This window comes from Castor canadensis, chromosome 7 (assembly GCF_047511655.1).
Source record: "Castor canadensis chromosome 7, mCasCan1.hap1v2, whole genome shotgun sequence".
Classification (NCBI taxonomy): Eukaryota; Metazoa; Chordata; class Mammalia; order Rodentia; family Castoridae; genus Castor; species Castor canadensis.
The window spans coordinates 131861637-132149994 of record NC_133392.1 but is presented as its reverse complement, the minus strand read 5'-3'; the positions used below and the strand labels follow the sequence as shown (position 1 = coordinate 132149994).

Genomic DNA, 288358 nt, shown 5'->3' with positions numbered 1-288358 from the left:
AAATGAATGAGTGAGTGGGCGTGGAAATGAATGAACGGATGGCTGAATGGCGGAGCGGATGTGAGTGCATCCTGGAGCGCACGGCGTCCCGGTCTCCCCTCTGCACCCCAGGCGCGCTGGGAACCTCCTCGCCTGCTTGGCCACTCGGCTTCCCCTGGCAATCGGAGCTGCGGGCCTGCCGTGCTCCCCACCCAGGTGTGAGGACTGGGGAGTTAATGGGCGCGGGGCGTTGGGGACCGGCAGATGAAAGGGGCCGCGCGCGCCCAGTGCAGTCCAGTCATTAGCCGCGGGCGGGAGCGGCGGGGCGGGCTTATCGCGCATCGCGGGCGACGCGGCCGCCGCCACCGCCCGGGGCCGAGGGCTCGGCGGTTCCCACGCTCCGGCCTGGGCCGGGGGCGTTCTCGGGACGGCGTGGCCGCGCTCGCCACCGCCGCCGAGGCCGGGCTGTAATTAGGGTAATTGCGCTGCTCCCCGCCTGCGGCCAGCGCAGGACCCCAGCTGCGCCGCGAAAGCCCGGGAGGGGCAGGATACAGTCGGGGTCGGGGGTACAGTAGCCCATTCCCCCAGAGAGGTAGGTCAGCACACCTGGGCGGCCCCATAGCTAGGCGGCTCCTGGAGTACGCCCTGTGGGAATATGAGGGCAGGGCAGGAAACCAGTCTCTATGGAGTGCCTCCTGTATGTCCCATGGTGGAATACGCAGTTCCTCTTGCTCAGCCTAGGGTGTCAGAAGTAGCCCAAGACATCGGTACTCCTCCTAAGCGCCCAGCCAGAGACGTGCTCAGAACACAGACTAGCGTCGTAATGCCGCAGTAGTTTAACAGTTGGCCATCAGAAGGCCCAAAAGGGTTGAGTGACATGCCCAAATTCACACAGCCAAAGCATGTGTGCTTCAAGAGAGAAGAAAATGAAGACTTTATGTCCAGCAAATGTTGGGCTTCATTCCTGGAGTATCCCGGATCCACTGCACCTTGAAACCCTGCACTAAAGCCCATTTCTGATCCTTTAGATTCTTGGCAGGCCTAATCCTAAATCCAAGTCCTTACCACTGGTACAGGCCACCTGAAATCTCTCTGCAAAGGTTAAAGCTGGGTGCCAGTGGCTCACGCCTGTAATCCTAGCTACTCTGAAGGATAGGGATTTGAACTCAGCCCAGGCAAATAGTTCTCAAGACCCTATATTGAAAAAAACCATCTCAAAAAAGGACTGGTGGAGTGGCTCAAGGTGTAGGCCCTGAGTTCAAATCCCAGTACCAAAATAAAGGGGGGGGGAGGGGCAGGTTAAAAAGAAATAATCCAGCTTCAAGATTTAATATCTAAATCTCTAAACCTAAACCCAACCCAAACCTTAACCCTGCACCATACCTAACTCCCAAATTAATCTTGACCTTGGTGGATGCTCATGGCTCCATCCTTCTGGCAAGGATCCTTTGCCACTCCTCCCTCTTCCCCAGGTCACCTTTCAAAGCTGTTTCAAGAGCCTGGTCTTTGCACATGCATAGATTCAAATTCCAATACCCCTTTTCCAGTTCCACCACAAGCCCTTTGTGCTCCACTCCCAGCCATGTCACCCTATCACCTAGTCAGGCTGTCTTCAGGATCTGAGCTTCTAGAGAGTAAGGGTGGAGTCTGGTAGTAGAAGTTGAAAGTAGAAATTAGATTTTAGAAGTAGAAAGTAGATTGTGGATGAGTGGGTGAATGAACGAGTGAGTGAGAGAATGAGGGAATGAATGAAGGAAAGAATAAATGAGTGAATGAATTCATGAATAAGCCAATGCATACCTATTCTGAATCTAAATTTTAAACTCCCAACCTGGATCCCTTTTGCAAGACCAAGGGACTCCTCTACCCCTGACCTTGTTAGTTCTCTCTGTGTGTGCACATGTGTGTGCATGTGTGCGTGCATGTGTGCATAGCATCTGAGCTCAGAACTTTGAATCGGGTAAACCTGGAGTCCACTCCTGGCCACGATGTTTACCAGCTGAGTGACCTGGATAAGTGTCTTCATCCCTCTGGTCCTCCAGAAACTGAAACACGGTAGCAATAACTAAATCTATCATGAGGAATCAGCCATGTGGTAGGCTCAGTGTTGGGTGCTGTGGGGACTGGGGTGGCAGGAAGGCAATCCTCCCTTTCAGAGAAGGGGCAGCCCCTGGGTAGGGAGGGAGGCTTCACAGAGCATGGGAGAATTCCGGATACGCTGCTGGACAAGTCAAGGCAGAGGCCGCCACATGTTCAAAGACACCAAGCTGTGAACAAAGGGTTTTCTATTATTGCTGGAGGATAAGTGGGAGGTGTGTGTGTGTGTGTTGGGGGGTGGTGGTAGCAGAAGTAGGGACTGGTGAGGGTGGCAGTGACTGCATTGGGAAAGTCCTTTGGGGCAGTCTGTGAAGTGAGCACTCCATCCTGGAGGCAATAGGGAGCCAGGGCAGTTTTGAGCAGGGAGGGAAGGTCAGAACTGTGCTTTAAACAATCACTCTCAGCAGCAGGGTGGACAGTGGGGGGTGACCATGCAGGAAGGTAGCGGGGGGTGCACAAGTGACATTGATGATAGCTAACCTTTACTGAGTGCCTGTTATCTGCCAGGCACTGTTTAAATGTTGCAATTAAATTAATTCTCACAACCCCCACATAAAGTAGATCCTCTGATGACCTTCTAGAAAAACCACCTCATGTATACACAAGTTGCCCATGTTTCAGTCTCCAGCCTGGACCTCCCTTCTCAGCCAGTGTGTCCAGCAGTCTACTGGCTTCTCCACTGGATGGCTAATAGCACCTTAACCTTCACGGGTCTCTCCATGATCTCCCCAGACTTTGCTCCCTCAGTCTTCCCCATGTCAGACCTTGGCAACTTCACTCATCCAGTTGCTAGGGTTGAAGTCTTTCAAGTCATTCCTGACCACCCCCTGCTCCTGTACCTCTCACTCCCCACACTCAGACTGTCTGCAGAGCTTGTCCATTCTAATGTCACCACAGTCCTTGGTCTGACCACTTCCCTCCCTTCTGCCATGATTGGACCAGGTCCCTGCTGGTTCTTGCCTGGACTACTACAGTGACCTGGTTCTAACTGGGCTCCCTGCTTCTGTCACTTCAAATACAAAGTCAGGTCAGGTCCCTCCTCTCTTCAAATCTGCCCTCATCTCCCTGGAATCAAAGTCAAAGTCCTGGCAATGGCAGATACATCCCTACATAATCTCATCTCTCTCCTCCAGACACTCATCAGACCGTTTCTTCCTCACTCTGCTCTGGCCACACAGATTTCTTTGCCAGTCCTCCAATACTCCTAGTAGCCATTAGCCTCTGAATTCTTGCACTTTCTGTTCCTTCTTGGAATGCCATGTCCCCAGAAATCCATCTCATTTTCTCCAAATTTCAGCTCAAATGTTACCTTGCTAGTGGGACCCACCCCTTAACCACCACTCAAGATAACAACCCCCTTGTCCCCACCCAGGTGCTCTCTATCCCCTTCCCTGTTTGTTTGCAGCATGTAGCATCTGAGACATTTTATATGTTCTATTTTACTTTTTGGTGTATTGTCTTTCTACCCTCTCCTCCTCAACCACACTAGAATGTCAGCTCTAGGAGGACAGGGATGTTGTTCTTTGCTTTGTTGCCAAATCCTATGTGCATAGAATATTGTGGGAGCCCAATAAATTTTTTTGAATGTTGAACACAGAATCCTTAGTTTATAGAGGAGGAAACTGGGCACAGCGAGGTGGAGTAAACTTAGGTACAAACCAGAAAGTGACTGGGCTAGGATGATGAAGACAGAATGAAGGCAGTGACAGTAGTGAGGGAGGGAGTGGATGAGAATGAGGACCCTCCAGATGGGTGGTGGTGATTGGGCCCAGAGTCCATGGGCTGACCATTGCACAAGTGGGTGAACTTGAAATTGTGGGGCCTCTCGGAGTGTACGAAGATTAAATGAGCTGAGAAGTGAAAACACGCTGACTGTAGTGAAAAATGATCTTGGAAAAACTGTCCCATGAATGTTTAATGCCCAGCAATTTTCCTGCCCCTCCCCATCCACAATGTGGAGCCACCATTGCTTCTGGGGAGGCAGATCTAGCAGTGGACAAATCCCTCCCTCTCCTTCAGCTTCCACTTCCCAAATAGATGTTTTGAATCCATGCATTGTCAGAATCCAGAATTTCAAGGGAAAGATCTGCACACTTGTGAGGGATAAAAGGACATTTCTGAACATTCACCCCCCTCAAACTTCCTTTTAAATGTCAAGACGTGGAGTCTGCCTACTTTGGGCATGGACTTTTCACAGTGAGTCTTGGAGGGAGGCAGGGTATGAGGTGAGGCAGTGATTCTCAGGTATGAGCATGCCTCAGAAGACCCTGGAAGGCTCTATCAGACAGGATGGAGGCTGGGCTCCTTCCAGGGTTGAGCCTAAGAGTCTACTTCTAGCAAGATCCCTGGTGATGCTGACTATGCTTTGAATAGTCCTGTGTAGGTGACATTCAGTCTCACGGGGCAGCTCACAGAGCCTACCCCTGATGGGATGGAGGTGTGGAGAGGGGAAAGCCTCAAAGTGTTTCAGGGAGCTGGAGAGATGGGGGAGAGGTGCTCAGGAAGACTGTGGGCAAGAAGAGAGCAGGGGCCAGAATAGAGCATGGCTGTCATGGGCATCTGCACAGATGCAGACAGTAGACACCAAGAGAGGAGACAAGGCTGGGGGCATCATGGGGACCAAAGACCCCCTCCTTAGACATGAGATAACCGAGCCCTTGACTCTATCCCAAGGGTGAGAAACCCTCAAAGATTGAGCATTTTATCCCAAAGAACCCAAGTGGCCCCAGAATGGCACAATTTAGCATTTTTTTGCCAATACTTCTTCCTCCTTCTCCTCTTAAGATGTGAGGAAGTGACCTTGCAGTCACAATGTGGTTAAGAACTCAGGCTGTGGAGTCACTTCCCCACTGTGCATCCCTGAGCAGGAGACACCCTCTCTGGACCCCAGTCTTCTCTAATGCCAACAGAGGATGCAAATGTCATGCATCCTAGAACTGAAAGGCTACAGGAGGCCATGCATACAACAGAGCACAAAGCCACCATTCCCATACATGGTATTTATTGTTATTAGGAACTGTAACAGCTTTCCCTCCTTTGACTTTTCCTTCTCTCCTCCTTTCTCAAACACTGGCACATACCATTCCTCAACCTAGATGCTGCCCTGGGAACTCACATCCTCAAGGCGGAGGGCAATTGTGGAGTGGGGGTACATGCGATGTTGGGGTGAGCCCTGGGGACTGGGGCCACGGGGGCTTTCTGGAGGACAAGGGTGAGAGTACTTATTTAACTGACTTTGTAGATGCCAACCACACAGTCAAAGAAGGTCTTTTATAAGAATAATAACTCTTGGGAAGGAGAAAGTGAACATTAGAAAATCTCTCCCTTTGTCAAGGTTCAGAAACATAAATGTAATGGGAGGCAGAAGGGCATGGTAGACTTTACAATCTGATAGACTGAGTTAGAATCCAGGCTCTGAGATCTAACAAGCTCTGTAAACTCACACTAGTTTCTTGACCTCTCTGAACCCATTTTCCTTATCTATAAAGTGAGGCAAAAGTTAGCTACTTGATACATGGCTTGAGGTAAGAATTAAAGAAGGCAGATATGTGAAGACCCCAGCATATCTTTATTTGCTCACTGAGCCCAAGTCCAAATTGGAAAGTGAATCAGGACCATTTCTTCTCCTCCTATGTCCAAAGCAGAGGTGTCCCTTTCTGTCTCCCTGGGTGCTCTGGATCACTGGGGGTCCTGGAGAGCAGGGTCTCCTTGGTGTATCCACTTTGGTAAAGAATCTGGCATTATTAGTAAAGCACCTGCCTTATGACTCAGTCATTCCCTCCCCGCCCCCGACCCCCTGCTCACTACTTTGGAGAACCTCTTTCACTGGGACGAGCATGCAGAAACGTTCAGAGCAGCACTGTTTGCGGTAGTCTCACATCAGAATATCCCAAACACACATCATCTGCAGACCACGCAAGGGATTTCTGTGTATGTTACGTAGCCGTGACAATGAAGGACTGTGGAGCAGGACATCCAGGAGTCGCAGGACTGTGGTATTGAAAAAATAAAGGGAATCATAGCAGAATACATTCAGTATGATTCCTGTGGAAACTACACAGATATGCAAAATGAATGGTATCTTGTAGCAATATAAATATGTATGAGAAAATAATGTTTAAAATAAGGGAATGTGGCCACACAATTCAGAATAATGGTTTCTTCTGGCGGGACAGATGGCCCCAGGGCCCAAAGAACACGATTGGCACAGAGGAGGCTGGGCTCGGGGAGAGGTGTGGGAGTATGGAGGAGCTTGAGCTCTCAATTTTTATTTTTATTTATTTATTTAGTTAGTTAGTTAGTTTTGGTGGTACGGGGACCCTCATGCTTGCCAGGCAGACACTATCATTTGAGCCAGTCTGGCAGCCCTATTTATAATGTAGGTATGCAGCCCATCTTAAGCTGCAAATGCATTTAATACATCTCAGCTACCATTCATCCTAGCTCAGCAATGCAGCAAAGTGCAGAGTGTCGCTTGTCTCCCTGGGGTGCATGGCTGTCCAGGGAACTGCAGTTCCCAGCATCAAGGTCATGCCACATCGTCCTAGCCAGTAAAGAGATCCAAATTCAAAATTCCAAGTACGGTTTCCAAGCATATCACTTTCATACCATTGCAAACTGTAATACTTCATGTAATAAGTTGACATCTGGACTGAGTGACTATGGAGAGGGGAGTCCACTGGAGTAGGGAGGACACCAGTGGCCCAGAAGGGAAGGAGCTGCCAAGGCTATGGATCTGCCTTATGAGGAGTGGGGGATGTTCCCTCAGGATGGTCCTTGTTTTCGCTGCAATCACACAGTCATCCAGAAGCTCTCAGATGTGCCTTTCCTGTCCCTGGATCTGGAAAGGAGGATCCCTGGGTTAGGAGAGGAATGAAGGGCTGTTCATCCTGAGGAAGTACTGAACTGCTTGGGGCCCGAGAATGTTCCTGCTTGCTGGGCATCCCAGGACCGTTGGGAACCATCGCGGAGTGAGGCCTGGAGAGTTCAAGGGAGTGCTTGGTGCCTAGTGGGTGCTCACTCGGTGTCAGCTCAGAGAAAGGAGATGTGCTCCCAGTGAGAGTCCCTGCTGGGCCCCAGCAGCTATAGTGGAATGGATACTTTGGAAATTCAAGGGCTAGGCTAGGGGAGAACTGCAGCCTCTGCTTTGCTCACTTTGCTCCCAGGCTCCTACTGCTTGTGGAACCACGACTCAAGTCACCAGGTCTCTTCAAGAGCTCAGTAATGTGGCAACTCTAAGATAGGCGGTGTATGCTGTGGGGAATTTCCTCCAATGGATGGGGGGAGCTTCTCCAGGGAGAAGGTTTCCCATGGTGTCCAGTCCTGGTGTTCCCTCCCCACACTACAGCCCATACCTTTGAACCACAGCCTTGCCTTAGGTCTCATTCCTATTCTGCTGGGGGGAGGGAGGGCGTGCATGAGAGTGGGGAGCAGGGTGCAGCCAGGAGTGCTCAGCTGTAATTCAGGAAACCAGACTGTACCTGGCTGTGGGACCAAGGCAAAGTCTCCTCCACTCCCTGAGCCTCAGGTTCCTTTTCATGAAATGTGGGAGTGACTACTGTTCTTCTCAGGGCGCCTGTGGGGGATGAGGAGAGAGTGTCCCCAGAGTGCTCAGGACCTGCTGGCTCAGGCAGAGACTCAGGGAGGGCCTCACACATGCTAAGCAAATGCTTTACCATTGACCTGTACCCTCAGCCTCCAGATCAACAATTTTAAATTAAGAAGATCTTTTGCTGTTCGTTTTTAACACATGGATAAGCAATTTCTGGCCCCATGTATTGAAATGACTCTTGCTGTACGATGCACCTTTACGTCTTTGTCAAAAATCACTTGTAGCAGTATGCACGTATCTCTGGACTCTCAGTTCCACTCATGTCTCTCTTTACATCCGTACCACCCTATCTTGGTTACTGTGACTTATTCTACACTAAGATAAAAGTATAACCAATAAGGGAGAAAAGAGAAAAGAGAAATTATTGTCTATTATATATATATATGCTTGCCAAGAAAGAGATTTTATTTTCTTTGTACAGTTGAGAGGATACATGTCCTCTTACCAGGTCTCATCCCCTCCTACCCTCTAAGTGTTGTCTTATCAGGGCTGAGGGGGACAGGATTAACACCTCCCATCTTCTAGAAACAATACTTCTCTTAATATTACCTGAGATCACATTAGCTTTGTGGTGATTACTGTGGACTCACTTAAAGCTTGCAGTAAACTAAGACTCCTTTGTCTGTTATACAAATGATCCTTCTAAGGTAGACCCAAGTCCAGTCAAACCCTCTGCACTAACTAGTGTTCACCAATTTATAATACAGAACTTTTATTAGTAATTATGTGTCTAGCCTCATGCTAGGTACTTTACATAATAAATTGTTATGGCTACTACATACTGAGCACTTTTACTTTGTGCCAGATAGAGTGCTAAGCACTACGAACTCAACCACTTAAAACAACCTTTATTAGCCCTACTTGATTGTTGAAGACACAGAAGCTTTTAGGAGTGACATCATTCCCTAAGTTCATCAGCCAGTAGGTGGCAGAGCCAGGAGATGGCTTCAGGGTCCACAGTACTGCTTTTTAGTTTGCAGAAAAGGAGCAAGGCTCATAGAGATTAAATAACTTGCCTGAGGTCAGACAGGCAGTTAAGGATGGATAAACAGTGACACAGACCCAGGTCTTCGGGGGCCCCAAACTGGGCTTTTCCCCTACACTCTTGGGAGAAGGGACCCTTTGCAAGGGGGTTTGAGCATGCATAGCACTGGGGCAACTCACCCCAGGCTGGAGTGACAATGCCTATGTTATAATGCACCAGGCCAGGCGCCAGTGGCTAATGCCTATAATCCTACCTACTTGGGATGCTGACATCAGGAGGATCATGGTTCAAGGCCAGTTCAGGCAAATAGTCCTTGAGACTCCCATCTCCAAAATAACCAGAGCAAAATGGACTAGAGGTATGACTCAAGCGGTAGAGCAATTGCTCTGCAAGTGTGACGCTGTGAGTTCAAACCCCAGTCCTTCACACACACTCACACACACACACACACACACACACACACACACACACATGCACACACACACACAAAATCATAAAACACCAATCATGTGAGGAGGAAGCACTGCTATCATCACCGTCACCCTGGCTTGCCGAGTCTAATTTGGGAGACTTTGAAGGACGAGCTTCGCTGTGTGATTGATTTGCTTACATGAAACAGAAGTGCACTCCAGCTAGTTAAAGCAAGGTGTAATTCAATACAAGGAGTCAGGACTATCTCACAGATCTCAAGGGCAGGCAGGTCACACCAGGACCTCACTGTGGGCACTGCAGAATGCATGACTCTCTGAGAATGCCCCCTTCCCCTGGGGTTTGAATTCAGAGCTTTGTGCTTACAAAGAAGGCTTGAGCCACTGTTTGTTCACTGCAGCTCAGCCCCTCCTTGTCCAGCTGAATAGGCTAGAGGTGGGTACTTGGCTCAGAGAACCACTCCAGAGGCCAGGTCAAGCAGGCAAATTTCTGAACTTTGAAATTAGGACAAAGGGAGCCCAGACAGTGAGCTGCAGGTCCAGGTTAGGTAAGGACCTGTAGAGTCACCCAGGAGATTCACCTGGGACATACATCTTAAAGACAGGAAGGTTGGCTCTAGTGGTTCACACTTGTAATCCTAGCTACTGGAGAGGCTGAGATCAGGAAGATCACACTCAGGGCCAGAATGGGCAAATAGTTCGCAAGACCCCCCCCATCTCCAAAATAACCAGGGCAAAATGGACCCCTGGGTCAGGGTCAGAAAAGGAGCTTATGGATTGAGCAGGACTCAGGAAGGAATGGCTTCCGCAGTTGGCAGACTTGGGCACCAGGAGGAAGCAGGTTGGATTTTTTTTTTTCTTCCCAGTGACTTTAGGTGCTGAGTTTCTTTGGAGGTAAAATGCTTTTATCTGGAATCCTAGTGCTTTAGAAACTCTGGGAGATTCTGAGAATCTAGGGAAGTGTGTTTAGCTCATGCATTGGGGGCTGTTTAAGGCTCCTTGGGACTTTCTTAGTCCCAGAAGGGTGATTTACAGACCAGACTTGAGGGATTTCCTGTCTCACCTTCCTGAGTCACTACTCAGTCTTGGAAACAGGACAGATAGATTTGCTTTGGACTGGCTACCTCTCCACTGCTTCCATTCAGCCTCTGTGCTAGCATTTATGGGTGTCTCTGAACCATAAATCTCTACAATGTCAGGAAGGGAAAGTCATTGTGTCCAAACACCCATCACTCTTTGGATGAAGAAACAGATGCAGAGAGCAAAGATGAGTGAACGTAAATATAAAGTCCAAGGGAGGACTTCACGTGGTCCGTGGGCAAACATGTTATAGATAGCTAAGTTAAACAAACTCAACTCTTGCTTAGGTTGAGGCTAAATTCATTTCAGTAAAATAGTCAAATATAAAAGAACATGAAGTAAAAAAATCCTATAGGTTGTAATGGATAAGGCAGAATGATGAAAGGAGATGGGAATGAGTTTGGGAAACTCTACATTGATGAATAAGTGTATGAATAAGTGATTAGATGGTGGACAGCCATGGAATCTTTGGGTTTCCTTTTCCTATAGACTCAGAACTATTTCTAAGACTTTGCATTCCAAGTCAGAGAATCGTTAATGACACCATGAAACACCATCCTAGCCTCCATGGGTACTTGGTGAAACAAAAATTCTTTACTGCCTTGGTCTCTCTTTTCCTGCTTAGCCAATTCTAGCCTTGGAGGTAATGGAGTCTATCTCTTAAGTGGGCATTTTGGGGTCTGCTTGCCCTGCCTCCTTTGGGCTGCTCCAACCTTGTCCCTGATCCTACAGAGAGGAGGGGCTTAAGGAGTAAGATGGGGTCTTTCTCTTTCCGTGACAGACCTCAAATGCAGCCCTTCTTCTTGGCAAAGGCTTGGATCCTGGTCAGGACTAAGTGACACAGGGGAAAGTCCCTGGTGGAAGTTGGGCAGGACTAAGTGATCTTTGGCAAGTCCCTTCTCTCCTTCTCTGGGGTTTAGGGGATTCCTCTGATACCCAGGAGGGTTTGATTCCACCTCACTAGTTCATTCGTTGCATAAACATCTTTGAGTTCCTATGTTTCCAGCATTTGCTTGGTGTGCGAGCAGATAAACAGAGGAATTAGACTCCAAGCCTGGAATAACCTACAGTCAGAGGAGGTGGAGAAAAGGGACAGAGCAACATGTAATTATAGATGTGCTTAATAAGCACTAAATGACATGGACAGTCCCGCCAGATCTGGATCCCCAGAATGCGTCAGTCCTGGGAAAAGAATATGTGGATGATGTGGCAAGATCACAGGGCTATACCCAGAAAGGTGCTGCCCTTGAGGGTAAGAGCTGTCCTGGCCCAGCTCTAGGGCAAACCCTTGAACATAGGCTTTGGAGTCAGGCAGAGCCACACTTTGGTCTCTGAGCAGATACCAACTCCAGCCCCACGCTTCAACCTCGGGACCTCAGTTTCTTCCTTTAGTAAAGAAGGATCATGCTCCAGGCTCCCAATCCTTATGAGGGGTCTGTAAGATGTGTACAATGTCACCAAACTCCTCTGGGAACACAGCAATACTGCTCACCTCCCTTGGCTGGCCAGGGGCAGGTTTTGTTGCTGTGGGCTTCTTGCTCAGAGGTCTTACCCCAGGCCCTTCTAGATCCTGTAAATGCTGTAGTGGACTTTCCTTCTCCAGGCCAGAGTCCTTGTCATGGGTATCTCTGATCTCCTGATCTGACCTTGAATTCTGTACCTGCTGAGACAGGGAAGAGGCTGGAGTTACAGGTAGGACTGCGAAAAGTCTGTTGGGGCTGTGGATTCTTCCTGTCTTCCCAGCAGTGGGGAAGCTCCAGACTGGAGCTGCCCTCTCCTGCTCAGCGACTTGCCCAGGACCAGGTGACATTCTTCCTCCTTTCTTGGAGACAGTGTGAGTGGCTTCCAAGAAAGCATGCAGGCAAAGCCCAGCATGAGATGCACCCGGGGGAGGAGGGAAGGAAAGAACCTGGCTGGGGTGAGAGGATGGGAAGGTGTGGAGCCTGGGGCAGCAGTGGGAACGAACAGGTTTACCCACATTCTTGGCAGCCCCGGGATTCCAGAGCACTTTCTGTTTTTGTCAACGTTCTGCTAATCACATACTCTATCAAGTCCTCTGCGAACCAAAGTCTTCTCAGCACCAAGGCCTTCCACTTGCACTTATCCTTCCCAACATCCAGAGGTGGGCACCACTGGCTCTATTTTACAGATGGAGACTGGAGACTCAGAGGGGAAGGATCACGTATCCAGAAAGGCTGATTGCAAGGACTTAACCTTGCTCTGAGAGCCTGCCCATTCCATCATGCCTCTTCTCAATAGTCCCCACAAGCTGAGTAGATCAGAATGCAAACCACTGAAAACACTTACCCAGCACCTAGAATCAGTCAGTACAGAGCCAAGGTGTGAGCCTAGATCTGTTGGGCCCCAGCAGCACTAACCTCTGGTTCATGGTAAGGGCAAGGAAGAGGAAGAGGAGACTCAGAAAGGGTCAAACCCTGCCCGAGCCTACACCATCAGCACTACCAGGACTTGTTTTCAAGCTAGATTTGCCTAACTCTGAACCCCCTGCCCTTCCACTGTGTCTCCATAAAACCTTTTTCATGATGTGACTACAAATAGGTCTCAAGTTGATAAAGAGACAGAGAAAGGGCCATGAACTATCCTTGTTATTATCATTAATACTCATAGTGGTGGCTAACATCAGGGTCAGCGTTTATACTGCAGGATTCAGATTTGCAGAAGTGAGACTTCTCTTTTACAGCTGTCAAGTTGATCACAGCTCCCCTTCACCTGATTTACTTCTGGGGTAAAATTTATTCTTTATGACAACTGAATGCAGTTGCATTTTCTTTGGCTATAAAGAACATTTCCTATAAAGGACAACTGGTAATATCTGAAGTAAATCTATAGATTAATAATATTATATAATGTTAATTCTCCAATTTTGATAACTCTAGTGTGGTTTCTAGGAGAATATCCTTGTTTTTAGGAAATACACATGGAAGTATTTAGGGGCAAAGGAGTATCATATCAATAACTTTTAAACATTTCAGAAAAAAATACACATGTACACGCATACTCACATGCACAGGGATGAAGCAAACAGAAAAATGAGAACATGGGGAGAATTTGGAGGAAGGGTATCTTGGAATTCTTTGCATTATTCTTGCAACTTTTAAATAAATCTTATATTATGTAAAAACAAAACAAAAAACTAAATTTACTTTAGGAAAAATAGTCAATTCAGGATCCAAGCTCTCTATTAGGGTTGCTCATCTCCTTAGCACTCCCAGTGTGACATGTGGTAGTAGGAGACACTTACAGACCATCAATGGTTGGGGACCTAGGCTTCTGGGCTTGAAGTCCTGGCTGGTTGTCACGTCCTCTTTGGTCTTTGTTGTCAACTCCTCTCCCTACTCCTGTGCTGGTGTAACTACTCCAGACTGGTGTTGGGTCTGAGTGTATGTTACTCCTGAGGCCTACGGTCATGGTGTCTGCTTTCAAGGCACCATGTGAGCCCTGACACCAAGCCTGTCACAGTCATCAGGGAGTAGATATGCCCCACTACAAACTTCTGATGCTTAACCATGACCAAGAAAGGCTTTGGAGAACCAGGCACTTGTATGACATCAAAAAAAATCAACAATCACACTGGGTGTTTTAAGAGAGAATTTAGTATATGGAATTGGTTAAACAGTACTCGACAACTGGAGAAGCAAAGAGTGACATAGCAGAGGTAGTAACTGCAGGAGACGTGTCACCCGTAGTGATGGGAGACTAAAGAAGAACTCGAGGTGACTAGAGCCTAGCAGCTGGGACCCAGACCTCTGAAGAGGGTGTGGCTGGTGCTTTCGGCTAGTGCTGGTGTGTCCCAAAGGCCTCTGCAAAGCTGGTTCTGTGGGAGAAAACTGGCACCTGGAACCAATTTCTACTAGAACCAATTGCCACTGCCAGGATGATGGGTTGTTGCTGTGGTGATGCTGACAGGAAGGAAGAGCAAGCTGACAGGATCAAGTCCTTCCCTCCTCAGCCTGCCTTGCCTTCTTTAGTGCCCCCTATTGGCAGAGCCTATAATAGAAACAGCTAGCAAAATGCAGACTTGGTTTGGCTGAGTGCCTGCTCCATTGTCACTGCACAGTGTTGAGGGCTGGTTTGGGACTGAGTACTAGTAGTTAACAACTGGCACAGGCAGAGGGGTGGGGAGTGGAGAGCACTGGGACCCAGTCCCAGCTTCTTACTCCCTAGATAGGCCTCACTGCCATTCCACCTCCATTGCTCCTCTTGTGAGCCAAGAACTCTGTGAGGCGGTATCCTTTCCAGTACCAGGGGACAGCAGGCTCTAGAAGGGGGGAAGAGGGAAGGGGGAGGGGTGCTCTGTCTGCTTCCCCTGGTATTCTCCTGGGCAAAGGGGTTAGGAGGGGAGAGGGAGAGAGAGAGAGAGAGAGAGAGAGAGAGAGAGAGAGAGAGAGAGAGAGAGAGAGAAAGTGTGTGTCAGAACAGTCCCCTGGCTGCAAGCTCCAAGTTCTGTTCTCTTTCTCTTGGTGCCTCAACCCTGGAGAACTTCTTCTTCTTCTTCTTCTTTTTTTTATTCATTTATTCATATGTGCATACATTGTTTGGGTCATTTCTCCCCCCTTCCTCCCACCCCCTCCCTTCCCCCCCACTCCCTTCCTTACCCCTCCTTACCCCTCGATACCCGGCAGAAACTATTCTGCCCTAATCTCTAATTTTGTTGAAGAGAGAGTATAAGCAATAATAGGAAGGACCCAGGGTTTTTGCTGGTTGAGATAAGGACAGCTATATAGGGAGTTGACTCACATTGATTTCCTGTGCATGTGTGTTACCTTCTAGGTTAATTCTTTTTGATCTAACCTTTTCTCTAGTTCCTGGTCCCCTTCTCCTATTGGCCTCAGTTGCTTTAAAGTATCTGCTTTAGTTTCTCTGTGTTGAGGGCAACAAATGCTATCTAGGTTTTTAGGTGTCTTACCTATCCTCACCCCTCCCTTGTGTGCTCTCGCTTTATCATGTGCTCAAAGCCCAATCCCCTTGTTGTGTTTGCCCTTGATCTAATGTCCACATATGAGGGAGAACATACGATTTTTGGTCTTTTGGGCCAGGCTAACCTCACTCAGAATGATGTTCTCCAATTCCATCCATTTACCAGCGAATGATAACATTTCGTTCTTCTTCATGGCTGCATAAAATTCCACTGTGTATGGATACCACATTTTCTTAATCCATTCATCAGTAGTGGGGCATCTTGGCTGTTTCCATAACTTGGCCATTGTGAATAGTGCTGCAATAAACATGGGTGTGCAGGTGCCTCTGGAATTACCTGTGTCACATTGTTTTGGGTATATCCCCAAGAGTGGTATTGCTGGATCAAATGGTAGATCAATGTTTAGATTTTTAAGTAGCCTCCAAATTTTTTTCCAGAGTGGTTGTAATAGTTTACATTCCCACCAACAGTGTATGAGGGTTCCTTTTTCCCCGAATCCTCGCCAACACCTGTTGTTGGTGGTGTTGCTAATGATGGCTATTCTAACAGGGGTGAGGTGGAATCTTATGTGGTTTTAATTTGCGTTTCCTTTATTGCTAGAGATGGTGAGCATTTTTTCATGTGGCAAACTTTGTTTTTGCCTCCATGCATTGACCCTTATAACTGAATGCCTAGCTCTTCAAAACAATTTTTCTCTGAACTCTTTTTTTAAAAATTTTTATTTTATTCATATGTGCATACAATGTTTGGGTCATTTCTCCTCCCTTCCACCACACTCTCTGAACTCTTTTAAGAGTCCAATTTAACCAACACACCACACACACACACACACACACACACACACACACACACACACGATAAGTATGTAAGATTATGGATTGTTAATTAGCCTGACTTAATCGTTCCACATTGTAAACATAAAGCAAAATCCTACATTGCTCCCCATGAATATAAATATATTTGTTGATTAAAAATAAAATTTAACAAAGGAAAAAAGGTAAGAAAAACAAGAGTTCAATCTGATAGCCAGTTCTGAACAATGACTCTTTTAAGTTGTACTCCACTGTGCCCTCAGACAGTGGACCAAGGACCATGAAACAGCAAAAACATTATGGTGAGTTACAAAAAAAAAAAAAAAAACAAGGGGACAGGAGGAGTGGGGACAGGTTGGTGGTTGGTACTCTAGTGTAGTGAGATAAGAGAAATAATTTCTGGCGTTCTATTGCAGTACGGTGAGTGTAGATCACAATAATGTACTTATAGTTCAAAAAATTGGAAGGTACATACATGGCGCTGTGCTCCCATCACCAGCACAGGAAAAAAAGCTAGGAGAAAGGGTTTTGGATGCTTCCACCACAAAGAAATAGTAAATCTACCTCAGTAATATGTACATTTTTATATATCAATTTTTTCAAAAATTAAAAATTGAGGGCTAATTGTATAGTGCAGTGGAAGAGTGCTTTCCTTAGCACGTACAAGGTCCTGAGTTTGACCCCCAGCACCCAAAAAAATCACCCCTCAATTCTTACCCTGGACTACTGTGATGAGTACTTGGCACTTGCTAAATGCTGTGGTACTATCACGTCTGTCCTTAGGTCACCCGTGAGGCGGGCATGAAAGTGTCCGATTTAACACTTGAGCTTTCTCCACACTGCTATGCCACATCTCTGTGACCACTGTGGCCCTTTTTTTTAAACTTTTGGTGAATTGAAGCCTAAGCGGAGGCAATGCAAAGCGGTATTGAGTGCAAGTTCTAGAACCATCTAGTATTGTTGTACAAATAGGGATATTGTGAGGATTTGAGGTGCGATGTTTTTGGACCTAGAAAATAGTAGGCCCTTGATGTTACTTCTAATAATTAGCATTGTTAGCATTGGTCAGTTACCTTGTCAGGTCCAGGGTTAAGAGATTTTTTGGCACGTGTTGGTTATTTTAATCTCTACAGTCTCTCTCCATTCATGCTGGAACACACAGTCCTGCTGTCTTGGTTTCCATTCAGTCCTGCTGGGACTCTCACAGTGTTGGTCTGGTCCACACTGCACTCAACGCCAGGTCACAGCTCTGGACTGTGCATTTGTTGGGACGTACAAACATCTATGTAGCCTGTTGCTTTTGGTTAGTATCGTTACTGGCTTCTCCCATCCAGCTACCTGGCTGTTGCATAAACTGCAGTTTTCTACTTTTGTAATAACATCGTTTAATTGAGAAATTAGCCAGCTTGCAAAGCAGGCATTCTACCACTTGAGCCACACCTCCAGTCTATTTTGCTCTGGTTATTTATTTATTTTTTGTGGTACTGGGGCTTGAACTCAGGGCCTACACCTTGAGCCATTCCATCAGCCCTTTTTTTTGTGATGGGTTGGTTTTCAAGATAGGATCTTGAGAACTGTTTTCCTGGGATGGCTTTGAACTGAGATCCTCCTGATCTTTGCCTCCTGAATAGCTAAGATTATAGGCATAAGCAACTGGTGTCCAGCTGCTCCAGTTATTTTTGGAGATGGGGTCTGGTGAACTATTTTCTCAGACTGGCCTTGAACTTTGATCTTCTCAATCTCAGCCTCACAAGTAGCCTTACCTTATAGGTGTGAGCCACTGGTGCCCAGCTTTTTTTTTGTTTTGTTTTGTTTTTTTGAGATGATGAATTTATTAGGTGGTTACAGATAACAGTAATGTAGTATATTTTTCCAAAGGTTAGAAGAAAGAATTTTGAATGTTATCACTATATAAAAAACCAGGGTATAGTTTTTTTTTTCTAGCTTTTTTTTACTGATTTTATTATTTTTTCCACCTTTCCTTCTGCCCCTGACCCCCAGTGCCCAGCTTAATGTCTCTTTTCTGTTCCAAGATTCCATCTAGGACACATGTTGTAATTTGTCATCATGTCTACTTACTGTTTTCCAATCTATGACGATCTCTCAGTGTTGTTTTCACAGGGCCCGGGCACTTTGGAAGAAGACGGGTCATTTTGTAGACTGTTCCTGAGGTTTTGTCTGACATTTCTCACGATCAGAAATGGGGTTAGGGGCTTGGGGAAAGAAGACGTCAGAGGTGGCAGGCCCTCTCCTTGAGTCACTTCTGGGGACATATGGTATCAACATGACTTTGCTGGTCATGCTAACCTCAGTCATTTGGTTCCCAGGTCATGTCTGCCAGCTTTCTCCACTGGAAAGTTATTTTTCCCCTTTCTTTACTCTTGAAGTAAGTCACTAAGTCCAGTCCACATTCAAGGGCAAGAGAAGTTAAGCTCCACTTCCCAGAGGAAGAACATCAAAGAACTGGTGGGCATGTTAAAAACCACTGTGGTAATTAACAATTTGAAGAAGATACTTTGAGGCTACACAGATATTCTCTGTCTCTAACATTTCATCCATGTTTTGAACATTAATCAGTGGACCTTGCCTGTAGCAGTTATTAACAAGCAATAGGACAAGTTTTAACATAAAAATCCCACATCATCCATTGTTTGAGAAAACATGTAATGCCAATAAGCTATTGTGAAATCAGCTTTTGTATTGTATTAACCACAATACAATCTACATGGCCTAGATGAATTTAAAACGTATTTGGGGCTCATTCAGAGCTGGGACCCACCACTGTGGTCCTATTGACTCTGAATTATTGAAATCCTTCTGCCCTCATTGGCAAATAGTTCCTGTGCCTGCCCTCCTCCAAGGCTTTGCAAACCTCTTCCCACCTCTCCACAGCTAAAACAAAACAAAACAAAACTCGTTCAGACATTTCACTCATGACTGCACATCCAAAGTCTTATTCCAATATTGTCATAAGGGAAAAGGTCTCTAGCAGGCCAGTTCAAAGATTTGTTCCTGGAAGGGATATTTTATGGAAAAAAGAGAATGACTAGAAAAATGATGAGGGTAGCAGGAAAAAGAGGCTATTGTCTGGTTATCAGTAACATGAGAGCTTTGGGACAATCCTGTGTATTCCTCACTGTCCAATGCCTAAAGCAGAAACAGCAAGCCAGTAAGCGATTGTGAAATCAGTACTGGACCTTCCTTACCTCTCCCAGCTGGGGAGAAGACAGTGCTGGGTGGTTGTTAAGAATTTTCAATAGTGTCCAAACTTTGTGAATACACACAATACATTAAAATAATCTACAGCTGGGTTCAGGTACAGTTGGATTTGGCTCAGAGAAGCAGGCTTTAGAGGAAGAAAGAGCTGTTTTTGAAAATTGGTGCTGAATACAAGTTCTGGAACAGTTTAGATTTGGGCAAGTCCCTTAAGCTCATTTTATATAGAGATGTTGTGAGGATCTAGGACAGTGGATGTGATGTTTTTGAAAGAGTACCTGGAAAATAATAACAGGTATTTGAAGGACTGGAGTTGTAGCTCAAGTAGTAGAGCACCTGCCTAGCAAGTGTGAAGCTCTGAGTTCAAACCCTGGTTTGAACCCCTCCCCAGTAGGTATTTGATAAATGGTTATGCTAGTCACAGTAACAATAAGAACATTTATTCAACTGTTACTAAGTCAGACCCAGAACTAAACACTTTACATGCGTTAATTATTTTAATCTTTACATGAATTCTGTGAGCTGAGTGCTTTGGTATCACAGTCACTCTACGGACAATGAAGGTGACACGTTGCTAGTTCACGCTCACACAGGTAAAACGGAGGTGGGGCTGAGACTCAGACGTAGGCAGCTTGACATCAATACCTTGGTGATAAATACACAGTACCACACTGTCTTACCACAACTCTAAAGATTTCTGGAAGGCCCAGAGCTGCTGCCAGAGGTCTTCCTTTACTTAATGAAACATTTCTGACATCAGTGTGGTGAGGAGTTAGTTTTATAACTTTTTACTAGGAGGACATATGTCAAAAGAACCAGATTCTGCAGTTACCCAGAAATAAACAAGTAGCATGTCTTAAGGTCCTTGGTGTGAACAGGGAGTGACTGCTCAGAAACAGTTACTGGACAACCCTTCCCCTGACACAATGGCTCAGGGTTCCCATTTGAGAGTGACTGCCCAGGCATCCACTTTCCCAGATGCCACAAAACATACTAGAAGTATTTCTTCTTCTTGGTTTGCTTGTTTTGCTTTGCTTTTGTTTTTTTGAGACAGGGACTCAATGTATAACTCTGCTGGCCTTGAACTTGTGATCCTCCCGCCTTCATTTCCTGAGTGCTGGGATTGCAGGTATGTACCATGCCCAGCTTAAAGTGTCCTAAAAGCCTGCAGATAATAAACTATGTACAAGAAAAAACCAGGGTGTCTTGTTAATAAAAATGCAAGTGCTTTACAATAAACGATGATGAAAGTTTCCCTTTCTCTCTCCTCCAGAGTGTGAGGGGGACAGAAGGTGTCTCCTCCATGCCCACCTTCCTCTCCATCCCATCAGTCCTGCTTGGAGACAACTCAAGATTTATTGGATGACAGCAGCTGCTTGAAGCTTTGGGGTCTGGGGTTGAGAACGAAAGTGGCTCTCTCTTCCAGTGGGTGACCTGGGACGCTAGAAGGCCTGGCGTGGTGCTGGGGTGATGCCTAAAGTGAGGAGAGCCATGTTGGAGACCAGTGACACATGGCAGTGAAGGTGGTATTGACTACTGCCTGATGGGCTTTTTTAAAGACGTTTATTCCACGCTGGGCATGCAAGTCAAGCAGGTTCCCTTCTCCTGGAGTTTAGAAACCCTAGCCATTCTTGAATGACCTATAGTCAGAGAGTTTGGGGTGGGAGGGATTGCCCACAAAGGGTGATGCTGGGCTTGGTACAAATCTGTCATTACTCAAGACACTTTAAGTTCAATGTGAAAAATACTCTTTAAAACACCCCAAGAGTTCTTTCCTTCTACAGAAAGGTAACAGTGGCTTCTTGCCATGTCACCTCTTCAGGGGACAGTGACTACTGGAGTGGAGACTTGGCAAGAAGACTCAACACCTCAGATCACCAAAGTTTTCTCTGTCACCCATCCATGCTTAATTCACCAGAACCCACAAAGCGCCTTTGTGTGTGCTGGGTTGGAGCGGCTGGGCAGTTGGAAGGACCCAGGCTGGCGTGGTCCTGGAGGGCACAGAGAGAGCTACTTCTATTGATGAGGCAAGAGCCAGGAAAAACAGAACCAAGAGGAAAAATAACCTGCTATCAAAAAGCTCCAGTCTTGTGGAAAAGCAGTATCGCAGTTGACGATCTCTCATGGGACACAACGGGCTTCCATTATTCATTGTGCTTTGAGACAAAAGGTCTTTCTGTTTCTGCTTTGTGCTGAGCCATTTTAAATTACCTGGAATGGAAACCACTGTTGAGAGCCTCAAGGAACAGCCTCTGTCGGCAACCAGCATCCACCCTAAAGAGGGCCTAGCACTTAATCCCAGACCCCAGGAACCCATCTGAGACCGGAGGCATCAGCAAGTGAAGTCAATTTCACTGAAGATCTTCCAGGTGGAAGTCAAGGTTTCATTGCACCTGCAGAGTAAAACTTGATAAAAATGCTCACTAGCGTCTTGTGATTTCTCCTCTTGCCCCTCAGCCTGCCTTCACCAAGCTTCCATCAGAATCCTCCTGTTGCCCCTCTCCGGGCAAAGCAAGGTAGAGAAGGGGGCCCCCTCCCAGCTGCTCCCACCTCAGGCTCTCTCGCTGCCCCTCCCTCCATTCCACAAATCCTCTCCAGGAGCCTTTGTACCCACTCTCCTTGGTTTAGTCTGTGGGAGATGGAACAAAACCTTTCCCTTACGAAGAATTTTTCTATTACTTTTGTTGGACATCTGAAACTCTGTCACATTTTACCACCTTCCACCTCCCTTATCCCCTCCCCCAACCCTACCCCTGAAATCATCGTAAACCTAGAGTCTAGAATTTGAAGGCAGAGAAAATGAATGAAAAAAGAGACAAGGGTGAAGAATCAACTAGCCTCCGGTGGGATCAGGCAGGGACAGACAGGACTCTGGCTGGCGTGTAGCACGGTGCTCCTGGGGAGTGGACCCTTGTTTCTAGTTTGGTGCCTTGGGTTATGTCTTGGGCTGGGCCTCCCTCAGCTCTGAGTCCCATGACTAGTGCCCAGTTAGGTGTCAACAAATGATTGATGGAGGAACTCTTGGGAAGGCCACCTTGCTTGTTTCTTGGCCTCAGTTTCCTCACTTGTAGAATGGCGGCAATACTTTCTTTCCTCTCTACTTCTCCAGGTTGCAGTAAGGATCAGATTGTATGGAAGTGTGAAGAAACAAAATCTTTATCTGAGTGTCAGGACTACTAGTCTTTGGCAAAGTGAAGAGGGTAAACTAACTTTTGGGTATTATTGTCCCCCCTCCCTTTCTGGAGTCTTGTTTTGTTGAGATAGGGTCTTGATATGTAGTCCAGGCTGGCTTCAAATTCACTATGCAGTCCAGGCTAGTTTGAACTGAGGCTCCTCTTGCCTTAGCCTCCAGAATTCTTGGATTACAGGTGTGTGCCACCATGCCTAGATCCTGAGTTAATTTTTCTTAGTTTTCTCACTTCTGTCTCCTTTTCGTCTGCCCTCCACAAGATCTTGTCTTGGTAAAGGACCACCTAGCAGTCATTTACACCTAAGTATGAATTTCAACCCACTTCCCCTCTGTGGAGCCTCAGGCTGTCAACCTTGTCTGTGACTGGTGGGAAAGGCTTAATGGTCAGGGTCTCCACATTTCAGGGGCCCTTGATGACAAGTTCCTAGGCTATGCTCTGAGATTTTGTAGGTTGGGTTAAACCTAGAAACCTGCCTTTCATCTGAGCAAGCCAGGTGGTTGCTGTGCTCGTAGAACATGAAAGAACACCGATTTCTAGTTAGGGGCTTTAGGAAGAAATGCGAGGTGCATAGGGGGTGAGCAGGGGTTCCCATTGAACTCGCACCAATGCCTAGCCCCCATCTTCCCAGGCCAGATCTTCAGTGGGCATCAGAAAAAGCTGTCACTTTGTCCAGAAGAGCGATTGTTGGCTGCCATTGAGAAAGCCTAATCTTTGCCAGGCATCTCTCCTTGAGCCCTGGTAGGGCAGGTGGGGGAGAGAGGTGATGCCTCTAGAGGCCAAGTGATTGTCCTCAAGTCACCCTGAGTGATCATAGCAGAGGACAGCCAAGGGGCTATCCCAGTCTGTACGCTGCTTTGCTGCCTGTGGGGCCCAACCTGTCTGGTGTTTCCTCCTAGGTCCTCCCCACTTCAGCCATCTTGGTCTGGTCAAGCAGGTGGTAGGATGTGTGTGGGGTCCTCCTTGGACCTCATCCCTTTCCTCTAGTCCTTATTGAATCTTATAATGTCTGCTTCTTTAATATTTCTGAAACCCACCCCCAACTCCCTATCTCTGTTGCTACCACTCAAATCCTGGTCCAGCAGTTGGTTCCGTTCTCCTGGGCCCATTGCACAGATATAGTGGGCACCAAAGGAGTCCCCTCTCTGGGCAACATGGCTGACATGTGACTCCATTTGTCAACATCTAGAGTCGCATGGCCCTGTCCCTGACGTAATGATTGGTGCAGAGTGGACCCCTCACCTGATAGACCATTCAGAGCTCTGCACAAAGAAAAGGGCAGTTCCCTGTGGTGGGGCACTGGGATGAGGGAGGTGGCGGTCATATCCCCACAATGTGGAGGGAGGAGAAGCCAACAGGACATGACAGGGAGAGAAGCAAGGGAGATGAAAGAAAGTGCATCCAAAATGATGGTGAGCTCTTGGAACTGACCAAAGCACTTGGCCACATGGAGGTCATGAGAACCAGAAAAGTGCTGTTTCAAGAATGGAGTGAGTGCCGAAAGAGACAGTGAAGACCCTGCTTCTCTCAGTGAAGGGCAGGAACCCATCTCAGTCAATGAGATGTCAGTGGTGCCTCTCATCTTGGATATTTTGGAAGCTTAAGTAGGAAGAGTTCAGTCCAGACCAGACTGAGGAAAAAAATTCTAGACCCTTTCTAAAAAAATAACTAAAAGCAAAAATGGCTGGAGGCATGGCTTAAGTGGTAGAATGCTTGCCTAGGAAGTGTGAGGCCCTGAGTTCAAACCCCAGTACAAAAAAAAAAAAAAAAGATGTTGGGGTGGCACTCTGTGGCATTCCATTCCTCAGGCCAGGACATACTGAGAGAGACAGTCTTCTCTGATCATGGACAGGGCTAGCAGGGAAGGCCCTTGGAGCAGAGATCAGGAGGGAGACTATCTTCCCCTGGTAGCCTTTGGGAGTTCTGTGGCAAAGATGTGGTTCCCTAGAGGCCAAAACAATGCTCCAGTCTGGCCCAGCCCAGGACTCAGTGTTCCCACCTATCCTCCCCCAGCCTTCCAGCATGCTTGGCTGCTCCCCAGAGAGCAGAGCAAACAGCCTCTATTGATTCCTGTTATGACTGGAAGAACGATCTGCTCACTTCCTCCTCCCCATGTCCTTGTGGAAAGGACAGGTGTTCAGGTAGGAAGCAGCCAGGCCATGGTCCTTTTCTAGGGACCCAGGAGGGAAACAGAGGCAGAACATTGCTCCTGCTTCCAGAAAGGTCTTCATGTCCTGTTTTCTTCTCTCTCCTGCCTGTCACTTCCCAAGCATGACGCCCTTGCCCATTGCCCTGGTTACCCTGTCATTGCTCATGGGTGATCTAGTTCCAGGTCCCTCAGTCTTAAAACCCTTCCTACATTTTAAGGTCTTATTTGGATGCCTGCTGCTCCACAAATCCTGACTGGGAGGGGAGCTTGGGGATGGTTGTGAGGAAACATGGCTTACTCCTGTCTGTACCCTCTGTCCAACCTGCACCCAACCCAGAGATGTTCAGTCTCTAGGAACGAAGTGACTGATTTATGTGAATCACCCAGTCACATAGGTCTGGAAAACTGACCAACTAAGTACCTGGTTGGTAGCAGGTTTTTTGTTGTTGTTGTTTTGTTTTTTGAGTTAGGGCTGTGTTGCCCTCGCTGGTCTAGAACTCTTGGGCTCAAGCCATCCTCTTGTCTCAGTTTCCTGAGTGACTGGAATTAGATAGAGGCATCACCACCATGCTTGACTTGTCACAGTTCTTTCAGTTCGTAGAAGGCATCCAAATTCCTTAGCATGGACTTCACAGCTGTCCGCAATTTAACATTAAATTACTCAACCGCCTCTGGCTTAACTCTCTTGCTGGCCTGGACACTCCAAGGTTTACTTATCCATTTATTTGACTGCTATTTCCCGATCATATGCTGTGTGCCACCATTGGAGCTCCTCCAGAAATTAGGCAGAGTTCCCTCCATCAAGGCTCTCATGGGCTCTTTGGGGTGGACAGACAAGAGCCATGTACACTGACAACTAAGTAGTGCAGTACCAAAGAGCATAACAAGGGCTGTGAAGAAAGTTCCCTAATACGAGCAGATGTGGAGAATGTGTGTGGGAACCATGAAGGGCCTCTGAGGAGGGGTGAATGCAGTGACAGGAAGGGCTGTGAACCCAGTCAGGAATGAGGAGCTCATTCCCACTCTAGGCTCCGTGCTGCTGGGCCTGCTGGTTGAATCCTTCCTCAACCTTTTGAGGTTCTTTTCTTTTCTTTGACAGTACTGGGGCTTGAACTCAGGACCTCATGCTTGCTAGGCAGGCACTCTACCACTTGAGCCACACCTCCAGCCCAAAAGCCTCTACATCCATCACTGTCCTACCTGGATTTCAAGACCCAGTGCTGGCTGTGCTATCATTGTGCAGCCTTCATTGTTGACTTCAGGTCACTGTCATCTCTTTCCAAATTCTTAAGGTGATGTCTCTGGTGTCAGGGCTCAGTTGCCTACACTGCTCACAGTATGGGACGACTGTGTGACTATACCCGAGCTGATGCTACACAGAGGTGAATCACTTGATCCTTACCACCTGTGAGGTTTGGATTGTGTCCACTTTTTACAGATGGATAAACTGAGGCTCAGAGTAGCTAAGCAACTTATCTATGACCTCATGTGTAAGGAGGGGTGGAGATAGGATTTGGAGTCCAGCTCCATTTTTACTGGCCTGTAGCCACTTGGTTATGGTCTCCAGATGCCCCCAGTCTGCCCTTAGTCTCCTTCCCCTTCTCCTGCACATGACCTTCTGCTCCCAGGGGCCAAGAGGGTATAAACCTGCCCTCCTGTTCCCTGTCCTGTGATGTGCCACTAGCAGAGTAAGTGAGCTCACCCACAGATGACAGCTTGGGACAGGAACACTACCTTCCCTGTCCTCTTCTGCAGTGAGCTCCTGTCATGAGCGTCAGGGGAAGACCCTGATGGTTACACTAACTACAGGGAGCTACCAGCCATCCAGAAGAACTACAGCCCAATGCTTTGAAAAAAGTTGCCCCATCTCAGAGTCATGTCATTGTAAGTTCAAGTGTTGTCCCCAGGTGCATGATATCATGGCACAGGAAGTCACAAAGGCCTTTGCTACAGTGACTGTTTGTTGCCACCAGCTAATTTTAGCCTTTTCTTTTTTGGTTAAATTCAGGATGTCAATGATAATAATAAACAGCAGCAATAGCTATTTTATGACCAACTTAAAATGAAGGAATACATTCACTATCTCATCTCATCCTCGTCACCATCCTGGGATGCAGGTATGATCTATTTTATGGATGCAGAGACTGAGTCTCAGGGGCTGGGAGCGTGGCTCAAGTGGTAAAGTGCCTGCTTAGAAAGTGTGAGGCCCAAACCCCAGTACTGAAAAAAACAAAAAAAAGAAAGGAAGGAAGGAAGGAAAGGAGGAAGGGAGGAAGGAAAGGGGAAGGAAGGACGGAAAGAAAAAAAGAAAGGAGAAAAGAGAAAGAACTGAGTCTCAGACAAATGAAGCAGCTTACCCAAGGTTACAGAATTCATAATTGCTACAACTCAAGCCCCAGCTCCAAACTGAGACTGGTGAGTGGCCGAGGCCTTGATTTCAACCTTTGCAATGAGAGGTGGGGAAGATGCATCCCAGGTGGGGGGACGTGAGGGAGGCTTGGTTACTGGGGCTCCTCAGAGAGGAGTCTTGCAACCAGGAATCTCAGGCCACTGCAAAGACACCGGTCTCGGCTTCAGGAGCCAGGGTCTAGATGCTGGCTCTGCATCTTTGCTCATGTCGTTACCTTTGTGCCTTCACTTCCCCAGCTGGGAAATGGGATGATAGTAAGTCCTTCCTCTCCAGCTGCTAGGTAAAGGAAGCTTGCTGATGCTTGCAGACATGCCAGAAGCTACAATGTATTATTACCCATTCCCAGAACTGCAGGAGAATCAGGAACCGCATGGGTGGGGGGAGGAAAAGGCTGAATTGGGCTTGCTCCAGGTAGAAAGAGGCAAGTGAATGTCTTGTTCAGCCAACCTCATATGACAAGAGAAACCTACTAACTAGGTCACCTTGCGGTAGGAAAGAGCTATTCCGGGATCCGCCTGCCGGTGCGGCACAGGAGCTGGGTTATTTCAGGGTGGCATAGAAAGCTTTCTGGCAGCTTTCTCTCAGATCCTGATCCTGCCTTTGTGGCATGGGAAGGAGAGGACAGGAGGCCATAGTGAGTACCGTGCTGGTGCCCTCTGCATGGCTGCCCTAGGTTAGGGTTGGTGACCTAGGACCCTCCCAGCATGGCCTTCCACCCTCTGGGGACCACCAACCCAGGTGGTCATGGATGAGGACAATGTGCTAGACTTGCATTTTCCACCTGGCTGGTGGCCATTCCCTTTACTAGGTTTCCTTGCCTGTAAAATGTGTGTGTGCGCACGCAAGCATGCTACCGTGCTTATGTCCCAGGATTCAATGAGATAATGACATAAAGCAACATGCTCAGGTGTGACCCAGAGGACCTGCTTGCTAAATGGTGATTGTTCCTCCTCAGGGGCTGGAATGGTGACTGGCCTGCAAAGAAGGCTGCGTGTCATAGGATGGTGGGGTGCAGGAGAGAATGGTCTGGGGAAGCTGGACTTTGAGCTGTGGCTCCAGCTTGCTGAGAGCAGTAAAGAGAAGACTCCTCCCCTGAGGAGTCTGCAGCTCTGAGCGCGTGTGTCCGTGTGAGAATCGCTTAGCTGCAAGTAGGATGGGCAGGTTAGTCTCTGTGCTCCTGGCCTCAGGTAACTCATCCACAGGTGGAGATGGAAATGTTTACTTCCTACACTCAGGCAAGGCGTAAGCAAGTCAATTAACAAAGCTTTATCCAGCTTTGTTATCTAGTAAGTGTGCAAGAAATGCCAGCTGTTAGTATCATCTCATTTCCTCCTTACAGCAACCAGAAAAGGAAAATGTTACGATCCCGTTTTAGAGATGGGGAAGTAGAGGCACAGAGAGATCAAGTAATTTACCCAAGGTTTCACAGTCATGAAGCAATTTTATGAGATTTAAAGCCAGTCTGAGCCTAGGATTTGTGCTTTTAACTCCTACTTTCTATGCGTGGCTTGCAGTGACTGTGTGGAAGCATGTTTGATATGTATAGATATTCAGATACAGAATGTCCAGCATAGCATGTCACATAGTGATCAGTAATTATTATTCTCATCATGGAAATTGCTCAGAATTTAATGGGAAATTATAAAGGTTCAGAGTGGCTGGTGAAGGGAGAGGGTGTTCTACGGTATTAGAAAACACAACGACCTGGTTCTCAAGTGAGTTGTCAAAAGGAGGAGGATAAAAACGAGAGTCATAAGGAAGTTCTTACAGCATTCTCTGTAATTATGAAGCCTGGAGAAATGTATATCTCAAACAATAAGGGAGTTGTTATGTAAATTATGGTGAATCTCTTTGGTGGAAAATTGCACATCCATTTAAAACAATGATAATACGACTTAACACGGAAAATATTTATTATGTAATTACTATTATAGGGAAAATGCCGGATATAAAAATTCAATTTCTGTTCTAATTATACCTCTATTAAAAATGTCATCTGCATGTCAAGAAGAGCTGAGAGGGAATATGCAAACAGTCGATGTGTTAAATGCTGGAATTGAGGGTTTCTCTTTTTAATAATTGATTTAATAATTCAGCTGTAATTTATTGAGCACTTACTAAGTGTCAGTCACTAAATTAGGTGTGACTATTAGTGTGGATTAGATTAGGTTGAAGGAAGACTTAAAGAGAGAAAGAGGTTTCATTACTTCCCAAAGCAGTTCGCAGCTGAGGTGGCATATTCAGGGAATAGGGACCGTGACTTTCTCTTTGGTATCTCTGCCATTCCTGGGGAGTTATGCTTTCTCACATGGTCCAAAGGGGGCACACTGCCATCTGCCATATCCCAGCAGGGGAAGGGTTCCACTGAAGTTGGTCACATCACCTCTATTCTTATGCATTGGTCAGAACTTGCTCACCTCGCTGCAAGTTATATTAGGACAAGTTACTACTTTGGGAGACCATGAACCTAGCTAAAAACAGAAGAAAAGAGGACAACAATGGAGATCCACTGCTGTGGCATGTCAAACAGGTAAGTTGAGGCCATGCCTTTGAAGAACCCTAAATCCAGGAAGAAGACCCATGTGTCTGAGAAGTGTTGTGATGGAGTTGTGGGAATCCTAGGGACGGGATGGTCAACACTGCCCTGAAGGTGTTGGTTGCTCTATCTCCTGGGAAGATTTTGCCTTCCCTGGAAGCTACCAGGAACAAGTCTCTCTCACCCTGCTTGTCCCTGTGGCACTAAGCTTCCTCCAAGGCCTGCCCAATCTCAGTAGGGGCGAAGGATCTTCCTGACACAAGCTGCGACCATCCAAGGCTTCTGTTTGCTGACTGGAGAGGAGCTAGGCAACCTTCCAGAGCACTGCTGGGGCTTCTGTGGCAGGAGTCTTCTGCTGCAGTCCCCAGAGACATCCTGACCTACTGAAGGGTTATTCAACTCCATGGTCCCTCTCACCTGATGCCTTCCCAAAATCCATCGCCACTACTTCCTCTGCCTTTTTTCTTTTTTTTGCTTATGGTAGCTACTTGAGACCAAAATAAGTTGAACTAATTCAGGGGTTCGGATAACTTAGCAAGCTGTGCTGCTGAGATTCAAGTCCAAGCAATTTCCCCCTAGATGCAATGAGAAGCCAGGAGCATTTTAAGGAGGGCAAAAGGGAGGGGTTTCCAGGCAGGGAGTCAGCAGTGTATAAATCTGGAAGCCTTTTATTTCTGTTAGTGGTTTATTGATTATGCAACAAAACGACCACCAAGAGGAGAAAACACTTAACAAGGAACAAGAGGGACAGGGAGCAGGAGGTTGGTGCTGGAAGGGCGGAAGTCTGCCATCCGAGACAGAGCGGGGAGCTCGGCTGTGCAGCGCTGGGCAGACCAGCAGACCTCTCTGGACCTGTGCCTTCAATTCTATGAGAAAATCAAGAATATTTAAGTGAATTAAAAACCACAGAAATATCTATAAGCTTGAAGACATGGCTCTGTCTAGGCCTGGTTTAAGCCCTGTGATGTGCTGGTCATTTCTCTGCCCTTGAACTCCCCACAGTCAGACTAGCAGCAGCGCCCAGGAGCTGGGCTCTGAGGTGCATCCTGTATTCATGGACTTGCCTCACCAGCCTGGCCAGCCACTACATACAGCCCCTGGATGGCTGTTTCACCTCAGTGGCTTTTCTGCTTTTATTTTTGTCTCCTTCCAACATGTTCTTTACAAAACAGCCAACACGATCTTTTAAAAAAATCAGATCAAGTGACAGAAGACAGTCTCAAGAGGCTACCTACTTTATGATTCCATGTATAAGATGTTTTGGAAAAGGCAAAAACTATGTAGATAATAAAAAGACCTGCAGTTGCCTGGGGAGGGAAGAATAGGTGGAACACAGGGCGCCTGTGGGGCAGTGAAGTCTCCCAGCTGATGCTGTAACTGGGGGTCCATGTCCGACACTCGTCAGATCCTGAGCACCACATGAAGACTGAGCTCTGATGTGAACTAAGTACTTATTAATATAATAACTGATGTGAACACTAATGCAGGAGGTTTCTGTTAGGGGAAATTGGGTGTGAGTATGGAGTGTGGGTGGTAGAGGTGAGAGGAAACTCTGTACTTTCCACTAAATTTTTCTATAGATCTCAAACTACTCTAAAAATAAGGTCTATTAATTTTTGAAAAAATCAGATCATGTCATTTCTCTTTCAAACCCTCCCATGCTTCTCCTTAAAAGAAAGAAAGAAAGAAAGAAAGAAACTCCTCCCCTGTCTCACAAAGCCCCTGTGATGTGGCCTCGGCCTTGTTGCCTGCCTCCACCAGCTGGGACCCCCACCACACCGGGCTTCCTTCTCTTCCCCAGACATGCCAACTCAGGATTTTTGCACTTGCTATTTTATCTCTGGGGACCTTCTTTCCCCTGATTTTCAGATGGTTGGTTACATCCCTCTTATCATGTAAGTCTTAGGACAATGACACTTCCTCAGGGAGGCCACCTTTGACCACTTATCAAAAACAACCACCCAGTCACTTATTACATACAATCCTATTTTAACTCTATGCATGAATCATTGGCTGATATTTTTCTTGCTTGTACATTTGCTTCCTTGTGGGGTGCCTTGATCCCTGCTAGAATGTAGTTGCCATGGGAACAGGGGTCTTCTCTACCTTCTTTGCTCATCTCTAGCTCCTAGAACAGTGACTGACATTTCAAAGGTGCTGAGTAGATACTTATTGAATGAATAAGTGAATGAGCAAGGGAGGCAACAAATAAATGAATTTACTGAAACTCACTCAGAGCCAGGCCAACGCTGGATCCTGGGTAAGGCATGGCTCGTGATTCCTGGGATTGTACACAGGTTTATACTGAACGTGGTGAATAGAATAGTGGAGGGTGCACACTTGTAATCACAAGGGAGGCCAAGGCAGGAGGATCCTACATTCAAGGCCGTCCTGGATTACATAGCAAGACCCTGTCTCAAAACAAACAAACAAACAAAAAGAATAATGATGTGGTTAAAGGCATGGAATCAGACTGCCTTGGTTCAAATCCTGTCTCGGTTCCTAACAGTTTCAAATGCAAAACACCCAGGAAGCTTCCTAAAGTCTATTATATGCTCAATAATTGCCCATCATTATTGTTATTGTCATGCAGGCCACGTACAGATCCTCAGAGCAGTGCACCTCTCACACCAGAGTTTACGGAATCTCGGAAATCCCTGTATTTATTCATTTGCGCCTGGAGTCTCATTGCTGAAATGAGCATAAGACACAGGAAATTGAAGGAAAATTCAATTTACAACAAGAAAAGACTAATATTGACTGTGCTAAGAGGCCGATACACACGAGGCCACTTCACCCCACAGCTCTGTGGGGTCAGAACTATTAGGGTGACCATTTGAGAGAGCTGAGATTTGGGGAGATGAAATGATTTACACTGTGTCACACAGGTGGTAGGTGGCCAAAGGAAGACTCATGCCCAGCTTGGCCTGAGGTTGTACTGTACCACCTTCTCACCAGCCCTGCTCTGGCAGTCGTGGGTACCAGCGCTGGGCCCAGGGACTTAGGCAGGTGGCAGTAAATCAGTGTGAGCAGGAGCTGGGATGTTGGTGTAGATGGACCTGACTTTAAATGTCACTTGGGGTGAGAACTTGGGCTCCCTGTCATCACAATGCCTGTCTCCCAGGGTGGACCTCAGATAACAGAATTCCCACTTCAGGACAGTGCCTACAGAAGGTGGGCCATCGTCTGTACTCAGTGACTGATGCATGGCGACCATGTGAGATGAGAGGGGATGAGGCTGGTCTGTCTGATATAGCACAGGAAGTTCCCAACATTCCTTAAGGAAGGCCGAAGCTGGGATTCTGCAGCTCAGCACTGGTATGGATAGGGATTCTGAGAAGGGCATTGGGAACTAGAGGAATGATAGTGACCATTTTTACACATGAGGTACCAAGAGGAGGAGTGACCTGCTAGGGTCACCCAGCATGATGGTGGCAGAGCTGGCTGGAACTATGACTGCCTATTCTCATATGGTGGACAGAGTGGGAAGGAAAGAACCAGAGAAAGAGAGCTCTAAGTCCAAGTCCCCTTCTGCCACCCCTTTGGACTTCCATTTCTGTTCTCCTGGGGATGCTGGTGTGAGGAGGCTCATGGGGCTCACTGGTGACTTCACTAGCATCTCTCTGGTGAAGTTCTGCAAGCCAGGTTCCCCTAGGCACCAGCTAGCTGAGTGTGTGGCTCGTTGGAGAGGGCATGGGACTCAGAGGGTCTCAGGCCCAGGCCTTCTTCTCCACCTCAGAGCCGCTGCCCCAGCCAGGCCACTCTGGGCTCTCTGGCTGAATTCAGAACTGATCCCATCACTAGGGGGATGGGAGCTGGTGGCCTGGCAGACTCTCTGAGCCTCTGGACCCTGGACTGTCGTAAAGCTGTAAAGGTTCGATTCACGTATGTGTGTGTATAGTGCTGGCCCAGCGTGGATTGTGGGCACTGCCATAGACATTAGTCTCTGTCCTTCCCTCCTCAGGTCTGTTCCCCACTGGCATGGCAGGCAGCCTCCCAGTCCTCAGTCCTGTGTCACCATCACCATAACTGAATTCCTCAACTGGGCAACTGGGACCTTCAGCCTCTGCTCCAGGCCATTTCACCCACCTGCTTTCCTGCTGTCTCTTGAGAATGTGCTATCAAGTCAATAAACCATTTGAGAGTCGTAAATCTCTGTCTTGCCACCCCAAGGCACTTTAACATGCTGAGGGTGCTGAGAAAGCCTTCAGGAAGAAGCTGGCTAACCTTCTACCCACAGTTTCCCAAGTGAGCTGTGGAGTGGTAGTCATAGTCCACAGAACATGTCCTTGTTCCTGGACACCTTTGCCATTTCCTTCTGAGTGCAAGGCCCTTCCTCCCCAGCCTGTGCATTTTCCTTCCCAAAATCCCAGACTGGCCTCAGCTGGGTCCTTGCCCCCACCTAGTATCAGCATTGTGGGCACTCTGTAGGCTGCCAGCTCTCACCTTGGCCTCCCCAGCTCTGGCCTCCCCTGTATTCTCTTTCCCTGCCCACTTTTTACTCTTGTCTGTTCCCAAGGTGAATCAAGAAGTACCTCCTCTAAGAACCTTTTCTGTTTCTGTCAAGTGGAAAAACATCTCTTTCCCTCATGATTTTAGAGAGGAGGCTTGCTAAGGGCAGGAACCATGTTTTTGGTCTCTGCACAGTGCTCTCTCTTAGTAGGTACTCAGCACAGACTTGTTTACTGAGCCCCTATCATGTCCTGTGCTGAGTCCTGGGAGTAGAACCAGAGACAAGACAGACATGGAAGGCAGCAAGTGTGGTGGGGAAAAGCAAGGACCGACACTTCAAATCCAGGTTCCACCACTGGCTAGCTGCGTCTCCCTAGGCAAGTTACTTGTTCTCCCTGTCTCCTCCTTCATAAAATAGGGGAGATGAAACATTTATTTTCCAGTGAGGAATCACTCAGGTTATATATGAAAAATTCTTAGAGCAGTACCCTGTCCACAGTACGTGCTATAGATGGATTGGCTGTTGTTGTAACAGACGGGTTTTGCCTCACAGAGTTTACAGTATGATGGGGAAGGTGGCATTGAATAACCAATTATACAAATAATTATATCACTATATTTTGGTAAGTGTCAAAAAGGAAAAGTGCAGGGCCAGTGTGGTGCACACCTGTAATCCCAGCACTCTGGAGGCAGAGGCAGGAGGATGGCAAGTTCAAGGACAGCTGGGGCTTATAGAGACCCTGTCTTTTTTTTTTTTTTTTTTTTTTTGCTGGTTTAATACATTTTATTTTATTTTTTATTTTTTATTTTTTTCATTTTTCTTTTATTATTCATATGTGCATACAAGGCTTGGTTCATTTCTTCCCCCTGCCCCCACCCCCTCCCTTACCACCCACTCCACCCTCTCCCTCTCCCCCCCCTCAATACCCAGCAGAAACTATTTTGCCCTTATTTCTAATTTTGTTGTAGAGAGATTATAAGCAATAATAGGAAGGAACAAGGGTTTTTGCTGGTTGAGATAAGGATAGCTATACAGGGCATTGACTCACATTGATTTCCTGTGCATGGGTGTTACCTTCTAGGTTAATTCTTTTTGATCTAACCTTTTCTCTAGTACCTGTTCCCCTTTTCCTATTGACCTCAGTTGCTTTAAGGTATCTGCTTTAGTTTCTCTGTGTTAAGGGCAACAAATGCTAGCTAGTTTTTTAGGTGTCTTACCTATCCTCACCCCTCCCTTGTGTGCTCTCGCTTTTATCATGTGCTCATAGTCCAATCCCCTTGCTGTGTTTGCCCTTGATCTAATGTCCACATATGAGGGAGAACATACAATTTTTGGTTTTTTGAGCCAGGCTAACCTCACTCAGAATGATGTTCTCCAATTCCATCCATTTACCAGCGAATGATAACATTTCGTTCTTCTTCATGGCTGCATAAAATTCCATTGTGTATAGATACCACATTTTCTTAATCCATTCGTCAGTGCTGGGACATCTTGGCTGTTTCCATAACTTGGCTATTGTGAATAGTGCCGCAATAAACATGGATGTGCAGGTGCCTCTGGAGTAACAGTCTTTTGGGTATATCCCCAAGAGTGGTATTGCTGGATCAAATGGTAGATCGATGTCCAACTTTTTAAGTAGCCTCCAAATTTTTTTCCAGAGTGGTTGTACTAGTCTACATTCCCACCAACAGTGTAAGAGGGTTCCTTTTCCCCCGCATCCTCACCAACACCTGTTGTTGGTGGTGTTGCTGATGATGGCTATTCTAACAGGGGTGAGGTGGAATCTTAGCATGGTTTTAATTTGCATTTCCTTTATTGCTAGAGATGGTGAGCATTTTTTCATGTGTTTTCTGGCCAATTGAATTTCTTCTTTTGAGAAAGTTCTGTTTAGTTCACGTGCCCATTTCTTTATTGGTTCATTAGTTTTGGGAGAATTTAGTTTTTTAAGTTCCCTGTATATTCTGGTTATCAGTCCTTTGTCTGATGTATAGTTGGCAAATATTTTCTCCCACTCTGTGGGTGTTCTCTTCAGTTTAGAGACCATTTCTTTTGATGAACAGAAGCTTTTTAGTTTTATGAGGTCCCATTTATCTATGCTATCTCATAGTTGCTGTGCTGCTGGGGTTTCGTTGAGAAAGTTCTTACCTATACCTACTAACTCCAGAGTATTTCCTACTCTTTCTTGTATCAACTTAAGAGTTTGGGAGACCCTGTCTTAAAATACACACACACAAACACACATACACACACACAAAGGAGAAGGACAGTGTACCATGGGAGTACAAAGGAGATGAACCAGGCTTGTCTAGGGGGTCAAGGAAGGCTTCTCAGAGGATGCCCCATTGAAGGTAAGATCAAGGATGAACAACCACTGTCAGGCCATGGGGGGGACTGATGGGCATTCTGTGTAGTGGGAACAGCATGTGCAAAGATACTGCTCTCAGAGGAGGCCAGCGTGGTGAAAGTGCAGAGCAGGGGTCAGAGGCAGGAGGTGAGTTTTCAAGGTAAAGGATCTTTTTGGGGGGCCTAGTAGGACACAGTGAGGACTTGGGGCTTCACCTCAAGAGCACTAGGAGGCCCTTGAAAGTTTCCATCAAGGCAGTGACCCCATCACATAATGCATCTTAACAGACCATTTCAGAGACTGGTAGACGACCCCAGAAGACATGGCTTAGCCTAGGTACTGCTGTGGGGAAGGAGAGACATATTAGAAGGTCAAGGAATGACAAGAAGGAATGGGTGATGATGGGAAGGGCAGGTGCTGGGGATGTCAGGATTCGGCCTAAGCAACTCAAGATGCACCCCAAAACGCACCTGCTCACATGCAGGGCATGCAACGTGTCCAGTTTGGGACACACCAAATTTGAGGTTGCAGATGGGGCTTAAAGGGACTAAAAATAACACATGAAGTCAAACCATGCTGTATTAAGAAGGTGAAAGTAGGCGAGGTAATTATAGGTTGAACAGAGACTTTGGGTTGGGGGAGAGATCTTGTTTTAGATCAAAAAAGACTGGAGGAAAAGAATTTTAAAAACAGTGGGCTGGTCCCTTTCTTTATGGAAAAGAGGTTACAAATGGAGTCCAGTTTTAGTACAAAGGAAATGTGGGTACGGAGTTTGGAGAGGGTGGAGGCCACCCTAGATTGGTAGCAGCAGTTACTGGCTTCTACTGGTTGTGGCAGTGGGTGAAACATCTTGAAGAAGTCACTGTATAGACATCCTAATGTCTCTAAGGAGATTCAGCCTCTCATTCATTCATTCTAAATGTTCTAAGGCTTGAAGACATACCAGAAAGCTATAAATTCCTTAGTTTATATGAGAAGTCACCGACAGCAAGCATGTCAGGATGTCATTTGCCATCAGATCAGCTGTCATAAAGGAAACGTGAGAAGAATCAAGCATAGAAGGTGATGAGGACAGAGCTCTGGCTTTGACAGCTCAAGGCCTCTCTGGAGACGTTTGGCTTTCAACAAAACAACAGAGAAATTACCATTTCTGATTTGGAAATGTGTATCAGGTTACCTTCATCTTTTTCTTTATGTGTTAACTGACTGACATAAAATATTTAAAAGTTAATAGAATATGAAATAAAAATGAGCAATGAAACCAGTAGGGATCAAGGTGAATCAATAGCAGAAAATGGTATGGAAAAGATTTCTGACCATTCTTGAAGGTTACTCAGGTAACTCATTGAATGGATACATTTAACCGGGCACAGTGGCTCATACTTGTAATCCTAGCTGCTTGGGTGGTTGAGATCTGGAGGATTGTACTTTGAGGCCATCCCAGGCCAAGTAGTTGGCAAGACCCTACCTCACAAATACCCGGAGCAAAATGGATTGGAGGTGTGGCTCAAGCAATAGAGTTCCTGCTTTGCAAGTGTGAAATCCTGAGTTCAACCCCCAGTCCCCCACACACAAAGCAGATCCCACTGTGAATGATGTTTAAATGTTTTTGCTGATCTGGTGTTAACGACTGAGCTGACTAAGAAAGCATAATGCACCACTTCAAAAGGACAGTGCTGGCAAACTGGATAATAAGTATTAATTAAAAGAGGATTTAGGATTAGTCATTGCACAAGAAAACGCACAATGTCCTGAAAGAAACTCGACAGAGGTTTTCACAAGTTTGACAACAATCTTAAAATTTCGCACATAACCAGTATCATGTTGTGAAGAAACTTCTAGATTACCAAGAAAAAAAAATTTTTCCAATAAACTGTGCCGAAGGAAGGCGGAATCATCTCTCTCTAGAAACACAAAAATCACAAAGTTGTCATTTTTGGACAGGCAACAGAAGAAAGTGGAGCCCAAAGTGTAGGAAATCATGGAGGCGTGTCAGACAGGAGGTTGATAAGAATGTGACATGTTTTTCTGGATTCTGTGACTTTGAAGCTACTTGTCAGTTGCTAAAATTTTATATTGCGTTGAGACTATTCTCTCATTACAAATATTCTTTCACATTTATGCCTGCATTTGTTAGCTATTATACAATACTGCTGTGTGACATACTGCCCCGAAATTCAGCGGCCTGGAGCGACAGACCTGCAGATGTGTACAGCGCGAGGCGAGGCTGCTACAGCTGGGAGCCAGGTTGTCTGGGCCAGGCCAACAGGACGGTTGTGCCCCAGGTGTCCCTCACTTCTTGCTGGGACTAGTGCACTCACCAGGGAATGTCCTTCTCATTCCTTGGTGACACAAGGCACAAAGGGGACAAGACCCAGACTCAAGCTGCCACTTCCACCATTGGCTACAGCAAGTCACGTGGCTGAACCCAGACACAAAAAGGTAGACTTATACTTTCCTCTTTAGTGGCCAGAATTGCCATCATGGAGCAAAGCTGGAGACACAGGAGGGGTGAAGAATGGGTCTAATGTCATCACCTGTGGCACTGATTTTCTACTCGTAATTTTATAATTTTTTTCTTAAAGGGCTCCTCACTCCCCCCCAAATTGTATAAACCCCAAGTTTCCACAAAGCTTGGAATTGTCCCTGGCAGCTATGTTCTTTTAATGGGACCCATGGTAGCTGCAAACTGACTGCTCTAACAATGAACTTTCTGGAAATAAGAGCTTCATTAGTATTTTGAAACACTTCATACAACAAAATTCTATTGAAATCAAAGTCCACTTACATCATTTTAATCAATTTCATTCATTTATGACAGAAAAGGAAGTGCTTTAGGTTCTTTGAATAAAATTTCAATTGTTGTGTTTCAATGGCTACAGAAATACGGTGATGGTAGCTTCTATTGGTAATTATTATAAGTTTTTGATAAGGAATTTTGAGTAGCCATTTCAAACACAAAATGGAATCTAAAAACTTATGTTCTCAGAAGCAAACTCAAGTGTCTAACAAAAAATTTTAGAGATTTTATTTGGCAGTACTTGTAAACTCAGCATTTAGTGTTTTTGCTAACCGTTTCTTAGGGGATCCCAGTCCCCCTGATTATCACATCAAAACAGATGAACATAATCTTTGGTTTGTGACACACTCTCTCCTTTGCCCATGCATGTGGTTTAGTTACTCACAATAATGTAGCATGTCCCCTAAAGCCAAAGCTAGTAACTTGGCCATGACCTACAAGTAACTGTAAGTTCCCCCATCCTATGCTGTCCCCCCTCAATACCTCATTTTGATTTGGAGGAGGGGAATGTTGAGACAGGGTCTTGCATTGTATCTCAGGCTGGTCTTGAACTTGTTACATACGCCAGGTTCTACTTCAACTGATATCCTCCTGCCTCCATTTCCCAAGTGCTGGAATTACAGGTGTACACTACCACGTCTGGGTAGAATTTTGATTTCCTGGACATTTTTGCATTTGTGGGGTTCTTCTTGCACACAGATATATATGTGTATACACATATGTTTATTTTATGCTTGCATTGGTACTGTATAAAAAAGATTTATATATAAAACATTTTCTTTGATCTAAAGTTCATTCTTTTCTTCTGGTTTTAAAGAAATTAAAATATTTTCTTGGGCCCCTAAAAGCATGGTGGGCCCTAGGCAGGGTGCCTAGTGGATGAACCGCTCCCCCATGAATCACACGAGGAATCTTCATCCTGGATGCTGTGTTTGTCATTCCTTGTTTTCCTTTATGGATCATAATTTATTACAACTCGTGTATTCCTTGAAAACATATTTCTAATGTTAATCATTTTTGACTTTACAAAAGACCATGGTGTTGTTTGTAATCTTTGGCAATCTATTTTTCTCGATTACTGCGAGATTGGCAAGATAAATTCCTCTCTGAGGCACGTCCTTGCTGTTCACTCTTCCCGATTGCTGTCTATTGTGTGAGCGTACCACACTATTCACCACTCTCCTATTACGGATGGATAATTTTCATTCTTTCCTACAGGGACAAATAACCTCAATGTTTCAATGGCATCACAGCAGCAAACATTTATTTCTAGTTCTCTTTCTGAGGCTGAGAGCCAGCTGCAGCTGTGCCAGGGCAGGGTCTTTGTGAACAGAGCCTGGCAAGGGTGAAGAGGGAATGAATAATTATAAACAAATAATGCAGTCAGTTCCAGATGGTTTCTGGGTTTTACTTCATGAACAAGTGCTGTTACAAGCAAGGCTGCTGGGTCATAAGCTTTAGAAGATGCTGCCTGAATTTTCCGTAATGGTGTCACCAGCTTACATTCTTACGGACATCGTGCAAAGATCTGAGGGTGACATCATTTCTGCACTTGGTATTATCAGACTTCACTGCAGACTGAAAGGGTATTAAATGTTTCTCTGAGGACTTCATTAACATTTTTTTCATTTTGGATGGCTGACAACCTTAAAACTCTTCGTACTTCTTGACCTCCTGATACCTTTTGTCCTTCCTTCTTTCCTCCCTCCCTCCCCTCCTTCTTTTCTTCCCTTCCCTTCCTCTCTCTTTCCTTCCTCCCTTCCTTCCCTTCTCTCTCTCTGTCTTTCGTGTCTCTTTGTGTGAGGGGATACTCATTTTGCAAAGTAGGTGCTCTATGCTTGAGCTACATCTTCATCCTTGGCCTTTTCTTATCAATGGGAATGGAGCAAACTGCATAAGGGTCTCTAACAATGTTGGAAAGCAAGTCAGATTTATTTAAAATTCAACTTTTTGTGTTTTTATGGTGGACCTGGGGTTTGAACTCAGGGCTTCATTCTTGCAAAGTAGGTGTGTGCAAAGCAGGCGCTCTACAGCTGAGTCATACCTCCAGTCGAACCATGATCCTCCCCATCTCAGCCTCCTGAGTAGCTAGGATCACAGATGGCCAGCTGTAGTTTTTCCTAAGGTTGATTTGTAAGGGTTCTCTGCCCCCTTCTGTCATACGCAAAGCAAATCAATGTTTTCTCCAGTTTCTCATTTGTTTTGTGTATGTTTTTTCCCTACAGAATTTTAAAAATATTTGTGTAATCAGATCTGTCCATCTTTCTCTTGAGAACTTCTGGGATTTGTATTATATGTTAGAGAAATTTTCTCCTCTCCATGATTATGAAAGCCTTGCTGAAATTTTTCCCTGGTAGTTTTATATTTTTTTATCTGTACATACTTAATCCACATGGAGTTTATTTTAGTTATGGCAGAGGGTTAGGGATCCAGTTGGATTTTTTTCCGATATGGCTCATCAAATATCCTAACCTGTATTTTCCCCCTTACTTACAGGAGATGTCACCCTTAAAATACACCTTTATGTTTGGGGCTACTTTTGGATTCTACTCCACTCCATTTCTCTCTCCCTTGGCAGTCTCTGAGTCAGTTATGCACTTTAATTATTGTAACTTCCAATATGCTCCACTGATTTCCCAAACCCTCCTCCTCTAAGACCACCACACCTCCTGGTGAGTTGTACACCCTTTCTCTTTCTCTGACTAAGTCAATGCCTTCAGAGTAAAATCAAGCTGCCTCCTCAAGGTGACTGTATCTTTCTGACCATGGCATTTATTCATTCAATAAATGCTTTCTGAGCATGTACTCTGCCAAGGTCTATGTGGGATCAAGAAACAGACCTGACAACACAGATATCCATCCTGCCTCTCATGCTGATTTTAGCAATTAACTCTCAAGAACTCTGTGATTTCTGAGATACCCAAGTCTCAGGAACTCTTCACTGTCACCCCCCAGTGACTCTCCTGGAAGCCATACCCAGACCTGCAGCTTTTGGAAGCCCTTGAGCCAGCCAGTGATAGCGGTGCCAAAAGAAGAATTTTGTCAGGCACTGACTGGTGGCTCACGCCTGTAATCTTAGCTACTTGAGAGGCTGAGATTGGGAGGACCGAGGTTTGAGGAAAACCCAGGAAAATAGTTCAAGAGACCCCATCTCGAAAATAACCAAAGCAAAATGGACAAAAAAAAAAACAAATAACATTGGAAAACACATTTTACCCAAGATGACATTTGACTGGCCAATAACATCACAGAAAACAATTCCAAATTTTAAGCCACAATGTAATAGTATTTTCCAGGTATCAGATCTGCAAAAATTCAAGTGTTGGGTAGAATATTGACAACCGTTACCTCACTGCTGGCACAGGTATATATTGGTACATTTTTTTTTGAGAGAAAAGAATCAATTTCTATAAAAACTTCAGATATATGTGCTTTATTTTTTTATTTTTGAGACAAGGTCTCACTATGTAGCTCAGGCTGACCTTAAACTGGAGCTCCTCCTGCCTCAGTTTCCGTAGGGCTGGGATTACAGGTATGTACCATACACCCAGTTCTTATATGCCCTTTGATTGAATAAATTCTACCTTTGAGAATTCATTTTATGGAAATCCTGGCAAAAGTGAGCAAAGATAAATATAAAGGAAGTTCTTTATCACATCCTTGGTAATAAAAAAAAAAGCCTGAAAACACATGTGTATTAGCAAAGGATTAAGCAATTCATGGTACAACATGTCCATATTATAGAGTTGACAAAAAGGAAGAGAAAGTCCAGGTGAGGTGGCTCACACCTGTAATCCCAGATACTTTGGGGATGGATTGGAAATCAGGAGGATTGAGGTTTGAGATCAGCCTAGACAAAAAGTTAGCAAGACCCCATCTCAACCAATAGCTGGGGCATGGTGGCATATGTCTATCATCCCTGCTACCTGGGAAGTATAAATAGGAGGATTGGGGCTCAGGCTGACCCTGAGCAAAAGCTCAAGACCCTATCCCAAAGACAAGTAAAGTAAAAAGGGCTTGGGGCATGGTTGGAGTGGTAGAGCACCTGCTGAACAAGTACACAACCCTGAGTTCAAACACCTGTATCACCACCAAAAGAGATCTATTCATAGATGCCCCAACTTAGTGCTCCAATTTGAAATGAAAGCAAGTTGAATAACATATTAAATATGTGTGCATTTGCAGATATCACATATGCTGTGAGGTGTAACATATATTCCGATTTTAATATTTTATTATATTTTAATTTGTGTTTTGAAAATTAATTTTTTCTCTCTCTCCATATATATTCATGTATAAACCACACATATATGTAACATACAACATCTGATTGTACGTTGTTATATATCTGGAAATTTATATACCAAAACGTTTATGGTGATTTAGATTGAAGGTAAAGGATGAAATTCACATTTTATTTCTCTCTTCCTTGAATGTTTTTTCAATGAGCATATGTACTTTTGTAGCAGTGTTAAGAATCATTTTTATTAAACACCTTTTACCTGATGTTTTTGTTTATGTATCAGTTGGTTACTGCAAACAAATAGGATTTTCTGCTGGATCACAGTCCCTTCCTCTGGCCACTAGAAACTCTCATCAAGATGCCTGCCTTTTCTATTCACAATAGCCAAGTTATGGAAACAGCCAAGATGTCCCACCACTGACGAATGGATTAAGAAAATGTGGTATCTATACACAATGGAATTTTATGCAGCCATGAAGAAGAACGAAATGTTATCATTCGCTGGTAAATGGATGGAATTGGAGAACATCATTCTGAGTGAGGTTAGCCTGGCTCAAAAAACCAAAAATCGTATGTTCTCCCTCATATGTGGACATTAGATCAAGGGCAAACACAACAAGGGGATTGGACTTGAGCACATGATAAAAGCGAGAGTACACAAGGGAGGGGTGAGGATAGGTAAGACACCTAAAAAACTAGCTAGCATTTGTTGCCCTTAACGCAGAGAAACTAAAGCAGATACCTTAAAGCAACTGAGGCCAATAGGAAAAGGGGAACAGGTACTAGAGAAAAGGTTAGATCAAAAAGAATTAACCTAGAAGGTAATACCCACGCACAGGAAATCAATGTGAGTCAATGCCCTGTATAGCTATCCTTATCTCAACCAGCAAAAACTCTTGTTCCTTCCTATTATTGCTGATACTCTCTCTACAACAAAATTAGAAATAAGGGCAAAATAGTTTCTGCTGGGTATTGAGGGGGGGAGAGGGAGGGGGCAGAGTGGGTGGTAAGGGAGGGGGTGGGGGCAGTGGGGAGAAATGAACCAATCCTTGTATGCACATAAGAATAAGAAAAGAAAAATGAAAAAAAAAAAGATGCCTGCCTTTTGTTTATTTATATTTATTTGTTTATTTTGGTGAGACTGGGGTTTGAACTCAGGGTTTTGCGATTGCAAAGCAGGCGTTCTACCACGCATGAGCCACACCTCTGGTCCACTTTGCTGTGGTTATTTTGGAGACAGGTTGTCACAAACTATTTCCCTGGGCTGGGCTCAAGCCACAATCCTCCCAATCTTAGCCTCCCAAGTAGCTAGGATTACAGGCGTGAACAACCATGCCTAGCTTTCTGGCTTCCTTTCAGAGCTGAGAGCCAGAGAAGCTGCCTGTGTCTACTCAGTACCTATTAAGACATTAAAAAAAAAAAAAGGAAATGCCCAAAGAGCAGTCAGGCCCACTCTGAACAGCCAAGCCACCTCCCTCAGTAATTCTTAGCTGGGGTGTAATCCCAGACTGAGTTCCCATGGCCAACCTCAGGTCTAACTGTTGTCTGTGTTCCTAGGAGCCAGCCCAGAACTTATTATGTAAAGCCAATTTATGCAGACAGACACAGACTGAGTGAACCTGCCACTGGGCAGATGGTGAGAAGCCTGGCTGTAAAACTGGCTCAGGGAAGAGAGAAAATTGACCAGCAAACCTGAGTGAGGACCAACAGGAGGGAGCAGGGGCAGATTTAGCAAGCCAGTTTGCAGAGGGCCCTTTGAATAGGGGAAGGAACAGACATCCCATAAAGGGCAGCCAGGCACGGAGTCTGCCCATCTTATACGATATTGGGCATGATCAGGGTGGTATGACCACAGACAAGTCTGCCCGTCTTAGGAACAGAGGGCAGAGACGTGGGTGGGGATGGAGGGGTGCAGGTGCAGGCTTTACCAGGGTCTCTCCTGCAAAGTCAGTGCGTGAGCCTATGGTTGGTGTCACTGTGCTGACCTCTGCTGGAAACTACCTGGAGGTAGCAGTGACTTAGTAACAGCACGTAGCAGTGGAGTGTTTTGGGCTGTGAGAAACAGAAGGAATGGCACAAGGTACTGATTTGTCCTTCTGTCCTTAGTACCAGGGGCCAGGCACAGAGCAGGGGCTCAGTAGGTGCTTGAAAAGGAAGGAAGCAAGGGAGAGAGGGGAGGAGATGGGGACAATGACCCAAGGACCAGGGGGCTCTTTTCTACTTCCACTGTCTTAGGGGATGCTTTGAGGGGGCTCCTCCACTGCACTGTCCCCACCCCTTGATGGGCTCCTACACCCTTGTCTGTAGAGCGGGTCTGGAGAAGGCATGGGGGAGGAGAGAGAGGGATGCACTAGTTCAGCGAGTCTGACCTGGAGCCCCAGAACTCCAGGGAACTCCCAAGATAGAAATGGGTAACAGTAGCTATTTGAGTCCTGCTAAATGTGTAGCAGGAATTAAGCATTTGCTCAGGGTAAGACAGTTTGTGCAGACAGGCCAGGTGAACTCTGGGGGCAACTCTGTCACTCCCAAGACCCAGGGAAGCATTTGTATATTGTTTGCTCCACAGGAGGACAGGCCTGGGTTAGGTCATATCCAGGTGTGTGCTCTTTGTGCAAGAGACTTAACTTCCCTTGGAGTCCGTTTCTTCAGCAAAATGGGGGTGAAAGAGTACCCCATTCAGAGGCTTGTGGCAGCCCTTGGAGGAGCCAGTCACAGAAAGCGCTTGGTAGATAGGATAGCAGTTGCTGTCATTATTAATTCAGAATAGGAAGTCGGACATCTTGTGCTGATCAGAAACTCTGGTTGGAGCTATATATGTATTGATTAATAAGTAGTAAGAAATGAATGAATTATTAAGTAGGTAGAGAACTTGTTTGGAAGACAGCCTCTTTCCACCTAGAGAGAAGCTGGGAGAGCGTGCTTCATGGGACAAGGGTGACCCCTCTCTGTCAGGGCTCTCAGAACTGGGGTTTCATAGGACCCCAAACTCTTGCTTGCCAGGTCTTGGCACAAGCCGTGTCTCTGCTGGGAAGGCCTCTCTGAGTCTCTCTATGTGACTGGCTCCTACTACAATTGGAAGCCATTAGTACACGGAGAAAGAAAGTCAAATAACAAGATGCAGGACGCCTAAGGTACAGGCTTGAAGGAAGCTCTGGTCTTAGAGCCTCACCTGAAAGGCCTGGGGAAGTGTCCGGAACCACAGCGCCCTCTGGTGCCAATAGCTCAGCTCTGCGCCTGGAGTGCAAGCAGGCAGAGTAGCAAGACAGCTTTCCACTGACCACCCAGACTCTGGCTTTCCCCTCTGACCTCACCCTTGTCACCCCAGGGATAACGTACCAAACCCCAACTCTGACCACCGTGCCCTCTGCTCCCCCCAGCCTAAGCCCCACCCAAAGCTCTCCATAGCCTCCTGGACAAAACCCAGGGGTCAAGGTCCTTGCATCTCCCTGTAGCTCTACCATCTGACTCCTGGTCCTCGGTGTCCTGCTGCTCTCCTAGGACACTTTCTGTTTTATCCACACGGTTGGGTCATGGACTATATGCTTTCCCATGTACTATCACTCTTGACAGGACTACAAGGCCACCTCCTTTGGAGAAACTTTCTTCAATGTCAAACGTGGCCCTTTCCAGGAAGCAATCCTGGACTCCCCAGGCAGCGGTGATGGTTTCTCCCTCTGCGTCTATATATCCCAGAGACCACAAAGGGCAGGTAAGTACCTGTTTGTGGGGCCTGGGTTCTCCCTGAGGTCATACCATCTTGGAGATCCCCACTCAACTTGGGTGTCTCATAAATGCTTGCAATCTAAAAGTTGTTCCCTCAAAAGAACCCAAAAACCTCTAACACGCTGCCTGGGCCTTTTTCAAAGCTGGAAACCACTGTGGATACCTAGGGCTGCAGAGCTCCTCAGGTTCCATTCAATCATTTATTCAATTGGCAAAAGTACTGCAGGCCTCCCTACAGGCAGGTATTAATCCCAGGGCAGGGAATCCAGAGGAGACTAAAACAAGGCAAATTCTTGGTCTCTGAGCTTATGCTTTACGTGTGTGTGTGTGTGATAATAAATAAATAAACTTTATAAAATAAGAGTGGTAAGTGACCCACAGAAAATTAAGCAGGGTAATAACAGAAATCAGTGGGGGAGGGGTCAATTCTAGGTAGTGGGATTGAGAAGATTCTCTCCAACGAAGTGACATTTGAATAAGACCTGAGACTTGCATATATGTCTGGGGAAGTCATTCCTGATGGCATTCAAAGGCCCTGTGGAAGGAGCTTGCTTAGCATACTTGGGGAACAGCAGGGAAGCTGTCCTAAGGTCAGGGCATCCAGAGGCAGATACTGAAGCGAGGCCTCCTTTCCAAGTGATTTGTCAGTGTTCCCTTAGGGTGAGGTAGGGGGTATGGGGGAAGCAGGGTAGGGAAGAGGAGGAAGCCAAGCAAAGGTGTGATTTCAGGCATGCCCCCGCTGAGGAGCGTCTCAGCCTGGTCCACAGGGCAGCACTGGCGTGAAGGTTCCATGTCAGTTTGTCCCAAGCCAAGGCAGGGTCAAAAGACTCTCATGCTGCCCTCCTGCCTGTCCTTTGTGTGGGGCCACCCCTCCCAGCCCTGTATCTGCAGGTGGGCCCAGGAACAGGCGATAACTCATGAAGTGGCAGTTTGACCTCGAGTGCTGTGAGCACTCGGTATTGGGGGAAAAAAAACCAGACCGGAGCAGGGGGGCATGAAGGCGTGCAGGGGTCTGTGTGGAGCACTACCATGACCTGTTCTGGCCAATGACGTGAAGAGCAGAAGTCAAGGGCAGAATCACAGGAGAGGCAGCCGGGGAGTCAGCTGAGGTAGATTGGGAAAATGATGTCTGATTTCACTCAGAACTAAAATGCCTGCAATTTTCAGCCTTCCCCACATCAAGGGGTGGTCAGTTCTAGACGCTAGACTTCTGAGAAAGCATCGGTTTTCCGATAGAGACATCACTTCTTCCTCCTCGCTGCTCCCTTCTTCTTGCTCAGAATAGGAATCTGAGGCTGGAGGTAATGCAGCCATCTTGTAACCATGAGGTCACATGCAAATGTGAAGATAAAAGCCTCATGAGAAGCAGAAAGACAGAAGGGACCCGAGCCCCTGGTGATCTTGGGGAGCAGTGGCACTAGTGGGATGCCATCTCCAGATTTCCTTTTTTGGGAAAATAATAAATCCCTATTTGACAAAGTCATTGGTTTTTGGTGTCTTTTAGCTGGGTATCACCCCGACTGATACTCCTTCCCAAGACCTTATACAAGAGTGTCGCTCCTGCTGGAGGGTACTGGTTCTTACAAAGCCCTTTCAGGTTTGCCAATCTGCTGTGTGACAAGGTCTATCTTGTTTTATTGTGCGCTTATTTAGTTGTAGGTGCGATTGAACATTTTAAAATATTTTTAAATATGTATTTTTAAGACAGAGTCTCTCTGTGTTGACCAGGCTGAACTTGAACTTGCTGGCTTCAAACTTTCAATCCTCCTGCCTCAACTGCTGGCACAATAGGAGTGTACCACACCGCAGCCGGCTGATTGAGCATTTTTCTATGTTTTTGAACATTTGCGCTTATGTGAACCACATATTTCTATACTGTCTCCATTTCCATGGGGAAGCCCAAAAGAATCCACAATGGGTGTTGGCATCTCAAAGGCTCTGAGAATTCCTGCAGTGTTCAACCTACAGTGTTAAACCTGTAGTTTCATTTCAGCAGACAATTCTCCAAAACTGTTTGACTGCAGAACATGTTTTGTCTTGGGCTCTGTATCTCTGTTAGTTAGGGCTTAGCTATCCACGGAGCACGCCATGAATGAACGCTATGGGCAGACCACTGTTTGGTCACTCAAAAATTTACAACTGTTGAAAACGTATTTAAACGCTATTTCATGGTTCCTGCTACAAACTTCCTGAAGTCAGTAAATAATTATTTTGCAGGATAAGATTTTACTCAAAGCATTTGCTGCCAGAAAGACTTTGTGATGGCTACATGTGTTTTTTCATGTAGGGTTGTTTTGAAAACAAATTTAAAAGATTATGTCTAAAAACAAGAGCAATTGAAAATAAATTAAGTAAATCAATATATGAGACCATGAGACTTTGCAGCTCCAGAAAATCGGCTTTTAAGGTATTTTTATCAAGTTGGGCATGGTGGTACATGCCTGTAATCCCAGCTACTCAGGAGGCAGAGATCAGGAGTTATCAGGGCTCCAAGCCAGCCTGGGCAAACAGTTCACGAGACCCTATCTTAAAAATCCTTCACAAAAATAGGGCTGGTGGAGTGGCTTAAGGTGAAGGCCCTGAGTTCAAGACCCAGTACAAAAAAAAAAAGAGTTCAAGGCAAGCCTGGGCTACATAGTGAAATTCTGTCTCAAACAAACAAACAAATCCAAATTAAGATATTTTTATTATGCTTTAGTATGAGTAAAAGATGTATATAGTGAATTTTCAGAATTTTAACTACTAAGTTAAATGAAAATCAGTATTTCAATACTTCCTATTTTGTTTACTGAATTAACTTTTAGAAAAGCAATAAATAAAGACAGTACAATATGTATAAAACAGGCCAGGCATACTGACACACACACCTACTTGGGAGGCAGAGATTGGGAAGTTTTTATTCATGGCCAGCTTGGGCTAAAAGTTACTGAGACCCCATCTCAAGAAACAAGTTGGGCATGGTGCCACATTTAATCTAAGCAACACCGGAGGCATAGGTAGGAGGATGGAGGCCCGAGGCCAGATCAGGCAGAAAACAAATACCTTACCTGAAAAATAACTAAAAGCAAAAGAACTGGGGGGGGAGGGGTACGGTTCAAGTGGCAAGTGTGAGGCCCCAAGTTCAAATCCTAGTACCCCTGGGAAAACATCATAGGAAGCACAGTGACCAGGTCGTCTCTTCCAGCACCTAACTGCAAACCTTTCTTGCTACTGCAGGAAAATACTCCATCTTTGGTAAACATCTTTACTGCAAAATGAGAAACAAAGTCCCTCCCCCTCAGGGCCTCCTGCTGCACCCCCAGCCCAAGAAACAAAGTTCATTTTGAACTGTTGTATCATTTTCAGGCAGAGCTCAAGAAACCGGTTGCAAGGTTCTGCTTTTAATAACCAAAGCCAAGATAGCTCATGCAAATGGCAGAATTGCTCATTTTACCAACTCAAATAAACATGATCCACAGTAAGTCTGGGGCTGAAGAAGCAAATAGAAGAATTGCCTCTTCCAAACCATCTTGCGGATGCACGGAGAACATTTCAGATGACCTAGGACCAAAGCAAGCCCAGATGCCCAGGAGAGTGCCAATGGCAGAATGCTACACCTTCAGGCATCTGCAGTTTTGATGGTCACCCAGAGACGCCAGCAGGTGCTCAGAGCCAGAGAGGAGGAAGTAGCCAGAGGCCAGGGAGCAGTGGAGGCCATTAAGAGCAGAGATCATATTGAGGGAGACTTCTCCTGGCGTGGTTGCAGCCACAGCAGGTGTCAAGCCATTACAAGGTCATTCAAGTGACAGGCCAGCTGCTGTGTGTAAAGGTTTCCTTGAGGATCTGAACGCCACCATAAATGATGTGGCCAAAATACCCACGCCTCTCAGACTGGGCTGTTCTTGGTGTTGTGTGCGTGTAGAAACAGGAGAAGAGAATGTTTTTTGCAAGAGTTTATGAGCTTGAAAAATAAAAATACAAGGCTGGCAGGGTGGCTCAAGGGGTAGAGTGCCTGCCTAGCAAGCCTAGAAAGTGTGAGGCCCTGAGTTCAAGTCCCAGTACTGCCAAATAAATAAATACTAAAATAAGAATACAATTGAGAAGTCTGGAGTCACTCTCACTTTGCAGCTATTTTTTTTTTTAAGTGTCAGAATGTGACTTAATTGACATTTTTGTCTCCGGGTGAACTTGATCAAAAATTCTAAGAACTGTGTGAAAGTATATGTGTGCAGTAAAGGATTCATTCAGAAGATTTGTCTTCCCCAACTCACCCTACCAAATGGATTGGCCCCTGACCAGCTCCTGCAGAACAATTCTGAGCCTTGTTAGGAATGTTTTCCTAGGTCTGAAGTTTTGGAAAATGCTGGGTCAATCTGACCTCTCAGGGACAGGCTGGAGACTGAGTAGCCCCGGTCACCCAGGCAGGCTGTGCACCCTTATGTGGTTCACTCCTAGTCAAAGACCCTGGAAGCTAGAATGAGTGTCCTGAGGTTGGCAACATGTCACCCATGCTTTCAACACATCGTTGCTGGGAGACATGGGTGGACAATGAGGCTGGAGCCTGGTTTCTCCTCGGCCTCTTTCTTTTCTGACTTTAATCTGTGCCCAATCACTGCAATAAACTGAAACCATGACCATAGCATCTGTTCTGAGTTCTGTGAGTTCTGTGAGTCCTGGCAAATCATCGAGCCTAAGGGTGGTCTCAGGAACCCCTAACACGGTATTAATATGTGCTAAGAATCTTTATGGCCTCAAAGAAAGAATTTACCTTTGTAAAAGTGAAAATAAAAATGGTTTGCCTGTGAAGCAAGTTAAGAGTTATTATTTGAAACCTAAAGGAAAATTATTAAAACATTAAGAGAAATATCTGTTATGCTTAAAGAAAACTTCATAATTTTAACATATTTGACATGACAAATACCATTGAGTTTTGATGCCCTTTGTGTTATTACAAGAAATGCTGTCAATGAAATAAAAGGCAGAACTGTTAAGATTTAGAGAACAATTGAATTGTTAAGGGAAAATTCCAAGGACCCTAATTCTGTTAAGGACAAGAAAGGCCTTTGTGACAATTGAAGGAAAATGACAGCCATTGTTGCAATTCAAGGCAGTTTCTTGTGCAATGTTTCTTGTCAATGGAGATGATCATGAATTTGAAGAAAGCTTAATTAGAGAAAACTTAATATAAAAGCATGTTCATGGAAGAATGAGGATTTCTCATGAAAAGTTTGAAAGGATGTTATGTGGAAGTTTTATTCTAACTAAATATTTACTGCCTTCCTAAATGCTCTCTACTTATTTCTTTTCATATGTGCTATAAAGAAAATGTGACAGTAGAAAGTCCTACACAGACCCTGCTAATGTTGAGCTGACCCTAATGTGCTATATAAACACTGAAATTTTCCATATGTCCCTCCTACAGTGTGAAGCACTGTTAAAATTGTTTTATTGCTGTAAAAAAGATTCCAAATAATGATGGCTTAAAATATAGAATTTTACTTCCCTCTCAGGTAACAGTCCAAACATAAACCCTCTGGGGGTGATGAGGGGACTCTAAGCTTAGCTCAATACACAAATACATTCCAGCCAACAGGAAGGCAAAAGAAACCACCATCTACCCACTTCTACATACATTTATCATTGCATTGGACATGTATTGGTAATTATTTCATTAGCTGTCCAAGCCATGAATTGACTGAAGGCTCTCAGAGCAGGGAGCATTTCTCATTGGACAGCAAAGGAAAGCTCTGGTCTCAGAGCTGGACAGACATGGGTTTGACCCCTGTTCCCTCCCTCCCCTGCTCAATCTCTGCTAATTACAAGTTGGGGATTTGGGATGGTGCTTATTTGTTTTTTATTCTAATTTTTTGTTTTTGGGTGGGACTAGGGTTTGAACTCAGGGCTTCACACTTGCAAAGAAAGCAGGTGCTCTCCCACTTGAGCCACACCTCCAGTCCATTTTGCTCTGGGGTCCATTTTGGAGAGGGTCTCTTGAACTCTGACCTCAAACTGCAATCCTCCTGATCTCAGCCTCCTAAGTAGCTAGAATTACAGGTGTGAGCCACCAGGGCCCAGCTGATGCTTATTCTTCCTAAGACTCAGTTTTCTTATCTGTCAAATGGAGAGAACCTGCTCCAAAGGACTGAGGTGAGAAGGAATGAAGATTGCAGGTAAAGCATATACCACATTTAGCACTGAATGAGCTGAAGGAAACTCGGGCTTTTTCATCCCAGGGTCTAGCACAGTCTCTGGAACAGGGGCCTGAATTAGCATTGGTTGAGATGGACTGAACTAAACTGGGTGTTAGTCCCTAGCCTGACAGACCTGACCTTGTGGGCACCGCAGGCTCTGGAAGCCATAGAAAGCCTGGGTGAAGATTTCAGGGACTGACTTGGCCCACCAAGGAATAAAGATGTGGGCAGAGAAATGGCAACACCTGTTGTACAACACCAGCTATACATTTTTAGAGAAAAATCTCTGGGCAGACCCTACATGGAGCATGGATGGGAAGAAATATAGGCAGAAATGGGCTGTGGCAGGCATGGGGAGTGCTTGTCCCATAGGCCTGAGGTGGGTGCCAGGCCGCTGTGGACTTCTGGTTGCCCCCCATATCTGTTCTTGACTTCCTCTCCAGTAATAGAGTTTACCTTGGGATATGATGGCCCTGCAAAGAACTCCACTGCCTAGCTTCTCCTGCAGCTGAGATGTGACCTTCTGACTAGCTTCTGACCAGTGGATGTGACAGAAGGCTGAGGGAAGCATCTACCTCAGTTTCTTAAAAAGAAAATATTCTTCTTTTACTTCCTTTCTTTCCCTATTCCTACAAGGATGTGACACAGATGTGGCAAGAACCCAGCCTGGACCAGGTTGATGACATCAATGCCATGTGAGGAGGCAGAGGGAGAAGATAGAAGGAAACTGGGTCCCTGGATGGTTCAACACTCTAAGGTTGCTGCATAAATGAGATGAGTGTACATCTTAGTTAAACCTCCACACTGTAAGGTTTTGGTCTTTGTGGAGCCTTAGCCTGTATGGCCAAGGGTCAGATAGCCTTCAAATAAGACAAGGAACACAATCTAGCCCATGGGATCCAACAGACTTCACAGCTGGAGTGAAAAAGACCTCTGAAGAGATGCAGGGGTCCTCACTGGAGGAGGGAGTCATGCCAGGGTAGGGAAGCTGTATGGCAAAGTGCAGACCTATGGCCAGTTCAGAGAGAAGGAGGCAAGGAAGGCAGGGCTCCCCAAGAAGAAAACATGAGTCCTAGGGTTGGCAGCAGAGTTTTTCTCCTGCCTGGAAGGAAGTCCTAGGTAGGAGATTGTTACTGCCCCATCAGGCCTAGCTTGGGCCACAGGTGGGTGGCTATGGGTTTTGGGGCTGTTAACCAGGAAGGGAAGTCCTGAATCTGACACAGGATGAATGGTAAGCAACAGATCTACAGAATGAATGGTAAGCAACAGATCTACAACTTGGAGCAAATGGAAAATTAAAGCGACAATCACAAGGAGGGTGTTTTATTGGTGTGTGCATTCAGCTGAATGAATAGGGCCAGGTTGCAGGAGCTTAGGAAGGTAGAATTTTTCTCTTACTCCATTGTCTGAGCATAAGCAGTTCAGGCCTGGTGTGGTCACTACTTGGCAGCAAGGCCCAGGTTCCTTCTGTCTTGTTGCTCCCCTGCTCCACTGCCATGTGTTTGTTCAAGCTATATTATCCACATGGTTAAGCTGGAACTGTATTTCCCAGAAGCACTTCTCTATACAGTGAGATATGACCCAAAGAGAAACTAGAATGAGGACCAGGAAGTAAAGTGAAGTTGCAATCATTACTCTCTAAGTGGGAGATATGACCAACAGGTGCATAGATGTTTGGTGGCTCCAACTTGTTCTTTCTCCGCTCCATGGGCAGCTCCTTTTCCCAAATTCTGGCCCTGCTGATCACAGGAACTCTAGGCCTGCCCCTGGAGGCTGATGAGGTGAGTGGAAGCTGCAGCCACACAGACCTCTCTCTCCCCAAGCCCCCTTCTGAGAAGGGTGGATATGACCAGCATCTCAGATTTCCCAGGCAGCTCCAGCCGTCCACCATGACAATTCTTCAGGAGGACTGTGACTCCTGTGACTCGCTCCCCCTACTTCTTCATCTTCCTTTAGGAATGCAAAATCTAAATCTCATCAGTCCCTCATTCCATCCATGCAAATTAAATGGGTCTTCCCACGGCTCGCTTGGGGAGGCAGATTGTGAGGTGAACAGTTTTCTTCCACCACACCCTTCAGAAACATGGAGCCAAATGGCAACTGAAACCTCTGACACCATGAGCCAAAATAAATCTTTCCTCCTTTTATGTCTGGTGAAAAGGTTGACTATCACAAGAGGGAAATTCAATGTTTATTCAGTCCTCCATTTTAACTCAGAAGTCTTCTCAACAGTCTTGCTGCAGTTGCTGAATGGACTGCCTCTGCCTCTACCTAGGCACATGGTCCTCCTTCCTCCATTGCGCCCCTCCTCTCCCACCCAGCCAGCCTGGCCTTCCTCTGTGTTGACCTCTTAGAAACTCTACTCTGAGAAGCTTTTTGGCCATGTGGTGAGATGTCCCTCCTGTGGGTTCCAAAGCACCCCACCACCTTCCCCCTTTACTATCCTGACCTCAGGATATACTGCCTGATGTCTTTGTAACTCTGGTGTCTGACGCAGTGCCTGGCACATGGGGCGATACCAACAAATGCTTGGTAGATGAATGAATGAGTGGATGAAATAGATGCCCATTGTACCAACTCCTCTGCTTTGTTTGCGTAAGGAGAATCAAGGAAGATAATTTGTTTACCAAGAAGGAAGAGGATATGACATAGCAGAGAGAGGAGACAGGTACCACTTACAGGAGCCAAATAGCATTGTGAATCTTACCATCTTAGAAAATGATTTTGAGAGCACGTATACATGTTTACATTATTCTAAGCCCAGCTTTAAAAAGAGCTGAAGAAAGCTATTCTATGGTGTTAGAGGTCAAGGTTGAGGTTTTGCTTGAGTGGCTACTGGAAGTGGAGCTTGGGGGCTTCCGTTTCTTGGGGGCTTCCGTTTCTTGGGCTGTTGCTAGTCACATGGTTGTGTAAAAATTCATCAAGTTGTACACATGATTTTTACACTTTTTGTGTGTTTGTTATACTTCAAAAAAAGTTTACAAAATGTTAGTAATTTTTTAAAACTGTAAAACAATGAAGAACCATCCCTAAACATGTACCTGGAGAACATCAGACCCCTCACTGTATCATTTTCTTCAATTTTTCCAGTTATTTTAATCCATAAACAGATGGGAATTTTTCTATATCCCTTTGAGCTCAGATTAATTAAATATATGCTGAATGCAGTTATTTAAAAAGGTTGAATCATTTAAAAAAACCCTCTCATCATGTACAATAGGAATCCAAGTATTCATTATGTAAACTTGGGGGTGGTTGGGCACCCCGTTTTGCCCCAGGTTTAAAATGTGCCTTTCAAGTGAGCACTGTACTAATGACAGGAGTGTGAGCCATTGCTCTTGGAGACAGAACTATATCTCTTAGATAAATCTGGGATACAGATGTCTGGAGCCTGGCCCAGAATTTGAAATGAGCTGGATGAGAACTCTCCTGACAGGCCATGTACTTTGCATCATTAGTTTAGGTCACTTGACTCTGTGGCAGCTGGGAGAATGCTGGGTACAGGGTGGGTGCCCAGAGAATATTGACACATTGACACCCCCACCACCCCCAGCTAGCCTCCATCTATAAATCACCCTTGGGAAACATTGTCTGGAAACATTTGAAACCCTTGGATTATTAAACTGGGCTGATGTAAGAATGGCTTTCATGGTCACCAACCAAAATATAATCATTGGTTTTATTGAGAAAATGCTCATTTGTCTTGGTGTTGAGCTGCCATATTGGAAGGATGTTGGGGACAAAGTTTGGTTAGGAGCCAGTGGTGGAAACTTGTCTTGAAGTTATGTTGCATAATGAACAGTTTTACATATATCATGTATTTGAGATGATTCTGGAGGGCTTATGGAAGTTTGGGGGAGGCTTTACAACCCCTTCTTGAAGGTACTGGAGTTGAAAGGAGGTAATTCTTTTCCTTAGTCTAGAAAGTAGTAAATCTAGACAATCTTAGTAGGATGTTGTAAACATTGGGATACAAGAATCAAGAAAGGCTCTGTAGATCAGAGTAGGGGTGTCCCCTGAGTCTACGACATGCAGACAATGTGAGAGATGATGGAGATAGACTTGCAAATGAGGGGTACCTACTAGTCTGAGAGACTTGGGGGTTCTCACAGACAGTGAGAAATAAGTCCTGTTTGCCATGTTTTTTTGAACCCAAAAGTCAACATATGATCTGAAAAGTATTCATTTTCTCATGTGCCCATTTTGTCTCATAGTTATACATATAAACACATTACTTTTATTAAAAATAATAAAATATCAGGAAATCAGAACTGTCCCCCCAGATCTGGAATGTATGGCTATTTATGCCAGATCCGGGTTATTAAAAGGTGAACAAAACTGAGCCTGATAAGGAAACTGAGGCACAGAAAGGGGAAGTAACCTCAGAGAGATTCTGATCTAATGTGGAGGAGACAAACAAGTAAATAGGCAATGTCAGTACAGTGTGATAAACCCCTCATGATTGCATCCAGTGCCCTATGGGACATATAGGAGGGGTGCCATCTTAGTTGGGTCCCTGGGGAACAAAGCCTGAGATGGGCCTCAGAGATTGCTACAGAAGACAGATGTCTCTCCCAGATTCCTCTTACATCATATTATGCTCTCTGTGAAGGACATCAATCATTTCTAAGGTTGATGTGACCTTTACCCCCTTGGTCAGCTGCTTATTGACAGCCTTTGAATTTAACTTAATGTTCAGAATAGCTTCCTCCCATGCATTTCTTAGTGTTAACATTGAATTCACTGTCCCTCAAAATCTATCAGCACCCAGGGTAGAAAAGAAGCTTAATAGAGGGAGCAGCTGATGCTTTACAATTTACCGGGAAGGGGCTTCCCCGCATAGCATCCTGTTGGTTCTCTGTGGAGTTGCTTTTCTGAACTGGATTTGGTGGCGTTGCTAGCAACATGGACTTTATTTTATTTTATTTTTTGACAGTACTGGGAATCAAACCCAGGGATTCATGCATGCTAGGCAAGCACTCAACCACTGAGCTACAGCCCCAGACCTCAACATGACTGTTATTACAAGTCATTATGAGGAAAGGGCCTGTGACCTTTCCTTGCATGTCGGCTGTGTGGATGTTACTGAGACCATTCATCCTTACATTACAAATCCTGAGCCTGGCGCCAGTGGCTTATGCTTGTAATCCTAGCTACTCAGAAGGCAGAGATCAGGAAGATTGCAGTTCAAAGCTAGCCTTGGGCAAATAGCTCATGAGACTCTATCTCGAAAAAAATCACAAAAAAGGGTTGGTGGAGTGGCTCGAGGTGTAGGCCCTGAGTTCAAGCCCCTGTACTGCAAAAACAAAAAAAAAAAAAGAAAAGAAAACCAAATCCTGTGCCCTCCTATGAAGACTCACAGGATTTCTGAGCCCAATGGCGGGAATAATGCTCTTTGAAATTTATTCAGTAATCATTTACTGAGTATCTACTCCATGCAAACAATGCGAGAGATGCTGGGATAGACCTACAGGTAAAGCAGTCTGGTGGGAAAGGCAGACCTTGACTAACTGATTACCTATCGATTATTACAATTTTGATAAATGTTACTAGGAAAAATAGGAGAGACTTAGGGATGTCAGTGAAAGAACCTAAGAGTAAATGAGAGGTTATTTAAGGATTTGATGTCTCCCCCTGAAAAATTATTGTATGTTTTTCTACTTAATCATATTGATCCTCTCCACTTTGGCTGCTAGGAAGTTAAAAGTTAAATTTGTGATTTACTTCTAGAAAGGGCTTTTGATCTAATTTAATTTCTGGACTCATTCACTATGGAACAAATATTTAATAAAAGCCTATTGTGTGGTGGTCCAGTTGGACACTGGCAAACAAAAATAAGGTAAACAGGTCTCTGACTTCACAGAGCTGATATAGACAGTGGGAGATTTGGGTAAGGAAATGTATTCCTAAAAGACAATTTGGTGAGTGCTGTGCTCTGGGAAGTCTAGGCAGCAATAGAGGACTAGGAGATAAGTGCTAACACCAATGAAGGAGAGGGAGCAATGACTTTTCGGAGGTCAGCACCAAACTGAGAGCAGATGTTAGTAAGACAAAGGGGAGGGAGGCTAAGCCTGCAGAGGTCTATGAATAGTTCCAGACAAGAGAAAGAGAACGAAGGGCACGTTTGGGGAACTGAAAGAGCTCAGCTTGGTTACAGCATGGATTCGGTGATATGTCTAGAGAGGTAAACTGAGGCCAGTTTGTGCATGGCCTCATAAATGGTTTTTACTTTATCCTGAAGGCAATGTAGTGTCATTCAAGAAAAAAGTTCCTACCCTTATTTTCTTTGCCTCATTTTTCTCTCACATTTTACACACACACACATATACACACACACACACACAGAACTTTAAATCCTTTCTTGAACAAAGTGAGAGTATAACCAAATAATTCACTAAATAACATCATTACAAAAGTTCAAGTGAGGAAAACTCAATGTAACACAACCATATTAAAACAATGTATAGTCAATTTAAAAAATCCATGAATGCACACAGTATCTCTTGACAGATAAACAAGAAATGGTGAACAGTGACTGCTTTGGGGAGGAAAACCGGGTGCTGGGAACAGGGGTGGAACAATCATTTGGAAGCCTCAGAAGAAGGCTTTTACTATGCATTCCTTCTTACCTTTCAAATTTTTTATCATTTACATAGTTATCAAAAACTAAATTAATTTTAGAATAACCCCATCTATGAAAAAATACAACAAATTTGTTAACAATTCCAGCCTCCTTCCTGCTCCATTTCTCATCTAGATAAGGATGAAAATGTCAGACAAGCATGACAATATGTTGATGTGCAAGTGAAAGAAAGGAAGCACAGAAAGCCTTGGTGAGGAAACAATAACAAGATTTGGTGATGGGAAGAATGAAGGCGGCAAAAAAGAAAGAGCATTCGATGTGCTCCTTCACGCTGGCCTTAGGAGGGCGTTTGCATTTGGTATCTCTTGGCTCTACCTGTAATATAGTAATAATGGTGGCATTTGCATTGTTGGGTTATTAGTAGGAATTAAATATGCTAGATCCTGGTTATTAAAAGATGTACAAGATTATACCTGATAAAGAAACTAAGGCACAGCGAGGGGAAGTAAGTTCAAAGAGATTCCAATCAGATGTGGAGGAGACAGACAAGTACACAGGTAAGGCCAGCATGGTGTGATAAACCCTTCAGGGTTGGTATCCAGTGCAATTAGAGCCATGTAGGAGGAGTGCTGTGTTGGGGCCCCTGGGGAACAAGGCCTGAAATGGGGAAGCCTGTGAGGGAGGAGGGGAGCATACTCAGGGCAGGGAAGAAGCTACAAAAGATGTTTCACTCAGAAGCTGTCAAACTTTGGCCTGTGGATCATCTCTGTACTTCTATAAAGAAGAAGTTTATTGGATCACAGCCAGTTTTATTAGGATAAGTCACACTTATTTATGTGTTATCTGCAGCTATTTTTGTGCAGAGTTATATGGCCCACAAAGTCTGGTTCTTCACAAAATGTTTGCCTCATCCTGATTGCATGTGGAGCTCTTGAGCACAAGGGGCATCACTGATTGCCCCACCTGAGGGCAATGTGCCTGGCTGACTTTAGGGAACTGCACTTGAAGTTCAGAAATCTAGGCTGGAAAGATAAATCTGTGTGCTGTCACAATACATGTGGCACTTGGAGACTAGTAATTAAAAATTTGATGAGATGCCTAGAGCCTAGAGGATGATTATAGATGGAGACCTTAGGACTGAGCCGTGGGGCAAACCAATGTTCACATGTCAGGAAGAGGCTCTAGAGAGACCCAGAAGGAGAGACCTGTGAAATTGGGGGGGTAGGAGGAGAAAGCTCAAGAGAACATTGAATCTGGTTTCTTTTTCTTTCTTTCTTTCTTTTTTTTTTTTTGCAGTTCTGGGGTTTAGTGCACAAGCCTTTTTTTGTGATTGTTTTTTTGAGATAGGATTTTGTGAACTATTTGCCTGGGGCTGGTTTTGAACATCCATGGATCCTCCTGAACTCTGTCTCCTGAGTAGCTAGGATTACAGGCATGAGCCACTGTTGCCTCGCTTGAACCTGGTTTCTTAGAAGCCAAGTAAAGAACACATTTTAATCAGGGAGTAGTGACCAGCTGCGACAAATGCTATTAGGGAAGAGGTCAGTTTGGGGGCACAGAAAGACTGAGCTCCAGGACAGGGAGATGATTAGCACAAATGTGTAAACACACACACACACGCACACGCACACACACACACCATGCAAATACAGTCGCACCGTTGTCTTCATGTGGGACATGAGAACAAGTATGAGACCGAGTCCATGTTGATGGATAAAGAAGTTTGAGAAAATGGAGGATAATTTTTGACAAGAACAGTTTCGGCAGAATTATAGAATGTGAACAGTAGCCTAACTGGAATGAGTTCAAGAGACAGGGAAGAAACTGGAGATAGCAAACACCAACATTTTTTAGTTGTGCTAAAAAGTGACCTAGAGAAATGGAGGGGTGACCAGAAGCCATGTAGTCAAAAGAGAGGCTTTAGGTTAACATGGGAGAAATTGCAATGTTTATACTATGCTAGTGGGAGCGATTTAGTAGAGAGGGGAAAACTGATGGAGGCGAGAACCACCAGACATTCTTGAGTTGAAGAGGGGTATGGCGCTTGAAGCATGAGGAGAGCCTCTCCTCTGGGAGTGTGAGCGGTTTGTCCAAGGAACAGGAGGAAAGCCAGCATGTGTGCACAGATGAAAGTAGGTTGATGGATATGGAAGTTCTTGTGCTTCTGTTTTCTGGGTGAAATGGCAGGGGGGAGGGGTAAGATCACTAGCTTAATGACAATATGGGGAAGAGAGGGGAGAGGTCTGAGAAAGGTGAAGTGTGAAGTAGCCCCCAGCAGAGTAGCCAGGAAATGGCTCATTTATTTACTCCTATAGCATCTTCATTGTAACAGCAAGTATGTTCTTGGTGTCTAGGCTCTTTAATAAACATCAAAAGCTTCTGGAAAGAATGCGGCTATAGATCACCTTCAAATACACCCCAATTTTTAGACTTGGAGCCAGTGCAGCTTGGGCAGGCCAGCAGGGTTGCAGCAGTGGTGACCCAGATTTGGAAGAGGCCAGAAACCTCCAGAGAGGCTCCTGCAGGAGCCCCCTATTTGAGTCATTTTCTTAAACACAAATCTGATCACGTCACATCTTTTCTTTAACTCCTTCAATGAAGATAGAAGTGAGAAATTGTTTCTAGGGAGGAAAACAGAACACTGGGGTTCAGGGATGAGACTGACTTCATGGATAGACTCGTGTAGTGTATGGAGAAAAAAATTAACCACGTGAATGGATTTATTATTCAAGAGACAAAACTTTCTTAGAAGTTTCTACGGCTTTCCACTATCTTCAGGAGAAAGGAAACTCTTGACTTGGTCCTTAACGCTCTGCATAGGGTGGCCCTGCTATCCTCTCAGTCTGCTCTCTCTCTCCACTCCACCAGGATCCTCCTACACAGGCTTTTCCTTCTGCCTCTCCCTCCCCATCTTTGCCAGTAAACTTCCGTCTCTGCTTCCATTACTTTTCAGGATCTTCCTTGCCTGAATCAGTGACCCCTGCAGAGCTGGTCGGACCTCTTACTTCTGGGCACTCACTCCCCTGGCTAAGTGTAACGGAAGGGTCAGTTTGCCTCACTACATCCTTAGTCCGAGGACAGCATTCCTTAGAGTCCAGCGCAGTGCGCAGCAGAGTAGGTGTTGAGGGAATAATGTCATGTCAGGTGGATGACCCTGATCCCTCTAAAGCAGGCGCCACGAGGGCACATGTAGGGAAAGGGAGGCAGATGAGGAGCTGGTGCATAGTAGCCCTCTTGGATTCCCTCTTGCAGACAGGGGAGAGAGAGAAGCTGGGGCGGCGCCCCAACAGCTCAGGAGGCTGCATGACATGGTCTGGCTGACAGCCTCGAGGGAAAGCGGACAACGAGAAGGCTCGAAGGCTATTGCAGAAGGAGGCGAGGTTTGGCCAGGCGGGAGTCACAGCAAGGCCTCCACATTTCAGAAGGGGAAGCCTGGACCACCAGTGAGGCCCAAGGCCCAGACCCACGAGCACCACAACCGACCTAGCAGGGGCGGCGTCCCACGCCTGCGCACTCGGGCCCCGCCCCGCTCCGCCCTCTGCGTGCGCACCGCCTACAGCCCGCCTCCCAGAAAGACTGCCGGCGCATGCGGCCGGGCCGAGCAGTGGCTGCCGGGTGCTCACGGCGAGCGTGCGGGCCTAGCTCTGGGGCTGACGCGAGGATCTAAAGCCGGCCTCAGGTAGGTTGACTTCAGGGATCCCGGAGGAACCCTGCAGGCGTGCAGGACTCGGGGGCACGAGCCGAGGCCGGCGCGGACGGCCCCGCCGCCGGGGTGACAGACGCCTGTCCCCACCAATCAGGGGCGAGGTGATCCGGCGTTCTGCCCAATGGGCTGCGTGCCTAACGGGAGTGGGGCGGGCGGTCCAGGCCAGCTAGGTGCCGGCTCCCGCGCGCGGGCCGCGTGGCTGGGCACCGCAGAGAGAGGGGTCGAGTGGGGCGGTGGAGGCCGTGGGGGCCGCTTCCCTGCGCCGGTCGGCCCAGCCTGGTCGTGGGATGGAGGCTTACAGGGCCTTAGAGACGCGTAGCTGTCCGGGGAAAACCCGGCGGCCGCCGCTCCATTGAGGTCCCGGCCCTCGGGATGGGCTCTGCCTGTCTGGGAGGGGACTTCCAGCTCCCACCCCTCTCGCCGCGGTGCTGATGGGCAGGTGGCCCGGTGGTCCCCTCCAGCATCGATCCCGTGGGGGAGAGAAGGGGCCTGTGAGCTTGCCAGGCACGGCGGCTTGGACTGGCCCTGCGGCGGTCCTGTCCCCTCCTGCCTGGTGGCGGGGGTGAGGATGCTGGCGTTCTCTAGCTCACTACGTCTGCGTGGCGCTCTGACGTCCACAATCATAATTTTCAATCCTCTGCAGCGGTGTGACGAGGGCGGTGTGGAGGTTCTCGCTCCATTTTACAACCCGGTTTCAGGCAGCTCGGGGAATTTTGAGAGAGGACACACGGGTGGTGGAACTGGAACTTGATTTCATAACTTAAAAAAAAAACTTGCAGAATTTTTCATCCTTGGTGAATTTCTCTATGCATCTTGATTTACGTTGCTTCTGGGCTTAAAAACCTTCCTATGACAGTCATCACTGAACTTACCAGAATAAAGTTCAGGTTGTCATTCAAGTTTGCATATGAGTTGGATCCTTGCTCACCCTATCCCTTCCTCCCTAATCTTTTCTTGGCTCTACCTCTGTCCTCACTCTACCTCTGTTCACTTTGTTTTTGTTCCTGTGGTTTAGGTCATGCAGTCAGATTACTCTTCAAAGCTGCCACAAGTCACCCCAGGACATCCCTGCCCTGTGATGGGCCCTATTATTTTACCTTGGTCTTGGCACTGAAAGTGTTCTGTTTTTTTTGGTGTTACTGGGATTTGAACTCCGGGCCTCATGCTTGCTAGGCAGGCACTCTATCACTTAAGTCACTCTGCCAGCCCTGTTTTGTGTTGGGTATTTTTGAGGTATGGTCTTGAAATATTTGCTCCGGCTTGTTTAAAACTGAGCTCTTCCTGATCTCTGCCTCCTGAGTAGCTAGGATTACTGGTGTGACACACAGGCACCCTGCTTGTTCATTGTTCTTTCTTCTTTCCCTTTTATAGGCTTCATACATTGTCTCTCTGCTTCCCACCATCACTGGATTACTCTCTTATTTGTAAATGTTTTGTGTCTAACTGGACTGCCAGCAACTTGAATTATGGGCCCAAATCTGGTTAATTTTTGTGGCCTTCACAGTGTGTGAGTAGCTCTCACAGAGTAGGTAGTCCATAAATGTCAGGGGATGAGCCCTCTCCCACTGGATCTCTGTGGCTTTTGGAATATTATTGCCATCCCTTGTGGAAGTCTGCCAGAAGAGTTTCCCTCAAAAGAGTAAAATTGTTCCCCAAAGAGTTTCCCTCCTTAGAGTAAAATTGTTGCAAGTCAGGTGCAAACAGCTGAGGTGAGTCTTTTATAGAAATTACCCATTCTGAACCCACTCAGGGTAACTGAGAAATCTGAAGGAACATCCAAAATTTAGTCAGTGAGACTAAAGTAGAGCTGGCTATAGTCTCAGTAAAGGAAATACGATTGTACATATCTAAAACGTATGTGTCAAAAAGGACCCATTCGGGGGTGAGGTGACAGTTGTGTTTCCCCTAAATACTTAGGATCAGTAAGTTTGAAGAAACTGCATATTGTGTACCTCTTTTGGGAAGTCACAGTCCACATGAACTTCCTAAACACTCCAGAGGTTTTGTATTAAAGAATCCAAGTGACTTTGTTTAGTCAGCATTTCTGTGATTTAACTGTCCATAAAACTTTTTGAGGAACGTATCTGCCTTTTGTAGAAACTAAAGCACACACCTGACACTTGCAGCAGAAGATAGTCAGAGCAAGACAGTGTTGACTGCTGTTGAAGGGGAAGGCATTTTGAGCATTCTTACTTTCTTGCCAAATGTGTTCCTTCTGGCTCTAGGGAGGAGCAGGGTCAGGAAATGCTTTAGGCAGAACTCCGTTTTCCTCGTTCCTTTCTTATTTATTTTTGTTGTGGTTTGGCTTCACATGGAATGTTCCTGGAGAAGGGAAATGTCCTCCCCGTTCTAAAGCAGGCATTCTCTGCCACTTGGTGTTTCTGGGCCTCCAAAGGCCTCCCTGGTGCGTCCACTGTCTCCTTACCACTCTGCTGTTTTCATCTACCTCTTTTTTTTATGGCACTGGGGTTTGAACTCAGGACTTTACACTTGCAAAACAGGTGCTCTATTGCTTGAGCCAAGCCTCCAGTTCATTTTGCTCTGGTTATTTTGGAGATGGGGTCTCGCAAACTATTTGCCCAGGCTGCCCGAGAACTGCGATTCTCCTGCTCTCAGCCTCTCCAGTAGAAGGATTGCTGATGCTTGGCCTTCACCTGCCTCCTGACTCTGCTGTCCTTGTGTCCATCTTACGTATCTCTCAAGTTTATTTCTTTGGCTCCCTGCATGGTTATACTACTCTTTGGATTTAATCTTTTAACTCTGCCCATTGTGTGGTTCAGACTAGCTTATTACCTAAGGTCTCTTTTTTCCCAGTATGTAGGGTATGTCTTCATGGGAGAGAGATTGCTGCCAAGAAGCAAGTTATTATTAAGTAACAGAAGAGAACTCCATGTAATTGAAAGAATTTAGGTCTAGCTGTAACTCCTTTTGCATGTAGAAGCTTTTCGCTTTTGGTCAGTCTTCCATAACTAAGAGGAGCAGTGTTTTCTCCATGGATACATTGTAGTTCAGCCATAGACATTGTTTCTTTCTTGGAGAATTGGAGTTCTTATCCAAGATTACAGATTTTTTTCCTGTTTAGGGAAAATAATGAGGTCTCTGGTATTCCAGTGTCTGGCAGTGATGATTGCTCTATTAACCATTCTTGAGCTGTCATTTGATTGATCTCAAGGCTGTTGTCAAAGCTTACACAAAATCTGCTTTATTGTGTAGCAGTAGTTTTTCTACTCATATTTGATTAAGGCCATTCTGGGAGCCAAGAAATGTCTGTTATGATCCTATTTAAACTTGACAAAACCCTCCAAAGTCATAGGACTTGCTCAAGAGGCTTCATAGATAGTAATTGGCCAGAGCCATATTTGAGCTCAGTTAAGTTTGATTTGTTGAGATCTATTTTATCTGCAATTTTTCTTTCTTCTAGGTCAAAAAGGAAAATGAAATACATTCTAGTTACTGGCGGTGTTATATCAGGAATTGGAAAAGGAGTTATTGCTAGCAGTGTGGGCACAATACTGAAGTCATGTGGCCTACACGTAACTTCAATTAAAATTGATCCCTACATTAACATTGATGCAGGAACATTCTCTCCTTATGAGCATGGTAAGCAAAATGCATTTCTCTGTATCTCTTTCTATTTTTTCTTTTTGTTTTAGATAGGGTCTTGCTATGTAGCCTAGGCTGAACTGGAACTTGCAACCTTTTTGCCTCAGCCTTCTGAGTGTGGGATCACAGGTGTGCTATCATACCTGGCCTCTTCATTTTCTTGAATAACAATTGTGTATGTGGAAGAACATACTGGCTCTTGGGGATTGGGTGTACCTTTTGCATAATTCCCATTTCTTGCCTTCTGAAACAGTCCTTAGTGTGGCAGAATGATGCCTTTTCTTACCTGGATGGGAGTTTAGTGATTCAAGTCAGGAGTTTAGTGATTAGAGCCTAGAAGTTTCTGTTACAAAAATGATCTTTTTGGTAGTGACTGAAAGAAAATTTGTCCTTTCTCTTGAAAAAGATACCAAATACTTGAGAAGGGGATATGCTTGTCTCTTGTGACCCCAATCTTTAGAAGAAGCATGGGTGGACTTAAGTTGTAAGAAAGTAGATTTTGGCCTGGTTATTGCAAGCACCCTCCAAGAGTAGGGTGACCAACTTCAAGAATCTGTAAATTGCCTTTGGTGGAAGTATCCAGAGGCGAAGGACCATTTTGTAGAGATTCAAGCAATGAATCTGAATTTGGATGATCTGTAAGCTTGAGATTCTGTTTGGCTACCAGACTTTGGATAATATAAATGAGGATCTTTTGAGGTGATTGAAGAGTTGAACCTGTTAGAAAGGGTAGGGAAATAGCATGTTACTTCTCTGTCAATGGTGTGACAAGTGACTGTGCCTGACTTACCTCAGATTCATTGCTTAAAACTGGGGAAGGTGCAATTAAAACATACCTCTAAGCTGGGTGTGGTGGTATATATCTATAATCCCAGCAGTCAAGAGGCTGAGGCAGAAGGATCTCGAGTTCAAGGCAGCCTGGGCAACAAAGTGAGACCCTATCTAAAGAAACCCAACCAGAGAGAGAGAAAGAGAAATACACCTATACCTTTATGTTTAAAAGTTCTGTAGTCTTTCTCATTCCGCTCACGTTGAGGTAAGACTCTGTAAGGATATGTGTCTGTAGTGCAGATATCCTCAAGTAACAAATAACATCAGAAAAAGATCCGTAAACTGGAGGGATTTGTTGTTGCTGGGGAAAAAAGCCAGGACTTCCTGCATTGTGTGTGCTGGGCAAGCAGCACATTCTCAGCTCTTAGAGGGATACTGAATATGAAGCTCTTGAGCTGAGGATGAGTTATCTGCCTGAGAGGGAAAATAAGTCATTTTTTTTCTTTGCTGCTTTTGAGCTTGCCCCTGTTGTGATGGTAGGAATGAATCATTTCTGGAATGAGATTCCAAGGAATGTGTGTGAAACAAAGGAATGGGGAAACTTGGGCAGTTTCATGACTCCATTTAGAACTAAAGTATCTCTCAGAAGCTAGTGTTTATAATCCACACAATCTTCCTGTATGTATGTCATAGCAATTTTGAATAGAATCATATTTCTCTTGTACTTTAAACCTTGCTCTGCTCAGGTAGGACACTTTTCTGAAGGCTTTTTTTTTTTTTCTTCAGAGCAGATAACCATATTCCTGTAAAGTACCCTCTGTCCACAGCCTTTAGGGAAGTTCCCTCCATTCCATACTATTTTATAACTCTTCCTGCTAAAGAGTGAGTTCAGGCTGGAAGTATGAGATTGCTTTTTGGAGAATGGTTGGTCATTTTTCTTTTTCATGTCATATTTAGTTTTCTAGAAATAGATTTCTCTGCTTCATATCAAGTAAATGCAGACTTTGTTTTGTCTGAGTGTTTATATTTCAGGATTCAAGTTTTGCTGTGGTAAATGCCTAAATATGCTCACTGTTCACTCCAGGTGAAGTTTTTGTGCTGGATGATGGTGGGGAAGTTGACCTTGACCTGGGGAACTATGAGCGGTTCCTTGACATCCGCCTTACCAAGGACAATAATCTGACCACAGGAAAGATTTATCAGTACGTCATTAACAAGGAACGGAAAGGAGATTACTTGGGGAAAACTGTCCAAGGTAATACCTTTAAAGTTTAAAATCTTGAACAGTTCAGTTTCTCTTAAGTATAATTTTTTCCCATGATTTCAGCATTCATTATGTGTTATTCCTAAAATAGGCCTTCAGTTCAAAATTCCTAATAGTATGCCTGTTTACTAAAAAAATAATTCAGAGAAGCCACCACTGCTCCACAAATGGCTTTGAAGCTTTTCTTTCTGCTACAGTGACATGATATATTGTTTTTACAGTGACAAGTGTGAAGTGGTGAAGACTAGCTTCGGGCATTAGGGAAGGTGACATGTGTGGACAGTGATAAGAAACAGGCTTCCATTGTGTACATTGGTTTTCAAGCTTTTTGTCCATGCATTCTGGGTCAGGGGGAGTCTGAGATGGGGAGTTCTTGGGTCTTCCCAAGCTTTCACCAGCACAGCTTCACTTATACCTATTTGCTATTTTGGGGTTTTGTACAAGGATTCATTTGGGAGAAGTATTCTGATGCTTTTAAGGTGGCACTGGAAAAACCACTGGTCTGATGGAATGGCAGCAGCAGACTGGTAACCTGATCTTGGGGTCACTGAAAAGTGCTTTCCTCTGAGTTCTGAGAACAGATCTCCTTTTGACTTAAGAGTTTATTGTGCTGAAAGCTGAGGGTCACACCAACAGCTAGCTCTGGCGTGGGGCTGCCCTGGCCAGATTCTGGGCTAAATGGGCCATATTTGAGTCTTAGCACTGAAACTTACCATCCTTATGAACACAGGTGGATTGTGGAACTTCTCTGAGATATGAAGTCCTTTTCTCTAAAGTGGAGACAAGCACACCAACTGCCTCCTGGGCTGCTAAGAGGTCTAAGGAGCTACATCAGTAAGGTGTTGCCCCAAGTTCCTGACAAATAGAAAGGCTCAATTGGGAATTAAAATTGCATCGGTCATACAGTTTGTTCTAGGCTTCCAGTGTACTCATCCATCTATTCATTGTTTATCAAGTACCTACTGATTGCTCACTACAGTCACACCTTCACTGGTGCTAAGAATACATGTGAATGAGACCGAGGTCACTGTCCTCATGGTAGTTGGCTACGAGTGAGACAAAACAACAAACTTAAAACAAGATGTATAGCAGGAGCTGTGAAGAGATAAATGGAATGAGGAAGAAAGCATGAGGTGGGCATGACCACTTTGGACAGTTGGTCTGGAGAGGCCTGCAGGAGAGGAGCGGGTCATGGGAAGAGGGGGCACAGAGGGTTTGGCTGGTCAAGGAACAGAGGGGAGGCTGGTGTGGCTGAGGCCCAGTGGCCCAGTGGGATGCTCAGAGAAGTCAGCCAGGTGGGCCATGGCAAGGAGTCTGGATTTGGCTCATAGCAGTGGGAAGTGCTGAAGGAGTTGCACACAGGAGTGATGAATTCTGATTTGCATTTTTAAGAGCTCCCTTTGGCTGCTGTGTGCGCTAGATAATGGATAACCATGTGCACCAGGCAGTGTTGTATAACCCCAGATTACTGGAGTCAAGAGTCAGGCTTTCTTCTTAGGAACTTGCAGCGTGAGCCCAACAACTATGATTGTAAAAATGTGTCCAGCAGTAGCTCACATTTATTGAGCACTGGCATGCTGGGTTATTCTACCACTTTATGAAACAGGAGCTATTACCTCCACTTAACAGGTACTTAAACCTGGCTTAAGAATAGATAAGTAATTAACTCAGTGATCCACAGCTAGAGTGGAGAACTGAGATTTGAATCCAGGCTCCAAATGCTGTGCCCCAATCTCTGCTGTACTGTCTCTGCAGTGAACTGCGTACCCTTTGGTGAACTGGAAACAGAATAGGACAGTGTCCTGTGGTCTTTTACTTGTGAAAAGCACACATGTGTGATGTACCTACTTGCAGCCTTGGCTGTGAGCAAGAGGGGTGGCTATGTGGTTGTCCATTGGGTTGTGTGTGACTAGAAGGGCTCTGTGCAGGACAGGTGCTCCACTCTCAGCTTCATTCTTTTTTCACTGCTTCCAGCAACAACTTGGAAATCTGGGAAGGAGACCATGGGAAACGTGAGCCCAAAGATATGTTGAGGCCATTTATAGATGCCTGAAAAGTATTTTCGTGACCCATTTGCTACTCTGTCCAGGCAAAGAACTCAGCAGCTTAACAATAAACATACTTGCCTGAGTCAATGATGATGGACCCGTGGAAGTTACAGGTTTCTTTTCTCTCTCCCAGTTGTCCCTCATATCACAGATGCAATCCAGGAGTGGGTGATGAGACAGGCGTTAATACCTGTAGATGAAGATGGCCTAGAACCTCAAGTGTGTGTGATTGAGGTTTGTATGATTCCTGCTTATGTGAACACAGGCACTCATTCCTCTCCTTAGTCAGCCATTAACACCTGGTAGGACCATTCCCAGTGAAGCCCTTGACCTCTCATCTCTGACCGTGAAGTCTGCTTCAGCATGGCAGGTGAGGGCACAGTAAGTCATGTAGGAAGGCCAGCAGGGGAGGACATGATGCTCCTTTTTCAGCATGTATGGGGTCACTTAGTGACAACTGCCAGAAAGAGTGGCAGAACACATGTTCATCCATTTCTTAAGGACTTTTGCTTGCTTTCTTTTTTTTTTTTTTTTTTTTTTTTTTTGAGACAGAGGGTCTTGCTGTGCAGTCCAGGCTGACCTTAAACTCAAGATTCTGCCTCAGCCTTCTGAGTGCTGGGATTATAGGTGTATACTATAATATATATAGTATACTATAGTATACTACAGGTGTATACTGAGCTTCCTTTTTTTTTTTAGTTTCTGTATTCCTCTCCTTTAAAGTTAGAGAATCAGGAGTTGCATTAGTTTGTTTATGACACTTTTTAATAGAAAAGTAATTTTTAGTTACCCAAGGAGACAGGTTCAGGTTTTTTCTTTGTGGCTATCATGTGAATAAAATTCCTGGTAACTTTCTCACCTGATCTTTTACTTGGAAGGCTAGGACAGATGAGTAATAACTTTGGGGAATCGTGAGCCTACCCAAGAATTAGCTTAGAGAAAGGTCTCCTGGCTCTACATTCTGCAGGGCTGGGGCATCTGTGTCACACTGTTCCTGGTCACTGAGCCGAGGTGACAGAGCAGATGTTAGAGAAGGAAAGCAGTAGAGAAAATTTGAGTGCTTAACCTTGAAAACAGTGCTGTTGTTCCAGCTTGGTGGGACGGTGGGAGATATTGAGAGCATGCCCTTCATCGAGGCTTTCCGTCAGTTCCAGTTCAAGGTCAAGAGGGAGAACTTCTGTAATATACACGTCAGTCTAGTTCCTCAGGTAAGACATACTCAGTTTAATTTTGGGGAAGGAAAGGTTGATTTTTACTTGTCATCTGAGTTTTCAGTACTTGGGGTTCAGGAAATGGAATAAAGAATTTCTGTGCAGCTGGGCATTGTGGCCAAGCCTGTAATCCTGGGCTACTCAGGAGTCAGAGATTAGAAGGATCTCAGTTCCAGGTGATCCTCAAAACCCCACCTGAACCAATGGCTGGGTGCAGTAGTGCGTGCCTGTTATTCTAGCTAGGCAGGGAAGCACAAATAGGAGGATTGTGGTTCAGGCCTGCCTGGGTATATAGTAAGACACTATCTCAGTACCCAAAGCAACTGGGTACCGGTGGCTCACGCCTGTAATCCTAGCTACTCAGGAGGCAGAGATCAGGAGGATTGAGGCTTGAAGCCAGCCTGGGCAAGTATCTCACGAGACTCTATCTTGAAGAAAACCCTTCACAAAAAAAGGGCTGATGGAGTGGCTGGAGATATAGGCCCTGAGTTCAAACCCCAGTATTGCAAAAAAACAAAAAAAAAGCCCAAAGCAAAAAAGGGCTGGTTGTGTGGCTCAAGTGGTAGAGTACCTGCTAGCAAGTGCGGAGCCCTGAGTTTAATTTCCAATACTGCAAATAAATGAATAAATCAAAACTTCTGTAAATTTATTATGATCTTATGTTTTGAAAAGATCGAATGGAAAACGTGAAAAATGAATGAGGGTAGTTATTGGTGAGGATGTGGATGTGGATTGACCATGTGTGCTTGTCTTTACTACATGGCAAAAATAATAATAAAAATGAGGACTCTATGAAGCACGTGGACATGTAGAAACTGACCTGAGAGCTCTGAACCCTGACCCTGCAGCAGGGGAAGTTGAGAGGCAGCTCTGTTTGTCCTGCAGAACTGTAAAGGCTCTGTGTGAGAAGCATTGGGGCCCTCTGGGAGTGGAGTGAGGGTGGGGCTTACTGTAACTGCTGTTTCAGAAGAGGTAGACCTCACACCTGGCCCTAATGTGCACAGCTGGGTATCTGCTTCTCTCCACCTTGCAGAAGACTGTAGGCCCTGGGAGGGTTTTTGGATAAGCAGACACTAGGGACAGTTGAAGGCAGTGAAGTTGAACCACAAATGTTATACTGTTGAGACACCTTGACTTCTGCCACCTCTTAGTTCCCAGGATCATCAGAGCCAAGATTGGCCCTTCCACGTGAGAGATAAGAGTCTTCTCTGGTGTATGATTAGCCCAGGAGAAAAGACACTACCCCAGGGCTCCCCAGTAAAGCAGGCCAGCCAGGTGCGCACAGGGTCCAGTCTGCCCTCACATAGAGCTTCCAGTTTGCCTTAAAAGCACTCTTACTTAAAGTAAGAGCCAGTGATTAAAAGGCAATAAACTGCTTACATTAAACAAGAACTGGGTGCCATAAGAAGGAAACATGTCGAGACAGGAAAGAATTCTTGGAAGTTAAGAATTGAAGAGCAGAGATAAAAGGATTTAGAGGAAGAAAGTTGATGAAATAACCTAGAGAGTAGGGCAGAGACCAAGAAATGGAAAATAGAAAGATAAGAAAGTTAAGAGAATATCCAAATAGTAGGATTTCCAGAAAATAAGAACAGGAATGGAGAGGAACATGTAATCTGAATCCCAGGGGTCAGCAGACTACTGAGGCAGCCCACCATTTGTTTTAAAAATCAGTTGTATGGAAATAGAGCCACATCCATTTGTTGATACATTTTTTGATTTTTTTATTGTTGATTTATTTGTTGATATGTCAGGTAGCTGTGATCAAGACCATATGGTACACAAAGCCTGAAATATTTATTACCTGGACTTTTACAGAAAAATTTTTCTAACTCCTAATCTAGACAAGGAAACTTAAGAGACATGAGTTTGTGGATTAAAAGGGCTGTGTCTTGCTTGGTGTTGGTCATTTTTCATACAACGTTGTTGTGAAGATTCAGAATACCAGGCAGAAGTCCTAAAAGGCTCTAAAGAGAAAAGTCAAGTTAGTGTGGCAGGACTAGAACCCCAAAGATAGTGAAGCTGTTGTATTAAATATTCTAAGGGAAAGTTTCTTCCAATTTAGAATTCTAAACCCAGCAAATCTCTCTTACCTGTGAGAGGCAAATGAAGATAATTTAGTACAGAAAGGAAAACTGTGGCACATTGTCTACCTGAACAGTCTTGAAATAATCCAATATGTAATCCTAAAGAGGGCACAGACACAGGTGGGTGCTGTGTAGTGGTGGCAGGGGAATGAGAGGGGCGTGATGTCAAGAAGTAGCGATGAAATGTATCAGAAGAATCAGTTTAGAGAAGCTAAAGCTTGTGCTTTACATGTGCCAGGCTCTGGGTTCAAACCCCTGCACCACAAATAAATCAAGCTATTGTGTGTGGGCTTGGAGAGTGGAAGAGAGTAGATGAGGCCGGTACCACTAGTCTTTAGGACAAACCCCGTAGAACTGTTTGACTCTAAAAGATATGCATGTGTAACTTCAACAAAATATAAAAGCCAATTTAGAACAAATGATCAAATTCTCTATTAAAAAGGGGTTTAAGGAAAAGCCATACTTGTAAATCCTTTTTGTTTGTTCTTTTGAGACAGGGTCTTGCTACATAACCTAGGCCTTGAACTCTCAATCCTGCCTTAGCATCCTGGGTGCTGGGATTACAGGTGTGTACCACCACACCTGACCTGGAAATTCTTTATCATGGAGAAACTAACCCCTTTTTTTCTTTTGTAAAATAGCCAAGTTCAACGGGAGAACAGAAGACAAAACCCACCCAAAACAGTGTTCGAGAACTTAGAGGGCTTGGGCTTTCCCCAGACCTGGTAAGATTTCCTGAGTGATCTCTTACATCCAATTAAAGTCACACCTCCATGACAGGAAGGACTTTTGTCTTGTTGTCAGGCTGCTAATGGTAATAGATGGTGGAGGAAATAGGTTGAGTGCTCTGAATGGGGCTGTGCCTGGTTTCTCCTCTCAGTCCTTCATTATTCCCCTTCATTCCTGCCCAAGAACACGCACTGAGGAGGAAAGCCCCATTATCTCCTGCTTGTTGCTTCCTCCTTTGCCTGGTCACTTGTGCTGCTGTCCTCATAGGATTCTCCACTGGGGATTCAGGAGTTTCAGTTTTGAAAATAGGTGATGATATTTTTTTATGAATTGAGTACATTGTGCCAAGAGCTAACATTTTCATCCATCTTCACAGTGTTATGCCTGTTTTAATTGTCAGGGAAACCCCCAGCTTTGTAACCCTTCCTTCTATGTAAGCCATCTTGTTTTTTTCACTGCCAGGTTGTGTGTCGGTGCTCAAATCCTCTTGACACGTCTGTGAAAGAAAAAATATCCATGTTCTGTCATGTGGAACCAGAACAAGTAAGTAGAAATTCCATCTCTGTGGAAATGGCTTTTTGCTTCTAATTGCCTGAAACCTCTTGAGGATCAGTTTCACAAGGCTTGTTGTTATCTTGTAATGAGAGATGGTAGACTGTCTCCTAGAAGAACTGACCCTGGTTGGCTCTGTGATTCACTGTCACCTTCTGCTAGTGGTTCCTCAAACATACTGTGCCTCCCCTGCCTCTCCTCCCTGTTCCTTATTCTTCATGCTCCATCTAGGCTGAATGTCTTTCTGTTCCCCCAACCCTCCACTCTAGTTCTGTTGTTCTGCTGTTCTGCAACCCCCCCACCCCTACTCCCACCCCCCTGGCCCTTTCAGGTGCTGAAGATCAAACCCAGGGCCTTGTGCATGCTATACAAGTGCTTTTACCACCAAGCTACATCCCTGGCCCTTGGTTTTTTGAGATAGGGTCTCACTATGTATCCTAGGCTGGCCTTGAACTCATGATCCTCTTGCCTTTGCCTTTCCACTCGCTAATAATTTCAGGAATTTTTCCCCTTTCCTTGTTGGCTTTAGCAAACTTGTATTCATTTTTGTCATTCAGGGTCTACCTAGGACCTAGTGCTACCTGAGGCACTTTACCTGCAGTATCCTCAACCCTCAGGGTTAATCACTTCCTAGTCTGGGCTACTGTGTGCCTCACACATGCTGGCGGGGAGCCTGTCCTATCCCCGTAGATGTGTATGTGTATGTATGTGCACACATACCCCTCATAGACTGTGAGCTTCTGGAGGGCAAGAATCACATTATTTGACTTTGTTTCTGGGGTGTTGTGGGTTCTCACGTGCAGTTTTTGTTACTACATTCATGGAGGAGCTCATGGCGAAGGCAATCCAAAACTTTGGAATCTGTAGAAATTTTTTTTTTTTTTTTTGGTACTGGGGTTCAAACTCAGGGCTTCATTCTTGGTAGGCAGGCAGGCATTCTACCATTTGAGCCACTCTATCAGCCCTTTTTGTGTTGGGTATTTTTGAGATAGGGTCTTGTGAACTATTTGCCTGGGGCTGCCTTTGAACTGTGATCCTCCTGATCTCTGCCTCTGGAGTGGCTAGGATTGCACGTGTGAACCACTGGTACCTGGTGGAACCTGTAGAATCTTAAGTGTGGTGCTTATTATGGAAATTCTAGTGATAATTTGAGATTATGGCATTAGTCATTGTACTAGTCAGCTTTTTGTCACTACAACAAAATTCCTGAGGCAGCTAACTTAATAAAGAAAAGAGGCATATTTAGTTTTGGAGGCTAAAAGTCCCGCAAAGAGCAGGCTCTGGGAAGGCCCCATGGGAGTTGGCAGATTGTGTATGGAGGAAGGATTGAATCTCCAGCCAGGAAGCAGGGAAAGGGAGGGGCCAGGTTGATTGTGAGAACTCTAGGGTCAGGAAAAATATCTTAATTCCTTTTGAAGGCAGGGTCAGTGACCCAAGGACCCCACACTAGGCCCAACCTTACACAGCACCTCCCAGTACTGCCACCTGGGACCAAGCCTGCAATCACATGGACCTTGGGGGACATTAAACAATTTCCAAACCACAGCAATCAGCTTTGGCTGAAGGAGCCTAGAAGGGGAGCTGAGGTCGAGGGGTTGCTAGAGTCATAAAGAGTTTTTAGTACAGTCAGTACAAGTCTTTTATCACGTGTGTTCTCAGTGTTTTCTCGGTCTGTGGCTTGACTTTTCCTTTTCTTAATAGTGACTTTTGGAGCATGAAGGCTTTTAGATCTCCAAATTATCAGTTTTTTTCTTTTATGGATTATGTGTTTGCTGTCATGTCCAAGAACTCTTTGGTTAATCAAGGTCATGAACATTTTCTTCTATGATTTCTTCTTTAAGTTTTGTAGTTTTAGATCTTATGTGATCTATTTTGAGTTAATTTTTGTTTATGGTTTGAGGTAAGAGTGGAAATTCATATTTTTGCATATGGATATCCAGCCCTGTTTGTTGAAAGGACTATTATGATAATATTTTAAATATAGTATATTACATAATATTGCATGCATTTTTGTGTGGTGCTGGGGATCAAACCCAGGGCCTTGTGCATGTTTGGCAAGTAGTCTACCATGAAGCTGCCTCCCTACCCCTATGATGTTCTCTATAAAGGTGCTTTTTAAGTTTGTCTTCACAAACTTATATAGATTTATAGTTATGCATAATTTTTGTTACTATAGTAAGGGTATTTTTAAAAATTGTATTTCCTCAATAAAAATGGCCTACATGCAGGACTCCCTAGAGACTTTTGTCCTTTGGTCTACGACTTTACTAGCAACTGTAGTAAAACTCAGTTAGTTTGCCCGTAAATTCTCTTGGTTTTTAGGATGAGTAATAGTGATAGAAACTTTTAGTGGTAGTTGTGTGTTTTTCAAGTTTTATATATATATGAATTGGGACTTGAGGCCTCAGGACCTCACTCTTGCCAGGCAAGTGCTCTACCACTGGAACTATGTCCCAAGCCCAGCTCTTTTTTCTTTTGATGAGCTGGGGGAGAGGGGGTTCGATAACTTTTTTGCTGTGCTGGCCTTGAACTGTAATTCTCCTGAACTCCGTCTCCTGAGTAGCTGGGGTTATAGGCATGTGCCACCTTGCCTGTCCCCCTAGGTTTTGTTTCTTGTCTAATTATAATGGAGAATGTCTCCAGTATTTACTGAATAGCGATAGGTGACCATTCTTGCCTTATTCTGGACTTTAAATAGTAAATATTAATATCACGTGGTAAACCACGTGATGAGTTTGTTATATTTTCAATTTTCCCCTAGTATTCTTCAATTTTTGTCAGTCTGCATCCACAGAGGTGGTTTTACTTTTCTCCTTTCATCTGTTCACATGGCCATTCCATTTTTAAAGTGCCCAGTGCAATCGTTTGCAAACTGGGCAGCATTCTGGAATCACTCGGAGCGCTAACAAATACTGATGCCTGCCTCCCACCCCAGACATTCTCATTTAAGAGGTCTGGGTAGCAGCCCAGGTTTATGGGTTTTATATACTCCCTTAATGATTCCATTTGCAGCTGAGTTTGAGAACCACTGTTCTGAGGTAAGATGTTTTGTTTTTTTGGTTGGTTGTTTGTTTCTTTGGGTGGCTCTGGGGTTTGAACTGAGGGCCTCATACTTGTGAGGCTCTACCATTTGAGCCACTCTGACAGCCCTGAATTAAGTTGTTTATGGATTCCTGGGATGTTTGGTTTGTGGTTTTTGGGTTTTTTGAGACAAGGTCATACTGTGTAGCCTAGGCTGCCTTCCAGCTTAGTATCCTCCTGCCTCAAGGCTGGAATTACAGGTTTGCATCTCCATGTCTAGCTTTTAAAAAATTATTTATTTTAAGAATTTTTATACCCTTGCGTACAATAGCCATTAATTTTGGGTCAGTTTTGGCAATTTATCTTTTTCTAGAAAATTGCTTTTTTTTCCTCAGATTGAGAATTTTTTTTCCCCAAGGTCATATAGCTAGAAGGCAGCTATAAGCACAGTTTGTTCTTATTAAATTACTAATGACTCATTTCTTTTTTTAAACAGGTGATCTGTGTCCACGATGTTTCATCCATATACCGGGTACCCTTGTTGTTAGAGGAGCAAGGGGTTGTAGATTATTTTCTTCGGAGACTTGACCTTCCTATTGAGAGGCAGCCACGAAAAATGCTAATGAAGTGGAAAGAGATGGCAGACAGGTTTGTGTCCCCATAAGGAGCCGGGAGTGCCAGCCTTCTTTCTTTTTTTTTTTTTTTTAATAGGGTTTTTTTTAATAACGTGCTGTAGCATGTTAACACTTTTTCTGTCAACTCATGTTTAGAAAAGGTCTTCATGGTGGGAGATGTTGAGAGTGCTAGAAAAGGATTTTGCAGTCATCACGTGGTTATAGCACAGATGAGCAGGTCCTGGCATGGTAGGGCCAGTCTTCCAGGCAGTGAGTTCTGATTGCAGTATGCTATCACAGTTACCTTTTATCAGACAGTCAGCAGCATACAGGCGCCTCGGGGTGTCAACCTCGCAGTCCCAGAGCCCAGGTGAACAGCTCGCCTTGGCTGAAGTACTGTTGAGTAGCATTGCTGATATCTGAACTGTATTTGGGAACATGCCATTCACCCCATACTGTCAAGGGCTCAGCAGGGATGTACGGCTGCTATCCCCTGCTAAAGCTCTGATGTGCTCTCATCACTTCCCAGGTCTTCAGTCCATCCTGGCTAAAGCAGGGTGTCCCTGCTGTAGCTGCAACATCACGGTGGTGACGGTAGAAGCACTCACTCCCTTGCTCTGTGATCGTTATTTTCATTTTGACATTTTCTCTTAGTCTTTGTCCATTTATATGGATCTCTTACATGTCCAGTTACATGAAGCTACCAAAGTGGCCTACAGTTTTATGATCCTTTTTTCATAAAACATTATAAGCATTTTGCTCTGTTACTAATTATATGGTATAATGAAAATGTTTAATGTGTGGACATTTCTATTGTGTGAATTTCCCATAATTTATTTGATTATTCCCTTTATCACATTAACTCTTATGAATTGTCTTTTTTGTGTCTTCTCAGGTTTTTTGCTCTTTGGGATTGAATTTTCTTTCTCACTGGGGTTTGAACTTAGGACCTCATGCTTGCTAGGCAGGTGCTCTGCCACTTGAGCCACTACCCCAGCCTTTGGGATTGAAATTTTTTAGAAAACAAATTAGTGTGAGATTTTTGAAACTATCTTTTGCAGGAACTTCTAAAATCCTACTTTCTGTACAAAGCCTGCTGTATCATCTAAAAATTGCTTCTTTTGACTGGTGTGTACACAGCACTCGGGTGATATATGCTTCCATCATATTCTTAAGGCATGTTTTTCTTATCTTGCAGAAAAGCAATTTTAGTCTCAGGATGGTGTGGGTATGCACATTCCAAGTGGTTGGATCTTTCTTTCTTCCTTTTTTTTGTGGTACTGGGAGTTGGACTAAGGGCCTTGTGCTTGCTAGGCAGGTGCTCTGCCTCCAGCCACTCCGCCAGCCTGATTGGGTATTTCTTGACTTTCATTTGCTAGGTATGATCGCTTGCTGGAGACCTGCTCTATTGCCCTCGTGGGCAAATACACCAAGTTCTCAGACTCATATGCCTCCGTCATTAAAGCTCTGGAACATTCTGCATTGGCCATCAACCACAAGTTGGAGATCAAGGTGAGAAGGGATGGTTCAGGTACAGCCAAGCAGTAAATAAGAATGCAGTCTGTACTCTCACAGATGCTGCATGCATATCTGCTTTGTTTTTTTGAGCTCTGAATTGCTTGTTAGGGATAAGAAAGATTTGTGGTTGGCTTCTGACTCTGAGAATACAATATAGTATTTTCTGGAAATAGTGAAGGGGAGAGGTGGGCAGAGTAGAGGTAGAGATGAGTGCCTGGACCTAAAACTGTCAGGACCCTGATGGCCTGGTGGACAGAGGCACATCGCACAGTTGATGGCACTGTCTAGAAACCCTTCCCAGTGTTCTGCGCTGGGCCGTGGCAGGCAGAAGCCTGCTGGTGGGATATTGGTATGTGGCCTTGAGCCAGGTGGCAGTAGAACGTCAAGGTTAACAGCACAGACTCCAGAGCAGATGACCAGGGCTCATATGCTGCCTCTGTTGCTTAGGAGGTATATGATCCTGGACCACTTCACACTCTGATGCATCAATTTCCCTTGAAAGGGGGTAGTGATAGTCCCTTCCTGCTGGAGTTGTAAGGACTAAATAAGCTAATGTGACATGCTCATCTATGCCTGACGTGTAGTAAGTGCTGCCCTTGGAAATTCTTCCCACTGGAGCTTTGCAGGAGGAGATGAAAGTGAGAAGTGAAGTGCGAGCTTGGTGCTGAGGGCCCTGCAGCCTTCTCCACCACTGAAATGCAGTTTGCCTGCTCTTCCCCATGTGTCTCTTGGCATGACAGTTTAGTTTGCTGCGTGCTGGTGGCGGCTTCCTGCAGAATGGCCAGCTGGATGTGCTTAGGAATTGGAGGACCCCATTACACTGCCATAGTTTACCTTCTGTTTGCTCTTTCCATCACTTCTTTTATCCACTTGGGGTTAGCCCATGGCTACCATGAGCTTCATGGTAGAGGCTGAGAGATGACCAAAAAGCCACCAGTCTTTTCAAGAATATCAGTTCTCAGGGACAGAGGGAGCACATAGGAGAGAGATGAACCTCCCTGGGTAGACATGTGAGGAGGGCCGACTTCCTCAAGAAGGACCCTGGGAGGTAGGGAAAGGTGGAGAAGACAAAGGGAGTGCCGCTCCTTCCCTTTGGAAAGGAGTATGTCCAAGGGCCTGGGATGTGGGGCAGGTAGGAAGTCAGTGTGAATTGGAAGTGGTTTGGAGTCAGTGGCAAGGTGATCAGGATTCCCAAGAAATGGACCAGCCTAGGTCTTAGGGTTTCTAAAAGTAACTGCAAGATACCAGGTAGAGGAGAATAGGAAAAAAAACCCAACAAAAAAAAGATGGACAACAACTTTTAGTAAAAAAAGAATGGGCAAAAGTGGCTGGAGGTATGGCTCAAGTGGTAGAGCATCTGCCCAGCAAGCTTGATATCCTGAGTTCAAACCCCAGTACTGCCAAAAAAAAAAAAAAATTATGCAAATGGATACCTTATTCATAGTAATAACCCACATCTGGAAATAACCCAAGTATGTCCATAGCAGGTCAGTGGATAGATGCACTGTGATGTATTTATACAATGGAAAACTACTCAGCAATAAAAAGGAGCAAACTTGTGATATATATGCGGCAATATGGGCGAATCTCAAAAACATACTGAGCAAAAGAAGCCAGACACAAAGATTGCACATTCTTTAGCTCCATTTGTAGGAAGTTCTATGAGAAGCAAAACTAGTCTGCAGTGATAGAAGTCAACTCCAGGGTTGTCTACCATGGGAGGTAGAGACGGAACTGTCTGCAGAGCTGCAGAAGGGATGTTTTGGGATAATGGTAGTTTCTCTGTCTTAATTGGGGTGGTGGTCACACCTTTGTATATACACTGGGCCAAATTCTTCAAAGTGTGCACCTTATATTTTATTGTATGCAAATTATACATCAATACAGATGAAAAATGGAAAAACAAAACAAAACAAAACTGGGTGGGAGATGGCCTGGGGAGAGAGTCGTGTGGACGGAGAACATGTGTGTAGAATTTCCTCTTGTGGGTTAACTGACACAAGATCCAGATAGAACCAGATGTGGGAGTTAAGCGATTTTGAAGGAAACTGTTTTAAAATATTTAAAGTTTTAAATTATGAAGTTTAACTGTTATCCCTTTAAAGCCAAAATTAAGTGAGATGGAATATTGGTAATGTTACTTAAAAGTCATGAAAGAGAGTGGCCAGTCATGAGCTGCTTGTGCTTGCCTTGCTGGTGCCCACAGTACATAGATTCCACCGACCTGGAGCCAAGCACCCTGCAGGAGGAGCCTGTGCGCTACCATGAAGCCTGGCAGAAGCTCTGCAGTGCTCAGTAAGTAGAGCTCCCTGCGGGGTGTGGTGTCAGCGCGGTCCTGTGCTTCCAGTGCTAACACTAGGTCATCTACTTGTTAAAATGTCTTAGTTATTAAAGAGACCACCTACTGTATGGTTTAAACTTTCCAGAAATACAGCTTACCAGTACAGTTGGAACTGAAGGAAATCTGCTTGCTGCGTTCATCTCCTCAGGCTTATTTAAGGATTTTTCATCTGGAATGTTTGATGAGTAGCCATCACTAGTCTCATAAATTGGTTTTGGAGCCACTATTGTTTTGTTTTGCCATGCTGAGGATCAGACCCAGGTCCTCGAGCATGCGAGGCAAGTGCTGTGCCACACCCCAGCCCTGGCACTTCTTATTTAGAACGGTAAACAGTTAGCAGGAAGTTTGAGTGCTGCAGAGCAGTTGAATGTCAAGAGGCTGGAGGCTCCTCCCACTCAGCACTGAGAAGGAAAGGTGAACTGCTTATGTTACTATCTCTTATAATTACGAGCAACATGCTGGGCATGGGCGTGCTCTGGGAAGGCTGAAGCACAAGGTTCAGGAGTTTGAGGCCAACCTGGGTTACCTAGTGAGACCCTGTCTCAAAAGACACATCAAACAAAAATGAAGAGCAGGGAGCTTGGGACAAGTGCAGGAGCAGCACCACAGCTGTGTACCCTATCACTTCTCATATGGCGAGGCTTACGGTTTTGTTTGCAGTTTCTAAGAACATGGTGTTTCCATATACAGATCATTGACAGTCTTCAATAACACGGTCTTAGTCCCAGTAGGAAACTATGTGGAGTAACCTCGTGGCACCAGTGCCTTGGCAGTGGCTTCTTTGGTGCTTCTGCCCACTGGGTTAGTGGAAAAAAGGAGGAACCTGTGGTTTGTTCTCTTCACAGTGGAGTGCTGGTTCCAGGGGGATTTGGTGTTCGAGGAACTGAAGGAAAAATCCAAGCAATTGCTTGGGCTCGGAAACAGAAAAAGCCTTTTTTGGGTAAGGAGCTATGTTGCTGCCTCTTCACTCTGAGTGGGAAAGAGGAAGGTAGGGTGCCTGGAGGCAGGGGAAGGAATTAAGGCAGGGAGCTAGCAAAACATGGCTCTCTGTCCAGAGAGGAACACAAGTGGAAGATTTTTTTGCTTTTCTTTGGGTGAAATCCAGACACCTTGTGGAAGGTTTAAAGAGCTGCCTATAGAGGCCATGGAATCAGGGAAAATGCACTATGGATTAGGAGCTTCCATACTGTATATAGCTTGAGTTTATGTCCTCCTCACCTGTTCCTTCACGCAAGCCAACTGTAATCTGGCAAAGTGATTTTGGATGCTTCCTGGAGCCGAATTTAATAGCTATAACCTTGATCCATTGTAAGTGAGAACTTAATGACAGAAGGCAAGAAAACTTGAATTTTAAAATAACAAATGGAGTATTGCTTATGTCTAAAATTGGCTAACTTTACAGAAGCTGGAATTGTCAATGCTTAAGAGCAGGAAAATGTTTGCTTAGAGCAGGAAATTAAGAGTGTGATTTTAACTCTGTGACCTTGCAGGACACAGAGTCCTTGGCAGGCTGGGGGGAAGCGTGGGTGCTGCCTTTTCAGTGGAGCTCCGTTTACTTTTTCCTCCCTCTGGAAGGTGTGTGCTTAGGAATGCAGTTGGCAGTGGTGGAATTTTCAAGAAATGTGCTGGGATGGCAAGGTAAGTGTACATTGGGAAACTCAGATTCCTGTGTAAGTGTTCCCTGGAGGGTGGGATGGCAACATGTGTTGGTGGTCAGGAGGTATGAGCAAGACGCCTGCTTTCTCAGTACCTCACGCTGTACCGTGAAGTTGGGCTGCCTGGCTCACCCAGGTGCCACACAGACCTCCATGCAGGGTGCAGGGGTGGCTGAGCCCTCCAGCTCCTGCTTCTCCTGTTCTTGAGATTTTCCCACTTTGACCACCACAGCCACCATCAAGATCTGGCCCTGGCCTGAGTGAGTCCTGTGCAGTTGTTACAAACTTGGGCTCTGGGGCTGTCAGACCCTGGTTCCAGTTCTGATGGGGGATTTTTGGCAATTTACTTAGCCTTTCTGGGCTCATGTTTCTTTAGCAGAATGGAAGTCAAAATGGTAACTGCTTCACGTAGTTTTAAAAATTAGGTGAAATAATGCATGGTTGCTAGCAGTGCCTGGCAGATAGGAAATGCTCAGACGATATCAGATCTGCCTGCTGGCTGATTACTGTGACAGACCATCTCAGGACTCACTGGTGTCACACAGGCTATCGCCTGTGTTCTCTGAATGACTCAGCAGCTGATTTTCTATGCTTGTGTGTCTAGGATCACTCACTCCTGCCTGCTGTCCAGTGGTGTGTTTGGCTCAGCAGGGACATTAAGAAAGTGTCTGTGTGGTGGCTTACCATTCATTAATTCAGCCAAATGTCCCCATACATGATGGCCTCCAATGTGACAGGCCCACTGAACAAGCACTGGTCAACCTTGCCAATGTCCCACTGTCTGAAGCAAGCCATGTGGCCAAGCCTAGGGTCCAAGGGGACCACACAGCATGGATTCTGGGAGTGCAGTGAACGGGACGATGAAGGAATCATCTGCCACAGCCACAGTTAATTCCCTGTAGCCCAGCTGACTATACTAGATTTTAGAGAGATCTGTAATTTCTGTGAAGCAAAGCAACATGAAGGTCTGTAAAAGCAGTGTGGCTTACACGATGTGAGTGATTCTCCCAGAAGCCAGCTTGAGTTAGGGCTGAGTTTCACTTCACAGTAACCCTAGAGACCATGGCTGCACATGACAGGCAGCTTGCCCCTTGTGCTGGCTCTTGAGTCCTGGGAGGGACTGTCTGTCCACCCACTACCCAAAGCTGATTTTGGGGCTCCTGGGCCTTTCAGAGCCCAGTACCTGCTTCCCAACGGCATCAGATGGGCAGGTGACCCGGTGATGTTCTTGTCTTTGAGGGGAGTTCCTGTCATTCACAGGACCTTGGTCCTTCTCCTTTTTGTTGTTAATGGCTTTCTTAGTTAGACATTAATTTCAGTAAAAGGATGGGAAGGGTATTTGCACTGAAATCAGTTACTTTCTGATTTAGCAGTTGCACAGGGAAACATGTTAGATGCTGAGGATGAAAGAAAAGCAGAAGGCAGGTGCAGTGCTCACATCTGTAATCCCAGCGACTTGGGAGGCAGAGTCACGATTGTGTTTTGAGGTCAGGTTGGGGTAAAAGTTAGCGAGAGACTGTTTCAAAGAACAATTTGGGTGTCGTGGTACATTTCTGTAATCCCAGATTACAGAAGAGATTTTTTTTTTTTTTAGTTTGGTGTGGTCCATGCCAGCCCCAAGCAAAAGTATGAGACCCTGTCTGAAAAATCACTAAAGCAAAAAGTGCTGGGGGTGTGGTTCGAGTGGTAGAGCACTTGAGGTCCTGAGTTCAAACTCGAGTACTGCTTCATTCCCCCAAAATTACAAGATATGGTTCTTGCTTGTCTTAGAGAGATAGTCTGCAAAATGTGAAAAATTAAGACTACAGAAGAAGAACTGTGTCATAAGGTTGGTTTTGCTCTCATCATTTTGTGCAGTGGAATCTCCTGGAAATGAAACTCAAACAAATGAATCTGTGTGCATTGGTGTGTTGAGTATTGGATGCATGAAAAGTGCGTTGCCTGGCTTTTGTTCTGATCATTGACTTTAAACTGGGAAAGATCGTGATTCAGAGCTTAGCTATGAAACTATTAAGTCATCAGTTTTATTTATAACTTTTTATAACTCAAGTATTTTAACTTTTCAGATGCCAATTCTACAGAGTTCGACCCTAAAACCAGCCATCCCGTGGTGAGTCTAGTGTTTGAACTTCCCCAGAGGTCAGAAGGGGATGGAAGGGGGTTCATGATGCAGTTGATGGTAGATAGGCAGTGAGGCCGAGAACCCTGATGTCTTGTGCTCTCAGACTAACAGATCAGAAGAACTTCTGTTTTTCACAATGCCTTTCCTTACTTGTCTTTCCAGTTTCCCATGGAAAGTCTTTAAGACAGGTAACAGCCAGCCATCTAGAGGGGATCCTGATGAAAACCCCTGATCCTCCCTGCTCTCCTTCGCTCATAGAGCTCTTAGAAATACCGCTGGCAGGAAGCACTTAGGCAGGCCCTCGCACGGCCAGCCAGTGCTTTCCCCACTTGATTGTTCCTGTAACACCAGTGACAGTCCTGGGGGAGAGGCAGGCATCTGACTGGTTTGTTTCATAGTGAGCAGAGCTTTGCCAGGCCAGCACATGTGCCATTGGAGTTCATCCTGGCGGCACGGGCACAGATAGCCTGCCACATTATTAAGGCTCACTGGGGAGGACAGGCCTTTATTCATTGACTCTCCAGCCCAGGAACGATGGGCATGTTTACAGGCTTTCATTTGTTTTCAGTACTCAACAAATACTGAGTACCTGCTATGTGCTAGGGTCTGTTCTTGTCACAGAGGGGACTGTGATGAATGAGATGGACAAGGTTCCTGGTCTCTTGGATTATATAGCATCTGTATATGTTGTTGATCTGAAATTGAGCCCTGCAAATATGAAGGCCTCAGGAAGGGAAGAGCAAAGATTTTGGAGTGGGGGAGTGGAGCACATGGAAAGCCCTGGAAGTCAGATGGTGCCACCTGTTCACTGATGCTTGCTAAGCCACTACTGGCTGCTGGTTCTATATACACCCCTGCCTGTGAGCAGCTCCTCCGGCCTGACAGCAGGACTTGTATCCATGCTACTGTACTAATAATTCTTAGACTGTCATGTGACAGTCCAGTGGCCTTGGTGATCCCAAGTACTGGGGCAGGGACAGCATCACGACAGACTAAAGAATTGACCCTCTGTCCCGGAGGGTAAAAATGACTACCGAGAGGCAGTTTCCAGTAACAGCATCTTACCAGGAAAGGCTGGAGATGCAGAGCCTCCTTTTGGGTGGGCTCCATTTGGGAAAGGGAGGGCTGGCTCCTGATGGAAGCAGTTTGTTGTCCATATCTGTTTTCTGAACATTTCTAGGTCATAGACATGCCAGAACACAACCCTGGGCAGATGGGCGGAACCATGAGGCTGGGCAAGAGGAGAACCCTGTTCCAGACCAAGAACTCGGTCATGAGTAAGAGTTGCCTTGAGCTGGCCCAGCCTTTGGCTTTTCCCATATAGGATGTGTTTCTTAGGGTGGTTCTGTGGCTCTAAAGAGCCAGGCCCCACGCCAGCTTTTTTCTTGGTTTTTTTTTTTTTTTTTTTTTGGTGGCACTGGGGTTTGAACTCAGGGCCTCATACTGGGTAGGCATGTGCTCTACCACATAAACCATTCTGCTAGCCCTTTGGTTTTGTTCTTGCTTTTGCATTTCTCTTCCCCTCCTGTTCATGGCCTTTTAGGGTGCCCTGTACTGGCAGAGCAGTAGGCCCTTCCAGTGCATCGAGGAGTTAGGGCAAATCCATTGCCCTATTACTTTCCCACAAAATGGCAGTTTCATATGCTTCAACTTAAATTTTATTCTAACCAAATATTAATAGATACTAAACATTTAGGGGAATTGGAGAAGAAAAATATTTAAGAAAATTACTCTATTAGACAGGCTCTTTTTCCTGGCCCATGGGGAACATTCTACCTCAGTCCATCAGCAGAGGCACCCTGTGTCTGTCTTGGGCATTTGGTGGTCTAGTTTGGGATTCCCTTGAGTACGGATCCTCAAACCCTTCCAGCTCTGATGCTTTGTGGATATGGGTCTCACTAGCAACTGGGAGTGAGTCAGAAAAGCAGCCCATGTGCACACATGGTACCTGTTCATGCACACTACTGGCTGCTAAAGGCCTTTGTGACTGTGACTTGAACTACACGTCCTCAGAGATCTCCGTGGCTCCAAACTATTTCCTTCTCGGCCCTGGCCATTTGATAGGCTGCTTCCAGCAATAGAGTGTTTTGCAATTCATTGGTCATATGTTTGAGGGAGGTGAGGAAACTTTGTTTCAGCCTGGCTCTTAGTGTGGTCATGGTAGCTAAAAGCCCAAGAATTAGTTTAACTTGTGCCAAGAGCAGATGAGTGTGGCTGGCAGAGTTACGATGGCCTGGCTATGTAGACAGAAATAATGAAGCAGGAACTAGGTTGCAGTTGTGAGTGGGTTCTCTGTGAAATGAGAAGTCTCACATTTAGCCTGGTTTTTCAGGGAAGCTGTACGGAGATGTGGACTATTTGGAAGAGAGGCACCGCCACCGGTTTGAGGTGAGGATATAAGCCCACTTCTTTCTGCTGCTCTGGAAAAACAGGCACAGAGAGGCCAGTACAATGATTTTTCCTGCTTCACCAGGTAAATCCAGTCTTGAAAAAGTGCTTAGAAGAGCAGGGCTTGAAGTTTGTTGGCCAAGATATTGAAGGAGAGAGGATGGAGATCGTGGAGTTAGAAGGTGAGTACAGTACCTGGCAGTGGTATTTAAAGTGAGGCTTCCTTGGTATGTAGGCAACTATAAAAATGTGTGTTGTAGCCAGGTGTGGTGATGCATGTTTGAATTTCTAGCACTTAGGAGGCTGAGGCAGGAGGATTGCCAGTTCAAGGCCAGCCTGGGCTACATAGCCACACTCTGTCTTTAAAAAAAAAAAGTGGGAAGTTCATCCCCACCTGTGGCCTTCTGCAGCCATTTAGCCTCTCAGTTCCTTCTCTGAAATGAAGAGCTGGACTTGGTACTAAACCCTTCAGCTTTCACATGATCTGCTTGGCTCAAACTGTGCAAATCACAGGAGCCAGTAACTCAGGAGCCTGGGAAGAGGGTGTCACATTGCTTATGCTCTGGGGTTCCCTCTATCTAGATTCGAAGGAGGGCGTATTTAATAAAATTTTATCCTAATCTTTTACACTTTATGCACAATGTACATAATGGATCCTTTCAATTTGTTTCAGATCATCCTTTCTTTGTTGGGGTTCAGTACCACCCTGAGTTCCTGTCTAGGCCTATCAAGCCCTCTCCACCCTACTTTGGCCTCCTCCTGGCCTCTGTAGGGCGGCTCCCGCATTACCTCCAGAAAGGCTGCAGACTCTCTCCCAGGTGGGGACATTGCTTCAGAAATCAACTCCTGGTCTCTTCTCATCCTTTAGGGGGTCACTGATGCATCAGGGAGGCATCACACAATCAGTCCTAAGAAAAAGCTGGGGCTGGGGTCCTTGGATGGGGTCCGTGTGCTCCTCACATTTACATGGAAGTTCCCACTTCTTCCCTAGGATTTTCTCAAGCAGCTTTCCCTGGCATGTTGGCCAGGCCCCCTCTCTGTAGCATCAGGATTCTGGTGATGTTGCTGGGTGGATCATATTTGGCAGAGGACCCCCTGGTCCATGTTAAGGGAACTGGGTTTCCATGGGAAGTGGGCCACAACCAGATGGGCACATGCATCGTTGCTACCTTTATCCAAAACCAGTTGCTCTGAGTGATTAGTGTATCAATACAGAAGTAAAAGTGGGTGTATCTCTTGTACCCAGAGAAAGGAAATCCCTCTGAAGGCTTCTGCTAAATATCTGACTGTGGTAAAGAGATTTCTGCTGTGTGTGGACACGTACTTTAGTAATGGTGGCTACAAAAACAGATAAAGTGATTTTGATGGGAGATGAGGAATAAATCTTCTGACTTTAACAGGGACACCTATAGTGACAGAAGTGGGAGCAGCTCCCCCGACTCTGAGATCACCGAGCTGAAGTTTCCATCAATAAATCACGACTGATCTGGTAATGGAAGTGATATTTTTGTTTTAGTTTAAGAGAAAAATGGTGATAATAGGCTGGTGCTGGTGGCTTACACCCATAATCCTAGCTACTTGGGAGGCTGAGATCAGGAGGATTGAGGTTTGAGGCCAGCCTGATCAAATAGTTCCCCCATCTCCAAATTACCAGAGCAAAATGGACTGGAGGTGTGGCTCTGGTTGTAGAGTGTCTTCTTTGTCAGTGGGAAGCCCTGAGTTCAAAAGATAACACGCTAGGATTATAAGAATACCATGCAGGTTTAGTGCTGAAAATTTTATCTGCCAGAGAATGGAAATGGTAAGGTCAGGGTGGGCATCACTGGGCTATTCTCCAGGTCTCTTGTCTGCTCTGGGGACACAAGTCTTGGGGACACTCGTGTCAGGATACTAGTCTTCTTGCTGACTGTTGCATGCAGGTGCTGATGTGGTACCTAGGGGAGCTGCTGCTTTCGCCCTCTTGTTTCATGGAGCTATAAATTTGGAGGCCATGAAGGAGGTGACAGGCCTAAGAGTGTGGCATGTCATTTCATGGTGACTCAAGCTCTCATACAGTGTTTCAGAACTGACATTGCTTGCAAACATCTCAGCATTGATTGTTGCTTATTATAGAAATCCTGCAAAACTCAGTTATTGAGCAGACTTTATAGTAACAGTTTGTGAGTATGAAGTTGGAATAACTGTGGGTGATGCCATGAATTGTAAAAGTCCTTTACAGAGTGGACCATTCTGGCAGAAATACAGTTCTGCTGGTGGAGGGTATCAGAGGCAGGAGGGGAAGTCAGGAATCTGAGGGATCTGGGTTAGACAAGTTCCTGCCCTGAGGTGGGGTGGGCAGCTCTCCCTGGATCCTGTGTGCTCTGCATTCACCTCCAGAGGACTCTGGTGCTGGTTTGGTGCTAGTGTAGTAGTGGTCTCATTTTGTGGCCCTGACCAGTTGCCTTCTGCCTTGCTGATCGACCTGCCCGGTGATGGACTGCAGACAGGTGGGCGAGCATGAGAGTTAGCACTGCGGGGAGAGGGGGCTTGGGTCCTTGCTCTGCCAGGTGAGCGTGTGACAGAGATGCCTTCACTAATACCCAGCCGGGGAGTTCACTGTTGGCTACTTGTAGAGAGAGAAGGGCAGGAATGGTAAAGGCATTCAGTTAGTCCCGTGGCAGCTTGCCTGCCAGTGGTCCTGGTAAGAGGTTGGTGCTGGATCCAGCCAAGGCAGAGATCTCAAATGTGTGATACTGTAGGAATTAAAAATGTAGCTTCTGCAAAGCTAGGAATCTCCCTGTACAGCTATCCTTATCTCACCTAGCAAAAATGCTTTGCCCTTCTTATTACTGTTTATACTCTTTCTTCAACAAAATTAGAGATAAGGGCAAAATAGTTTCTGCCTGATAGTGAGGGGGTGGAGGGGAGAAGGAGAGGGAGGGGGTGGGGGGGAGAAGGAGAGGGAGGGGTGGGGGGTAGGGGGGAGAAATGACCCAAACATTGTATGCACATATGAATAAATGAAAAAAAAAATGTAGCTTCTGATTATTCATATTAGGCTCTCACTGCTGTTCTGTGACGAACACGCACTGTTTCCCATGGCAGCTGGCTATAAATTCTAACTTTTCTATTTAAATAGACCTCATATAAATGCTAATTTTTTTTTTTTTTTAAACAGGATGATTCTTCAAGAGAGCCTGCGACTTTGGTAGAGTTTATAGCTATGACTCGACACTTGTCTTTTGACACTTCCCTTAAATTATGTTTTTATTAAAATTATTTTATTATGGGGAAAGGTATTTGGAAAACTTTGTCACTTGCATGTCCCATCATGTATTCATGTATACTGTCTCCTTTGGCAAGGTGCACTGTTTGTTGTGCGACGCTCTCCTTTGCAGTTTGTGAGTTTCTGAGATACAAAGCTAGATCTGGATGGAAACTGATGACAGATGGGGGCTGGCAGAGGGCCCATCGATCGCCTTGTTTCTCTAACTACCTCGCATCACTGTGGAGTTGAGTGCATCGCCTGTTGCTTCCCCTTGGGTGTCCGCCTTACACAGTGTGCCACATGAACCCACCAGTTGCTTGATCATTTTAGCCAGTGTTTCTAACACTTGGTGCCAGAAATGTGGTCATTGCCATTCAGAGCAGTGAGACCAGAGCTAGTCCTTGTCATCTAAAGGGACATTCGGTTTGGTGTCTCGTGAAACAGCAAGCTGCTGTCTCGTGATTTAAACCCTGTGCCTCTGCTGAGCTTCCTGTGCCTGGGGCTGGGAACACTCCTTGCATCAAGGGGTCAGGTTAAAAAAAAAACAGAGAATCTTTTTGGGGAAACCACCTCTAAAACCCTCTCATATGTAGACAGCTTTTACTTGAGGGTACTTTTTTCTTCCAGAATAGTGTTTCTGCCGTTGCAATGCAATATGAAAAGTTATTTTCATAATGTGATGCAAGCCACCATGGGCATAGCCATGTGCCCACTCTGTTCTGATTGACTCGATGTATGCGCTTAAGAAATAAAACACAGAACCAGAGCATGCCTTGTTTCTCATTGTGTTGCGGCCAGGATGGGAAACTGGAGGTCAGAGTATGCTGCTGGGGTGGTGAGTGATCTGATGTTTGTTTAAAAGAAGTGAGCCTTAAGAATTTTCTCAATGGAACCCCAGCAGCACAGCAACTAAGAGCATAGATAAATGGGACCTCATAAAACTAAAAAGCTTCTGCTCAACAAAAGAAATGGTATCTAAATTGAAGAGACCACCCACAGAGTGGGAGAAAATATTTGCCAGCTACACATCAGACAAAGGACTGATAACCAGAATATATAGGGAACTTAAAATACTAAATTCTCCCAAAACTAATGAACCAATAAAGAAATGGGCAAGGGAACTAAACAGAACTTTCTCAAAAGAAGAAATTCAAATGGCCAAAAAACACATGAAAAAATGCTCACCATCCCTAGCAATTAAGGAAATGCAAATTAAAACCACGCTAAGATTCCACCTCACCCCTGTTAAAATAGCCATCATTAGCAACACCACCAACAACAGGTGTTGGTGAGGATGCGGGGAAAAAGGAACCCTCTTTACACTGTTGGTGGGAAAGTAAACTAGTACAACCACTCTGGAAAAAAATTTGGAGGCTACTTAAAAAGCTAACCATTGATCTACCATTTGATCCAGCAATACCACTCTTGGGGATATACCCAAAAGACTGTGACACAGGTTACTCCAGAGGCACCTGCACACCCATGTTTATTGCGGCACTATTCACAATAGCCAAGTTATGGAAACAGCCAAGATGCCCCACCACTGACGAATGGATTAAGAAAATGTGGTATCTATACACAATGGAATTTTATGCAGCCATGAAAAAGAACGAAATGTTTATCATTTGCTGGTAAATGGATGGAATTGGAGAACATCATTCTGAGTGAGGTTAGCCTGGCCCAAAAGACCAAAACTCGTATGTTCTCCCTCATATGTGGACATTAGATCAAGGGCAAACACAACAAGGGGATTGGACTTTGAGCACATGATAAAAGCGAGAGCACACAAGGGAGGTGTGAGGATGGGTAAGACACCCAAAAAGCTAGATAGCATTTGTTGCCCTCAACGCAGAGAAACTAAAGCAGATACCTTAAAAGCAACTGAGGCCAATAGGAAAAGGGGACCAGGAACTAGAGAAAAGGTTAGTTCGAGAAGAATTAACCTAGAAGGTAACACACATGCACAGGAAATCAATGCGAGTCAACTCCCTATATAGCTATCCTTATCTCAACCAGCAAAAACCCTTGTTCCTTCCTATTATTGCTTATACTCTCTCTTCAACAAAACTAGAGATAAGGGCAAAATAGTTTCTGCCTGGTAGCGAGGGGTAAGGGGGGAGTAAGGGAGGGAGCGGGGCGGGGGGGGAGAAATGACCCAAACATTGTATGCACATATGAATATAATAAAAAAAGAAAAAAAAAAGTGAACCTTTCTGGTTAGTAGAAACCAGAACTTTCCAACAAGGCTTCATATCTCATTTTTGTCACATCAAGAGATTAAAAGTGGCCTGGAGCTGGGTGAGCTTTTTAGCAGGGAGAAAGGGGAAGAGGAGCCATGGACCACCTGTGCTGGTTCCTTATCGGACATGGCTGCAGGCAACCTCACTGATGGATCTGGAGCAGCCACCCACTGACTGCCAGCAGGACTGCTTTCTCCCCTGCTCTGCCTCCACTGTCAGCCTCTGGAATATAGGCCCAGCAGCTCAAGGTCACTGTCCCAGGGGGTTTCCTCCTTCAGAGTGAAATTGTGGGGCATTCGGTGACAATGGAACCCACCTACTGGCTGGCTGCCAAGCACAGCTTGCAAGGATAAGCCAGTTTCTCTGCTATCTGTTGAGGTTGGGGCTCGGGCCTCAGGTCCGGCCATGTCAGTGGTAGCAGCCTTGACTTACTAGAGCTTGAGACACAGGTTGAGAGGAAAATGTGTCTCTTACCAGTTGGCCAAGCTCCTACTTCAGACCCAGAGAAGAACTTGGCTCCTTTGTGTTTTTACTCACTAGTCCAACGCCACCATCACCCTCGAGGCCCAGAAGACAGCCCTGTCTGCCTCATTTAGCGCAGACTGAGCTAAACATCTTCCCAGAGATCTTCATGCTTTTGTCTTGCAGCTTTGAGTTTGGCTGAGTGAGGGTACTGGCAGGTACACTCTCTCTTCCCACGTGGTGGTCCCTTCATTGCCCATACTAAGGGAATGTGTATCTAAGGGGACATGCCCCTTGGGCACAGTGTGCCTCTACAATAGTGGGGTATGGGATGGTGTTTGGGAGAGGCTCCTGTAGACATGTTCATGCTACTGGTAAAGACTGCTTCAGCTGACCAGTGGCCACAGTCTAGTCACCTGAATAGTCTTCCTAAGAAAAGAGACACTACAGTGCTTGCCACACTGGCTAGGCAGACAGGAGTAGGGGGCTGAGGGCCAAAGCTAGATGGCATCAGAGGGTAGCCTTAAATGCCCAGCGCCCTGGTGGGGGAAACCTGGCAGCACCCCTCCTGGGTCTCTAGCAGAGACGTCCCTTAAATCTGGGAGGTTGTGTAGCTGGTTCTGAGCAGGCTGGAGCGTTGTGCTCACCCTGACTTCACCTGCCTTTGTAGAAATGCTGCTTTTCCAACAAAAGCATTTCTGAAGACGGGGATGACAGTATCTAGCGTGGTGCTTGGCACATGGGCAGTGCTGGGGATGGAACACAGCTTTCCAATGCCAGGCAAGCCCTCTGCCACTGAGCTGAGTCACACGTCCAGGTCAAATAATGCATCCTCTGTGTAGTTCTCGAGCAGCTTTGCAACACCAAAGCAGCACAGTGGATGAGTGACACTAGTTTGATGACCTGTCAAGATAATGAGCATCCATGGTCACGTTTGGCCCCTGTAACCAGTGTGAGTGGTAGCCAAGGTGTGTCCTGTGTGGTATGTGGGGTAACCAGCATTTGTGATTGGTTTAGGAAGGGTGAATGGAGGTGGGTGCTGGGTTTCCAAAGCCCTTCTGTGCCTGATTCATGCATGTGGCCAAGGGCTTCTTGACCAAGAAGTGAGAGCTGAACAACTGAATTGCTCCCAGGAACCCCGGGCCTGCAAAATGCTGTTTGACAAGATTCCATGATTTTCTGGTAGCTCAGGCCGCAACTTTAGTAGGCGTATCCTTGATTGTTTCACTAGGAAATATTTATTGGTCACCCACCACATGCCTGCCATGTGTCAGGTTCTGAACGTAGACCAAATCCCCATCCCTTGGAGCATGCGTTTTAGTGGGGAGACACTAGGGAGGAATGGGAGTTGGGGAGGAAGGTGGAACATGGACCTGAAGGCAGAGAGGAAATCTGAGTCATGCAGCCTTCTGAAGGAGAGGGTCCCAGGCAGGGGAGCCCCAGGGAACAGGAGGCATCCAACTCTGCATTTAGTCGGGGTGGGGCTTTGCTAGTGGAGGGCAGGAGAATGGCCAGAGGAGGAATCCCCTGCAGGGGCCTGAGGAGGCTTGGAATAGGAGTCAAGGCCCTTTCTATGCAGGTGCTGCTCTGTGCCATAGCCAGCATCAGGCACTGCCTGATGTTGACAAAAATGCCTCTGCCTACTGTCACTGTCTTATAGGTGAAGAAACAAGCAGAGGTGATCACTTTGCCTCAGGCACCTTGTCTTTAAGATACAGCTGTACTGGGAGCTGGCTGGCTGGGCTCTTATCCTCCATAGTGCTGTGTGGTTAGGAGCCCAGAGTGGGTTCTTCCTTCTGGGCAGAGGTGGGCTGGGCATGAGAATCATGATTTAGCAGCATCTGACCAGGTGACCAAGTGTCCTAAAAATAACCTTTTATTCCAGGTGCATGCAATTATTTATTTAGGAGCTGTGACAATCACAAGTTCCATCGAGTCGGGTGAGGTCTTGGCGTATTTACTAAATACTCTTGCTGGCTGCCCAGGGCCTTCCAAGATGGCAGTGTTCCTGGCATTGTCTAGCCGACTGGAGCCACAGACCCAGCTTGAGCAAAGGAGCATTTAGAAGAGGGACAGTCTCGTAGAGCTCAGCCCTAGTGTGACTCTGGCCGGGTTCTTTGGGGATGTGTGGAGAGCAGTTTCTCAACTACACTCCTGGGGTCTGCTCCAGGGCGAAGTCATGTGGGCTCCAGTGTGTGCAGAGCTGAAGGAGAGAGGAGGCCCGAACTCCCGTCCACACCGCGATCCAGGTGCATTTCATTGCTGTGGCTGGAGCCCAGCACAGCGCTGCCTGCCTGCAGTAGGCCTCACAGGACACAGCAGGTGCATGACACAGGCCAGTGGTGCTGCAGCTGCTGCTGGAGCTGCTCCTTTTCCGCCGTCAGCACCTTCACCTTCTCCTCCAGCTTGCCCAGCTCTATCGTCCACTTCTGAGGGGACAGTGTGGAAGTAGGTGGCCAAGCTGACATCCTGGACCGTCCATCCTTCCCCTGGGGTGGACCCGCAGCCCCTGGGGGAGGGGCTTTGGTCATGCTGCCACCTCTGACCAAGCAGCCCTGACTGCTTGAAGTTACCAGCTGGTAGAACCCTGGGACAGAGTTATTCTTGGCAGCCTCCCAGGCACCAGGATAGGCACAGGCTGACCATCCGGCCATGTCCTGCTCACTCTGTCTGCTTTCCTTTTCCTCTGGAAAAGACTTCTCCTTGGAACCGAGTCCAGCTGTCCTCTGCTCCTCTCTGCAGGGTCCCTCCCCCTGCCCCCCAATACTGTACACAGGCCTTGGGATTTCCTTTCCACTCCTCAATATTCCAGTCTCCCTGTTCCCTGACCACTCGACGGTAGAGCCTTAACCACCCAAGCAGGGTGAGGTGGGGTGTCAGGTGCTGTGGAAAAGAGGACACAGACCTTTAAAAGGAGTCTGTTGGGATATTTACCCCCAGCCATGCAGTGCAGTAAGGGAGGAGATGGGGTTCCCTTTGCCTAAGCCCTCCCACGGGACCCCGGGATGCACGAAGTCTGCTCAGTGAATGGCTGGAGGGGCCTGGGCCACCTCACCTGCCTGCACCAATCCTGGATAGCACTGACGGACAGTGGGCCCTGGATGCTCCCATCGCGCCGCAGGAACACCTCCCCCTGGTCTGTCTCGTACAGCTGTGGCTCACTCTGGGCCTTGGGGGTGTGCACAGTCAGGCGGAGCACCTTGGCAGGGGCAATAGCAGTTCAGGCAGTGTCACACCTGACGGTGGCAGCCCCAGTCCAGCGTAGGTTGCTCTGTACCCTGGCTCCCTAAGGTGCCTGGAGGGCTCCTCCCCTCCACCGCTCCTCCCCCCATCTCAACTCTGTAGCATGGGCTATCATCCTGCTGGGTGATGACAGATGCCAGGTCTGCCAGTCCCACAGGATCACCTTGAGAGGCACACTGGAAGTGGAGGTGCTGATGACTGGGATGAAGGTGAGAGTGTAGGCATCAGGAAAGACCTGGGGCTTGAAGTTTTGCAGGATGGAGTCCACCAGTAGGCGGGCACGGTCCTCATCACGGTGGCTGCAGCGGATGCCCTGAACTAGGCCACTGTCCTCAACACCCACGAACAGGCTGCCACCTTCGCTGTTGAGGAAGGCGCACACATAGCGCCGCACGTGGTGCTTAAAGGCCAGGCTCAGGTACTCACCACTGCCCCGCTTGAACTCCACGTTCCGCGTCTCGCTGCCCAGAAAGGCGCCCTGGAATAGCCGCTCCTGGCCCAGGATCTCCTGGTGCTCAATGGCGCTGTCAGACTGCACACCTCTGGGCTGGTTCTGGAAAATCTGCCGCCGCCTAGTGCAGCGCAGGTTAGGTGAGCGGTTTGCAGGCCAGGCTGGCAGCCGGAGGCTGAAGCCTGGGCTGGGGCCAGGGCTGGGGCCAGGGCTGGGGCCACTGTCTTCCTCCTGCTGGGGTAGGAGTCAAGGCCAGAGTGTATGGACTCAGGCAGAAGTCAGGAGCCCCTGCCTGAAACAGACTGCCAGACCTTAATTATACCCCTACCTGGGCTCCAGCTCCCATATGCATCCCTTCCAGGCTGACAGACCCAATTCTGCCCACCCTCCTGCAGCCAAGGTGAGGCCAACCTGCTGGATTAAGTGTCCAAAGTAGCCACTAGGCTGAGCTCTTCCTAGGCACTGGGTTGTGGGATGCGTGGGTGGGTAAGAAGAGATTGCTCCTTTCCGGGGTGGGAGCTGGCACACCTTGCAGGCCGGTCTGTTCCCACCTGTTGCAGATAGGCCTCTGAGGCCTAGGCCTGATGATTCCAGGTGATATCTGAGTGCCTGAGTTTCCTGTGTAGAACTGCAGGTCCCTGAACTGAGGGACCCAAACCTCTTCTTGTTCTACCTGGAACCTTTGTTTGCTGCTTCCTGGGCCACTGACACATTGTCTTGAGTCCTACCTTTCTTCTGTCCCCCCCTGAGTGCTCTTAATGGCTTCTCATGTGTCCCAGGGCATTGTGTAGCCTCGTGGCCACTTCCCCAGTTGGGCCTTGCCAGTCACCCCTCACCACTTCCTCTTTGGATCTTCCTTACCAGCCCTACTGCAAGTCAAATGTCCACTCCCCTAGAAAGTTTTCCTTGGCTCCCTGTTGCCTTTGCCTCTCCAGGACTGGGTGCTCAGTGTGGGCTGGCACATGGAGATGAGGGGCACAGCTCTGCCATCCCAGCAACTGGCATCCCATAGGAGATGAACATACAGTCTCCAAAACACAATAGAAGTCTCCTACAAGCACAAAAGTAGCCACACGAATTGAAAGGTGTTTAGTTCCACAACAGTTCAGACACCATGGGCTTGCACTCCAAAGAGAAGTTACACCAAGATTATCTGTACGGTAGCCTCCCACCTATGACAAAGCCAGTTCTGCCTTGGCTACAGAATGATGACCTCGACCCTACCTTCTAGCCCAGCCTCCTCCTTCAGCAACCCCTGCAGTCTATAACCGGAGCTCCAGGGACACCAAATGCCTTGCCCTACAAGTACAACATTCCATCCACCCTGTCCCTTTGCACGCTGGTTCCTTCTGGAATGTCCCCTCTCCCTCCGCCCAGAGTCTGTCAAATTCCCTAAGTCCAAGCCTGGATTTCATGTCCCCTGTGAATATAACCCCAGTGAGAGGTGAGGGCCCGCTGTGTCTTTGCACAGCCACCTTAGCTTTGTTTGGTCTGCTCTGGTTAGGGATGGAGGGCTCCCTGAGGGCAGGTTCGGGCCATGAGTCTGCCTCACTCCTGGCACAGAGTGGATATTGTTTAAATGAGGTGGGCTAAGGAGAAAATCAGGATCCATGTACATCCAGTACCTTCTGGGCCCAGAGGGTGGGATGCAAAAGTGCCCAGGGAAGAGCCCTATACTGTGAACTTTCTTCACACAAGCTCGGGCTAGAGGTGTGCAAGGGCCAGCCTCCCTCAGGGTGAAGGTGGACAGTCATCCGACTAGCAGGCGCCAAGTCTGCAGACTCATCCCTGTGCCTCAGCTCCTCAGCCACTCATACTGGCCGCTTCCCACGGCGTGCCTTCGGGGATCACTGGGGAAGAAGTCCCACTCACCTCTCTGTGGCTTAGGGGCACTCGGCTCTCACTCAATACCAGCTCCTTCCCGCGGGCCGTCAGCTCTTTCAGAATCAGCTGCTCCTCCAAGGCCATCTGCAGGCGCCAGGGGAGGGAGGCCATGGTGGCCTTCTGGGTGGTTACCCGCACTAGTGCATAGGCATTCCTCGGCCGTCTCACCACCTCGATGTGCTCCCGAGCCACAGGCAGCTCGAGCCGCTCCAGGGTGTCTCGTAGCAGGCAGGCGAGCACAGGTACTGAGAACTGGGGGTTCAGGTGGCCCACATAGAGAGTATGTGTGCTAGGAACTGCCTTGAGGCCCAAGTCCTCCGGCAGGGACTCTTCTTGGGGGAGATCTGGCAGAGGCTGCTTGCCCTGGGGTTCCAGGAGGGGCTCCCACATCAGTGTTTGTTCTGGGCTCTTCCTGGGGGTCATGGCGGGTTTTTCTCAGAAGGGATCCAGATTCCTCACTGCTGGCTGCTCCTCAGGTTGGGCTCTCAGATTGGCCCAGTGCCTCCCAAGGGATTTAGGGGTGCTAAGACTCCTGGAGGCTCACAGACTAGCAGAAGCTGGGCAGGGCCAGAGAGAGGGAGGACAGAGCGCCAGCAGGAAGAGGCCTGCCACCCACCTGAGGCTTAGGGCAATTGGGATTTGCTCAAAGGTGCAAGGGATCAGAACTCAGTACTCTGAGGGTCCCCCCATATTCTCTTGATGGCCCCAGGGATCCTATCTTCCCTCCCTGATCCACAGGCTAGGGGCCTCCTAACTGCCCCTGGAATTTTCTGCCAACTGGAATTTTTTTATTATTTCCAGGCATAAGAGAGACTCTTTAAAGAGGACTTTGGGAAAAGAGGCCTTAGCTTAAGACCCATGGCTGCTTTTCCCCATCTGGACTAAAACCCCTGCGAGACCAGCAGGGACTCTGAAAGTAGTCAGAGCTAGGTTCTTATACTTTTTGACACACTGGTAAAAGCTATGGTCCCTCCCCGAAAAATGGCCTTGCATGTATACATATAACTTGAGGAGGCTCAGAACGGGGTCAGAGCTGGGCCCTTGTGCTCTGCCCCCAGGCCAGGAACCTCACTCCCGAGCTGTGCCACAGATGCACACCCCAGCCCTCCACTCATCCCCACACCCCCAGCCTCCAGCTTGGGTGGCAGCACCACCAGCCTGCATCTTTGAGGCAGTCAGGGCCTGGGAGTCACCATGGCTGGGGTGGGGCATTCAGGGCAAACAGGAAGAGTAGCGAAGAGGAGGCCTATGACCTTCATGTTCTGCTGGCTCCTGGTGGGGCATGGGAGGTGCCATCCCTGAGTTCCCACAACCCCCTAACCCCCAACCAGCAGCTCCTAGCTCCTTGGCAATGGAGACAGTGAGAACAAGGGTCCTAGGAAGTGGGCGGGGCCTGTGCAACTGCCTCTGTGATCTCATGAGGGCCAACAATGCCTTCTGGGTCAGCCACAGGCAGGCAGTGTTGAGGATATCAAACGGACACCACTCCTCAACTCCCGTGGGCCTTGCCATACTCTGTGGGCAGATACAGCTGTCTACCCACATAGCTCGGCCATGGGCTCCCTCTGGGCAGCTTCCAGAATCCACGGACTGAAGACATGCTTCCTCCCTGTGTAATGCCTCTCCAGATCCCAGAGACCACGCAAAACACCAGTTACCACCCTTTCCAGCTGTGTTGTGTAAAGCCTCCACCTTCCTCCTTAGTTACCAACCCTGGGCTCCACTGAGCACTGACAGGGCCCAGCTGCTCACAGGATGGACCAAAATGCACAGGGAGGCATCCAGGGTTCTCCCTGAAACCAGGCCCTTCTTTATGCCAGGAACAGAGGTTGCTGTCTGGAAGAGTCCTAAAAAATTGGTGAAGCATAGCCCTCTCTTTTGAGGGACAGGGTCATTACCTGCTGCTGGATGGGAGCTACAACATGGGTGATGCACAGCCTCTGTGAATGCAGGAGCTTGTTCCTGGTGGGGCAGGTGAGTGCTTTTCATTACACACTTTCCCACACTACTCTGGAAGCCCTGAATATGGGGAATGAGGGTGGGGGGCTGCAGGGGATGCGTCAATAGAGCAGCTGCTTGACAATGTAGAGAAGGGCCTTCCTTGTGTGAAGTCATTCTGAAGCTGTTCCTGAAGTTTTGTTGTCCTTAGGGTTGGAGGCAGAAGCTTAAAGTAACGATGGTGTGGAGGCTCCAGCCTTGAAGGATGTCAGCGTGAGGCTCTGGGGAGAGCAGGCAGGTGCCGTGTCCTAGTCCACCCCTGCAGTCAGGTCTGCTTTGGCTGTCTCCTCAGCTCTGAGGGTCATTGAACAACAGCCAGAGCTCTCCCTGACTTCCCCTGCTTGCCTTCAAGTTCTCCTTGTCTCTGCCAGCTGTGATCTGCTCTCATGGCAACTGCACAACTAGGGCTGCCACTGTTTTGAGATGGTTAACTCAAGTCGTGCAGGGACTGTAGAAAGAAAGCTGGCCAGGAGAGGTAGCCTGGTGGATGACATAGGTAAACACAACCAGAGGCATCCTCCCTCTGCATCTTGAGCCCTGCTAGTGGGAAGCCTTTCAACATGAGATTTGCCACACTGATTTGGGTGTCATTGCTTTCCTGCTCTTACTGGCCAGCAGGGGCAGGGGAGCACTTGGACTCTTTTTAAGGTTTCCACATTCTCAGCTTTAGTCATAGGAGGAGTCACCTTCAGACTCTTCTTGAGGAGGGATTGTGGCATCCATCACTGACAGCTGGAGCAATGTGTCCACTGCTGCCCAGGACTAATGGTCTGGACAATGGAGCTCAGAGAAACATGGACCACCTAGCCAGCAGGTAGGAGGAGCCAAAAATGGGGAAGCAGCGTGGAAAGTTCCAGAGAAATGCTCAGTCTTTCCCTTAGCTCTTCCATTACTTTTTTTTGTTTGTGGTATGAGGGATGAACCCCAGGTCCTCACACATACTAGGTAAGTGCCCTCCCACTGTGCTGCAGCCCGGCCCCTCATGCTTTGTTCCCTGAAGTACTTGCTATTTTCTTCCACAACACCGTATTGGGCACCTATGTCACAATGTTGGGGAGTGTGGGGGCATGAAACTGGTGTCATGAGACCTCTGTCCCTCTTTTGCTGTCCTGCTTTCCCATATGCCTTACTGCTTTGTGGCCTCTACAGTGCTGCAGCATGTGACACAGAGCTTGCACAAGGCCAGTCCCACTGCTTTTGACAACTGTTGGAAGGCCTGGCTTTGTGAAACAATCTTACAAGTTAAGGGTTTAACTTGTGGCTTTGTTTTTCTTAAATGACATTCAATTCTGACCCTGGAAAAGTTAGAAGGTTAACAAATCCCCTCCCTTCTTGTAGACTTGATCTTTGGTTACCTTCCTAGTTCTGTTCACCTGGAAACCAGGTTTAAGTGGAGTTTCAACTGTTTTAAGGAAACCCTGTTTGGCACTTCCTGTCTCATCTATAATATAAATGGGTTTGTTGTGAAGACCGAGACAATTCTAATTCAGGTAGAGAAGTTTGTGTGGCACACAGGAAGTCCTTAAAAATGACTCCCCCAGTGGTAAATATGTGGACTTGGAATCCTGTGGGTGAACTGTGGCTTCCCAACTGCAATGCTCAAGGAAGCAGGTCCCTTACAGACCCTGAAAGTGATGCCTACCGTGTTGTTTCAGTCAGCTCCCTTGAGGAATGATGCTTCTAGGCCAAACGAACCCCATGTTTCCCTGATGTCTCATTTCTCGCACCTGAGCTGCCACCTGGGTAGCCAAGGAAGGAAGTTCCTGATGACTGTGGCCTCTGTAAGAGCTACCTCTTTCCCCCTCCCAGAGGGCTGTTATGCTGTCCCACAGGCAGGCTGTTTCCTATCTGACAGCTTCAAAGTAAATCCTGTGCCACCCAGCCTTGGGATTTTTGGGTGGGAATGGTTAGTAGGATATAAGGCAGAGGCTCCTGCTTGGAGTGGCAGCTAGCGTGATGTATCATACCTCTTCTTAGCTATAGAGTTTTGGGCAAGTAATTTGATTTCTTAAGCTTTATGATAAGGGAATGTAGTAGTTATCCTGTAGGGTGTTGTGAAGTTTAAATGAAATAAGGTACATAAACAACTTGGCACAAAAAGCCTCCCAAACCGCTTGGCAGTAAGTTGTGCACTCTTGGTGACGGGAGGGAAGGGAGAGTGTGTCCTTTTGCTCCACAAGGTCCAGCACCCCTGTCTGCCTGCATGCACTGGTGCTGGCTTCAGTCCTGGGTCTCTTTGGTAATAAGAATCACATTCAAAAGTTTTTCATGAGGGTTCAGTCAGGCCCTCTTTGGGAGCACCCAGAATGAATGGCAGTCTACCAGAGCCCCATTGCCAAGAGTCTATGGAAAATGGGAGCTCTTCTAGTTTGGAACCTTGACCCTGACTGCTTCAGTGTGATCACTGTTAGAACCATGAAATGACTAAGTGGAAAGGCTGACAAGTTTCAGAACTGGTCACTGGTTGAGAGCTGGCAGGGCCTGCAGAAGTCCCCTTATCCAAATGTTTCACAGCCAGTTGGGCCCAAAGGAGTAAAAGGACCCATCCAAAGACTCACAGCAATAGTTAGTCTTGCTAGAATTGAGCCTTGTGGTCAGATTTCTTTGGCTTCCAACCCTGCTTGGTACTTCCTGTTTCATCTATAATAAGAGTTTGAAGACGGAGATGATTCTAATCCAGGTAGAGAAGTTTGTGTGGCACGTGGGAAGTGATACAAAAGTGTTAGTTATGGTTATGCTCAGGTTACACTGCCCTGAGCTGTGGCTCCCTATACCTTCTCCACCATCTGCAAACCCTGCACCCTTAGTATGAGCAGGATGTGTGGTCTTGGGTTAGAAGGGCTGCCCTGGTCAGTGCAGTGGGTACAGTGCAGGCCTGGTCCGCCACTTTCTTTACCCCACAAGGATGAGAAGGAAGCCAGCTACTGAGGTTCACGGGGTTGCCAACCCTCATACTGCTTCTGCTCACCACAGTCCAGCTATTCAGATCAAAGCCCTTTGAAAACAGAGCCTGGATTCGGGCTGTCTTCCCAGGAGCCTATGTAATGCTGGCTCTGGGGCACATGGAAGAAGCCTGTTCTTTAGGATTTCTGGGATCAGAGGAGCTCTTAAGAATCCTCTATTTGGGGATCCTCATTTTAGATAGGAGAAAATCAAAGCCAAGAGAAGTGGAGTGATCTGCTCACTAGGTGCAAAGTGATTTGGCTGTCAACTGGTTAAAGAGACACTAGCATCTGTATTGTTTTTTATTTATAAACAAATCGACATAAAATAGTCCAGATGGCAGCGGGAGCAGCAGTGCTGCTAACTTGCTTACAAGGAAGCACACAAGCAAGCGGAGGGGCAGAGCCACTCCAGCCTGGAGGCCCCTCCCTCCCCAGCTTTGGGCCTTCTTGGCCTAAAGGCATTGGGCCCAATCTTCTGCAGCAATTCTGGCCAGGGCAAAGAGCTGTGGTGAGGACACGAGGGAGGAGAGCTGCCATTCCACAGATGAGGCCCAGGAATATAAAGGGCACTGTGAGGCAAGAGAGGGAGGATGACGGGATCCTTTCCTCCTATGCGGAGCAAGCAGTGCGGGTCAGTCCATTCCAAAGAGAACATGCTCTAGGGGCATTACCCTCTGAAAGGGTCAAGCCTGCCTGCACAGGGCCTCTTTGGGACCAGGGCAGGGGTCTTCCTCCTCCCCAAACTCAGTGTCTGGAGTAAGATGAGCATTAACCAGAGGGGTTTGCCCAAGTGCCAGAAATAATAAATTTTTTTTTTAAAGGTAGAGGTTTGCACCATGAGTTTGAAGTCTGGGGATCTGGTGAGAAGGTAGTAGCTGGGGCCCATGGGATGCCACACCAAGCACAGGAGATGGTGGCGGGCCTGTGTGCGAGGGTCTTCCAAGGCCTTAGGGTTGGCCTCTTCCTTCATCACTTGCAAGATGCTCGGTTTAAACTCCTGGTGAGAGGCCAGTCAGGCTTGAGAAATAAATAGAGGGAACCTGGGAGCCACGGAGGGCTGAGGGGAAGAGAAGTGCTGGCCCTGGTCCCACACACTCCCCTCCTCTGTCCTTCATGGAAGGACGTATCATGGCAGGAGGGGGCAGCAGTGGTGGCTCCCTGGTCTCCTGGAGTCCTGAGGTGGCTTGGAGCCCTGCTGAGGCACCTGGGAGTGGGCTGGTGGCCTCCTTCCAGGGAGAAGAATTGCCTCTTCTGCCCCTGATTGCTCAGTTGTATAGGCTTCTGAACTTCTCTTCAGAACTTGCCCTGCTTCAGCCGGTCAATGTGGAAAGAGAGCTTGAGTGCAGGCCCCAGTTTCAGGCCCATGTACTTCATCATCATGTCACTGCGCAGCAGGAGCAGGGCCTTGCCATCGATCTCCTGTGGGTGGGGGAGGAAGGGCAGAAGTGAAAGAGGAGGTGCCATTAGAGGTCTGGTTGGTCTGATCACCTCAGGTTCTGGCTAAAGGCCATCCATGGAAGTGCCAACCATATGGAGTATAGTCAGGTTGCAGAAACCAGGGAGCCTGATTGTCCTGCCTTTGATTCTAAGCAACCCTCCTCCCAGATACACATCGCTGAACCCAACAGGTTGGGCTCATACCATGTTCCTTCACTGCTTGCCTGGGGGCCAGTTTTCCAACTTCTGAGTCTCTGAGAGTAGCTCAACACCATCTCTCCCAGGAGCCTCTCAGTTAGTGTACCTATATAGCCTGTGTTGACCTTGCCCCTCAACCTTAGCTGTTTTGAGACTTGCTGCCCCTCTTGAACAGCAGAGACCCCTCTGTGTGAGCTGGGCCAAAGGCAGGACTCACAGAGCAGATGTGAGCCCTTTTAGGTCTGCTCTGTTGTCTCAGCAAATCCACGTGGTATGAAAGATTTACATGACTGGTGACAGGCAGCAGACCTGTTGAGTGCCCATAGAGGAGTAGCACCAAGGAGCAATAGATGTGAGGATATGGGTTGGGGTCCCAAAGCAGGATTATGGCCAGAACAGAGGTTGGAAGCAATGCCTGGCCATGGAGTCAAATGGTCCCTTGAAGAGACACTGAAGGCTCACAGAGGGGCATGCAGACGTTGGGAGGGAGTGTGGGGGCACTTGCAAGTAATTCTTTAACTTGGGCTGAGGTCCCTGATTCCCATGCCACGGCAGGTGTGTGGGAAAGCAAGCAATCCTTGGAAGAGAAAGAGCCCTATGCTTGGGCCTGAGCCATAGGGTACACTCCCAGGGTGAATGTGCTGAACAGGATCTTGCACTAAAAGAGGTAAACACAGTGTTCAGTGAGGTTTTTTTTGAGACCCCAGAGATTGTTTCTAAGTTTTATGGCGCCACCTGTATTCTACTTTAAGGGACCTGGAACAAAAAAACAGTCCTTGCCCTTTAAGAGTCTGTAAGTTGCAGAAGCAAAACTTCCTGTCAACACTGGAGAAGCTGGTTAGGGGTACCTACATGTTTGCGAAAGAGCTCAGCGTGGGGTCCAAGCTGAGGGTCAGCTTCCCGGACAAATTGCATGACGTCCTCAACTGTCCAAAAGGAGGGGTCTCGGCCACTCAATCGGGAGGTGTCCCGGCTTTCCAGGTATCGGTCAGAGCCTGTAGGACAGGAGGGAGCTGCATCACAGTTGGGGACTGGCTGGTTGCTCCCCACCACTCTCCAGCACCTTCAGGGGCCTTGTAGGTGATGATCAAAGCAGCACTTGAGCACCAGCAGATGAACCGGGGTGGCCTAGGAAGTGAGGGTTTTTCCACAAAGGGAAAGTCCAATCTTTGTTATGTATGGTAGGTATGAGTTTTGGAATTTTCCATTAAGGCTGTGATGCAGCCAGAACCAGAGACAGAGGTATTAATGATGTAAGAGGACCACTTGGGTTCAGTGGAAGGAAGTTAAGGGTTGATATCTTTACCCTGGTTTTGAGGGCCATTTCTAGAGAGACCCTGGAGCTGAGAAAGATTAGAGATAAATCCTTGGGGACTAGAGAGAATAATTTGGTAAGTAATATTCTGAGTCCTCTTTCAAGGCCTGGAGAATAGGTGACTTCACTATAATGTGTTACACTAAGGCAGCGAAGAGTTTTTGCCTTCGTGCTGGAATCTCAATGTCAATTTAGTGCTCTGCTTACAGCTTTTATCTGTCTTAGTTCAAATGTAGCTCTTCCCATTTTTCCTGTGGGATTTGGGATCTCTGTATTTTGGTCATCTTTTGCCACAGATTCCCTGCATGTTTATTTCCTCTACCTGGAATGTCCCTTTCTCTTCCTTCAATTTCTCCTTTTCTTCAAGCAAACTCCAACTTGGCTAAGCAGGTCTTGGCTTCAACAACTTGCTCCTTTATGGAGCTTTTCTGTTCTAATCCTGAAATAGTCTCTCAAAGTATTTACTGTATCTTTTGTCATTGCTCATTCTGTAGTTTGCCCCATCCTACCACCCTAGTAATCTATTCTTTATAAAGAGCTAGTGGAGCCTTTAGAAAGCAGTAATTGAATCAAATTGGTCCCCTCTGAACAGTTACTGCCATGCCTCTCATTGTCTACAAAGAGGAAACTGAACTCCTTACTGCACAGACCTTGGGCTATGAGGCCTTCTATCATTGCCCTTCTCCCTTTACCTCTCTTCACACTCTGCACCTCCTGCCTTGTCCCCTCCTTATCAGCTTCAGAGATAGGCCTTCATTTTGCTTTTTCAACAGGTCACGCTGTTATCCTCTGACTTGCCTGGAATGCCCTTTGTCCAGATCTTTTCTTTATGCCTGACTCAACATTTGGGTCTTTTCTCAAATACAGATTCCACAGAAGCTTGTGGTTGGGCACTGACCAGATCAGGGGAAGAAGCAAGCTAGCGAAAATGGGGGGTGATTAGAAACATAGCCATCCCAGTGCTTTTTAGAGGTGCTAGTAGACCAGAAGTTGAAAGATGACTTTATGAGATAGTCATTTCTCCCTGTTCTAAAAGTTCACTGTGATGCTAAGAGAGAGACTATCCGTAGAGACTCTAAAGAGCATAGAAGAGATATGGGGAAGACAGTGTATATATCGGAACGTGTCCTTGAACCATTTGCCACACACACACACATACCAGTATTATATATAACATGTATGTAACAGGATTTCACACACATATGCACAAACATGTTGTCAACCCAACATCTGTGTTTTCCCCAAATTCCTATGCTGAAAGCCTAAGCCCCAAGGTGCTAGTGTTAGGAGTTGGCACCTGTGTACAGAGACTTCATGAATGAAATTAGTACTCTTGCTATAAAAGAGGTCCAAGACAGGTTTCCCATGCCTTAGGCTATGTGAGGTTACAGGTAGGTAGAAGAAGGTCTCTATATACTAGGGAGTGGGTCCTCATCAGACACTGCATCTGCTGGTACCTTGATCTTGGACTTCCCAGCCTCTAGAACTGGGAAAAAGAAATTCCTGTTGTTTGTAAGTCATCTAGTTTATGACATTTTGTTGTAATAGCCCAAATAGGCTAAGCCGATTCATACATACAATATTATTATCTATTTGTATGTTTCTCTATCAGCCTACTTCCATTAGAATATAAACTCCACAAGGGAAGGTGTAATTTCTGTGATGGTCAGTAAAGCTGTCACTGAAATGATGACATCTGAGCAAAGCCTGAGGCAGAAGAACAATTGGCGTATTTAAGGTTAGCAGGAAAGTCAGGGTGATGGAAGGAACGAGGGAGAAAGCCACATGAATACCCGAGAGGCAGGTACTGAGGGGGAGGAGGAGACAGGGTGGCATAGATGCTGATGCCATCTTGTATACCACTGACTTTTCTCAGTGACAGGTTTTGAGCAGAGGAGTACCATGCACCACTTAGAATGAAAAGGTTCACTCTCACAGTCTGTGTAACAGACTTTAGGGGCAAGGAGAAAAGTGACAGAGACCAGTTGTAAGACAGTCCTTGAAGGAAGTATTACCATGTTTTTTTAGAGAGGAAAGAAATGAGGCCCAGAGAGGTGAAATGTCTTGCCAAGACTACACAGACAGGAAGGAGATAAGGTGGTATCAAACTCTTCCCAGTCCCATTTCTGTAGTCAGCCTATCTCAGGCTCCCTGCCCACCTTACCATGCAACTGCCCTTCAAGGAAGGCTGATTGTTTCAGTCTGAGATTGACTAAAGCAGGTGAGGCACAGAAGCAAGACTAACAAACTCATGCCTAATTTCTTATATTAATGAAATAAGAAAGGGGCTAGACTCAATTTCTGAATTCTTTGAGACAAATGATTCTAGAGCCAATCAAATAGAATCTTCTATGCTTATGGGTTTATACCATGATGTGGCAGACATGATGTGTTCCAAAGGAAGAGGAGAGATCCGAGGAGACCACCGTGCTATCTGAGGTTAATGCACAAGAGGTGCTTTATCACAAAACACCCCTACCAGAAACAGGCCTTGGGAAAGATGTCAACAACAGAAACTCCCCACATACCTGGGGAATGATTTAGTTTCCAAAATGATTCCATATCCCTTCTTTCATTTGATCCTTTCAACACTCCTGTGGAAAAACCAGGATCAGTATCAGCATATTCATTTTCCACATAAGGAACATTTTGCATATGGGGAGATGTGAAACAACTTACCCAAGTCTCAAGGAAGGGGCACTGAGGTTGGAATCAGCTCTCAGCCTCAACCTCTACTTGACCCAAGTTGACAGTTCTTTCTACTCCATTTTGCCATTTGTTGGGGTTGGTAGGGCAGCACAGGCTTCCTCCCCTGTCTCCTGTCTCAGTCTTCAAGAAAGTGTATACTCTGTCTGTCTGTCTGTCTCTCTCTTAGTCACCTTTCCTGGCAGGCCTTGCTAATATAGTCTTATTGTTCTTTCACACCTCACACATCCCTCAGCTGGGGAGGCCAGGCTGGAGGTATGGAGTGGTAGTCTCCTGGTTCCCTGTTGCTGCTTCCAGACCATCCTCCTATGAAAACTCATGTCTTCAGAGGCCAAACATGTACCCAATTATTTGTTCTTCCTGGCCTGTTATCTATGGATCTCTGGATTACCTCCCCTTATTAAATAATGAAGACTTTTTGGTACTTCGTGTACCACCTTCTGTTCTATACCTGTCATTTTCTGTGAAGGCAATATATTTAATTACCACACCTGCAGCAAGTTTCACCTTCACTCTGCTTTAGGCACCTAACTGCCATAGCCACTGTTTGGTTCTTGCCACCACTTAGATAAATCTGCTTCAGAATTTTAAATATTCCCTTATCTGACCCCAGCCTCTCATTACTTCTGACTCTCTTGAGACTTGTATCTACTACAGCCACAAGATTCTTTCACACAGCCCAGACCTGGTGGTCAATGATCTCCACTGCTCTTCCTGTCCATTGCTCTTCCTCTAGCTCCACTGGTTTCCTTGCATGTTTCCCTGATGCTCACCCCACCATGCTATTAGTTAGCATAAAACATTACTTCTAAAACTGTCTTTTCTCACCCCACATCTAGGCTAAGAACTGCAGAAGAAATCCATAGTTCTTACAAAGGGGCAAACTTTTATATCAGGGGCCCCTGATATAAACTGTAAACTTTTCCTTCTGGATCCATTTCCTCCCATCTTCTTTATGATGGGCCCTATCTTTCAGCACTCCTAAGACATTCCCTATTCATTCCTCTTTCTGCCCAATCTTTTTTCATGTCAGAGAAGGGGTAGCTCCACTAGCTCAAAACTGATCCATCTCTCTAGGACCTTGATACCACTTGCTCCTCCCATAAGGCTTTGCTTTCTCCTTTTCCCCATATTCTTAACTTCTTCTTGGAAAGCTCCAGTTGTCTGCTGATAAACATGCCTGAGTGCCCCACTCTAAATGGCTTTCCTTTGGCTTACAAATCTTAGCAATCTGCTAAGATCACCAATTACCCACCAATTCAGCAGGTACTGCTCAGCCCCTGTGATACTGGAACATATTCAGCTATGCTCTCCTTAGAATACTCTGTAACCCTGACACTACATTACCATCTGCTGCTTCTCCTTTTTCTTCTTTTTTGGTGGTACTAAGGGTTTGAACTCAGCTTCAAGCTTGCTAGGCAAGTGCTCTACTTCTTGAGCTATACCCCTGGCTCTTTTTGCTTCAGTTATTTTTCAAATAGGGTCTTGTGTTTTTGCCTGGGCTGGTCTGGACTGTGAGTTTCACCTACTACATAGCTGGGATGACAGGCATGTACCACCACACCCAGCTTATTGATTGAGATGGGGGTCTTGCTAACTTCTTGGCCTGGCTGTCCTTGAACCACAATTCTCCCCATCTGTCTCTAGAGTAGGTGGGATTACAGGTGTGAGCCACCATGCCCAGCTTTAGCTTCTTCTATTTCCTCTCACTCTGAACATTCCCTTGTAGGCTCTTCTTTCAGTTCCCATCCCTTGAACTTTGATCGTTCCTAGGACTCTTATCTTTGACCAACTGTTCTTTTCACTCTACATGTATTTTTGGGAAGTCATTTACCTTACAATTTCAACTACTATTTATATGCTGAGGTCTTCCAAACACTTAACTTCAGCTCAGTACTCTTCCTGAATCTGACCTGCATCCTGCTGCCTTGGGTATCCCCTAGATAACCCACAAGCTCCCTGTCTTCTTTTCCTCCATGGTTGGGCTGCTCTTAGAAAATGGCATCACCGTCCAGCCAACTACAACACCTAGTCGTCTGATCCCAGAAGACATTCTCTACTTTCCTTCCTTCCTTCCTCACAGTACTCAAATCTGTCTAAATTTACCTTGTGAGTAATTTTCAACCCATCCACTCTTCTTCGAACCTTCTGCCATGGCCCTAATTTAGGCCTTTTCACTTCTCGTCTGGCTCACTCTCATAGCCCCTACCTGTTCTTTCTAGACTGGTCCTTAAGTCCACACTCAACCCAGCAGTCAGTGGTCACTCAAAGCATGAACATGTTTATGACCTGCCTCTAATTAAAAGCCTCCAGTATTTTCATATTGCCTACAAGATCAACTCCTAACTCTTTAGCATGGCATCTAAGGTTTTCAACGATAGAAGTCCTGGTCTTTCCAGACTTTTCCCTATGAAGACCCAGTAAAACATTTCACGTTTCAGCAATACCAAACTGCATACAGTCCTGGTACCACCGTTACTAGTTCCTACCCCTCTGCCCCTGTCCTCTCTTCCTGAAAAGCCTTCCCTCATCCCCACCTGACATGACTGTTCATCTGGTTTCAGACAAGGTATCCCTCCTCAAGGAAGTGCCCTTGAAGACCAAGCTGCGGTAGGGTGTCCCTGCCATTATATGTTATCCACAGCATATTTCTGTCACTGTGCTTGATTTATAATTGTCTTTTTTTTTTTGTGGGACTGGGGTTTAAACTCAGGGTTTTGTGCTTGCAAAGCAGGTGCTCTACTGCTTGAGCCACACCTCCACTCCATTTTGCTCTGGTTATTTTGGAGATGGGGTTCTTGAACTATTTGCCTAGGCTGGCCTTGAAGTGTGATTCTCCTGATCTCAGCTTCCCAACTAGGTAGGATTATCATGCCAAATACAGCTGGTGTTTAATGAATGAAAGAATGAATCCTTGCCTGTCCCTTTTGGCTCCAGGTGTTTGGCTCTTAGTTTATTATTCTCAAGCCAATCCCAGAGCTCCCATTACCTCCTAGGTACCTGGTTAGGCATAAAAATAAGCCTAGCCCCAGTCCCACAACCATTGGATGGGGGGAGCAGAGCTGGGATTTCCTGGCTCCTGGAGGAAGAGAAGAAAAAGGAAGAAAAGTCAGAGGGCCAGAACTCTGGTCAGCTTACCCCTGGAGCACAGCCTGCGCACAGCTGAGGCAGTGCTTGGTGGGAGGCCACAGGAGGGAAGCAAGGGCCGGTACCCAGGAGCTCGAAGATTTGGAGAGGTGCTGACAAGGTTGGTGGGATTCAAGGCAGAGTCCATTGAGTCCGAGTGTGGTTCTAATGACCGGGCCAGACTATTCCCCAGGATAAAGGTTTCACCTGGAAAACAAAACCATGGTGAGAGCAGGGATTGACTTGGAAGGACTACCAGAGTACTGGTTCCCAGGTACACACTTGGGTGGAACAAGAGGCAGCAAGACAGAAAGCCCTGTGGGGATTCCAGAGGCCTGTGTATCAGTTATGGCTCTGGCTCTCACTAGGTGACCGTAGCCAAGATCAGAATTTGGTTTCCTCTCTGGATTCTGGACTGTGATTTCTTTAAAGATTCTTTGGCTTAGATTGAATAATCTGAATTTTTTTTCCTGGTCTGGTTGTCCTAGAATTTATCTGGATAAGGAGAACTTAAAAAAAGTGGAGCTACTCTAGGGTGGAAGAGACTCCCTCAGTCATAAGATGCTAGAGCAGGGGAGATGAGTAGTGGAGAAGGGATACATTTGCTCAGATGATGTCCTTTAGAAGGTGACTTTCTGATCAACCAGGAAGACATCTCAGAAATGCTTCTTGATGCGTGGCTAAAGGCTTGTCTCCAAAGGATCTGCTCCTTCATTTGTATTTATCCTGCTCTACAGAAATATTTCAAAGAAGCTAGAGTTGTACACTAGCTTGGACACGCAGAAAAGATCAGGACTAGGATTTGGCTCTGCTATCTCAGCAGAGTACTTTTCTGAAGACCTCAGTGTGTTGTTCACTACACCATGGGAAGCCTTCCAAGGGGCTTGTAAACATCAGAAGCAAATGGCTATGAAGGTCTTTGAAAAGGGAATCTTACCCTGCTGTTTCTAAACCAGCCCATAGCTGATACCAGGCAGCAGCACCCAATCGCCATGATGAAGCTGATTCCTCTCATCATGGTTCTGTCCAAACCAAGTCAGTTCATCAGCCAAGGCCACAGCATTCCTTGTATTTGTGGGGGTCTTGGGTGCCAGAACATATCACTGTCTTTCATAGCTTTCTTAGAGATCAAGTATTTAGATAATGCTTATGATTCATTCAGGGACACTGATGAATGCTAAATTCATCAGCTGCCATATTAGAAGACCTCAGTGGCAAGACGGTATGGGATTTTAGGACTACTTTCTAATACCTAAAATTGCTCAGCAATCATGGGCTCAAGGTCAAATATAGCATTAAATAGCTATTCCACCTCTGCAGGGAGGCTCCAGGACATCTAAACCATGTCCCAGTCTCTTTCTACAGATGAGGTTTCTGATTCCTGTTTTCCAGGACAGAGGAATATAGCAGGTTGCATTGTGAGACACAAACAGAAGCCCAATCCCCAAAGCAGGTGACTTAGTTCTACACCCTGTTCCTGCCTTTAATAAGGTGTGTGATCCCAGGTAAGTCGCCTGTCTTATGTATAAAATGTCTCATGTATAAAATGGGGAAAAGTACCCCTTGTCATTCAACAACATCGAGTGAGAAGATGGAATGCAAAGAACTGTTACTTTATTTTATTCAGTGGTAGAGCAGGAAAGCTAAACTCTCTGCTATTCATTTGGGGTGGGTAGGGGAAGATATTATCTAGTTTCTGCACTTAGCAGTGGAATCACCTTACCTTTCCAGCCTTCATTTTAGTCAGCTATGGCTAGGGAGAATTCCACCTGCCTCTCAGGAGCTAAGAGATGTGACAAGTAATTATTGTGACGGTGCCAGAGCTCATCAGAAGTAGATGCAGACCAGTAGGAGCCTTTTCCTCTCAGCAATGCTAAGGATTCTAACTTAGATCTGGATTCTGAGTTGAGGTATCTGAAAATTGGGACTGGTGATGTCTGGACTAGGCAAGGTCATCAGATCTTGTTCCTAATGAGATGTACTAGAAAAAATGAGGATCATGCTCAAAGCTGCAGGAGGTCCTAGTCCTCATAAGGCTGATCAGATGGGATGTGGCTGCCCTTAGTAGGAAAGAGCCAGGGTAGAAGACCACAATGCTTTACTGCTTGTGCTCTTCAAAGCCTTGGGGATCTTCTACAGGGAGGCTTTGGTCCTCTTACCAGCTTCTGTCAAAATATCACTGGTTTTACACATTATCTATATACACCTATATAGATGTATACATACCTATATACACACATACATATGTAACTGTACATGTATATATGTATACATGTACACATATACACACACACACCCTTATATACACATAAACACACACATATGCATACATATATAGTGCTGGGGATCAAACCCAGGACCTCCTGCATGCTAGGTAAGTGCCCTACCACTGAGCTGCATCCCCAGCCCTTGAACTTTACCTTTGCAAAAAAAAAGGAGCTCTGCTAAAACAACAAATTTTATTGATCCAGATGTCAGAGGTTGGGGCTAGAAAACTTGAGTTCTATTTCTGGCATGAAAGAGCTTTCATCAATGATCAGTGCCTTTTTCTGGAATTCAGTTTGCCCATCTATAAGATGGAGATGAAAAATCCTTAATCGTCTAGGGTCAATGTGAATTAAATTTACTGTTGCTAAGCTAGAGGCCTAAGGGCACTTAATGCTCAGCAAATTGTTGTTGAATACTCTGTATGCCCCCACTATTGCACTACACTCATTGTCAGTGAGAAGCAATTCTTCTCAGAGTATCCAGTGCAAAGCTAACCTGAGAGACTAGAGTTCCCAGTGGAGGGTGGCCAGCATGGTGGTGAGGAGCCTTGAGATGCAAAGGGGAAAGGGTCTAGGGAGGTAGGGTCTAGAGAAAAGCCATGGGAGACAAATACCCCAAGGGCACCATGGGAAGGGAAGAGGGCTAGAGATAGATTTGTTCTTTTGGAGTACAGAGACTTGAACAGTGGGCAGGAGTTATGAGAAGACATATTTCAGCTCAAGAAGATGGCATTTTAGCCATCAGAACTGTCTAACAAAATCAATTGCTAAAAGTCAAAAGCAACTTGTTATTGAGTGTCTTTCAGTAGAGGTCAGATGACCATGGGATTGTCACCAGAGCACTTTCTCCTTTGGAGGCTCAAGGAGTCCATGCTCACAACCAAGCTTTCCCCTGCAGTGAGCGTGGAGCAAGAGCTATAGATCTAAGAAAATTCTGACATCAGCACAAGACCCAGAAATCCTAGTATAGTCCTTATGAAGGTACACCCATGTTGAAAAATACCCCTCTCTGAACACATGTCCCACATCCTTTGCTTCCCTTTCATTTAGGAAATACTATTAAATGCTTATCATGTGACACTCAAGGTGACAGTGAGAACGGTAAAAAAGACTGTTCTTCCCCTCTTGGGGAATGGGAAAAATGATTAAAAATGTTGTAATTATTACAAAGGAAAGGAACAGAGTATTCAGACAGACAATAACAAAGGTCTTCTCTTGGTTGCAGAGACCTTGGAAAGTCTCCCTGACAACTTGATGTTGTCAATTTAAGTTGGTCTGTAGAAGAGTCCTGCCACCTGGGAAGTGAATGTGTGCAGACAATGTGCTTCAATTAGCTATGGATATACCCAAAAGTCTGTGACACAGGTTACTCCAGAGGCACCTGCACACCCATGTTTATTGCAGCACTATTCACAATAGCCAAGTTATGGAAACAGCCAAGATGCCCCAGCACTGACGAATGGATTAACAAAATGTGGTATCTATACACAATGGAATTTTATGCAGCCATGAAGAAGAACGAAATGCTATCATTCGCTGGTAAATGGATGGAATTGGAGAACATCATTCTGAGTGAGGTTAGCTTGGCCCAAAAGACCAAAAATCATATGTTCTCCCTCATATGTGGACATTAGATCAAGGGCAAACACAACAAGGGGATTGGACTTTGAGCACATGATAAAAGCGAGAGCACACAAGGGAGGTATGAGGATAGGTAAGACACCTAAAAAACTAGATAGCATTTGTTGCCCTCAACACAGAGAAACTAAAGCAGATACCTTAAAGCAACTGAGGCCAATAGGAGAAGGGGACCAGGAACTAGAGAAAAGGTTAGATCAAGAAGAATTAACCTAGAAGGTAACACATATGCACAGGAAATCAATTCGAGTCAACTCCCTATATAGCTATCCTTATCTCAACTAGCAAAAACCCTTGTTCCTTTCCTATTATTGTTTATACTCTCTCTTCAACAAAATTAGAGATAAGGGCAAAATAGTTTCTGCCAGGTATCGAGGGGGAAGAGGGGAGAAATGACCCAAGCATTGTATGCACATATGAATAAAAAAAAAAGAAAAAAAATTAGCTATGAACACATGAGTCACCTGAAATACCTGACAACTCTCTCAGGAAACCTATATGGTAATGAGGGGCACCACAAGTGACTTCAGAATTCTTACTTGGCTTTAATTTCTGTGAATCTTGGGATTTTGGCAGGAGAACTACTTTATGACTAATTCTGAAGACCTGGATGGCAGCAAAAAGGAGAGGCATAAGGAACTCATTGTCTTGGAACAAGTGAGCTATTTCTTTTAGCACAGAGGGACCTGGGGAATCTCAAAACACTAGAGCCAGAAGTTAATGCTGGGTGGATTTCCATTACATCTAAAATTAATAGTAACTGGGCCCAGCTGAACTAAACAGTTGCCTGCCTAACATTACCAGTTTTTTCTTAGGGGGACTTCTCACTTAGCCTCCACAAGTCTCCATCTTGACCCATGTAGTTTTGAGGAAGGGACTCTACTTTGACACTGCTCACCACTTCCCCTCTTTTTTCACCCTATTTCTTGGTCATCATGAGTGGTTGGGTCAGAGCACCTCTGCTCCACACACATGTTCACATATCTCTCCCTCTCTCAGCTCTTTGAGTGCAGTTTGAGTCTGTTTTGTCTGTGTCTCCCCAGAGTCTAGTATATAGTTCAGCAGAGAGTGAGTAATACTTGATGTGCTAAACCAAAGCAACTAGCCTGGATCCTTCAAAATGTCAATGCATGTTATGGAAGACAGAAAAAGTCTGGAGAACTGTTCTAGATAAAGGAAGCTAAAAAGATAGGACAATGAAATGTAGCATATGATCCTTCATTGGATTCTGGATTAAGAAAAAACAAAACAGCTACATTTGGGGACCAGTGGGGGAAATTCTGATATGGACTGTATATAGAACAAATACAAGTATGTTGTATTAAATAATAGAGGTACAAATACACATACACACACAGAAAGAGAAAAAGCAAATATTGCAAAATGTTATAAATCTAGGTAAAGGTTACTTGGTTGCTCACTGTACTATTTTTACATCTTCTTCTGTAGGTTTGAAAGTTTTCAAAATAAAAAGTGAAAAAAGTAATAGTTTCAACTTAGGTAAGGAAGCTTAAATAGGAGATGAAATCTACCTTAACTTTTGATGGCTGTCTGCTATATTGCAGATGCATGATCAGCTGGGCCAAGACTATAGGGGTAGAGTAGTGTCTCACAAGGCAGGAAGGAGGGGAAAGAGCTCCAGAAAGCACTCAGACACCAGAGGTGGTACCTATGGTGTTGGATTATTAGAAGTGTATAACCAGGAATGTGGGTAGGAGCCAGATCCAAAGCATAAAGCAAAGCTCTTGTATAGATTGAGCTCTTTGGCAGAAGGCAGGTAAATAATCAGAAAAACACAGGAGCTGACAAAGTATCAGAGAGATAAGAGCAAAGGGTAAGGCAGGCAGCAGGCAGTAGGCAGGCAAGAAAGATAAGTTGTGAAGCACAGAGGAATTAGAAGTCCAGGCAAAGCCCTGGCTTGTCTGGGCACAGTTAAAATGCTCATTTCAGGAAGCAAATAGAAGCCAGAATGCGAGCAGACGAATCTTCTCAGTACTGGCCATGAGAAACTGAGCCTGGAGAACAGAGGAGGGCTCACAGAATTGGTGCTATCTGTCTGTAAATGGGGGCAGGGAAAGGTGGCAGTCAATGGTGTAATGTGACACCCTTGTTATTTTTTTAAGTGGTAAGACAGGAAGGAAGAGTCTAGCTGACACTTGCTTTTTCTTAACTGGTGGCTAAATCAGAGAGATTTAAACTGGAAAGGAATTCCTAGGAGAGGTCATGCCCCAATCCCTACCCACTTTCATGACTGTAGGCACATGATGTACACATCCAGACCAGTCACTGAATGCTGCTGAGGATACTTTTCCCAGCTTCTTAATGACAGTATTCCATTTAAGAATTCTGAGTTCCTCAAGTGGTAGAGCACCTGCCTAGTAAGCATGAGGCACTGAGTTCAAATGCCAGTACAGAAAAAAAAATTTTGAGTTTCTGTTTCTCTGGGAAATCTTTCTTTAGATTAGCAGCTGCCCTCATGGACTTTCCATTCCCTCTCACTTATCCCTGCTTTCAGAATCCCAGGTAGGGTTTTCATTATTGAAATCTAGCTTAGAGTTTCTGAATTTCAATAGCTGGGAATATTTAACAATTTGCTTCTGTCTATAGCAACTCCACTATGTTCAGTGCAACATTCTAATTGCAGGTCTGTTCTCAGGGTTCTGATGCTCAAAACAAAACAAAACCATACCACAATCTAGAGCAGGCTGGGCAAGAAGTTTCCTCCGAAGAAAAGAAATAGCTAGAGTGGTGTGGATACAGCTGTAGAGACAAGATGGCTTGGCCCCCACAGGGTATGTGGAATTCAGGTATCTCCCCCAACCCCCTACCAAGTCACATAAGCAATGCTCATTTGGATGCAGAGGTATAGAAGGGGCAGAGGAGAAGGGGACTGGGTAAGCAGTCACATTCTAGAGAATGTGAGCACATTCTCTAGAAGTGTCACTTCATTTGGAAGTGATTGCATTAAGACTATGATGAAAAACAACAGGGAAGGCAGTGTGGGAAAAAGACTTGTGTATAAGGTCTCAGAGGTGCCTTTCAGACTCATGCTCTCCCACGCAGACAGTGTAGCCCCACGCTGCTGATGGCACCTCTTCTCTGCTCCTCTGCTCAGGACAGAGTCCACAGGTCTCTTTTAAAGGGCCGGTCCTCCCTCTCAACAGCGACCTACCTCGCTATGTTTAGGGCCGAGCTTTCCTTCCCTCCCTCTGTTCTGCGTCCTGTATTCCAGATTAGAGATGCCGAACTCCATTCACTCTTCAAGCTCTCTCGGAAGTGCTTAGTCACTGACCCAGCCACGTGGCATCCGCTTTCCCATTGTGGGTCTGGTATGTTAACTAACAAAGTTATTTTCCAGCCTAGTTGGAAACAGCAGGAACTTGAATTGACTTGCTAGACTGGCAGTGCTGGAAGAATTAGGGCCATGTGCCAAAGGAAAGAACGGATGGCCAATCACCAGGGAGCAAATTTCTCAATCTCTAGCCTGAGACTAAACCCTCTCGCTGGCAAGGGACAGCTATACTAGGCCTCTGCTGCCAGATTCACACTGGGAGATGCACTGTGACTTCATGGGGGAATCCACATGTGGTTTGGAGCTCAGAAGGGAATCATAAGCCAACTTCTTCTAGGGATAAGGGTCCACTGGAATGAAAAGTAATTCTAGAGATAGACAACAACATCCCAAAGAGAGTAAAGACAACAGGAGAACAAAAAGTCCCAGATGTGTCCCAGTTCTGGATAGTAGGTGCCAGGTTAGCAGGTCTGAGGGCTGGCCCTGGGCCCTTGCAGGTGCTGTTGCCAGTTCTGCCCCCCTCTTAAACCCAGGCCCCATCCCAGCTCGCTCCTACCTGGTAGGTACCTGTCGTGGCTGTGACTGTATTCTGTGGCAGTGAGTGATAAGTGAGTCTGTGTAAAGGGCTGGTTGCCAAACAGATTGTCACTCCGAAGATTGTGGCAGAGCTTCTCCAGGAAGCGGAGGACATAAGTGATGCTGTTGACTGCTGGGAGGTTGAGGGTGTGCTGTTCCCGATCAAACACGGCTGTGGAGTTAAGTAAACAGAACCATGCACGTCAGTGGGGCAGTGTAGCACAGTGCAATATAGGGCAAGAGAAGTGCAGCCCATTACTTGTCTCAGGCTTACCTGGTTACAAAAGGGGATCGGTGCCCAGGCTGCCTGCTTCCCTCCCAATCCCTCCCTTAAGACTCTGATTTTTTGCCTCCAACTCCAAAGGGCATACAACAATGGGAGTGGCCAGACCAGGTCTGTTACACCCTCAGGGCTCTGGAATGATTTCACTCAACTTGTGAAAACAACTGTGAACATAATTCTATCTGCTCCATTACTTGGCTGGGCCTCTTCCAAGAACTGTGCTCCCTTTAGGGTGCTGTTTTCACAGTAAGTGCCCAAGAACAGAGAAGCTAGGCAGAAGAGGCGAGCACAGGCATTGCCAGCAATGGTCTGGGTACTCAATTTCCCATCTATATAAGGGCACTAGAATTTTGGCAACATTTGAATATGTTTTATGGTTGGTTTTATTTTACCAACTATTTCTATTAAAATATCAATATAATTTTTGAAAAGCAAAAGGTCTGTTTTGAGACAAAGGAGGAACTCTGGGACTAGAGATGAGAGCAGATAGAGGTGGTAAAAGCCTGGTCTTGCTGGTGGAGTGGCTCTACAGGCTAAGCATCTGCTTAGCAAGGGTGAAGCCCTGAGTTCAAACCCCAGTACTGCTAAAAAAAAAAAGAGCAAGCAAGCAAGTCAGGTCCCTGCAGACTGCTGCATAGAAGCAAAGGAAAAGACAGGGAGTGGCTTGGATCTACATAGGCTTAATCTAACAGTAGTACCTATAATAATTCCCTTCTATAATACTTCTCTCCCTATCTGCCTCCATTTTCCATGCAACCAGTTACTCCCTGGTCTGTCTGCCCTCCCCTCTATCCTGTTCCTCTACTATTATACAACTTCTCACAGTTCGGTCTTTAGAGTCTTTCTTTTCCACTAATGCAGATCTGAGGCTGTCATCTTTTTCCTTTTCCCATCAGTGTCTGGCATATTTACCTCTGACATGTAGTAAGGACTTCATAAGTGCTTGCTAAAAGCACAGTTTGGTTATTTATGGGGTCTCCCATCTCAGCTGGATTTCCTGAAGCTGTTTAAGGAAACTCGTTCGGGAGGAAGGGAAAGGGATTATGCAATAGCATTACAGTCAAGATTGGAAGGCTGTAGGTTAAGCCTTCATAGGTTTGGTGGGTAAAGAATAGGATCTTAGACTTAGGAAAATTGAAGCAAAAGCAAAGCACATCAGAAAAGTGTATTTTCAGTGAGACCAAAAAATAAAACAAGCAAACAAAATACCGCCCCCCCCAAAAAAAAACCCATGCCATGCTATAGGAAAGAAAGAATGAATTATGCTTTCCTTCTGTCCTGGGATTCAACTCCCCTGTATGGGGTCAGAGGTTCCCTGAAGCCAACTTGAGGTTGTGGCAGTCTGGAGAAACTTTGTTGCCACAACACAGCTACTCTGGATTCCTTCTCTGGAATGGCTTTAAAACCACACATTCACAGGGGAGGAACCTGTTCAGAGGCTCAGTTAGGCAGAGTTTGCTTAGGTATTCTTGGCAGAGGTATGTATCAGGCTCAAGGAACTTGGGAGGTAGAAATGAGGACTCTGGGAGATAGAACACTTTCATATTTCTCCCGAGCCTGTAGGTGTGAAGTAGGAACTAGAATGCCTTGTCAGAAATCTAGCCAGTTAAGGTTTGCTCCTTTAGCTGGAAGGCCATACCAGCCCAAGAGTACTTACCTGAGATGACCTCGCCCCCGTGGCCCTGTTTGAGGAAGCTGAAGACAGTTTTCTGGTGATAAGCACAGTCGATGCAAGCCTGGACAGCCTGCTGCAATACCACAGAGGCACGGGCTGGCCCAAAATGGTCAGGGAGCTGCTGGATCTTCTTCTTATCTAAGTGGGGGCCTGTGCTGCCATTCTTGTTCAAGTAGATACAAACTACAGAAGACAAAGAATCCAATAACCTTACAGAGTGTCTGGTGTAGAAAAGTCAGAGAACGGTGCTCTCTTCCATCTATTGCACCCTGGTGTTTGGTGCCCACTGGGATTCCCAGCAGCTAAGTAGCTAGTCCACTGTGGGAGAAAAAGAAAAGGCTGTGCACAGTTGCATGGCAAAGGGCTCTGGGAACATATCCTGCTGGGAGAGCAGCTCAGACTGAGTTCTGAAAAGAAAATCTAAACAACTTCCTAGATGTATGCACTTCCATTTTCTGTACTTGGCTGCCTCACATATTCTTTGTACCTCTTACCTTACATATGTAAGAAGCTGTGGGACCATTAAAACACATCAACATTGTGTATGCTTGGCACCGGACTCAGAATCATCCCACCACTGGTCACTTGCTTTCCTTTCTGTTCTGGGCCGTAGAGTTCCTGTGTTATCATCTATATCAATACTCAGGCCCAAAGAAAGTAGAAACAACAGGAAAAAATGAAACAAAGGAAAACAAAACTTGAAAATGGCCTGCAGGTCCCATCTGTATGTTCATTTGTTTTGTAGGTCTCCTGACTAGCTAGCAGGGCTCTCTCCTGGTTGCTGCCCGGCTCTTACACTGTGGTGGGCAAGGTGTGGGGCACAGGAGATCCAGGCTGTTCTCAGTGGAGTTGTTTCCTCTCCCCAGATGTTTCCTATTACATGGGAATGTGAAAAGAATCAGGGTAGTGTCTGTGTGGGCGGTGGGTGAACTATCATTCTCTTTGGCTGTCAGGTTCACCATCTGTAAAGATGTGGGCTTAAGCTAGATACTGTCTGAGGAATCCCCAACTCTAGTTCTAATCTAAGGAGAAGCAATGTGGAGAGAAGAAAATAAGAAATAGAAATAGGTAGGCTGAATGGGGAAGGAAACAGGAGAAAAAAGAAAGGAAAAAATGAAAATTGCAAATGAGATGAATATGTACATTTAACTCTGTTCTTGTCTAAAACTCTAGGATGAAGCAGATGATAGGAGAAGACAACAAAATTTTGGAAACTGGAAATCATACTAGAAAAGTAGCAACTAACTTAGCAGACCACACAGAGCTGAATTCCTTAAAGCAGGAATGAGGAATGATGAGAATCAAGCAGTTTTATCTCCTAGTTCATAAGAGGTCTAAGGGCTAGCAGAACAGGTGCCTCTGGAGGTGTGTGTAAAGATAGACCTAAAAGAAGGATCTGTTGAGGTCTGTTAAGAAGTGGGATTTCCTGTCTGGTGATGTGACTCTTCTGAAACCACTAAAAACTCAGGAACTCAGAAAGATAAGAATAATAATAAAAATAAGCAACAATAAATGACTATGAAAAGATGTAAGAATGTTCATAGCAATTTATTCATAGTAACCCCAAATTAGAACTAGATCAAATGTGTACCCAAAGATAATTGATAAACAAATTGTGGCATGTTAATTTAATTCAATACCACTTGGCAGTAAAAAAAAAAAAAAGAACTACCCATAGGCACAAAGACATGGGTTTTTCTCATAAACATTGTTTTGAGTAAAAGACTAGATACAAGAGTACATATAGCATGATTTATTTATACTAAGTTCAAAAAAGGAAAATCTACTCTGGTGGTAAAAATCAGAATCAAGGTGGAGGCAGAGACTGACTGTAGGAACTTCTGTTGTGGCTGAAATGTCTGCTTATGTCTTGACTGAGGTTGTAGTTATACAAGTGCTAACATTTATTAAAGCTCACCAAATTGTACACTTAAAATCTCTATATTTCATTGATGTAAACTTTACCTTGATTAAAATAGGCAGAATGGAAAAAGTATAACTAGTCCGGTGGTTAAAAAAATCAATTCTACACAGATTAATGGTGAAACAGAAGAAGCAAAACTATATAACCTTTAAAAAACTGTTGGTTTTAAAACACAGCTTTGAAATTGTTTGATAAAATTGCTATCGATCTCTGTCACACTTGACCAACAGACAATGGTGGAAATGACACTGTGCTAGTTTTTGAGCCCAGGGATTAAGAAACTGGCAGCTTCTACTTTCTGTTTCTTGGGATATTTGCTCTTAGATCCCAACTACCATGTGTGAGGAAGCAAAGCACCCTGTGGAAAGGTCTATGTGGAGAAAAACCAACTGCCAGTAACAATATGTCAGCCATGTGGAAAAGTGGATCCCCAGTCCTAGTTAAGCCACTCCAGCTAACAATGCATGCAGCGGATAAACTGCCTTCACCCATTCTTGTTTTAAGCTATGCTGTTTTGTAGTGGTTTGATACACAGCAAAAAACTATTGGAACAGATTCTCATGTGAGATCTAAGATGCTGTAGTAACAAAAGTCTAACATACATGGCATTGGCTTTGGAACTGGGTACAGAAAGCAGCATGGAGGGCTACAAAGTATTAGTCATAACTGAAAAAGTCTTGGGTGGGGGGTTCCCCTTCAGTGTTGGGGATTTAACCTAAGGCCTCACACAAGCCAGGCAAGTGCTCTACCACTGATCTATGCTCCTAGTCCTTTTTGAGGAAGTTACTTATTTGTGTGTGTGTATGTGGTCCTGTGTTTTATGCCCAGGCTACCCTGGACCACTATCTTCCCATTTATGCTTCTCTCATAGCTGGGATGACAGGCACATACCACCATGCCCATCTGTTGAGACTGCGGGGGTGGGGAGGTGTCTCACCAACTTTTTGCTTGGGCTGGCCTCAAACTATGACTCTCTGATCTCTACCTCCCAAGTAACTGGGATTATAAGTGTAAACCATCATACCTGACTTTATTTATTTTTTCTTTCTTTTTTTTTTATCATTTTGTTTTTTCTTTTTTGGATACCTGACTTTAAAGGGAGTTTTAATGGAAGCCTAAAGGTTCTCCAGGAGGTTGTCAGTGAGAAAAGTGAGAAAAATCTATTGGAAGGGGGATACACAGGGGACATTTGCTGGAAGTGACTTACAGTTTGATAAGACTGTTGACTACAGGACCTAAAAACAGGAAATGAACTTGGTGAAACAGCTAAGATTTTCAAACAAAGTAATGGAAGTGCCATCTGCTTTCTCACAGCTTATGATAAAATGTAAGATGAAAGATGAGCTAAAAATGTACACACACATCTGGGACTTGCAGAATTTACAAACAAAACTGCTTCTCATCTCCAGACTCTCCAGAAGACAAACAATTATAAATTAAGAGAGGATCAAAGATAAATTCCAGAATGAGACAATAAAATCCTTTATTAAGATGCCAAAAAGATCTAAGAATATGTTTCATTGACTCTTTCAGATCAAAAGGCTCTCTAGGAATGTTAAAGGCAAGCCTTGTGGATTCTTTCCCTTATACAACAAAACTTCTAAGAATCTTGCAAGAGCTGGGCATAGTGCCTTGTGTCAATAATTCAAGCTACTCAGGAACTAGAGGCAGGAGGAACATGACTTTGAGGCCAGCCTGGGCAGTTAATGAGACCCTGTCTCAAAAACAAAATACAAACAAAAGGGCTGGGGGTGTGGTTCTTTGGTAGAGGGCTTATTTAGCATGTGTGAGGCCCTGAGTTTGATACCTAGTATAGCAAAAAACAATCAAAAATATTCTTAAGGGTATTGTTAAACAGTTGTAGCTGCACAAGAAGCCTAAAGTAGAGAAGGAATAATTTTCAGAGAACTGAGGTTGTGGCTTTGTCTCATGAAATGAACTCTGATGCTATTCAGAGAATATCCATTAAATTTCTAAGAGAGCCAGTCTCTTTTTTTTTTCTATTTTATTATTCATATGTGCATACAAGGCTTGGGTCATTTCTCTCCCCTGCCCCCACCCCCTCCCTTACCACCCACTCTGCCCCCTCCCCCTCACCCCTACCCCCTCAATACCCAGCAGAAACTATTTTGCCCTTATTTCTAATTTTGTTGTAGAGAGAGTATAAGCAATAATAGGAAGGAACAAGGGTTTTTGCTGGTTGAGATAAGGATAGCTATACAGGGAGTTGACTCACATTGATTTCCTATGCGTGGGTGTTACCTTCTAGGTCAATTCTTTTTGATCTCACCTTTTCTCTAGTTCCTGGTCCCCTTCTCCTATTGGCCTCAGTTGCTTTAAAGTATCTGCTTTAGTTTCTCTGCGTTAAGGGCAACAAATGTTAGCTAATTTTTTAGGTGTCTTACCTATCCTCACCCCTCCCTTGTGTGCTCTCGCTTTTATCATGTGCTCAAAGTCCAATCCCCTTGTTGTGTTTGCCCTTGATCTAATGTCCACATATGAGGGAGAACATACGAGTTTTGGTTTTTTGGGCCAGGCTAACCTCACTCAGAATGATGTTCTCCAATTCCATCCATTTACCAGTGAATGATAGCATTTCGTTCTTCTTCATGGCTGCATAAAATTCCATTGTGTATAGATACCACTTTTTCTTGATCCATTCGTCAGTAGTGGGGCATCTTGGCTGTTTCCATAACTTGGCTATTGTGAATACTGCTGCAATAAACATGGGTGTGCAGGTGCCTCTGGAGTAACCTGTGTCACAGACTTTTGGGTATATCCCCAAGAGTGGTATTGCTGGATCAAATGGTAGATCTATGTCTAGCTTTTTAAATAGCCTCCAAATTTTTTTCCAGGGTGGTTGTACTAGTTTACATTCCCACCAACAGTGTAAGAGGGTTCCTTTTTCCCTGAATCCTCGCCAACACCTGTTGTTGGTGGTGTTGCTAATGATGGCTATTCTAACAGGGGTGAGATGGAATCTTAGTGTGGTTTTAATTTGCATTTCCTTTATTGAGAGCCAGTCTCTTAAAATGACTGCTGGTATGGACTAGAAGGTTCAGTGATGGCACAAAATATAAAGAATCCTTTGGTCCCCCAACCTTTTATAGCAAGAAGAGAAGGCCATCTAAGTTTTCTATTGGCAAAAGAAGGATGATTCATAGGACAAAATCATGGAAAACAATTTCTAGGAAGTAATGCTGCATCTAATTAAGGAGTTCAAGTATGATGCCTTAAGTCTTCTTTAATTAAAAATAATTATTTAAAATTAAATAAAAGGAGTTCAAAACATGTGCCCAGCTGGATTTCAGAATTTCTGCAGACCAGTGACTGCTGCATCCCTTCAGTTTTCCTCCCTTTGATGAAAGTATTTACAAAACTTATCTAACTCCCTGTTCACCACTGTATGTTGGGTATGTACTAAGCAGCCAACTTGTTTCTTTAATTCACAGGTCTTCAGATAAAGAAGATCCACATTCTGGTATCTATACACAATGGAATTTTATGCAGCCATGAAGAAGAATGAAATGTTATCATTCGCTGGTAAATGGATGGAATTGGAGAACATCATTCTGAGTGAGGTTAGCCTGGCTCAAAAAACCAAAAATCGTATGTTCTCCCTCATATGTGGACATTAGATCAAGGGCAAACACAACAAGGGGATTGGACTTGAGCACATGATAAAAGCGAGAGTACACAAGGGAGGGGTGAGGATAGGTAAGACACCTAAAAAACTAGCTAGCATTTGTTGCTCTTAACGCAGAGAAACTAAAGCAGATACCTTAAAGCAACTGAGGCCAATAGGAAAAGGGGAACAGGTACTAGTGAAAAGGTTAGATCAAAAAGAATTAACCTAGAAGGTAACACCCACGCACAGGAAATCAATGTGAGTCAATGCCCTGTATAGCTATCCTTATCTCAACCAGCAAAAACCCTTGTTCCTTCCTATTATTGCTTATACTCTCTCTACAACAAAATTAGAAATAAGGGCAAAATAGTTTCTGCTGGGTATTGAGGGGGGGGAGAGGGAGGGGGCGGAGTGGGTGGTAAGGGAGGGGGTGGGGGCAGGGGGGAGAAATGAACCAAGCCTTGTATGCACATATGAATAAAAAAAAAAAAAAAAGAAGATCCACATTCAAGAAAATGCATCTGAGAAACTTCACTTAAGAGGTGCCTGCACCTGACTTAGACGATGAGCTCCTGGACCTTCTGTGTAACACTGTAAAGGGATGAGACTTTTGATGAGGAATCTTATGAGGGGAAGAATGAACTTTTTAAGTAGGAAAAATATAAATAATTTATGTTTAGAGAGCAGACTGAAGTGATTTAAAAATATGACTCATAATTTTTTGATCCTCCTCTTATTGAGAGGTAGGGTCTATTGCCCTCCTCATGAATCTGGGCTCTGTGAATGATTAGTCAATAGAGTATAGTTGAAATGATGTTCTGCTAACTTTGGGGCCCAAGTATTAAGAAGATGGTAGCCTCCACTGCATCTTGAGACACTTGCTCTTTGAACAAGCTGGCACTATGGTATGAGGCAGCCCAAGCTACTCTTTGGAGTGATCTGTGTGAAGACCAATAGTTAGTACTAGTTTTGCTAGGTATGTGAATGAACTACCTAGCAAATGTGAATCCTCTGCCTCAACGGAGCCATCTCAACTGGTGCCATGTAGAGCAGAGATGAGCTGACCTAACTTTATCTAGTAGAATACATTGATTTTCTCTTAATAGTTATGCTTATTGTCTTGTTTTACAAATCTCAATATTGAGGTCACAAGGATATTTTTTTACATACATGTTTTGGTTTTCTACTGCATCCATCCATGAAATTAGAATGGGAGGCTGTTAAAAAAATTCAGAGAGTATCTAGCAAATAAGAGCCTTGGAATTCATCACACCACGCTAATGATAAATAAAATTCTGAATAAACTGAAAAATCAATAATCCTTTTTAGATTTGTCAGAGAAGTGAGGTCATAGGGCATTCTGCTGTCCCTCAAATTTAGAGCAACAGGTGATACAAAGAATCACAACCTATAAGCAAATATCTCTGTAGGAACCAGCAGAACAACTGAACTTGATGGACAACTGGAGGAGGCACACATGGCAGGAAAAATACAAAAAAAAAAAAAAAAGACATCTAGGCATATAACTTCAAATTGTAAAAATTCAAAGAGAAAGATCTTAAGATCTTTGGGGTATGATACCCTGAAATACCAGCACTCTAGAGGCTGAGGCATTGGAATCAAAATCTTGTCTCAAAAAAATAAAAAAAGAAAGAAAGAAAGGAAAAGATCTTTAAAGAAGCTGAGAAAACATCTTACCTATAGAATAAGAATTATAACCAACATTTCAGAAACTATGAAAGAAGCAAGAAGTCAGTAGGGTGAAATATTTAAAATATTGAGAGGAAAATCCCACCAACCTAGACTTCTGTGCCCTGTGAAATTACTCTTCAAATATGAGGAAGAAACAAAGAAAAAGAAAAATTGAGGGAGTTTGTTGCCAATAGACCTGCCTTGCTTATAAAGAAAGGAGGGGCTTAGGGGTATAGCTCAGTGGTACAGTGTTTGTCTAGTATGCACAAGATTTGATTTCTAGAATTGCAAGAGAAAGATGAGAGAGAGAGAGGGAGGTAGGGAGATTGGGAGGAAGGGGAGGTGGGGGGCGGAGGGAGAGAGATAGAGAGGAGAGAGAAAGAGAGAGAGGAAATGGGAAAGAAAGAAGAAGAGGAAAGAAAAAGTGAGAAAGAGGAGAGAAAGAAAGAAAAAGGGGAGGGTGGGTATAGGATGGAGGAATGAAAGAAGGAGTAAATAAAATAAAAAAGATAGGAAGAGTACTGGAAAAAAGATGATAAAAACTCTTATTTTTCTTATTCTTGATTGAGTGGATAAAAGTTTGTTCAAAATAATACTAATGATATGTTTGATTATATGTATATATGTGAGTGTATACATATATGTACATGCTTATATATAAGTGAAATGATAAATAGCAACAATTTAAGATACAAAAGAGAGGAATTTGGATTCTAAGGTATTCATACTACCTGTGGAGCAATATAGTGTTATTTGAAAGTAGACTTGGATTAGTTATAAATATATATTGCAAACTCTAGGGTGACCACTAAAACAAGTAAAAAAGAAACATAAGTGTTATGCTAAGAAATGAGAGAAAATGAGTCATATAAATTCCTTAATTAAATCACTAAAGGCAGAAAAAGTAGAAGACAAAAAAGGAAAAAAGAATAACAAATAGAAAATAGAAACAAAGATAGTATTAACCTAACTATATCAATGATCATTATAAATGTTAATAGCCTAAATATACCATTTTAAAGGGAGACTCTTAGATTAGAAACAAGACCCAAATATATTTCTTTATAAAAAACCTTTAAATATGCACATATAGATTAAAAGTAAATAGGTGGAGAAAAGTATACCATACTAACACTAATCAAAAGAAAACAGGATTAACTATAGTAAATTTAGACATAGTAGACTTCTGAGCAAGGAAAATTTTCAGAGAAAGAGAAAGGTATTATATAATGACAAGAATATCAATTCTCTAAAAAGATATATTGATTCTTATTGTGTATACACCTAACGTCAGTGTCAAAACAAGTGAAGCAAAAGCTCATAGAACTACAAAAATTAGAAGAATACATTATTAGAGACCTCAGCAACCCTCTGTCAGAAACAGACAGATCAAGCAGGCAGAAGATCAGTAAAGATATAACTGAACTCAACAGAGCCATCAATCAACTGGATACAACATGACATCTGACAACCACTTCATCCAATAACAGCAGAATACGCATTCTTCTCAAACTCACATGGAACATACATGGAGACAGACCACATTCTGGTCCATAACACATCTCAACAAATTTAAATGAACAGAAATCATACAATATCTTCTCTCCAGCCACAATGGAATTCAAGTAGGAATCAATAACAGTAAGATAGGTGGAAAGTCCCCAAACATGTGATGATTGAACAACATACTTCTAAATAATACGTGGGTCAAAGAAATATCCTGAAAAAAAATTTTTTTGAACTAAATAAAATGAGAATACAACTTAATCAAAATTTGTTAGATACAATAGAAGCAGTAGAACCCATATTTAGAAAAGAAGAAAGATCAATAATACAAGCTTCCATCCTAGGAAACTGGAAAAAGAAGAAGAGCAAAAAAAGAAGAGCAAGTTAAATCTAAAGAAGATAAATAACAAAAAATAGAGCAGAAATCACCGAAATTAAAAAGGAAAAAATAGAAATGAACAATGAACCCAAAAGTTGATAAGACTCTAGCCAGGCTAAGAAAAAGGGCACAAGACAAATGGCTAACATCAGAAATAATAGCGGGAGCATCATTATGGATCCCATGGTCATTAAGAGGATAAAAAGGAATACTCTGAACAAAACTTTTTTTTACTCTTAAAAAATTTAGCTACTTACAACAAACTTTTTTTGGGTGGTACTGGGGTTTGAACTTAGAAACCTCATGCTTGCTAAGCAGGCCCTCTACTACTTGAGCCACTCTGCCAGTCTCTTTTTTAAATAATTTTTTTGTGGTAGTGGGGTTTGAACCTAGGACCTCACACTGCTAGGAAGGTGCTCTTACCACCTGAGCCACTCCACCAGCTCAAAATTGAGTTTCTTCGCCAACTAGCCACATCTCTCTCTCTTTTTTTTTTTTTTGGTGGGACTGGAGTTTGAATTCAGGACTTCATGCTTACAAAGCAGGTATTCTACTGCTTGAGCCATACCTCCAGTCCTGAAAAAAACTTTATGCTCACAAATTTGCTAACCTAGATGAAATCCCCCAATTCCTTGAAAGACAATCTGACAAAGCTCAAGAAAAAAACACAAAGCTAGGCACAGTGTCACATGCCTGTCTATAGTCTTAACTACTCAGGAGGTTAAGTCAGTAGATCACTTGAGCTTAGAAGTTCAGGATCAGCTGGGTAACATAGTTGAGACCCTGTTTCCTAAAAAACAAGAAGGAAAATAAATTCTGAATAGGGATGTATCTATTAAACAAGTTGAATCAATAATTAGTAACCTTCCCAAACAGTGAAAGTACCAGGCCCAGATAGGCTCACTGGTGAATTCTACCAAACATTTAAGGAGCAAATGAAGCCAATTCTCCACAATCTCTTTTAGAAGATAGAAGCAGAAGGAATGTTCTCCAACTCATTTTTATGAGGCCAGCATTACTTCACTATCAAAACCAGACAAAGACATAATAAGAAAAGAAAATTATAGACCAATATCTGTCAAGAACATAGGCTCAAAAATACTCAACAAAATATTAACAAATCTAATCCAACACTGCATTACAAGAATTCTACAACATGACCATGTGGAACTTATTCCAAGTATGCAAGGCTGACTCAACATTCAAAAACCTAATATTGTAATCCATCATATTAACAGGCTAAATAAGAAAAAACACATGCTCATATCAATAGGTTCAGAAAAAAGTATTTAACGATATCCAACAACAATCACAATAAAAACTTCCATAAAACTAGAAATAGAGGGGAACTTCCTCAACTTGATAAAAAGCATCTATAAAACTAGAATTAACGTCATATTTAATGGTGAGAAAGTAGATGGTTTCCCACTAAGACCAAGAATAATGGAAGTATTGCTCCTCACTACTGTTTTTCAACATCAAACTAGAATACCAGCCAAAGCATTAAAACAAGAACAGACAATAAAACGTGTACATATTGGGAAGAAAAAATAAAACTTTCTTTGTTCACATATAAAGAGAATCTGAAAGAAATGACAAAAGAAAAAACCTGGAACTAATAAATTACAAGGTTTTATAATATAAGGTTAATATATAAAAAGTCAAACTACTTTCCTCTATTATCATCAATGTTTGAAATTAAAAACACAATACCATTTACAATAGCACCCAAAGAGAAACACTCAGGTATAACTCAGGGAGAACATACGAATTCCATCTTCTTCTTGAAGAAGAACGAAATGTTACGAAATGTTATCATTTGCTGGTAAATGGATGGAATTGGAGAACATCATTCTGAGTGAGGTTAGCCTGGCTCAAAAAACCAAAATCGTATGTTCTCCCTCATATGTGGACATTAGATCAAGGGCAAACACAACAAGGGGACTGAACTTTGAGCACATGATAAAAGCGAGAGCACACAACGGAGGGGTGAGGATAGGTAAGACACCTAAAAAATTAGCTAGCATTTGTTGCCCTCAACGCAGAGAAACTAAAAGCAGATACCTTAAAAGCAACTGAGGCCAATAGGAAAAGGGGAACAGGTACTAGAGAAAAGGTTAGTTCAAGAAGAATTAACCTAGAAGGTAACACCCACGCACAGGAAATCAATGTGAGTCAATGCCCTGTATAGCTATCCTTATCTCAACCAGCAAAAACCCTTGTTCCTTCCTATTATTGCTTATACTCTCTCTACAACAAAATTAGAGATAAGGGCAAAATAGTTTCTGCCGGGTATTGTGGGGGGAGGGAGGGGGCGGAGTGGGTAGTATGGGAGGGGGTGGGGGCAGGGGGGAGAAATGAACCAAGCCTTGTATGCACATATGAATAATAAAAGAAAAAGGAAAAAAAATTCCATTATGTATAGATTCCAGATTTTCTTAATCCATTCGTCAGTGGTGGGGCATCTTGGTTGTTTCCATAACTTGGCTATTGTGACTAGTGCTGCAATAAGCATGGGTGTGCAGGTGCCTCTGGAGTAACCTGTGTCACAGTCTTTTGGGTATATCCCCAAGAGTGGTATTGCTGGATCAAATGGTAGATCAATGTTTAGCTTTTTAAGTAGCCTCCAAATTTTTTTCCAGAGTAGTTGTACTAGTTTACATTCCCAGCAACAGTGTAAGAGGGTTCCTTTTTCCCCGCATCCTCGCCAACACCTGTTGGTGGTGGTGTTGCTAATGATGGCTATTCTAACAGAGGTGAGGTGGAATCTTAGTGTGGTTTTAATTTGCATTTCCTTTATTGCTAGAGATGGTGAGCATTTTTTCATTTGTTTTTTGGCCATTTGAATTTTTTCTTTTGAGAAAGTTCTGTTTAGTTCACTTGCCCATTTCTTCATTGGCTCATTAGTTTTGGGAGAATTTAGTTTTTTAAGTTCCCTGTATATTCTGGTTATCAGTCCTTTGTCTGATGTGTAGCTGGCAAATATTTTCTCCCACTCTGTGGGTGTTCTCTTCAGTTTAGAGACCATTTCTTTTGTTGAGCAGAAGCTTTTTAGTTTTATGAAGTCCCATTTATCTATGCTATCTCTTAGTTGCTGTGCTGCTGGGGTTCCATTGAGAAAGTTCTTACCTATACCTACTACTTCCAGAGTATTTCCTACTCTTTCCTGTATCAACTTTAGAGTTTGTGGTCTGATATTAAGATCCTTGATCCATTTTGAGTTAATATTGGTATAGGGTGATATACATGGATCTAGTTTCAGTTTTTTGCAGACTGTTAACCAGTTTCCCCAGCAGTTTTGTTGAAGAGGCTGTCTTTTCTCCATTCGTGTATTTTTAGCGACTTTGTCAAAGACAAGTTGGTTATAGTTGTGTGGCTTCATATCTGTGTCCTGTATTCTGTTCCACTGGTCTTCATGTCTGTTTTTGTGCCAGTACCATGTTGTTTTTATTGTTATTGCTTTGTAATATAGTTTGAAGTTGGGTATCGTGATACCTCCAGCATTGTTCTTTCGACTGAGTATTGCCTTGGCTATTCGTGGCCTCTTGTGTTTCCATATAAATTTAACAGCAGATTTTTCAATCTCTTTAATGAATGTCATTGGAATTTTAATGGGAATTACATTAAACGTGTAGATTACTTTTGGGGAGTACAGACATTTTTACTATGTTGACTCTACCAATCCATGAGCATGGGAGATCTCTCCATTTTCTATAGTCTTCCTCAATCTCTTTCTTCAGAAGTTTATAGTTTCCCTTGTAGAGGTCGTTCGCATCCTTTGTTAGGTTTACACCTAGGTATTTGATTTTTTTTGAGGCTATTGTAAATGGAATTGTTTTCATATATTCTTTTCAGTTTGAATAACTGTAATTTTAAAAGATGGCAGAAATGAGAAACTCAACACAAAGTTTGTAAGATATAGAGGAAAGCTCAAAAAAAGTTCAACAAAAAGACAAGGAGAATAGGGGTAAGAATACAAATGGATGTGAATACTGAAGGTCCAGCATCTGAATAGTGGGAATGACAGACTAAATATGAAAAGAAAAAGGAAGAGGAGAAAATCACTGATAAAAGAATTCAAGAAACTTTCATAAAATGAAAGTGTCCAATATGGTAGTTGAAAATACATCTAAGGTAAAATCTCAGAATATTGGGGATAAAGAGAGGCTCCAAGGAAAATAAACAGATTTCATACAAAACCAAGGATACAAATCTGGGAAAGATTTATATGAGAAAACAAAGACATGGGGTAAAGCAAACTGGGAATCTAACCAAAAGAAGAGGATTAAGCCAAACATTAAAGATGTTTTCATTTATTACTGTGAGTTTGGCGATCAGCAAGAAGAGCTCAGGGCAGCATCTGTTCTGGCCTGTCCATTGTGTAATGTGTCAGGTAGCGCATGCGGTTAAACTACTCTGTGACAAGAATAGCCTGAGGAAATAATAATCTTTGTTTTTGAGATTTGCACAACTGAAAAACATGTTAGGCCATAAAGGATCTGATGTGCCTTATCTAGCCTTCCCACTGTGAGATAGTGCCCACCAGTCTGGAACACCAATATAAGCCACCCCTGAATCAGCTTCCTGGAAAGATGGGCTACAAGAGTGCCCTACCTTCTTATCTAGCTGGTTTTTTGAGTATAGACACCTTTTTGCCTCAATACCTTGTCTCCAGACTTAATTGGCTTATCAGGCAAGCAGCCAGAGCTGGGTCCAGTTAAAAAGGTGAAGAGGATCTACAGGAACTTAGAAGGTCTTAGGAGTGAGTTTGGCATGGGTGGACTATATATTATGCTCAAACAGAAACTGTGTCCAGTAGGAAGAGAGAAGGTTAAATTAACAAAGATACACAGAAAAATAAACACATGACAAAGCAGTAAGATTTCCCTGAAAAGAAAATATTGTGCAATAAAGCAAAAGTAATTACAATATACTACTACATGGCTCAATTGAGAATAGCATTTAACCAGTTATAATAACAAACCCTGAATTTTGATCCATCAAAATTATAGTATTGTAGAATTGTATTTGGGAAGTATGTGTAAGTGGGTAAGGAGGAAAAAGATTAAGAAGAGTTAAAACTTCATCTCCTAAAATGGGTTTTGTAATAAGTTTGGTTTTTGTAGTTAAGTCTTGTAAACCTTTTATTCCTTTAAACTATGAGCATGTATGATGCTGATCAGTTTTTTTCAAAAGTTTGTATGGTTAAAAAAAACAAAACAAAAGGCAAGTAATAAAGAACACAGTGTGATACATGGTATTTAATCTACCATAGCTCTTTGTTACCACTGAAGGGACCATGAAGGTAACCTGGGCTAATCCTTTGTAGAGAGGCTTAGACAGGGAAGTGATGTCAAAGAGTGAGCCAAGGCCAATCAAGATCAAGAGATGGTGACACAGTGACCAGTAATGACTGCTATAGCTTGACATGAGCAGGAAACAGGGATACACTAAGTTGCCACTTTTCCTGGGCCATGAGATTAATGCCAAGGGAGGGACACAAATCCAGTAATTGAAAGCAGAAAAGGTTTACATCATTTCAAAGAACAGTGAGGCATAGTCTTGAAGCTCCTGCAAGTCTTCTAGAGACTACTGGAAAGACACCTTGGCACCTAGGTCGTATCTAGAATGATGGCGGTTGCATTTCGCAGGTATACAGGCATCTAGGGGCAGGTCATGAATTGGAAGGTGTGGTGGGTGCTTTTACCAGAGTGCTTATCTACTTATCTTCTCCATGCACAAAGCTCAGGGACAAAGCCCTGCTCAGTAACTGAACCTGCTGTTCTTAGACTAAGCAGACCCAGTAGCTAGAAGCAGATGATGCACTTTTGAGACATGGGATAGGACCTTGATTAGAGCTAGACACATGTCACAGGCAGATTCTGTCATCTTCTATAGGTCATCTGGAAAGGGATCTATGGCTGGACCTTCCCTTTTATTTATTTGTTGGTGGCACTAGGGTTTGAACTCCTCACTCTTGCTTAGGCAGGTGCTCTTATCGCTTGAGCCACTCCACCAGCCTAGGCCTTCCCTTCTAGCACTAACATTTTAGGATTTGGGCAGAGACATATTTAGGTTCCCCTAAGAGAAAGACCACCCTAGTGTCCAAGGGGATCATTCTAGTTGCTTACAGACATTCCTGAAAAAGATGAAGTGTCTGTAGAATAGCTGAGCAAGTTTCACACACATTTCAATTTACATATGAGGTTTTTTTTTTGTGTGTGTGTGTGTCAGTACTGGGGTTTGAACTCAAGGCAGGCATACTATCTTTTGAATCATGCTCCCAGCCTTTTCTTTCTTTTTTTTTTTCAAGTAGGATCTTACCTTTTGCCCAGGGCCAGCCTGCCAAGATTCTTCTATTTACACCTCCTACATAGCTGGGATGACAGGTGCTTACCACCACACTCAGCCTATTGATTGAGATGGGGGACTTACTAACTTTTTGTTTCTTTTTGAGGAAATTATTTATTTTCTGTGTGTGGGGTCTTGTGTTTTATGCCCAGGCTGGCCTGGAACGTAATCTTCCTATTTATACTTCACATGTAGCTGTGATGACAGGCGCATACCACTATGCCCACTTGTTGAGATGGGGGGAGGGGTCTCACTAACTTTTTGCCTGGGCTGGCCTCAAACTGTGATCCTTTTTCTGATCTCTGCCTCCTCAGCATGCTAGGATTACAGATATGAGGTGCTATACATGACTGAGGATTGTTCTTTATGGTCACTCCATTGGGAAGTTGTGTATCTATTCTAAAGGTATACTTCTTTTACTGTTACCTTCTCAGGTAGTTTATAAAATGGGGCTAGATATGCATAGTTCAGTTTATGAAAAAGGAATATGTGCCAGGTTGATGATCCACCCTCTTCAGCTACCAGTCATTTGAATCAACCAGTCATTGGTTGGCCTCCAAAATTAAGTTCACTCCCATTGAAGGTTTGCCACCATCAATGATTGTTTAAAAAAAATCAGAAGAGTTTCATTCTAAATTGGTTTAGGGAGCTTTGGGTGCTTCCCTCTATTTCCCCCAACTGACCCCAGTTCCACAGCTGTGGTTTTTCTGATAGAATGAAAGTTTCTCTGAGACTATTTCAAATGCCACAGACGAAACCCTTAAATATTCTACCTAAGTTTACAAATGGACAGGGGGCTAGTTTAATTGGCACAAGACAAGAGAAGTGCAGAAACTGGGGCCTTGGCCTTGTTGCAGCTAGTCCCATCCTCTTCTCTTACCTGTGGGGGCCTGCATGGCTGAGCTGGGGATGGTGGCAGCATCTTGGGGAACAGTGCTGGTATCCGGTTCAGGGGTGCTGGTTGTTGGTGAGGTGGGTGGTGGGCTCAGCAAAGTCCGAGGTTTCCTCTGTCAAAATGGATGGGGAAAAGTTTGCTCCCTGTGGTAGGTAACTTGCCATCTCATTCCTTTATCCCTAGGACTTAAATCACTTATGCAATGAAAATATATTTGTGGATGGAACTGCATTTTAACTTTGTTTTCCACTTAGCATCTGGCCCAAAGCTGTACCTACATAGTAGATTACATATATAGTAATTTTCTGGTTCTATGTACACAGTTTTGGTCTTCTGCACAGCTAGATCCTAAAGCACTTTTATACTGCATTAAGATTCAGTATTATCATAAGAAGTTACAGATCCTTTATAAATTAGGTAAATAAAAGCAAAAAAGGAGAGAAAGAGTATGCTATGGTTTAATTCTACATTTACATTCTATTTTTATTTTGTTTCTCTCTCTTTAAATGAAAATGACCCTTCTAACTCTAAAAACTGCTTTCTTCTGCCTACCTCTTCAGCTCATTACCAGTTATTGCTTCCTTTAATCTCCTACTCTAATAATCACTAAGTATACCATTTTTCTAAAAATGCTATAGTTTTACCCAATCCACCTCCTCACAATATTAAGCTGCCCCTTCTCTCTCTCTCTCTCTCTCTCTCTCTTTTGGCAGTACTGGGGTTTGAACTCTGGGCTTTGTGCTTGCCTACTTGAGCTATACCCCTAGCCTATGCCATTTCTTCCTTTATTTGCCTTACCAATTTCTGTTTAGCTAGGAAGCTTTTACAGTTTTTCTCTAACAGTTACTTCTTTAATACTATTTCTGTACTTTGTATTGTTGAATTTGTCAATGTACTGTCACTCCATGTTTAGATACTGGTGCCCTCTTTTAGCCTGGAGCTGCTAGAGGGTCTAAGCACCATTCCTCACATGGTACTTGGTATATATAAAGAGCATTAATAAATATTTGTCATGAAGCATACAGTATAAATTACCAATAATGGGGGAGTAATAAAGAGGATTTGAGATAAATCTTTAATCTCTATGCTGTTTAGGGCAGTCTTGGGGAGAAAGCTCTTCGAAGGTTCCAAAAAATAGTTTTCTAAAAGCCTTTCTGAACACAAGGAAAATACAACCATCACAGAGATCCAGAAATCCCTTTTCACCAAATACCTCATATAGGGTCTACTGCCAGGAGCTATATATTAAATCTGTCTGCCTTCTCAGGTCACATACTCTAAAGAGATCACACTGGTGGGAGCAGGTATAAATAAGATGGCCTTGCTTAGGACAGCCATCCTGCAAACCCTCACTGGAAATGGACATATATTTTCTGATATTGTTAAAAGTGAAAACCCAAATAAGTAATAAGTCAGGGAAAAAGGAAATACTAGCTCAACTTCAGTGAGTTGGTGGCAGGATTTCACAGTATCCCCAAAGGAGCAAGTCTGGTGAGTTAGGTGCCTGATTATTGTAGAAGAAAACAGAAGGATGGAAGGTATAATTACATCTATTATTTGAGACAGATGTACTTACATATATCATATGTAAGTATGATAGTCATATTATCACCTCATCTCCATTTAGTAGGGGAAAGAACGGGCTCAGAGCCTAGCCCAAAGAAACTTTCCTAAGGTCACACAGGTGACCACAAATGGAAATGAGATCTGAACCTAAATCTATCTGGTTTCAAAGTCTTTTTTTTTTTTTTGCTTCAAAAGGAACATAAGAATCACAGTCTAAATGGAAGGCAGAAACAAAAGTATATGTCTACTTTTGAGTAGGAAGGGGAATTAGGAGACAAATGCCCATAAGAATAATTTCAAGAAGAATAGAAAGGACTTTGGCTACTATGTTCAGGACTTGCTAAGGGAGCAAAGCAAAGACAATACTAGCATAATATTTCTTGGGTTTACAAGGCTCTTAAAAGCCATTTAATCCAACCATCTATTCAATATTTCTTTCTCTCTCCAAAAACATCCCTCTCATAGAGGCATCTAGTCCCTGATAAAATACCTCGAGTAGCAGTGGCAAGAGCTCACTAGTTCCATTTTGAGATAGCTCTCACTGTTCCTTCTATGTTAAGACAAAGACCTGCTGTTTAAGTTTCTGCTTTATTGGTTCTGGTTCTGTCTTTAGAGTCCCTTAGATATGTTTTCTTTCTCTTTGGACTGTCCTTAAGATGTGTTCACATAATCAAAACCATGCCTTCACTGATCTTGGCATCCTTAGCACATTCAGTCTCTCTTCTACAGCATGAGAAAGAGAGGAGTGTTATTGAGATAAAAAATGAATCATGACCTGGGTTAGGGGTTAGTGGTAATAGATAAAAAATAGTATGATATGGTACACAGGAAGATTAACTTTGAGAATTCAAAGTTAATGAATAAGAGACAACTAAGATTGGGAATATCATCACTAAAACAAATCATCCATCCATCCATCCATCCATCCATCCATCCATCCATCTGTCCATCTAGCATATACTGCTCATCTTACAAGAGATTGAGATACAAATCACTGCAGGAGAAAAAAGATTAGGTTATTGACCCTGAGGAGCTTATATTATGTAAGGACTGAAGTCAGTTAGGGCTACAAAACAAAACAAAACAAAACAGTAGACAAACCAGCCAACCAACCAACCTTAAGGAAGACCATAAGACTGCAATGGACGGTCCAGGGAGAACTGGGCATAATTTGCACATTGGAACTCAATATTCTAGTTCAAGAAGGGTATTTCCTGATAGTAAGAAAGTGAGTGGAGGAGGTGATGCTACAGGGGCCCTAGAGAAGCTGTTGAGAAGCTGCCATTTCACATCAATGCTTTTCCTAGGGAAGAAACACTGGCATGACTAAAAGGTAATACTTTCAGTAACCATGCTCAGTGAAGCTTGGCTCATCAGTCTTTTCTAGTACTAGTTGTGTTTAAGACTTCCTGAGGGAGCAGAGCAGGAAGTTTTAGGTTATATAGAGTGAATGTGTGGCAGGGCAGCAAGAGATGTTGGAACTAGATTTGGAGACCAATCAGTACAGCCTTTGCTATTTGCTAGCTATATGACTTTAGGAAAATAATTTCACATATATAAATCTCAATCTACTTAATAAAATGTTAACACTATCTCCCAGAGTTTTGAGAAGATCTTATGATATGTATGTAATAGAATCTAATACAGAGTCTGACACTAAGTAGGTATTCAATAACTTTTTAAAAAGAAGTGATAAGAAAAGCAAAACAAATACATTTACGGAATTAATTTACTCTGTTCACATGCTGGGCATCTACTCTGGGAATGTTACAGAGGAGCAGGGCCTTCCATCTATGGAAGACATTGGACTAGAATCTTCTCAAACGTGAGTTAACTTCGAAAGTCAAAATTTGTTTCCTGTCCCTACTGTCCTATTTCTAATATTATCATGTTCTAGGAAGGTGCAAAGTAGGGATGATGATCTAGTATATTCCTCTTAAAATCATATAGTAGATGGAGAATAGGGCTAGACATCCCCTTTCCAACATGGACTGATATTGTGAATTATAATTTTATAGACCCTTATTCCCTTCCTGGGAAACACACATTTTTACCTACCTTACTGCCAGGTTTGGGACCCCTCTTCTTTGGGAATTTCAAAGGTTCAGCTGACTTGGATGGGGTAGAGATGGGAGAGGGAATAAGGGTCTTGGGTGTTCGACCCCTCTTCTTTCCTGGTTTACGCCCCCTCTGCCCTGGTTGATGCTCCAAGACAGTTTTGGTGCTGCTGAGGATGCTGGGCTTCTCAGAGTTCATATCAGACGCAGGGTAAGGATTCTTTGGAATCACAACTGCAAGAAAAAGACTCATTCCATCACACCTTCCTCTCCTGCATGCCCATCCCAGACAAAAGAAAAAAGGACTTATACTTGTGCTAGTTCCCTAGCATTTGAACTAAATGTTTAGAAAATTGCAAAAGAAAACTGAACCTAGATTGGCTACAATTGAAGGTTTTAAATTATTTTAGCAGATATAGAAAATAATATTAACATTTCCTCCAGGAGGGAAAATCTTCACAAGCTAATCATCTAACAAGGTATTAATATTCAGAATATATAAAAAGCTCAAAAATTACTGAAATAATCCAAAATAAATAGGCAAATGAATTGAATAATGTTCAAAAGAAGTACAAATGCTAACGAATACATGAAGAAATGTTCAACATCCTTAGTTCTAAAAGAAATGCAAATCAAAACAACATTCCAGCTCACTCCAGTCAGAATGCCTAGTATTAAGAAAATCAACAACAAATGCTGGAGAGGATGTATGTGGGGGAAACCCTCATACACTGTTGGTGGGAACATAAATTAGTGCAACTACTATGGAAATCAGTGTGAGGCCTCTCAAAAAATTGAAAAATGGAAGTATCATATGATCCTGCTATACCACTCCTGGGCATATACCCCAAGGAATATAAATCAGCATGCCCATATTTATAGCAGCACTACTCACAATAACCAAGTTTTGTAATCAGCCCAGTGCTGATGGATAGCTGAATGGATAAAAAAAATGTGGTAAAGATATACAATGGAGTATTACTGAACCATAAAGAAAAGTGAAATCATATTGTTTGCAAGAAAATGGATGGAAATGAAGACCATCATATTAATTAAAATTAGCCAGGCCCAGAAAGACAAATTCCTCATGTTTTCTCTCATATGTGGAATTTCGATCCATAAATACAAACAAACAAAAAGATATGAACCTAAATGGAGGACTATTTGGTGGGGAAGGACCAGAGGGAGGAGGGAGGAAGACAAAAGAGGAGGATGAGGGTGAACAGGATCAAACTACATTGTACACATGTGTGGAAATGTCATAATGAAACCCACTATTTTGTACAACAAGAGAAAAAAGTACTTAATTTCTTGAACAGCCAGAATTAGTTTTAAAAATATTAACTGATTTTTAATTTAATCACTAATTAAATGAATTAAAAAATTTTAAATCAACAAAAAAAATTTTCCCCACAAGGTATCTTAGAGGCATTGTGATCTAAGTCCAACCTAAATCCAAGTTGAAGCACATAGACAGATTCACAGGCTCAGAGTTGGAATTGCTCTCAGGAGTCTACAACCTTCTTCTGAGAATGAAGATCTGAAGCTTGGAAAAGGAAATGATACCTCCCCCAGGTTATGCAGCAAGATGGGACATGAACTTCTGGTTTGAAACTCAGCCCTGATAACCAAGTCTACATCAATCTACTTGAGGTTTTGGCATGATCATTGCAGTAAGGAATAGTGAGACACATGGAAATAGAAATCTAGCAGATTTCTCCTTACCTTAAAAACCTTTGCTCCATTTTAGGTAAAGTCTAAGTTCTTCATTCTGACATCCATGGGCTTTTGTGCTTTTGCCCCTGCCTTGCTCTCTGGTTGTATCTGATGTAATTTCCTGTCACCCATCTTCATGCCCTAGTGCTTCTTATATTGAGCTCTCTATTATTCTTGGTTAGACGTGTCGATATTCAGTTTTTAACACTTAATCCAGGCTACCTCCTTTTGGAGACCTTTCCTGACCATGCCTCACTAAGCCAGTACCCTCCCCCAACTTCAAAGACATCTGTGTTAGAGTATCCCTTAATTTTACTTCAATCATCTATCTTCTCCTTAGACTGAAAATGTTTTGAAATAAGGGATATCTAATTTTTTCCACAAATAGTTACTGAGCATTTTGTTTTTCATACTGTTCTGAGCCCTGGGGCTAGAACAGTGAGCAAAGCAGACACTCTTAAGGAATTTACTTTCTGTGGGAGAAGCAGAAAATAAAGAAATACACAACATACTGGCAGGTTGATAAGTGCTTCACAACAGTGTAGGGTAAGAAGTCTGAGTTGTGGGGGGAAGTCTTCTTTGAGGAAACAACATGTACACAGAGCTCCCGAATGAGGCCTGAGGGAAGAACCTTCTAGGTAGACAGTACAAAGATTCTGAAGTGAGAATGTGTTAGTGTGCCTGAGGCATGAGATGAAGGACAGCACAGCTGGAATTGAGTGAGCAAGGTGGCTAATGGAGAGATTAGGTTAGAGAAGGGTAGCAGAAAGATGAGACAATACTCTGCAGACTGTTAAAATGAACTGAACTTAATTCTAAGTACAAAAAAAGTCACTGAGCAGAGGAATGACAACATTAATTAAAAGGATCACTCTGCTCCACAAAGAGGGCAAGAATAGAATTAGGGAGACCAGTTAATAAACTACAACAGCAAGAAAGTAGAAGATGCAGAATATGTTTTCTATCACAGTGAAATTTACATAGAAATCAATAGCAATCATGGTAAATCTTACCCATGTGGAAAAAGTGAGACTTTAATGAAGGTACTTCATTAAAATGAATATACAAGTGGCCGATTAGCATATGAAAAGTTGTTGAGTATTAGTAGTTACTAGATACAAAAATGAATATGAAAACTAAAACATTAAGCATCTAGAAGAACACAGAGGGGAATATCTTTAAAATATGGGGCAAGCAAAGACTTATTAAATAGGGCATAAAAAGCACAAACTATAAAAGAAAAAAAATATACATATAGATAGATAATATTGATATGCATATACAACTTAATTAAAAGGAACAATTTTGGCTCAGTGGCAGAACACTTGCTTAGCATTTGTGAGACCCTGGGTTTGGTCCCCAGAACCATGAACCAAACCAAACAAAAAAACTGTTCATCAAAAGACAACAGTAAAAAAGTGAAAATATACAAAACACAGTATCTAGGAAATATACAGAAGGACTAAAAATCAGTAATAAAAAGATTTTTATTATTTTTAATAAACCTAATTTTAAAAATGGGTAAGCCTTGAAAAGGTACTTCATTAAAATGAATATACAAGTGGCCGATTAGCATATGAAAAGTTGTTGAGTATTAGTAGTTACTAGAGAAATGAAATTGAAACTACCAGACTCTACTGTATCCTACCAAAACTGTCAAAATTAAAAGAATGACAATAACTAATAATGGCTGAGGATGTAAAGCAATTAGAATTCAACATTGTCAGTGGGAATTTAAATAACTTTGGAAAATTATTTAGCTGCATTCTTTGACCCAATAATGCCTCACCTAGGTATATGCCCAAGAGAAATGAGTGATTGACCACCAACAGAAATGCACTAGAATATTCACCACAGCATTTTTCCTAAAAAAGAAAGATGGAAAAAACCTAAATGCCCAACAGAAAAATGAATTTTAAAAACATGATATTTAAAAAAATTCAGGAAAATTCTACACAAATAAAAAAAGAACTATTTTATATGCAGTAACATGGCTGAAGCTCACAGAAATAATGTTAAATAAAATATGCCAAATTAAAAAAATAGTAAAGAAAGCAAAATACATAATTCCTTTTACATGAAGTTTAAAAACAGAAAAATGGTGATAGAATAGTGGACACCTTTGATGGGGCTGGGTAGGTAGGGTTTCAACCATGAAAAGAGCCTAAGTGATTCTTCTGGATTCTGGAAATGAACTATATCAATAAACAAAAGATGAAAGATAATGATGAACTGGAACTGTAGAATGGGGTAGTATTATGGGGAAGCTGAAAAGCATTTGGGTTCAAAATAAACTTTAAAGGAAATGATGATATGATTGAATGCCAGTGAATAAAAAATCAGCAAAATAATATAAAGTTATACTGAATTGATTCAATTAAATCATATTTAATGAAAGAGAGGAATCATAGATGATCCAGAGTTATTGGCTTGAACATCTGGGAGAATGAAGCAATTTACTGGGATAGAGAACACTGGTAAAGGAGACCTAGAATCCAATTTTTACATATGCTTCTTGTGAGATACGTATTGGATGTCACAATATGGAGGTGTTAATTAGGCAGTTGTATAGATGAGTCAGAGAATCATCAGTATTTTAATTGGTATTTAAAGCTATCAGTCTAGATGAGATCTTGTAGGGCATGAGTACATAGTCGAGAAAGGGGAAAAAAGATTGCTTCTGAAACATCCCAATATTAGACAGTTGGAGAGTAGAAGATCCAACAAAGGAGACTAAAGAATAGCCCAAGAATCTAGAAGAAAATGATGAGTGTGAAGTCCCAAAGCCAGGTAAAAAATAGAGTTTAAAGGGGAAAAGGCAGCACCTAATCCAGAGATTAAAGCTAACACCACCCACAAGGGAACATACTGACATCATGTGTATCCTGAGGAAACTCTCTAAGGACAGCATATCATGTATGTGTTATCTCTGCCTACAATCAACAATCCTGAACCAGACAACCAACACTGAGGCAAACTCAACAACACAACTGATCTGTCATGAGAAAAACAAGACAGAGTACCTATTCCAGATTCAGAAGGCTAAAGTGGCATACAGCTCTGTAATGTATTTTGGAACATGGATTTAAAAAATTTTTTGGAAAAAGATATTAGGACAATTGACAAAATTTACATACTGACTTTCTATTAGGTAATATTTGATGCCAAGTTGAGTTCAGAAAGACTCCCAGCGTTGGACACTGGATGCATTATCTAATAAATCTGAAGCTGTATATTCCATATGATATAGCACTTCCAATCTTAGGTATAAACCCCAGAGATGTTCTTGCACATGTACACCAGCATATGTGTAAAATAGTGCTCAGAGCACTACTACTTGTAATGAAAACTTTCAATAATCCAAATGTCCACTGTTGATAAAATGGATACAGGCTAGAGGAGATAGTTCAGTGCAAAGTACATACCTAGCATGCATAAGGCCCTGTGTTCAATTTTCAGCAAACATACACGCAAAAAAGAAGGTTTGAAAAATAAGCAGTTAGCAGTTCTCAGAGTGTGTTCTGTGGACCACTGGGGGTCCTCAAATCCTTTTGGGGGTCTATATGGTCAAAACTATACTCATAGTGATGCTAAGCCTTGCCTTTTCACACTCATACTCTCACAGTGGACCTTTCCAGAGATTATGATTTATTACTCTGATAATTAATGGAATGTATTTGTATAGTCTCTTTTTTTGCTTGAGATACATTTCTTCATTACTAAATTTTTTTGTGTGCAAAACAACTTTCTGTATACCCTTTTTGTATATAAATATGCATGTTTAGTATATATAATTTGTTGAGTTTGGACCTGTGTGTTTGTTAAGAACACTTTACATGAGATCTGTCCTCTTAGCAAAATTATAATAGCACAATAAATATTTTTAACTATAGGCACTATGTTATACAGCAAGTTTCTAGAATTTATTAACCTTGTATAGCTGAAACTTTATACCAACTGAGGTAACAATTCTCTATTTTCTCCTGCTCCATCCCCTCTCCCACCCTGGCAACTGCCATTCTAGTCTCTTCTTCGATGTATTCTATTTTAGATAAGTCATATAAGTAGAATAATGGAGTGTTGTCCTTTTGTGACTAACTAATTTCATTTACTGAAGTGTCCTCTGGGTTCATCCATATTGTTTACAAATGATATGATTTGTTCTCTCTCTCCCTCCCTCTTTTATTTTTTCTCTCCCTCCCTTCTCTCTATTTTTCTCTCCCACCTTTTGAAAGGCTGCATTCCATTGTATACATATACCACAATTCTTTACCCATTCATCTCTTCATAGACATTTGGGTTGTTCCCATCGATTGTGTTGTATATTCATGTTTTAAAAGATTCTAATTTCTACTTTGATGATGTGGAGAGATATAACTCACACATATAAAGCTCTTTGAAGCCTTTAAGTATACAAAAGATCCCTGAGACCAAAAGGCTTGAGAAGAATCACTGCTGTATAATTTCTATCACTTCCTTCTCTTTCTCCCCTTCTAACACACTTGCACAGAAAAACTCAATCCTTGTCAAATTCAACTTTCAACCTATTTCATATCTTAGCCTGAATAACTGAACAAATTTTAAATGATCTCACTTTAAGCTGATTATTATAAACCCAATGAATGCTTCATATTTCTCCAGTAAAAAGCCTTGGAATTGAAGCTGGGTAGGTTGCTAAATGATCTCCTTTGGAGTTCCTGCCATCACATGAAAAGGTGTTGAGTTCTTAGTTGGTACCCAGTGCATGTTTATAGAGAAAAACCAGAAGTAGATAACAAGAGAACAGAACAGAGCTTTACTCAGAAATTCTAACAGATGGAGAATAGTTTTGCTTCTCTTTTTCCCTTAAGGCTAGACATAAAAACTTATATTGCTAACTGGCAAATGGGTTGCCCTCTCCTGTAAGAAATCAACTGATTACATTGAACGGTTCTGAAAAATCAGGTTATGCAGGTCTTACATGAGCAGCACCAGGACTGGCCTCATGCTAATTAAAAAGCTTCCTAATAATTGGATTTTCTTAAACTACCTGGGGGACTCCTAAGATCTGGGAGTTCTTCCTATCAGGAAGCCCTGACCTGCCTTTCCACATTCTAATTTAATTACCCTTTTTGAAAAAAATGGAGTGATATTAGGGGACAGGGATCTAATTCTGGTTCTCTCCCTTAATGATGTCACCTTGAGTTTGTCATTTTTAAACATAATCTTTTCTTATTTTTCAAAATTTAAATAGTAAAATAATTTAATGATAGTCTTACTTCAGAGAGAGACAAAAGGTATTATTGCCCAACACATTCTGATATTGCTAATACTGAGAGAATTAGACTTCTAATAAAAATCGCCTTGAGGCTGGACATGATGGCTCACACTATAATCCCAGCTACTTGGGAGGCAGTGACTGGGAAGCTTGAAGGTCAATGGCATTCTTGGCAGAAAGTTAGTGAGACCCATTTCGACCAATGTGTTGGGCATGGTGGTACATACCTGTTATCCCAGTTACACAGGAGGCATAGGTAGGAGGATCATGGTCCCAGGCTGGCAAGGGAAAAAGCAAGAGAAATAACCCAAAGAAGAAAGGGCTACAAGTGTGGCTCAAATGATAGAGTGCCCGCCTAGCAAGTACAAGGCTCTGTGTTGAAACCCCAGTACCGTCAAAAGTAAACAAATACTTTGAGAAAGTTACTGTATAGTTGTTTCACTTGGCCTTCATGACAATCTTGTGAAGTCTGACATTTACCACCTTATTTGACAAATAAGGAAAGCAAGCCTTGCACATACACTGTCATGTAGTGTAGGCAGAAAGAGGAGATCTGTTTAGATTGGTGGGAGCCCAGGGAGGGGTAATTTATATGTTAGTTAACTAGGCCACATTTAATAGAAAATTTATTAAATTCTAAGTGCCTTTGATGTCAAGCATTTACAATAGATAAAAACAATGTGATTCTTGCCCTAGAGGAGCACAATCTTGAGAGGCTAGGGACAGAACTTTGCACAATCAATCACAATCCAGTTGGTGTGGAAGGAACAAGATGAGCCTAGACACTTTGGTCAGAAATATGGGTTGGTCAGAGGACCGGGCCATGTTAGAAGGATACACAGGCCAACTTTAAGGGGCTTCTACTGGCCAAATATGAGACAATTTCAGCAATGAAAACAAATTATACCTCATTGAATACAATAAGAATTCATGAGTCCCACACTATATTAATCAGCTTAACTAACTGACTAGGGGACAAAGGAAAGCTATTTTTTTTTAAAGAAAAATCAGTTTTATTAAAAGATTTAAAATGACAGTATGATAACTTGAAAAGCTAGGTTGTATAAGGTCTAAAAATTACCTTTTTTGATGCTATCCAACCTTAAAGATTTGATTGTATTTATATGCACCTAAAGCTGTTGCTTTATTGTAGAATTCAGGTTAATAAAGATGCATGAAATGAGAAACTAGGAAATAATTTGGAAATAATTGATTCAAGCAAGATTCACCAATAGAGACAAAAACTAGAGTGAAAGTTTGATAAGGGCAAGCCATCTCAAAGCATTTCTCCATAAGCATAAGATAATTAATTATAAAGGAAAAAGCAGTAACTTTATGGTGCAGAAATTTGGTAGACATAAAGTTACTATCTGAAGTAATGGCACAGACAGATATCATGCACCACCAATATGATGCTTTGAGAAGAAGACCAGAGCTGGCATAACCTGAATCTAATCATAAGCTAACATAAGACAAATTTAGATCGAGAGCAAATCTACAGAATACCTGGGACACATATTTATAAAAATATATCAAAGTCATGAAAGATAAGGAAGAAGGAGGGAACTGTTTCAGATTAAAAGAGACTAAAGAGACATGACGATTAAGTGTAATTCATAATCCAGAATTTTCTTTTCCTAAAAGACGATTACAGGAATGGCTCAAGCTGCAGAACATCTGTCTAGCAAGTGTGAAGCCCAGAGTTCAAATCCCAGAACCACACACACAAACACACACACAAACCTAAAAGACATTACAGTATCAGGACACTGGCAAATGAATAATGTTTATAGTTTAGCCACTGTTACTGTATCAATATTAATTTTCTTGCTTTTAATAGCTGATAAGGTCTGTAGATTATTCTTTGTACTATTTCACTGTCCATTTTTCTGATTTTGAAAATAGTGCCATACCTACATAAGTGTATGCCCTTGTTTTTATGCATACTGCTTAGCATTAAGGAAATATGTATACAAGTTATTATGAAATGGTTCAGAAAAACATATATCATGCATTGAGAGATTAATAATGCAAATGGCATACAATGCTAATAGTGGGTGAATCCTGGTAAAAGGAATAGGGGAACTATTTGTATTACTGTTACAACTTTTCTGTTAAGCTGGAATTATGTCACAATAAAAGATTTTAAAGATTCAGTGGGTAGTACCAAAATGCATACATACATTGGGGTTATAAGAACCCAGAGGAGGAAGACTAAATCTTTAAGGAAAGGGGAAGGGACAAGGGATATAAGCAAGTGAAGCTGTCAGGAAAAATTTGAAAATGGCATTTTAACCAATCTCCGAAGAATGAATAACTTTTCATGAGGGAAAGGGCATGACTGAAGGGTTGAGGGGATGGGGGTAAGAGTGCTTTTAGACATATACACCCTCATTCCTCATTTCTTTGTGCCATATATGATAATAGAAGAATGGAACCTGTTTAAATTGTTCTAAGAAGGGGTGGGGGGAGGAGAGGGAGAATGATGGAGGGCATAAGTCTAAGATATATTGCAAGCATATATGTAAATATCATAGTGTATTCCCCTGTACAACTATACAACTATTATATGCTAGTAAAATCATAAAAAAAGAGATTTAGACAGAGGGGACTGCATGAAAGAGGCATGGAGTTGTAAGAGTGTAGTTATATGAAGACCTGTGGGTAGTATGTATGGCTTTAGCACATAAGCAACAGCAATTATGGTTAGAAACAGATGCTGTGGACAGCTTGAGAACAGTCCATGTGGCATTTAAAGAATCTTCTAGCTCTAAGACTGCCAGGAAATGTAAGGTTGGTGCCACAGCCCTACATGTGGAAAAGGTAATGGTGGAGTTAATTGTCTTTCTAGGCAGATGTGGTAGAAAGGCAGATGAAGCACATCTAAGGCAGGATAAGAGTACATAAAGATGGACCCAGTCTCCCCTCGGCAAATTTCTTCTGATCTCTACAAATATATTTGTATCTAATCCTTATTCCCTTGGTCATGATAATAGCCAATCAAGGTAACTAAAAGGCTGATATAAACTGTTAAGAGCATGAATGGAGGAAAAAAATAGTTTGCATGTAGCTATCCTCTAATGATGAAATTCATCTTTTTGAAAAAGAACTGATTTTTTTATCGAGCACCTACTATGTGCAATGGTAGTATGAGAAATCTTCATTGTTACTAAAATTTACTGGGGTGCATAAGGAGAGTATATATTGGTAGATAAAACAATGAGCTTTATAAGCCATGACTGTGAAGCATGACCAAGTCACTTGAGTAATGAGGTAGGACTAGAATTTGAGTCTAGGATGTCTTACTCCAAAGTCTTTGCTCTATCATACCATATATCTTTCCTCTTACTAGCTCAAGATTCATTCACTCATTTGTGTACTCATTCATCCACCAAACATTCAGTATGAAGAAAATATTATGTAGCAGGTTATACTGAATGAACTAGAAGTATAGGTGGCAAATGAGGTTTCTGCTAAACTGAGATTGACAGGACAAGAATAAAGCACACAGGATCTAGGGCAGAGGAGACAACAGGTGCAAAGGCCTTAAGGAAACAAAAAGAAAGACTGCATCAGAATATATAAAGGAAATAATGGTACAGAGGGAGTCAGAAAAACAAATAGAGTCAGATCATGTAGGGCCTCTGAGTCATGGTGAGGATGTGATCTAATCTACTTTTGGAAAAGATTGTCCTGGACACTCAGGGAAGAATGGGTTTCTAGGAAGGGAAGAATGAAAACAGACATCAGTTAGAAGGCTGTCTGTAGAAAAATGATAGTGGTTGAGCCTAAAGTGATAGCCATGAGGGTACAAAGAAGTGGATAAATACAATGGAACATTTTAAAAGAAAAGCTGGCAGTACTGCTGAACTAAACAAAGGAGGTGGAGGGAAAGAGAAATTAAGGATGAATTTCAGGTTTTTAGTTATTTACCAACATGGGGACAACTTAAGAAGTAAGTTTGGGCAGCAGAAGGTTAGGAATCAAGAATCTCTTTTGGCTGTATTTTCTAAATGTCTTTTAGGTCTCTACTGATGATGAGCAGCTAGTCAAATAAATGAGCCTGGAGTTCACAGAAAGGTCAAGAATAAAAATAATTTCAATAGTCACTAGAATATAGACAGCATCTAAAGATATGAAATCACTTAGGGAGAGAGTGTGTAGAACAGGACAGAAGAGGACCTAATACTGAGCCTGAGGCACTTCAACAACTAGAGACCAAGAAGCAGAGAGTGCCAGCCTGGAGACGGAGAAGGTGCAGTTAGTGAGAGGAGAGAGGAACTCAAGACAGAGAAAGTGAAATGTCCCAGAGGCCAAGCCAAGGACAGTGTTTCAAGTGGGAGGGAGTGATCACCTATGTTGAAAATTACTGACAGACTGTGCTCAATGAGGACAGAGAAGGCTTTGCTATCAATCTGTTCTTGGTAAGAGCAGCTTCACTGGACTTGTGCGGCTGAAGGACAATTACAGAAGACTAAGGAGAGAAAAGAATGGAAGACAAATAGAAAAAGTGACCATAGGTCAGTATTTTCAGAAGTCTTACATGTGTAGTGGCAGAATGGCTGCCCAAAGATGTCCACACCCTAATCTCTGGAACCTGTAAACATGACAGAAGGGACTGCATATATTGTGAAAGAGATTTTTCATTTTAATTATGGTTAAAAGTTTAAAATAGGGAGATCATCATCATAAATTGTACAAGTGGACCCTAATCACATCGATCTTTATGAATATAGAACGTTCTCTAACTAGAGACAGAAATGAGGCAAATGAGGGTATCAGAGGGATTTGAAAGAAGGACTCAATCTACTGTTGCTGACTCTGAAGATGAGAGGTCCACAAGCCAGGGAATGTGAACTCTAGAAGATGAGTATGAACTCAGCTATTATAAGCAAGGACACAGAGACCCTCATCCTACAGCTACATGGAATGGAATAGTCCAAAAATCTGAATAAGCCTGAAAGCAGACTCTTCCTCACAGCCTCCAGAAAAGAAGTCAGGTTAGCCGATACCTTGATTTTGGCCTTGTGAGACTCGAGCCAAGAAACCAGCAATTCTACTCGGACTTCAGCCTCACAGAACTGTGAGATGATAACTGTGTTGTTTTAAGCTACTAAATTTCTAGTTATTTGCAATAGCAGCAATAGGAAATTAATATAGTGTGAAACTTCAGACACATGAGGCATTAGCTGGAAGAGGAATGCAAAGTCAGCTTTCACAGGAGAGTTTTGAAAGATGAGAGATATGAGAGTATGTTTTTATGGTGATGATAATGTTTCAGAAAGGATGCTTTGGGGGAGGCAAATAGTGATGTAGATGAGAGAAAGGCAAGAGAAGATGCACCCCAGAGAACAAGTAGAGAGGTTGGCCTTTGATAGAAACAGGACTCTTCATCTATTCTAACAGCAGGACAAGTGCCATAAACTATGCCCTGGCCTCCCTATACTGCTATGGTATGGACCCAGAAAAGCTTGCCCTGGGGCAATCAGTGATGATGACAGACCCTATCTCTTGGAGATCTGTTGATCCCTTATATGCAATCCAGTAAAGGCCAAAGACCTCTTTGGAACTGGATGCAGAAGTGCACTTCAAATTTATTTAAGGCTACCTCCACAGTGAATCACTTTAACTTAACCTGAGTTGATGGCTACTAATATGCTTGAGAGTTATACAGACTTGATTTAAATCAAATATTAAATCAAATCACATATAACACTGGGCAAGTCATAAACTCTGGGAATTTACAACAACACTGTAAAAATTAAGATAATGTAAACTACCTTGCACAGTGCTTGCCACATAGTAGATGCTTAGTAAATGGTAACTACTTTACTCTCCTATTTGGCCTACTTTTTTCTCAATTTTTTTATTATAGTAAAATACACATAACATAATTTAACATCCTAACCACTTTTAAATGTACAATTTGGTGTTATTTGATACATTCATCACCATCTGCATTATTTTTATCTTGTAAACTGAAACTATATCCATTAAACAATAACTCCAAATTCTTCCTCTCAGCCCATAGAGGCCTGTTCTACTTTCTGTCTGTATGTTTTTTTTTTACTAAGTACATAATATAAACGAAACCACACAATATTTGTCTTTTTGTGACTGGTTTACTTCATACAGAATAATGTCTTCAAAGTTCATTTGAAGCATATTGTTGTAGCATATTGTAGAATTTCCTTCCTTTATTAACACTGAATAGTATTCTATCATATGTGTATATCATATTCTGCTTACCTATTTGCTATAGTCTGGATGCTGAATGTCACAGCAAAGGCCCACGTGTTAAAGGCCTAGTCCCCAAAGTAGTGCTTCTGGGAGGTGGTGGTACCTTTGAGAGATGGGGCCTAATGGGAGGTCCTTCCTGAGTTCATTAGGGATATGACATCGAAGGTGATTGTGGGACCTCAGTCTCTCTTGGCTTCTTGGCTCATGATGTGAGTGCTTTTCTCCACCATGTGCTTCTGCCATGATGTACCATCCTTGCCAAAGGCCCAAAAAGATGGGATCACCTGATTTTGGACTAAAACCTCCAGAGGCATGGGCTAAGTAAACTTTTCATCTTTCTAAGTTAATTGCTTTGGGTATTTCAATATAGTAATATGAACCTAACTAATAATTCATCTGTTGATGGATACCTGGGCTGCTTTCATGTTTTAGCTATTGTAAATAATGCAGCTAAGAACATTAGTATACAAATATCTCTATGTGACCCTTCTTTCAATTCTTTTGAGCATATTACCAGTAGTGGAATTTCTGAATCAAATGAATCTGATATTTCTGAATCTGATTACCATTCATTTGATTAATAAATTAATTTGATTAATTTTTTAAGAAACTATCTCACTACTCTATATAGTATCAGCCTATCCTTATAAATGTTAGCAATTATTCTTTTACGGTATAAAATCTCTGCAAAAAGTAAATTGATAAAGAGTCTAGCAAGAGACTAGCATGACCCAAAAGTCAGATTTTGTGAAAAGTTCATGGGCTTCAGAATCAGAAAGATCTGGTTTCCATCTTGGGTCTTCCATCTTTAAGTGGTATGATCTTGTACAAGCCATTTAACAATTCTGAGCCTACTATGTCATCTGTAAAATGGAGATAATCTCCATCATAGTGGTCTGACAACTACATAAGAAGTTGTAGTAAAGTGTCCTAAACTTATCAGGTTCAAGACCAATGTTTATTTCCTTCATTTCTCCTAACCTCAGAGCAAACAGACAAAGATATGGATGTTCTTATTAATTATGAAGTCCTGGACTTTTGGTGAAATAAAGTATTTTTAAGAATTGCTAGTACCTCTAGGAGAAGGGAAGTGATAGTAGATAAAGAATCCAGGTCTCTTGACTCCTGGTCCACTACTCTTCCCTCATTATGCCAAATTGCCCTGAGAGCCTATAAAATCTCTCTCTCTCTCTCTTTTTTTTTTGGTGGGACTAGGGTTTTGAACTCAGTGTTTCACGCTTGCAAAGCAGGCACTGTACTGCTTGAGCCACAACTTCAATCCATTTTGCTTTGGTTATTTTGGAGATGGGGTCTTGTGAACTATTTGCCTGGGCTGGCCTTGAACTGAAATTCTCTTGATCTGTCTTCCAAGCAGCTAGGATTACAGGCGGAGCCACGGGTGCTGGGCTGAAGTTTCTTACTTTCTGATCCATATTTTCCACCCTCAAATACATGCACCTAAGTGCATGAGCATGAGCAGGCGCACATACTCACGCTTGCTTTCATGCACGCACATGCGCATGCATGTGTTTTCAGTATGCAAGTCTTGCCTCTCCAGCTTGCTATATAATTTAACCAGAGTTTACTTTTATAGTGAATACTACCACCAATTTCAAACCTTCAATAAGCAAGGCTCATTGGGTCTCTACTAACAAAACAATATAAGGGAAATATCATCTAGACTTCCTCCATATGCTTTATATGCACCCTGGAATTTGTCATTTAGCCCATGGCAGTTCTCATCTCTCTGATCTCTAGGGCTCTCAGTCTTACTGATGCCTATCTCAGGCTTGCTCTCTGATTCTACTCTCCAGTATTTAGTTTTGGTGTCCATCCCAGGGTTCCTAGAATTTTATTTTGCTTGCATTTTATTTTCAAATATACTACTCCCTGTGTATTTTGATATTCCAAGGGCATCCTATGCTAAAATGACATGTATCCTTGCACCCTTAGGTTATTCCAGGCACATATTAGTAGTTCATTAAAACATATCAATTTGGTGGTAGAGAGGAAGCAGGAAAGGTGTGTGTGATAAAGGTCAAGTTGCCCAGCCTCTTAACAATAGGACAATATGCACAATTAGTGTGAAAAGTCAGCCCAAAGCTGATCTGAAAACAGGCAAGCGAATGACAAACACTTTCTTAAGGAATAGTACACAAGGAATGAAATCTTGAAGCTATACCAGTGAAAACATAGGACAGCTATTGTTGGCACCATTTTATCAACAACAAATAAAGCCAAATGTATCTGATGCAAAGACCCAAAGAGTCACCTGGGCTTTTAGGAAAACGAATACAAAAAAGCCAGTGTTCTGGAAGATCCCAAAAAAAGGTGAAATTAGGGATAAGGAAGAAATAAATTCCTAGCATTCACATTCCCAAGAATTGTGGTATAGTATAAAGAACAGTGACCCAGGATAGAAAAAACACTGAAATTAAGCTGTTATATCACTTTGGAAATTTTTGTGTTCCATTTTTATGGTCTGCCATTCCTTCAACACACACCACTTTATGATAAGGACACACTTTATAAAAACAATAAATTGGTCATGTTTCGTTATAAATGTGCCTATAAAACAGTGATTACTTATGTAGAGTAGAAAGTATAGGAGATAAAAAGAAAAACAATAATGCACTAATAATACAGTGTGACTCTCAGAATAAAACAGGACAAAAAATAAAGAAGGATATAGAACATCTAAGTAATGTAATTATCTCATGTTGATCTCATGGGTACCCTGATAATAGTATACATGGAACATTCACAAAAACTCATTACATATTGGGTTACAAAGAAAATTCCAATAAGTTTCAATTTTCTCTCATAATAAGACAATAAAACTAAAAACAAAACAAAAAATGGTGACAGGGAAATTAAGAAAAAGTATTAAAAAACTCAAGTGAAAGGGGAAATAAAAACAGGAATTACAGAATTTCTGAAAAATAATGATAATGAAAACACTACATATCAGAATCTTTGGGATACCTTATAATCCATATGAATAGAAAAGATAAAATCATCAATAATATTAAACTAAAATTGAGTTATGAATAAATGAATCACATTTTAAACTCAGAAATAGAAAAAGAAAACAAAGCAAATAATAAGAAAGCACAAGGGAGCTGGGTGCCAGTGGCTCACACCTATAATCCTACTTACTTGGGAGGCTGAGACTGTGAGGATCAAGGTTTGAAGTCAGTCAGGGGCAAATAGTTCATGAGACTCCACCTCCAAAACAACCACAGCAAAATGGATTGGAGATGTGGCTCAAGTGGTGGAGTGCCCGCTTTGAAAGGGCAAAGCCCTGAGTTCATATCCAGTCTACCTCCCCCCCCAAAAAAAAATCACAAAAGAAAAATAAAGAAATCAATGAGGTAGAGAACAGAAAAGCACTGGACCCATTTAAATTGAAATCCTGGGCTCTTTAAAAAATTCTAAAATATCAATGAAGAGGACACAAAAAAAGGAAAGACATCCTATGTTTATGGATTAGAAGAATTAATATTGTTAAAATGTTCACATTACCCAGAGTGATCTACATGTTAAATGCAATTACTAATGAAATACCAATAACATTCTTCACAGAAATAGGAAAAAACACTCCCCAAATTTGTATGAAATGACCAAAGACCCAAAATAGCCAAAGCAAATCTGAGTAAACAAAACAGAGCTGGAGGCATTATAATACCTGACTTTAAAACACATCAGAAGGGGCAAAGGGAATGTGAAATATATTCAACAAAATAACAGAAAATTTCCCAAATCTAGAGAAAGCTATTCTCATATAGATGCAAGAGGCCTCCAGAACACCAAACAGACAAGATCAAAATAGAACTACCCCACGGCATATCATCATTAAAACAAGAAGTTCAGAAACTAGGGAAAGAATATTGAAAGCTGTAAGAGAGAAAAAACAAATAACATACAAAGGTAAACCCATCAAAATCACAGCAGACTTCTCAACAGAAACATTAAAAGCAAGAAGAGCTTGGGGAGAGATCTTCCCGGCACTGAATAAAAATAATTTCAACCCCAGGATACTCTACCCAGCAAAACTATCATTCAAAATAGATGGAGCAATAAAAGTCTTCCATGATAAGCAGAAACTAAAACAAAAAGCCACCACTACAAAAGATTCTTCAAGGGATTCTGCACACAGAAAGTGAAACCCAACATAACCATGGAAGGACAGGCAGCACCAAACTACAGGAAAAGAAAAAGCAAGAAAGTAGAGAGTAACCTCAACTTAGGTACACACACTCAAACCTTCAAACAACTAAGACAACTAAATGACAGGAATCACCACATACCTATCAGTACTAACACTTAATGTTAATGGACTTAATTCCCCCATCAAAAGGCACTGTTTGACAAAATGGATTAAAAAGGAAGATCCAACAATTTGTTGCTTACAAGAGACCCATCTCACCAACAGAAATAAGCATAGGCTTAGGATGAAAGGCTGGAAGAACATTTACCAAGCCAATGGCCCCCCAAAACAGGTAGGAGTAGCAATACTTATCTCTGACAAAGTGGACTTCAAACCTATATTCCATACTAATAAAAGGGGAAATAGACCAAAAGGTAGTAACAATTATCAACCTATATGTACCCAATGTCAATGCACCCAATTTCATCAAACATACCCTGAAGGACCTAAAAGCATATATTAACTCCAACACAGTGGTTGTGGGAGACTTTAAAACCCCATTACCATCAATAGATAGGTCATCCAAACAAAAAATCAATAAAGAAATCCAAGATCTAAAATATACAATAGATCAAATGGACCTTCTTGATGTCTACTGAACATTTCATCCAACTTCTACACAATATACATTCTTCTCAGCAGCCCATGGAACCTTCTCCAAAATAGATCATATCCTAGGGCACAAAGCAAGCCTCAGAAAATATAAGAAAATAGAAATTATACCATGCATACTATCTGATCACAATGCAGTAAAACTAGAACTCAACTACAAAAGTAAAGACAAAAAACATGCAAACAGCTGGAAACTGAATAACCCATTACTTAATGAACAATGGGTCATTGATGAAATAAAAGAGGAAATTAAAAAGTTCCTGGAAGTCAATGAAAATGAAAACACAACCTACTGGAACCTATGGGACACAGCAAAGGCAGTCCTCAAGGAAAGTTTATGGCCATGAGTGCATATATTAAAAAGACTGAAAGATCCCAAATCAATGACCTAATGATACATCTCAAACTCCTAGAAAAACAAGAACAAGCAAATCCCAAAACAAATAGGAGAGAAATAATAAAAATAAGAATCAAAAGAATAAAAATAATCAACGAAATAGAAACCAAAAAAATGATACAAAGAATTAATGAAACAAAAAGTTGGTTCTTTGAAAATATAAACAAGATCGACAGACCCCTGGCAAACCTGACTAAAATGAGGAGAGAAAAAACCCAAATTAGTAGAATCAGGAATGCAAAAGGGGAGATAACAACAAACACCATGGAAGTCCAGGAAATCATCAGAGACTACTTTGAGAACCTATATTCAAATAAATTTGAAAATCTTAAAGAAATGGACAGATTTCTAGATACATATGATCATCCAAAACTGAACCAAGAGGATATTAATCACCTAAATAGATCTATAACACAAAATGAAATTGAAGCAGCAATCAAGAGTCTCCCCCAAAAGAAAAGTCCAGGACCTGATGGATTCTCTGCTGAATTCTATCAGACCTTTAAAGAAAAACTGATACCAGCCCTCCTTAAATTGTTTCATGAAACAGAAAGGGAAGGAAAACTGCCTAACACATTTTATTTTATTTTATTTTATTTTTTTCTTTTATTATTCATATGTGCATACAAGGCTTGGGTCATTTCTCCCCCTGCTCCCACCACCTCCCTTACCACCCACTCCGCCCCCTCCCTCTCTCCCCCATACCCTCAATACCCAGCAGAAACTATTTTGCCCTTATTTCTAATTTTGTTGTAGAGAGAGTATAAGCAATAATAGGAAGGAACAAGGGTTTTTGCTGGTTGAGATAAGGATAGCTATACAGGGCATTGACTCTCATTGATTTCCTGTGCGTGGGTGTTACCTTCTAGGTTAATTCTTTTTGATCTAACCTTTTCTCTAGTTCCTGTTCCCCTTTTCCTATTGGCCTCAGTTGCTTTTAAGGTATCTGCTTTAGTTTCTCTGCGTTAAGGGCAACAAATGCTAACTAATTTTTTAGGTGTCTTATGAAGCCAGTATTACACTTATCCCAAAACCAGGCAAAGACACCTCCGAAAAGGAGAACTATAGGCCAATTTCCTTAATGAACACTGATGCAAAAATCCTCAACAAAGTAATGGCAAACCGAATTCAACAACACATCAAAAAGATCATTCACCATGACCAAGTAGGCTTCATCCCAGGAATGCAGGGGTGGTTCAACATACAAAAATCAATAAACGTAATAAACCACATTAACAGAAGCAAAGACAAAAACCACTTGATCATCTCAATAGATGCAGAAAAAGCCTTTGATAAGATCCAACACCATTTCATGATAAAAGCTCTAAGAAAACTAGGAATAGAAGGAAAGTACCTCAATATTATAAAAGCTATACATGACAAACCTACAGCCAGCATTATACTTAACGGAGAAAAACTGAAACCACTCCTTCTAAAATCAGGAACCAGACAAGGATGCCCACTATCTCCACTCCTATTCAACATAGTACTGGAATTCCCAGCCAGAGCAATTAGGCCAGAAGAAGGAATAAAAGGAATACAAATAGGTAAAGAAACTGTCAAATTATCCCTACTTGCAGACGACATGATCCTATACCTTAAAGACCCTAAAAACTCTACTCAAAAGCTCCTAGACACCATCAATAGCTATAGCAAGGTAGCAGGATATAAAATCAACATAGAAAAATCATTAGCATTTCTATACACTAATAATGAACAAACTGAAAAAGAATATATGAAAATAATTCCATTTACAATAGCCTCAAAAAAATCAACTACCTAGGTGTAAACCTAACAAAAGATGTGAATGACCTCTACAAGGAAAACTATAAACTTCTGAAGAAAGAGATTGAGGAAGACTATAGAAAATGGAGAGATCTCCCATGCTCATGGATTGGTAGAGTCAACATAGTAAAAATGTCTATACTCCCCAAAAGTAATCTACACGTTTAATGTAATTCCCATTAAAATTCCAATGACATTCATTAAAGAGATTGAAAAATCTACTGTTAAATTTATATGGAAACACAAGAGGCCACGAATAGCCAAGGCAATACTCAGTCAAAAGAACACTGAAGGAGGTATCACAATACCTGACTTCAAACTATATTACAAAGCAGTAACAATGAAAACAGCATGGTACTGGCACAAAAATAGACATGAAGACCAGTGGAACAGAATAGAGGACACAGATATGAAGCCACACAACAATAACCAACTTGTCTTTGACAAAGTCGCTAAAAATATATGATAGAGAAAAGACAGCCTCTTCAACAAAAACTGCTGGGAAAACTGGTTAGCAGTCTGCAAAAAACTGAAACTAGATCCATGTATATCACCCTATACCAATATTAACTCAAAATGGATCAAGGATCTTAATATCAGACCACAAACTCTAAAGTTGATATAGGAAAGAGTAGGAAATACTCTGGAATTAGCAGGTATAAGTCAGAACTTTCTCAATGGAACCCCAGCAGCTCAGCAACTAAGAGATAGCATAGATAAATGGGACTTCATGAAACTAAAAAGCTTCTGCTCAACAAAAGAAATGGTCTCTAAACTGAAGAGAACACCCACAGAGTGGGAGAAAATATTTGCCAGCTACACATCAGACAAAGGACTGATAACCAGAATATACAGGGAACTTAAAAAACTAAATTCTCCCAAAACTAATGAACCAATAAAGAAATGGGCAAGTGAACTAAACAGAACTTTCTCAAAAGAAGAAATTCAAATGGCCAAAAAGCACATGAAAAAATGCTCACCAACTCTAGCAATAAAGGAAATGCAAATTAAAACCACACTAAGATTCCACCTCACCCCTGTTAGAATAGCCATCATTAGCAACACCACCACCAACAGGTGTTGGCGGGGAAAAAGGAACCCTCTTACACTGTTGCTGGGAATGTAAACTAGTACAACCACTCTGGAAAAAAATTTGGAGGCTTCTTAAAAAGCTAAACATTGATCTACCATTTGATCCAGCAATACCACTCTTGGGGATATACCCAAAAGACTGTGACACAGGTTACTCCAGAGGCACCTCCCATGTTTATGGCAGCACTATTTACAATAGCCAAGTTATGGAGACAGCCAAGATGCCCCAATACTGATGAATGGATCAAGAAAATGTGGTATCTATACACAATGGAATTTTATGCAGCCATGAAGAAGAACAAAATGTTATCATTCGCAGTTAAATGGATGGAATTGGAGAACATCATTCTGAGTGAGGTTAGCCTGGCCCAAAAGACCAAAAATCGGATGTTCTCCCTCATATGTGGACATTAGATCAAGGGCAAACACAACAAGGGGATTGGACTATGAGCACATGATAAAAGCGAGAGCACACAAGGGAGATATGAGGATAGGTAAGACACCTAAAAAACTATATAGCATTTGTTGCCCTCAACGCAGAGAAACTAAAGCAGATACCTTAAAAGCAACTGAGGCCAATAGAGAAGGGGACCAGGAACTAGAGAAAAGGTTAGGTCAAGAAGAATTAACCTAGAAGGTAACACATATGCACAGGAAATCAATGTGAGTCAACTCCCTGTATAGCTGTCCTTATCTCAACTAGCAAAAATCCTTGTTCCTTCCTATTATGGCTTAAACTCTCTCGTCAACAAAATTAGAGATAAGGGCAAAATAGTTTCTGCCAGGGAGGGGATGGGATGGGTGGTAAGGGAGGTGGTGGGGGGAGGGGGGAGAAATAACCGAAACATTGTATGCACATATGAATTAAAAAAATAAATAAAACAGACAGAAAGTGATGACAGCCAAAATAGCATGTTACTAGCATAAAAACAGACACATAGATTAATGGAACAGAACAGAGAACCCAAAAATAAATCTATATACTTACAGCCAACTGATTTTTGACAAAAGAAGAACATATAATGGAAAAAGACAGTCTCTTCAATAATTGGCACTGGGAAAACTGAATATCCATTGCAGAAGATGGAAACTTGAGCCTTATCTCTCACAATATACAAAAATCAACTCATAATGGGTCAAAGATGTAACTATAAAACCCCAAACTTGAGACTACTAGAAGAAAACAGAAGAGAAATACTTCAGGACATTAGTCTGGGCAAAGATATTTTGGATGACCCTAAGAGCACTGGTATCAAAAGCAAATTGGCAAAAGGTATTTCATCAAACTAAAAAGCTTCCTTATAGCAAAGGAAACAATCAACAGAGTGAAGAGGCCACTTACAGAATAAGATAAAGTATTTGTAAAATATTTATTTGATAAGGGATTAATTTCAAGAATATATAAGGAACTCAACAGTAAAAACCTAATAACCTAATTAAAAATGGGTAAATGATCTGAACAGACATTTCTCAAAAGAGGATATATAAATAGCTATTAAGTATATGAAAAAACACTCAACATTACTGGTCACCAGGGAAATGTAAATCAAAACTACAATGAGCTATCATCTCACCCCAGTTAAAATAACTGTCATCAAAAGACAAAATAAAAAAAAGCAAATGCTAGTTAAGGATTCGAAGAAAGCAGAACTCTCATACACTGTTGGTGGGAAGGTAAATTAGTACAGTAATGATGGAAAGCAGTATGGAGGGTCCTCAAAAAACTAGAAATGGAACAACCATGTGACTCAGCAATGCTATTACTGGGTGTATACTGAAAGGAACTGAAGTCAGTATGTTAAACAACTGCACTCACATGTTTATTGCAGTACTATTCACAGTAGTCAAGATACAGATTCAACCTAGGTATCTCTAACAGGTGAATAAAAGAAACGTCATTTATGCATGCATGTATGAAATTCTGTCATTTACAGCAACACAGATGAAATTAGAAGACAACATGCTAAATAATGTTATCACTTACATATAAAATTAGAGAAGTGAACAGTGGTTACCACGTAACAGGAAGGGTATACGGAAGAGAGTGATTGAAAGGGTACAGGGATACAGTCAGATAAGGAAAGTAACTTCTAATATTGTATTGTACAGTAATGGATAACTATGGTTGACAGCAATTAATTATTTCAGGATGGCTGGCAGAGGAGGGGCTTTTGAATATTTCCAGCACAATGAAATAATGTGTCTGAGGTGACAGATGTGCTGGTTATCCTGATCTGATCATTACACACTGAAAATGTTCATTGTATCTATTGAAATGTCACACTGTATCCTGTAAATATGTACAATTGGGTCAATTAAAGACAAAAATATAAAAAAATCTTAAATTTGTGTTTAATTAATGAGTAGAAGTTGTTTATTTGTGGCATACAGTGTGATATAAATGTGTGTGTGTGTTTGTGCGTGCACGCACACAGTTTGGAATAGTTTGGGCTAATGGGCATAGCCATCACCTTACATGTCATTATCTTTCTTTTGGTATGAGAATTTAGGATTTCTTCTCTTAAAAATTTAAAAATATATAATACTTCATCATTACCTATGGTGACCATTGCTATAGTTTGGATTCTGAATGTCTTCCAAAGGCCCATATGTTAAAGAATTGGTCCCTAGCATTTCACTATTAGGAGGTGATGGAACATTTGAGAGGCTGGGCTTAGTGGGAGGATCTTAGGTCACTGGGGGTGTGTCCTTGAAGGACAGTGGGTCCTCACTCTGTCCTCATTTTTGCTTCCTGGCTATGAGGGTAGCAATTTTGCTTTGCAATATGCTTCTGCCATGATGTGCTGCCTCTCTATAGGGCCCAAGCAAATAGGCCCTCCAAAACTATGAGCCAAAATAAACCTTTCCTTTTTATAAGGTAATCATCTGAGCTATTTTGTTATAGTGATATAAAGCTGACTAACACACTGTGCTGTGAAATGGAACTCAGAAACTTTTCTCTTCTACCATTGACATTTCTAAGTGCAGGACTCAAACCTTCCCAATATCTTTATGACTTTCTTTAGAATAATTATATTGATGAAATTGTAATTCATGGTTGAGTTTCAGAAAGAGATACTCATTGTACATTAACCACTTAGAGGTCATTTAAAAATAAAATATTATATTGTAAAAGATCTGTACAATTTAAAGCAGAGATTTGGACCTGTAAAAAATCTTATTCCTCCCAACTGAGACTTTGTATCCTGTGCTACCTCTTAACTAATTACATCTGTAAAGACTCAATTCTAGCTAATCCCACATTCTGAAGTTTCAGGTAGATATGCATTTTGTGGAGATGCCATTTTACACAGTACACTAACCAATCCTTATAATCTGATCACTTTATGACCAGACTTTAGGAGCTTCGTGAGTCTGAAGGGGTGTGTTTGTCTTGTATAAGAGAGAAAGATGGAGGATATTAGAGGAAGACAGAGAAGGCTATTCCTAATAGTGATAAACGCCCATGTAATAAAAAAAAAAACCTCAGCAACATAAACTGACCATTAGTTAATTCAATAAAAAAAGAGAAAGAAAAAGTACAACTATGAGTGACAATGGGCAAACTGAAACAGAAAACCTGGCACTTTTATGCATGTAAACTTGGAAACCTAGACAGAATGGATAATTTCTTAAGAAAATAAAGTTTGCTTAAACTGATTCCAGTAAAAACAGAAAACTTAAACCAATTGATGGAAAAAGTAGTGGAAGTTATCAAGGAACTAGTCCATATAAAAATAAGCACACTCAAGTTCATAGGGAGCACTTGAAGCTTATATTAACCAATTCTAATGGAACTTATACATAAAGTTATTAAGTAACTATCCTACAACCAAGTAACAGCAGATAGGGCAAAATGTTGATGACTGGTGAATTTAGGCAAAGATATTGCAATATTCTTGTAACTTTCTGTAAGCCTGAAATTATTTCTAAACCATGACCAAGCTGGGTTTCTACCAGGAATACAAAGATAGTTCAATATAAGGAAATGAATCAGGGGAGCATATTAATAGATCTAAAGAGAAAAATTATATGATGAATCCATCAATACTGAATATGTGTTTAACAAAATTTGATATTTAAAAAAATAAGAATAGAGTGTGTTTGAGGGGCTGGAGTCATGGATTAAATGGTAGAGTGCCTACCTAGCAAGCACAAAGTCCTGAATTCAAAACACAGTACCACTCCCCTCTAAAAGAATAGTTGGATACTTCCTCAGTGGATAAAACATGTATACCTAAATTCTAAAGGCAATATCACTGTTATTCTTTTCAACAAAGAAATTCATTTATGAAAGTACAAGTTTTAGAAGGTAACAGACAATAACAGGAGACTAACTTTATATAGGCACATACTAGTGGACTAGTCTTCCTCCTCCTGATTAAGGAGACTCTCTAATGGATCAAAGATATTTTGCAGGTGGTTTTCAGCTCCCAAAAGGGTGCTTGCTTTAAACAACAGAGCTAGAAGACTTGATGAACCATACGTTTCCTTTATAGTTGCTTCTTTCTCTCAAACATCTGAATAATCTTGATAAAGCTGTCTCAAGGCAAACAAAAAATATGCTGCATTCCTAGGGAAAGACCTTCTCTCCTAACTTAAGTTCATCTTATTTTGTCTGTTGTTGTTTTAGGTCTGGTTCTAACTGAAGCAGTTCATCTTGGACTTCAATAAAATACTGCCTTTTCTTTTCAATACCTGAAGTCATCTCACCATTCTTCCTTGTTAGATTTTTCAGTATCTGGGCTTCTTTAAGCATTCTGATGGGTAGTTCTTTAATATTAAAATAAAATTTGTTCATGGCTTCTATTCTATTCTTTGTTTTAGACTCTATTCTGTTTATACTCTAGGAGGGTTTTCTAAAATGCAGGAAAACAACATTCAAATTCATGATATCATCAGTTTTCTTTTCTTTTATACAGCCAATATGAGCACTGTCAGAAATATCTAATTTGTGTTTATGATTTCTTCCTTTTGCCCTGAGACATCCTTTTTTTTGTCTGAATTTTTTATGCATAAGATACCCACAAAGCATGAGACTCTTAAAAGCAACTTCTTCATGGAAAAAGCAGAAATGTTCCCACCAAGGTCAAGAAAAAGGCAAGGATGGCTACTATCTCTATTAATATTTAACATTGTATTGGAGGTATTTGCCAGTGTACTGAGATAAAACAAGAAGACTAAGAGTTGGGAAAAAAGAGTAAACAATCTCTATTTGCAGAGACATGATAGGATATCTGAAAAATTCTAGATATGCAGCATCCAATACAGAAAGCCCTAGACACATGTGGCTATTGAGCAACTTGGAATGTGACTAATTTATTGAGATGTGCCTTAAGTATGAAATCTACCTTGGACTTTGGAGGCTTAGTAAAAAAAATGTAAAAATGTTTCATTAATAATGTTTAATGTCAATTATATATTGAAATGAAAATGTTTTGATATTACGGATTGAAAAAGTATACTATTAAAATTAATTTTGTCTGCTTCTCTTTTAAATGTCACTGAAAAGACTTTAGTTATATATGTGGCTCAAGTTCCTATTGGACATGCTTCTCTATAGAATCAGTAATATAACTAGCTTACACAGTGAAAGAATTTAGCAAGGAAATAAAACATGTAAGTAGCATATGAAATTCAATAGTCTTCATATGTGTAATTAACAGAAGATTTAACAGAAGAGAAACTCTGCTTGCAATAGTATCAAGAAAGATGCTCAGATGCCCTACAACTGATGAATGGATTAAGAAAATATGGTATATATACACAATGGAGTATTATTCAGCCATAAAGAAAAATGAAATTATGTTGCTTGCAGGAAAATGGATAGAACTTAAGCACAGTATGCCAGGCTCAAAAGGTCAAAGGTTGCATGTTTTCCCTCATATGTAGAAGCTAGATCTAAACAATAAATGTACACATACATATATGATACTTTATATACATACAGACATATTTATATACACATATGTACACACATACATATCTATATCTATATCTATCTATCTATATGTATAGAGAGAGAGAGAGAGAGAACGAACATGAATGTTTTAGTGGGTCCATTTGAAGGCCTACACGGAGGCAGGCAAGGGAAGGAGAATGTTAGAATGAAAACTAATGAAACACATTGCATCTGTGTATGAAGATAACATAATACAATGCACTGTAAGCTCTGAAACAATAGGGTAATAGAGGGGGGGTCTGATTAAACCATGATATGTACATGTGTGAAATACCAAGGTGAAACCCCCTTGAACAATCAATATCACTTAAAAATCAAAGTAAAACAGGTCTTGTCTGAGGATGGGTACCATCGGGGGGTGCCTTTTGAAGAGGGTGGATATGGTGGGTATGTTTTGTATGAAAATAGAACAATGAAACCTGTTGAAATTGTTCTGAGGAGGGGGGAAGGATGAAGGAGAATGACAGAGGGTGCAAATCTAATTAAGATGTATTATAAGCACATATGTAAGTGTCACAATGCATCCCTCATGTATAGCTATTATCTACTAATAAAAAATTATAAAAAAAGAAAAATGAAGTCTGGAGGTGTGGCTCAAGCAGTAGAGTACATGCCTAGCATGTGTGAAGCACTGAGTTCAAACCCCAGCACTGTCCAAAAAAAAAAGATGAAATATTTAGGAACAAAGCTAACAAGAAATATGCAAAATCCACCTGACAGTAACTATAAAACATTTCTGAAAGACACACAAATAGACCTGAATAAACAAAAAGACATCTCTCGTTTGTGCTCCATTTCAACATGAAAGTTGTTACTGTCACTAAGATAATTACATATTTAATGCAATCTCAATAAGTGTCAAGAACCTTCCCCCCTCCCCCCGTTGCTAGACAAGTTGGTATCGAAGTTGAAATGAAACAACCATGAGAATAGCTAAGAAAACAAAAGGCAAGACCTGAAATAGGCAAGTCTTAGCAGATATTAAAACAAACTGCAAAGCATCTGTAATTGATAGCCACACTAATGGAACAGAAAAATATACCCACTCTGGCTGTGGTGGTACAGAACTATAATCCTAGCACTCAGAAGGTTGAGGCAGAAGGATTACAAGTTCAAGGCTAGCCTGGGCTAGTGAGTTCCAGGTCAGGCTAGGCTACAAAATGAGACCCTGTCTCAAAAAAATAGAAGAAAAATAAATATAAATCTGGCATATGATAAAATTGGTATCTCAAATCATCAGGGCAAAGATGGACATTTCAATAAACAGAACAATGGATAGCCACTGGAAAAAAGACAAAATTAGATGTTTCTCAAAGCATACACAAGAATAAACTCCAAAAAAAAAAAAAAAAGAATAAACTCCAAACGCATCAGAGGTGTGTGTGTGTGTGTGTGTATGAAGCTATCCAAGTACTACAGAAAAATATGGGTGAATTCTTATAATTAAAAAGTTGATTAAAAAATAAAATAAAAATTTTTGCATGGCAAATAATACAAACATAAAAACACCATAAACAAAGTATATATTCGGAGAAAATATATATCACAATTAAAGAGTCAATATGCCTAACATACAAAGGACTTTTTTAATTGAGAGGGAAAAAAAGGCCCAAACCTTAAAAGTAAATGGACAAAAGACAATTCACAAAAAATTAAATGGCCATTACACACATAAAGATATGTTAAAATTCACCCATAAAAAGATAATGTAAATTAAAACTATGCTGATAACTTACTTCTCACCTATCAGATTGAAATCAAAAGCTTTATACTACCCTCTGTTGGCAAGGCTACTAGAAAACAGGCATTGCTATATTACTGGTGAGACTAAAAATTGGTGTCATCTCTATGGAAGGAAATTTGCATTACATAATAAAATTATTAATTACCCTTGTACTCAACAACACTTCTGAAGTTTTTCCTAAAGGATACGGCTCCAAAATATGAAAATACACAAGTACAAGTTCATTAACTGCAGCATTATTTGCAATTGTAAAATACTGGAAACTACCTGATGGCCAAACAGGAAACTGGTTAACAAAAATATGGTATATATAAATATACAATGGCATGTTCTATAGCTTAGAATGAGGGAGATCTTTGTGAGTTTGTAATAGAGTAATAATAGAGTATAATAATAGTAATGGAATATAATAATAGAGTATAATGTTAAGTGAAAAAAGGAAGCAAAGTACGAAAGAGACTATAGAGTATGCTGCCTTTTATGCAAGGTAAAAGGGAGGAAATGTACATAACTGATTACTTTTGCAAAATGGAACACTGGAAGGTAAAACCAGAAAAAGGGTATGAGTGGTGAAGGGAATAAAGTAGAAGGAAAGGAGGAAAGAGGATACTTTTCTCAATAAGCCTTTTGACTCCTGGAAGGAAGTTCATTCTACGTATTCAGGGAATAAAATTAAATCAACAAACAGAATGAAAAACTAAATCTAAAACAATGTTAACAAACAAACTAACCCAAACTGCAGTTTATATAAGTAACATCACCACCCAGAAAAGTAATTCGAGTTAAGTTAAAAAAAATTTTTTTTTGTGGTGCTGGGGATTGAACCCAGGGCCTTAGTGTATGCTAGGCCAGTGCTTTATCACTGAGCTACATCTGTGAACACAACTTTTGAGCACAGAACTTTAACTATATATCCTCCACTTACAGTGGGAAAAATGCAAGCAAAGCTCGAATTACACATAGTAGGTTTATTCCCCCCCACAGTGGAATGAGTGTAGCAAAAACTATTTTAGGACTGATGTTGATGGGAGCCAAGGTTCTTAGTGTAGAAAAAGAGTGATCCAAAAATATCTTACTAACTTATAAATGCTGGGAATGTCCCAGGATTCTGGTAGGACTGCTTCTCTTTTTCATGTACACTCACTCTTTTTAAATCATTGGTACCCAAACTTTGCCAGCATCAGCATCACCTACTGGGACTGTTATAACTCATGTTTCTGGGCCACAGGTTCTGAGTTTCTGAGTATTAAGAGTTGGAAAGAGCCTTAAATATTGTCTAGTTTTTGCCTCCTTTTAAAAGTAAGTGGACAATCTAAAGATTACAGAGAAAGACACTTGGTTAAGATCTTCTAGGAAATTAATGGCCAAGGTGGAGCTTGAATATGATATGTTATTCAGAGAAAGTTACTAAATCTCTCTGCATTGTAGTTTCTTCATTAAGATAGCTAATAGAACCTATCCTGAATTATTGTCAAGATTATGTGAAATAACTTCTGATGGGACACTGCAACACAGGCTAACCAGCTAAACAGTAAGTATTAAGTTAACCTTAGCCTCTTTATCTAGCTCTCGTGAACTTTCTGCTACCATGTTGCACTACTCTGGAGCAGAATAGAGAAGAGAGGAAGAAGAATGAAGCAGCCAGTGGCATCTAGGGCAGAACAATACTCAATACTCAACAACACCTGATGGTTCTGGAACCCTGGATCTCTGCTTTGATAAAGAGACAATCATGGGGAATCCTGCTGTCTGGTCAAAGTGGGCCAACTGGAGACTATGGAGTGCGTACAGGCCAGTATCTTGCTTTTCCTTCTCCCTTCCTCTACCTTTTCGTTCATTCTTCTCATGGTGATGATTAGTATGAAGCAACACTAATACTTTCCATTTCACAGGGGTAATTGGGGCACTATCTGAGACCAGGTGCAAAAGGCACAATAGGAATCACACACATTAGCATCATTTTTATTGGCTTTTAAGCTAGTTTAAAGAAATGCCATTTCTTCACATGCTCGTTTAATCACAGTGGGAGCCTTCAATTCTGTTCCAACTTTGGTAATGTGTAATATGTTTACATATTCCAAAAAGGCAAGCAAAGCTTACTTAGAATAATGTCTGAATGGATGTTTGGCAATTGTTTTAGTGTCTTTAAAACAAAAGGTATACCTAGAAATCAAGTCAGAAGCTGGCTCAGAGTACTTTGCCTTTAAGATTAGCAGCAAATTCATCTAGACAACTGGTCTTGATTTGCAACTCTGCTGCTTGATTTTAGACTTAGCTTCCTAATTATTTTTTTTTAAATGTGTCCAGGCTTAGATTTGGCATATCCTGTAGATAACATAGTCAACCTTCAGCTTAGCATTTACATATTTGCTTAAGTTTATTATCAAGTTGGAATTGGAGAACATCATTCTGAGTGAGGTTAGCCTGGCCCAAAAGACCAAAAATCGTATGTTCTCCCTTGTATGCAGACATTAGATCAAGGGCAAACACAAAAGGGGATTGGACTTTGATCACATGATAAAAGCGAGAGCACACAAGGGAGGTATGAGGATAATAGGTAAGACACCTAAGAAACTAGATGGCATTTGTTGCCCTCAACGCAGAGAAACTAAAGCAGACACCTTAAAGCAACTAAGGCCAATAGGAGAAGAGGACCAAGAACTAGAGAAAAGGTGAGATCAAAAGGAATTAACCTAGAAGGTAACACACAAGCACAGGAAATCAATGCGAGTCAACTCCCTGTATAGTATCCTTATCTCAACTGGCAAAAACCCTTCGTCCTTCCTATTATTGCTTCTACTCTCTCTTCAACAAAATTAGAGATAAGGGCAAAATAGTTTCTGCCAGGTAGCGAGGGGGTGGCGGGGGAGAGGGAGGAGGCGGGGATTTAAGAGAGGGGGTGGGGGAGGGGGGGAGAAATGACCCAAACATTGTATGCATATATGAATAAAAAAAAGTTTAGTATCAAGTTCATGATTATACCAGCGTTTGATCTTTTTTACAGTTATTATTATTAATGTCTATCCTTTATTTTTTAAATAATTTTTTATTAGGATATATTTGTTATACAGGTGGGGGGGATTCATAGTGACAATTCCAATTAGATTCATATTGTACATTAGTTATCCAGAATTTGATATTATCATGCTTCTAATTTTAGGATTCTTTAGCATTGAGAGTTCAAAAAACAACAAGGCTTTCCAGAGAAATTATCTCCTAAATATCTGATATTCATTTCTTTACTCCAATCCTACTGTTATTACCTAGTTCGGATCATTATCATCATCTCTTGCCTTAATCATTAAAATGGTCAACTTATAGTCTCTTTGTCTCTAACTTATTCCTACCCATAACTATTTTGCTTTATCTAATGGGTATAAGAATCCATCTAAAAATAAGGATAATCATGTTACTCTTTTGGTTAAAACCTTTCCATAGTCTCTTCTTACTTCCTGGGTAAAGTCCCTCTGAACAAGCCCTGTTATATTCTCACCTCTTCTGATTTCAGTTTCTTGATATATGCCCCGTGTTTCAGCTTTCAGATTCATTCTTTTTCTTAGCATTTTCTTTTTTTGGGTTGTACTGGGGTTTGAACTAAGGATTCACATTTAATAAGCAGGCGCTTTACTGCTTGAGCCACGCCTCCAGCCCTTTCTTAGCTTGTTTTTCCCTTGGAATATTAGTCCCATCTGGTGACCAATTTTAAGCATTCTTCAGCACATGGCACAACCTAAGAAGCCTTCTCCAATATTCCCTTTTTTCACCTATTCAATTTGTATGGTATTACTTTGAACTCTTTATATTTATATATTTTGACAACTATTTTATAAGCACCTGCTTTTATAATGCATGTAAACTTTAAACACTACTCATGAAACACTCACTTTATTTATTATTGTACAAATAATGGATATCACCTAACAGCTAATCTAAATAAAACTTGAGGAAATGGCTTATTTTCAGTAGCCTCAACTTCCTTATTTATAAAATAACAGCATCAGACTAGAAAATGACAGGTTTTTTTTTTAAAGAGCTTATGTGTAGTTGCTATTAGTGTCCCCAATTTGTAGATTAAGAAACTAAGGCTAAGGGAGGTTAAATAACTTGCTCAAAAATCATAGTTAGTACATTTTAAAAAAAGATTTCCATTTTGAAAGTTCCATGAGAATTCTATGGTTCTAAAAATACAGCAAATTTAAACAAGATGCAAAAGGAAGTCAAATCAGCAACAAGTCTTTCTACTTTACATTATATTTATCTATATATCTTCTCCACTATTAAAATGAAATCCCGTTGTATGTCACATACTGCCAATATACAGGAGGAATAAAATAAGTACTTTTGATTGAATTTACTAAATTTTCAATTTTCAACACCATACATTATACTTAAAGCCAAGTATAAGTCACTAGATGTTACTGGGTAAGACAAGATTAAAAACGCCCTAATGATAATGTGGAAAATGCACACAAAATTCTTTTTTTGGATAGGGGTGGGAGTTAGTTCCTTTTAAGTTCGTCAAGATGAAAAAAATTATTTTACTTATGTTAACATAATTCTGAAAACACCCCCACCCCCACACATAAAATGTGTGATAGTACATTGTTGCTAAAAAGCATAAGTAACCAGACATGCACTATAAATCTAGATACAAACAGGCTTCCAGGTGGTGGGAGGCAGAGAGAGACTACTAGTAGCTAGCTATACCAGGAGAGTGGGAGCAAGGACAGAGAAACTTGTGTATGTTCAAAATACCCTGCCTAGTGTCCCTAGATGGTTTTTCTAATGCCTGGTAATCCATGAAAGTTAAAATTACCAGAAATACTTTAATTGGCATGCTGGCTTACAATCTTGTATATAGCTGGTTCTACGCAATTATCAATGACTTTCCCTTTGAAGGTCAACTGCATTTCATTTTCTATGGCTGTACAGCTGTTAGTAACTGGCCTGGAAAGCTGACTTCTCTTATTCAAATGTACAGTAATTACTTATAGGTGCTTTTAAGGACCTCTTTCCCAGTCCTAATCCTTCTTATTCTACTCCCAACACACATTTCAAATGTTTCCCAACCACCAGATGCTGGTTTAAGGACTCTGGTATTTGCATTTTCAAAGTCACTAATGAAATTCCTGTATAAGAATCACACGTCACAGTCCTCAAAGTATTTTAACATTAATTAGCGTTTGACGTCCCCACTCCAGAGGAACTAATATAGAAATTATTTTACTTATGTTAACATAATTCTGAAAACAACAGAGGTCAACACGAGAAGTGGATCAGGAATCAGTGTAAAGATCAGTTAGAGATAACTAACCTGGGTTGTAACACATTTGTACATGAAAGCAATGCTAGGAATCTGTATAGCTATCCTTATCTCAACTAGCAAAAACGCTTTGTCTTCCTCATTATGCTTATGTCTTCTCTTCAACAAAATTAGAGATAAGGGCAGAACAGGTTCTGCCTGGAAGGGAGAGTGGGGGAGGGGGCAGAGGGGAGAAATGACCCAAACAATGTATGCACATGTGAATAAATGAATAAAACATTAATTAACTCACTCCACATTCACAATTACATCACCCTTATTTATCTAATGGTTATCTCTAAACCTCTTCTGAGGAACAGAGTAGTAGTTTTCCTAGGAAAACTATAGATTTTGAAGTCAGAAACCCATAGACCTCACTTCAAATCACCTGAGTTATGAGGCTATTATGATGTTTAATTAAGATAAAGTTTGCGGATAGGGATAGATAATGTTTGTCATAACATAGGCACTCAACAAATTTTAGTTCTAATTCCTTCCCCTAAACTTTCTGAGCCCCAGACAAGGACAATTATTGTAAATCTTAAAAGGGATTGTGAAGTTTCTGGTATCAATGTGTCTTTGAGGCCTTGCATGAGCTTGGTTAATGTTAATTCCTTTCTTATTAAGATGGTGCTCATCAAATAAAACAACACTAGAAAAGTCATTAGTTTAACTTACCACAAAATAGGAAATAAATGAAAGGCTGAACATATTGTTAGGGTCTACATTCTTTTTTATAAGGAACATTCTGATTATTGATCACATATGCATGAGTGGATTCAGCACTAAGGTGGCTTCTGTGTTTTTACAGAGCATATGCTCTATCTCCCTATTGTGAAGGAAGAGAAGTTATTTCAGGCGAAAGAGAAGGAATTCTTTTATTTGATGAAACTTTAAACAAAGAGAACATCTAAGTTTATCACACAGTTGGGCAATGTGATAAAAAGAAAATTGTAAAACACTCTCCAAATCTTGTAAATTACCACCTCTGCTAGTAGGAAAAAATATGAAGCTGGGCATTTAATTCCAGTACTTGTTGGGGGAGGCAGAAGGATCATGAGTTTAAGATCAGGCTGGGCTACAAAGTGAAAGCCTGTATCAAAAAATCAAAACAAAACAAAACTCCCAGAAAAATCCCCTTATCTAACATGGGCATCATGTGCCAAAGTTTAGTTCAACTTCAACTGCTAGAGAAGAAAAGACCTGGAGGAACAAGATTATCAAGAGCTAGGTGAAATAAGAAACAAATTATAGCCAGAGGGCAGATGGGGGGCATATTTTAACTCCAAATAAAATAGAGTATCTTTACCCATTATAACTATCAAAAATAGAAGGTGCTCTTTGGAAGGTTATAATCTCTCTGTGGAAAAACATGTTTTTGCTCATATGCAGAATCTAGACCTAAAAAAAGTAATTAATAATGTAACAAGATTGTAAAAGGAGCACTGTTTGGGGGGAGAAACCAGTGGGAGAAGAGAGGAGGGAAAGGAGATGATGATGAGGGGGTGGATATGATTGAAGTACATTATATATGTGTGTACAAATAGCATAGTGAAACCCACTAAAACTGTTTAAAGGGGGGAGGGAAAGTATTCAAGAAAAATAGAGGGAGTGAACTGATCAGTGTATATTATATGTATTATACTGTGGAAGCATCACTGTGAAACTTCTTTGTATAATTATACCAAAAAAGAAAATCCATTGAGCTGTAAAATTATAAAGTGTATAATATATGGAATACATGGCATTTTAATTAAAAATTAGCACAATTTTTGCTCAAAAGAGAAAAAAAATTAAGTGGGGAACATGAGCATTTATAGGAGATGCTTTCAAGATGAGTCCTAAACAAGTGATAGGCTAAATTTTATGACTATGAGATTTCCTGTAGCACTGAGATTCTACTATTCTATTACATTTTACCATTTTGATATGTCACATTCACTATTCATAATTCTTTGGAATTTTAACCAAAGTAACTTCTGTATGGGAGATAAACCCAGCTGGTTTATCAGATTCTTGTACTAGAATCTTATTTTTGTTCATGCAGTCTTCCCTTGACCTTGGCAAAGTAATTTAGAGGATGTGTCCTTTAATAGCTTTGCTCAACATAGCTGGGTTCAGCTACGTGTTGCCATCTGGGCTGATGCCAAGGCTGAAACTCCAACTGCTCTAAACTATAGTTTGCTTATTAATAAAGCATGGGCTGCTTCCTGTTCCCAACCAGCTAACATTTTTGGTGCTCCATGTCCAGTTCCTTTTCCCCTCCTGACTCTCACCCCTGTGGCCTGGGGAAAGGACTGCTGCAACTACAAAGGTAATGTCACATTTTTCCAGGAACTTCTGGGCTGATAAATCTGTAGAGTGGGGAAAACAACATGACATGTGGGAACACAAGCAACTTCAAAAGTTTCGTATTACTGAAACTCAAAGGCATGATAGACTCAGTTGTCTAAATCTACAGATAAAAAGCACAATCCAGCAAGTGAAGAGCCAATATTCTTCCAGAAGATGGCCTGCTAATCTGTCTGGCCAAGCCCAGGCCACTCAGAAGAGGTGGCATGAAAGTACATTGCTAGACAGCACCTGCTGGTCAACTACAGTCAGATGAACACAGTCCAGCTTTCTTTAGCATAAGGAACTAAAGTGCAAAAGCTTAAAATCAAACTCCTGCCTTCTGATCATCTCATTCTTTTAATCTCTTGCTTGTCATTCTGTTTCCTGATGTACATGAATGCTTATGTTTTTTCTTTTAGTTAATCATTATTGAGATTAATAAATTCTTCTTTATGACTATATTTCCTCAAAAATCATCTACAGTATTAAGGGGAAAATTTATTTATTTTATTTTAAAAATTTATTTATTTTTTCTTTTATTATTCATATGTGCATACAAGGCTTGGGTCATTTCTCCCCCCTGCCCCCACCCCCTCCCTTACCACCCACTCCGCCCCCTCCCTCTCCCCCCCACACCCTCAATACCCAGCAGAAACTATTTTGCCCTTATTTCTAATTTTGTTGTAGAGAGAGTATAAGCAATAATAGGAAGGAACAAGGGTTTTTGCTGGTTGAGATAAGGATAGCTATACAGGGCATTGACTCTCATTGATTTCCTGTGTGTGGGTGTTACCTTCTAGGTTAATTCTTTTTGATCTAAACTTTTCTCTAGTTCCTGTTCCCCTTTTCCTATTGGCCTCAGTTGCTTTTAAGGTATCTGCTTTAGTTTCTCTGCATTAAGGGCAACAAATGCTAGCTAATTTTTTAGGTGTCTTACCTATCCTCACCCCTCCCTTGTGTGCTCTCGCTTTTATCATGTGCTCATAGTCCAATCCCATTGTTGTGTTTGCCCTTGATCTAATGTAAGGGGAAAATTTAGTAACACAGAATTGATATTACCAGTCTCCAACATGATTTTCCTAAGAACCATCTACACTTATTTAAAATTAGGGATTTTTCAAGTCAGTATGTATTAATGTTGGTATATGATAGGCATTACATTAAAAACTTGCCAATAAAACCTACATGGACTTTATGTATTCCCAAGAAAACAGCAGGTGTGGTCAAATTTATGAACTGCCTAAGCCACATTTACTTCTAGGAATTTGAGAGAAACCAATTGTTTTAACACACATATGAAAATCTGCCATGATTCTTGGGCATCTGAAGTTGGTGAAGGCAGGACTGATGACAGGCAGAGCTGAGGGGCAGTTGAAGATTTCTGGAAGAGAGGCGCAGGCAAGATTTTCCCGTCCATTAGGCAGATATAATTAGAATCAGTGGGAGAACCCAGATTCCCTGCTTCATAATATCATTTCCACATATTCCTATTTCTATTTGTGTACCATAAGCATACAAACAAGAGAAGATCAGTTATGGGAGTAGGGCTCACTGCACAAACCTCATCTCATAATTATATTTTTTCTTGACCAAAAAGAATACTCCCATGTACAGTTCTCTTTTCCTTGGATACCTGGGCATCTTATTTCAGATATAAATGACATACAATAACATCTATCATGGGTTACATGGTGCTCTGCATTCATATACCCTTTTTTCATTTTAATTACTCAATCATTCTTTAAGGTAGACCCTTTCCACAACTTCCACTGAGCTTCGCACTGCTAACAGGGGTTGCTTTACATCTGTTGGAGAGATGCATACATGAATAAAATCCAGAATTAATAAGGACAGTGTGTGTGTGTGTGTGTGTGTGTGTGTGTGTGAGTGTTTGAAAGAATGGAAGGAGAAAATGGGGTATTAAATATTAAATATAGGCAAGGCTGGAGACAATATATCTGAGAGGTAAAACGCAAGAATCGTCAAGAGGCTGCTCTTATTCCAGGGGCAAAGAATTTGCTCTGTTAATAACCACTATTGCCCATACTTTTTTCTGGCATGGCTAGTAAACACTTTCTTAGGACCCAAGAGGGGCATTTGGCCATCAGAAGTTTTCTGCATACATCATGTCTTCCTGCTTACTGTGGCTTATGAGGAAAAGAAGCTGGGTGGAAATCAAGAGGGTGATCCAGGTACAGAGGTGTACAAGTGTCTAGAGGACAGAGGTGGTGAAAGTAGTCTCTGGAGAAGAGTCAAGTACCCTTTGATATTCTTAACTCTGGCCATCAGAGTTGTAAAGAATACAACATTAATTAAAATCACTTTTAATCTGCTATTAAAATTGTAGTGAATACTGTATAATGAATATATCCTAATAAACATTTATAAAAAATTATAGTGAATAATGGCCTCAAATGAGAAGAAACAGAAACAGAATCAGAAATACAGCTGATCTATCTCACTCAACAAATATTACTGTGTGTTATGTGCTAGGGATATAAAGATGCAGTTAAAAAATTAATTCCATTAAATACTGATTCAAGTAGAAAAATCTAAATTCCTTGACATGGTAGAATTTTAGCTCCTCATTAAAGCTTATTCTGAAAGGCTAGAATTATTTTATGTGTTACAGGATAGTTTGTTAAATAAATAAGCACTCATAATAGGTGTGAAAATAAATTTTAAGACCTAACATCTTGGTTTCTTTAACAATTCTTCCCCCACAGCACTGCTTCGCTTCTTTCCCTCACCTGGAACACTGCAACAAGTTGCTAACTGATGCTTCTGCCTCCAGCCTCCTGATGGCATCCATCCTTTTGCTGCTACCAGGACGATTCATATGGACACAAACCTGACCTGTTATTCTTACAGGTCAACAGCTTACAAGTTGTTATGCCCTCACAGTTCATAGGGTGTAGACCCAGCTCCTTAAAATGGCCTCTGAGGGCTGCTGTGCACTTCTGTCCTTTCCTTTCAACCTCCTTCCCTTACACCCTGCGATCTAGCCACTTAAACAGTTTTTTTTAAGTCCTCAACTGTACTTTTTTTATTTTTTTTTTAAAACGTTGGGCCTTGGGCTGGAGGCATGGCTCAAGTGGTAGTGTACCTGCCTAAGTAAGTGAAAGGTCCTGAGTTCAAACTATGGTACTACCAAAATGAAACAACAAAAAAACCCCAATCTAACAAAAACAAATGAGTAAACAAATGTCTCTGGGCTTCCATTAAACTACTTCCACTGCTAGTTAAGAGTTCTGTCTCTACCTCCCCATTCTTCAGGATTCAGCTTAGCTGTCCCTTCATCTAGAACCTTCCCTGACCTCAATCTCCAATCTCCCATCTAGGTTAAGGGTCCTTCTGCACATTGCTCCTCCAAAATTGTAATTCTCTACTGGTCTATCCATTCATAAAACTGTGAACTCTAAAGGCAGAGTCTGCCAACTGAGCCAATGACTAAGACTTAGTTATGACTTGATAGATAGAACCTGGATGACCTCATGCTGTGACTTATAACTTGGTCTCAGTTGTACAGGTCTTATGCTCTACCCTAGCTTTCCTTCTGTAGTTTAGGATTATAATTTAATGAACTCTTTTTCTGTCCTAGAACTAAAAGTGATTATACCATAGTTATAATAAAAAGAAAATGTCCTTAAATCATGGGAAACACTTTTCACAGAAAAAAAGGAAAAGACATTCTGAAACTCTTGTTTGTAGGTATCAAATTCTTATCCTCCAGGCCAGGGTAACACATTTGCATATAAACCACAGCACTGAGTCAGATTTTGAAGTTTTCTCATTGTACAATGAAACCTGTCATAGAAATGAGAGTCTGAGAGAATAAAGGAAGCCTGGCTGGCCACTTACTCCAACAGATGTGCTCAAGGGCAGTACCTCTACTAACTCTCATATTCGAATTAGGATGTAAAGAGCAGTCCAATTAATACTATATGAAGTCATGACAGACTGATGTATAAGCCAGAATAGTGATATATTTTAAATAAAAATATAAATACAAAGTAGCATGGGTCTCATGTTCTCTTCCTGTTGTACAGGTATACAGGAAGCTAAGGTACAATCTGAAACTGGCTTGCTCAGCCTCAGATCAGAGCAAGGGGAAGTCAGATGGGTTATTATGATGGCTGAAGGTATGATTACCTTCACAATCATGCAATGTGGGTTGAATTCTTTATTTTGCTTTTTAAATTAAAAAATGAAGCACGTGTCTTTCAGTTTTAAGTTTCTTAAAATGGTAAGGTTAAAAAAAAGAAATAAAAGTGTCTGCCTTTTCTGACTAAGAACGCTGGATTAGTTGGTAGCTGCTCCCCATCAGTTTGGGATCTAAAATGGATATAACTGACTTAGCAAAGGCAAGCAGGAGAGGCCATGAGCAGCGAGCACACAGGACTCTCTTCAGATAGGTAGAGATACAGGCAGGTGGGCTGATCCCTCTGGAATCAAGCAGGAGACAGTCATAGAGTTAGTTGTTTGCTACCTATTCCCAAGATCATTAACTACCTGGCACTATAGAGGTGGGAGGCCCTTTGAAGACCTAGTTCAGCTTCTCTCTTGTGCAGAATGACTTTCTCAAAGACAAAACACACTATTGTGGTCCCACTGGGGCTACAATGCAATTCAATGCTTTGATATTACACCACACTGCTTCTTATCTAATTCCTTCCAGGATCTCAAATGAGATTTTGAAGAGGAGAGGCCAGTAGAGAATGGAGAGTACGGTCCACATGGCTCAGTATCTTTGCCTAATAGTTGACTCCACTAGATCTCCACTGTCTGTCCTTCTAGACTCATGTATCAACAGAGCCAAGTCATTTAAGTCCTCTGAGCTCCAGTTTTCTGTAAATAAAATATATCTGAAAATGATTAATCCTAGTTCAGAGTGACCAGGAAGATAAACTGAAACAATGTATATAAAGAACATTAAATGACCAGCTTGGTGCCAGTGGCTGAAGACTGAGATGGGGAGGATTATGGTTTAAGGTCAGCCCAGGAAAAGAGTTCGATAGATCCATCTCAAAAATAACCAGAGCAAAATAGACTGGAGTTGTAGCTCAAGCAGTAGAGTGCCTATTTTGCAAGTATGAAGACCTGAGTTCAAACCCCAGTCCCACCAAAATAAATAAGTAAATAAAAAAGAACATTAAATGAATATCGCTATTTTCCCTACTTACCATGAACAAGAAATATTCAAATCTTACTTTGAATTTTTAAACACTTGCACACTAATGAGCAGAAGGTAGAAAGGATGAAGGGGATAGTATAACCAAAAAGAGAACAGGCTTACATACAGAGAATATTTTGTTTTGTGAAATGAATTGTGCAATCACATTCTTTCCACATTGTATCACTTACTTTTCAGCCAGGACATGGCTAAACCTCTGCTACTGCAGGAAGCTCCACTGTGGAACCTACTGAGGTAGGACGACAGGGAACAGAGTGTGTTTGGAGGGGATGATGGAATGATAAATGCTGGAATGATAACCAAAGGACCTGTCTGGAAATGCCACATGAAAGGTCTCTCTCTGCCTTCCTTTTGGCCATCTTCTGTTTCAGGTCTAAGGTCTTACAAGAGACACAAAAGAGAAGACAGCACACTCCCCTGGAAGAATCAGTCACACAGCAAGTCATGTTTCTTATCAGCCCGGGTACAGAAAAAATCTGGGCTCAGACTCCCACCTCTTCTGGCTCTGAAGAGCTGCCTAACTGCTCTGGGTTTTCCAGCAAAATAACAGAATTTTTTAGGCAAGAAGGTAAGAAAATCAGCCTATTTTTGAATAAAGTCTCAAACATCAATTATCCTGTTTAAGCCTCAAGTAAACAAAAATGATTCCACTACCAGTTCTGAGGCACCTCTCATTGCTTCCCAGAGCCATTATCTCATGTGCAAAGGGATAGCAATGGATTTCTCATATTGACTCCAGGGTACGTGTTTCTTGCAGCATATAGAGAAGTGGCATTTTCCTGAGCCAAGAATCATGTTTCTCCCTTCCCCTGCCTCAAGTTCCCTCCATCTCAGATCCACTATTCTAATCCAAGCCACCCTCATGTCCTCCTCATCCATAATTTCCACTGTGCAACCTGTTCTCCATAGAGCAGCCCAAATGATTTTCAAGGCAATAGCTTTATTGACATATAATTCTATATCATAAAACTCATACTTACAATTCATTATTTTTTCTTATATCACAGACTTGTGCAAAAATCACCCCAATCTAATATTATGTTTTAATTATCATGCCCTTTACCAGTCATGTTCCATTTCTCCTTCTGCCCAGATCCTGAGAACCACTAATCTACTTCTATCTCTGTGTATCTGCCTATTCTTGACATTCTGCGTGAATGTAATAATGCAATGCATGGTCTTTCATAACTGGCTTTTTTAGACTAATCAAGATTTTTATGGTTTATTTATGCTGCAGCATTACCAGTAATTCATTCCTTTTCATTGCCAAATAATATTTTATCATATAGCTATTCCACATTTTATTTATCTACTATCCATTGGCTGATGAACATTTGGGTTGTTTCCACTTTGGGGTTATTATGAATAGTGTTGTCAAGAACATTTATGATGTATTTTTTGTGTGGACATGGTTTCTGTTTTCTTGGGACTATACCTATGGAGTTGCTGGGTCACACAGTAACTATACTCAACATCTCGAGTGACTTCTAATCTGTTTTCAAATGTGGCTGCCCCATTTTACAACTCACCAATCATGTATGAGGGTTCTAATTTTTCCACATCCTCCACAGTATTTGTTATTGTCTATCTTTTGATTATAGCCATACCAGTGGGTATGAAGTGTAGATTTTGATTTAAACTTCCCTGATGATAAATGATGCTGAGCATCTTTTCAAATGGTTATTGGCCATTTGTATTTATTCTCTAGAGAAACGTCTATTCAAATCCTTTGCCTATGTTAAAATTGGGTTATTTATCTTTTCATTGCTGAATTATGTGTTCTTTTATATTCTGGATACAAGTCCAAGTGATTTTCAAAAAGTAAGTCAACAGGTCTTGTTACTTCCTTGCTTATTACCCTCTAGTGGTTTCCTAACAAGTTTAGAATAAAGTACAAAATTCTCAGTCTGGTTTAACAAAGCCCTGCATGATTTTTGGCCCCTGCCTGCTTTTCCAGCCTCAGCTTGTACTATCTTCCTGCTTGGTCTGTGCACTCTGGTAAGAACAGTCTGCTCCCTGCACTGAAATTCAGGCGCTCACTGGTGTCTCAGCACCATGGTGTTCACTGTCCCATCTGCATGCTCGCATTCTCTTTCCCTGGATGGCTCCTTCTCATTACTCAGCTCTCAATTTGGATAGCAGTTTTTCAGACAAGTTTTTCCTCAAAGAAACTCTATCTAAAGGAGTTCCCCCTCCACAAAGAAAACTTTTTGGGATGACAGATATGTTCATTTTATTTATTGTGGTAATGGTTTCATGGATGTATATTTATGTCAAAACATTTCAAATTATAATTTTAAACATGTGCCATTTATTTTATGACAATAACACATTAATAAAGCTATTAAATAAAAGCTCCCCTTACAACCACAATTTCTTATCAGACTTTATTTCCTTGGGAGAAATTATCTATCTAAAATGACCTTATTTCTTTTTTCCTTTCTTTTTTTAGTGCTGGGGATTAAACTCAGAGCGTCTCTCACACTGAGCTATAACCCCTGAAATGACCTTAACTTACCGATGTAAATGTGTACTTTCTGTCTCACCCCAGTAGAACAGAAGTACCACAAGGGCAGAATATTGTTCATCTTGATCACTGCTGTGTCTTCAGCTTCACTTACAATTAGGTGTTCAATAAATACTTGGCTAATTGAATGAATGAATTCTACAGAAGTTTAGAAAAGAGGCTCTGAGACAATAGAAAGAGCAACTTTCCGCTCCTTCAAATTCACCAGAACTTTTAGACTTAAGAGGATGGGATTATTATTATTTTCATTTCTAAGAGCAGTTAACATAAAATATATCCCGGATCGTCTCCACTATCATCAGCATCAAAAGTGATGTTCATGGTTCACCTAGTCCCTGGCACTACTGTAGTAGATATATACTCTCCATTTGGTAGTGGTTAATTTTATAGTAATAGTATTATAATGGTAATGTAGTATATTATAATAGCGTACCATAATATATATGTACAGTAATGATCATACACGTAACATATAACTATAGAAACAGCAATAGTAATACAATAAAAATTGTTTCAGCACTTGCTATTTGCCAGATGTTAAGCATTTTGCTTATGTAATCTCATTTATTCCTGATAATAACTTTATGAAGGAAATGTTCTTTTACAGATGTGTAAGTAGAGGTGTAGACAGGTGAATTAACTGCTCACTATCACACAGCTGGTAAAAGGCAAAGCTTGAGCTCAAACCCATGATTGCCTTACTTCAAAGCCCAGGCTTTTTCCATTCTGTTACAGCACTTCTAAAGTTTTCTCACAAAACAGCGTTACTATTCCAGCTTATTACACAGCTCTTCAAGGAAGATATTTACCTTGAGAACGGATACTATTCAAACTTTGAAATGGGTTAGGAGCCTAAGGTAAGGCATGCAAGAAGCTGGCTGCTTGAGAATAAATCAGGATATTTAGAGCACGAGTTTTTTTTTTTTTTTTTACTTTATCCCACATTCCTTGTCTAGCGGCTTCATTTGATGCTTAATTCTGTACTGTTAATGATTTTTCTCTGGGAGGTCTTGGTTTATACCTAAGCTGTTGGCCCTTGTTCCTACCCTGTCTATTAGTGAAGTTTGGTATTGAACCTAGGCTGGCCATGATGGACCTGGGTGATCTCCCTCATTGTCTGGGTATGGTTTCAAGAGCCTGTGGGTGGGCCTTTACCTTTGGTGCCAGGTGGCTGCAGGTTGTCTCCAGTCAAAGAACACCAGCCCACAGGAAAGATGTCCCGGGAGTCGAAGCGGCACCAGTAGTCAAAGGCCCCTCGCCACCCATCAAAAGTGACAAGCACCTCTGAGCCCCGAACCTCCCCAATAGTGGCTGGGCAAATGAAATGAGGGTTCTTCCTGTCCACAGCTTCTAGCTTCATTCCCATTTTGAAGAAATTGTGGGAAGGCGATGGTGGCTCCTAAATGAGAAACAGAAATATCCAGATCTAGACACAAAGAGAGAGACTGTATATGCCAGCAGACTGCTGTCTCCTTTGGATGAGAAAAAAGTGACTGCTCTACAAGAGTTATTCAATTTCCCTTTGTGCCCTTCTCCTGTCCCATTCTATTCCTACCCATCACAGAGGTAACAATTATTCATTCATGTTTTTATGTTGCTATATATGTATGTGCCATCTGCAGGCTTTTGAATTTTATATAAATGGTATTGTACTATTCACATCATTCTACAATTTACTTTTTTGTTCAATGTTACATTTTTGAAATTTGCCCATGTTGATAAATTTAACCCCAGTTTATTTTAACTAATAGTATTCTACTATAGGTGTGTATCACAATCTATTCTTTCTCTTTTTATGGATAATTAAGCTATGTTTCTAATTGTTTACTATTTCAAAAGAGATTAACAACCATTCTTGCACTGTTCCTTGTGTGTGTGTGTGTGTGTGTGTGTGTGTGTGTGTGTGTGTGTATGAAGATTTCTTTAGAATATACATCTAGGAGTAGAATCACTGGGTTATAGTTATCTTTCTCCTTCATTTTTCACATGAAATTTATTTAATCAGTTTTTAAAGTTCCACAGAAAAACCCAATTAGGATTTTGAGTAGAATGGCAATGAATTATATATTAATTTGGGAAGAAATAACCTTTGTTATGTATGATATTAAGTCTTCTCATCTGTGAACATGACAGTCTTTTTCCATTAAAGTTTTCTTTGATGCAGATTTCTCCTTTAATATAGATTTTTAAATCTTCTCTACAAATACCTTATGCTTCATCATTAACATTTTTTCTAGGAATATTATAATTCTATTGTTATCATAAATAGTACTTAAATTTTTATTTTCAAACTATTTGTTGTTATTAAGTAGGAATAAGCTGATTTAAAAAATAATCCACTAATTTCATAGTGATTGGTATAACAATCAGTATATAAACGTCTGCTTAATTTACCAGTTATTGAGAGATATGCGTTAAAATATTCCCTACAGATTGAGGATTTTTCAGTTTTTCTATGTAAACGCCAAATTTTGCTTTATACTTTGAGGCTGTTTTAGGGGGCATATACACTTAAATGCCTCTATATGCTTTATGCTCTTGCTGAACTGTACTTTTTATTATTAGGTAGTGCTAATGCTTTTAAAATATCTTCCTTCCTTCCTCCCTCCCTCCCTTCCTATACTTGGGATTGAACCCAGGACCTCAGGCATGCTAGGTAAGCACTTTACCATTTCAGCCATAGTTTGAGCCCTTTAGTTGTATTTTTTTTAGGGGCTTGCTAACTTTTCTGTGGCTGGCCTTGTATTCCTCCTGCCTCTGCTTCCCAAGTAGCTGGGATTGCAAGCATGTGCCACCACACCTGGTGCTTTTTATTTTTTTCTTTCAATACTGGGGACTGAACCCAGGGTCACGCCTGGTTTACATATAGCTTCTACCAGCTTTACTTTGATAAAAGTTTGCCTGGTATACCTTTTATATTCTCTTATTTTCAGTATTTTTATGTTATTATGTTTAAGCAACATCTATTGTAAATAGCACAATGATAGATTAAAAAAATCAAACTGACTTAAACTGACAAGTTTAAGCTTATTTCTCATTATAACTGAAGTATTAGAATTTTTTATTCTTTTTTAAGTTTTTGAGATGGGGTCTCCCTATGTTGCCCAGGCTGACCTTAAACTCTTGGGTTCAAGTGATCCTCCCATCTTAGTCTCCTGGTAGCTGGGACTACAGGCATGAACCACAATGCCCAGCTGAATTTATTACAGCTATCTTATTGTCTATTTCTGTTTAACTTGATTTTCAAGGTTCTTTTACTCCTTTTTAATCAACTAAGTTTTCTTCCCTTTTCCCTTCCTTCAATGATTCAGAAGTTAAAACATTCTATATATAATCTTTTGGTGGGTCCCTGTAAGATTTTAACATACAAAGTCTAAAACTCATCTTTATTTCTAGTCCTAAACAATACAAGAACTTTAGAATATTTTAACTACTCCTAGGTTATAGTAGCATTTGGGATATTTTCTAGTGAAAGAGTTTTCAAGTTCCCTAGTACACAATATTTTGGGAGCCAGAATGCTCTTTTTCTCTCTAGAGGCACAGGCAAGCCTCATTCAGTCCCTTTATGGTACCTCTTACCCCACTGGAGAAGTCAGTTAATAGCAGACTGATAGGCCTTCTTGAAAGAGGAAGAACAAATACAGGTTTTAGATCCCTTACTAGCCATGTGATCTTGAGCAAGTTCATTATTCAGAAGTATGTTTCCTTAACTATTAAATGGAACTAGTAATTCTCAGTTCATAGTTAGCTATGACATTAACTGAGAAAATATATACAAAGCCACAGACATATTGTAAATACTCCAAAAACAGTCTCCTTCCATTCTGCTTATAACATATACTCTACAGAACTCTCTAAGAATCATTCCTTTAGATTTGTATTACATTTTATAGTTTTACTAATAAACACATTTTCATTTCTTAACAACCTCATAAGGTAGACAGAATTCTACTTTATAGATATGGTCAAAAGGTTCTTGTTACTGGTTTAGCTTAGAGCTGGTGATATCTGAGGGATAGTGTACCTTGTGGAAAATCCTGATGGGAGCCATCTCTGCTCCATTTAGTGTCTTCAAAAGGAACATAGGCCAAGAGGAGGCATTCAGCCGAAATCCTGCAGCAAACATAATGGAGAACAAATTAAAAAATGTTTCAAAAGGTGCTGTCCAGTTCTCCCTTTGGAATCCAAATACTCCTGTCACAACATGTGCTGTGATAGTCATAGAATCACAAACTCTGAAGTCTGTGATTAAAGGTTAGGTTAAAAAAAATGCCCCATTGGACAGATGAGGAAAAGGAGGAACATTGAAGAGAATGTAACTTGTCCAAGGTAATGCTGAAAATAAGTAGTGTAATAGGATCTCTGAATCAAGTTCCTGACTCCAAGACAAATATCACAGAATAGATATCATAACATTTAGAACACGTTCCTTGACAAATCCAAAAAAGATGTGAGACAGAATGAACAAACAGAAATGATCTACACAGTAGAGTATAAAAGGGGAATCTAACAGTGTCTTAAGAAGAAACCAAACATGTCAGCTAAGAAGCCCAATACACAGGTAAATAAGTTTGGTTTACCTTAAAAAAAACTAACACATTTTTTTCTCTTTTTGTCATTCTCATATGTGTACATATGCATATACATACCAAGTACACAATACTTGTTGATATTCCTTGTTTACTTAAACAACTAAGGATCAGGTAATAATGAAATTATAGGAGGTCATTCTACCCAAATTTCTTAATTTTCCAAAACAGTAAAAAAAAACAGCCTAGAAAGGTAAATTGTCCATTGTTATCCACCAAGTAAAAATTAGTAAGAACATACCATTTACTTAATGAACTGTAAAACTAGGAGCAATGGTATACTTTGGTCTTCTAATTCAAGCTCCCAGTGCTTCTTTCAATTTGGCTTCAACTCTCCATCCTGAGATAAACCTAAATATAATGTTTTAATAGCCTCCCAACCTGTCTCAGTGTTCTCATCATATTCAAAAGAATAGAGAGGCTGCACCAAAGCTGTAGAGTTGGAAATAACAAGAGCATCTGCTGTTCTTGAATAGTTTACTGTGTGCTAGGTCCTGTGCCAATCACTTTCCATTGACTCTCTAGTCTAATCCTCTAGATAGCCTTGAGAGATGGATATTATCTTCATTTTATTAGAGGGTAAAATGGGCAAAAGTTAAGTAAACTGCTTTAAGATTTCAAAATGTACAAATGACACAGACAGGGCTGAAACCCAAGTAATGTGAGTCCTGAGGTCATACTCTTATCCATCAAGCTCAAGATACAGGTAAAAATGAAAAACAAAGAATCAGCCTTTTGGACTAAGTATTAATAACCATAGTTAAATTCAGGGGGAGGAGAAGAAAAAATGAAAGTAAAAAAGAATTACACCTTCATATAATTTAAGCTTTAGTCTCCTTTAATCTAAAACAATCCTATTTCCTTTTGTTTACTTTTCATGACACTGACATTTTTTTGAGTCTGGGATAGTGGTTTTATAGCATATCTCATGATTTGTATTTTTTTGGTTGTTTCCTTATGATTCATGCTTAAGAGTTTTGACAAAAATACTTCAAATGTGATGTTGAGTACTTCTCATTCTATTACTTCAACAGGCACAAAATTACCCAGGCATTGCCTGTAATCCCAGCTACTCAGGAGGCTGATGTGAGAGGAACACATGAGTGCGTGAGTTTGAGAATAGCCTGGCTAACATAGGGAGATCATGTCTCAAACAAAACACGCAAATAAAACAATCAAACAAAAAAAGAGGTATAAAAGTTTTAGTTTGTCTAATTACTATGATACTAAATTTGTAAAGGGGTGACACACAGACTTCTTCATTGTAATTTCCCTTTGTAAATAAACAGGTAATTAAAAGAGAAACTCTGAGGTGGTGTTACTATCCTACCCCTAAGTATGTTTTACTCAATGCTTTTAACATTCATGTGTTACTCTTGCCTGAACTGAATATTAAAATAGTTGCGAAATAGTGATTTTCCCTCTATTTATTAGCTGGCATTCTGTAAGAGAGACTTCTCTTTCTAACTTAAATTGCTTTCTCATTGTATATGGCAAGGACCAATGGATGCTATAACTATCATCTTTTTACTTTTATTAATTTTGCTGATAATCATATTGCTGATACTGACTAGCCCTGTGTCCTTTGGTACATTTCTATCATTCTTTAAGATTTCTTTGTTGGCATAATAAGGTGCTATTTTAGATTCACCTTATGTTTTTTCTTCTGCTTGGCCTTGCAATCAGTCATTTCTCTAAGGGATATGATTCTTTTTACTGAGGGATGAGATTTAGAAATCAAAATCAAGGGTCAGGTGTGGTAATGCAGGCCTGTAATCCCATTTACCCAGGAGGTGAAGGTAGGAGGATAATGATTCAAGGCTAACTTTGGCAAAGTTAGCATGAGACCCTATCTGAAAAACAAACTAAAAGCAAAGGACTAGCAGTGTGGCTCAAGCAGTAGAACGCTTACCTTACAAGCATGAGGCCCTGAGTTCAATCCCCAGTACAGAAAAAAACCCAAAATTAAGGTGTGTACTTCACTACTGAGTTATAATTGCGTTTAGGCCTTTTCAATGGACATAGCTTGGGAAATACATACACACATATATCTACATACTATATTACATGCACACGATGCATATATCAATATATTTTAAAGTCAAGAGTTCATACAAATACTCTACAATTCAAATTCAATACTGTAGGGTTCCTCCTCATCTTTCCCCATTCCATTATTTGTATCTTATTTACCCATTTGCTCTATTTCCAATACATGCAAAATGATTTCAGATTATTATGTCTAAATTGCTAATATTGTTTTTAAAAAGTCAGAATTTACAGCTTCTTTTTCCTTAGAATATATCCCATTATGGGCACAATTTGAATATTTATTTGAATATTTTTTATTTGAATAAAATATTTTATTACTTGAATATTTTTTTCAATCTGGTTATGACATTCATTGATACATAGTTCAATCTGTAACAAATTTTAGGTTTGTTTGTTCATTTTTTGGCTTAATTTTATTAGGTAAAACATTTATATAATTCAAAAGTCAAAAGAATATAAAGGAATATTCTCAAAAAGTGTCTCTCATCACTGTACTTTCTGTCCTAATCCCAGATAAACCCAATAGATGGCCTTTCATTATTTTCTGGTTTAACACTCCTGTTCCTTTGTACAAAAAAGTAAAAATAATTTCATGTTTATTAATATATGTGTATATTCATATATAAACACATTTCCCCTTCTTCTTCTTAGAAGGTAGCATATCATATACACTCCTTTGCAACTTTCTTTTTTGGGGGAAGAACTGGAATTTGAACTCAGGGTCTCACACTTGCTAGGGAAATGCTCTACCACTTGAGCCATGTCTCTAGCCTTTTTTACTTGTTGGTTATTTTTCAGGTAGGGTCTGTTTTTTTGCCTGGAGCTGCCTCAGACCTTGATCTTGCAGTGTCCCATGAAGCTGGGTGCATGCCACTACATCTGGCTTGTTTTGTTGAGATGAGGTCTTGCTAACTTTTTGCCTGGACTGGCCTTCAGTAGCTGAGATTCCAGGCATGAGCCACTGAGTCCCACTGAAATTTCCAGTTATTCACATCAACAATGTATGTTGGAAATGATGCCATGTCAGTTTATGGAGATATTCTTTATCCTAGATTCTGGTTACATGGTATTTCATTGTGTGAATGTACTGTATTACATTCAACCAACCTCTTAATGATGCTGCAAACAACCACTATTTGCGTTTTGTGGAAGGATCTCTTCATAATCTTAGAGTAGGATTGCCTACTCTAAGAATTCGGGTCAAATGTTAAATGCACTCAGATACTAGCAAATTGTATATCCCTGTCCACAATAAGGATTGCACCACTCTGTGTGTCCCCAGCAACAAAAGAGGATTTGTTTCCCCAAAGTCTTGTGTCCTCAACTGTCTGAATTTTTGTCAGTCTGGTAAGGAAGAATATCTCCGTGTAGTTCAATCTGCACTTACTCTATTATGAGTGAAGGTAAGCATATTTTCATAGGTTTGAGGACTATTTATTTGTATACCTCCTCTGGACTGTCTGTTCATCTTTTAAGTCCATTTTCATATTGGTCTTAGTCTTTTAAAAAAGTTTTAATTTATGACTTTTTTGTGGTACTGGGGTTTGAACTCAGGACCTCACACTTAGTAAGCAAGCACTCTACCACTTGACTCATATCCCATAGTCATTTTTGCTTTAGTTATTTTTCAGGTAGTCTTATGTTTTTTAGCCAGGGCAGCCTGGACCACAATCTTCCTACCTATGCCTCCTAGTAGTTGGAGTTATAGGTGTGGATCACCACACTTGGTTTGTTTGTTGAGATATGATTTCACTAATATTTTGTGAGCCTGGCCTGGAACCTCAATCCTCCTACCTTTACCTCCTGCGTAGCTGGAATTATAGGTGTGTGCCACCATACCTGGTCCAAATTTATGACTTTTAAAAAAATTAATTAGCCTTTTATCTGTCACATATGTTGTAAATGTTTTCCCCAATTTTAACTTTGCATGGAGTATTTTTTCCCTAAAAAGGTTTTATTTTTAACATTTATATAGTCAAATTTACCAGTTTATCTGGATTGAGTCATATTCAGAAAGGTTTTCTCTATTCAGGTTTATAAAGAAGTTTCTGTTTTTTCCAGTGCTGCTGCTGCTTCTTTTTGTTTCTGTGTAGTACTGGGGTTTGAACTCAGTCTTAAACTTGCTGGGCAGGCACTCTACTACCTGAGCCATGCCCCCAGTCCTTTTTGCTTTTATTATATTTCAGATTGAGTCTTGGACTTTTGTCCTCAAACCACAATTCTCCCATCTCTACTTTCCAGACATCTGGCATGAACCAACATGCTTGGCTCCACTACTTCTAAGATTTTATTTTTCACATTTTGATTTATAATCCAGCTTCAGTTTATTCTGGTATATGCTGTGCTATATGAACTCAATTACATTTTTTCCAAAATGGCTACCCACCTATCTCAATGTCATTTATAGAAAAGTTCATTTTACCCTGATTTAATGACACTTGCTATGGACTAAATGTGTTTCCCTCAAATTCATGTTGAAGTCCTAACCCTTAATACAACTGTGTCTGAAGAGAGGGTCTTTAGGAGATAATTAAGGCTAAATGAGGTCATAGGAGTGGGGCCCAAATCTGTTAGAAATGTGGCCTTATGAAAAGAGATTTTGTCTCTGACTGACTGACTTACTCACTCACTCACTCTCTCCCCTCTTCTCTGCCTCCCTCTTTCATGTAAGGACAAAGTAGGAAGGCCAGCAAGGAAGAGAGTTCTTACCAGAATCTGAACTCTGTCAAAACCTTATTTTGGACTTTCTGCCTCCCTCTTTCATGTGAGGACAAAGTAGGAAAGCCAGCAAGGAAGAGAGTTCTTACCAGAATTTGAACTCTGTTAAAACCTTATTTTGAATTTTCTAGCCTCTACACTTGAGAGAAAATATCTTTCTGTTGTATAAGCTACACTTTATGGTATTTTCATTTAATAGCCTGAGCAGACTAAGATACTGCCTTACCATGTATCAAATTTTCATGCATAGTCAGATCTACTTCTGGATTTGCCATTATTTTCCACTACTGAGGCTGTCTATTCATGTGCCAGATGCATACAGCCTCAATCATGGAGCTTTTACAATATATTTTAAATTTATCTGCAAATGTTCTTTATTCCTTTCTTCAGATCCACTGTTATATATGGTATAATTTTTCTTCTGCTTAGAGGACTTCATTTAACATTTCTTTTTTTTTTTTTTTGTGGTTCTGGGGTTGAATTCAGGGCCTACACCTTGAGCCACTCCACCAGCCCTTTTTTGTGAAGCATTTTTTTTCGAGATAAGGTCTTGCAAACTATTTGCCTAGGCTGCCTTTGAACCACGATCCACATGATCTCTCCCTCCTTGATAGCTAGAATTACAGGCGTGAGCCACTGGCGCCCTGCTTAACATTTCTTATAGTGCTAATATGCTGGTGACTAATTCTCTAAGCTTTGTTAAATTGCAAATATTATTTCACTTTTATTTTTGAAAAACATTATTGCTGGCTATAGAATTCTAGCTTAGTATTTTTTTTAAGAACTTGACATCACTCTACTACATTCTAGCTCTGTTTCTGATAAGTTGCTGTCATTCTTTGTTCTTCTTTGTATTAGTCGCTATTTTTCTGTGGATACTATAAGATTGTTCTCTTTATCACTGATTTTCAGCAATTTGATAATGATGTTCATTGAAATCCTTGGCTTCATTTTGTTCTTCTTGGGGTTCACTGAGCTTCTCTGATCAGTGAAGTTATAGTTTTCATCACATTTGGGAAATTTTCAGTCATTATTCTTCAAATAAGTTCATCTATGCTCCCTACTCTTCCTTCAAGACTCAAATTGTACACATATTAGGCTGCTTGAAGTTGCTTTTTTTCAGTCCCTTTTTGGAAACTTTGTATAACTATTTTAAGTGTACTAATCTTTTCTTCTGTAACAGTTCCAGGAAGTAATGTTATTGATTACATCCAGTTTATTTTATACTTGAGATATTTATATTTTCCCTTCTAGAGTTCAATTTGAGTCTTGTTTATCTTTCATTTCTCTACTCATGGTTCCTTGTAGAAAACATACAGTTTAATTAAATAATTGCCTCGATGTTCTTGTCTACTAATTATCATCTGTGTCATTTATAGACTCTTAATTATAACTGATTCATTTTTCTCTTGCTTGTTTGTAAGCTTGGTAATTTTTATTGTGGTAAAACATACACAACATAAAATTTTCCATCATAATCATTTTTAATTGTACATCACATTGTTGTACAATCATAATCACCATGTACTTCAGAACTGTACCCATTAAACAACAGCTTTTGATTTCCTCCTTCTCCCCAACTCCTGACAGGAGAGGAAGAAAGGAACTTCCTTTCTGCTTTCATTGTTGGCTCCAGTTTCTTGCAGCACTTCTATCTTCTCTGATCATGGTTTACTGCAGTGTGTGGCAGCCAGTAGCATCCAGTGGCCAGCAGCAGCACCCCCGTCACCACTACCACCTAGGTTAGTTTCATAGTACTGTTCCTCCAGAGAGATTACCTCTCAATGAACACCCTCCTCCAGAACCTCGAAGGGCAAATTTTTAGCAAGTTCTACCAACCTGGCACCACAGTGACTTCTGTCAATCAGCAAGCCACAGTCCTCTCCCACAAGGGTCTATACTCAGTCCTGAGAATGATGGGGGATGGAAAATCCTTCTTGGGGCACTGTATCTCAGCCCCAAGATAATGGATTCTCTTTATGTTTGCTATTCCTATATATTTAAACAAATCCCTCATTACTCGCAATTCTGTGATACAGCTAACAATTAAACTTTCTGGGTTCAAATTACTGTGTTGTTTCTCTTATCATGGGGGGGGTGGTGTGTGTGTGTGTGTGTGTGTGTGTGTGTGTGTGTTGTGTGTGTGTGTGTGTGTGTGTGTGTGTGTGTGTGTGTGTGTGTGTAATTCTATCCTGGCTTCAGCCTTAGTTTGTGTTATAGATTATCTCCTGGTTGCATGAAGTTCTTTCTTTGATTCCTCAAGTATGACTTGGGGTTGCACTATTCTTTTGAGTTCTGACATGCTGGAAACTGTATCATTATATTTACAGTACCTGAAGAACAGCTTGCCTAGACATAAAAGCCTTACTCCCAATTTTTTCCCTTGAATTTCTTGAAAATGTTGCCTCATTTTGTCTTGCTTTGTATTTTGCTCTTGGGAAATCTGATGCCAATTTTTCTTTCCTTTGTAAAAGACTTGACTTTCTTTTGCCAGCTTTGGAGAATTTTTCTTATAATAGTTTAACTAGAATGTCTTAGAGTTGACCAATCTGAATCAATTCTCACAGGAATAAATTAGACCCTTTAAATATAGGTTTAGGTCTTCTTTAATTTATGGAAAGGTTTTGGTTTATGTGTTCATTCTTTTTTTTTATTTTTAAAAAATTTTTAGGGAGGGGATGGGGGCAGGGGGGAGAAATGACCCAAGCCTTGTATGCACATATGAATAATAAAATAAAAAAAAAGAAAAGAAAAGCTGTATCTTAAAAAAAATTTTTTTTATTTTATTCATATGTGCATACAATGTTTGGGTCATTTCTCCTTCCTTCCCCCCACCCCCTCTCTTACCCCCCCTTACCCCTCGCTACCCGGCAGAAACTATTCTGCCCTTATCTCTAATTTTGTTGAAGAGCGAGTATAAGCAATAATAGGAAGGATCCAGGGTTTTTGCTAGTTGAGATAAGAATAGCTATACAGGGAGTTTACTCGCATTGATTTCCTGTACATGTGTGTTACCTTCTAAGTTAATTCTTCTCGAACTAACCTTTTCTGTAGTTCCTGGTCCCTTTCTCCTATTGGCCTCAGTTGCTTTAAAGTATCTGCTTTAGTTTCTCTGTGTTGAGGGCAACAAATGCTATCTAGGTTTTTGGGTGTCTTACCTATCCTCATACCTCCCTTGTGTGCTCTCGCTTTTATCTTGTGATCAAAGTCCAATCCCCTTGTTGTGTTTGCCCTTGATCTAATGTCCGCATATGAAGGAGAACATACAATTTTTGGTCTTTTGGGCCAGGCTAACCTCACTCAGAATGATGTTCTCCAATTCCATCCATTTACCTGCAAATGATAACATTTCATTCTTCTTCATGGCTGCATAACATTCCATTGTGTATAAATATCACATTTTCTTAATCCATTCATCAGTAGTGGGGCATCTTGGTTGTTTCCATAACTTGGCAATTGTGAATAGTGCTGCAATAAACATGGGTGTGCAAGTGCCTCTGGAATAACCTGTGTCACAGTCTTTTGGGTATATCCCCAAGAGTGCTATTGCTGGATCATATGGTAGATCAATGTTTAGATTTTTAAGTAGCCTCCAAATTTTTTTCCAGAGTGGTTGTACTAGTTTACATTCCCACCAGCAGTATAAGAGGGTTCCTTTTTCCCCCACATCCTCGCCAACACCTGTTGTTAGTGGTGTTGCTAATGATGGCTATTTTAACAAGGGTGAGGTGGAATCTTAGTGTGGTTCTAATTTGCATTTCCTTTATTGCTAGAGATGGTGAGCATTTTTTCATGTGTTTTTTGGCCATTTGAATTTCTTCTTTTGAGAAAGTTCTGTTTAGTTCACTTGTCCATTTCTTTATTGGTTCATTAATTTTGGGAGAATTTAGTTTTTTGAGTTCCCTATATATTCTGGTTATCAGTCCTTTGTGTAGCTGGCAAATATTTTCTCCCACTCTGTGGGTGTTCTCTTCAGTTTAGAGACCATTTCTTTTGTTGAGCAGAAGCTTTTTAGTTTTATGAAGTCCCCTTTATCTATGCTATCTCTTAGTTGCTGAGCTGCTGGGGTTCCATTGAGAAAGTTCTTGCCTATCCCTATTAATTCCAGAGTATTTCCTATTCTTTCCTGTACCAACTTTAGAGTTTGGGGTCTGATATTAAGATCCTTGATCCATTTTGAGTTAATATTGGTATATGGTGGTAAACACGGATCTAGTTTCAGTTTTTTGCAGACTGCTAACCAGTCTCCCCAGCAGTTTTTGTTGAAAAGGCTGCTTTTTCTCCATCGTATATTTTTAGCGACTTTGTCAAAGACAAGTTGGTTATATTTGGGTGGCTTCGTATCTGGGTCCTCTATTCTGTTCCACTGGTCTTCATGACTGTTTTTGTGCCAGTACCATGCTGTTCTTATTGTTATTGTTTTGTAATATAGTTTGAAGTCGGGATACCTCCAGCGTTGTTCTTTTGACTGAGTATTGCCTTGGCTGTTTGTGGCCTCTTGTCATTCTTTTATATTATTTTATCTTCTTTTCTTGTGGCAGTACTGCGGTTTTACCTCAGGGCCTCATGCTTACTCAGCAGATGCTCTACTATTTGAGCCACTCCACCAGCCCTTGTTTATCTTCTTTAGGGGCTCCAACGACACATGCATACATACATATACATCTACATTTGGGACCCCTGTTGATTGTGTTCTGTATCTAGAAGTTCCTTTCTGAGACTTTTTAAACCACTTAAGATTTTTTTCCTTGATTATTTATATTTCTCTCTTCAATGTCCCTTATGTTTTTTCAGTTGAATCTACTGTCCCTTTGTCATCTTGGAATTGATTCTTCAAGTGAGATGACTTTGTTTCTTCTATTTCCTCCTCCTTCTCTGCCTTCCTTTCCTATGCCTCATTCTTCAATCTCATGTATGCCTTACCTATGCTGGGTTTACAGTATGAACCAACACACCTAGACTGTTTGTTAAGATGAGGTATAACTTTTTGCTTCGGCTGGCCTCAAACTGTAACTCTCCATATATTCACCTTCCAGGTAACAGGGATTATAGTTGTATACCATCATGTGTACCCAGTCAGATAATTCTATTTCACATCTTCTTGTCTATTCTACATTTCTAGTGTGATTTCCACCATCTACAATACACAGTATTTGTCCCTATCTGTCAGAACTTCTTCAGCTCAAGTTGGGCTGTTGTGCAATAGCTTCCCTCTGATTAGTCACTGGTTTTGGCAGCAGAATTTTCAGTAGCTAAAATAGTTTTACATCCTCATCTGTTTTTCTTCATATAGAGGATTTTTATGGATGTTGACTGCTATTTCCTTATTACTTTAAAGTGTCTTTTTTTTCCTGGACCAACAAAAATGAGAGGTCTTATTTTGGCAGGGAACTTAAGAGTTGACACAGTGAAATGTTCTTTAATAGATGGGCTTTTTTGGGATGGGATGAGAATATTGGAACGTCTTTTGAGTTTATGATACTCTTTGATTCTACATAACCTTAAGTTCTACCCCTTCCTTTCTTTTTCTCCTTCAATAGCAAGTCTCCCTCTCCCTGAAAGGTCATTTTCTTCCCAAGACTGCAATGTAATCTCTATTCTTTCACACTATCAACTTGGACTCTCTTTTCTGATTCTCTAGTAGCCTATACTCTAATCCACAAGGTTTTAGCTTGTTCTCAGTATTTCCCATTCTGGATGAAACTATCTCTTTCTAGGGAAATTTTGGCTGTGTTAGACCTCCATGGCCCCCTCATTTTTTAATAGTTTCCACCTACATAAACTCTTCATTCTGGCATGGGTCTGGTACTGGCTCTGCTGCTAGCAGATCTTCATATCTCCACTAACATGTAACTGAAAACTTTGATATTCTTAATTCCTAGTTATAGTAGGTTATGAATAGTTTGATTTGTTTTCCTTTTTGATATGTAGGATTCTAGAGAATTTTTGAAAAAAGGCTTTAATTTAGATGGTTTCTATTATCCCTGGGAACTTATTTTTTAAAATATTCTCTCTAGATACTTCATAGTGAGTCATAAAGTAGTAAGAGAATAATATAGAACTATGTAGTTGTGAAAAGGAATAAGGAATATCTCCATACTACTGTGAAGTTGTCTTTAGGGCCTATCAATGAATGAAAAAAGGCTGAGAAAAGTACGTAGAGTAAGCTATCATTTGTAAAACACTTTACAGGCAAATATATATAAATAAACTGCATATATATATCCCTCATTACTCCAGTTCTCTGATATCATTAACAATTATGTAAAGCTTCTGGCACATACATATATACCAGATTATGGTCTCTAAATACAATTTTTCACTAAAAGGAGCCTAAGCATCTGGAAGAAATAGCTGATTACACATTGGGGCAAGAAATATATAAAATGATTCTTGTTATGATATAGATATGAAATGCCCTCCGCTCAACGGCACATGTGTTGAAGGGCTGGTCCCCAGCTGATAGATCTAATCACTGATAGGTAAATGAATCATGAGGACTCTAATTTCATCAATGGATTAGTCCACTGATGAGCTCATAGATGAATGTGGAGATAGTGTGTCATTGGGAGCATAACTTTCAAGAGTTTATATTGTCCCCAGATCCTTCATCTCAGTCTTTCTGCTTTCTGTCTACTATAGGGTAAGATACTTTGCTCTACCATCAGGCTCTGCCCTACCACAACCAGGCTCAGAAGCAGCAGAGCCAAGTGACCATGGACTGAAACTTCTGAAACCATGAGCCAAAATAAATCTTTCCTCCTTTCTTTATCTCAGGTATTTTGTCAAAGGGACAAAAGCTAATAAACCTGGAACATTCTGACATTTCAAAGAGCTACCAAACAGTACTAATATAATTAAGAGAGTCAAAGGACAACCTGATGAGGCTCCTTCTGGCCCCAAATGGGACAACTGAGCATAAATATGCACAATTAATGTGAGGAACTGAAACACAACAAATATGCATGGATTCTTGAGTTTATGATACTAAACAACTTTCCTTAAATACTTTTGAAGGATGCTAGTAAACCAATTCATTATTCTGAAAATAAAGAAAAGAATCCTGTATGAACTATATCTCATGATATCCAAAGAGGCAATGAAAGTTTATCTTAGCAGATGCATTCTACTTTATTTATGTAGAAAGAATGGCAGGATTAAAATGTCTCATTTCGAAGCCATAATGAATTGATGGACCTAAATCAGGGTTTAGCAAACTACAGCCAGAAGGCTTGGTCATCTGTTGTTTGTAAATAAAGTTTTATTGGAACACAGCTCTGCCAATTCATTTATGTATTATCTATGGCAGCTTTCAAATTACAAGGGCAAAGCTAAGTAGTTGTGATATAGAACATATGGTATTCAAGTCTAAAATATTTACTATCTGACACATTAAGAAAATCTGTTGTCCCCTAACCCAGACTATGAGCATCAATGGCTGCTACATTATAAAATAAGAGGCAACTAAATCATATACATTTCCTGACAGAAATAAAAAACCCCATCTGTGAAATATTTTTGTGAAAAACTGAACCTCAATCTTGTAAAATATCTAGTTCTAGTTACCAATTTCAGGAAACACAGTAAACATGTTAACAGCAAAACATGTTAAATGATACTACTGCAATATAACCAGCAAAATATAATTGTGGGAAATTTTAAAGACAAGTAACTTGGAGTTTTCAACAAATAAATGGCAAGGAAAAAATGAGGATATTCATAGACTAAAAGAAACATTAGGGACACATCAACCAACTACAATATGTGTGGATCTTAGATCCTGATTCAAAAAAACATGAGAAAGAGAAAGCATGTGCATGCATGGAGGAGAGTTGAGAAAGACAACTGGAGCAATTTAAACACTGTCAAATATGTACTGACATTACAGAATTATTAGTTATTTTCTTACAATAGTGGCATTATAGTTATGTTTCAAAAATATCCTATGGGAAAGACATACTATTTCACGATAAAATGATACTGTTTGGGCACTTAGGCAAGAGAGGATAGGGAGTATATATAAGTATAGACAAAATAAAATTCACTATGTGTTGGTAATTATCAACAATAAAGGATACATGGACATTCACTGTGTTATTTAATTATATATATTTGAAACATTATATAAAATGATTTTTACATGGAAGAAAAATATTAAACAAGCACTTGGGGAACTCTTTCAAATGATATATATTCCCTAACTTTGATTAACCTAGCTCAACTTCCTGAGGAGAACATGGCCCAAAGACCATAATCAATTTCTGTCCCTAATGGAGGTTCACTGCACTAATGACAGTAATTGATGAACTGACTTTCTCAGGTATACTGAGGCAAAAAAGGTGCATCTGATTTGGAAGAGAAAAGTCTATTGGAGTTAATAGTTTAAGTAAAATAATAAGATTTTCTTAATAATGATTTCAGACAAAAAATTTCAAGGACCATATTATAATTTAGGGGAGAAGAGATAAGAGATCCTTATAACAGTCATCCTTTTTACTGGGAAAGTTTTCTTTTGCCCCTTGTCATTATTAGATAGGGTTTGGTAAAAGCTCGCTAGTTAGCTTGCTTGATTTATTTATTTAGTGTGTGAGAGAAGCAGGGCACTATGTTTTTTGAAGTACATTAAGTGGTAAGATTGACTTCTACTTTCTCTTTCAAGGTAAGTGAGTGTTGACAGAAAGGAAAGGACGAAGGGTGCAATTTCTGGTCAGGAAAAGGAAGAGTGTGAGAGATACTGGATATCATAAGCCAATGTAGAAGTGGAAATGTTCAGATTTTTCAGTTTATTTCACTTTGGATGGGACTTTCTGGGAGACCATATGAAAAAAGGGATAGACAGGAGAACTGAGACTTTCCCGTAATAGAATTTCTAACTTTTGGAACCTAACTGAATAGGGACAGCGTGGGTCTAATTACTCACCCAAAGGGGGCTGCAGCATGCCCCCATTTTTCTCACAGTTTCCGATAGGCTGGATTTCAGCTGAGTCAACCAACCGCCAGAAGTCATTCTTGTTGTCACTGCCATCAAGGCGCAGACGTAGGCGGGCACCTGTCAGTCCAACTACTGTGGCAATACAGGTGGAGGTGGTATTCCTGGGATCCTGTGCTTCCAATTTCATGCTGATCTTGAATTCGTTGCTTGGAGGTGTGTAGGACTGAGGAGAACAAATTATGGGGATTAGGCAGACTAAGAGTAAATCACATTTTAAATAAGGATGTTAAGAGACAAATCTCAAAATATATGATTTGGACTCAAACTGTCAGTGGGCCAGCGACAACCAGTCTGAATTACTCCCTAACAGTAACTACTTTCCCCTGAAGCATCAAATATTGACTCATACCAGTGAAAAGAAAAAAACAAAACAAAACAAGAGTGTTTCAAATAGTCCAGTTACTTAAATGCTTTCTCATTTTATCTTCTCTAGCTCTCTAACCCCAGCACAGGTATAACATTTTCTTTTCAGGACTACTATATCTCATTATACTACCATATCCTCAACGTCTTTTCATAGAACATTCAGAATAGTGGTTTGTATGTTGGCCACACAGACAATTGGGAGTTTATTTTTTCTTATTTTGACATAAGCTTATAAACCAACTCATATAATCAACATTTAATAAATTATGTGAAATAATTTATTATTTTAATAAAAAATAATAAATTAATAAATTAATGTAAGGACTTTTGTAAGTCTTTACATTTTTATGCACTTGTGACTCCATATATACTGTATGTATACACCCATGAAAGCATCACCACAATCAAGATAATCAACATGGTTATTGCCTTCAAGTTCATACATGTTCCTTTGTAATTCCTTTTTGTGGCCCCTCCCAGACTTCACTGTAGATTGGTTTGTATCTTCTATCTTAGATGGAATCATGGAGAACGTATTCCTTTTGTGCCTACCTTCTTTCAATCAGCATAACTATTCTGATATTCACCCAATCTGCTGATGTATCAATACAGGCTGAGTATCCCTATCTGGAAGTCTGAAATAAAGAATGCTATACATCTAAAACTTTTTGAGAACTGACATGATGATGCCATAAGAGGAATGGGTTGCAGTCAAAACAGGCACACTAAAAATACTGCATACAGATACCTTCAGGCTATGTGTATAAGGTATACATGAAACGATAATGAATTTCACATTTAGACTTGCATCATAGCCTTAAGATATCTAATTATATATTTGCAAATACTTTAAAATCCGATAGAAATCTGAAATCCAAAACATTCTGGTCCAAAGATTTTTGGATAGAGAATATTCAGCTTGAAATTAATGTCTTTGTATTGCTGAATAGTATACCACATTGATAGTCATTTGGTTTGGTTCCAGCTTTTGGCTATTATAAATAAAGTTGCTATGAACATTCATGCACACAACTTTGTGTAGAAATATAGTAGTCCACCGATATCTGTGGAAGATTAATCCTAGAAAACTCCTCAAATACTAAAGTCTGTGGATGCTCAAGTCCCTTTTATGAAATGGTATAGTATTTACATGTAGCCTGTGCACATCCTCCCATATACTTTTTGTTTTGTTTTATTTTGTTTTGAGATAGAGTCTCACTATGTAGGCCAGGCTGGACTTGAACTCATGATCCTCCTGCCTCAGCTTCATGTGTGCTGGGATTATAGGTGTACACCACCATGCTTGGGCTGACCATATAGTTTAAATTATCTCTAGATTAGTTACAATACCTAACACATTATAAATGCTATGTAAATAATTATACTCTATTGTCCAGGGAATAATGGAAGAGAAAAAAATACCTTGGTACATGTTCAGTATAGATACATCTTTCCCACAAATATTTTTGATCTGTGATCAGTTTAATCCACCAGAGGTGGAATCCACAGATGGAGGGCTTTCTTTTCCCTTGCATAAATATCTAAGAATGGAATGGCTGGACCGTATGGTAGGTATGTTTTAACTCGCACACCAGAAAATTAGCTATTTTAGAATATATAATTCAATATTTTTTAGTATAGTCATAGTTATGCAAGTATCACACCTATCTAATTTTGTAACATTTTCATCATTCCCCCCAAAGAAATCCCATATGCATTAGGAGTCATTCCATTTATTTTTTAGCCCAGTCCTTAGGAACTATTAAATTACTACTTTTCATCTCTGTGAACTTATCTATTTTGTATAATATGTTGGCTAATATGTGAATTATTTCTTTCACTTATCACAATAGTTTCAAGGCTCACTCATGTCATAGCATTATCAGTGCTTTATTCCATTTCATTGCTGGATAATAAATACTACATAATATGAATATACTACACTTTGATTATCTGCATACCAACTGGTAGACATTTGGATTCTTCTTTTTGGTTATTACGAATAATGATGGGATAAATATTTATGATAGGTTTTTTGGTGTGGACATGTTTTCTATTCTCGAGTACATACTTATGAGAGGATCTGCTGGATCATGTGGTAATTCCATGTTTAAGATTTTGAGTAACTGTAACTGCTTTCTAAGGTGGCCCCAGGAGTTTATAATCGCAACACCAATGTATGAGATTATCACCAATGCTCAATATTGTTTGCCTTTTTAAGTGGATGTTAATTAGTAAGCCATTGCAATTTGATTTATGTTTCTTTAAAGATAATGATATTGAGTTTCTTTTATGTGCTTATTGGCCATTTGAATACGTACAGAGAAATATGCATTAAAATTAATTATTTTTAGATTGTATTGCCTTTTATTGTTGTGCTGTAAGAGCTCATTATATATTTGGGAAATAAACCTGTATATGATTTGTAAACATTTTAATTTTTATTTTTCTTGATGGTGACCTTGGAAGTAGAAGAGCTTTCAATTTTCATGAAGTTCAACTTACCTATTTCCTCTGTTGTTGTTTATGCTTTTGGTCTTGTATCTAAGAAACTGTTACCTAAGCCAAGGTCATGAAGATTTACCCTCAATGTGTTCTAAGAGTTTTAGTATTAGCTTTTACATTTAGGTCTATGATCTATTTGGAGTTAATTTTTGTATATGGTATGGAGGTTGGGTCCAAACTCATTATCTCCCATCTGGACACCCAGCTTTTCTTACACTTGTTTAAAATCCCATAAAACTGTCTTGGCATTCTCAGTGAATATCATTTCACCAGAAATTGATGAGTTCAGCTCTGGACTTTCAATTCTAACAGACTAATCTATATGTCTATCCTTATACAAAACCACAATGTCATAAGTACTGAAACTTTGTAGGTTTGGAAAAATGAAATGAGTCCCCTTTGTTCTACCTTTCCTTAAAAAAATTTAATTACAATAATGTGTTAATTGTTCAAATTAATGGGAGTCACAATCTTTCCATACATGCATATACATTGATCATCATGCATTGATCATGTCCATCCATCCTTCTTCTTTCCTCACCCCTTCTCCCACTTCCACAGTACACTTTCCAATCCCTACTAATCTTCTTATGTGTCTTTTTTTAAACTTTCCATATAGGATAGAGAACATGAAATGCTTGTCTTTCTGTATGTCTGGCTTATTTTGGTTAACATAATATCTTCCTTTTCCATCCATTTTGCTGAAAATTACAGGATTTCATTATTTTTAGAGCTGATACTCCATTGTGTGTGTGTGTGTGTGTGTTTAACATTTTCTTTATCTACTCATCTGTTGAGAGGCATCTAGGCTGATTCCATAGCTTAGATATTGTGAATAATATCAAACTGACATGTGAATGCAGGTATCTTTTGTACACTGAATTCATTTTCTTTGTATATATACCCAGAAGTAGGATAGCTGGGTCTATTTTTAACTTTTTGAGAAACTTCCAACTGTTTTTCATAGAGACTGTATCATGGTTTTCATAGAGACTAATCTTGTATAAGGGCTCCTTTTCCTCTATATCCTCAATTGTGTTCATCATTTTCTGATAATAATCAATCTACCTAGGGTGGGATAGAACTTCTCGTAGTTTTCATATTTATTTCCATGATGGCTAATGATGTTGAGCATTCTGCATATATTTATTGGCCATTTGTATTTTGCCTTTTGGAAAGTATCTCATTTAGAACATTTGACGAGTTTTTAAATTTGATTACCTGTGCTTTGTTGTTATTGTTGTTAAATTTTGTTTTGTCTTTCTATGCAGCCCTGGATGGCCTGGAACTTGCTATGTAGCCCAGGCTGGCCTTGAATTCATGATCCTCCTACCTCAGCCTCACAAGTTCTGTGATTACAGACGTGCACTACCATGCTAGGTTTTGTTAAGATTCTGAGGTCTTTATATATTCCGGATATTAATCTACTGTCAGGTGAATAGCTGGCAAATATTTTCTCCCATTCAGTAGGTTGTCTCTTCATTTTGTTGATTATTTTCCTTTGCTGCACAGAGGCTTTTTTGTTTGATGTGATCCGATTTGTCAAGATTATTTTGGTTTCCTGTGCTTTTGGAGTCTATCCAGAAAGTCATTGCCTGTTCTGATATTTTGACATGTTTCCCCTATAGAGTAGTTTTAGAGTGTCAGGTCTTATACTAACATCCATTTTGAGTTGATATTATTTGTACAGTATGAGAGATAGGGGAAAGCTTCAATATTCTGCAGTTTTCCCAGCACAATTTGTAAAAGAGGCTGTCATTTCGTCAGTGTATATTTTTGGCTTCTTTGTTGAGAATCAGTTGTCTGTAGATGTGGAGATTTATTTCTGGGTTCTCTATTCTGTTCCATCAGTCCATGTGTCTGTTTTTATGCCAATACCATGCTGTTTTGGTTACTATGGTTTTGTAGTATGTCTTTTTTTTTCTTTGAACCTGAATGCAGAGAATAAATACTTTATTAACTGATTATAGCTAAAAGTCACAAACAAAAAAAGAGTATATTAAGGCAGACCCATATATACATATATGTATATGTATATGTGTATATACATACATACATACATATATATATATATACAAATTCCAAAGACTTTTATCTCTTTACATTTTTATAACCTCTGCATTTTTCTTTTACACATTTAGGTAGTGTCCTTTCTTTCCTCCTCAGTTAAAGAAACATCTTGGCCAATAATTCTAAATATTTTAATGAAAAATTATAGGATCACCAATTGAGATAATGCTAGTTGACAGTTTTCTCAGCATATCCCTTATGTATTGGTACATTTATGTCAATTGACGACTGATCCTTTTCTCTTTCAGCAAAACACAGAATATTTTAAAAAATGATTTAATAGTCTTAACTAAAACATGTTTAGACTTCCCAAACTGCATGTTTTCAGTCTTTCCTGAAACATGGTTTACACTAGGTTTATTAGGTATAGATATGATCACATGGTTCTATTACTGCCCTATAAATTTTGAGATTTTCAAAATCCAAAATTTCCCTTATGCAAAATGATGATGCAAATAATAATTATACATTATGTAGAATAAGTTTTCTTCTGTATAGCTCCTCTTATAAAAATGGGCAGCCACCAAAAAAAAAGTAAAATAAAATAAAAAAGGACATAAACTTAGTCACCTGTAAAAGCACTCCAGCTCCCTAATCCTACCTTCAAAGGAAAAGGCAAAGATCCCAGAAAACTGGACAAATGGCTTTATTTGGTATCTTCAAGAAGCTTCTCCTTCTGTAGGAGACATACAGACATACATAGGTTTTGTAGGAGAAACTGAAACTGGTTTTCTTGTAATTCTGTCTAGCTCTGCATGAACATTTGACAGGACAGGCTTCTGGCCTGATTTTTTGGCAGATGGTGGTAAACCACTGCTTCTGCCTCCAGCTCCACCTCCAGGGCTACTACCACCAACACCAAGGCCTCCAGGACAGCCAGTCTTTTTGTTCAACAAACTATTGAAGAAATTTGCCAGGACACCTTCATTTGTAGCTCCAGCTTTCATGTTTGGATCAATTTTCTTTTTTGACCCAGCAGGGATGGGTGACACACTGAATAACAAAGATCTGTTTGGTGTTTGAGGGGAGCCTCCAGGGATTCTTGGTGATACATCCACAGGCCTTTCAGCTACAGTTGGTGGCTGCTTTGCTAACAGGGACTATAACTTCGTAAGAAACACTTGGTCATCCTCTGCCATGATTTCCTTCTTGTGTACAAACTTTTGGATAGGTGGTTTAGTTATGATGTCTTCAAAATTATCTTCTACTTTCAATGTTTGAAAATTTTCATGTAATATTCCTATTTTTTTTATCATCATCCCACCCTGCTGGAATAAATACTGCATCCTTTTCCACACAACAGCAGAAATCTTATAGGGAAATCTGTATAGTTTCTGAATGATATATTTATATACTAAATCAATATTTTTGGTTTTTTTTAATTAAAGTGTAAATAAGTGCTGCACCATACTGTAAACAAAACTTCCAGATATGTGACTGGATAAAATCAAAATGTTCATCGCTTTAGTCATGTTCCTTCTCCAATACACTAATGGCATCACACTTCATGCAGACAAATACCAAGAAAGCCCAGGTTATGGGTAAGAGTATCTGCACCCAGAGGTAAAATGACACTGTCCTCTCTGTCCTCCTATGCTGCAGTGCTTCTTCTCTGAGGAGAAGCTGGGAGGTCTTCTCCCAGCTCTATGTATTCTTAGAAGTCTCTAATTAATTTTTGTTCCATTTCTTTCATGTCTTTTCCATCTTTTTGTATCCTCTTCAATTTCTTTCATCAGTGTTTTATAATTTTCATTGTAGAGGTCTTTCATCTAAGTTTATTCCTAGGTATATTTTTCTTTTTGTGGTTATTAAGAATGGAGTTGCTTTCATGATTTCTTTCCCAGCAAATTCATTATTGGTTTCTAAATAGGTTACTGATTTTTATATGATGATTTTGTACCCTGTGACATTACTGAATTCATTTATCTATTCTAAGTCTTTTTAGTGGAGTCTTTATGGTTTTCTAAATATAGAATATCATCCGCAAACAGTGATAATTTAACTTCTTCCTTTCCTATTTGTATGCCTTTCATTTCTTTCTCTTGCCTAATTGCTCTGGCTAAAATATCTAGTACTATATTGAATAAGAGTGGTGAGAGTGGACACTCTTGTCTTGCTCCTGGATCTTCAAGGACATGCTTTCAGTTTTCCCCTGTTGAGTATGATGTTGGTTATGGGTTTGTCATACATAGTCTTTATTATGTTTAGGTATATTCTTTCTATATCTAGTATGTTCAGGACTTTTATCATGAAGGCTACTGAATTTTATCCAATGCTTTTTCTGCATTTGTTGATATGATCAGATGACTTCATTAAGTTTATGTGATGTATTATGCTTACTGATTTACATATGTTGAACCATCCTGAGCCCTTGGAACAAAACCAACTTGATTATGGTGTGTGATCTTTTTGATATGCTCTTGAATTTGATTTGCAAGTATTTTGTTGAGGATATTTGTATCTATGTTCATCAGGGATATTAGTCTATGGTTTTCCTTTTTTGCTGTGTTCTTGTAAGGATTTGGTAACAGGGTAATTCTGGCCTAAAAGAATGAGCTTTGAAGGATTTCCATCCTTCTAATTTTATGGAATAGTTTGAGAAGCATTAATGTTCATTCTTTTTTAAAAGTTTGGTAAAATTCAGCAATGAAGCCAACTGATTCTGAGTTTTTCTTTGATATAAGAGTTATTACTGATTCAACCTCATTTGTTGTTATAGATCTGCTAAGTTTTTTATATTCTCTTAGTTCGATTTTGGTAGATCATATATGTCCAGAAATTTATCCACTGCATATAGATTTTCCAGTTTTTAGCATATACTTTCTCAAAATAATCCCTAATGATCCTTTGAATTTTTGTAGTTTTAGTCGTGATGTCTTTCTAATCTCTACTTTTATTTATTTATCATTTTGTTTATTTTTGAGATAGGGTCTCACTTTTTGTCCAGGGGTCCTGGCCCATGATCTTCCTATTTTTAGGAAATCTATTTTGTTAGTCTACTCTGTTCATTTTTTCAAAGTTTCATTGATCCTTTATGTTGTTCCTTTAGATTCTATTTCAGTTATTTCTCCTCTTATTTTTCTTCCTTTCCTTCTACAAATCTGGGGTAGGGTTTGCTCCTGTTTTTTCTAAGACCTTGTGGTGCATCATTAAATTTCTATTTTAAATCTATTTTTTAATGTAGGTACTCATTTCTATAAACCTCACAGGTATGCTATTTCAATTTGCATTTCAAGGAAATTTTAAGTTTCCCTTTTGACTTCCTCATTGACCCACTGTTTCTCATTTTTGTATCTATTTTCTAGTGGGATTTATACTTATGATTTATTCTCACATGCTGTCATAGTGATAGTTATCTTTCTTCTACTTGTGGGTGTAGGACCCCCTAACCATCTTTTGTTAATGATGGTCTGGAATTCCCTTATCTTGGAAGGTCTGTATTTCTCTTTCAATTATGAAGGATAGCCTTCTTGGGTATAGTAACCTGGGACAGCAATTTACTTTCTTTGAGGACTTGAAATACATTATTCCGTATTCTTGTGGCTTGTAGAGTTTTTTCCCCCACGTCTCCTTGGCAGTACTGGGGTTTGAACTCAGGGCTTCATGCTTATTAGGCAGGCACTCTACTGAACTATGCCTCTAGCCCTTATCATTCTGTTTATTTTTGAGATAGGGGCTCACTTTTTGCCGAGGGGTCCTGGCCCACGATCTTCGTATTTTTGATTCCTGCAGTAGCTGGGATGATAGACACACGCCACTATGCCTAGCTATTGGTTGACATGAGGTCTGATGAACTTTTTACTTGACTGCCTTCAAACTGAGATCCTCCCAATCTCTGCTTCTCAAGTAACTGGAATTACAGGTGTGAGCCACTGGTACCTGGCACTTGTAGGGTTTCTGATGTGAAATCTGTTATTAGTCTAATGGGGCTGCTCTTAACTATGACTTGGTGATTTCTCTTGCAGATTTAAATTCTTTGTCCTGTACTTTTGACAATTTGAGTATAATATATTGTCATGAAGTTATGTCTATTTGGGGTTCCATAGGCCTCTTATACCAGGATGTCCATGCCTTTCCCAAGATTAGGAAAATTTTCTATTATTCCATTGAATATGTTTCATGTGCACTTAATCTAACCTTTATTTCTTCCCCTTAGGGTATGCAGATTAACAGTACATTTTTTTATTCAGTATTGGGGCTTGAACCCAGGCCCTTGTGTAAGCTAAGCAAGTAGTCTACCACTTCAGCCATGTCCCCAGCCCTTTTGTTTGTTTTTGTTTTTGAGATAGGGTTTTACTAACTTTCCCCAGCTGGCCTCAAACTCATGATCCTTCTGCCTCCATCTCCCAAGTAGCTGAGATTGTGTCAGTATGCCCAGCTACATTTGATCGTTTGATGTTGTCCCAAAGATCTTCTTCATTCTTTTATTTATTTGTCTGAGTGTAATATTTCAAAAGAACTGTCTCCAAGTTATGATATTCTTTCTGATACTTGATCTATTCTGTGGTTGAGGTTTTCAACTCGTTTGTTTTTTTTTAATCTGACTTACAGAACACTTAATTTATAAAATTTCCTATTGATTCTTTAAAAAAATCTCCAGCTCTTTCCTGAGTTTCTCATTCATATCCTGTTTGCTTTCCCAATTTCATTTAACTGTTCATCTGTATTCTCTTGGATCTCATTAAGCTTTTTGAAAATAATTCTTTTAAATTCCTTATCAGGCATTTCATTCACTTGCATAAATTTGAAATCTGTTACTGGAGGGTTAGGAACTTTGGATGGTGTTAGATTGCCATGTTTCTTTGTATTTCTTATGTTTCTGTGTTAAGGTTTGCACATCTGGTGAAATGGTTATCTCTTATCACTTTATTAGTAGGCCACTTTCTCCTAATGACGTGTCTTGTGGTATTGATTTGTTATGCAATATTGAGTTTATTTCCAGCTGGGTACCATAGTGTAATCTCCCTATACCTTCTTTGGCTGTGATTACTGAGTTTGGGCACAGTGCTTACCATATAGTTGGAGAGATCCACCATGTTTCTGTGGGTCACATAAGAGTGAGGATACTCTAGCAGTTCGGCTAAGTGTGGTGTAGAAAATAGCGTGTGGATGCATCCTGTGTGGTTACTCCAATAATGGAGTGGTGGCCCCTATCTGGTGATACAAGTTTCCTTAGACACTGCTGATACTGGCTCTGTTACTTGAGTAGGGTCTCTGGTATTGGCTGCTCCAGCGGTGATAACTTGCCTTATGATTAGACACTGATAAGGGTCCAGGTGCTTAATGGGGAAAGGCTGGGGCAGCAATCATAGCACCCCACCTCTGTGGCACACATACCCAGATACCAGCACACACACCAGCAGTGTGTGGTCAGACAAGGTATGAAGGTGACCACTGCAGGAGATCCACATAAGTACAGACACAGGAAAAGTTGTATTGTTTCTCTCTGCTGCTGTTGTGGGCATGCCTACCTGAGGGAGTGGGACCTTGGACCCCTGATAGCTATGTACACCAGGGGATGGCCAAGAGGCTGTCCTTACCCACCCCCCTCTTTCAGATGACTAGGGGTGGGTTATGGCTGAAGTCGGGCAAAAATGCTCTCAGTTTAGATGCTCACAGGAGAGAGCAAGAGTAGAAAGTGGCTGGTGCTGGCAGTTTCTTTTTGGACCTTCTTAGGCTTTGTGCTCAAATACAGGACCATGGTGAGGTGCTCAAATACGCCCCAGGATGCCCCTGTGGTTGGGGGAGCAGTGGAAACTCAAGAGTTCTTTCTCTCTCTTGTTAGCGACCAGTGGCTCTTGCACAGCACTAGGAGACTGGTGTCAGGAACAATTGTGGGCAGCTACCTCAGTCCTGGTACCCATATGAAACCACATGGAACTGGCCAAACCTGCAGTTTCAGAGGGCAGCCTCCCTAGTCCTCAGGTTCTTGTGGATGGCACCCCCTGCTGCCCTCTTTGTGATAACACCTGATCCCCACTATGCAGCACTATCAGAGGCACTCTAAGAAGCCACATCCGAGTCAGTACAGTGGAATGTCTGTGGGATCACAGAGTTGGGATATGCAGGAATTTTTGACCCCTAAAGCAGCCCAAATTCAGATAATAGGTTCCCTTTCAATATGGCTCCTGGCAACAGCACACTGGAGTTTACAGGGAGATCAAATTAATTCCTTTCCCAAAGTCAGAGTACTGTGCTGATTTTAGCCCTCTAGTCTATATAGGCTGTAAGCCTGCAAGGACTAGGAAACTTTCCAATAGCTAGTAGGAATGCCAGTATCTAAGCTGGTAAGTTTGCTGGGACTCTTTCTTTCACCTTTACCACTGCAGAGGGGAGCCTTCCTGTTTCACAGCTATGGTGCTGAGGTTGAAGGTGATAGGGTTTTTGTTCTTTTGCTATGCTTGCTGTTCTGGGTCTCTGGATTTTAGGAGGTTTCTGTTGTTTCTGTAGTGTTGAATTACAGTGTTGTCCTGTAGTCACTCACCTCAACATGCAGCTATACATTTGTTGCAGTGGTTCGTTGTGGAAGAGCAGGTGAGTGCTGGATACCTCTTCAGCCATTCCCCGCCCCCCCCCACACTCTGTTCTCCCTTTTCAAGATTGCTTTGGCTATTCTGAGTCTCTTGTATTCCTATATGAATTTTAGGATCAACTTGTTAATTTCTGCAAGAAAGGTACCTGGGAATTTTTTTTGCGGGGGTGGGGGTGGGCTTGGGATCTGAACTCAGGACTATGTGATTGCAAAGCAGGCATTCCACCATTTAAACCATACCTCCAGTCCATTTTGCTCTGGTTATTTTGGAGATGGGGGTCTCATGAACTATTTCTGGGCTGGCCTGGAACTGTGATCCTCCTGATCTTAGCCTCCCAAATAACTAGGATTACAGGTATGAGCCACTAGTGCCCAGCAGTACCTGGCATTTTGATAGGGATTGTGCTGAATCTATAGGTCATTTTAGGGAGTACTGGTGTCAGCTATGTGATTTACAAATATTTTCTTCTAGTCTGTGGCTTATATTTTCACTCTTATAAATACCTTTTGAAATGCAGAAGTTCTTAATTTTGACAAATTTCCTTAATGATTTTTTTGTCTATTTTTTATGGATCACATTTCTTCAGGTGTTTTCTAAAGTTTTCTTTATAAAAGTTTTGCATATTTGTTAGTTCACTTCATCCTTTTTCCTGCTATTGTAAGTGGGAGTTTCTCTTCCATTCTACCTTCTATTGGATTATCTTAAACCATTGAGTAAAATGCTGATTTTAGTACTGAGGTACAATTTTTTAAAGTTATTTAAAAATTTTTATTTACAGCTTTTATTGCTCAGTAGTGTAATGATGTTTTTCTGTCAAACTGTTTTCCAAAGTAGGTGAACAATTTCACATTTTCACTAGCAGCATATCAAAGTTCCATTTGCTCTACACATCCTTGCCACTATTCAGGGCAGTCAGTCTTTATCAGTCCCTTGAATAAATGTATAGGGATATCTCATTAATTATGTTTAATTTGTATTTCCTTAGTGAAATAATGTTCTTGAGCATTCAATAATAATATTCATATACTTATCTGACCTCCATATATTTTCTTTGGTATTTGTTCTAATCCTTCAGTAGCTTTCATTGATTTTTATGACCTGTTTTCTTTGGTAATGGAATACTGAATAGAAATGGAAAGAGCAGACATCTTAAACATACATACACACACACACACACACACACACACACACAAACCCCACAAACCACACATCCTTGTCTTGTTCCTGATTTCAAGGTAAAAACAATCTTCACCATTAAGTATGATGTTATCTGTAGATTACTCGTAAGTACACTCTGGGATTTAGGAAATTCCCTTCTATTCCTAGTTTGAGGAGAGTTTTTTTTTTAGTATGTAATGAACATTGGATTTTGTCAAATTTTTTTTTGCATCTACTGCTACGATCATATGCTTTGTCTTTTCTAGCTTGTTCATTTTGAAATTTAAATTAATCTTATATTCCTAGGACTAACTCTCCTTGATCACAAGTTTTATTTTTAGATTTTTTTTTTTTTTACTAATCTTTTAAGAATTTCTAAATGTATTTTGCATGTGGGATGTTGTGGAGTTTTCTTTTCTTTCAGCGTTTTTGCCTGATTTTGGTGGCAGAAATGTTCAAAGAACTGGAGGTATCCCCCTTTCTAAAATCTGGAAAAATCTATGTAGAATTTGTAATATTTTTCTTTAACTGTCTGAAACAATTCACTGGTGAAATCACTAAGGCCTGGAATTTTCTTTGTGGGAAAACTTTTAAGAACAAATTCAATTTCTTTAGCACAAATAGTGCTATCCAAGTTTTCTATTTTCTTGACTGAGCTTTGGTAATCTGTGTCATTCATGGAAGTTACCCATTTCATCTTAGTTGTCAAATTTAAAAGCACATCTTTATTCATAATACTTCCTTAGTTCTTTTAATATCTGTAGAATCTATAATGACATTATTTCTCTCATTTCAGATATTTTATTTGCAACTTCTGTCCTTTATTCTAGATTATGATTGGAGATTTACTGATTTTATCAATCTTTGCAAAGAATCAACAATTGGTTTCAATGATCTCTATTATTTTTCTGTCTTTTGTTTACTGATATATGCTCTAATCTTTATCATTTCCTATATGCTGCTTACTTAAGCGTTAACTTGCTCTTCCCTACCCCTACCTTTCTGAAGTGGAAGATAGGGCCATTAACTGAAACCTTTCTTTTCAAGTGTAAGTGTTCAGTGCTATAAATTTCCCTCTAAATATCACGTTAGCAGCATCCTACAAATTCTGAAATGTTCTGTTACCATGTTCAGCTGAAAATACTTCTTAAAATCCTTTTTGAATTCTCAGTGTTGGAAATGTGTTACTTAGTTTCCAAATATTTGGCGATTTCCCAGGTAACTTCTTGCTACTGGTTTGTAAAAAAAAAAAATTAATCCCATTGTAATCAGAGAACATACTTTGTAGTGCTTGAATTCTAAATTTAGCTTTATTTTATGGCTCATTGATAAATGTTTTGCACACATTTGAAAAGAGTGTATATTCTACTGATGTTGGATTGTATCCAACTGGGTTCATTTTGTGTCAACTGGGCCAAGTTAGTTGACAGTATTGCTCAAGTCTCATTATGTTTATTTTCTGTTAACTTGTTCTTTTAATGTAGAAAGAGTGGAAAAAATTGGACAATAGGCACGTTTTTGTACTAACCTAATTCTCTTTATGTGCCTTCAGTTTTTGCTTCACATAAAGATTGTCTGACCCCTTTATCATTATGAAAATATAATTTGCTCTGATATGTAGTTCAATATGAACACTGTCACATCAGCTGTATTATGGCTAATGTCAACACAGTGTATCATTGTCCATCCATCTAACCTATTTTTGTCTTTTTTATTTATTAGAGGGTAATTTCTTTTAGGTACTATATAAACTTGGTCTTGCTTATTATCTAACATGCCAATCTTACTTTTAAATGGGATGCTTAGATCATTATGCTTAGGTTTAAGGATACTATCTTACAATTTGTTTTCTATCATTTTAGTAGTTGCTTTAAAGTTCATAGTAAATATCTATAATATTTCAAGTAATATATTACTTTACACATGAGAATTTTATATAATAATATACTTAAGATTTCTTTTCTCCTGCCTTTGTTATTATCATATATTGTACTAGGATGTTATCCCCACCATAATTATTATATTTTAGAGATTTAAATAAAAATCTTCTGTATTTATTCTTGTTATTTTAATTTCCAGTGACCTTCATTTTTTTGTATAGATATGTTGTTCCATCTTGGAACATTTTCCTTCTGCTTCATGGATCCACCTTAAACATTTCTGGAAGTGTGAGTCTGCTAGTAATAAACTCCTTCTGCTTCTGTATTTCTAGCAATATCTTTATTTCACCTTTTTTTGGGGGGGGGCAGTTTGAATCAGGGCCTCACACTTGCTAGGCAGGCACTCTACCACCCAAGTCACCTCTAGTCCTTTTTATTTTAGTTATTTCTGAGATAGGGTCTCATGTTTTTCCCCAAGATAAACTGAACTGCAATCCTTTCATTTAGGCTTCCCATGTAACTGGGATGTTGGGCACACATCACCATACACAGCTATTGGTTAAGATGGGTCTTGCTAACTTTTTGCCCAGGTTGCCTTTGAACTGCAATCCTCTCAATCTCTGCCTCCCAAGCAGCTGGGATTACAGGCATGAGCCATTGTACCCAGATTTTTCATTTTTGAAAAATATTCTGCTGGAGTATAGTATTATAGGTTGATTTTTTTTTTTTTAGTACTTTAAAGATGATGCTCAAACTTTTTCTTAGTTGCATTGTTTCTGACAAAAATACAGTGTCATTCTTATCGTAGTTATCCTTAAAAAGTGTCTTTTCTCAGGCTGCTTTTAAGGTTTTCTCTATCAATGGCTTCGAATAACTCAATTATGACATGCCTTAGTGTAGCTTTCTTCTTGTTTCTTATCTTGGGGATTCACTGAGCTTCTTGGATCTATGGATTTACAGTTTTCCTCATCCTTTGAAAAATATTAGCCATTATTTCTTCACACACTTTTTTTCCTTCCTGTTTTCTTCTCTCTTTTGGAGACTTCAGTTACATGTCTGTTTGGCCACTTCTAGCTATCCCTTGGTTCACTGGTGTTTTTCATTTTTCTAAGTTTCTTTTTTTCTTTGAATTTTGTTTTAGATAGTTTCTATTGTTATGTGTTAAAGTTTACCAATCTTTTCTTCTGTCATTAATATCCAGTGTATTTTTCATTTCACATACAATAGTTCACTGAGTCTTTTTATTTGTTTTTTTTTTTTGGGGGGGCACTGAACTTAGGGCTTCATTAGGCAGGCCCTCTACTGCTTGAGCCATGTCTCTAGCCCTTTTTGCTATGGTTATTTTAGAGTTAGAAGTCTCACTTTTTGCCTAGGCCAGCCTATACCACAATCCTCCTATTTTATACTTCCTGCCTTAGCTGGGTAATAGTCATATGCCATCACACTCAGCTTTTCTCTGTTGAGATGAGGTCTAATGAACTTTTTTGCTTGGGTTGGTCTGGAACTGTGATCCTCCTAATCTCAGTTTCCTAAGCAGATATGGTGAGAGGTGTGAGTCACTGGCACCCAGTCTTTTTTTTTTTTTTTTTTTTAATAACTTCCATTTTTCTGCTTAACTTTTGAACATATCAAGCAATTAAAACAATTAATGTGCTTATCTGTTATTCTATGATCTGTGTAGGTCTTGCGCGAGTTTCAATCAACTGATCATCCTTTTTATTATTGACTGCACTTTCCTGACTCTTTGCATGCCCATTAATCTTTGAATGGATGCCAGGCATTGTGGATTTTATCTGTTGGATACTGGATATTTTTGCATTTCTATTTTTTTGTGTGTGCTTTGTTTCCAGATACAGTTACATGAGAACAGTTTGATCCTTTTCAGTCTTACTTTTATTATTTGTTAGCTAAGTCTGGAACAGTGCTCAAGCTATGGCTAATTGTTTCCTGCTACTGAGAAAGCCCTTTCTGTGTATTCTACCCAAAACACAATGAATTATGAGATTTTCCAGTTGAGCCAGTGGGATCAGGAACTATTTCCAGTCCTGCGTGAATATCAGGCTCTATTCCTTCTAATCCTTTCAGATGGGTTCTCCTTTGGTCTTGGGTAGCTTCCTCATTTGCATGCACTGAGCAGTGGTACATTCCTTAATACCTGATAAGGACCTTCTGCAGATCTTGGTGACCTTTCTTTTTTCTGTGAAGTTCTGTCTTCTCTGGTACTTTGTCCTGCATATTCTAGCTACTTTTTTGTCCCTAGACTTTCAGTTCCATTTCCTTGAATTAGGGAGTCTGCTGGGTCAACCTAGGTTCTCTTTCCCTAGACCATGATCTGAAAACTCTCTTAAGGCAATAAGCTGGGAAATCACACAGGACTCAGCCCATTTGTTATTTACATCTCAGAGATCACTAATTAGCATGGTCTTCAGTGCCTTGAAAGTTATTACTTACTATATTTTTACTTTAAAAATGTTCCAAGTGAATATGAATTCAGTTTCTATTATTTCAAATGAGTAGAAGCCCTGAGTTTTTATTTTTACTAATAATATAGACAAAACAAAGTGAAATGTTGACAGAGGAAATAATTGAATACTAAAAGAAGAGAGATGTAGATAACTTCCTCATATTTACCTCTGTTTAGCAGAGGTATATTTCTTTGCTTGCTGGCCTTATCACATACTGACACAATCAGCATCACCTGTGCTTTGTCTTGGAGCACTTAATTCTATGTGGATAACCTCTGATGAGATTCTAAAATGTTCCCCATGGGACTAGGTGCCACTGTCCTTAAAGAAAAGTAAGATTGTGGCAGGGGTGTTGAACATGGAGAAAGCAACACTGTTCTACTTCCTTTATATCTAAAGGCTATTAAGTTTCTTTCTTATCTGTCTGAATTAAGAAGTCACAGTAAAAATTATTTTTTCCAGTAACATAGAGTATCCTCAAGGAGGTAAAGAAGAAGGAAAAGGTATTACTTGGATGAAGCTGGAGAGAATGATTGCTGTTAAAACTCATAATGACCAAATTTTACTTCTTGAGTTGTGTTCCTTCCATACAAGTTTATTCTGGGGTCCTCTGGTGAGAAGCCAAAGGCTCTCAGCTCATGTTTTTGATTGTTTAAGAACAAGAAAAAAAAACCTACTTGTCTCCCACCTACTAACAATGTTGAGAATTAATTACCTGCTTGAAGCAATGGACAGGCGCTGGGACTGAACATGTTTCTTTTAGGTATTTGTCCCAGGTAAAATGACCTGTAAAGGAAATAGAAATCTCTATCACAGTCAACTTCCTAAAAAACACTTTTGGGATATAATCTCTCTAAACACGAAGCCATTTGCAGAATGGTTTTGAGCAAAAGAAAACTATTTTTTTTTCCTATTTGGACACAAAGGAGTATTAGGGGGAAGAATCTAGGTGACCTGACTGGATGCAAAATGCCAGAGTAACACATACTAGTATCACAAAGAAGTGCCAGGATGCTCAAGGAAAACAGAAGAGGTGGAAAGTGACTAGGGAGATTCCTAGAGGGGCCCCCTAATGCTGACAGTTTTCAAATGATAGCTTTTAAGACCCATTATGGTTGGATCCTACTACCTCAGCTTAGGAAGAATGAAGTAAAGGCTATCTTGAGAAATGAAGTGAGAAGATTTGGGTGAGGGGAGGGAAAGCCAAATGAGTGATATTATACTTGAGTTCTCACTCTTAAAACTGACTTTCTCTCATCTGCACCTACTTCTATCCCAATAGCTGCATTTCTTTGAGGTATGAAATGACAAAGATCCAATAATCTAGAGAAAAATAGGACCTGGGAAGCATTTCTAGTAACAGTAAGTAAGAACAAGTTGAAAAGTCTACAGAATCTTTTAGCCTCTTTAAATTACCTTAGAGTCTCTCAAAGTTTAAAGAACGTGCTAAAGGAACAATTTTTAAGGTGACACTATGCTGGGGCCAGGAAAACATGTAAGGACAGGTTGTTAAATATAGGTCTCACTGGACCACAAAAGATTACCAAGTTCTTTAAAGGTTAATAAACAAATTAGCAATCACCTCCTAATACCCACCTAGAGGTGACCCCATGATGGAGCACGGAAGGTCCCAGAGACTCTCACAAGCTAAAACACTGTAGCAAACCAGCATTTCTTGAAGTTTCGTCTGTAGTGGAGCAGCACAGGGCCCCTTTGGGCCATGCGAAAAGCACTAGATACTGGGAATAAAAATGAGTCACTGAATGATTAAATCTAAATCACTCCAAAGATGATGCCAAGACTTAACACTCTACTGGCTTTACAGCTTCTGTTTTAAAACTGATTCCTTTTTCTATCTTCCTAAGATAGAAACTCTAAGTCAAATAGAGTTGGCCAGAAATGATAGTTCTGAAACATTTCATAAACTAGCCAAAGATTAATCATCATGGCCAGATGTTAAGTCCATAGAGTAAAATATATGGCTATTTCCTGGAGTGAAGATTTAAAGAAGTTATCAGAATTTAATAAAGAATTTTCTCTTAGCTGAGAGGATCTTAAATCAAGGACTGAATACCTTTCACCATTTTTCACTGTTAGAAAAAGAAAATATTGCCAATTATTACTCCATCTTTACAGATTAAAAATTAAATCCAATAGTTAGTCTTGGATTCACTGGACTGAGAATCTTAAATTCTAGCACCTAAAGCAGCAAGTCCACTAGAACTTTCTGTGCTGATAGAAATGTTCTGTATCTGTGCTTGGATGAAAGTAACCACTAACCACATGTTAACTATTGAACACCTGAAATGTGGCTTGTGTGAATAAGGAATTAAATTTTAAATTTTATTCAATTTTAAATAATATAAATATCTACATATGCCTGATAGCTAATGAACTTGGCAGCACAGATCTAGAGGTTTATTTAGTCCTGGGTAACTGCTTGTATTAACTTTTGAGTTCTGACCAAAATCACCCAAGAGACTACAATTTTAAGAATTATGGCAGCATCAGAGGTACTACAATAATTACAGTATTAATTACAGTTCTCTATTACACATAACAACCATGGTAATCAACTCCTATGCTGTAAGATAAACAGGTCAGAAACCTTAGACCTTACACCACTTAGGAAATTGAATAAAAAGGAATCTCTTTGTTAGAAGCAGTTTACCCTTGTGATGGCTGATTGGCTTGAACAATGACTAGTTTAGTATTATTTCTTATACTTGACTAGGGCTGTTTAAAACTTCATCCCTTGCAAATTAAGATAATTTTTACTGGCTCATTCAAGAATATATGAACACCTACAATCATGCTTATAATAAAGTCAGATATCATGTATCTTTCATATCTGCAAGCTATAAAATAACCACAAAAGAACTGACAGGCAGAAAAATATAGATCCAGAGTTGGTAAAGGGCAAGATAATAAAAAATTATGCTTTGTAAACCATATAGCCTATATCATAATTACTATATTTTCCCATTGTATTGTGATAGCAGCCAGAGACAATGCACAAATGAAAGAATATGACTGCATTCTATTAAAACTTCATCAACAAAACAGGTAGCAGGCTAGATTTGGCCTCCAAACAATGGTTTGCCACCCCATGATCTAAATCATTGATTATAAAACCGTAATTATAGTTGTTCTCATTTCTTCAAAGCTCAGGGTCCCACCTTCAGAAGTTATTACACAATAGGCTTCAAATGTGGCCTGATAATGTATATTTTCAAGGTTTCACAGGTAATTCTGATTAAAGCTTATTATCTGGAAACTACTGTTATAGTTGAAGGAATGTGATATTGGAAGTCGGAAGATGTTAAAGTCTTGTTTCTATAGTTAACTACCTTAGGTAAATTACTTAATCTTCCAAGCCTCAGTTTACTCATCTGAAAGATGGAGATAATATGGAGCACATATGATTGTACATACATTCTTCATCCAATAAATATTTAAATTCCTCCAAGGTGCAAAGAATGACGATAAATGTCAGGGGAAGAAGATAGACACAGTTCCTAAAGTCATGGAGGTTTCAGTGTAGAGGTAAGCAGAGATGTTATATAAATAATAACACAAATAGTGTTACACTTAACATAAATTTAAGTTAATGAGGTAGTACAGATTGGCATGAGGATGTAGCACAGGGAAATTTAGTCCATATTTGGGGTTGAGGGAATCACTGTGAAGATTAATATTATTAACTAATAAAGGTATAATATTTTATAATATAAACATATATAACTTGAGTGTCTTCAATTCTTTAAACATTATTAGTCAAAACATTAGGATTTGAGTGTTTTCAGTTATTTGTTCAAGAAATGTTTACTGAGCATCCTCTATGTGCCAGGCAGTATAAAAGACATTCCTACCCTCTTGGAATTTATATTTTGGTGTGTGATGAGACACAATTAACACAAAAACAAATAAATAATCAAGGTGATAAGTGATAAATATTTGAAGGGAGTAAAATGAGGTGATGTACTAGAGACTGTGAACTATCTTAATGAAGTTATGGAAATAAGATCTACAGAAGAAATATTTGAGCTTATACCTTACAAATGAAAAAGGCCAGCCATCTTATTTATATCACTGAACTATAAGTGTTTTATAAATTCTAACATATACCATATGACAATTACATTTGTTATTAGGAAAATAAGATCCTTGCTCTGCAGGGACTCAGAAATGACATAAAATTATCTGTAAAAAAATGAGAAGGCTGGGGGTGGTGGCATATATCAGTAATCCCAGCTACTTGGGAGGCAGAGGTAGAAGGATCCTTGTGTGAGGCCAGCCTGAACAAAAGTACAAGACCTTATCTGAAAAACAAACTAAAAAGCAAAAGGACAGGGGGCATGGCTCAAGTGGTAGAGCATTTGCCTAACAAAATTGAAGCCCTGAGTTCAATCCCCAATACCACACACACACACACACACACACACACACACACACACACACAAAATTAAAAGACCCATAAAATATAAAGCACAAGAGGTCACCTGGTTGAATGCATGAATCCTTTTCCCCAATATTTATTCATTCAACAAATATTTATTGAACATCTTCTATATGCCAAGCCTAGTTCTAAGGATAAAGTACACATATAGTATTGCTATTCGCTAAGAGCAACAGAGCCAAAGTCTCTGCCCACCTGGAGCTTACATTCTAAGTGGGAAGATAGATAATAAATAAATAAATAAATGCTTATTTATTTGGTGGATATTCATGCCGGTTATTATTCTGGTCACAATTTCTCTTCAAGAATTCTATTTTATGCCACCTAAATGTGGAACTCAAATTCCTAAGAACAATAAAGATAATCAATGTCATTAGGTCAGAAATCCTACTCCAAAATTACTATCTAAACAGTGTTCCACTGTTCATATGTACCATAACTGACATAACCTAGCAACAATGTTTGTTAGGTCCTATGGAGGATCATTTAAGTGTTTTCTGATTTTTAATGCATATCTTTGTGTATACATCTTTGAATTTTTTTTAAGATTATCTCTGTAATGGTTCATCTTGATTGTTCACTTGATTGGATTGAGAGATTGATGGGAGATTAGTAAAGCATACCTCGGAATGTGTCTGTGAGGCTGATTCCAGAGATAACTAGACCATGAAGGCTCTTCCCTAATCGATGGCTTAATCTACTGATGGATTAAAAATCTGAATAGACAATTGGGAGGGGGTGGAACTGTGGAAGTTGGGACTTAGTTGGAGGAAGTAAGTCTCTGGGGGTGTACCATTGAAGAGTATTATCTTGGCCCTGATCCCTTCTGTTACTCCTCTTTTGTTTCCTGGCTGCCATGAGGTGAAAAGTTTTCCTATGCCATGCCCTTCCTCTCTAATGCTTCTGCCTTGCCACAGACCTAACAGCAATGGACCATCACGTCTGGCAATTAGCTTGATATATTTAATGGATCACTTAAAAATAAAAAACCAGCCCCCCCCCCCAAATTTCTGAAAACAAGGAACTAAATTATATAACATTAGTGCCCTTTTAAATATACCATTAGACAACCTCCTAGTTAAAATGAAGAGCTCATCAAATACCCTGGCTGAAAAAGGGAGGTTTCAATTAGAAGCTCAGTTCCCAGTACTAATGCAATGGTTTTATTAGTACACAGTTCTACCATCTAGTTTTAAAAATACATTCATAGAAGAATATGAGTGATTTAATATGTACAATCTTTCATTAAATGCCTTGAGGTTGAAGAAGAGGTTGGGTAAAAAAAGATATTTTCAACTGTGATACTGCTCTAGTAATGTTTCCATGTAGTTTCCTTCTCATTGAAAAAGAAAAAGGCTGAAAAAGGAAGTCATTTGAGGTATTTTTAATTAATAGAAAGAAAGCATCTAGAGTAAGTTTAGTGTTCTTTTCAGGCAACAGGAGAGGCTAAGATAGAAATAAGAAATCAAGGGGCTTTCTGGAAAGTCCAGGAAGACATCCTGAAATGAGAAAGGTCTGGATTTCGGAGGCTTAAAATATATAGAATCATATTATTCAAGCCAGAAAGGACCTTAGCATTTCCTAAAACAAGCTTTTGGCTATCTTGGCTTCACATGTTTGTTCATCTTGTCCCTGTCCAGTGAGTAACAATCAACAAAAATGCCATTCTCTCTGAAATGTCTTTTGAGTTTTCCTGTCTTCCTGGAACAAATCCTACCATTTCCCCATCTCCTATAATAGCCTGTTTATATCTTTATTTTTATACTCATCACATTACATCTCTTTAATTATTTATTTAAACACTGTATGGATTAGGCTATCTTTTAATTAATTTTCTAATTTTAACTGTTTAACACAGAGAACCAGTAGAGGCTCAATAAATGTTTCTGAGTAAATGAAAAGAAGAAAAGAAGCACACATGGCTTGGGGTGTGGCTCAAGTGGTAGAGTGCTTGTCTAACAAGTATTGAGACCCTGAGTTCAATCCCAAGTACTGCCAAAACAAATAAAGAAACAAACAAAACAACAAAAACAAAGGAGAAGCACAAAAGTAACAGTCCCACTTGTTCCTGGACTACTAAAATTACACATGGGCATTAGTTTAGTCTGAGAGATATACTTTGAGAGAGATACTTAAATCAAAGTAGAAAATGTTGCAAAGAAGCCCAAAACAATGTCACCTGAGGCACAACTGAAGGAACTTCACAAACGTTTAGCATAAGAAAGCAAAGTCTCAGAGCTATTTCCCCAACCATCCAAGAAATATTTACAGTATTGTGCTGGATGCTGGGGATTCAGCCATAATCAAAATATCCTGTACTTGAGAGCTTCAGTCTAGTGAAAGACAAGAGACTAAATGGTTCTTTGTAATATGCTGTGGTAAGGGCTATAGTTGTAGAGGTGGAAGGTGGTATAGGAGCAACTGGAGGATTTGTGGAAGGCTGTCCAGAGGAAGTAATCTTAAGGCTCTTAAGAAAAAGTATAAAAGGAAAAGCAGGAGGCAAAGAGAAAGGAAACGTGTTTCTTTCCGACAGAAAAGCATGTATAAAGGCTTGAAGGTAAGAAAAAGTAGTTCTAAAAACTGGATCTTTTGATATAGTTGCTAGGTAGAGTTTAAAGAAAAAGTAGTTTAGAAAAGTGGTTGCAGACAGAAGCAGCACTTCCTCTACCATATTAATGAGTGGCAGAATCTTCTGAAGGATTTGGGGTACAGTCATTTTGGCTGCAATGTGAAGAATGGAGAGGAGTAAGGCTGGAGGCCAGGAGACTAGTTAGGAAGCTGTGCCAAAAATGTAAGTGTGAGATGAATGATGGTGGCCGGAAGTAGGAAAGTGGCAGAGGGGCAGTGAGAAGACAGTCCATAGAGCTTCTTTCTAATAACCAGTGGCCAGAGAGTAAATAATAGGATAACCTGTTCCATATGACCCTAAAAGTTAGAATGTGGCTAATAAAAATGACAAAGAAAGACATTTTGACCTGATATAGCTAATAGGAAGTGATTTACCTGAAGAGCTTGTAAGTCCCCAAGAATCTGAGTTCAAGACATTTTATAAGCAAACCAAAATGTCACATTTTGAAATGTGGTACAAAGACAGATTATTTTAAGGTCTTTTCCAGCACTGAGGTTCCACAAATCCCCTGAATTTTATTTTGGGTTGATATTTGGGGCTGCTCTCAATGCTCAATGGGAAAAAATATGCAGGATTAACTTATATCAGAGGATATATTTATGCTACTAATATTCTCAGGAGGAAAACTATACTTTGAAATGTTAAGATACACTTGCTAATTGATATACTTTATGTAAAAATGAGTAGCCATATTTCACAACTTCCCGTCAACAGATAGGATAGCTAAAGTTGTCACAGAACACTTAATATTATTATTCATATCAGCAACAAACCCCAAAATTGCAGCAGTTAGCCCTGAGTGTCTGTCATTTGCTTGCATCATACCAGACTAGCTCAGTATCTCCAGTGTTCACAACAGCCAAGGAGGTTTTATGCTCATTCTAAAGATGAGGAAATTGGCTCCAAAAGATTAAGTAATTTGCCTGAAGTTACCAAACTGATGAGTGGGAAACAGGAATTTGAACCAAATCCTGTCTGACTCCTATCTCTATGCTTTTTCTGTTATACACCAGCACCTCAGAAAGCTTGAGGAAAGTTTTAAAGAATAATGATAACTATCATTTGGTAACCAAGTGCCAAGCACCTTTACCTGCATTATTTCACTTCATTCACTTATACAGCTCACATTCATAATACCACACTTCAAAGAATGTCAGATTTGACTGACAGTAAAGCCTGAGTATAATCACTAAACAGAATGAAAATAATTCTCTAGAGCTGAAAAATATTTGAGTTTTTAAGATGTTTTCACATTCATTAGCTCATGTAACCTTTTTCATAACCCTGTGAAGTAGGAAGAATGGGATTATTACTCCCATTTTACAAATCAGAAAACTAAGGTTCAGAATCATAAAGTGACTAAGTAGAAGAATTGGCTTTCAATAAACCAGGAATTTTGGCTTTTAATCTAGTGTTCTATAATCTTCTGTGTCAGTGGACAATGACGGAAAGTACATCATAGGAAGAAAAGGCAAGAGTAAGCAACTAGACATTGATAATAATAGAGCTGGACACATGAAACTGCAATAACAAAATATATAAAAATACTTGAAAAAAAATTGGTAACAGTACTAAGAAATCAACATTTATGTAATACATGGAAGGATTTTTAAAGGAGTCTGAGACATTAAGCCTGATGTTTACATAGGAACTCTGAAAGTATACTGAGAATATTAGTATTAGTTTTATTTCTCAAATCCTAGACCTGAAGTACATTATGCAGGGATGAAAATCAAATGCAAGATCAATCTGACTTGTTACTTGATAATATTTTAGTTCATAAATTTAGAAAATCTTTAGGTTTAATTTTAATTTAGTCCATCTTATGAGCAATTTCTTTTGTCCCAAAAGAATAATTCATGAACAATGGGGATTTGTTTTAGTTCTGGATTCTGTGATTTAAGAAGTCACTGTCAGTGTGGTTACATTTTCTTTCCTCCCTTGAACTTTACCTTAAAGTATCCCCCCTTCCTTTTTGTTAGCTTGATCTGTGGTCTTCTGATAAGTAGGACTTGGTGAATACATGGGCTAATTAAGTACACAAGAACACAAGAGTTCACTGGTTTATGAAATAGAGATACATGTAATTCTTTTCCTAGTGGATGAAAACTGGTTACAATCTAATTCCTGGTCTAGTCATTCCCCCTTATTTAACAGAAACAAGGAAAGTATCTTACCGAGCTCCAGGATGTCAGCAGTTTCTATTAAAGAAAAAAAATGTTAAAGCATAGGTCATCATGAAAAACATACTAAGATGACAGAAAGGTCAAATTCTGGGGTCAAAATAGGAATCTGAAAGTTTTCTAGTCTAATTATCTTATTTTAAAAGAGAGAGCATATTAGTACTTGTAGAAATACATCATCCAATTTTGCCTTCCTCCTAGGCCTAAATGAATAAAAACTGTGGAAAGGCAGAGGCTAAGCAGCTCTATGCTCAAAGCTATGGAGCTAATTTTGGACCATTTATACTTAGAATTTAGGTTTCTTGATTTTCAGCTCAAAATAAAGTACATTGGTTTGACAAACACCTCTGTAAATGACAGTATTTGCTTTTGATTTAACCAATGAGTTATTGCTAATTAAGACCTTTAAGAACAAAGGTTTTATGGTGACAGGTGTTAAATAAAATTTTTTCATGCTAAATAGTTTTTTTACCTTGATGTTGGGATGCAGACTCTGATAGGTGACCATATTTGTGTTTTCTAACATCATTCCAGTCTATTGCTGCAGAAAGAGAGAAAGTAGTCATATGCAAAAATAATGTAAGATTAAATAATTCTCCAGCTTGGCATATGCATTAGTAGTTTTTTTTTTCTTTTTCTCTTTTTTTTTTGGAACTAATGGGGACTGAACTGAGAGGGCCTCGCATTGCTAGGTAAGAGCTCTACCACTTGGGATATGTTTTTGAGACAGGGTCTTCTAACTTTTTTTTCCTGGGGTGGCTTCAAACTTGTGATCCTCTTGCCTCCACCTCCTAAGTAGCTGGAATTACAGGTATAAGCCAGCATGCCCAGCTCAGTAGTTTTTAATAAAAGTAATTCATTTCTGAGATTCTATTCTAAGGAAATAATCTACGTACAGAAAAAAGATTTTATTTAAAATGCTTTAGTATTGTTTATAAAAACAGAAAAGGAGGAGAAGTAACACCTAAATGTTCAAAACAAATTTGAGTAAGATTTGTCTGTATAATCACTTGGCAAAGTATTTTGCAGCTGTAAAATTTTTACAAAGGCTAAGAAATAAATGGAAGAATGTTTTAAGTTACAATGGTATTAGGTAAAACATGGGAACAAAAATTATGTTTATGAAATAATGACAATTATGCAAAAAACCAGAAACAAAGAATATTCCAATGGCTGAATTGGAATACTCCAAAACTTCATATTTAAGTTTCCACTCCATCAGAATGTGACTGTGTTTGGAGACAGAATCATTAAACAGGGTAATTAAGTTAAAGTTAGGTCTTTAAGGTAGGTTCTAATTCAATGACTGGTATCCTTATAAGAAGATGAAATTTCTCCTTCCTTCCTTCCTTCCTTGAAGAAGAAAGAGGAGAAGGAGGAGGACAAGGAGGAAGAAGAGGAGGACGAGGAGGAGGGGGAGAAGGAGACTATTTGGCTGGGGGTGTGGCTCAATGGTAGAGTGCTTGTCTAGCATTTATAAAGCCCTCAATTTGATCCAGAGTACCCACCCACACCTACAAAAAGGAGATTTAGGTATAGAAAGGGTCAGAGAAAAGATTAATTTCTGTTTTAAACTACCAAGTTGTCATCTTTGTTATCATAACCCTAACAAATTAAGACAATCTCCAAATTATCACTGGGAAGCAGAAAAAAAAAATGGAAGTAAACACAGCAAATGCAAATAATTGGTTATCTTTGGTAGTATTGGATTCTATCCCTTTCTATTTTCTAATCATATATTTTCAAATATGTATTTTATAGAGAGGACACACTGCTCATATAATAGGAATATATTTTTCTTGTTTGGATATTTAGATTTAGCTACTGACTCTAGCACTTTCTCATCACCTATCACCCATCAGCTTTCAGTTTTCTTCTTACCCAGCTCAGATTTTAATGGTCTCTCATTAAAATTACTCCCTGACAAATATTCTTAACTCTCTCCTTTTTTTTGGGTCAAACTTATGTAGGAAAGTCTTAACCCAAACTCTGGTTAAATCCACTATCAATTTATACTGTGCTTACCCCAGCAGTTCTAGTGTTAAAGAAAAACAAATGCAAGCTTACTGGTTTCACTTTTAAACTCATGGTCACAAGTCTCAAATGCTACTTCACATTACCCAGAAATCACACATTTCTCCACTATGTTTGCTTTTCTGCTGTCCAAAAGAAAAATACATGTATCTTTTTCTCTCTCCTCAAGCTCCAAATATTCCTGCTCCTAATGTTATTCTTCATGGGGGACTTTTAATTTGGGGTTCAATGAGAGATTGGAACCCTTTCACTCATTTCACAAAGGTAAACAACCTTGTCTAGTGGTTTACCACCAGCGTGTAATATAGTAGCAGGTGCTCAATTTTGGGTGAGTATTTACATATTATTCTTTCGAACTTCTCTCCTGTTATTGTGCATCAAGTATCTATTTTTATCAAAAGCTGGTTCTCTATGCTTGCTCCAGATTCTAACATCTTTATCATCTCAAAGACTTTGCAAACATCCTCTTTTAATAGATATCTGCAAGATTATTTCCTATTGGAGTGCTTGCCTAACATGCACAAAGCCCTGGGTTCACTCCCCAGCACTGTAACAAAACAAAAACAAGCAAAATCCAAAAATAGTAAGTAACAACAAAACTTCCCTCCCCAAACCAAACAACCAGATTTAAAAATGAACTGTTGATCCTTTTTAGGAACAACAAAAAGGAATTGTTGTTAGGAATGTAAATTAGTATAGCAACTATAGACAGCAACATGGAGGTTCCTCAAAAAACTAAAAATAGGGCTGGACTTGGTAGCTCATGCCTATAGTCCCAGTTACTTGGGAAGCAGAGATAGGAAGATTGTGATTTGAGACCAGCCCTGGCAAAAAAAAGTTAGTGAGACCCAATCTCAAAAAACAAGCTAAATATAGTAGTTCACATCCATAATCCCAGCTAAACAAGAGGTGGAGTAGGAGAATTGCAGTCCAAGGCTAGTTCCTGGCAAAAGTTTGAGACCATATCTGAAAAATAACCATATCAAAAAAGAGGCTGGGAGCGTGATCCAAGTGGTAGAGTGACCTGCATAGCAAGTGTGAAAGAATCCCAGTACTGCTAAGAAAAAAAAAAAAAAAAACCACCACTAAAAAATGTAACTACTATATGATTCAGTTATACCACTTCTTGGTATATAACCCAAAGGAATCAAACCCACATATGACAAAGATACATCCATGTTTACATCACAGCACAATTCACAATAGCCAAGTCATTGTATCAGTCTAGAGACTCATCAAAAGAAAATGTAGTATGCCCTCTGAACAATGAATTTACACTTAAAAAATGAAGGTCAGAATTGGAAAACAGGTCCTGTTGGGGGAGTATTAGTGGGAAGGTGTATGGAGAGGGTGAAGGATGGTAAATATGGTTAATGTACTTTATATGTTTGTATGAAAATAGAACAATGAAACCTGTTCAAATTGTTTTAAGTGGATGAGGGATGAAGGAAATGATGGTGGGGGTGAATCTAGCCAAGGTATACTATAAGCCTATGCAGAAATATCACAATGATGCCCCACTCCTGTACAACTAATGTATGCTAATAAAATGGGTTTTGGGGGGGCTGGACCAGGGTTTGAACTTAGCTAATAAATGTTTTTTTTAGAAGAAAAGATGGTGTACATATACAATGGAGTACTGTTCATCTATAAGGAAGAAAGACGTCATGTCATTTGCAAGAAAATGGACGGAACTGGAGATCATGTCTAGTGAAATAAGCCAAATTCAGAAAGACAAATATTACATGTTTTCTCTCATATTCAGAATCTATATTTTTAAGAGACATGAAAGTAAAAGGGGGACTATTTGGGAAGAGGAGGGGGACTACTGGGAAGGGGGACAAGAGAAGGCAATGGGAGTGAATATGATCAAAGTACATTAAATACATGTATGAAATGTGACAATAAAATCCATTATCTTGTATAATACATACATGCTAATAAAATTTTTATAAAAAGAGGTTTTGAAAACCATTCTCCAAGCACCCTCCTCACCCCTCTTTTATAACCTCCTATTGCATTCTTCCATTGTTCTGCTCTCCTTTACAGGAAAATTTGAGTTGTCTGCAGTTATTGCCTCTTACTTCCTTACATTGTCTCCTCATTCAAATAGGGTTTTTGTGCTCACCATTCCACTGAAATTGCTTCCAAATTTACATTTCCAGCACTGGCTTCTACTTGGAATACCACACTCACATACACAGCCATTTCCATGATTCTAAATCAGATTTTTTTTTTTATCTTAACATGGCTAAAACAGAATGCCACTCTCTGCCAACCTGTTCTTTTTCTTTTCCCTACTCAGTAAATGGCACTTATGTTGCACGGAAGCTATTAGCTATTGATGAGCTTGACAGCATGATCTTGTACTCTCTAAGGCCAAACTACCAACAGCCACTTTTGAGTGTGTAATCAGTTATGTTAGAGACAAACACTGAGCCCCCACATGGCGTCACTCTCCAGGGTGATCAGTCAGCTACTTGATAGCAAATTGATTATACTGAACCACTTCCATCCAGGGCAACGTTCTGTCCTTTCTGAATGGACACTTAACTCTGGATATGGATTTACCTCCATGCATGCAATGCTTTTGCTGAACGACGACCACAGACTCATAGAATGCCCTATCTACCCCATCATGGCATTCCATACAGCATCACTTCTGAAAAAGGAACTCATTGCTCAGTCAAAGAAATGCAGCAATGGTCTTATGCTCATGGTATTCACTGGTCTTACCACAGCTCCCACCATTCTGGGGAAGCTGGGAATGGCCTTTTGAAGACTCAGTTACAGAGCCAGCTAGGTGGCAACACCTTACAGGGAAGTAAGGTTCTCTAGGTCTGTGTATGATCTGAATCAATATCCAATATATAGTACTACTTCTCTGACAGCCACAATTCACAGGTTCAGGAATCAAGCAGTGGAAGTAGGAGTGATACCACTCACCATTATGCATAAGGACGTACTAGCAAAATGTTTGCTTTCTGCTCCTATGACTTTATGTTCTGCTGGCCTGGAGGTATTGTAACAGTGGCTACTCCTTTTGGAGTTGTCCTTGGCAGAGTTACTTATGCCTTTTGAAAGAAATACCTTTCTTCCCTTTTGCTGGCCCACTCTAAATTCTAGAGAAGCCATCTGAATAATTAATATGTTAACTGCTAACTAATCTTTTTTTTTCAGATTTACAGAACCCAGAAAAATTGGTGATCTTCAGATAACATCAGAATGTATAACACCCTTTCTTAAGTTCTTTGCCACAATTAGCACAAAGCATGAAAACTGCTGTAAGATTTAACTTGCAGAAAAGTAATATGTCTGTTTTAGGAAAATACAGGTACTAGTGTCAGGAGGTGAAGGTAGAATGTGATGTTTCAACCAGAGCGGGGGAAAGAAAAGGACACATCCTTTGGATGACAAAGCCCTCATTCTGCATGTCCCTTTCCTCCCTATAAAGGCCCTTTGTGCTCCTGAGTTTTGAGAACAATAACCCGTTCATCTTCTAGAAAACCAGGCCTTAAATAAAGCCTACTTCTTTCCACCAACTCTCATCTCCCAAACATTGGCTTTCAAGTGACTGAGCAGCCTGGTCCTAGGTCCAACAACAGTCTTAGTTCCAGAGGGAGGAATGCTTCCATCAGGAGACACAATAATGACTCCATTGAACTGAAAGTTAAGATTGCTATCCAGCCAGCAATGTGAGCTAAAGGGATTGATCTGGACTACTAACAGGGAAATTAGACTATTACTACACAGTGAAGGTAAGAGAGAATGTTTGGAATACAGGTGATCCCTTAAGGTATCTCTTAATATTTCCATGCCCTGTTATTGAAGTCAATGGAAAGCTACAACAACCCAATTCAGGTAGGACTATAAATAGCTCAGACCCTCTAGGAATGAAGGTTTAGGTCACCCATGAGGTAAGGAAACATAATCAGATGAAGTTCTTGATGAAGACAAACAGAATATTGAGTGAGTAGTAGAAGGTAGTTATAAATACCAACTATAACCCTGTGACCAATTACAGAAACAAGAACTGTAATTGCCAGGAATATTTCCTCATTATTTTGTTATAGATTTTTATGTATATATTTATGTTTTATATACATATATTAAGGAAATCTTTGTTTTCTCTTCTTATTCTTTTATCAAGTAACAAAAGATGAAATGACTTATCTATATGTAAGTATTGTTACATCACAGTATTTAAATTATAGGCAATCAGGAGAAGAGTAAATATCACTCAAGTATTTTATCTCCTCTTCTGGCAAAGGGCTTAGCATGTCTTGGGTTGTGTACAGAATAGGTATATATTCTGTACAGAATTTTGACAGTGTTATTATCCTCATTTAAAGGACAAGTGCGGCTTAAGGAGATGAATATGGATGCCAAGATGAGAAGGGGTAGACTTGTGATGGTTAATTTTATGTATCAATTTGACAGGGTTAAGGGATGCCCAGACAACTAGTAAACATTATTTCTAGGTGTGTGTACTTCTGGAAGATATGAAGGTTTGAATCAGTAGACTACATAAAGATCATCTTCATCAATGTGGGCAGATGTCATTAAATCCATTGAGGGTCCAAATACAACACAGGTGGAGGAGGGAAAATTCTGTTTCTTAGGCTGGGACACACATCTTCTTCTGCCCTTGGACACTAGAGCTCATGTTTCTTAAGCTTCAGACTCCAGGACTTATACCAGCGCCCTCTCCCTCTGCTATCATTTTTTAGGCCTTCTGCCTCAGAATGGGAATTACACCATCAGCTACCCTGTTTCTCAGACCTTTGGACTCAGACAGAATTATACCAACAGACAGTGTATCATGGACTTCTTAGCCTCCATAATTTCGTGAGCCAATTCCTATAACAAATCTACTATCTATCTATCTACCTACTTACCTACCCACCCACCCATCATCCATCCATCCGTCCATCCATCCACATCTACCTTCTATTGCTTTTGTCTCACTGGACAAAAACTAAGACTGTTGTTGGACCTAGGACCAGGCTGCTCAGTCACTGGAGAACCCTAACTAATTCAGAGTCAGAGTGAGCATTATGAAACATAAGATAATAAAGAAATAGTTTGAACTCCTGATACAAATTAGTGGAACCAGAAAGCAATATCCAAAGAAAGTTATATTACAAAATGTATCATTTTAAGTATTGCCACAAATTATTCAATGGATCAGGTTATCATCCTTGTATCAACTCCTAAAGAAAGAGAATAGAGAATGTGGTATAATTTTACACAAAATAAAAGGAGCATGTCACCTATAATTTTTCAAAGCATTTTAGGTCATGTTTCAGAGTGTGTTATGATATGTAGGCACCTTACTAATAAGCTTTATTCCTTTTAACCAGGAAGTATATTTCTTCTCTGGTAGTACCTTTTCTAGTTAATAATAACAAATCAAAAAATCAGGACTTCTGAATTCTCAGCTCTCCTTTGTCCTTCAAATCAATTGGTTATCCAATTCTGTCAGTTCTGCTGCTAAAACAACCAGTTCTTCCCTCCTATTTCTGCTGCTTCTATTCTGAGTTTATTCTAATTTCTGTATTTGATCTTGCCCCTTTCCAATCTATGTATTACTATTACTTTTCTAAAATACAGATCAAATTAAACAAGTCACTATCCCAATTTAAAAGTAAAATTCAAAACTGTATCCAAATATATCTGTACAAACTAAACTTCCTGCCTCTGAGTCTTCCCCAGTTCTATTTATTCCTCAAGGCCCTGGACAAATGATACTTTGTAACAGCTTTCTGGTGAGGCCCCTAAGCAAAGTATTAGCTCTACCTACTACCTTAATGCCTGTCAGAGCTAAATAATACTAAGCCAGTAAGTATTTGTGGAATTTAGCAAACAGCAAAAATTTTTTTTTAAAAAAAAGCTTGTCTTTTTACCAAATTCAGAAATGGCTATGCAAAGAGAGAAAAGTTATGCACATGAAGTAAATTATTTCAATGCATGCTCTCATCAAAACAGTTTTAACATGGAGAATGAGACTTAAATACAGAAATCACTATGGTTAGATAAAATTATTCATGTTAACAAATAACTGAAAATCTATCATCTTGAACTACAGATAGTATAAAAGTTATTTATATTTAGTGTCATCTTATTTTTTCTACTACATATTTACTGTTTTGAACATGTGTTATCTAGGCTAATATTAAAAATGAACTTGCTACTATTTAATGGGTACAGCGTTTCAGTCTTGCAAGATAAAAAAGTTCTAGAGATAAGTGGTGCTGATGATTGCACAATATGAATGTCCTTCTGAACATTCTAACAGAAATGCCACTAAACTGTACACTTCAAATTTGTTAAAATGGAGGAGATCTAGGGGTATACCTCAATAGTAGAATGCTTGCCTAGCATTTGTGAAGCCTGGGCTGTGATCCCCAATATGGAAGAAAATTATTAAGATGGTAAATTTTATGTTGTATATATTTGCTATAATTTTTTAATTAACTAATTTAAAAATGAACCTACATTACTGGTGTATCTGGACAAAGGGAAGCTTAGAGGCTTCCATTTCAGAGTCAGTTAATATTTACAGTTACCATATATAAAGCCAAATCAAGGCATTTCCATATATATCATTACAAGTATTATCAATATCTTTTTAAAGATGAGGAATTAAGTATCAGTAAGCTTAATAGTGCCTTAGAGGGGAAGGACTTATCAGGTAACAGCAATGAAAGATACATAGTAATAGTTTACAGAGTAAATTCACAAATAAAAACTTAATTGAAGCAAACATCAAGAATCCTACTTATATAGATACATTTATCCAACAAACACTTATTATCTGCTATGTATCAGTCACTAGTCTAGATACTACAGATACAATATTGAGCACAATAATACTGGGGTGCTCACCAGGGATTTTCCAACATACCATGATCTTTTGACTCAGGCATTTAAAAAAATCATTCATTGCAGGCAAGCAGACTTTCTGGCAATGAGAACTGTTCTGGGGAGTATGAATTGTTCATTCCCTAAAATGTACGAGCAGAAAGGTTAGATGACCACCTATCATCACCGTATCATCAAAGATGTGGAAACTTTTCTAAGCTGAAAAGGAATTTGTGGATTTGAAAGGGAGTTAACTGGCTAGACTAAGATCCTATTAAACCTTGTCTTTCACTAAGAACCAAACACTATCTTTGGGGCTGACATAGTATCAATGTATCCATATCTTGTGTGTGTGTATTTGTGTTTGATTGGGCGCACGTTGTTTATCCTGTTTATGAACTATTTAATAGCATGGATTATATAATATTTTCCTTTATCTCACATATCTGAATCAATGAAATGAATGTAACAGCAGCAGATCATATTCTATCCCATGTTGTTTAATCTGACATTTAAATTCCATTTCAACTTAACTATTTTCAAAATAACTCTCTACAGTGTTTGTTGTTTCTTTAATAAAATTACATTCATTTAAGCTTTAAACAAAAATTCATTCATTACACATAGGTTCCAGCTCCCTATTAGGTAATATGGATTCAAAAAATAAAGACAAACTCTTTTCAGTACAGAAGAGAGAAAAAGACACATAAATATGTGTGTTAAAGTATTATAGGTATTGTGATAGAAATAACTATTGGGGCTCAGAAGAAATAGGTAAGCGGAAGACCCAGTTCCACCCAGGAAGGGAGTGGAACGAGAAGTTAAGACTTCAAGGAAAAAACACTTCAATTAAGTCTTGGGGGTCAGAAACGGGATAATAAGAGAAGTACAGGATAAAGAAGGAATAATGTAAAGAAAGAAGTAATACCATGAAGCACTGTATTAGAGTTGCTCAGTCCAATAAGGTAGTCAGTAGCTACCTTATAATGGCTAATATGATTAAGAAGTGTATACTTAGCTTTAAAGTTACTGGGAAAACTTTTAAGTACACTTGGAACAAAACTAGATATGTGAATCTATTTTTCAAGTATAATTTTTAAAAACCTAAATATACATCAAGTAAAACTTGGGATCTGAATTAAGATGTGCTACAAAGCATAAAACACATCAGATTACAAAGATTTTTTTCATTATATATTTTGTATCAGTTACCTGTCAAAATAATATTTCAGATAATTTCTCGTTTCTTTTTTAGCTTTTTTAATGTGGCTGCTGGAAAATCTTTAATTACGTATGTGGTGTGCACTGATTTCTACTGGACAGGGTCATGCTGGACAACTGCAGTTCAGAGGTATGGTAAAAGTAAGTCATCAATATCACCAACACGGCCTGAGCTTTTACTATAATGGGGAAAGCAGATCTACAATAAGCAAGAAGCCAATGGGCAGAGAGAAGCAGAGGTGAGAGATGGAGGAGAGAATTTATTAATATACAGGCTCATCCCACCTTTTCTCATGTGGCTTGGTTATTCAATGTCCCTAGTAATTAAAAGAATCCTAACTATTTCAGATATAAAGGTAGAATAGGCTTTTGAGAAAATGTTATGATTTTAGTGTTAAGAAAAATAGTAACCTTGACATTATTCCAGACAAGACAAATCATCCCAACTCAGTAAATCCTGAGGCATAAAAAAGGTAAAGTATAATAAATAGAAAACTACACTTAAATATAAAGACATTTTTCTCTTTAAATGTTTTTCCTCTTTTTTTTTTGAGGTACTGGGGCTTGAACTTAGGGCCTACACCTCAAGCCACTCCACCAGTCCTTTTCTGTGAAGGGTTTTTTCTAGATAGGGTCTCACAAACTATTTGCATGAGCGGGCTTTGAACCATGATACTCCTGATCTCTGCCTCCTGTGTAGCTAGGATTACAGGTGTGAGCACCAGCACCCAACCTCTTTAAATGTTTTTGATATGTTATTAGTATCCATAAAACTCATATTTGATTTAGAATCTAAACCCTAAAATGTTTCTAATAAATCCAACTAATACTATTAAAAATTCATGATAAAGATGGCAAAAATGAGTAACTTCCAGAAATTGCTACAAATTTTAATGACACCTTAAAAAGATGGTATCAAGTGCCTACCAATAAGGATAATTATTCATTAAATTAAAGGTTTTTCTTTAATAGTAATCTGTAATGTGACCAATCTCGCATAATAATATTCTTTCTTTCTTTCTTTATTTATTTAGGTGGCACTGGGGTTTGAATTCAGGGCCTCAGGATTGCTAGGCAGGCACTCTACCACTTTGAGCCACTCCTCCAGCCCTTGCAGAGTAGTATTTAAAAAGCAAAACTTCCAAACTCCTCTCTCAATTTGAAATTCATGTTAATGACAAAAATGACATCATGGCTATAAAGAAAATGAAAATGAAAATGGGTGTTCTAATTAGCAAAGAGGAATTCCTTAAATTCAGTCTTTACTAGGTATCTTAATCCCTCTTACCTCCAGGATAGTATAAAAGAATGCTTACCACTAGGCTGCATAGTCAATGGACTAAAATCTGGTCAGGGAGTTAAAAATCTGGGGATTTATCCTTGGATCCACCAACAGCTTGCTCCAACCTCTGACCAGTCAGTTTCTCTGTATGTTAATTTCTCCATCTGTGAAGTAGAGATGGGGCAAGAAAGGGGTACAGTTATTAATCTATATTGAGATTTTTCCCCCATACTGAGACCTTTAAGTATTAACAAACTAGTCTACATTATAAGAAAAGTAACACATTTAATACATTTTTGCTATTAAAATATCTTAGTTAGAAGGTACTTATAGCAAGCACCACAGGAGTAATTTAAGACTTTATATTCACAGAAATACAGATACTTGCTACATTTGATCTCATACAAACACTGAATATAAACATAGTTTCCAACTAACCAGATTAAGCTAGAAAATTCAAAAAATACTAAAAACCCATTAACACTGTCCTATGGACTGAACTGTGCCTTCTCCATTCATATGTTGAAGCCCTACTCCCCAGTTTGAATGTATTTGGAGATAGGGCTTCTAAGGAGGCAATTAAGGTTAAATGACACTACAAGAGTAAAGCCCTAATCTTATAGGACAGAAGAAGAGCGTTCTCTGTCCCTCACAGAGAAAAGGCCATGTGAGGATGCACAGAGAAGCTGCCATATGCATGATAGGGAGGGAAGCTCCACCAGGAACCAACCTGCCAGCACCTTTATTTTGATTTCCAGCCTCTTTATCTATCAGAATATAAATTTCTTAAGCTACTGAAACTGTGGCATTTGGTTATGGTAGCTCAAACACATGGTTACAAGATAAATAAGACTGCAGCAATTCTTTGAGAATATCTCAATTCCCTAAAGAACTTTAATTACATCCTTTACCACAGTCTAAGGTAGTAGAGAAAAAACCAAAAAAAAAAAAAAAAAAAAAAAGACACAAAATACACCAACATACTGAATTTGAAGTTAAAATTTTACTCTGGTTTGAATCCCAACTGCATTTTCTCTTCAAATTTTTAGGCAAATAACTGCATTGAAACTCAGTTTTCTTACCAACAAAATGGGGATGGTACTCCCAATGCTACTTGTACCACAGGGTTATTATGAAGAACAAATGAAAATGGTTTTGAAGTGCCCAATGCAGATAACAAGTATTATTAAGAAAAAATTGCTGCTTACCACCTTTCTCTGAGGAAAAACACAGATCCAGAATAGAACAACCTTTTTGTCCTTACAAAAAGTACAGTGCAACTGCCTGTTACTAGTTAGCTCCTGAGAATTCAACTATTCACAATTTGATTAACTACTCAATGGAGTATCTGCTAGAACTACTTCTATTTTGTCTCTTCTTCTTTTGACTTCCTTTTACCATTGACTGGGACCTTTACAAATTATGGTAACATAATCTTGAAGATTATGGAGAAAGTGCCTATATTTATTCCAAAACCAATAATGATCCTGAGGAGTTGGAATGAAAACAGTAACTTGACTTCTCAAAATAGATGTTCAGCATATTGAAGCAATAAAAGAATAGTCTCTGGAACACCCTTGAAAATATATCCTCTTTGATTTCTGAGAAACAAGCATACACTACAACTTTTAAAGTAGTGCTGCTTGGTAGTACTACTTTCTACAGTAACAGGAATGTTCTACATATGTATTGTCTGATGGGTAGCCACTAGCTACACTTGCCTATTTGATATTTGAAACATGGCTGATAGAATGACTGAGGAGTTGCATTTTCATTGTATTTAACTTTTATTAAATTTAAATATTAGCCTACTTATTGGACAGGACATATCTACAAAATGTAAGATTCTGGTATTTCTGGAAATTCATTCTTCCTTTCTCCTTTTTTTTGGAGACAGGGTCTCATTATGTAGCCCAGGCTGGCCTTCAACTGACAATCCTCCTGCCTCAGCCTCCCAAGGGCTGGGATTACAGGTGTGCATAGCCACAGCTGGTGGTATTTATGGAAATTATTGAAAGATAATATACGGTAAAAAAAAAACTGACAAAGCTATGGAAGCATTCTCTCATAATGTGATAAAACAATCACACTGGCCACCCAATGAAGCAAGCAAAAGTAGAAAGAATTCTTCATACATTATTAAGAAAAAAGATTTATAAATTATCACTTGTATATTAACAATTATTAAAATTATGTAATGATAATTTTAAGTGTTTACCATGTGCCAGATAGTATGCTAAGTATTTCAATGATACCATCTTGCTAAATCTATACCACACTGTATATTATTACCTCTGTTTTTTTTGTGTGTGGGGAAACTGGTTTGAACTCAGGGTTTTATGCTTGCAAAGCAGGTGTTCTACTGCTTCAGCCACACTTCCAGCCCATTTTGCTCTCATTATTTTGGAGATGGGGGTCTCACAGACTATTTGCCCAGGCTGGCCTCAAGCCTCAATCCTCCTGATCTCAGCCTCCCAAGTAGTTAGGATTACAGGCATGAGCCACCAGTACTTGGCTTATTACTTCTTTTTACTAGTGAGGAAATGGTATCCAGAAAGGTTTGGTAACTTTCTAAAAAGTTACTCAGTACAAAAGTCAGGATCTGAACCCAAACTATGCTCTTAACTATGCTGCCTTCCATCCATGTGCACAACCCCCCAACAACAACAAAAAAAACCTCACAAAAAGATATCCTACAAATGCTTTTAACATGAAATAGTGCAGATTGGGGAAAACTGTAACCATTTGTGAATCTGGATATTCTACTCATTTTACTACAGTAAAAACTGAAGCACTAATGCTTGTTAGCTTCATCTGGACAATGAGTAAGATTAGGCATAGTAAGGGTTTTAAAAAGGTAAAGCTAGATTAAATAAAGGATGGTCAAAGGTACCATGCTCTATATTCATAGAGCTTGGAAAATACAAAAGAAATAATAGTCTTGCATGAACCACGAATAGCGTAAGATTGGGAAGAAGGGAATAGGGAGGAAGAGATATTTTTCCCCAAAAAAAGGAAACTGAAAAACAGAAAAGGAATGCATCAAATATACTTCTGAAGACCCACTAAAAGAGAATTTTTTCAGTGTTAAACCACAATCTTATGCCAATATGCACAGAACTCAAAAAAGAACAAGAAATAGAGCACCTGCTTACGGTGATGATGGAGGGCAAGATAGACGGCAAGATACAGGGAGGCAGGAGACAGACAGGGTACTGGTTTGGAATGCAACACTGATCAGCTACTATTTCTTTCTTTCTCTCTCTCTCTCTCTCTCATTATTAAGTATTCCTAGTGCCGCTCAGCTGATTTCTGCCTCCAGCTCCTCTTGGTTTACTTTAACTTCATTTGGAGATGAGTGTGATGAGATATAATATTCTTCTGGGATGATCTACCACAAGAGGGGGGAGGAAGCAAGCTAGGCAATCCCTTTTTCAAAGAAAGCAATAAATTCTATCTTCTCCATGCAGCAGATGTGAACAAAGAAGACGAAGCAGATCTCTACTTGGCAGTTGTCCCTGCCACCACTTGCTTTGTAGCAATTATACACCTCTGTGTGTGTACAGAGAGAGAAGGATCCCAGAGAAAATCAATATTTCCTTTCACAAGCAAGGCAGGTAGCAATGAATGGCGAATGAAAACACAGAGAGGCCATAACTCCCTGTGTCCAACAGGCAGTCCTAAATAGACTTTGACTATGTATAATCTTTGCTCTTTTCAAGGGCTACATGTGTGATCCACGGCATAGGAAAAGCTGATGCATTTTAGGATGCTTTTTTTAAAAAAAATTTCCTTTATTCATATGTGCATACAATCATTGGGTCATTACTCCCCCCTTCCCCCAGCCCCCTCCCTTTCTCCCCACCCCTCCCTCTCGCCCCCACCCCCTCGCTTCCAAGCAGATACTGTTTTGCCTTTATCTCTAATTTTGTTAAAGAGAGAGTATAAGCATTAATAAGGAGAACCAGGAGTTTTTGCCAGTTGAGGTAAGGATAGCTATACAGGGAGATACCTAGTTTTGCTTCCATGTACATATATGTTACTTTCTAAATTGATTCTTCTCGAACTAACCTTTTGTCTAGTTCCTAGTCCCCTTCTCCTATTGGCCTCTGTTGCTTTAAAGTTTCTGCATTAGTTTTTAGGCTGCTTCTTGAACTGAGAAGCTTAGTAGTTCAAATAGTGCCACATCATATTTTCAGGCAGACATAATCGGCTTGATATCATGAAATAAGTAATGTTATATCATGATCATCATTCTGCCTAGTATTTAGGGTTTTTTATTTGTTTTTGGTTCTGATATTAAATCATTTGGAAGAAGATCGAGGTTGACTGGGTGACCTTTAAAGTCCTTTCCAGATCTAAGATTCCAAATCTAAGTCCTGGTTTCATCACTACAAACAACACTATATACTTCAGGTTTTGCAGCATAGACTGTATTTATGTATATACAGATGTTCTACAATTTACAAAATGGTTCAACTTATGTTTTGATTTTATAATAGTGTGAATATAACCATACTGTTTTTCACTTTCAGCACAAGTGTTCTAAGCACACTTAATGCAGTCTAAATTATTTAAGGCTAAATTATGGTGTTTGGCAAGTTAGATGTATTTAAATGCATTTTGACTTAAAATATTTTCAACTTACAATCAGTTTATTGGGATGTAGTGCCATTATAACTTGAGGAGCATCTGTATGTGTGTATATGTGAGTGTGTGTGTATATATAGGCACATACACTCATAATACCAACTTACAAAAGTATGATATGAGGACAGAAAATATAGCAGCAGCAGAAGCAACCAGTAGTTGCAGAGGCAAGCACTGCTTCCTGCTTCCTCATCTATCATTTGCTGGCACTTTTCTTTTTTGTCTCTTATGTCCCTTTTCAATTCTATCATATTGTGGGTCTATGAGGCAGTAGCAGCAGGACTCAGTTCAATTATTTCCTCCAATCTACCACAACATAATTAGGAAAATAGTCTTTGAAACAATTATGTGTATGCTTTATTTTATACAGTATATATATAGTCCTGAAAACATAAGTGTACATACAATTTTTAATAAAAAATAAGGTATATTTTGAGGACACCAACAGATTAATTTGCAGCATTGAACTTGTTTTTATAAAGATTCCTTTAAACCTTTTTGATGAGACCAAGCTATGATTGTGAGAAGATGAACAGACATTTCACCAAGAAAATATAGCACAAAGGCACAAAGGCATAGAAATGGACAGTGTGTTTGAACAACAGCTAGTTGTGTGTTATGGATGAAAACAGGTATGGTTAAAGAAATGAAAGACAGGAATTGAGTGAGATGGATAGAAAAATAGGTAGGAGGCAATGGGTGAAGAACCTTGTTAACCATTCTAAGATGATAGTATATTATATATGGAGGACTCTGGTATCATCCCAAAGATTATGTTAGGCATTTAATATCAAAAGCTGACTTACTAAAGCTATTTTACATCCATAAAAGGCTTTTAATTCTTTTTCAAAGACTTTTACATATATTTTCCCAATGTTTACATTTTATATATTTACATATCTACTAAATTGTGATAGTGATTATTACTTGTGATGTAGAGAGAATGGTTAAGATTTACAGACAAAAAAGATCTGAAACTAAAACTTGCAGTTATGAGTTACACGATTTTTAAAGTGTCTTAACCCATCATTGTTGTCATAAAACAGGTTTAACAACAGTACCTACCTTACAAGATTATTGTGAAGACTCTGTAAAATAATTATATGGAAAGTACTTTGCAAACTCTAAAGAGTTACATAAATGACACGCAGGATTTTTTTAAATTGTAGAATAAGTTAGCAAGAAAGAGTGAGATTTTTAAATTCACTGTAATTGTTTTTTATGATACATACATTCAGACCCAGCCTAACAGAGGATACCTCTCTCTTTCTACTATATATAATATAGGTTCTGACCTTTTCAAGGATCTGGTTTTTGTATAGTATCATCAGCTATACCAAAGAGAAAATCCTTCCTTAGAATGATGGAGAAATCTAGAAGTGAAAAAATAAAGATGTGAACTACTGTAATTAAAAGAGATGTGGGGAAATTAGATTTTTGTCAGAGTAAGTCATTAGGCTGGACACCCAGAGCTTCCCAAGGGCTGCACTTTGGTTAGGTTTCAGTATTCTTCCCTCAGCTTTGTGGCTTCTGAAGACTGATTTTGTTAAAAATAGAGTAGATTCTTGAGGGCTATCTATAGGCCATTAAACAATGTTGGATAAACTAGAATGCTAATTTACTTTATTTACTTTTTTGGGGAGGGTGGTACTGGGGCTTAAACTCAGGACCTCACACTTGCTAGGCGGATGCTCTACCATGTAAGCCATTTCACCAGCTAGAATACTAATTTATTAATTTGCTGTGAAAAGCTTAACTGTCAGATGACCTAAAATATTTAATTGTGCATAATGTGCCACTCTGTTGTTGTAATGCCTCAACTCTTCTGTTGTAATATAAAAGCATTCATATGCAGAACTGCATAGTAAGAGGATTATTATAAGCAAGTATCAAATGGGATTTATTTCCAGAATGCTAGGATGGCTCAACATGTGAAAATAAACCAACATAATATACACACACATAGAACAAAGTTAAAAAACCCCATAATAATTACATTATAGCTTGATTTAAAAAAAGCATGACAAAATTTAACACACCTTCATAATAAAACATTCAATAAACTAAGAACTTCCTCAACATAATAAAACCCATACTTAACAGTATTATAAGAAAAAGAAATTAAAGGCATCCAGATTTGAAAGGAAGAAGCAAAATAACCTTTGCAGATAACAATCTCAAATATAAAAAACCCTAGTGATTGTGCCAAAAAAGCCGTTTGAGCTCATGAATTCAGCAAAGTTGCAGGATACAAAGTCAATGCACAAACATCAGTTACATATCTACACACAATGGACAACCTGAAAAGAAAATTAACAAAATATTTCTATTTAAAACAGTATCAAAAAGAACAAAATACAAAGAAATAAATTTAACCAAGGAAGTGAAAGACTTATTTATTAAAAAGTTCAAGCCACTGCTGAAAGAAATGAGATAAATAGAAAGAACATGTGTTCATGAATTAGAAGACTAATATTTTTAAGCTTGTAATAATATACCCAAAGCAATCTACAGATTCAATGCAATCCCTATCAAAATCTCAATGAACTTTTTTTTGCATAGATAAGTGATTTAAAATTCACATGCAATCTTAAAAGATACCAAATATCTCAAATAATCTTTAAAAAGAACAAAGTTAGAAAACTCACACTTTTTTTTTCTTTTTAAAAAAATTATATTGTTATTTTTTCTTTTTAAAAAAATTATATTGTTATTGTGACATTTATATTATATTGTGACATTTAAAAAAGTCAATATATAATAGTTGAATTCACTCCCTCCATCATTCTCCTTTATTTTCTCTCCCCTCCTTCCTAGAATGAGAACTCACACTTTCTATTTCTAAGTCTTACCACAAAACTACAGTCATCAAAACATAATGTTGGCATAATTTCCAACATATAGACCACTGGACTAGAAGAGAAAGCCCAGAAATAACTGTCGCATATATGGCTAACTGATTTTTTACAAAGGTGCTAAATCCATTTAATAGGAAAAGGACACTCTTTCCCAACAAATGGTATTGTGAAATCTGGTTATCCACATGCAAAAAAGAAAATGAAATTACAACCTTATATCATACATAAAAAATTAACTCTAAATTCACTGAAGTTCTAAACACAAGAGCTAAAGCTATAAAACTGTTGGAAGAAAACACAGGGAGAAATCTTTACACATTAGATTTGCCAGTGATTCTTGAAGAAGATACTGAAGTGTGGCCAACAAAAAAAGAAAACAGATAACCTGGACTTCATTAAAATGAAAAACTTTTGTGCATCAAAGGACACTACAATGAGAGTGAAAAGACAACCCACAAAATGGGAGAAAATATCTGAAAGTCAGTATCTTATAAAGATTGATATCAAGAATATATAAAGAACTTCTACAGTTCAATGAAAAGCAAAAAGAAATCTCCAATAACTCATTTTGAAAATGGACAAAGGACTTCAATAGACATTTCTTCAAAGAAGATACACAGATGACCAATAAACATATGAAAATGTGCTCCATGTCACTAATTTTTATTAGATGCACAGCTTTACTTCTAGGCTATTTTCTTCCATTGGTCTATCTGTTTTTATGCTACTACCATGCTGTTTTGATCACTATAGTTTTGTAGTGTTTCTTACAGTCAGGTAGTGTAATGCTTCTTGCTTTGTTCTGTTTTACTCAATATTGCCTTAGCTAGTCATGGTTTTCTTTGGTCCCAAACAAATTTTAGAATTGGTTTTTCTAGTTCTGTGAAGAATGTCATAAGCATTTTGATAGGAATTGGGTTGAATCTGTAGATTGCTTTAGAATGGCCATTTTAACAATACTGATTCTTCCACTCCATGAACATCCTGGAATATCCTTCCATTTGTGCCCACTTCAATTTCTTTCATCAATGTTTTATAGTTTTCATTGCAGAGATTTTTCACCTCTTTGGTGAATACTTAGCGTTTTTTTATTAGTTTGCATTAATGGTACATAATAATGAGTTTCACTGTGTTACTTTCCTACATGCATATAATGTTCTTTGATCATATTCACTCCAATGATCCTCTTTTATCTTTCCTTCCCTGACCCCTTCCTCTTCCTTAATAAATTCTTAGCTTTGTGAGGTTTTTTTAAATCCCCCAAATTTCATTTTTAGAACACAAGATGCATTTCTTGACTTCTTCAGGCTTTTGACTCAGCAATTCATCCTTAAATTAAAATCTACTTTAATTCTGCCTCACTTTAATTCTCTGGAGTTCATTTGGTCCAGGATTAGTGATAGACTTTATTTCAGAATGGTAGTACTTGTTCAGAGAATTTACATGGTAGTACTCATCCAGAGAACTCCAAAGGTTTACTTCATCAAAATCACTGATAGGTGTCTAATCTGTAAAATACCTTTGTTATGGTTTGGATAAAAAGTATCACCCAAAAGTCTTACGTATTGAAGGCTCTGGACTCAGCTGGTGGCTCCAATCATTGACAGGTAACTATATCATGAAGTCTTTGATCTAATTAACAGATTAATCCCCTGATGGATTCATTATCTGATGACATTAATGGGAGGTGATGGAAACTTTTGGAGGTGGGGGCTAGTTGGAAGTAGTTCACTGGGGGCATGCCCTTGGGGCCGTATCTTGTCCTCCATCTCTTCCACCTGTCTCTGCCATGAGGTAAGCCATTTTGCTCTATCACATCTTCTCTGCAATGATGCTCTACCTCACCACACACAGGCCTAGAAGCAAAACAGCAAGTAAACATAGACTGAAACCTCTGATACAGTGAGCCAAAATAAATCCTTCCTCCCTTAAGTTGTTTTCTCAAGTATTTCATCACAGCAACAAAAACTAATGCATCCTTTAAATAGAGCAGTGATTCATAGTTTTTTTCCCTCTCTGACATACCTGAAGAACACAAAACACCCCTATTAGTAAAGGGAGGCTCCCCAAAGGCACTGATTTTCAGCAAAGGGGGGTGGCAGGTACAAATAATTTGATGGGGAAGGAGGCTCCATTGGGTAGAGGTGTTTCAGGGTCTCCAAAGAATCTTGTAATTAGAAAAAGAACCTCTGCTAGTCTATATGCTTTCCCCACTACCCCTTCTCCTTACTCAGGATCTAGAGAGTATCATCCAGGAGACAAATAATTCAAGTCATCTACATAAGTTTATGTTTTTTAGTAGTTACATTTTAAAAAGGAGAGAGAGAGAGAGAGGAGAAAAACCAGTAAAAATAAATTTTAACAATGCATTTTATTTAACCTGATAGATCAAAATATCATCTCAGGAAGTAATCATCATTATAAAAATCATTAATGAATTTATCTTTTCATACAGGAGCCTTCAAAATCTGAAATGTGTTTATATGCATAGCTTACCTCAATTTATATGCTAAGTTTTCATCAGAAATACTTGATCATAAATTTACAGTTGAAAAGATTCACATACTGAAGTTGTTCCAAATATGTTCTATTTTTTTTTCAAGAACTTAAAATACAGTATTTCCTGTCATACTAACCAGACAGCTACCAGACAACAGTTCCAAAAATAATAATAAATGAACATCTATTAAGTCTTTACTATGTGCCAAGGACTGCTCTAAACACTTTACATGTATTAAGTTTTTTAGCTTACAACTACTTTATATAGCAAGTATTACTATCTTCAATTTACTAAGGAAAGGAGTACAGAAAGAGGTCTTCCAATCTGCCCAAGGCTACATGGTTAATAGTGGAGCTGGGATTCACAGCAATGGAATTTGGCCAAACTTCTTATCTCTGAGGCCTAGAATTTTTCAAGGAAAACTGGGCTGTTTTTAGCAGTAAATGCACCCTTTGGCTATGTTTGGGTTAGCAGTTCACAGGATGGACCACTCTATGGTCCTGTCTTGATTATATGCTAACAAAATTAGATCTTATCATTCTCTTGCTTAAAGTCTTCCAAAGGCTCCAAGTATCTTACCATGGCCCACCTAGTCCTACATAATCTGACCCCAAGTTACCTCTTCTTCATCTCTTCCAGCTCTCACCATTCACTCTGCTCCAGCCATAGGATCTTCTCATTCACTGTGGGAGACCAAGTTCCTTAGGGCCTTAGATTACCTGGTATGTCCACTCTAATACTCATATGGCTAGCTTTTTGTCTTTCAGGGTCTATGTTTAAGTATTACCCCTTCAGAAAACCTTTTCTTTACCACTCAATCTAAGTCACCCAAACATTCTCTATTACATTACTCTTTAAATTATCCACACAGTAGTTAGCACCATTTAATATTTTCCATGTCTATTAATTTATGTCCCCTGCCAGGGTGTTGTCTTTGTTATTTATTCAGCACTAGAGTCCAACACCTGGAATAGTGCCTAGAACAGAGGAGTCAATAATTATTTACAAATGAAATGAATATTACACTAATCACTAAGAAAAAATGCACAAAATTTAAAAATTACAGGATCAGAAAGAACACAGTGACTACGTCTGAATTTTAAAAATACTTTGCTTGGAAGGCTTATAATTAGAATCTACAAGTTGATTTCTGACAGAAAAGTAGTTGAGGAAAACCTATTTAAAAAAATAAGCTGGTTACTTTAATATCTATAAGTCACTGTGAAATTTGACAGGATCATTACCTTAAACATACTGAGAAGACAGAAGCTGGGCAACATAATTATGAATATAATTTAGTTTTTCAAAGACTTTTCTGAATACAGTCTTCATAACTTATTAAGGAATCCATGTGACACAAAGGCAAATTATACTTGATTAAAAGCCATTTAAAAAGACATGTGTTGAAATAACAAAAGAAGGTTTAAAATATATAAGTACACAGCTACTTAGTAGCACTGGAAAATAGGGAAGAGTATAACCAAAGAACCAGAAACTTGGAAGAAATTCTATAACATATAATTTAAACAGAGCTTTCTGGAGAAAAATCAATCAAAGTTGAGAGCCACTAACCAAATACAGGTAAAAGGTTGTGTTTACTCTAAATAGTCCAGTTTTCCTGGAGGGAGTTGACAGAAAGGACTGAGATGATAAAAACCTGTGCTAGCACCCCACTCTTTGCACCAAAGCTTCTAGCTGCAGAATTGGTCACTAGGCCCAAAATGTGCAGTATTATTTTTATTAATTTAAAAAGTGCTCTAAAACAAGAAAATGGAAAGGACTACTATGAAAAATCTACTCTAAATGTGACACTTCAAAAAGATTAATTAAAGATATTTTCCAGAAAATGCAGCATCGTAAGCTGAAAGAATCTGAGAAAACAGCAAAAACAGGAAGGCCACTCTCACCTTCCCCAACTTTTCTCCTCTGAAATAGGTCATAAAACCTAGGAAAGGTTAAAAAGTAGGTTTAGGACCTGTGAAAGATACCCTTCTTAGACCCAGAGGAAAGGAGCCTAAGACAGAGATGCCAGGAAGAATCTCAAGAGACAGCCTTACTAAGTTCCCCAGTTTATTGACACTAGATCCCACCCCCTTTGCCCAATTTTATTTTTCCATGGCTATCCACTTCATTGTTGAATGTGGCATAAAAATATAGAAGTTTGGTTGTTCTCATTCTCCCTCTAGAGATGACCCACTTTTAGTCTATTGAAAGAGTACTCTTTCCCAGGGCTCCCATTGCTGGTGTCCAAGACCACACAGTATGGCTAGAAGGAAAAAAGGAAAGAAGGGAAGGGAGGGAGGGAGAGAGGGAGGAGGGATATAGATTTTTAAAATGTACCTGAAATATAAGTCATTCTTGATATTTATTTTTGAAAGGTATCCACGAAAGTGACTATCTAAGCTTTACTTGAAGAGGCACTTTAAATAATGAGAATGAGAAACAGGTCTTTATAAAACAGAAAAATACAAGTTGTTATGCAAATATGAAATTTCAGCTTCAAAATTCCTTATAATTTTCAAAGTTATCTGACTCACTTATTGACATGTTTGTACTAGTTAATTCTGTACATCTTTGATGTACACATCAAATCTCAAGTCTTTAAGATTTGATCCCTCACTACATCTCCAGCTTCATTTACTGCTCATTTTCTCCTTTTCTTTACCTTCTTCCTCTAAGTTTTCTAAATGATCTGTAGTCCCCCAACTCATCTGAAACAAGGCACCTTTCTCACTATATACCTAGTACAACTTGTTAACTTACAACTCATCCTTCATAATTTAACTGAGAAATCAACGAATCTGCTTTTCCTTGGTCTTCCTAGCTCTTTTCCCTTGATAAACATTTTCTCTTCTATGCTACATTCATATCTGGCTCATACTTACAGCATTTAAATGCCACATTATAATTGTTTACATCTCTCTACTCTCTACTTGATGGTGATGCACTGAGGATATCTTATTCATCTTTACATTCTTAGGATCTAGTACACTGCCTGACAGTAGCAGGCATCAAATACATGTTTATTGAGATAAATTTAAATACACACACTTAGAAAGTATGCAAGTGCTAAAACAGGATTTGGATTTTGAAAAATATAAATGTTTCAAAGGGGAAAAACCCTGAAACCCTTTAAATGAACTGTGTACAACAGAAATACCCTGAAGGTCCCTGCTAGCACTCTGTGCCCCAGCCAGGTCTCTAGAAGATTCCTTACTTTCATTTACTACTGTGACAACTTATTAATGAGCTCAGTGACAGCAAAATAAATTTAAATGACAGCCCTGGCAACTAACATCTATTGTTTGTTACCTGAGCTAGTCTGTCAGTAGCAGTTCCATGGGTAAGCCTTCTCATGCAAAGCAATCTTTACACAATACCTTCTAAGAGACCTTCCAACATTGATATTGGTACTAAAAGAACCAAAAAAAAAAGTATAAGCCCTTATTGAGATAGTCTAAAGAGCTGAGAGTGGTGTCATACCTATAATCCCAGGAGGCTGAGGCAAGAGGATCATGAGCTCAAGGTGAACATGGATGACATAGTGAGACCCAGTCTCAAAAAAACAAAAGAAAAAGAAGAAAAAAAAAAAGATAGTCAAAGGATTTATTCTTGAAAAAGAACTCAAAACTGAAAAAAAATACAGACATCCATTAGAAGTAATGTAAAGAACTCATTCTTCATGGGTCAAATGCCCATGCTAGGGCTAACAGAAATGCTACTGTGATTCAACTAGCTTTACCATGATGGAGGCAGGAACCAGTACTAGGCATTCTGGCAGAAGGAAGGTTGTAAAACTAAAGCCTCATCTCTCCAAAGGTTTGAAGGCTTCTTGGTTTCACATAATCCTTACTTAGAAGGCTGATTCCTGAGATAAGACAAAACCAAATCATAAACTGTCAACATAACAAAAGTAAACTTTGTTGTATAACTAGACATAAATATAGTCTAAAAGAGCAAAAGAGAAATGACAGGAAGCACTGTGGGAAGACGGAGGAGGCACTTGGTACTCGCTGCCTTTCATTGATGACTTTAGTACCTCCAGATAACACTCCTGAATTAGCTTCTCAGGGCTACTATAACAGTTCAAAAACTAGGTGGTTGAAAACAACAGAAATGTATTCTCTTCTGGAGGTCGGAAGTATGAAATCAAAGTGTTGGCAGGGCCATGTCCTCCCTGAAGCCTGTAGGGAAGATCCTTCCTTACTTCTTCCAGCTCTAGCAGCCCTAAGAAACTAATGCAAATCCATGTATCTACAGTGAAGTGCTGCTCTAACAAATGCTTAAAATGAGAAAGTAGCTCTGAAATTAGGTAGCAAAGGAGATAGAAGAAGCTTAAGATACTTGATAGAGAATGCCAAGATTTATTTGGTTAAAAAATATGAGCATTAAAGGTGCTTTCTGGTGAGGCTTTAGGAGGAAATGGTAAACAAGTTATTGGACACCTGGGGGAAGGTAATTTTTTTTTTATAAGAAGGTAGCAGAAAACTTGCCTGAATTGTGTTCAGCTGCTAGAGAAAGTAGAACTTATAAGTGATGAATGAGGATAGTTAGCTGAGATTTCTAATCAAAGTGTGAAAGTGCCTGATTTCTTCTTGTTGCTCAAGAAGGAAAATGTTGGAGACAAATTGAGAAATAAATATTAAACAAAATGGGAACCAGTGCTTGATGACTTGGAAAATTCTCTGCCTACTTAGATAATGTGCTCTGGAAACAAGGACAAGGGTTAGGCTAGACAATCTTTTGCATGTAATTCATGGGTTCAGTCAACTATCTCAGCAAAAGACAGGAATAGACATATTTTATACAGGAGAGGTATGTGAGATCCCTCTTGTCAGATGGCTTGGACACCCATGCATTGCATGGGAAGACTGACAAGGATTTTGAGAATTTTATACCAGAAGTGCTGTCAGATTGGGCTGAAAGGAACAAAGATGGAACATGAAGGAAGATTGATTGGGAGGGCAGAGTCACACATGCAGAGGCCTGGGTCAATGGGACCTTCTCAGCTGAAAGAGAAGGGCTGCTCCAGCAACCCAGAGGACAGAAAACTGTTCCAAGAATGGGGAGAAATGGGGCTAAAGGAGAGTGGTGGAGGGGGTGAATCGAAGTATGATATATTTGATACATTGTAAAAATGTTTGTAAATGCCACAATGTACCCCTACCCAGCCCAACAATAAAAAAATTTTTTTAATAAATAAAAGAAAATTGAACCAGGAAGGATTATTGATTATTTTCAGGCCCTAAAATCTAATACAATTGGCTCTGCTGGGTTATAAATTTGCTTTCTATCAGTGCCCTTTTTTTTTCTTTTTTTGCTGTGGTGCCAGGGATTGACCCAGTGCCTTGCACATGTTACACAGGTGCTATACCACTGAGTTACATACACCCTTAGAACAGTTATCTTTTTATTCCTTTTGTTATGATAATGTCTCTTCTATGCACGTCCTATCATTGGATTTTGGATGGACCATATCCTCAGGCTTACTCACACCTAATTTAGATAATTAGAAGATGAGATTTGGAACTTCTTGAGTTGATTATATTTAAATAAGATTTGGATTTAGAGTTGATGCTGGAAGGGGTTAAGACTTTGGGGAATGTTAGGATGCAGTGGATGCACTGAAAAGAACATGACCTTTAGACACAAAAATTGTGTCTCCCAAACTGTATCTGTGAAAGTGATCTTACAGGATCTTTACAGATATAAACAGGTTAAGATGAAGTAGTCATGGGGGTAGGCCCTAACGCAATATGACTGGTGTTCTTAAAAGAAGAGGCACAGAAAGAATACTATGTGTGACAGAGGCAGAAACTAGAGTGATGCAGCTCTAAGCCAGTCTGCCCAGGACTGACAGACACCACCAGAAGCTAGGAACAAGTAAGAAAGGATTCCACACGGTCTCAAAGAAGCTTTGCTTTGGGTCCCTGGTGGGCAATCGTGGAGACAACATAGAAGAGCAAACTGTTCACCTAATCAGTCAGAAAACAAAGTGGGGAAGAGAAAAAGGCTAGGTTCCCACAATCCCATTCAAGCGCATTCCTCAGTGATCGAAGGACTTCCCATAATGTCCCACTTCCTAAAGGTTCCACCACTTCCTGACAGTGTCACCCTTGGGTTCACAGACCTTTGGGAACACATATCCAAACCACAGTAATTGTACTATATTATTGTAATATACTATATTATGATTTATTTACTTTAATGTCTGATACCTCTACTAGACTATGAACCTTAAGGGAGAAGACTGGTTCCTGTTTATTTCTTTATCTTCTATACCTAGCACATGGTGCATACTAAATAAATACTGTGCGGTAGAAGTGAAATGTAAGGCATTATTATTTTGTTCCAGAGCAACTAACATAAATTAAGCATACACTAGCTTAATTCTTATCATTATTATTCAAATCTAATTAAGGGTGAGACCTGGAAAAGGATGTGATGCTAAAGCAAATGTAAACTGATAATCAAATACCTAGATTAATTTGCTAGGTACTTTATAACAAATAATTTAATTCTTAACCATAAAGCTAGTGATATGGGCACTAGTATTTTATACATGAATAAGCTGAGGTACAAAGAATGTAACTTGTCTGAAATCAAGGAACTGGGAGTAAAAAACACAAGTTTCTGGGGTTTACCTGCATTTTCACATCCTTTACTTCATTTGGCCCTCACAATCCTGTAAGGAACATAGGACAAATGTTAGTAAGCTCTTCATTATAAATGAACAAAGCAAGACTCAGAGAGTTTAAGTAACTTCTAAATGTTACACAGCTAGTATTTGCTGAATCTAGGATGAGAGTATCTTAGTCTTGTGCCTCCAAATCTGGTACTTTTTACTTAAAGGTCACTCATAAAACTACAATAGACAAGTTCAATAAAAATAAAACAAGGATGCTACTTAAAGATTCATATTCCAATTTTTTTCAATCAACAACCAATTTCAAGGTTAATCTAGTTTTAACTTCCTTCTCTGTTCACCCCATACCCACACAGGGCTTCAATGCAGGTCTACATAAGACATGTGGGATGAGGCTCATAACAGGTGCTTTCTAAAACACGTATTTTAACTCTTGGTGTGTATATCATATGCAACATTCAAGGATAGGTCCCTTCATTAGATCAAGGGCAAACACAACAAGGGGATTGGACTATGAGCACATGATAAAAGCGAGAGCACACAAGTAAGGGGTGAGGATAGGTAAGACACCTAAAAAACTAGCTAGCATTTGTTGCCCTTAACGCAGAGAAACTAAAGCAGATACCTTAAAGCAACTGAGGCCAATAGGAAAAGGGGAACAGGTACTAGCAAAAGGTTAGATCAAAAAGAATTAACCTAGAAGGTAACACCCACGCACAGGAAATCAATGAGAGTCAATGCCCTGTATAGCTATCCTTATCTCAACCAGCAAAAACCCTTGTTCCTTCCTACTATTGCTTATACTCTCTCTACAACAAAATTAGAAATAAGGGCAAAATAGTTTCTGCTGGGTATTGGGGCGGGGGAGAGGGAGGGGGCAGAGTGGGTGGTAAGGGAGGGGGTGGGGGCAGGGGGGAGAAATGAACCAAGCCTTGTATGCACATATGAATAAAAAAAAAAAGGATAGGTCCCTTAATGAGAAGAAAATCATAAAACTTGTCCAAGAGCCAAATAAAAATCATCTGTGTCTGAGACATGTAGCAAATATTGATGACTTTCCCATTTTATCCAATCAATATTTGTTGCATACTCTAGGCACCAGCCCCTGAGTAGGGATATAAGGATAGATAGGACTTAAACCACACTGTTTGAGATGTGGAGATACACAAGAAAGAGAGTGTAATATGGAGTCATTGTAGACATGTCAAAAGTAGACATGTCAATCAGAATTTTAAAAGGCTTTACAAGAAAAGGTGGCATATACAAAATAAGAGGTTCAAGCAAGGATATGTGGCAGAAAGCAGTGAATGAACTAGAAAACTAGACTGGAACAAGTTCAGGAAGAATCTTAGATGCCATTCTAAAGAGCCAGAACTATATCCTGCACACTAGAAGTTTTCAAGCCTTTTTTAGTTAAAGAGCCATCTTAAAACAACAAAAATCTCACAACAATAACTATAGAGCTTATCTGATCAAAGGAGAACAAGGAAACAGTTCATTCAGACTCACCCTGACCCCCCCCCCACCCCCCACCACCCCGCCATCATGTCCCTGCAGAGGGACCAAAAGCAGTGCTACTCTCCAATGTATGTCCTCATTAGCAACTCACTTATTGTTTGCAGTCAGTACAGAAACACTTAGAGTTCTGTATGCCAAATATAACAAAATAACTTTATATCACTAAATCTAATAGAAATTGAGGTTTATACTTTGTCTTTTTAAAAATTTCATCTTTTAAAAATTCATTTATAATATTTTCAAAACTATTAGTGTAAGGAACAGAAAATAAAACTGCTCCTTCATCACATATCATTTAAGAAGCATTGCCCTAGAGGTTTCACAACTGATCAGATCTGAAACTCAGAAAACCAGAAAAATAACTAGAGGCTGTTTAGAGGGGGACGATCATTGAAAAATATAAAGCATAAAAGATATGAAAAAATAAAACATTTCCAATGACATAAGGATGACTTTGTAAGTGTAATGAGTAAAGACTTAAGTTAACAGAGAAACAAAGATCACTACAGGCTAAAGTAGTCAAGGAAAGTTCAGGTGTGGGAGTAGATTAAGAGAGAAGAACATTAAGTCATCAATTTCCAGATCTAAATTCATTTCATCAACAAAAGTTAATATTATTTATAACATGTAACATTATTGCTGAAAAACCTACTTATATTCTAGGTGTTGGGAATACAATATTGAACATAAGACACGGTACTTGCTATCATGACAATTATTAAATGACAAAAAAAAACCCAACTAGATGGCTTAATTTTAAATCATAAGTACTACAAAAAAAGTCACATGGTACAATGAAATCACACAACATAGAGATTAAATAGATCCTGGGCCATCAAAGAAGGACTCCTGAAGAAGTTATGGCTCAGGTGAAATTCAAAGACTGAATACAAGTAACCAGGCAAGGAATGGGGAAGCACTTTTATATTAGCCTGTTTTCCATTACTTCTTTAGCTGCATTTTTATTAGCATATTTTAATTGTACAGAGGGTTTCACTGTGACATAATGTACCTCAATTAGATTTACCCCCTCCATCATTTTCCGTCATCCCTCCTCCCTTCACTTCTTAAAACAATTTCAATGGGTTCACTGTTCTATTTTCATACAAGTATATAAAATACATTGGCTATATTCACCAATGCTACAAACAAAATATATTATCCAATGCTGGATAAATATAAAGAAAAGTAATTTATTTAGCTCATAGATCTGAAAGTTCAAGGGCACAGAGATGGCATCAGCTTGTCTCTGGTGAAGTTCTTACGGTGAACAGCATCACAATGGTAGAAACATGTATGAGAGGAGATCACATGGTGAGACACAAAGAGAACAACTGGGGTCCCAGAAGAACTACACTGATCCCTTCCAAAGGTATGCCCCAAGATGATCTCAGGACCTCCCATTAGCCCCACTTCTTAAAGGTCCTACTACCTTTTAACATCACCACACTGGGGACCAAGCTTCCAACACACAAACCTTTGGGGGAATACACTTAAGGCATATACAAACTATACCAGCATTCTAGGCAGAGGGCACAGGCATGACAGGTGGGATATGGTATGAACAGCCTACAGAATGGAAAAAGACAATAAAGCTGATGCAGAGAAAGAAAGGAGGGAAGTGTTAAAAGGTCAAAAAGAAGATGGGTTAGATAGTTTTATAAGTTACAACATGGATTAACCTTGAAGGCCTTTAGTGAAATAAACCAGACACAAAAGAACAAATACTGGTATGATTCCACTCATATGAAGTACATAGTCAAATTCATAGAGACAGAAAATAGAATGGTATATGGCAAAAGCTAGGCAAAGGGGAGAATGTAGAGTTATTTAATGGGTAGAGTTTCAGTTTCACAAGATGAAAAACGTTCTGGAGAAGGGTGGTAGTGAAAGTTGCTCAGTGATGTAACTGCACTTGGTGCCAAAAATAATTAAAGTGGTAAATTTTGTGTTATGTATATTTTACTATAATTTTTAAAATAATTATTAAAAAGTTCTACATACTATATTAAAATAAACAATATGAAGAATATGTAATGATTAGACTTAAAAGTTTTTTAAGAATTAAACCTAAAAGTAATATGTATAATGCCAGGGTTACAGGCAGAGTAGTTAGGATGCAATTGCAGTACTTCAGGGGAGAGATGATAACAGCTAGGTCCAGTGAGTTGGTCCAAGTGAAGATTCATTCATTTGACAATTACTTACTGAATGCCAAGCGCTGTGATAGGTATTGGATATAAGGATAATAAGATGGACAAGAACCTCACTGTCATGGAACTTGTAAATAAGTAAATAAATACATTTTGTGATTAAGTGCTGGGTAAGCACTCTACTACTTGAGCCAGTCTGCCAGCCGTCCCCCGCCCCCTGCTTTTTTTTTTTTTTGCTGTACTGGGGTTTGAACTCAGGGCCTCATGCTTGCTGGGTAGATTAAGTGCTAAGACAGAAATAAATAGAGTAACTATGGAAAGTCATTTAGGGAGGGCTCTATAAGGAGGGTTAGTTTTTGCTTTTGCCAGTAAAGGGGGGTTGAACTTGGCCCTGCACTTGCTAGGCAGGCACTCTATCACTTCAGCCATGTTCCCCACTCCTTTTTGCTTTGTTTATTTTTGAGATAGGGACTCACTTTATGCTTGGACAGCCTGGACCATGATCCTTTTTATTTCACTTCCTGTGTAGCTGTGATGACAGGCACATGCTAACTTTTTGCCCACGCTGGCCTGGAACTATGATCCTCTTGATCTCTACCTCCTGAGTAGCTAGGATTACAGGGTTGAGCCCCCAAGCCTGGCCAATGAGGTGATTTTTAAGTTGAGAAACAAATAACTAAGAATCAAAAGACTTTCCTAGGCAGAACAAAAGTATAGCATGTACAAAGTCTCAGACACAAGAAAGAACTTTACATATTCAAGAGACAAAAAGGGAGCCAATGTGCTTGGATCTCAGCTAGGGGGTGATAGAACCACATAAGACTCTTCACTGTACAAGGGAAGAGTCATTTGTACATTAAGTGCAATGGGAAGCCTCTGGGGGATTTTAGGCAAAGAACTGACATGATTAGTGGCAACACCACTGGTGAGAAATGGTGAGCAGAAGAAGCATAAAAAACATTTAGGGTGAGACAATGGTTCAAAAGAAGAGTTCTGGTGGCCTAGAAAAAGGAAGTGGTGAGGGAGAGGTATGAAAAGATCCACTACATAGTTAGGATATAGTCCTAATGGGTACCACCAATGACCTGAAAATAAGAAAAGGTAGTCTCAGAAATGACTTCCAGTTTTCAGGCCTGAGCAAATAAATGAATTACAAAGTCATTCATTAAAATTGGCAGCAAAGAGCAAGTATCAGAACCACAGTCTCTCCAGGTAATTCTGACAATCAAAGTTTGGGAATTACTGATGAAGGCTTAAGTTGACCAGAGCAGGTTCCTATTATTGCAACCAAAAGAACCCTGTGTGATACAGAAATTGATATATGAAAGAAGAGTGGTACAAATGACAGTCCCTAAAATAAAGAATTAACTGGATCAAAATTGAGAATAAAACAGTGCACAATTCTCTATAACACGCTTAAAGGTTGACCATCCTTATGATGTGGTTTGAGACATCTGGTCAAACTATAGTTTGTTTTGAACTGAGATTCACCATTACTGAAGCATACTCCAAAAAGAGGCTTGGAAGGAAAAACACAAGATGTAATGTGTAACTGACCATACATGTGGTCTTCAATCAGGTTCTATTAAAAATTAAACTATTTAGTATGAAATAGGGGAGATATTCAAAATATTTAACAAACAGTACAGTCTGGACATCAACCAATCAGAATGATTATACTGACCAATTCAAATAAAAGCCAGCTGTAAACAACCTGGCTGTACTAAGGCAGATTGGAGAATATCAGTCCTGAGGTAAGCTGTAACTGCTAAAGTACTGTGAAGGAAACATGGCTTTTCTAAAAAAGGTTCATTCTGCATACAGCCTACACCAGTGCTTTGCTGAGTGGGAAAACTGTACCCAGGGCTAAAAACAGTATGTACAAAGGCAGAAAGGCAGGACTTACAATTGTAGGTAACACTGAGAGTTAGTAGGGTCTTCGCAAGAACCTCAGTTACACATTCCTTTTCTGATAAGGATGAAATACAATCCAGTAGCAAGGTACAGGTTACTAAGACCTCCCTTCCTCAAGCCCTACTTCAAATTAAGTGAACCCAAGGTTCCTTTTTTTTTTTGCCTCAATTCATTTGGGTGTGTTTCTGCCCTATGCAACTAAAAAGTGTTAACACACTGCTGGTATTTAAAAGCTGTCACACTGCTTTTTTTCCCCCTCAAAAGAATCCCCAGGAGCAATTCCCTAAACCTACTAAAACAGAAACTCCAGGTCAGGTTTCTGTTATTTCTTACTGAGTGTTCCAGATGATACAGATGATCTGGCAAAATGAGGAAATACCAGCTTAGGCTGAACTTCAAAATTCAACACAGGTCTGGCTGTAAACTATGGGAGGAATTAAAATCAGTCCTGTTTGTACATGGTATGATTCTATACTTAGAAAGCCTACTAGAACTGGTAAAAGAATTCAGTAATGTTGCAGGGTACAAAATCATCATACAAACTTTCTATACATGAACAACAAATTTGCTGAGAAAGAAATCATGAAAGCAACAAAAAAGAAACATCTAGAAATAAACTTAACCAAGGAAGTGAAAGACATGTACAATAAAAAGTACAAAACACTGATGAAAGAAACTGGAGACAAAACAAATGGAAAGACCTCCCACAATTGTGGATTTCAATAATCAATATAACCCCTGGCAAACCTGACTAAAATGAGGAGAGAAAAAAACCCAAATCAGTAAAATCAGGAATGCAAAAGGGGATATAACAACAAATACCATGGAAGTCCAGGAAAGCCTCAGAGACTACTTTGAGAACCTATATTCAAATAAATTTGAAAATCTAAAAGAAATGGACAGATTTCTAGATACTTATGATCATCGAAAACTAAACCAAGAGGACATTAATCACCTAAATAGATCTATAACACAAAATGAAATTGAAGCAGCAATCAAGAGTCTCCCAAAAAAGAAAAGTCCAGGACCTGATAGATTCTCTGCTGAATTCTATCAGACCTTTAAAAAAGAACTAATACCAACCCTCCTTAAACTGTTCCATGAAATAGAAAGGAAAGGAAAACTGCCTAACATATTTTATGAAGCCAGTATTACACTTATCCCAAAACCAGGCAAAGATACCTCCAAAAAGGAGAACTACAGGCCAATCTCCTTAATGAACACTGATGCAAAAATCCTCAATAAAGTAATGGCAAACCGAATTCAACAACACATCAAAAAGATCATTTACCACGACCAAGTAGGCTTCATCCCAGGAATGCAGGGGTGGTTCAACATACAAAAATCAATAAATGTAATACACCACATTAACAGAAGCAAAGACAAAAACCACTTGATCATCTCAATAGATGCAGAAAAAGCCTTTGATAAGATCCAACACCATTTCATGATAAAAGCTCTAAGAAAACTAGGAATAGAAGGAAAGTACCTCAACATTATAAAAGCTATACATGACAAACCTACAGCCAGCATTATACTTAACGGAGAAAAACTGAAACCATTCCCTCTAAAATCAGGAACGAGACAAGGATGTCTACTATCTCCACTCCTATTCAACATAGTACTGGAATTCCTAGCCAGAGCAATTAGGCAAGAAGAAGGAATAAAAGGAATACAAATAGGTAAAGAAACTGCCAAAATATCCCTATTTGCAGACATGATCCTATACCTTAAAGACCCAAAAAACTCTACTCAGAAGCTCCTAGATATCATCAAGAGCTACAGCAAGGTAGCAGGATATAAAATCAACATAGAAAAATCATTAGCATTTCTATACACTAATACTGAACAAACTGAAAAAGACTATATGAAAACAATTCCATTTACAATAGCCTCAAAAAAAATCAAATACCTAGGTGTAAACCTAACAAAGGATGTGAACGACCTCTACAAGGAAAACTATAAACTTCTGAAGAAAGAGACTGAGGAAGACTATAGAAAGTGGAGAGATCTCCCATGCTCATGGATTGGTAGAATCAACATAGTAAAAATGTCGATACTCCCAAAATTAATCTACATGTTTAATGCAATTCCCATCAAAATTCCAATGACATTCATTAAAGAGATTGAAAAATCTACTGTTAAATTTATATGGAAACACAAGGGGCCACGAATAGCCAAGGCAACACTCAGTCAAAAGAACAATGAAGGAGGTATCACAATACCTGACTTCAAACTGTATTACAAAGCAGTAGCAATAAAAACAGCATGGTACTGGCACAAAAACAGACATGAAGACCAGTGGAACAGAATAGAGGACCCAGATATGAAGCCACACAACTATAACCAACTTATCTTTGACAAAGGAGCTAAAAATATACGATGGAGAAATAGCAGCCTCTTCAACAAAAACTGCTGGTAAAACTGGTTAGCAGTCTGCAAAAAACTGAAACTAGATCCGTGTTTATCACCATATACCAATATTAACTCAAAATGGATCAAGGATCTTAATATCAGACCCCACCTCTAAAGTTGGTACAGGAAAGAATAGGAAATACTCTGGAATTAATAGGGATAGGCAAGAACTTTCTCAATGGAACCCCAGCAGCTCAGCAACTAAGAGATAGCATAGATAAATGGGACTTCATGAAACTAAAAAGCTTCTGCTCAACAAAAGAAATGGTCTCTAAACTGAAGAGAACACCGACAGAGTGGGAGAAAATACTTGCCAGCTACACAAAGGACTGATAACCAGAATATATAGGGAACTCAAAAAACTAAATTCTCCCAAAATTAATGAACCAATAAAGAAATGGCAAGTGAACTAAAAAGAACTTTCTCAAAAGAAGAAATTCAAATGGCCAAAAAAACACGTGAAATAATGCTCACCATCTCTAGCCATAAAGGAAATGCAAATTAAAACCACACTAAGACTCCACCTCACCCCTGTTAGAATAGCCATCATTAGCAACACCACTAACCTCAAGTGTTGTTGAGGATGTGGGGAAAAAGGAACCCTTTTACACTGCTGGTGGGAATGCAAACTAGTACAACCACTCTGGAAAAAAATTTTGAGGCTTCTTAAAAATCTAAACATTGATCCACCATATGATCCAGCAATACCACTCTTGGGGATATACCCAAAAGAATGTGACTCAGGTTACTCCAGAGCCTCCTGCACACCCATGTTTATTGCAGCCCTATTTACAATAGCCAAGTTATGGAAACAGTCAAGATGCCCCACTACTGACGAATAGATTAAGAAAATGTGATATTTATACACAATGGAATTTATGCAGCCATGAAAAAGAATGAAATCTTATCATGCACAAGTAAATGGATGGAACTGGAGAACATCATTCTGAGCGAGGTCAGCCTGGCCCAAAAAACCAAAAATCGTATGTTCTCCCTCATATGCAGACATTAGATCAAGGGTAAGCACCACAAGGTTACTGGACTTTGATCACATGATAAAGCGAGAGCACACAAGGGAGGTACGAGGAAAAAAAAATCAAGAATCAATATAATTAAACTGTCCATAGTACCCAAAGTGATATGCAGATTAAATGCAATCCCCATCAAAATGCCAATGACATTCTTCATAAAACTAGAAAAAAATCCTAAAATTCATATAGAAGCACAAAAGACTCACAATAGTCAAACCCCAGTACTGCCAAAAAAAAAAAAAAAAAAAAAAGAAGTCTTTACCTCTTCCTATCTGAAAGTCCTGCATTCTTTTCTTTATCTCCTTCTCAACTTTAAATATCCAATTCAAATGTCATTCTCTCTCTCTGGAGGCTTGCCAAAGATCATCTTCCTCCTCTGCCTTGGCAGTCAGTTGTTTTTGCCCTCGTGTTCTCGTAGTAGAATATATTCCAACCATATCATTTGTTATCTTAAAGGTTGGACCATTTGAAATTGCCTGAATTAGGCCATTTCAGACCTACAAAACCAGAAATTTTATGTGATGCATCCTATTAACATCTCCTTACTTTTGCTACCCCCTCCTCTCTGATTACACTCATAAGGATTGTATGTTATTATTCTTTAAAAATACTATATAATGAAATAACTCACATATATAAAAAGCATAAAGAAAAATGAGTAGATATTTATATATTCACAACTCAGTTGCAATAAAATTTAAGCTTTACAAAATGTGTTCCATGATTTGCTTTATTCACACTCAACCATTTATTTGTGAAATTTCCGTTACTATATAGATCTAGTTCATTCATTTTCATTACTGTAAAGTCCACTAGGTAAATATAATACAATATTTTCATTCTTTTATTGATAGATATTTGGACTAGTTTCAATTTTTTGGTATAGCAATGTTGCACAAATATTTTTATACATCCTGATGCATACATTGGAGAGTTTCTAAAGGATACACACACACACACACACACACACACACACACACACACACACACACACACACACACACACACACCCTAGGAGTGGAACTTCTGGATGGATTGTGGATTATGGGTATTTTAATTTTAAGGTATGGCCAAATTGTTTTTCACTATAACTGTGCAATTTCTATCCCAGTCAATAGTGTAGAAGAGCTCTCTTAACTCCATGTCTCCACCAATATTTGGTATTATTAGGTATCTTAATTTTGCCAATCTGATAGGTTTGAAAAGGTATCTCAGGAGAAGTTTGTCTTCTAGTGAATGACTAATAAATTACTAGTGAATGACTAATAAATGCTTAGATTGTCTAGTCTACATCTTGTCATTTTTATTGACTTGTCTTTTTCTAATCCATTTGTAGGGACTTTTATTATTAAAAATACTAAGAATTAGCTGTTAAATGTACCACAAATATGTTTTTCAACTCTATGGTTGGTCTTTTCATTTTAAAAATTATGGCATTTATCGGTCTTAGTACATGCAAAACATCTGGCAGTTACTAGATGTTAGTAAGTATTTGATGAATAAATGAACAAATGAAAACCTGAACACAAAGAAATTAGATAATGTTTCTAAGTTCCTATGTTTCATTTATCTGGAGTTACAGCCCTCTATATAAATTTTCATACTACTAAATTCATTTATATTTAAAGAAATAAATTTAATGTGGTTTGAAGTCTTTCTAGCACAGCAGGGCACCACAAAACCAGGATTGGAAGTCTAAAATTATAAATCATCTGTTTTCATCTTAAATATCTTCAAGAACAAATATGCTGGCTTTTATGTTTTCTATTATACTTAACAGAACATAGTGGCTAAAATAGACTTATTTACATCATGTTTGAATGCCCCAGAGGCAGAGTCTACGTAAGCATGAGTGTAAAGGAATTACAACAAATAAAAAAAAAAAAACACTTGGCAATGTGCCCATAATAAGCCAAAGACCAATAGACATAGTGGCTAAAATGAATACATTTATACACTTCAGTTTTAAAAGTGAATAGCTATAATGGCTACAAAAAATACACAGGAGAAAAACAATGCAGCAGTTTTTATATGCTTCAAAATTTAAGAAAATTAATTCATGATGACTTTCAAGAGAAACTTCAAGAGAACCAGTAAGAGGTTCAATCAGCACAGGGTTTTTAAAAGAAGGTCAGAGGAGGCAATGAGTCATTCTGGACAAAGCACAAAATCTGTAGCAAGAAGACCTTGTTTTAAGGAGTTGTTCTGACTCTTAATTAGCAATGTGCAATTGGGAAAATCATTTCCTCCATCTGGACCTAAGATCCTTATCAGAAAATAAATGACCTAGCAACCTATCTGACAGGATTATTACACACTTCAAATTAAATAGGAAAATGTATGTGACAATATCCTTAATACTCTGCAATTGTGATTATCCTTCCCCACCTTCTATCTTTCCACTATTACCTACAGCAGTGTTTTTGAAACTCCAAGGCAGAACTGGATACCAGCTTCTCTAAGATGGGTATTATATTAGCTTGCTACAACTACTGTAAATACTACAGACTGGGTAGCCTAAATAACAGAAATTTATTTCCTCTGAGCTCTAAAAGCTGAAAGTCCAAGATCAAGGTGCCAGCACGGTTAATTTCTTCTGAGACTTCTCTCATTGGCTTATAGATGGCCATGTTCTTCTTGTGTGTGTGTCCATGTCTTAACCTCTTCTTATAAGGACACCAGTCATATTGCACTACAGCCCACCCATGACTTCATTTTACCTTAATTGCCTCTTTTAAAGGCCCCATTTCCAAATATACTGGAAGTCAGAACTTCAACATATGAATTTTGTAGGGACATAATTAAGCCTATAAGAGATATCCTACCATATAACACTTACCATTACTATACTACTTGCTATATTGCAATATAATTATCTTTTTTGTCTCCTTTAGTAGACTATGAATGCTTGCACAGCACTGAATATTTCCTATATCTCTGTATTCTAAATGTCTACTGCCCAATATATGCTCCAACAAACTTCTGATAACTGAATCTATAATATTTTCCCAAGAAACAACTAGAATTTATCTATACTATGAAAACTTACCAAAATGGATTCTGTAATGTTCCAAGGATTAAAAAGATAGATTTTCACTCTTATCATTCCTAAAGCATCTCTGTTCCCTAATTCCCATACTTTCTATCCCAGCCTCTATTCTTGAATCATCTGTGTTGAGCTTTTCTAAGGCAATAAATTTGGAGAGTGTATACAACCCACCCCAGAAGTGAGTGGCTTTTCCCTTCACCTCTGAATTTGCAAACTGTTTTTATGCAGTTATGTAGCATTTGTTGCCTAAGACTTTAGTAAGTTTCCTGATAAAAAGGACTATGCCTCTCTATCTGGGTCACCAATGATAACTACTATATGAACTACTGAATTTTCTCTAAACCAGAAGTTCCCCCAACCAGGAAAATAAATTGTCTTAAACAAACATGGGGTGAGTAAGGAAAGTGACAAAAGTGTTGATTAAAGTTTGGGGCATACTGACTTTGAGGCAGACATGGTACACAGCTGTTTGTAGGTAGCTTAATATAAGGTCTAATATTTAGAAGAGATATCTTGACTACAGATAAGAAATTTGAGTTGTGAATATGTAAATGTTATTGGAAACCAAGTGAGTGAATGAGATTGCGAAGGCAATGTAGAGAAAACATTTTAAGGAAGAAGAGATTATCATGAATTCATATGAAATGCCGCTGCCAAGGTTTGGAAATAGCTTTCCCTATCCCTTCATCCACATCAACACCAAGGAGAAGACTGATGATATTGATGAGAGCAGTTAATTTTGATTAGAGACTCTGTCTCTTATTGTGTGTTTGGGCAAATTTCTGAACCCTTAAATCTCAGTTTCCTTTATTTGTAAAGTTAAGGAAACTATTATCTCCTTACAAGTATTTGGAAAATTGAGATAACTAGCAGTAACTAATAGCAGAAAACTAATAGTAAAAGTTACATATATGACTCTAACATTTACAGCATTTCTATAGTATGCTAAAAAAAAAACACTGTCCTGAGATCCTTCACATAGATTATAATTTTTTTTTAAAAAATACAAAAATCTTGAGGTACTCTAGTACATAATAGGTACTATCATTATCCCTATTTTCAGATGAGGAAACAGAACCTTACTGCTATCATTAAATAATAAAGATTAAAGATAGGGTACAGTGAAAAAGGGTGAGAAATTTTATTTATCAAATGTATATAACTCAAGAAGTTTGAGTATGAAGGGTAGGCAATTTATAAAAATTACTTGTTGATAAATAAATTTCATTAACTTAGTAGACTAAGTAGACTCACAATATAAAGTAGCCAGAAGAGTGAAAGAGGTTGAAGGCAATGAAAATATGGAGCACACATATTTAGCCTTTGGTAAGAGGAAGATGAAGGAAAACACAGGTATACAATTTTAGGTAATTTAGTTTGCTAGAAGGTGAGTGAGACAAGTCTCCATTAATGATCTCTAGTTTTTCTTTTAAGTAAAAACTGGGACTATGTACTGAAAGTGAGAGAAATTAGGATTGTGTTATGGTTTGAATGAGAATGCTCCCCACAGCTCACATGTTAAATGCTTGGTCCTCAACTAATGGTAACATTTTTGGTATTTTTTGGGGGGGGGTTGTTCTCTGGGGTTTTGAACTCAGGACCTGGTGCTTTCTAGGCAAACGCTTTGCCACTTGAGTCAGGCCCTAGCCCTCAAGTGGTATTATTTTGGGAAGTCGTAGAAACCTCAGAAATTAAGGCAATTTAAAGGTAGGTCACTGGGGGGGATCTGTTCAAAGGTGATACTGGATCCCTAGTCCCTTCCTTGCTTGGTTTCCGGTCTTCCATGAGATGAACAGCCTCATTCCACATGTTCCCACTGCCCAAGTGCATGGGGCAAAACCACAGACTGAATTGTCTGAAATCATGAAACAAAATAAATAATTTCTCTCTTTAAGTTCTTCTGTCAGGTATTTTGTCACAGCAACGAGAACAGTTAACCAACATTTTTAAAAAATGGTACCAAAGAAGAGGAATTGCTGTGACTAAATTTGACCATGTGGTTCTTAAGTCTTTGGAACTGGTTTTCAGGTGAAATATGGAAGAATTCCAAAGTAAGCTAAAAAAAGCCTAAAGCTTAGAATGCTGTCAGTAAAACTTAATGGGCAATTCTAGTGGGAGCTCAGAAGACCAGAATGCTGACAGAAATGCAGAGGGTAAAGACTATGTTCATAAGGTTTCAGGTAGAAATGAGGACTCTATTGGGAACTAAACAAGAGGCTATTTGTGTTGCATTATTGAAAGAATTTGTCTACATTTTGTCTGTATCCTGAAACTTTGAATGAGGCTGAATTTAAAAGTAATATACTAATTAATCTGGCAGGGGAAATTTCAATACAACATAGCATTCAGACTGTGGCATGGATATTGCTGGCTGCTTTTAGTTAGATTTACAGTGAGAATCAGGAGTGAAAAGCAGAAACTGAAAAATGTGAAATTTGGCCAGAAAAGGAGCACATGTAAAGTTGCATACGAGGAGGAGGCATGGTTGTCAAAGATATTAGTGACGTTAAAAAAGAAATCAAGCTGGGCACTGCGGTACAAGCCTGTAATCCCAGCACTTGGGAGTCTGAGGCAGGAGAATCATGAGTTCAAACAAGGCCAGTCTAGACTACACAGTGAATTTCAGGCCAGTGTGGGCTACATAGAGTTTAAGACCAAACTGGGAAAATAAGGAAAAAAAAGAAGTCAAGTACTTTGCACCAAGACAAAAGGAAAAATGCCTTGATGCCATCTCAGTAACTGGTCAGACCCCACCCATCCCAGGATCAAGGGTATAAAGGTTTTAACTTGCTCTGAAAAGAAAGCTCCAGGGTGATCTGTATGCACAAGGCAGCCTAGTGAAATGTTTCCTCAAGTTCAGCTGCACAGGCAATCAGAGGCCACTTCAGACATGGTCCAAAGGGGGCTGGCTACTTGTCAAGCTGTTGTCATCCACGTGATGCTAGTTTTTCAGTCATGCAGAATGCAAAAGTTATGAGGTCATGGAGGCTTCCACCCAGATTTCAGGCAATGTGTGGCTGTAAAGCAGCCTCCAAGAAGGCAGTGCATGAAGCTGTGAGGGTGAAGCCTAAACTGCAATGGAGACCCCAGGATGCAGCAGTTGCCAGGAATGTGGATCATCTGCTGAGGAAAGCCACAGGCAATAGGGCAGCCATTCCAAAGAGAGGCCTTGTAGCATGTAGCTGACAAGGTCATAGGGAAAGGGCTCCCCAAGTCCATTGGAGCTCACATCACAACAGGACATGCCCTGTGTTAATAGACATGGAGCTACAGGATTTAATATTTTTCCTGTTGGTTCTCAGTCTTGCTTTGGTCCCATCCCTCCTTTCTATGGCTCCATTTCTCCCTTTGTATTAGGAATGTTTACTCTGTGCCATTTTATCTTGGAAGTACTTAAGTTTTTATTTTTACAGGGGCTCACATCTAAGAGTTTACCTTGAATCTTAGAAGACTTTAAACAATGCTGGAACTGTTAAGACTTTGGGGACTCTTGTAGATTTACCAAATGCATTTTGCATTATGAGATCACCATGAGCCTTTGTGGGCAGAGGCAGAATGTTATGGCTTGAATATGGAATGTCCCCCACAGGCTGATGTATTGAATGCTCAGTCACCAGCTGTTGGCCCTATCTGGGGAAGTTCTGAAAACCTTAGTAGCCTAATTGAAGGAAGGAGGTCACTAGGGGTATGACTTTGAAGGTGACACTGGTCCCCAGTACCTTCCTTGCTTTCTGCTTCCTGTATGTCATGAGGTGAAAAGCCTCCTTCTCCACATGTTCCTGCTGCTGTGATGTTCTGCCTCACTGTGGGCCCAGAATCAATGGAGCTAAGGACTACAGACTAGAATCTCTGAAATAATGAGCTAAATAAATCTTTCTTCCCCTTAAGTTGCTCTGTCAGGTATTTGGGCCACAGCTACACAAACATAACAAATACAGGTAGTCAGAAACTTGAAAATAATTTTGACCTAAGACATCACAGAAACTAGGCCTTAGAAATGAGTAGGTAGTGAAGGCCCAATGAAAGCAATCAATGTAATTGAATGACTTTTCTCTGTCAGGGTTCAGTAAAGCTAGTTTGGCAAAAAGAGAGCAGTTAGTTTGATTTATCAAGGTTGGGATTTTGTTCAGACAGGGACAGGGAAATGGAACATGGGAATAGAGGATAATGGCAAGACAGTGAATGGTAGAATGCTGGACTAAGAGAATTAAGTAAATTAGGGAAGGAAGTGATAAAGGTCAAAGAAAGGATATAGTGGGGATAATCAAAGGTCAGGTAAAAGGAGACATTCTGAACAAAGCTGAATGTCTTCATTTATAATTTCAGAGGTGAACCATCTCTAGGTTATACAATGCTAGTACAGGGGTGGATTAGCTAATGAGATGATTACTTTAGTTAAGAGGCCAATGTGTTAGGGGAAAAAAATCATCCAAGTGAACCCTGAAGTCTCTCAGGATGAGTGCAGTAATTGAGGAAGGAAGGGAGATCATGTGCGCCAGGTCCTACGTGATAGAGAAAACGTTAAGTATCAGAAAACAAGAGTGGTATAGCCCCTATGCCAGACAACATGGAGGATTCAAGAAGAAGGAAAAGAAATGGTCTAGAAATAGTGGTGAGTAAAACAGTAGTTAACATCAATTCTCTACCTTGGGATGACAGGGACACAGGAAAATGATTTGCATCTATTTGAAGGGGCTACAGAGAAAGTAATACTCTCTTCAGGACTCAGGAGAGAGCCTGGCTACCCCTTAACACTAGGACACACAAAAACACTAGTAAAAATGGCCAACAATACAGGAAATCGCAGTTGAAAGAACATAAGGGAATGTCTGAAAAGGAGTGAACAAGAACAGTTGGGAGAAAGAAAGAAGCCAGTCAGCACAAGAGAAGATGACAGATGATTAGAGGCTAGGACAAAATAATAGGTGATAAGACTTGCTGGGTTTATCTGGTAAAACATCAAACTAATTAAAATAATTAGTTCTAGATCTTTGGTGGCTGCAATTATCACTAAAGCCTTGGCAAAAAGTATCAATTACAGATGGGGAAGGAGGGACTCAATATTTCTTATTTCAGTACCTAATATGTGACCAACATTATGTCAAAGACACTCAATTACATTAATTGTTTTCATTGGGCCTTCACTATCTTCTCATTTCTATGGCCTATTTTCTGTGATGTCTTATGTCAAAATTATTTTCTTTTCAAGTTTCTGACTATCCATATTTATTACATTTGTGTAGCTGTGGCCCAAATACCTGACAGAACGACTTAAGGGGAAGAAAGATTTATTTAGCTCATGAAATATGATGTATGTACTATCTTTTTTTTTTTTTTGCAGGTGCATGCTAAGCATACTATCACTTGAGCCATGTTCCCAGCCCTACATATACTATCTTAGCTAAACCTTAGGAAAGTGAGTAATCAAGAGTTAAAGTGACCTGTCTATGGTGATACAGTTAATTTTTACTGACACTGAGGAACCCAGGCTGCTATTCAGTATGATGAAAAGACAGAATTTGAAATCAGAGTATTTTGGTGACTTTCTCTCAGTGAGATCTTAGATGTTTCTTAGCCTCACTAAGCCTATATACCAGACAAGGTTACAGCAAAAATTAAACTACAATGTCAAAATAAATTCTAGTAGGTTTTTTTTTGTACTTGGCCCACAAAGAGGCTTATTTTCAAACGTGGAATTTCTTACTTGGTCTACTTCAAACAAAAATCTGAAGTTCTGAATTAATGCCTATAAAGTTTACACACAGTAAACTGAGGTAGGGAGAAAGGATGTGCAATCTATCGCTCCCTAGTATATCTAGAGGCAACTCCAAAGTGTACAGTTTCAACTCATTAATACAATGGTCTAAACCCATCTCTTTAGTCATATTCCACTACTGACTTACACGAATACAATATTCAAATTTGTGGCAGCTATTAACTTTTAACAAACATATTGTATACATGACTTTCTTTGTATCTCTACCTAAAATATTATTTAATCATTGAAATTTGTTTTTCAAGGCCCAGAGAAAATTCATCTCGCTTGTGAAGCCTAATCTTATTTCTAATTGTTGAGAAATGACGGCTTCTTCCTGTGAACTGCTTTTATCTACCTTAGGGTATTTATTGTATTCCACCTAAGAATTTAGGTAAATATGAAAAAGTTTCATTTCTGCTAGCAGAGCATAAGCCTCTCAGAAATAGGAAGAAGGGAACCAACATTTACTTTGCATGTATGAAGTGCCAACCGATTCTCTAGTGATTCTATGTATGTATATATACATATATATTCATGTTACCTTTGTAACACCCTATAAAATTAGAATTTATTTTTGACAGATAAGATTAAAGCTCACTAAAGCTGAACAATTTGCTTAGAATCACAAGGTTAGTAAGTGACAGAGCCTAGATCTGAATTCTGATCTTGATAAATCCAAAAACCTAGGCTCTTTCTACTTGATTATGCCCAGAAACTATGGGAATGACCTCACTGGTTTATCTGATTGTTTCCCATTCACTCACCAATCATCAGAGAAAACCCTTTTGTCATTATTTATTAACAGAAAGGATTCAACCTCGATCAATTCTTTTCAAGACTAATATCAAACTCTTCAGAGCAAACAGAATGATTAATATGAGTCCCTAATAAAGATGAAGAGATCAGAACCCTGCATGCAGAAAGGAAAAGTCAAAAACCATTACTTTTTCACTCCTGTGTTTAAAAATCACTCCTCCTTGTAGGTTTGCACCATCTGGCTGTATCACTCTCCACTCCACCTCCTCATCTGTCATCTAACACCCTCCAGATTAATCCTCTATCTTTATTGCACCTGGGTCACAGTCTTCCTCAGTTTTCCATGTCCCATCATCCTAAACTACTTCACTAGCCACACAGATGACGTATTCAATATATAACTAACCTCACAGTTTCTTGTCACACTCTGCTTCACTTCTGCTGTATTCTAGCTACCCAAAGAGATCCAGCTGTCACCTACAACAGATCCACATCAGACAACTCAAGTCCATAATAATAATAAATATTCCACTTCTGACTGCAATCTTTTCCCCTAGCTTACTTCTACTACATTTGCTCATTGATCGAACTCAAGAAATTGCCGTTTCCAAGATCAAAACAACTCATTGTCCATTATTTCCTGTCTCCATAAGTGTTAGCATAATTCTCCTGGTCACCCAAGCTGGAAACCTGAGCACCACGCTAAACTACTTCTCTCACCTGCACATCCAATCAATCACAAAGTCTCACAGGTTTTATCAAATTCATTCCTATGATCATTTAAAAATGTTACTTCAACGCCTGGTTTTTAAAAAGAAAACCTTTTAGTGACTAAAATAAATCAGCTATTGAGTTAATTTTGAGATACTTATGCACACTAGGTCTAGATGGCTTCTGCCTGTATTTCCAGTCTCACAATTTACCACTTTTACCTTTACAGTTATATTCTTAGCATTCCTTTCCTCACTCGATTCCTTTGCACAAGTTGTATTCTCTGCTTAAACCATACTTTCTACTCATCTTGGCCTACCTTACTACTCTTTAGCACTTAAGACTTGGGCCAGGGACCATCTTTTCCCAAAGCCTTCCCTCAACTCCAAGGCAAAGTCCAAGAGTCCTCAGACAATTTTCAAACAACCACAGCATCATATGCATAGCTGTTACCTTTTATTCTGAGATTACTTACTTAAACCTCTAATTTTCCAGCTCCACAAAGACTGGAACTATCCCTAATTCACCTGGGTATAGCCAGCTAAGCACAGTACATAGCACAGTACCTGACACATAGTAGGTACCTAAGTGTAAAGACTAGAACATGCCAAGTTTAAATTTTCATTGAAATGTTCACCAGTACTTTCTCACAGTTTAGAACCCTTCACCTTTAACTCCAAGTCCTTTACAGGGTTCAGAACCTTTTCTGAATCTGTACAGTTCTATACAGAAAGGTGCTACACAAAATTTTACCCAACTTACATAAAAGGGATACAGCATTTGCACAAACATATCAGAAATAAAAACTTGACATATGTGCTACAAACTTCAAAAATACTAATTTAAAAAGTGAAAACATAAAGACTAAAAACAAGGTATGATGGCTCACACCTCTAATACCAGCTACTTGGGAGGTGAGATCAGGAGGATCTCAGTTTGAGACCAGCCTAGGCAAAAACTTAGTAAGACCCTCATTCAATCAATAAGACAGGCATGGTGGCTCGAAACCTGTCATCTCAGCTACAAGGGAAGCATAGATAGGAGGATAGAAGTCTGAGGATGCCCCTGGGAAAAACATGCAACTCTACCTAACAAATAATAAAAATGGGATGGGGATATGGCTCAAGGTAGAACGCCTGCCTAGCAAACTTGAGGTCCTAAACTGTCAGGGGGAAAAAAATTTGACTGCTGGTCTGTGCTTGCCTAAGGTATAAACACAGCGAAATTTCGCTTAGAACTTGAACAGACTCCCAAATATAAGAGCTTAGCATTTTATCTACAAAGCCATCACATCTCTGCTGGGTTTAAGAAATTACTAATCCACAGGGTTGCTCAGGCAGCATTTTAGGAAACCGATACAAGATACTTTTTAAAAAAACTTAACTCCATATTACCACTACAGCTAAGTGATTAAAAAGAATAAAAATTATGCTGCTAATTGAGCAAAAAAAAAAAAATAGTATTCTTTTTCATAGTAATTTGGGGCCTTCTGCTGGCAGTTAGAAAAGAGCAGAGTTCAAATAAAGAATTCCCTCTCCAACCAAATATTAAATTGCAGTTTTGCACCAAACTAGGTCTCAATACTTTTCAAAGTAAAAATAATAAACTCTATGCATAGCACTTTAACACGTTTAAACCTTTGATATCCATTAGTTCATTAGACAAAGTGTTTATAGACATTTTTTTAAAGGGAGGAAAACCTAAAAATTTCTATAAAACAGGATCTCTTTAGACAAACACTACTAGACAAGTTTTTTTTTTTTTTTTAACAAGTTCAAAACACAGCACAGAAATGAGGAAGGGAGCGTACTTTTTATTTAAGCAGGTCAATCCTTGGGGCCAGGGAACTTCCTGCAGAAGCGTACAAGGTTTTGACTCCTTGTTCACATTAATAAGTTCTTCTTTAAAGACGATATGAGCAAATTAAGGCTCGTCAGCGAGCGAGTCAGACACCACGGGGTATGAGAAATGACGGAAAGAACGGGAAATTAATGAAGACAAGACTCGGGGGCTGGGGAGGGGAGAGGACGCACTTGATAGTTTAAGAGCTGTCCGTACTGGAAAAGCACTAGGAAGGATGGGATGCAGCTGTTTCTTTCCACCTAGAACCAAATCTGCCCAAGAACAGAACGGGTTTCCCTGGCACGGGACGAGCTAGGTCCCTATCCCTCGAAGAGCTGTCCAAACAGGTTCGTCAAATCATTAGGGTATTATTTAGGATTTGCGAATCCCATCCCGGGATGAGAGAAAGGGACCCCGGCTGACTCCAAATTCCCCTCGGATCTCCGGCGTTCTGGGGATCGCCCATCCCCGGGAACCCTTTCCTTTCACAGCTGTGCTCACGTGTCCAGCCAGCCCTCCAGGGCTGCTCCCGCCCCGGACTGAGGTTTGAAACCGCTCTCCCTGCCCGTTGGCGGCGGGGCTCGGGGCAGGAGCAGGTGGAACCCGTGAATTCTCCGGGCCCGGAGCACGGCGGCTGACAGCTCCAGGCCCCGGACACTCTGTCCTCGCTGCCCGGACTAGGGACTTCGCAGAGACCACCGCTCGCGCGTGGACCGTCCAACCACGGCCCGGCAGGGCTACGGCGCGCTGCCGCCGCTCGGAAAGGCCCCCGGCGTCCCTGCCGCGACAGGCCGCCGACCGGACACTGGGCCCGAACAGATGCGACGCAGGCCACCGGGACTCCGGCCCGGCTGACACCGCCGGGGAAGGGCCGCGGACTAGCAGGCCGCTTAACAAACAGCGGCCGCGGCCCGGAGGTGCGGGCGCCGCGGCCACGCAGGTCCCGTGTCGGCCTCTCGCCGCGGACTGCCCCTCCGGGCGCGATCGCGGCAGGCGGCAGCGGCCAGGCGCTTACCTGCGGGCGGCGGCAGCGCGGGGCGCCGGCGGCTCACTCTCTTCCCGCCGCCATGTTTCCGCTGCGCAGGGAGCGAGGGAGGACGCGGGTAGGGGCGGGCGGCGGTGGCGGCTCCAGAGAGCGGTGGCCGGGCGGGCGAGCGGGCTGGCCGCGGGGGACTCCACCGAGGCGGCGACGGCGACGGCAGCAGCGGCGGCGGCGGCGGCGGCGGCGGCGGCGGCGGGGGGGCGGGGCGGAGGCTGCCCGGCCCCGCCCTCCCTCCCTCCCGCCGCGAGGTGGCGCGCGCCGCGGCCGTTGGGCTCGCGCGCGGGTGGGGCGGGGGGCGGAGGCGCCGCCAGGGAGCCTCCCGCCTCGCGCTGTCCGCCCGCGGACGGTTCCTCGCCCCACCCCCCGGCCCCCTCGCTCGCTCCCGGTCCGGCGTCGCGACTCGCGGGCCGGTTCACACGCGAACTGACGCCGGCTGAGGGCTTGGGGACTCGGACTTCGGTTCGATTCCCGCCGCCGCTCCTGCCAGTGGCCGACCCTGTGGTGACCTTGAGCGAGTTCTTTTCGCACCTCCTCACCCGGCGTTCTTCTCTAACGCGCTGGCCAGCATTGGTGTGAGGAGAAAATAAGTTTGCGCGTAAAGTCCGCGCAAGGGTGCGAGGGGAGCTAGAGCGGAGAAGGGCGGCTCCCTGCCCCGACTCGTGCCTTCACGTCCCCGGGTACCAGGCGCGGTGCACAGCGTCCTTCTTGCCGGGCTCTTTGCTGCACGCTTCTGTTTCGACCCCTCATCGCCTTAGCGGTGAGGAAAGGAGTCCAGCGAGGCCAGGCTACTGCCCAAGGTCATGCAGTTGGTGCGAGGCCGTGCCGCCTGGAGATCCACGTGCAGCGGTGTGACTTCAGAGGCAGCGGTCAACCCCGTGCGAGGAGGCGTCGGAGGCGTCTGTTGTCCGCACGCTCGGGCTGGCTCTGGAAGGAGTCTGCAAGGGAGGCTCCTGGCAGGCGCGCCACGGCGACCGGGGCTGGCGGGACTGGTGTGGCGGGAGTGTGCCGGTCATGGGGAGATGGTAGTGATGCTGAAGTCAGGAAGGGGAAGGAAGCCAGAACGTGGAAGGAGGGCCCTGCTCCTCTTGATAAGAGCCTCGGGTTTATTTCATAGGTCAGTGGTTTGCAAAGTGTGGTCCTGGGACCCTGCAGTGCCCCTGAGACCGTTTCAGGACTCAGTGAACACAGCATGTCTTTCCTAAGAATGCCAAGCATTATTTAATTTATTCACTCTCATTCTAGTGAAGTTTTTCTTAGAACACGTGATGTCCTCACAGATTAAATGCAGAAACAGATTTTAGAACCTAGCTGTCTTTGTTTAAGCCTGGTGTTAAAAGAGACTTGCACAAAAGTAAATAAAAACACCACTTTTCTCATTCTTTTTTTTTTCAGAAAATATAGTTATTTTTCATTTAGAATGTGTTTGTGTTGACATGTGATAGGTTTACCACTGTAACTTTTTGTTTTTGTTCTTTTTAGATGGTCTCACTACATAACTCAGTCTGGCCTTGAATTTACAATCTTCCAATCTCAGCCTCCAAAGTGCTGGGATTGTAGACATTTGTCACCATGCACAGTTTATTACCATAATTTTTAATGAATATTTTTAAATTTCTCAGTTTTAATTTCATATGATAAATATTAGTAGAAGTGACAAAGTGCTCATGCAAAGGTCTTTGCATAAAAGATCAAGGCAGGTAAGACACAGGGCTAGGATCCACATGACTGGTCTTTTTAATTTGCTGTTGTTGTATCACCTAACAAGCACCAAAACAGATGCCCTTCTTTCCCCTGTGGTTGTCAGCTGCCACTTCTCTTGCTATTAGAATGCCTCTCCCCTTTATACCTGCTTATAATCTGCTAAATCCAAGAAGGTAAATAATCCAAGATTACTGGAATCATACCAAGTAGCTTCTGAGCCAGGATCTAAGGGACTGCTTGGTGGAGCACTTAAAAGGCCTGCCATGGTGGCACTAGAGCAGAGTGGTTGATTATGAACTATGGGGTTTGCCTTAACATCTCTGGGTTCTGTCTCTTCTTTTTTAAAATGGTGATAATCAAGATAAGCATGGTGGTATACATCTGTAATCCAGCTACTCCAGAGAAAGGCAGGAGGATTACAGTGAGACTGTCTCAAAAAACAAAACAAAAGACTAGAGAGCTCTCTAAAGTGGACATGCTCATATACCCCTTTCTCAAGTTGTTGAAAGGATTAACTCAAAACATTTAGCTTGTACCTCTGCCCAGACTTATTTGCTCTTGGCTCTACTTCTATTAGACAATTCCATATGGAGTCCTCAACTTCACAAGTTAAGAAGCAAAATCATGACTTCCTTAAATCTTCTCTTTGTTCCCGTTTCAGGTAATGGCACCACCATACTTCCAATCACCCAGGTGTAAAACTATGGTTATTGTATTAGTCACCTTTCTGTCACTGTGACAAAATACCTGAGATGGAAGCAAAAGTTAATTTTGGTTCACAGTTTCAGAGGTTTCAGACTATCATTACTTGGCCCTGGTTGCTTTAAGTCCTGTAGTGAGGCAGTACTCAGCACATAGTGAAGGAAAGCCGCCACTCATGGCTGCCCGGAAACAATGAGAGAGCTCACTTTTATAGCAAGCACAGCCTCCTTGGAAACCCAGTAGGCTATGAATCTATCAATGAATTAATCCATTCATAAGGTCAGAGCTCTCGTGATCCAATCACTTCTGAACACTGTAACATTAAGGACCACATCTTCAACACATAAACTTTTGGGGGACATTAAACTCCAAACCAATGATTTTTGAAAGGCTTCCCTGTCCTCTTCTACATTCAGTGAATTTTTAAGGCACACTGCCTTTGCCCTGGTAGAGGTCCCACTCCCTGGATCATGGGAAATGTAACCTAACACTGGACACCCTCATTTCTCTGACTTGTCTACCACAGCTGTCAGGTCCTGGCAGCAGCATGACTCCCAGTTCATAAAACTTGGAAGTCCTCATCAGCTAGAGGACAAAGTCCAGGCTCCTTAGCCTTCAGTGCAAGGAGTCCATGATCTGGCCATACCTTCCATTCTAAATTTATTTCTTCACCCTCCGCCTTTACTTACCTTTGATTGACTTGTTTTCTATTTTGTCCTTTGCTACTCTAGGCTCTCACATATATTGTTCTATCTTAGAAGGCCTTTCTCTCCATTTCTGTATGCCTAGGTCTACCTGTCTTTTAAATTTCTGACTTAATACTGCCTTCACAAAGCCTTCCATGATCCTATGGCTTGAATAATCAAAGTGTTTATATAATGCTTACTATGATCCAGACACTCTTCTAGGTGCTTTACACATATTACCTCAACCACTTCTGTGGCATTTTAATTTTTCACAATAAACCTATGCAATAAATAATGTTATACACTGTATTTTACAGGTAAGAAAATTGAGGCACAGAGAGGTAAATTGTCTAAGGTCACACAGTCAAAAAATGGAGTGACAGAGGAACTCAGCCAGGTGGCCCAGCTCCAGAGACCACTTTCTTAACTACTGTGTCAATGTGAAACCAGCTGTCCTGCTTCCACTCCTGCCAGCTCTCGTGGCAGGCCATATAAACCTGTCTTAGGGTCTTCATCTCACTATTGAGTAATGCCTACTTACCCAGTAAGTTTCTTAAAAGTAGGACCAGTGTGTAAGCTACAGCAGTATCTGATAGACACTTAGTATTTTTCAATGAATGAATGTGTGGTAGAACACTAACAATAAAAATGAATGATCTGTGGCTAGGTGATCGCTCAAGTGGTAGAGCCCTGCCTGTAGCAAACACTAGACCCTGAGTTCAAACTAGTACCATCAAAGGGGGTAAAATGTATAATCTGCAGAGTATTGACAAACAATAGCCTTGAGCTAAACCTGGACCCTCTTTTATTTGTGTTTGGCCCAGGAACTAAGAATGATTTTTACATTTTTAAATGGTTGGGAAAAAAATAATAATATTTCATGGCACATGAAAATTATATGACAAAGTCCTGCTATAACTCAGCCATATTTTCTATGGCTGCCTTTGTGCTACAATGGACCTTAAGACCTGCAAAGCCTAAAATGTTTGTTATCTGGCCCTTTAAGAAAAATTGACAACCCCTGATCCTGAGCTATATTGTAACAACATGAAAATGTCTTAGAAATAGTACTGAACAAAAAATGATAAGTAGTATGATGCCATTTACAAAGTTTTAAAACAAAATAATGCCAGTTTTGTTGAGGGACATACATATAGTAAAAATATAAAGACATATATGAAAACAATAAACACCAAATTTAGGGGTTTGGGAGTGGGAATGTTACCAGAGAGAAATACACTATTTGTAAGCACTTGTGTTCATTGAGTTACCCTTTATTGTTTCATATTAAAACAACCTAAAATGTTTCATAAGAAATGAATAAATGAAATTCAAAGACTTTTTTGGCTTATATTTTTGCTTCCTAAGAACACTTATATTTGGCTTTCAAACATAGATAAAATGTTATTGGGAAATATAAACCCTGAGACCCCTGTTGTTCTGGGTGTAGAGTGGATGTGAATATCATCTAGAATATGACTGTCAGGTCACACAGGATGTCCTGATTGATGATGCCTTTGTGATCAGTGCTTTTGGAAGGAAGTCCACCTAAGCCAAGCTTGGGGCTACTGAGGCTGGTCACTTGCTTTGTCTGCTGAAGGGAGCTTTCTGTCCAGGAGCTGATCTCAGGCTCCCTTCTTAGGGATCTCAAGATCCCTTCTCTGATCTCAATCTACCAATCTCTGGGAAATGGAAGT

The 288358-nt window shown here is 40.9% G+C and overlaps 3 protein-coding genes and 1 pseudogene across 22 annotated transcripts; 1 reads left to right on the top strand and 3 right to left on the bottom strand.

Annotated features, from left to right (window-relative positions):
- Window positions 1-63299: 63299 nt before the first annotated feature.
- Window positions 63300-93406, top strand: Ctps1 (CTP synthase 1). 2 transcript variants are annotated; one of them, XM_074080454.1, is made up of 19 exons: window positions 63300-63425; window positions 66874-67052; window positions 68911-69081; window positions 71272-71372; window positions 72230-72346; window positions 75078-75161; window positions 75628-75708; window positions 79235-79386; window positions 80732-80864; window positions 83077-83165; window positions 84057-84151; window positions 84787-84849; window positions 86933-86976; window positions 88169-88265; window positions 89321-89376; window positions 89462-89558; window positions 90050-90194; window positions 90777-90865; window positions 92534-93406. In XM_074080454.1, the coding sequence occupies exons 2-18, from the start codon at window positions 66887-66889 to the stop codon at window positions 90859-90861; spliced, it is 1776 nt and encodes a 591-aa protein (XP_073936555.1). In that variant the 5' UTR covers window positions 63300-63425; window positions 66874-66886; the 3' UTR covers window positions 90862-90865; window positions 92534-93406. The 2 variants fall into 2 exon arrangements, with proteins under 2 accessions (XP_073936555.1, XP_073936556.1); XM_074080455.1 differs by lacking the exon at window positions 66874-67052 and having other exon boundaries at window positions 63313-63425.
- A 4225-nt stretch (window positions 93407-97631) lies between these two features.
- Window positions 97632-101730, bottom strand: Slfnl1 (schlafen like 1). Of its 5 annotated transcripts, XM_020167986.2 has the most exons (5): window positions 100888-101730; window positions 99678-99688; window positions 98732-99250; window positions 98381-98524; window positions 97632-97754 (listed from the first exon to the last, which is right to left on the bottom strand). In XM_020167986.2, exons 1-5 carry the CDS (start codon window positions 101324-101326, stop codon window positions 97632-97634), a joined length of 1236 nt encoding a protein of 411 aa, XP_020023575.1. In that variant the 5' UTR covers window positions 101327-101730. The 5 variants fall into 5 exon arrangements, with proteins under 5 accessions (XP_020023575.1, XP_073934063.1, XP_073934060.1 ...); XM_074077962.1 differs by lacking the exon at window positions 98381-98524; XM_074077959.1 differs by lacking the exon at window positions 99678-99688 and having other exon boundaries at window positions 100892-101730.
- A 4402-nt stretch (window positions 101731-106132) lies between these two features.
- Window positions 106133-283743, bottom strand: Scmh1 (Scm polycomb group protein homolog 1). Of its 15 annotated transcripts, XM_074080442.1 has the most exons (20): window positions 283546-283741; window positions 261382-261422; window positions 255357-255420; window positions 253800-254093; window positions 250675-250752; window positions 244764-244893; window positions 233801-233869; window positions 233323-233346; window positions 224773-224843; window positions 207009-207243; window positions 192754-192842; window positions 189885-190128; window positions 144359-144591; window positions 140720-140846; window positions 124342-124542; window positions 122382-122573; window positions 114641-114835; window positions 111325-111390; window positions 108334-108476; window positions 106133-107265 (listed from the first exon to the last, which is right to left on the bottom strand). In XM_074080442.1, the coding sequence occupies exons 6-20, from the start codon at window positions 244774-244776 to the stop codon at window positions 107140-107142; spliced, it is 2028 nt and encodes a 675-aa protein (XP_073936543.1). In that variant the 5' UTR covers window positions 244777-244893; window positions 250675-250752; window positions 253800-254093; window positions 255357-255420; window positions 261382-261422; window positions 283546-283741; the 3' UTR covers window positions 106133-107139. The 15 variants fall into 15 exon arrangements, with proteins under 15 accessions (XP_073936543.1, XP_073936544.1, XP_073936546.1 ...); XM_074080443.1 differs by lacking the exon at window positions 255357-255420; XM_074080445.1 differs by lacking the exons at window positions 255357-255420; window positions 283546-283741 and adding an exon at window positions 270677-270937.
- Window positions 211890-224766, bottom strand: LOC141424966 (cytoplasmic dynein 1 light intermediate chain 1 pseudogene; annotated as a pseudogene).
- Window positions 283744-288358: the final 4615 nt, after the last annotated feature.

Coding starts and splice junctions, on each gene's coding strand:
- Ctps1 (XM_074080454.1), top strand. CDS start 66,887: ATGAAATACATTCTAGTTACTGGCGGTGTTATATCAGGAATTGGAAAA. Junction 67,053..68,910: donor ATTCTCTCCTTATGAGCATG/GTAAGCAAAATG, acceptor TGTTCACTCCAG/GTGAAGTTTTTGTGCTGGAT. Junction 75,709..79,234: donor GTCATGTGGAACCAGAACAA/GTAAGTAGAAAT, acceptor TTTTTTAAACAG/GTGATCTGTGTCCACGATGT.
- Scmh1 (XM_074080442.1), bottom strand. Junction 224,844..233,322: donor TGCTGACATCCTGGAGCTCG/GTAAGATACTTT, acceptor TTTCCTTTACAG/GTCATTTTACCTGGGACAAA. Junction 192,843..207,008: donor CATGCTGCAGCCCCCTTTGG/GTGAGTAATTAG, acceptor TGTTTGCTGCAG/GATTTCGGCTGAATGCCTCC.
- Slfnl1 (XM_020167986.2), bottom strand. CDS start 101,326: ATGACCCCCAGGAAGAGCCCAGAACAAACACTGATGTGGGAGCCCCTC. Junction 98,525..98,731: donor CTTCCAGTGTGCCTCTCAAG/GTGATCCTGTGG, acceptor GCCCCTGCCAAG/GTGCTCCGCCTGACTGTGCA. Junction 97,755..98,380: donor TCCAGGATTGGTGCAGGCAG/GTGAGGTGGCCC, acceptor CTGTCCCCTCAG/AAGTGGACGATAGAGCTGGG.